Genomic DNA, 288,358 nt, shown 5'->3' on the forward strand with positions numbered 1-288,358 from the left:
TCAGAGGTGGGATAGACCCTCCTTTCTTGTCTCAAGTTGGAGGTCTCATGGTAACTGGTCCATGGGGACATCTCACACACTACAAACTCTATTAATATAAGCTTACTTGTTTATGCCCGACTGTCGTTAAGACTTTGCTCAGCCTGCGGAGGAGACTTGCTCTTTCCAGCACCAGGAAGGTGGGAGAGGAAAATGAGATTTCTAGGCTTTTCTCTGGAAATCCAAGATGCTTTTCCAATTCGACAGAACCAACTTCTCTGCCAGCCCGAATTTGTTCTGTGTAAGAGTGCTGTATGGGGTCTTCTGCAACACACAACCAGTGGGAAATCTTTGTAGATTATGAGGACAATAAGAATGGCCAGGAGTGTTGTATTTTCCTTAAGATATCCCCATGACCGCACTTCCGTGAATGAATTTTAAAAGGAGGTAATGGGAAATAATTAAGGAGAAAGGAGAGCTATTGATGGGAAGGGATCTGAAGGGACATTTGAAAAAATCATATTCAACTATCAGTGTTACTAGCTGTCCATTGGTCGGCACTCCCCGCGGATTCGGATTCTGTGGAATAAGAGCCCCGGAATAGGCGAAGTGCAGCTCAGCAGTCTGCCTCCGAGAGTGTTTGATTGGTCCGGGCCCAGCCAAGCCCCAGGGAAAAGCGTGCAAGACGAACGGGCTCTTCGCCCTCCCGAGCTGGCCTCCACCAGGTAGAGCTGAAAGGAAGAAGCAGTCCTTGGATTTTCAGTTAAAACCCTGGACAGTAATGGGCTGCATATTTGTTTGTTTCGTTTTGTCTTAACTAGAGTTGCTTGGAAAACGTTCAAGGCGATCATAGCAGGGACCTGTAGGCAAAATCGGGAAGAAGTGGTAGATAGATATAAAAGCACCCGGGGTCAGGAGTGACATGGTCAAAACCGTTTTCTGGCTTTTGAGGGGGAGATTAGCATTTTGCTGATATTTTGCTCTGGAGCACCAAAAGTCCAGATCTCCAACTAAAATGACTGAACTTTGTCTATGAGATTCAGCTGAATTGGGATGAAAACATACGGATTTGGAATTTGCTGGAGTCATACCGGCACAGATCCAATCTCAGCTTTCAGTCTTGCAGTCTTTTCACACAGAGTAACCAAGCTATGGGGTACCGGGTAGCCAGGGGTTAAAGTAGGCCAGGAGCATCCTGGGGAAGACGGAGCTCGGCTTTGGCGAGCCTCAGTCTCTCTCTTTCTCTCATTGGCCCTTGTTCTCAGGGTTTCTCTTGTTCCCTTCTTGCTATTGGTTGGGGGCTGGCTTTTTCCCCCCTCAGTCTTTTTCTTCCCCCCTCCCTCTCCCACACCCCTCGGAAAGGGCACCGGGTTCCTAGGGAAGGGAAGAGTTCAGGGGGGGAAAAAGTTTCCCAGAAGTTTGGACCAGGGGAAGGTCCGCAAGACTGAGGGAAGAGGAAGAGAGAAAGAGAGAGAGAGAGGGGGGGGAGGGAGGGAGGAAGGGAAAGAGAGAGAGAGAGAGAGAAGGAGGGAGGCAGGGGGAAAGGAGAGAGAGAGAGAGAGAGTGAGAGAGAGAGAGAAAATGAAAAAAATGAAGTTCAGTTCACACAGCCAGTGAAGGCCTGCCGGGTGGGTGGGAAGCAGGGCCCGGCGCTCATGCGGCGAGCGGGCGGCGTCCGGGGCGCGCGTTGCTAGGGGCTGGAGTTGGGGTGCGGGTCCGACGGGCGGCGGGCGGCGAGCCGCGAGGGAGGCGAGGGCACCCGCGGCGCCGCGCTCAGCCTCGGCCTCTGCGCCGCGCCGCGCCGCGCTGCGGCCCCGGGCCGGGCGGGAGGACGGGCGGGCGCTCTGAGCGGGAGGGCGCGGAAGCGGGGGCGAGCGGGGCCGAGTTGCGGGCGGCTAAGATGAGTGAACGGAGAAGATCAGCAGTCGCCCTGAGCTCGCGAGCGCATGCCTTCTCCGTTGAAGCCTTGATCGGCTCCAGTAAAAAGCGGAAACTGCGAGACTGGGAGGAGAAGGGGCTGGACCTGTCCATGGAGGCACTGAGTCCTGCAGGCCCACTCGGAGACCCGGAGGACCCGGCCACACAAGGCCTGGAACCCCACGTGGGTGAGTTCGTCGGATCTGACCGCGGAGGGGACAGGGTGGAGCGGGGACGCTAACCGATAATCCACGGGTGTGGAAGGAGGCCCGGTCTGCTGAAGGTCTGTAGAGAAGGGTTTCCTTTTCTTGGTGCAAACGCCGGGAGCCTTCCTAAATTCGCCGGAACCGATTTGGGGCTGGCCAAAGCACAGCAGGAGGCCCGCTTTCGCACACTCCTTTCTCTGGTCCAAGCAGACCAGCTCAGTCTGAAGGGCCTCGAGTCTCTGAGTGTGGAGAGCACGGTCACTGGCTACGAGTCCAGAGAGACAAGTGGAGTTGGAACTTGCTTCAGAGAGTAGGGGAGCCTAGTGAGAGATTTCTATTTCTGTATTGGGAAATGCTGTTTTTCTCATTTGGCCCCTCTCCCAAGTAACTTTTTGATGGTAGAGTGTACTTACATCTCTATTCCGGTGGAGACAAGAATGGGTATTAGAATCTTTTTCTTACACCCTGAGTCACTCCTCAGGGCCCACATCTCTGTATTTGAGCGCTTGGGTGTTTCAATTAATTTGTGTCTCTGATAAATACATATTTTATGCATATCATGTGCACAGAACACGTGAAACACAGGGAGGGAGTCTATGTCTGTATTTTAACAGAACCGTAGGAATGGGAAGAACAGCTTAACGTTTTGTAAGAAAGTGCCAAGATTTCAACTGTGCAAAACAGCCAGGGGAACAGCTGTCGTCAGACGACGCTGGTGCGCATGCACACAAACAACACTCATAGTTTAGCAGATTCACAAAATTTCAACTTAGATTTCTAACATGATGCTGGAGGCGCCCCTGCTGCCCATCCAGACTCGGGCGCGAGAAAGATCAGTGGCCTGGGCAAGTTCAGGAGCTTGGGGATCCCAGCAGGAAAGCCGGCCAAACCCAAAGAGGGACAGCTGTCGCTTACATTTTCTCTCCAGGCAGTGACAGTTCAATTTCCATGCTCCCAATGCTAATAATAACGCGATTAGCAAGAGACCTGCAGAGACTGGGTTTTAGGAATTCTCCGTGTTCTTGTGGCCCGTTCCGGAATTTGGGTTTAGTGCTGGGGAATTATTTTTATTAGTCGATGAAAAGAAAATTAAAAGGAGATTTATTTCGTTCACCCAAGCTTTTCTTCATTTGCTCAGGGGGCCAGGCCTCACTGGCTCAAGTGTAGGCAGCCAGGGGAGGGAACCATGGGTAAAGTGTGGACCTTCTTTTGCCGGGCTGTTTCTTCACTTAATTAACTTGTCAGTGTCTCACTAGAACCTTCCTTCTACAGTCAGTGGAAGTTTTTGCAGGCCTTTGGGCAACTCCCCATTTGGAGGGTTTTGTATTTTTTTTTCTGGACATTTGGGAAGAAATTTATTTATTTGGACAAGGCAGACGTCCTGTTGAAAGAGTTTTATTTTCTCTGGGTGCCTGTTTAGTGTTCTGTGTTCAAAAGGGCCCACATTTGGGGTTCAAAATTAGGGACACAATCCACAGTTTTCTCTTACTGCCATTGTTCTCAACTAGAAGTAAGGAGAGTAAAGAGAAAGGAAACCATTCCAAGGACATGAACATGGTGAACATTCCTCAAAACTGTTCACTAGCTCTGCCTGTCTGAGATGGGGATATACCTAGTATAGAGCCAAGATTTCACTGTGCAAAACAGCCAGGGTGTGGAACTGCCAGTTGGTCTGTTCCAGTACTTTATCACATGTTTAAAAAGGAAAAGCAAAGGGCATTTGGATTACAGAAAATGAATATGTTTATGGGAAATATTCCAGGAAGAAAAAACCAAACCTGAAAGCACTCTAGGGTTCTGGGAAGTCAGGGTTCAGGCTGATCAGACATGGTGGAACTCTGATGGAGTCTCAAAGTTGGAGCCCTGGCTATGGCTTAAGACTTCCTTATTGGTTTTAGGGTGAGAAAATATCTTTCTAGGAAAGGGAGCCCATGGCATGAAGATGCTGTGGATTCCAGAGTAAAGCCTTGATGTTTGAACTGTCTGCTCTGGATCCAGCTATAACAGAATTGTTGACCAGAGATGGAGGGAGATGGTTTGTAAACTTAACTTTTCTTCTCTAATAATAGAGCCCCAAGACACACACACAAGACCACTTTTAAAGACGTGTGTATGGAGTTGTTCAAGGCACCATTCTTTGGGCCTCACAATTCTGACCAATCTTCTTGTTAGGACCAGGGGTGTTGCTGTGTGGCTCGTTTGCCTTAGGCCAATAACAGCACAGGTAAAAGCAGAAAATTAAATAAACAAATAAGCCAAAACTGCCTCCTTCTCTGAGGAGTCAAATATGCACGCAACACCATCCCAGAGCAACCTTATTACTTCTCACCATCTTCTTTCTCAGATTGACATCGCTGTGCTCAGGCTGCTCAAGCCTAAAAACGCCAGGATCCTCAGACAACACGAGGCTTAAGTTGTAATGCTTAACTTTAATTCCAAGACGCAGCCTTTTGCTTTTGCCCAGCCTGCTTTTCTTTCTGTGTCTGGACAGAGCTGGTTTTAGTAGGCGCCAACCTGAGGGGCGGGGAGCAGCTAGGCCTTGGCGCTGGGCAGCTAGCTCATCCCTCAGAGGACAGTGTGTGTTTCAAAACTTTCCACTCAGCCCGAGAGCCACGGACGGGGCTTTGGAGGACGCTAACAAGGTTCTCTCCCACTGGTCCTCTCCCGCACGGGGCTTCTTGGGGGAAGCCGCCAGGCTTCACCGCTCTCTCCCCACCCCCGCGTCCGGCTGAGCTGCCGCGGGGGAAGCTTTCCAGCCGGTCCGCAGAACAGCTGCGGCGGCCGCGGCCTTGAAAGTGTATTTCGGGCGCGCGGCGGCGCCATCTGCGCTGGACCCCATCTTCCCTCCACCCGGTTTCCTGCTCGAATCCTCAGCTGTGCGGCCCAGGCCCGGTCCCCCGCGGAGAGAAATAATTCAAACCCTCTGCTGAGGGATTTCGTCCTCCAGAACCCGCAGGCCCGGCCAGGAAGGTGGCCGCGTGCGGGTGCGGGTGGGCCTGGACAGCAGACTCACTTGAGGACCCGGGGCTCAGGGGCCTGGAGCGCGAGCATACAAAACCCAAGAAACCTTGGCTGTCTCCAGGTGCTTTCTTTTAAGTGACCTCTGAACTCCTGAGCTCAGATGGTCACATGAATTGACCTGCCAGTTTATTGTTTGAGATTTTAACGGTGACATTACATCTTTACCCACTCCACTCCCAATAAGGTGAAACACAGGAAGTGGCTCGTCATTGACATTTAAGAAAAAGATAAAGAGGGAAGGGTAGGAAGCCAGTAGAGAGAATGTGGTCGAATAGGATCCAAGTAGGAGCCCAGATGGGTTGGAGTAGAACTGTTGGCCAGAGCACCGAGGTTCGGCCTGGAGTAGCGGTCCTAGCAAGCCTGGTTCATCTCTGTGGCATACCTGCCCTGATACGTGCGCAGGCGCCCTCGAAGGGGCTTGTGAGCCTTGTTTGAATTTTGCAAGGCTCCGGCCTGTCAGGTCAGGTCTGGCTTGAAGACCCCCTTTGGTAAGCGACCAGTGTGAAGGAGAGAGGAGGTAAGGACTCAATCTGTCAACTACTAGAGAAGATTGTTCACTGAGGGTGTCTGCTAAGAGTCTTTTGGGAGTGTGGGTTAGGCAGTGGCTAAAGTAGACGCCCTCTGTAATGCTGACACTGTATTGTCTCATCACATAGGCTTTCTCTGTAAAATACGAGCTCTTGGAGGAGCTAGTAAGAAGTAATTATAACTCAGTCCACTTCAAATAGAGAGGGAAGGAGTGTGCAATGACTATGCCTTATAGGTCACCCCCACAGGCTCAGGAGAGCCACTCACAGGCCTCACCATCATAGCCTCCATCACCCACTCAGCACCTCAGCAACCTTTTCTGAATGCAAACTCAGTAGGCAACAAAGGCTTTCCTTGGCACATAGTCTGTAGCCCCACTCCAACTATTATGATTAAACGTTGTATTAGGGTTTCCAGATATCCACTTTGAGTTTACTGATTTTGTAGATGAAATGCCCAGAAACAGCAGTCCTTGGAGTAACTCATGGGTATGCAGGGAGAAGGAATTCAATTTTTTGGAGTAGAATTCAAACAAATGATATTGACACAGATTCCCTGACATTTCCTTGAGACTCCCATATTCTATCAGTTACTTCAATTGCTGCATTTTAATTATGAAAGAAAATTAATTTAAAATATTGTTAAAACATACAGCATATGTGGAGTAAAGTATGGCTTGAAGAACCTAACCTGAGGGCAAAGCTAAAAGTTCCCTTAAGATCTGATATATTTTCTTTGCATTCGAACATGAATTTTAAGGAAACACGTCCCTCATCATTAATCCTACATATCAAACCACAAGGCTGGTAAGACTAACACATTTTAGTCCAGAAGTTCTAAAAGTTGTGGTCATTCAAGCCTCTCTTAGGGCATTCGTTGCTCTTATTACAAAGTGGAATGTTCCATCCAGATTCCCTTTAGTGGGACTATTGTCAGAAATTATAATATAATAAAGTGAGGGAAGAATTTTGAGATCTTGATTGTAGACATCTTTGTTTTTTTATGCTTTGTGGGATAACAGTTATTTATTATAATAAAGTGAGGGAAGAATTTTGAGATCTTGATTGTAGACATCTTTGTTTTTCTAGGCTTTGTGGGATAACAGTTATTTTAAAAATCTGTGCATGAATTCCTTCTCAGGTTAGTTTCAGACTTAAAAAAAAAAAAAAAGCAAAACTGACCTGTGCAAATTCCATAGGGATAACCAGTTGACAGGAATGTCACTTTGTTTTCTCCTTCCCGGAAAGCCAGAAGTCGATCTGATGATTATTCTGGAAGCATAGCTGGTTATTTATTCTCAAAAGACTACATAGTTCAATACATACTGTATAAGCTGTTCTCACACCCAAGGCTTAAGTTTTGATCTTTTGGGATGCTTTTCACAAGAAAAGAAAGGGAAGCAGGGAACTGATGAATGTGGAATTTCCCCCTTTCTTTTCCCATCCTTGTGGTTCATTTTTGCTCTACTTTCCTAGTTTTTAGCAACTCTGGAATTTTATATGCACACAATTGAGATACTGGGGTCTGCACTGAGAAAAGCAGTTAGCAATTTTATAAATCAGGGTCCGTTTACACTTCTTTGGGGAAGGATAATCGTTAGTTAATTTAAGTGAGGCCCTTGCAGTAAGTGTCAAGGTGGAAAATGAGAGTTGGTAGTGTGGGCCCTGCTGTGAAATGGGAAGAGGTGTGTGTGTGTGGGAGGGGGGGAGTTAAGCAACTGGAGAAGACTAATCAGCATTTATTTAGCACCATTAAATGGTCTCACTTAGAGGCAGGATATTTTGCTGAGCAAAAACTGGTAAGAGATTTGATACCACAAGTGAAAATAGCACTTCCTTCACTACTTTTGATTCTGTTTTAAAACAAAACAAAACAAACTATAGTGTCTAGTTTTGTCCTTTAAAGATAAGGATATACAGTGAGTATTAATATTCAAATTTACAAATTTATGCATGTGACCAGCATACTATTTCAAGAATGGTATTGAGAAACAAAACACTAGATCAGAATGGGATAACACAGTATTTCCGGAACAAGAAATGTGTGTGTGTGTCCACCTTAACAACATATGGGACGGCAAAAATTTTGTCACCTTTAGTTAGAATTTGAAAACTCAAGATTTAAAACTTCTATTTACTATGTGTTTTCATTTAAATTTTAGTGCAACTGATTTTGACTCAATTCAAACAGCAATACCAGAAAACAAGACTATTCAAATGTTATAAAGGCAACACTAATAACAATAACAAGCGATAGTGTAAACTTTCCTCAGTGAATTAGTCATTTAATTTTGTGAATAATGCCATCTATATTTTGGATGGACGGAATAGTGCTGTTAATCCTGAAGAATAATTTCATGTTTGTTTCAAGTAGGAAGTGAAGGGAATGCCTAAGAAATCTGGATAATAATTACGGTTTACAAAACTAAGGCAAGAAACATTGTGAGCTGGAGTAATTAATTTAGTAATACAGAAACTAAATGTAGAAACGTTTCCCCTATTTGTCTAATATTTACGATGTAGCCGCAAAAGCTCAAAGCAAATGTTTTGCAAAAACGTGTCACACATTTTATAGGAAGAAGAAAACATACAAAAAGACCACTCGGTGCATTTCATGTGCGTTGCCCCTGAAAAGAGGTCCAGTCTGGGGGGTTCCCACCTTTTTTAACTGCATCTCTCTCCTCTTGCGCCGCAGTAGTCGGCTTCCGCCGCACGCGTCCAAACAACTCCAGCCGACGCCTCGCAGCCCGCCCAGCGGGTCGCTCCGGGTGACAGGCCCGCTCGCGCGTGACCTTCACGAGTGAGTGGCGGGCCGGGCCGGGTCGGACCAGGGCTGCGAGGGCTTCGGTCCAGGAGCCGCTCGGGTCCTCCCAGCGTCCCGCTTCCCCCGCCCCTCCGGCTCCCCGCGCCCACCCCGGCGCGGGCCGGGACTGCGGGCGCCCGCTCTGCGGCCGAGCCTTTGAACCCGCGGAGTCGCTCTCCGGGGATGATCGGTGCTCCTTGTCGCTCTAATTACATCCTGGAGAAGCGGGAGGCTTTGGGGGACCAATCAGACCCCCCAAACAAATAAGAAAACAAACGGAACCCGGGGATCTTACACCTCGCGCCCGGGGGCGATCTGGGTTTTGCTTTCATCAGCCTGAACAAATTTCCGAGGAATCAAACCTACTTCAAACATTAGCAATTAGGAACCAAGAATCTCGCGGCCTGCAGAACTTTTAATCCCTAACCATTTCCAAATGGGTAATTCTGGGGTCAGTAAATATTGTAGCCAATCTGTTTGAAAGAAAGACGTCCCGCTGGTTCGGCTGCCCGACGGTCCTCCGGCAGAGGTGAGCGCCGACCGCGTCCTTCAGAGCCCCGCGCCGCCCACCCGCCCGCGGGACGGAGAGACCCGGAGGTCGGTTCTTCACGCGCTTCCTGCGGATCAAGAGCAGAGAAGTCATTATTTTCTTAAAGTAGAACCTACTCAACTTTCCAAAGTAGGGTAAGTGACTACTAGTCACGGAAAATGACCGAGTTCTGTAAAGATGAGTAAATGCAGTGAGAAGTCCGCAGAAAGGGCCCGCCCGGAAGCTCAGCCTTATTGGCCTGACCCAGGCGCATCCTGCTCTTGGGCTTCTTGGCCTGAAGTCAGAGGATCTGAGTGTCTTAGAGCTTCCATTCTTATTCCAATCAACAACTAATTTTTACAGAGGGAACGGGGCACCTTCATGGACACAGCAGTGCTTTCTCTGGATGAAACAGTTTTCTTAATCTGGAAGCTTAATTAATAATTAACTCCCTCCCTCCCTTCTTTCCTTCCTTTTTTTTTTGTACAACAAAGGCAGAGCTGTATCAAGGCAGTATTCAGGAAAAAAAATAGACGTTAGTTTGAAAATCAAAGGTAGAGAGAAGCTTTTCACAAGAACACTGGAATTAAAGCTTTTCAGAAACTTTATTTGCTTATCTGGCTACGAGTTTTCACAACGACTTCACTACAAAGCTTTCACTACACTTCCGTACTCTATGTCATATTCATTCTATGCTATGTCTATGAACTATTGGTAGGAAGAGGGTAGGATTCACATGATTAGGAAGCTTAAATTCTAGTGCTAGCTTTACTATTAATTAATGTTAATGCCAGAATATAAAAGCAGGCATCCTGATGTTGAAAAATGTTTTAAAATATTTTCTATCATGCAGTGAGAGGGATGAACTCAAGTGAAACCTGAAGCCATTTTTTCTGTGAGATTCTGTAGCCCAATTACATTTCGTTTAAAAAAATGCTAACGTTTTTCTTCTACAGCACCTAGGCCATCATTTGATCCATCCCTTATATTGTTGGAATGAGAGGAATTTCCCTGCAGTTATAGAACAAAATGATAATGACAACTCAAGACCCCTAAAAACATTTTTAGAGTTAAAATTAAGAGCTTTTATAAAACTCTTGAAAAAGATTTCTATTAATATCACATGTTTAGAAGACCTTTGTGTTTTATGTAACCTGTTGTTACCTGTGAGAATAATGCCTCAAAGTCTGTATGGCATTAATCAGTCGAAGGATATGCAAGTGACTTATACATTTGATCATTTTCTGTGTCTTTCACAGAAGTAACCAGTAAACCACATAATTGAAAAATAAAGATTGAGAGAAGTCACTTGATCATTGGTAAATTGAACTGGTGTGCCAAAAAAACCACCTCTTGTCCCTCCCCCACCCATTACTATTTGATCCCCATGGAAAGCACTAGTAACTATTTTCCATGTCTAGCTTGCTAAGCTGAGATCTTGATCTGGCAAAGATGTGAGAATGCTAAGAGGATGGCTTAGTAACAGGCAAAACGCTTGTCAACAAGATAGATCAGAAGACAGTTTAGCATTCAAGACCTCTATTCATAGCAGCTGAACTTGAGGGCAGGGTCAGAGGCAAAACTAGGCCCAGCACACACTAGGAGGCTTTCTCATATTTCTATCTTATGAGGCTGTGTTTCCTCACACTGCTGTACCTTAGTGGTGACTCCCCACCCTCATCTGATGACCTTGTTTTGCACAGACCCTGTGTAGATTACTGTAATCATGGAGTGCTGGATTTACTAGCCGTTCTCTTACTAATACTCTATAAACAGCTGTAGGGCAGGAACATTGTTTAATTTTTGTTTCTCTCTTTCTTTTTTTTTTCCCTGCGGTAGGGTCTCACTGTAGCTCAGGCTAACCTGGAATTCACTATATAGTCTCAGGGTGGCCTTGAACTCACGGTGATCCTCCTACCTCTGCCTCCCGAGTGCTGGTTAAAGGCGTGCACAAACATGCCTGGCTCTCATTTTTGTTTCTTTTTTTAAACATTTTTATTTATTTATTTATTAGAGAGAGACAGACAGAAAGAGGCAGAGAGAAAGAGAGAGAGAATGGGCGCGCCAGGGCTTCCAGCCACTGCAAACGAACTCCAGACGCGTGCGCCCCCTTGTGCATCTGGCTAACGTGGGACCTGGGGAACCGAGCCTTGAACCGGGGTCCTTAGGCTTCACAGGCCAAGCGCTTAACCGCTAAGCCATCTCTCCAGCCCCATTTTTGTTTCTTTAAAGCATAGGATAACTGTCTGGCACTTAGTAAATAAAAAATATAGTTATATTCATAGCACAATACAAACAATAAAAACTAACATTTATTCAACATATACTGTGTCAGCCATTGTGCTAAGCTTATATACCATGCATACAAGCATACACATTTTTGCACACTTACATGTATGTATTCTAATTAATTACATATCAAACATTTTTAGAGAGTTACTCTTATTATTATTTCTGTTTGTTGGAATGACTATCAATTATATAGTAGCTCTCTGTGGTTACACTGCTTCTGAAACTTCCTAGTTGTATGACCTTGAGAAACTTAATCTTTCTTAACCTTAATTTTTGCATCTATGAAATAGAAATAATAAATATGTCATAAAATGCTTGATATTAGGATCAGATGAGATAGTGCAACATAGGAAGAAAGGATTTAGTGTCAGGCTTCCTCTCAATTGAATTGATGGTGATCACTTTGGGTAAGAAATTACTACAAGTTATTACTACAGGTAATAATGTTCCTTTCCCCCTTCTTTAAAAAAATAGATATTTATTTATTTGACAGGAGGGGAGAACAAATTCTAGACACATGCACTACTTTGTGTGTATTACTTTATATGGGTACTGGCAAAACCTAGACCAGAAGGCTTTGCAAGCAAGCATCTTTAACTTCTGTGCCATCTCTCCATCCCACCCCACTTTCCCCACACTTTTGCTTTAAGTGGAATGTTTGGGATGCATAGTGGGATTCTCACTGTTTATGCCTATGGTTAGAAACAGTACAGCATTTGAGTATGTGTGGCTCATGAAGTCAAGAGAAGTTTAGAGAGATGTTGCTATTCAAGATTCCATGGAGACAAGGGGCCAGAACTCAAGTAGGCTTTTGAGGGATGGTAGAAGGGAGGCAGGGAGGATAGGAAGTTCTCCAAGGATGGAGATATATGTCTGGCTTAAGGTAGAACAAGGCAATCAGCAGAAGGAGGGGCTGGGGTAACTCAGATTTACCAGCTCCCCAACATCTCTACTCTGAGAGGACAGACAGGCCTGTTTGGAACAGCACATGTAGGATTTCCTTTTGGTTAGGTCCTAGAGCCCAGAAGTCCTGAAAAGGTCAGCCTTTTCCAGATGGGAAATAGGAAGACCTCCTCTTTCTTTGTAAAGTTATATTCTGATGGAACTCCAGAATTATGGGAAAAATTAGTCAGTTGGACTAATTTGTTGAAGCTGCAGTAAATTAAGATTAGTTTGTGTGGTTAATTATTAAGTTAAAAGATGAGAGAGAGAGGGGCTGGAGAGATGGCTTAGTGGTTAAGCACTTGCCTGTGAAGCCTAAGGACCCAGGTTCAAGGCTCGATTCCTCAGGACCCATGTGAGCCAGATGCACAAGGTGGCACATGCATCTGGAGTGTGTTTGCAGTGGTTGGATGTCTTGGCCCATCCATTTTCTCTCTACTTATCTGCCTCTTTCTCTCTCTATCACTTTCAAATAAATAAATAAAAAATAAACAAAAAAAAAGATGAGAGAGAGAGAGAGTGCAAAATCAATTTAAAGGACAAGCTGAATAGGTGAAGGCGATGGAAGGAGAGCTTAGGAAATATTTAGAGAAGCAGCAGGGGGCCCAACGCATATTAGAGCCATATCTGTCCATCTAGTTTTCTTTTTTCTATCGAACACAGTCCTGGAGTTAGCCATTTGCTACTTTTTAAGATATTGTTACATCCTAGATCTTTATATTTTTATATATTTACTTGTGGTGGTTTGATTCAGGTGTCCCCCATAAACTTAGTTGTTCTGAATTCTAGGTTCCCAGCTGATGGAGATTTGGGAATTAATGCCTTCTGGAGGCAGTGTATTGTTGGAGGCGGGCTTATGGTTGTTATAGCCAGTTTCCCCATGCCAGTGTTTGGCACACTCTCCTGTTGCTATGGTCCACCTTATGTTGGCCAGGGAGTGATGTCCACCCTCTGCTCATGCTGTCGTTTTCCCTGCCATCATGGAACTTCCCCCTCGAGCCTGTAAGCCAAAATACACCTTTTTTTTCACACAAGCTGCTCTTGGTTGGGTGATTTCTACCAGCAATGGGAACCTGACTGCAAGAGTAAAGTGGTACCAAGGAGTGGGATTGCTGCTAGAATCCTGACTGTGTATCTTTGGCCTTTTGGAGCTGATTTTTAAGAGGAATGTGGAAGAATTTGAAACCTTGGCCTAAGAGACACCTTGCAGTGCTGTAAATATAGCCTCATGGACTATTCTGAGTTGAAAGTTGAAAGAGTTGAAAGACCTGAATGCAGTAATGGACTGTGAGGTTTGACTTATGAGGGTGAAAAAGAGCTTTGCTTGGACTGGGCCAGCAGTTTCTGTGAGAAGGTGGCTGTTTTGCCCATGTCCTGAGAAGTTGTGCAGGGTTGCTTTGAGTAGAAATGAACTAGTGTGAGCAGAGGGATATGGCATAGAAAAAAAAAAAATCTTTGGGTAAACTGCTGCCCATTCAGCTACAATTGAGAGATTATAACCTTTGAGATTGGCTAGCTGACCTGTTCTGGGGCAATAGGAAGAATGCACACTCTTTTGAAGGGGTCTGAGTGCTCAAAGAATGTTCTGTTCTTCAAAGTCTGCTTTATTACCCCCTGGATTAACAAATTGGAATCCTACGTAGTATTGTGGAGTATAAGAAATGCAGGAAAGAAAGGGTCATTGAGTTTACAATACTGTCTTGTGTTTTGGAAATGGCCATGGGCAGTGTGAAGCAGGTTTGCTGGATGCCTGCATGGAGACCCTCTGGGGCCGTGAGGATAAACTGTAGATTGCAGTGGAGACCCATTGAAGATGCCTGGACCACAAGATGGCTGCTAAGGAAAGCTGCCAGCCCCGATGAAGTTTTCCAGGACTGTGAGTAGCCTAGCTGGAGGGGCAGAATTGGAAGTCCAGAGACTTGGAGATTTGTCTCTGACTAGAGTTGTTGGACTTGAAGCTACAGACTTTGATGTTTGCCCTGGTTGTTTTAAATCTTATATTGACTGAATATTCTTTTTTAAAATAATTTTTTTGTCATTTTTATTTATTTAGTTGAGAGTGACAGAGAGAGAAAGAAGCAGATAGATGGAGAGAATGGGCACGCCAGGGCTTCTAGCCACTGCAAACGAACTCCACATGCGTGTGCCCCCTTGTGCATCTGGCTAACGTGGGTCTCTCCAGCCCTGATTGAATATTCTTTGCTATGCCTGATGCCACCTTTTGTGGTGTAAATGTTTATTCTGTGCCATTATGGGTTTTGGGGGAAGTTTTTGATATAATGGCTCAGTTAAAAGATCTTGGACTACGGAGGTGTTTGAACTATAAAATTGATAAAATCTATGGGGACTTTTAAAGTTGGACTGAGTGCATTGTATCTTACATCATGTATGCATATTAGTCTACGGGGTCAGGGTGGAATGTGGTGGTTTGATTCAATTCAAATGTCCCCAATAAACTTAGTTGTTCTGAATTCTAGGTTCGCAGCTGATGGAGATTTGAGAATTAATGCTTCTTGGAGGCAGTGTATTGTTGGGGGCGGGCTTATGGATGTTATAGCCAATTTCTCCTTACCAGTGTTTGGCACACTCTTCTGTTGCTGTTGTCCACTTTATGTTGGCCAGGGAGTGATGTCCATCCTCTGCTCATGCCATCGTTTTCTCCTGCCATCGTGGAGCTTCCCCTTGAGCCTATAAGCCAAAATAAACTTCTTTTTCCCACAAGGTACTCTTAGTTGGGTGATTTCTACCAGCAATGCGAACTTGACTGCAACATTACTGTGTATTATTTACATCCTAGATCTTTATGTTATTTCTTTTAGAATAAGAGAGAAGGGATCTCTTCTTGAGTGTTCTTTATTCAGCCCAGAGATGCTCAGGTCCTGCTTCTGAAGGAAGGAGGGCTGTTGTTTCCTGCTGTAGGATAGATGTCAATCTTCCAAGTAAAGACTGCTGCTTCTATTTGATCTCTCTCTCTCTCTCTCTCTCTCTGTGTGTATGTGTGTAATATATATATATATAAGATTTTTTTCATTTTATTTATTAGAGAGAGAGAAGGACAGAGAAAGAGTCAGATAGAGACTGGGCATGTCAGGACCTCCAGCTACTGCAAATGAACTCCAGACACATGTACCTCTTTGTGCATCAGGCCTATGTGGGTCCTGGGGAGTTGAACCTGGATTCTTTGTCTTTGCAGGCCAACGCCTTAATTGCTAAGCCATCTCTCCAGCTCTCTATTTGATCTTTTAAAAAGTATTTATTTATTTGAGAGAGAGAAAGAGGCAGATAGAGAGGAGGGAGGGAGGGAGGGAGGGAGGGAGGGGGAGAGAGAGAGAGAGAGAGAGAGAGAGAGAGAGAGAGAGAGAGAGAGAGAGAGAGAATGGGCACTCCAGGACCTCTAGTCACTGCAAATAAACCCCAGATGCATGTGCCACCTTGTGCATCTGGTTTATGTGGGTCCTGGGGAATCAAACTGGGTACTTTGGTTTTGCAGGCATGTGCCTTAACCACTGAGAAATCTCTCCAGCTCTCTATTTTATTTTAAGACAGATATCCCTACCCTTTTCCCACCTAAAGGGCAGAATGTTAGCTCAGTATGTCCATGATGTAACTAACAGTACCTTTATGGACTGAGGGTACACTCTATAGCACACTGTGTTGATGGTTTTATTCACATTCTCTCATTACATTCACCCACTAGTCTTCAGAGAAGGTAATTGTTTCCCCATTTTACAAGGCATGAAATGAGGATTACCAGATTAAATATCATACCCACAATTACACAGTTCCAGTTCACTTTAAGTAACTTAGCCAGAATTTGAATGCAGTCTTGTATAGATCCTGAGCTAGTGTTACTAATGCCTATTCTACATTGCCTCCACTGTAAATGATTCTTAAGTGCTATACCCCCCAAAAGAAATTATTAAATTATAAACATGAGTTTATTTACAGTTTCTGGGTCTCTTTACTTTTTAAATGATCCCCCATCTAATGTTGACTTTAGCCATACATATTGATAGAGGGTTCCACTGTGACAGCAATGTTAGATTGAGTGTCTAAGGGATAAGTTTTGACATGGGACATGTGAAGCTTTCCCAATGTGTCCTGCTTTTCTTTGACTTTAATACACAGAAATCTCAAGTATGAAGAGTGGCAGCTAAAACCTCCTCATTTTCAAGTCCCCTTCTGTAGTAAAGTCCAGGGGATACTAACTGCTCTGTTCTACTCATTCCATCTGTAGTCACAGAGGATGGAATCTTATTGGTAATCGATTCAAAATGGAACAGCTTAGAAACATATCAGTTGCAGTGAAGGGCAATTCCTGCATTTCTAAGTACTGTTCATTTTGTTTTCCAAATTCTGTAATCACAGCTGAAATCCCTATGCCATGGATTGAATTTACGAAGGAAGAGATTCTGATTTCCACAGTGGCTTCTTTTTAATGCTTCAGGATTAGGAAACTGCCTTGAGGACCCACTGTAAGAACAACCGTTCTTCCCTGGCTTTAGTTTTAACCTCTCAGTGACTGCTCTGACTCCTGTGTCTGTTAACAGCTCTGTTTAGAGCAGTCTTGTTTGGTATGGAATCCACTGTTTGAATAAATCTGTCACTCTAATATACGCTTACAATCATGCTTCATTTCTTTTTTACTGCTATAAGTGGATGCAATGCCAGCAGTGAGTTGCAGGGAACTTAATCACAAGTTTGTTTTCTTATTCCTTTTGTCCACCTGTCTTTCCATCACTTTCCCTCCCACACCAATTATCTGTTCTCTCTTCGGAAGTCTGATGTCTCCAGCAGGGATCTGGAGAAAATCCACACCAGTTTGCCACCCTGATTTCCATGTGTAGATTTCTTCTCCCATTCATGTGTGCCTTGGATATTTAATTGTACAGCCTAATATATTCCTGTCTGTTGGCCTCAGTAATGGAAAAGTGGCTTTTACAATCCCTACACAGAAGATGTAAAGTCCATTTGTCTGTTTTCTGTCATTTTCAGCACTAGTCCATACAGGCAACTGGTTGATGAGATTTAGTATGCTCTTGCAGGCACAGAAGCATATGAGGCCATGGGCCCATTTCCTTTTCCATGGAAATGGAGACAAACTCTTGAAATGTAGAGTTTGTCCAATGATAAGAAGGATACTGCAGTTGTCATTTGTTACTGGATTCTATCCATGAGATATGTCCAATTACAAATGTAGATTATACAAGATATGCCATCAGCCCAGCATTGGCCACATCATTTTCCCTTCAGCATTTACAGCACTGGATGCATGACCAGCATCAATCCTGGGACATTAAATACCATCTGGTATAACTGTTCACTATGCAGATTACATTACAGATTTAAGACATTGCTGTGATATTTTGACTGGGTGGTAGGTATTGCAAAAGGCTTGAGGCATTTTCTGTAGGTACAGGCCAATCTGATTGCTGTAAGGAAACAAATATAAACTGAGCCTCGAGTGGGTGTGCATGTGTGTGTATGTGTGCGTGTGTGTGTGTGTGTGGGGCTGAGGTGACGAGGGGTGTTATGGAGAGCTGTGTGTAACACTTCCCAGCCTGTGTGGGTGAATTAGTTCTGGATGTTAACATTTTTCCTAGGGGCTTGTCTACATTTTTTCTGTGCCTGTTTTCCTGCCCAAATTTTTAGGCCTCCACAGCTGTGTGGCTCATTACTAGTGAGTATTGAGAATGAAATATCTACATTATAAAAAGGGCAAATTTTGGGCATGTGCATAGGAACAGACTTTTGAGGGGCTTTTGTTCAGATTTGTGTCTAGATTTTGAAGGCTTTTTATTACCATTCTAGCCCTATTGCACATTGGAACCTCTGTTGGGAGATGAGTTTGAAATGTTCTTGAAAGTAAACATCTCTTCATACCCTAAAAGCAAAAGACACTCATTGGTGTGGGAAACTAAGCCAGAAGGTGTGTTATGATGGAGGGAAGGGCTTGGTCACAATCCTGTGGGACTACTAGGATGTGGTATAACTTTTAGGAAGTGGAGCCTAGTTGGAGGAAGTTAGGTCGTTGGGGCATGACCTTGAAGGGCTTTTGCTATTTCCTTTCTCTCTCTGCTCTATGGTCACTCTGCAGTAACCAGCTTTCCTTTGTCATGCCTTCACTGATACCATGTGTTGCTTCACCATAGGCCCAGAAACAATTGAGCCAGGTAACCAAGAACTCTAAAATTTTGAGCCAAAATAACTTTCTCTTTTAAATTGATTGTCTTAGACATTTTGTCAAAGTGACCGAAAATTAACACAAAGGTCAAGGGGACAGCACTGCACAGCAGAAAAATAAGGGTGGGGGTCACAGGGATATGACTTGAAACTAATTCTAGTTGTGTGGTTTTGGGCAAGTGACTTGTTCACTCTTTGCCTCACTTACGTAAGATGAGAGTAGTAATACCTACTACAGGGTTGTTGTGAGAATTAAGTGAGGTGTCAAGCCTGGATCATAGAGAGTGCTCAAAATATCAACTTTAAAAAATATTTTATTTGTTTATTTTAGAGAGAAAGTGGCAGATATACAGAGAGAATGGGCATGCCAGGGCCTCTAGCCACTGCAGACCAACTCCCAGACACATGTACCACTTTGTTCATCTGGCTTACATGGGTACTAGCAAATCAAACCTGAGTCCTTAGGCTTCGCAGACAAGTGCTGTAACCACTAAGCAATCTCTCTTATTCTTGCTCCTAATTATACTGTTGGTGAATGAGAAAACTTGGAGAATCATTAATGTCTGCATATGAAAGCATTTGGAGAAAATTGGACACTACCCTCCTCACTGTATCTGCATTGCTGCCATGCTCATAGTCCAGCCTACCTCCTGGGATGCCTCACTTTCATGGGAATTCTCTTGCATCTGTTTTTCTTTGGAACACATGTCCCTTGCTGTAACAATAAAAGTCTTTCTGAAGAAAGTTTAAAGTTTAACCAGTTTTCTTTTTTCCATTTCTTTTTGGATTTTTGAGGTAGGGTCTCACTGTAGCCCAGATTGCCTTGGAATTATTCTCAGGCTGGTCTTGAACTCACAGTGATCTCCTACCTCAACCTCCCATGTTCTGGGATTAAAGGTATGTGTCACCATGCCATACCAGTTTATCGAACTTTCAAGTCACATCTTAAGCACCAATGTGACAGTAAAAGGACAATTTGATATGAATGTTGATTGACATGATGTTTAAACCAAAGGTCTGATAGGTTCAGAAGATGACACATGCCTATACAGAGGTCACATATGCCAGTATTACCATAGTGGGTGAGTTTTCTTGGATGCTATCAACTTTATCTTCACTTGAGTCTTATATAGGGAGATCCTCTTTTAGAGGAATCTGCATGATTTCTTCTTTGCATTATACCAGAATGCTACTGTGGTTTAATGATGACAAGTGGCCCCAGGTAGATAACATGTAGTTCTCAAAATGGTAACTAAGATCAAACAAATATGGGCATTCCCCTTTGACTATAGAAAGATACTTTTTTGCAAAGGTCTTCACCAGATTATTTGATTAGGTAATTTCTGAGCAAGGCTTCATATAATTATATATGAGGTCTTTGTTTTCATGTAATTTTTCAGGCTGCACATTAGACTGGTATTAACTTAGACTCTTAGACAGTTGATGCTTGTACTCAGGGAGATGGTGGCTTTGGTGGCTTCTGATCTGTGGTCATCTTTGTGCTCATGTAAATACATATGTACATTCTGCTTTCCCCTGAACTTTGCTACATTGTAGAACTGGTCCTAGTGGTCATAGGAGAAGGAGTAAAGTAGGAGCCTATAAATAAAAGTTAATATTTTATAGCACTCAGGTGATTAACACAGGAGGATCATGAGTTTGAGTCCAGCTTGGGTTATGAAGTGAGATATTATCTTCAAAATGCAAAAAATCAATCAATCAATCAAACAACCCCAGCTTAAAATTAATATTTTGTACCTTGTTTTGACATTTAACACATTTTTCCTTTTGAATTGTAAATTTTTGGAAGGTATACTTATTTTACAAGTCCCACCTTGACTGGAAAACCTTGGAGAACACTGTCCTACTCATTCAGTGGCCATTCCTTGGTGGAATCAGTACTTGCCAAACTTTGATGATGGGTTTGGTAACAAATATAGCTACTCTCAGGATGACCTGGTTTTGAGATGGTCCTGGAGGCCCAGCATGTGATATCTGCTGGTCTAGGCATAATCATAGATGCATTAGTAGCTTTCTTTGTACTTTGTTGTCTCTATCTGTAATGGGAATGAAAAAATTGGATTTAAGTAAGAAGAAAACGTTAACTGTACTCTTAGCAAGACATTTTTTTTCCAGGTGGGGTTTCACTCAAGCTCATGCTGACCTGGAATCCACTCTGTGGTCTCAGGGTGGTCTCGAACTCACTGCAATCTTTCTACCTCTGCTTCCCAAGTGCTGGGATTAAAGGCGTGCACCATCACACCTGGCTTAGCAAGACATTTTTATAGATAGAAATTACTGAGTGATCTCTCATGGAGGAATTTTTTTATGGAGTTCTTGCCTGAAGAGGTGCTAATTTGAGGTATGATTTATTTATAGGAGTATCTTTGACCCACCATTCCTTATAGGTTTCAGGTTGTATATCCATAGCAATTTCTGTTTTCTTTTTGTCACTGGGGAAAAGAAATGGAATAAGAATTTTGAAAAATTCCAGTGTTAAATAGAAATGCAACAAACATCTCCAAATGAAAGATAGATTTTATATATTTGTTTGAGAAAGCAGAGTTAGGTTAAAATAAAGCATTATGATAGAATTACTTTGTTTTTCTTCCATGAGTATTGGAGAATATGTGAATGAACTGACAGGAGGCCCCAGCTTAGGGCACCGTCTCATGATGGGGAGAAGGCAGGTTGTTAGAAGAAAAAGAATACACCAACCCCTGAAACAACAACAAAAGGATACAAGGTGATTTCTGGGCCAGCAAGAGGGCTGAGGGACATGAGGCAGCTCTTTGAAAAGGCATATCAGAAACAGCTCTGTCATGTAGGGCCAGGGACAGAGATAGATAAAGGGCAAGGCAGTTTTTGGTCCAATTATATATAAACTACTTAGTATTGTTCTGGACCTGAGTCAGATGATCAAGGAGGCAAATAATCTTACTATGCTATTTCTACTTGTCCTTTTTGTCTTCTAATCTGCTTTCTCTCTGTTTGAAACTGGAGCTTGCTATAGAAGATAAAGGTCCACATTTGATTTGTTTGAGTTCTTAGCTTCTATGTCCACATCAGCAGTAAATGACTGGGTCTAACCCAATGTCACTGTGAATTCTGTAGCGCTAGTGGCTTTCAGCCATTGCCACATTTTAAGCCTACAGAGTGAAGATAGTCTGTGATAAATGGAGCATGAAGCTTCCAAAGTGTTGAGACAGAGCTGGGGCAGTTCATGTACTGAGCTTCCAATGGGAAAAAATTTTCTTTGCATTCCATTATGAGCAATCAGAATGACTGAGTCTATCTTTCTCTAGTTGAACTTTTAAAATTCTGAGTCAAGAAGATACTTCTAGATGCATTTACTAGTCCTTCATGATTAATATACAACATACTCTAGAAATGTTTAAGTGTCTTAGTAACTTGGTGGATTCCACCATACTTGTCTGGACTCTCTTTAGGAAGTAACTATGATCCAGGAACTCAGCACCTAGGAGAGAAGCAGGTGGTAACTCCCCAAGGACTACTTGCAGGCCATGAAAGATTCTGTTTACCTGTGGTGAACAGTGGAACACATCAGATGCTGTGGCACATTGTGAGGAGTGCACATTGTCCATTATAATTTGAAAGTCCATATTTGTTGGCATCTTGATTCACAACTAAATTTTAGGCTGGTCTATCATAAAAGTCAAGGTTAACAGCCATGGAAAGTAACTGCAGATCACTGTCTTGAAGTTATCACATAGATTGAGCTCTCAACCCTCTTGTGTTTCAACAAAGTTGTGACCTCTACTTAGTACAGGAGATGAGATGAACTTGAACTACAGGATTTAGGAAGAAGTTTATCATTGAGCTGCATGAAGTACAAGTAATGAGTAATTTGTCCAGGATACTAAGGACATTAGAGGAGATACTCAGGGAAAAGGGGGCTCTGTGTACTATACCACTTGCCTTTAATGGCTTGCAAGAGGACTTCTCTTTAAGTAGATTTTGTTAATAGCCTATGATGTTTGTGGTTTTCAGGTGCAATGTTCTAAAGTGAAATGCTATGTCAGACAAAAATTTCCATTGACAAAATGAGGACAAATGCTTAGCTAGATTTTTCATATATCAAATTTGCTGAAAGTAAATTGTATTTTTTTTTATAGGGAGTTGTATGTTTTAGTTCAGGCTTCAAAAACCTTTATGTATACTTGACTTGAATTTTATATCCTGTTTTGCCAATCTCTCAGATTCTGTGTTTTTCTGCTTAAAGTTAAGAATGTCCAAGTTCAGGAAATTTCTTAAAAGAATATTAAAATGCTTTATTTTTCTTCGATCTATTTATTTGAGTGAGAGAGAAGGAGGGAGAGGGAGAGAGAGAAGGAGAGGGAGAGAGAATGGGCACTCCAGGGTCTTTGACCACTGCAAATGAACTCCAGATGCATGTACCACCTTGTGCATCTGGCTTGTGTACTAGGGAATTGAATTTGGGTTCCTAACCACTAAGTAATCTCTCCAGCTCTGAAAACACTTTACTGAAGTCAATTTCATCTATAGCAGCAATAGGAAAAGTCCTTGATTCCATTTTCAGAGTAGGATATTAAAAGCCTTCTGTGAAGGAAATGTTAGACACCAACTAGGAGCAATAAATCATTTCCCCCTTCTGAGAATGAGGGAGAATGGAGCTTGATAAATGCACTGTCTTTAGAGGTATAGCAACTAGATAGCTTAACCTGACAGAGATACTCTCTAGTTATTATTGTCATTGCTCAGATAATTCCAATACTTGTTATGAAACTTTCTGGATATGGAAGTACTACAGTTACTATAACCCCACCATCTACTCTCAATCCCATGTATATTTATTATTATTAACAGGATACATCATGTGTTGATACCCTCTTTTCTCTCATCCCTGTCCCCATTCTTCTGGGAACCCTCCTCAATTGGGTTGCAGAGATTCCCAATGGGATTGTGGGTTATGTGTTGTGGGAGCAGCAGTCAGTTTATTTTTATTTATTTATTTATTTACTTATTTATTTATTTTTGGTGGGGGAAAGAATGCCTCTGGGCACAATGTCTCAATCTTTGGCTCTTACAATCTTTCTGTCCCCTCTCTCATAAAATTCCCTGAGCCATGGTGGGTGATTTTTAAGACCCATCTATATTTTTGCCATGTGTTTTTGTTTCACATCTTAGATCTTGGAACATTTTAAAGCATTTCACTAAGTACTTGAGTACAAAAGTAGTCTTCAAACACAGATAGCTTCCTAGCAAAAATAAAATATCATCATTGCATACAACACAATTAATACTGTATTTTCATATCATCTTAACATACACATCTCCCAGATTTGTTCAGAAGCTTCCAAGTTCTTATTAACATCACTTCTTCTTTTCTGATCTGCTAACACAGTTCTTCTAAGGACATCACAGATCCCATAAAGGTCTGAATTTGTTTCATCATTTAACAAACCTAAACACTGTGTTAACCAACTTATAAAGACTCTTTCCCTGGGATTTAAATGGGGTGGAAGGGCTAATGTTTATGTTGATTTTGTTGGGCAGCTCAGTTTTGGAAGCCACTGTTGAATACCACTATCTTTTTCTTAGGAATGCCTTGGAACAAAGGTGCTGGAAAATGCCTGTTTGGTTAGAAGGCTATGTATTCCAAAAAGTTAAAGCTATGGTTAGCCGTTCTGTCAGCACCCAAATCAATGTTATAGCTGAAAAGAAGCATCAAGTATTCCTATAGCCAGGTCAGAAACTTACTTTTTTTTTTTTATTTGTAGCATTTGAAATAATGTAGGGCAGTAATATATGATTCAAGGATTTCTAGGCAAGTAAAACTCAGAATGTTTTCCTGGCCATGGCAAATATCAGGCTATTTTATGTAGGTTACGAGAAATCAAACTCCTTCAGGGTTTTAGCATTGACGACATAATATCATTCTAGATTTGAATTAAATTTAATTTTATGAAAGTTAACTCAGAGAGTTCTGCCCATTATTTGCAGTTAAAGATATTTAGCTGACTTCAATACCAAATTGAATTAAGTAAAAGTTTAAAAGTGAAACGCTTAATTAATCTCTTTTAGCTGCATGACTTTCACTATTTGTCATATTGTTTTGATGATTATATCTTTTTTTTCCCTTCACTTGATGAATTTGATTTCATGACAAGTGGGTCAGCTCTTGTTTTAATGGACTGCATCTTTGTTGATTAGGTACTGAAAGCATAAAATCTAAGCTTGGTAGTGGTAAACATATTCTTTACAAATCATCTTGATAGAAATATTGGCTAAGAATATTGCTGCTTAAAGGTCCTGTCTATAATTTTTATACAGTTTTCCAACCACTGTGAAATCTGAAATAATCACCAACTATTGAATTGTTTTGGTCCCTCAGTTTTGGAATTCAGTTAGATGCTTGACTAAGTTTACATAACATTAAGCACATGTGTTGATTAGTATCCAATTATAAGAAATTACTACTAGTAACTTGCATATTCCTTAACAAATAAATGTGCAGTGAGGTAAGAAATTGCATTACTCTATGTGCCTTGATGTTTGATGGTTTGTGTGTGAAGGTGAAGGTGGCTGCTTCTTCAAAAAGCATCACTGGGCCAATTCCTTTCTTGCCTTTTGGCAGTTCACTTTACCTATAATACAATACTATAGCAAGAGTACATAAATATTTGCTTACAGACATAAATATTTTCTTACAGATTTGCTTTAGATATTTCCTACACATCAGAAATTTATTTTCTTTTTGACAATTTTATGCATGTATATATACGTTGGATATATTTATCCTTCATTTTATTCTTTTATCACCCTCCTATTCCTGCTAATTCCCTTCTTCTCTATTATTTCTCCTCTACTTTCATATATTATTAACTTTGTGTCCCACTGAGTTTAATTGGGGTTACTTGTATGAACATGTTGGGGGAGGGGCTATTAACTGGAGCACAGGCAGCTTCCCAGTGGCTGTACAACCGATGAGTATAAAGGAGACCATTTTCTTGTCTGTGTATTTCTAGTCTTCATATCACTCTTGGCTTACAATGAATTTTCAGTGAATGTGTGTGGTAATAAACTAATCAATCATATTTGAGGGTTATGTTTCTGCTGAGTTACAATAGTAACTTTTTTTGTTTGTTTGTTTTGTTTTGTTTTTCAAAGTTGGATTTCACTGTAACTCAGGCTGACCTGGAATTCACTACATATTCTCAGGCTGGCCTTGAACTCATGGCAATCCTCCTACCTCTGCTCCCAAGTGCTGGGATTAAAGGTGTGCACCACCAACCACCAAGCCCAGCTCACAGTTACTGTTTTTTTTTTTTTTAATTTGTTCTTGTTAATTTTATTTATTTATTTGAGAGTGTCAGAGAGAGAAAGAGGCAGATAGAGGGAAAGAGAATGGGTGTGCCAGGGCCTCTAGCCACTGCAAATGAACTCCAGACACGTGCACCACCTTATGCATATGGCTAACATGGGTCCTGGGGAATTGAGCCTCAAACTGGGGTCCTTAGGCTTCATAGGCAAGTGCTTAACTGCTAAGTCATCTCTCCAGCCCACAGTAACTGTTTTGATTGATCCAATTGACTAGACAATTCGGACAAATTGTTGGCTTTCCATGAAAGAATGATTACCTGTGTAATACGGCTCACATTACACATTTGTGTACCAGTTTATTTTCTCAAAAAACTATCTCAGGGTTGAAAATCACATTAGTAGTTACTATTAAAATCCATAAAAATAAATCTACGTGTTATCTTTGACATGAGGAAACAAATGAAGACAACTTGTCCAAGGTCATAGTCAGATATAAGCAGAACTCTGGGTTAGACACAATACTTCCCTGTTAATATCTCTAGCTTCAGGATGCCTTCCTTTCCTTACCCTGGACCCTGGTGGGAGGTTAAAGAATACTGCATTGTGTTCTGAGGACCTCTGAAGTCCTGTAGGGGTTTCTCTTAGTTCTACAGACATCCTGGTCCTGCCAGGATGCAGCGGTGATGTGGAGAGCTTTCTTCAGTCTTTGCAAGGAGCCAGTTTTCTGAGCCTGAAATGTTGGCATGTGTGTTTTTCTGACTTCCAATAGTTCCAGGAACACCTGCTGTGCTGCATGACAGTGCCATTGTGTGTCTTTTTCTGGGATGAGACTCTAGTAGCCTCCACACTTGCTGAACCACTGTCTGGGTAGCATGTGTACTCATAGAATTTCTGTAATTTGGTCTGAAAGACTGAATTGGAGCCTCAAACTATGAGAAGAGTTCAGTGTTTTCTTATTCTTAAAGTACTGTTACCATATCTTAGATGACCAAATTGGCCTTTTATGTTTCCTTTTTTTTTTTGAAGTAGTTTCTTGCTCTAGCACAGGTTGACCTGGGATTAGTCTCAGCCTGGCCTCGAACTCACAGTGATCCTCATACCTCTGCCTCCCAAGTGTTGGGATTAAAGGCATGCACTTCTACACCCAGTTGTAAGTTTCCATTCTAAAATAGGTTGTGATAATTGGTATTTATCTCTGCTTTAAATTATACATTAAAAATGCAGATAATTTGTACACATGAAAAATTCAAAGACTCTGAAAGAGTGAGTACTCAGTGAAATGCATAACCAAAAAATACTCTCTTACCCCAAATCATTTAGTTTGTTATTCCAGAATAACTGTTACTTCTAATTTCTTTTTCAATATTCCAGATATATGTATATGAATCATTATATAAATGGTGTATATAAGTGATAGTATAAACATATACAAATTATATATATATGCCTTTAAGAAGAAAATACAAATTGTGGCATGACACATGTAGGAATTTGGACCTCATGATGTTAGCTTGGAGTTGCTATATTGGAGACTGTGAAATAGCCGTATTTGTAAGTCTTTCTTTCCCTATGTTTTATGTCACATCCTATGAATATATGTCTTTTTTTTTTTTTTGGTGTTTTGAGGTAAGGTCTCACTCTAGCTCAGGATGACCTGGAGCTCTCTATGTATCTCAGGCTGGCCTGGAACTCACAGTGATCCTTCTGTCTGCCTTCTGAATGCTGGGATTAAAGGTGTGTGCCACTGCACCTGCCTTATAATATCTTTACAGAGAAAAAGAATAAGAATGGGCACACTAGGGCCTAGTGCCGCTGCAAATGAACCCCAGAAACATGCGCCACTTTGTGCATCTGGCATTATGTGGATAATGGGGAGTCAAACCCAGGCCTTCAGGCTTTGCAAGCAATCACCTTTAACCACTCTTTAGCCCCGCTAATATCTTGTATCAAACTTATTTTAATGAGTCTTATGGTGCTTTCAGTTATTTACTTCTTTAAATGAAGTGCCATTATTATGTTTGGGCACTTTTGTGATAGCATTTATAGAATAAATTCTAGAGGTAGAGTTGTACAGTTGAAGTTATGCCATTTAAAACTTTGATGGTTATTCAAGTTACCCCCCCAAATAGGGTGTTTCTACTTTTACCTCTATAATAGCATATTTTCTATTCACTAACAATATATTATAAAATATTTACATCTTTGGCTAGTTAATATCCTTGTCTTTCAAAAATGCTTGCAATTTAATTTTATCATAAATTTTCATCAGTTTTTCCATGTTTTCCAGGTGTAGAGCTTAAGTTTATAGATTTTTAGGCAATTTCTTTTTTCCTTTACACAGGCACAGGCTTTTGTCCTTTTCTTCCATTTATTACCAGTTATGACTTAACTCATACCTTTAGGATCCTGGGGTACAAGTCTCTATTGCCTGAGGCTGTCAAGGTGTTGAGTCAGTAAGAAATAGCACCGACCTTTTCTTATTAGCAAGGAAGAGAATAAAAGGCATGTCACTCAAGAGTTTTTGGGTGAAACTTTAGTTCAATTATCTTCAGATGTTTAAAATCAAGTCTGTTTCCAGACTGTTTCAAAGAATGGAGGGCAGCCTGCTGAAAGAATGGCAGGGCAGCCTGCTGAGATCTGCGTGAAATGAACACCCTGTTACAACTAATTAGTGTTACTCTTGGGGGTGAGAGGAAATATATGAAGGGTGTTTATCCCTTCCTGTACTTGGAAAGATTGGAACTGCTGGAAAAGCCTTGAGGGGGATCCAGACAATGACTCAAACTGGCTGTTGCCCCCCCTACTCCAAAGAATACTGTGAGAGGTTATGAGACATGCTGTGTATTTGACCCCAGTGCTTAAGCTTCCTTTGAGCTGTGCGCATGTGCATCAGTTTGTTTTTATGGGGCCCGAGACAAGTAGTCCATTCAATTAAATTCAGCAACTATTTTATGGATACATAGTATGCAGATGAGTAAGGATTAGTTCTCAATTTAAGTATTTTTAAAATTTAGGCATAGAAGATAACCAAATCTGGAGCTGCTGAAAGTTTTTGGGGAGGACAGTGGTGTAAGATCTTAGGATGGGTTTGAGGTATGAATGTTTCTTACTAGCTCTGAAAACATGAGTAGTTTGCTTCATTTCTTATAATCTCAATTTCCTTATCTATGAAGATTTCTTAGAATTGTGTAAGTTTAGCACAGTCATTGATTAATGCTAGTAAGTATCATGTGATCAAGACTGTTCCTTAGGAAAATTCAGATAATAGTAGTGAATAATATGCTGAAGCATGGAACTGAGGAGGGATAAGCAGTGGAGATGTCAGAGTTTAGGCTTCTCAATACTGACAAACCCTGAAGTTTTAGATGCTGAATATTTGTAAGTTTACCTCTTGTTCATAGATTCATTTATCTGTACTTAGTGGGCAGGCATTTTGGGCACAGCAGGATGGTCCATAGTGTCTGGAGCCTTTGTGGGGGGTGGCTCAAGTGGATGGCTGAAATAGATTACACTAATTTTGTCTGTTATCTCAGGGTTTGATGGTCCTCTATTCTCCACATAACTTCTCTATGTTGCTAACTTGGGTTTCCTTGGGCATGCCAGTTAGACTTACCTTTCTGAGAAGTAGTCCATTAAAAGTTTCATTATTTCTTTCTTTTAAAAGTATCAAAAAAATTTTTAATTTTATTTATGAGAGAGAGGTTGAGAATAGGCACGCCAGGGCCTCTAGCCACTGCAAATGAACTCCAGATGCATGTGCCACCATGCACATCTGGCTTACGTGGGTTCTGGGGCATTAAACCTGGGTCCTTAGGTTTTACAGATAAGTGCCTTAACCTCTATGCCATCACCCCAGCTCTCATTATGTCTTTATTTTTTATTAAGTAGAAATGTTGCATGGATACATCATGTGTTGGTACCATCATTTGTTTGCTCACTGCCCCCACTCAACTGGGGGCCCTCCTCAAATGAGATTGCTGGTTTTCACAATGGAGTTGGGGGTTATGAGTTGTGAGAGAAGCAGTTAGTCATTGTGGGAGGGGGCAATGCCTCTGTATATTCCCACCCTTTCTAGCCCCTGATCCAAAACTTCTTTGAGCCTTGATGGGTATGTCTACTTTATTGTTAAGCTCTTAGTTGTTCTGGATTTCTGCTTTGGTGCTTTAGGAGTATCCTCAGTATCTGTCTTCATCACCCTGGCACAGGTTATCTGGTTCACCATGGAAGCAGCATTCTTTTTTTTTTTTTAATTTTATTTTTTATTTTTTAAATTTTTTAAATTTTATTTTATTTTTTATCTTTTCAAAATTCTTATTAACATTTTCCACGATTATAAAAAAATATCCCATGGTAATACCCACCCCCCCGCACTTTCCCCTTTGAAATTCCATTCTCCATCATATTACCTCCCCATCTCAATCATTCTACTTACATATATACAATACCAACCTATTAAGTATCCTCCTCCCTTCCTTTCTCTTCCCTTTATATCTCCTTTTTAACTTACTGGCCTCTGCTACTAAGTATTTTTCTTCTCATGCAGAAGCCCAGTCATCTGTAGCTAGGATCTACATATGAGGGAGAACATGTGGCAGGAAGCAGCATTCTTGCTCATCTTGCCAATTCCTCTTTCACTTAGGACCTAGATATTGTGTGTGTGTGTGTGGGTGGGTGGGGGGCGGGGTTCATCTGCTGACAGGGACTTGGCTGCCTATTGTTATATTGAGAGATTTTGGTTGTCTTCAATTCTCACTGCTTTTTGAAAAAGAAGAAATGATTCTCCAATGGAAAATGAGTTTAGGATAAGTTAAAGGGGATAAGCATTTTTAATTTGGAGAGATTTTGATGGGTTTAGCCTGTCTGTCTTTTGGCAAAAGACAAATGGGAACTTCTCGTTGGCATCCATGATTCTGGTCTCCATGGCATTCTGACTCAGTTCCCAGTTCTAGCTATGGGTTGGTTTCCACTGAGTGGATCTCTTAGCCAATCAGCAAACTATTGGTAACCCACCTAGGATGGATGCCACTATTGCACAGGTATGTACATCTTGTCAGGCTGGTTCCTTACATGTAACAGTGTACCATGCTTGCTCACAATGTTGTCCATTTTTCGCTGGCAACTCATTCTTCCCTTTTATGGAAGCTTTATTCTTAAAGGAACTGATGGATTGACATAAACAAATTCTGCTTTTGCTACCGCTCCTCCCAATCATTTAATCCCAAATTGTTATAGTTGATATGATTGTCAGTCCTTATAAGTTCATATTCTTCTAAAGTTTATTCCTGGCATCAATCTTAGAGATTCCTATTGAAGCAGGAAGGGATATTGTGCCTCTACTGTACTGAAGGTTAGAGAGAAGCATCTTAAATCTCAGAAGTTATATTTTGTGGAAATATGGAAATTTCAGTTGAGCATTTAGCTTAGCCTTTCTAAGAGCCCCTTGGTACGGTGTACCTGTCTTCTTCTCTGTCCATCTAGATGATTTTGAAGCCCTTGGAACATAGCACCTTCGCTGTTTAAATACATGGGAAGGGTTAGTTGGTGCTTCTGGCCACAGAGATGAATAATCACCTGAATCACTTTGTAGGGGAATGACGATAATTAGCTTTATCTGAATTGTCACTATACCACCATTTAATGTGCTATACATTCAAGGATGTTTCCATACATTTTTTGACAAAAAATTTACAAGTCAATTTTTTTCAATAATTTATTTATTTGGGGGAGAGTGAAAGAGAGGGTGTGAGCAAACACACCAGGGCCTTCAGTCACTGCAAATGAATTCCAGATGCATGTGCCATCATGTATATCTAGCTTACATGGGTCCTGGGGAATTAACCTGGGTCCTTTGGCTTTGCAGGTATGCTCCTTAACCACTAAGCAATCCTTCCAGCCCCAAGTCAATTTTTATTCATTTGAAATTAGAAAAATAATCAACCTTCAAATTGTAAACCAAAGTTCTTAGTACTGGTCAGTAGTAATTGACATTTACACAGTCTTGTTTAAGGTTCTGTAAGCAATGAATATATATGTAACATCATCAAAAGAGAAAGGAAAATTGGTAAAATTAAGTTTAATGTATTTTCAATGTTATTCCATTATAGTCCTTCTATAAAATCAGAGTTTCCCATAACTGAAAATATTCTTACCTAAACATCTAGAGCTTCAGGAGGACCAGAGCCATTACCTTCTGCTTCAACATAATTCCCATCGACTGTTTTGAGTGTAGGAGTGAGTCTTATTTCAGTGCTTAAAGTCTACATTCCTTGAAAACAGGGATCGAACTTTAATCATCCTTACACCTCCTCTCAAAACTTAGCAAGGAGTTCAATATGGCAAGGGATGGAGAGATGTTCACTTAAGTGACTCAGCTTATGGCAGGAAAGAACTAAGATTTATCTCAGATCTGCAAGTTAAACAAATCACTTTTCTTCCTTATGCCTCCTTACTTTCCCTATAAAATAAGGATATTTATGAGGCATGGTCCCACTGCTATGTCCCTAATATAGTTCACAACAAAAAAGATCATGATAGAATATTTTTAGGACATTGAAACTATTCTGGATAAATCTGTCTTGGCTTTGACATGTGTAAAAACTCATGGGCTGTCCAGTACAAAGAGTGAACCCTACTGCAGTGTCTGGACCCTGGATGATAACCATGTACCACTGTGGAAGTGAATAGACCCTAATTGTGCTGGATATTATGGGAGAGAATATCCATGAGTCAGGATGGGAGTACCTGGGATTCTCACAATTTCTGCTATTGTTTGTAAAAAAACTTTAAAAAAATAAAGATTTTAACAATAAAAAATAAGGTGTCCTACTGAGATGAAACTCTGGGTCCTTTTTAGGACTCCTTAGACAAGTTTTTGTTTTGGAGAGTCAGCAGAAAGGCTCAGAAATTTAATTTCTGAGTAGTAGTCGAGACATTTTTCTGAATCCTACCTTTTCTCCATGCTTTTTGAATAGTAATCTTCTGCCTCAGGGAAGAGAACAGCCAACTACTACTGTGCAGACACTGAGACCATTGCAGCAAAACAGTGCCTCTCTTTCAGTGGAGAGAATAAACACACTTTTATTATAGCAGGAGTTCCTTGTTTTCATTCAACAAACAGGGTTCTAGGTACCAGGAGGTATAATGATAAATAAATACAGTCTCTGCTCTTAATAAAACAATATATAACAAGATAAATATAATATAAGGTGATGGTCAAGGATAGAAGCCTGGGTTGGGAAAGGGGAGCAGAAAGTTATGGTTTGCCTCCTGATTCTACCATGTTTCCCTACATTAGGGGTGGAGGAAGAGAAACCAGGGAACTGGTCCTTTCCTGCTAACCCCTCAGCCCAGGGAGACTGCCATCCCCCTTCTCTCCAACCTTTCCTGCTACCACTGCCCACAGATCTCTGGCTGTGGCCTCCCAGAGTCAATGACAGCAGAGAAGTTGCTCCTGTCACACACCAAGAGGATAGATTGGGTAAAGGCCAGGATGAGTAAACTTTTCTTCAAATCTCTGCTGTGTTAACCAGACCTTAGTTACTGTTCTTCCTCCCTTCAAAGCAGCAAGCAGCAAACATTCTGGATGACTGAATCAGAGTGGTTACTTGTCCCTATTTCTTCATACCTTCTTAACTTCAGAACACAGAGCCCCAATCCTGAGGGAAAATGCCAGTTAGGCTCATTCAATAGCCTGCTTGGGAGGCTGTGTCATCTCCTATAAATTACAACCTTGTGCTCTCTACCTGGCATGCTTTCCCAGCAACCCTTCCCCTCATTCTCCATGGTGGCTTTTTGGTCATCAAACTGTATTGTGCAAACTTTGGCACTTGTTGGGACTGGCTCCCTTTTTTGGGATCCTGAGAAGCTGACAGCCATTGACATGAAAACCTCAAGAAAGTGGGACACCTAGCATGGCCATTCAAGTCAGTCACCTCAAAAGTTACAGGGTAGAGCTGATGGCCTGGATGAAGGAAAGCACAGTGAAGCTTTGCAGGTATGTCCAGGTTTGGTTTTCATCCAGTTGTTTCTATTCAGCTACAAAATGTGTAGAGTTAAGCCGGGTATGGTGGCTCACACCTTTAATCCTAGCACTCAGGAGGCAGAGGTAGAAGAATTGCCATGAGTTTGAGGCCACCTTGAGACTACATAGTTAATTCCAGGTCAGTCTGAACCAGAATGAGATCCTACCTCAAAAAACAAACAAACAAACAAACAAACAAACAAACAAAAAATCCAAAGCAAAAAAAAAAAAAGTGAAGAGTTTTTGTAGGCAGAGCTTCATGGTATGAATCAGATGAAACATGAATTTCACTGGAGGTAGCAAGTTTTCCAGAGCAAGCTTAGTGGGTATACTTTGGAGGTCACATCAAGGACATAAGCACAGCAAAATGGAGAAGCCACCAAAAATAGAGTCAGAAATAGCATTCCCCTATCCTGTATCACTCAAACCACCAGCTTCTGGAAGACATTCTTCTTGTTTGGACCTTGTTCTGGAAAGTAAAATTCTATATTTTGCTAGTACTCTGAGTGTTAAGGTGATTTTAGGAAATGGGTAAACACAGTAGTAATGAAACAGATGTTGCCCAGGGGTAATTTCAGGGAGGGCTTTGCAGAGCTTGGCAAGGATGATGTCATTTTCCCTCCCAGCTACAAAGACTGGAGCCGCTATAGTGCTGACAGAGGTCAGGTACTGGAAACACCATGAAGCATCATCTCTCTTTCACCAGCCCAAGACACCTCGTCCATTTCATACTTAGATTCAGAAGCCCTGAACACCTGGCAGAACACAGCTCTCTGCCTTCCAAGGCTGAGATGACACTTTGTTGCAGATGTTTATAAATACATGCTCTTCTTTGACTGAAAGCTTTCTGGCATAGCAACATGTATCCTGCACAGCACAACACTGAGCTAGGAGGATGTAGTAAGGTAGTGTAGGGAGCAGTAGCATAGATTCTGGTATGGAGGAAGCACTTAATTGCTGATCTTCCTCCTTCTCTTTCATATCTCCTTTCCTTTCCCTCTACTAAAAGAACATGCATTAAATGTCTCTAATACCTACCTATGAACCTACCTATTATCTATCTATCATTGATCTATCTACCAATCATCTATCATCTATCTAATAGAAAATGTTATACTATTTGATGACTGCTCAGATATTTTCTCTCCAAGTTATAGAGACTTCCTATGACTAGTATTTATAACACTGGAATAGTATTATGGTTTTCTACCAATCAATTACCAACTCTCCCTCTTCTCTCTGTTTCTTCTATGGTGGGAAAGCCGTTTAATATTTTTCTTCTTTAGAACCAGACCACTGGGAAGTAGAGAAGGTAGGAGTGGCCACATGTGGTTAGGAGGGAATTGTTAGTACCTCAATATGACCTAACATGGTAAGTGGTAAAAATACAAGAGATTATGGAGATGTGTGAGGATATTAGGTTGGGAGAAGAGTGAAGCTCTAGACTGTTTGCTAAGGATAGGACCAAGGTATAGCAAAATTCACTTTACTAATTAAGAAATGTTATATTTTAGGGCAGTATTTTAAAAACTCACAATTGATATAAAGATCCATAGTAAACTAAATATCAAAATGTTAAAGTGATATTGGAACCTAGAACAACAGGATCCATCAGTAACACCTGCCCCGTCAGTCTTAGTCCTTGTAGCCCACAGTAACAAAATACAATAGACTGGGTGGCTTAAGCAATGGAGATTTATTCTCTTGTTTTGGTTGCTGAAAGCCCCAGGACATTGTAGGGTGATGTTGATTTCTTGTGAAGGCTCCCTTTCTGACTTTCACATAGCCACCTGCTTGCTGTATGCTCACATAGTAGAAAGAGAGAAAATGAGCTCTGTATTGTCTCTTAGCATAAGGACACTAATCCCATCAGATCTTGGCCCAATCCTCATAATCTCATGTAACCCTAATTATCTTCCCAATGATTAATTTCCCAAAATTGTTACATTGGGGGTTTGGGATTTGGTGTTTGAATTTTTTTTTTGGGGGGGGGAGCAGTCACTAACACTGTCTTTTTATAAAGAAAAATTTGCTTTAGTATTTTTACTTATTTGCCACTTTTCACATCTGGCTTTATGTCAGTGTTAGGGAACATTGGCTGTGAGGCTTTGCAAGCAAGAACCTAACCTTTGATCCATCTCCCCACAAGCCCCCTGTCTATATCTTATGAATTGATAATTTTGTTCATTACCATTTTTTTGCATTATTTCTGACTTGTAGAAATGTTGCATTTACATATTATTCTTCATTCCTGAACTTTGTGCTTCAAGCTAGTTTCTTACTTGCTATACAACAGCCCTGTTACTCTAGTGATACCATACCTTCTGGGTCTGAGATGGGGCAGTGGGCTAAGATACCACTCTGAGTTAAATGGGTGAGTATGGCCACTCATTGAATTGGTCCAACATTATTAAAACTTTAATTCTTTTTCCTTACTTAGTTATCTTTGAGTGCATAATTTCATTTTCTTTCTTTTTAAAAAACTTTTTATTTATTGGTTTATTAGAGGAGAGAGAGGCATATAAAGAGAATGGGACCGCCAGCTATGGCATACAAACTCCAGACACAGGCACAACCTTATGTATCTGGCTTAAGTAGGTCCTGGGAGTCCTTTTGGCTTTTCAGGCAAGTGCCTTAATACTAAGCCATCTCTCCCGCCCCATAGTTTCATTTTTAACAGTTTAGTTGTTCTATAGTAGATAACATTTTACCCAATATTACAATAATTAAACATAACAGTCTATAACCAAATCTATTTCTCTCTCTTATGAGTAACAGGAAACTGAGGACCCATTCTGGATCTTCAGTTTTATTAGCTAAACAAACTTATATTGTGACTTCTGAAATGTTTGAGTGTTGTCATATTAAATGTAATTTAAAGACTATGAATGTCCTTGAATTCTCTGATATGATTTTTTTCAAAATGTTTTGGATATTTTTCCAAAATAACTAAATCGTTTTTTTTTTTTGGACTGTGAAGGATTTAATATTTTAGGGGAAGTGAATAAGGTTTATTGAGAACATTACAAGTATGTTTTCATTTGTTGTCAGTTTTTTTTAAATTTTTTTGTTCATTTTTTATTAATTTTTATTTGAAAGTGACACAGAGAGAGAAAGAGACAGAGAGAGAGAGAGAGATTGAGAAAGGGCGCACCAGGGCCTCCAGCCACTGCAAAGGAACTCCAGACACGTGCGCCCCCTTGTGCATCTGGCTAACGTGGGTCCTGGGGAACCGAGCCTCGAACCAGGGTCCTTAGGCTTCACAGGCAAGCGCTTAACCGCTAAGCCATCTCTCCAGCCCTGTTGTCAGTTTTTTAATGTTTATTATTATTATTAACAAGATGTTTCCTATGGATACATTATGTGTTGGCACCTTCTTTTCCCTTGTCCCTGCCCCCATTCCATTGGGGACCCTCCTAAGTGGGGTTGCAGGTATTCCCCATGGGGTTGTGGTTTATGCATTGTGGGAGCAGCAGTTATTTTTGGAGTGAAGGAATGCCTCTGGGCAAGACATCTCAACCTATGGCTCTTAAAATCTTTCTACCCACTCTTACGCAAAATTCCCTTAGCCTTGGTTGGTGAGTTTTAAGCCTACTTCAGTGATGAGCTCTTAGGAGCCTTTGGATCTCAACTTTGGTAAGTGTTGAGTATCCTCAGGGTCTGTCTCCTACACCTTGGAGCTAATTATCATGAACATCATTGAAGCAGCATTCTTGCTTATCTCCAAAGTTCCTCTGTGGATTCAGCTGTGGCTTGGCTGAAGTGTGAGGGGTAGTTTATCTCCTCCAGTCTTGCTACCTTTTCCCACCTGCCAGCACCTACTTTCTGGGGCAGGGTATCAGGGAATTGGGGAATCAGGGGCACTTTGATCAGGAAGGCTGAGCAAGCTCCTCTTCCACAGTGAGCTCACAGGGTCCAAGCAGTCCCAAGCCAGCCTCAGGGGGACCCACCAGGCTCAGGAAACTGGGAGGAGCCTGAGGAAACAGGGATTTGGCCTACTCACTCAGCGCCAGCTGCATGCACCCTCTAGCCTAGGGTTGACTAAATCTTTTTTAATATTTAATTTTGTTATGATTTTAAATTAACATAGAAGTTATGGGCACTGTATAAGGAACTCCTGTACCCTTAACCTCTTTTCATGAGTTGTCTATAACTTTTTTCATTTGATTTCTCTTTTTGTGCACATTAACATAGTCATACATTTTCTTGATCATCTGTATTTAAAGTTTATTATTTGTCTAAACATATGCTGCTAATATTCTTTATAAAATTTTTATTTAACAGATTGTACCCTTTTATTCTGTCTCCCCATTCCCATTTCTGTGGGGTCCTCCTCTGTTGGGTTATGGGATTTACTAGGGGATCATTAAGGCCTCAGTCAGTCACAATAGGATAATGGGGGAAACGAGGAGCCTCAGCGTATTCCTCCCTACTTTGTGGCTCTTCTGATCTTTCTGCTCTCTCTTCCACAATGTTCCCTGAGCCATGGCAGGCCTGTTGGCAGTCTGATTTAGTATTGTGTTCTTTGTAGACTCTGATTTTTGCTTTGATAGGCTGTGCTTGATCACAGTGTCTGCCACCATTTCCCTGGAGCTGGTTATCAGCTCATAGCACTGCTTCCACTGCAAGTTCATCTGGCTCTGGCAAATGTGGAAGAGGTAGCAAGCCTTGTGGTGGGCAGTTGATTATCTTCTTGTCTTCTCACTGGATTTCAACTCTCCTCCATTTTCTCTGCCATCTGTAAAATAAAGCAGATTCTCCAGCAGAGAGTGAGCCCTGCTATTCTTTTTCCTCATGTAAAATGTAACCCAGGGGTATCTTACCTTTTGGCTTCCTAAGGCCACACTGAACAAAGAAGAATCGTCTTGGACCACATGTTAAATTCTAAGTCAAAGTCATTGTTTCATTCCATTCAGCCCACTATAACTAAATATTGTGAAAGTGGTAGCTTGTAACAAACATTCATTTATACAGCTCTGAAGGCTGGGAAGTCCAAGAACAAGACACTAATAGAATCAGCATTCAATATGTTGGTGTATTGTTAAGTCTGTTTTCTTGTTCAGATATGGGGCCTTTAGAAAGCTGGGTCCTTTGGTGGAAGGACCACTCTCTAGGCTTCTTTTATTAAGCTCTTACTCTTTTTATTTATTGATTTAAAAAAAATTGTTTATTTGTATTTATTTATTTGAGAGCGACAGACAGAGAAAGAGGCAGATAGATAGATAGAGAAAGAGAGAGAGAGAGAATGGGTGCGCCAGGGCCTCCAGCCACTGCAAACAAACTCCACATGTATGCACCCCTTGTGCATCTGGCTTACGTAGGTTCTGGGGAATCGAGCCTCGAACTGGGGTCGTTATGCTTCACAGGCAAGTGCTTAACCACTAAGCCATCTCTCCAGCCCAAAGCTCTTACTCTTTATAGTATTCTGCCCTCACAACCTAATCACTTTCCCAAGTCTTTCCTTCCTAATACCATCATGTATTTAGAAGTTAGATTTCAAATGTGAACTTTTGGGGAACCCTCACATTCAGACCAGAGCAATCATATATTGATTTAGATTTGAATTCTGTTAATCGTTTTTTATCTGTAACTCTTGGTCTTTGTATTTATTGTCCTTGTTACTCTTTAAAGTGCACTGATGAGCTGCTTTGTAGACTTCCCATTGATTTAGGTTTGTGTGATGTTTCCTTATGTTCACATTCAAGTCATGTCACTTAGTTAGAAACATCACAGAAGTGATGTGGCCTCAGTGCCTGGTATCAAAATTCATGATGTTTGTTTATCCCAGTTTTGCTGATGCCGACCTTGATCACTTGATTGTGTTAACCATTTCTTTCCTCTGTGTAAAGATAGTTTGTTATATTGTGAAATTGGTAAGTAATTATAGAGTAGTAGTTTAATGTCATGCAGACAACTTTTTCCTAATCACATTTTTCCTTTTTAGTGTTCACTGATGATATATATGTGTTCTCCCATCTGCATTTATTACTCTGCTTTGCACTGCATGGGACAGTTTTACTTCATAGTTTATTTATTTACATATATACTTACTGTGGATGAAATAGGTATCTATTATATTTAACAGATAGAGTTTGCTTTGTCTGATTTGTTTGTTTTGATGCTCATATTGTCCCTAACTTGGCCAGTAGAAATCCTTTAGATTTGTGCTTGTGTCCTCACATGTGCCACCTTTAAAATATATATATATATATATGTATATGTATATGTATATGTATGTATATGTATATATATACATATATATATATTTGGTTTCTCCAGACAGGGTCTCACTCTAGCCCAGGCTGACCTGGAATTCACTCTGTAGTCTCAGGGTGGCCTTGAACACATGGTGATTCTCCTACTTCTGCCTCCTGAGTGCTGGGATTAAAGGCGAGCGCCACCACGTTCAGCAATATATATATATATATATATATATATATATATATATATATATATAACATATATATACATATATATATATTTTTATTGACAACTTCTATACTTACAGACAAAAAACATGGTAGTTCCCTCCCCTCCTCCACTTTCCCCTTCATAACTCTGCTCTCCATCATATCCCCTCCCTCTCTCTGTCATATACCCTCCCTCTCTCCATTACTCTCTCTTTTAATATGATGTCATCATCTTTTTCTCCTATTATAAGGGTTTTGTGCAGGTATTGCTAGGCACTGTGCAGTCTTGGATATCAAGGCCAGTTTTTGTCCAGACAGTTGTATGTAAGGAGTGGTGCCCTTCCTTTGGCTTTAACATTCTTTCTGCCACCTCTTCTGCAATGGACCCAGGCTGGAGAAGTTGGCTTAGTGGTTAAGGTACTTGCCTGCAAAGCCAAAGGACCCAGGTTCAATTTCCCAGGACCCACGTAAGCCAGATGCACAAGGAGGACACTATTATTTTTTGAATACTTTCTTACCTTTGGTCCAGCAAGATGTTCAAAACAATATGACTTGAATTTTAACTTCTTAGCTGCTTTCTTTTTAAGAGAGGCTATTCTGAGGATGGGATTTGAGTTCTGCATGGAAAGTCAATGATCTTAATGTTAATTGAGCCAAATTCTCTATAAGGTAACATCAGTATTTACCCTGAAAAGGCATCATTGGTGAGCTCTTTTAGAATCCATTGTGGGTTTTTTTTTTTTCTGCATGCAAGACTAGATGTGGCTATGATGATCAGCTGCTCTGATGTAAATATTATGAGTTTAGTACTTAGCTTCTTTGGGCATATTTATTAAAAAATTTAAAAATCCTCCTTTTTATTCAGTTCTTGTTGATTCTGTAGTGCATAAAATATGTAATTCCATTTCCCTTGAGGTTTACATTCTGATAGGAAAGATAAGAAGAGCACACACTAAGCTCTGGCAAACACTATGATAACATATAACTACACACTATGTGAATGCCTACAGTAAATCTGTACCAATTTTGAGGATGTTATGGTCAAAGAAAGGATAGCTCATATCCATCAGAGTGATAAGTCTATGCAGACCTAAGATGAACTCTATGTGTTTACCTCACCTGGAAGGGTAAGTTATTTTACAGATGACCTTTCTTACATGTTCTATAGACCTTTCAAGGACACACACACACACACACACACACACACAGAAATGTGATTTGCTGTAATTGGAGCCTAGGGTAGGGACACATGCAGTTAAAGCAGAGAACACTAACCTTGGGTGATGAGTATATCTTTTTAAACTTTCTGATGGCCATAGAGCAAGGAACTTTTGTCCTGACAGCTGTGTTTCTAGAGCCTAGCAGAAAAACATGCCACACTTTTTTTCTGATCCAAGAGTTACATATTTCTACATGGTGTACATACTATATTATAAATGCCTTGGGGGTAGGCCCCTGAATTATACTTAATAGCATTACCCATTGTACATGCTTAGTAATTATTCACTGATTAGTTTTCTGGAGCAGCTCCAACTATTTAGTGATGTGTAAGATTAGAATTAATAGTGAAATATCTTGGCTTATGTGGATAAGGTCTTTGCTGTGTTAACTTTAACCTCATGGGTCTAGATATTCTTTGTAGAGTCAAAGTCACTATAGTCACCAGAGCTTGCTCTCTCTCTCTCTCTCTCCACATTCTTCCTCTTTAAATGGCAGTTAGCCCTTTAACAGGAGTAGCCTAGAAGACCATTTTAAATGGCAATTAATAACCCAGATGATCTCTAGTGATGAAAACTGAGAACAAGGGAGGCCTTCCTCACAACCCTAAAATGACCATGCAGGTGACTTCTATATTGCCTGATGAAGTCTTAAGCTCAAAATCTTGCAGTGTAGTCAAAGAGGTGCTAATATTTTCCCTCTTCATGATGAGGCCAGGCTTTGGCTCATTTTAAAGCCTGTACTATTCAAAGACCTGTAGAGTACCCAGCTTATTGTTCATGCACCAAACTACCAAAGTGAAGTGAATATAGGTTTGAGTTACTAATCCCAGAAATATTTTCTGATTTTGAGATTTACTTACCAGCTATGCTTGTCTTAACTTAAAGGGTCAGATTTTTCTTTAAGCTCATGAGATAGCTTTCTTGCTATTTTGATTAATCACCCTCTCCACACATACATGCTTAATTAGGAACTATAGCTTAGTGATTTCCATCAGCTGTGCCCTGTCCTGCATTAGATTATCTTCTTAGTACAAGTGAACACTCTTGCTGAAGTCGTCCCCTTCTGTGATCAGGATGTAAGGGCTTTTGAGTAGACATTGTTGTATGCAATTCACCCCATGTTAAAAGGCATTTCTCCAAGTGAGGGTAAGATCTGACTCATTGTGAATGATAGCTTTGCCCCTGGGATCTTCTGGGGACAGGCTTGTGCTTTTAGAACTTCCTTGTGTCCTAATCTTAAGTTATCTGTTGTATTCAATATCATTGGAAGCCATAAAAAGGCCAAATACCTGGACTCTGTTCCAGGACTGTGGTATTGCACCCACTCCAGGCTTCCTTTGATCCTTACTTTAGCAAGCCAAGTAGGGGAACTCTTAGCCTTCCTTGGTCCCAAATGGGTGATCTGACTTTGCAAACTTGTGGTATTTATTCTTCCTCTTATGGCTTGACTTGACTGTGGTTGAGACTTTGACAGCCTGCTGGAAAGTAGCTGGTCAAACCAAGGCTCTTTCAGGTGTCCACAGGAAGAGAAGTGTTCCTCAATTACTGTGACTGGTGACAAGTTTAAGAGTTAGAACCTTGGCCTTGTTTTGTCTTTCTGGGTATGAGGACTTTAGACATGAGGGAAAAGGCCCCTATAGACCATTTACAATACTCATGCTGGATCCATTCCCATGCCAAATACAGAATGTTCTCTAGTTCTTTTACTCTTAGAATGCCTGCTTAGAACTAATTTAGATTTTCTGAAATAGTCTCTTCCTTTGTAAGGGGCAGGAGAAATATTTATTCATATCCATTAAAAATGTTTCATGTACACTCAGTGTAGGAATTGACATTCCTGAGTAAAGTCTTCTGAACACTCACATTTAGTGATCATCCCCTCAAAATCAAAACTCTAATAACATGTAAAAGTAGTTTCTAGAGCTGGAGATGTGGATTAGTGGTTAATAAGCTTGTCTGTAAAGCCTAAGACTCAGGTTCAATTCCCCAGTACCCACATAAGCCAGATTCACAAGTCAGTGCATGTGTCTGTAGTTTGTTTGCAGTGGTGGGAGGCCCTGGCATGCCCATTCTCTCTCTCTCATAAGTAAATAAATAAGTAATTTTTAAAAAAGTAATTTCTAGGGCTGGAGAGATGGCTTAGCAGTTAAGCGCTTGCCTGTGAAGCCTAAGGAACCCGGTTCGAGGCTCGGTTCCCCAGGACCCACATTAGCCAGATGCACAAGGGGCCGCATGCATCTGGAGTTCGTTTGCAGTGGCTGAAAGCCGTGGTGCACCCATTCTCTCTCTGTCTCTCTACCTCCACCCCCGTCTTTCTCTCTCTGTCTGTCGCTCTCAAATAAATAAACAAACAAACAAAAATTTTAAAAAAGTAATTTCTAAAAGGTTATAGTACTATATGGATTTCCTGATCAAAAATACTTGTTTTGTATTTGTCTTATATTTCCCTCATTTTTATGTATTTTCTTTTTTTTTAAATTTTTTTATTTATTTATTTGAGAGCGACAGACACAGAGAGAAAGACAGATAAAGGGAGAGAGAGAGAATGGGCGCGCCAGGGCTTCCAGCCTCTGCAAACGAACTCCAGATGCGTGCGCCCCCTTGTGCATCTGGCTAATGTGGGACCTGGGGAACCGAGCCTTGAACTGGGGTCCTTAGGCTTCACAGGCAAGCGCTTAACCGCTAAGCCATCTCTCCAGCCCAATTTTTATGTATTTTCTAATTGAGCATTTGGTATAACTGAATGTTTTTACATTTATATTTAATATTATGCTTTAAAAATATTTTATTTTTACTTATTTACTTATTTGACAGAGAAAGAGGGAGAGAGAAATTAGCATGCCAGGTCCTCTAGCCATTGCAAACTAACTCTAGATGTGTGTGCCCCCTTGTACATCTGGCTAACATGGGTTCTGGGGAATTGAACCAGGGTCCTTTGGCTTTGCAGGCAAATGCCTTAACCACTAAGCCATCCCTCCAGCCCTCATATTATACTTTTAAAGTAAGCTTTGCTTCATGCTTCATACATATACATATATTATTTTTATTCATTTATTTGATATTTATATGATATTATTTATCATAATATACATATATTATTTTTATTTATTTATTTGAGAGGGGCAGGCAGAGAGAGAGAGTGAGAGTGAGAGACAGAGAGTGTGGGCACACTAGAGCCTCCTGCCACTGCAAACAAACTTCAGACACATGCCCACTTTTTGCAACTGGCTTTACATGGGTGCCAGAGAATTGGACACAGGCCTTCTGGCTTTGCAAGCAAGTGCCTTTAACCACTGAACCATCTCTCAGCCTATAGTCTATATATTTTAACTTATCTATATCTACTTTCCAATACTGTTATATGAGGCCATATATAGTACAGAAAACTTGGAGAACCCTTAATACCTTGCTCTCTTCTCTGATAACACCACTGTGATACATCTATCTTATCCACAGGCTATGATTAACTGGTAAATGGTGATGACTCTGGTATACCCTGTGTTGTCTATTAGATCAATTAAAGATAAGAAAATTTTAAAAAGTTTCATGTAGGACAAACCATTGCTGAGTGAAGGCCCACATACTTAAAAAATTCTTAAAGCACAGACATGGTGGTGAATGTTTTTAATCCCAGCACTTGGGAAGCAGAAGTTGGAGGATCACTTATGAGTTCAAGGTCAGCCTGTGCTAGAGTGGGAACCTACCTCAAAAAAATTGGAAAAAAAAATAAAAAAGAAGCATAACATTTAAAAAACCCTTGAAGCAGCTCCATGTTCTGAGACAATTCTACCTATGTAACATCACATATAAGATAGACATGTGAGCTTTCTGAAGTTATGAAACAAAGCAACCTTAAAGAGTTTGAGTAAGTCATCTTTATATTTCTTTCTAGTTGGAATGAGATGCTGAGGACAGAGGGGAGTGGGAGGTTGGGAAGACATGAGAGAGGTGGAAACTATGGATGTTGTGTTGTTGGAATTTATCCAGATTCTATATCTCCTTCTTTCAAAAAATTATTTATTTTTACTTTACTGGAGGTAGAGCTCAGGCACTCTCACATACTAGGCAAATGATCAGTTGAGTCCTGTATCCTTTGTTCTGTTTTATATTTATTTTAAAAATTTTATTCTATTTATTTATTTGAGAGAGAGAGAGAGAGAGAGAGAGAGAGAGGGACGGAATGAGAATGGATGCTCTAGGGCCTTTAGCCACTGCAAACTCCAGACACATGCAGGGCAAGAAAAAAAAAATTGAAAAAAAGAAGTACTTGATTTCTGTCTTTTTGTGCCCTAGAGAAGATTCTTGGCCAATGGAAAAGTTCTTGTGAAGTTTCTTGAGCCAAAATGGATCTACTGTGTGTCCTGTTTGTTATAAACTCTATGGTTAGCTCCCATGGGACTTGCAGCCATTCTTAAAGTGAGTGTGGCAAGTCTGGGAAGAGTGACTGTTCAGAGCAATGTTAAGGTAGACTGCCCAGGTGAAAGGGGGATGAAGCACCCGGAACTTAGGGTTGACCCAGGATTGTTCAAGGTCTCACAAGAATGACTAACAACTGGGGCTCCTAGTGATTGTCATGAGCGAGATAAAAACTCATTCCCAAAAGATCTGAGGATTGAACCTTGGTTTCAGTTGGAAGTTATGGCTAGTTTTAAGTGCAAAAAATATTATTATTTTTAAAATTTCTCCTTAGTAGCAACTTGCATCACCTTCTACTGCAGTCTTACAGTCCTAAGAACAAAAGACACTACGAGTTGCACTCACATTTCTTATGCTGGTGTGGACACTGAGCCCTCTGAAGCTTGCAGCAGGCAAGGCACACACAAGAGATATAAACTTGTGGAGGCAGTAGAAACGGAGGCTGAGAAAGGCCCATATAAGTGTCCATATAAGACAGAGGTGAGCTTAATGCAGCACACACTGCAGACTGTCTTAGGTGCAGGAAGCAATTTCTGCCTAGGGTAATGATGGCTTTAGATTTCTCTACCTGGACTTAGGAACAATAGTGTATTGCAACTAAGGTTTTGAAGCAATGCAGAAAATAGCACCGTTAGTTGTAGCAGGTGAACTTTATTGACTGCCAGGGAGCATTCCTGAGCCATGTGGAGACCAGGCCAGACAGAAAGAGAGGGCTAGAGCCTGGGATTTCACAGGTCTGCCCTGGCTGGGAGCCATCAGCTGTTATTATTGTTACTTAAACCCCTATAGTGACCTCTGTACAGCTAAGAGATGCTGTGTGGCATAGGTTACTCCTGCTCTTCAGCAGTCACCTCTCTGCTCTGGGGGGCTAGATTTAGCTGTTCCACACAAATAAATATAAAATTATTCTAAGAATTTATAACAAGCTAGTTGGATGAAGATTCTCATGCTGTATAGATAGAAAAACTTATTCCCTGTTATTTTGCTATCTTGACAGCTGGAGTTTAATTTTAAGTCTCTGGCCAAGAAAGCCTGCCTTCCTCCTTTCCTTCTTACTCTGCTTTTTATTCTTCCATCCTCTCTCCTTCCTTCCCTTCTTTCTTTTAAGAAAACTTATTTCAAAATAGGTGTCTTAGGACATTTTAGGTGTAATCAATTATTTTCTTTCTGCAGTATCCTGTTCTTCTTGCCTGTGATTACTTGGCCCCTGAATGTGTAATGATTCTACCTGTTCTTATAATGTTAAATTTATTGCAGTATGAAAGTTGCCACATGTTTCTTTTTGGTGGGGGGGGGGGCTGGCAGTTGGTGCCAGTGCCTTCCAAAGTGATATGGACTTTCTGATATATACTGTTTCACTAGCAGGTAACCAAGATCATTATAGTGTTTAGACCTACACAGCTACTCCTCCTGTGAGAATATGAAACCTATTGTGTTGTGTTGGTAAGTAGTGATGTTAGAAAAACCAAAGCTGCTATGTTTCCTATTTTTATTTGTCTTGAATGTTTATCTATCTGTCTATCTATCTATCTATCTATCTGTCTGTCTGTCTGTCTATCTATCTATCTATCTATCTATCTATCTATCTATCTATCTGACATCTATCTGTCTATCTTCTATCTATTGATATATCTACCATTTGACATCTATCATCTCTTTATCTATCATTTATCTATCATCTATCTATCTATCATCATCATCTATCTATTATTTTAGTACTAAAGTTCAAGGTCATGGCCTCATGCATTCTAGATAAGTGCATTGATTATGATTTACACCCTCAGCCCTCTTTTAGGTTTTAGAGACAGAGTTTCACTATGTAGTCAGGCTTACCTCAAACTTATTCACAATCCCCTTGCCTTCACCTCCCCAGGGTTGGACATATAAGCATGTGCCTCCCTGCCTAGTTCATATTTTTCTTGAGCATAGTCTTTAAATTCCATTAGGCATTTGGAGTAACATTTAACTCTGTTCGGGCATTATTGTTGATGAACAGTGAAGGCAGGTCCATCCTTATCAAGACATTAATACCAGATATTCATATCAAAACAAGATAGCAACAACAATATAACGTCAGAAGTTACGGCCCTCAAGTCAGTGCCACTCATGCAGGTTTCTCTGGGAGTTTGATCTGTGACAAGATTCTTATACATATGTACTTTTTTCTGCTACTGGAAAATACTTTAATTGTCCAACATATCTCTTGCCATCACTTAAGCCATATTGAAGACCAAAATGAGAACATATGATTTTAGCTTCTGCCTCAAGTATGCATGAAGAAGATGCCATTTTAATGTCAGTGAGACATGGCTGTGCATTAGCTGTTGCTAACTTGGACCCTTCCTCCTTAATTATTTTTTTGTTTCCTCCCAGTAGAGAATTCAAATGTGAGTCTGCTCAGATGAAGCCACAGGCCTCAACTTAGCAAAAGATTCTTTCCCTCACAAGTCTTGTAAACTTCATTCTGAGACTATTGGAAAGTTACTTTGAAGGAATAACTTCTGTCCTTGAAGAGTAGTCCAATAAACATTTGTTGAAGTTGTAGCACTTTTTCCTTTAACCTTCCAATTCACTTCTCTGAGTTATGCCATGTAGACAGAATTTTAAAAACCGAAGTATTTATGTACTCATGTTAAGGGCTGATTTTTCAAGGCTATGTTAAGTGGAATTTAATTTTAAGTGCAGATGCGTCTTGAGAACCACAGAATGGAAATAAAGACTGTCTTTGGCCAGTGCTGGCCAATAGCTACAACTATAGGTCAAGTGAAAAAGATTTTAAAACATTGTTGCCTTAAAGTGGTTTTGAGACCTTGGAATTCATTAAGAGATTTGGAGACAGTCTGAATCACAAGTTCAGAGCATCTCTGTTTCTTCTTATCTCTTCCCACTTATCAAGGTCCTGACTGTCTATACTACCTTGAGCCACCAAGCCAGCACTTAACAGACAAGCAGAAAACAGTGCAGCTGGAGTTAGCTTCAGACTCAAAGGCCCCAGCTAAGGGCTTCATGGCTACTTGGCTGCCCACGCCTTTGGCTTTCTTGAATGACTTGATCGCACACTGTTTCAAGGCTGGGTGCTCACCAGCTGGAGTCCTGAAAGTGCTTGCGTAGCATTGCTAGAGAAGGAAAGTCACTTGAAAGAAACTCCCACAAAGTAAATCACCAGGACCGGATGGTTTTCATCCAAGAGTTGTGGAGGAAATGAAGTGTGAAATAGCACAGATACTGATGAAGACATTAGTTCTCCATTAAAACCACAACTGTGTCAGAGCAGAAGTTTGTTAACATGATGACCTTCTTGCTAGGTGAGAGAGATTAGTAGCTTCTCTGAGGCCTCTGGAGAACCTGGACCACTGGAAAGAACAACATAAAATATGCACAATGACATAAAGGCCTGAAAGCAGATAAGAGAGACAGTGTGAAAATTCATACATGGCACCATTTCAGTAGAAACCATAAAAAGACATCAATAGTGAATAAGTAACATAGATGTTGTCATTTCTTACTGCCTTTTTCTTGATTGTAATGGGACACATTATCTCATAAATTATAAATCATGACAAGGAGGAATTCTTCCCAAGGTGATTTAAAAACAGGACAAGAAATATCACTTTCTTCTAAGGACTGAGTTAGCAGTACTCCATCACTATAGATAAGTAGGGGACAGATGGGCATAGTGGCTCACACCTTTAAGCACTAGGGAGGCAGAAGTAGGAGAATTGCTATGACTTCAAGGACAGTCTGGGATTACAGAGTGAGTTATAGGTCACCCTGGGTTAGAGCAGGACCCTACCTCAAAACAAAACAGATAAATAGGGGGAAAACTGTGTTCAGATAGATAATCTCAATAAAGCCATGGTACTGGGCAATCGCTTCTCTGAATAGAATATTTCAGAAGGTCCCTTAAGAAATAAAAACTAGGCCAGGTTTGTGGTATATGCCTATATCCCAGCACTTAGGAGGCTAAGGCTAGCTTGGGCTACAGAGTGAGTGCATGTCACAAATGAAAACAGCACTCTCCTCCCCATCAAAACAAACACAAAAGAAATGAGAACCAATGTTAGCATCTTTCTTTAGGCATTTCTTAGTGAAGTTGGATGCAAGTTGTAAAAATGGAGTCCAGCCATAACACTAAGGGCAAAGAGAAGCCAGTATATTCAGGCCCAGGAAAATAAGGGGGCATGAGTGTTAGACTTGGAGAAGCTAAGTAACTTTATGACAAACAAAGCTGAAGCTCGCTGGGATGACTTGGAGAGGAGTAGAAGGCCAGCTGTGCTATAGGTGCAAAATCTTGTGGGGTCAGTACATGAAACATTCTGCTATGGCATTGAGCAACCCCCCCCCCCATTCCTACTTATAAGTAAGACAAATTGGCTACAATAATTATCCCACAGCCCACGATTTTGACACAATAGAGTTAATATTCTGGAATGAACTTTAATTTCACCATTTAAAGAAGGTATCTGTCTTCAACAAATAATGGAAATTTTATTTGATGGGTAAATAGTTACTATATATGCAGATTTATAGAGAATCATAAGATAGTGAAATTCATTTAGCATGACAGGGATCCTACATGTACTGTGGTTTTTCCATTGAGTTACCAATAGGTAAATGGTCAGGTCATGGTTCAGAGGCCAATGGAACAATAGTACAATGAGGAGGTATATTGGTCAGCAGATGTGGCTACTAGTCTCCACTCTACCACAAGATAACCCATAACTGGCTTACATTTTGCAAAATCATGGGATATGGAACAAGGTGCTGAGGTTATTTTGTCTAGATGTTTGCCTCACAGAAGCAGGTGATTATCACTTTCCTTTTAAAAACTAGGCAGCAGCTATCCAGCAAGAAGAAATGAAATCTGAGTGAGGCATGGATGAGTGCAAAGAGAGAACCCAAGTTTCCACAGAACAGGCTTCTCACTGTACCATTCTGCTTCCTTTTCTTGGCTTCCTTTTCTCTAATGGGCAGTGGACTTCACAGTGGTGGAACACATGAAGAGTTGTTAGAGGCTGAGAGATTACCTGTCACACTGATAATTAACATCTATAAGCACTTTAGAGTCTACCAAATGCTTTTATATGCATCACTGTCTGCTGGTGACTCATCAAGTCCATATGGAGTCAGCAGAGCCTCTACAGGGCAAGTAGATTCTTCATTACGATATTGTCACAAAGAATCTGAACTGGGCCCATTCTTCTGCTTCACATTCAGAATCCAGGGATTTTCCCCACAACAGCATGACACAAAATGCGGAGTTGACTCCATTTTTCATTCACTTTAGTATAGCAGTGTCTTCTGTGTCACTGGGTGGTAAAAATAGATGTTTAGCTGTGAAAGCAAGGATGTTCTCGGCAGTGTACAAACTGAGCTCACCAAAATGTTCTTCCCTCTGGCAGGCCTGGCAGCCACAGATTTTAGGAAAGCCTTGGCATGGTTAACCTCACTGCCTTGCTTTCTGGGCCAAGCTTTCTCCAGGAGGCTGCCTTCTATCCCTAGTGCCAGACATAGGCTCTTCCTTAGAGAACACAAGGTGAAGGTTTCTTCTGAGGCATGGGAACCACTGAGCATATCCCTGGCCAGGGGCCTGGACTCTGTGTCCCGCAACAGCAGACTTGGTGTGGTTTTGGCATACTGAAGGAGAAGCAGCTTGGCAAACATTGACTTTTTTGTGTCACTGATGTTTTCTGAGACATGAGGAAGAAGAGTGAGCTATCATAAATAAAATCAGACTGTAAAGGAAAAGCCTCCACCCATGAGTACAGTGTTTATTCCACTGACTTCCCAAAAAGATCTGATGTAGGCTGTGATTTACTATACATAAATGTGTATGTGTGGTTACTATAAAGAAAAATGGGAAATAAAGACAGAGGCAGAAAAAGTGGCCATTTAGTACTCTCTACTACATAGAAACACAACCACTTCATCAAGAAGTTAAAATTGTATTATTGTTTGTTTGTTTATTACTAAGATGTACTATTGTGTTCTTTGTTAGATTTTTTTAAATATTTTATCTATTGTAAATAAATTACAGCAGAAATGGACGTTTGTCCCCTACTGAAGAAAGCCTATCAAACTGAGAAAACTGTAGTTCTTTAAATTTAATTTATAAATTTAGATGACTTGTATGTCTGAAAGCTACCCATTGACTTTAGCTTAGTAACTTCTTAATTTGTAAAAATTGGAAGTTAACATTTTATGGAATACATTTTTATTTAATAAAAATTCACTGCATCCATTAGAAATGATTGTAGTTAGCTATAGGTGAGGCCAGGAATGTAAGTGCATATCTGTAAACTGAGCACTTGGAAAGCCGTAACAGGAAGATCAGGAGTTCAAGACCAGCCCAGGCTACATGAGACACTGTCACAAGTGAACAAACAATGTAATTGGATATTCTGGCTTCTATGAAACAACCTCCCTTATATTATTTGAACTTTAAGCAGGTACTCACTGCACATTTACTTACAATCTTATTTTATTACTTTCTAAAATACAATGCTGTCCAGCTGGAGTACCTTAGTCAAACCCTCAGATCCCATGTAAAAAGCTAGCATCTGTGGTGGGCTTCTGTGGTCCTGGTATGGCGATGCTGATGGCAAGGTGAAGACAAGAGAACTGGGAAAGCATAGCAAAGAATAGCAGAACTATAATCCAGGACAAGAAACTTCTTCACATGAGGTAGATGGGTAAGGATCCACCTGAAAGTTGTTCTCTGACCCCTACATGTGTAACATGGCACACACATGCCTATACTCACATGAACATATAGGCACACAATAAAATAATAAAAAATGTTCTTCACTTATATATGATAACACCTGCATAATATTTGATATTATAAGGAACATCTTCATTGTTAAACTAATTTTAATTATCTATGAATATAGCACATAAAGCAATACTTTAATATACATAACCTTTCATATGCCATCAATAATATCTCATCCTCCAAACTTGCAAATTCTTGGGAAAAATTAATTCCATATGTTCCTAGAATAACTTAAAATTTTTGACTGGTTGGTGGTCCATTGATTCTAAATATCTGACCTGTCAAAACGCCATCTTTAAACTTCAGTGATGCATAGAGGCTTGGAATTAGCCAGGGTTGGATCTATTACAGAACAAAGGGAGGTGATGACTAACACACCCATCTGAGCAGTAGGGGGAATAATCCTTGAACGGATTAGATGCCATGATCCTAAAACCACATTCTCTGAGTGTTGGTTCCTTGCCCAGAAATGGGGAGAGGCCAACCACTGATGTCTTTAGATGACAGAGTGCCTCTAAGTGACTCTGGTCAGGGATAGGAGACAGAGCTGGGAGTTAGTCTTTCTCCTGTGATCTGTTGAGAATCTAGACCCACTAAGTAACCTTCAAACTGGCAGGTAACCCAGTTAGTGTTAATGATCAACACTCTGCTTCTTTGTATAGAGATTACATTAAAATGTAAATAAATAACTTCCTTTTATCACTGAAAGAATTAACTTGTACTTGTTTTGAGCCTCTTCTAGGCTATTTTTTAAAAAAAATTTTTTTTATTTATTTATTTGAGAGCGACAGACAAAGAGAGAAAGACAGATAGAGGGAGAGAGAAGGAATGGGCGCGCCAGGGCTTCCAGCCTCTGCAAACGAACTCCAGATGCGTGCGCCCCCTTGTGCATCTGGCAAACATGGGACCTGGGGAACTGAGCCTCGAACCGGGGTCCTTAGGTTTCACAGGCAAGCACTTAACCGCTAAGCCATCTCTCCAGCCCTAGGCTATTTTTAAGAAGTAAAGTATTACCACTGTCCCATAAGCCAATCACAGCTATTGTTATTCACTGACATTATCTTCTAGATCCTAGGACTCAACAGGATGTATTTGAAGGGAAAACTATCTGTGTGAAAATAGTTCATAAGGAGGATGGGAGATGGCTCAGTTGATAAAGTGTTTGCCATGCAAGCATGAAGATCTTAGTTTGGATCCTGAGCATCTGTAAAAGTCAGGTGTGGTGCTACAAGAAGAAACCTGGGATTTACTAGCTTGTTGAGCCAAATTGAAGAGCTCTGAGTCTAGTGAGATACTTTGTCTCAAAAACTTTAGATAGGGGCTGGAGAGATGGCTTAGCAGTTGAGCGCTTGCCTGTGAAGCCTAAGGACCCCCGTTTGAGGCTCGATTCCCCGGGACCCACATTAGCCAGATGCACAAGGGGGCGCACGCGTCTGGAGTTCGTTTGCAGAGGCTGGAAGCCCTGGCATGCCCCTTCTCTCTCTCTCTCTCTCCCTCCATCTGTCTTTCTCTCTCTGTCTGTCACTCTCAAATAAATAAATAAAAAATGAACAAAAAATATTTAAAAAAAACTTTAGATAGGGGACTGGAGAGATGGATCAATGGTTAAGGCCCTTGCTTGTAAAGCCTGACGGTTTGGGTTTAATTCCCTAATACCTATGTAAAGCCAGATGTACAAGGTGGCACAAGCATCTGGAGTTCATTTACAGAAGCAAGAAGCCCTGGTATATCTATTCTTTTTCTGTCTCAGTCTCTGTTTCTGTCTCTCTCAGCTTGTAAATTAGTAAGTAAAAAATAAAATAAATTCTTTAGGGGGAAAGCAATAGAGGAAGACTCTAGACGTTGATCTCTTGTGTACACATGTGCATGCGCGCGCGCACACACACACACATACACACACACACACACACACACCGTGCCCCCACCCACATGCCACACCTCCACATAACATATATGCACACATCACACATACATCAGACACACCCACCCATGAACATATATGCACATACCACACATATCCACACATGAAAAGAACTGTCCATAAGTAAAAAACTAAATTCATTTTCTTGGGCCAGAGAGAAGGCTTAGCAGTTAGGTGCTTGCCTGCGAAGCTTAAGGACCCAGGTTCAATTCTCCAGGTCCCACGTAAGCCAGATGCACACGGTAGTGCATGTATCTGGAATTCATTTGTGGTGGCTAGAGGCCCACATGGCCATTCTCTCTCTGTGTCTATCTCTCTCTCTCTCACCATCTCTGTCTCTCCCTCTATATGTCTCTAGTAAATAAATTCATTTTCTGAATGATTTTTCTATTATTTATTCTTCTCCTGGCATGTATCACAAGCTTTATTTAAAAGTATGGAATTTCAGGGGCTGGAAAGATGGCTTAGCGGTTAAGTGCTTGCCTGTGAAGCCTAAGGACCCCGGTTCAAGGCTCGGTTCCCCAGGTCCCACGTTAGCCAGATGCACAAGGGGGCGCACGCGTCTGGAGTTCTTTTGCAGAGGCTGGAAGCCCTGGCGTGCCCATTCTCTCTCTCCGTCTGTCTGTCTTTCTCTCTGTGTCTGTCGCTCTCAAATAAATAAATAAATAAAAATTAAAAAAAAAGAGTGAGCTACTCTTAAATAAGTAGATAAATAAATAAAAATATTTAAAAAAAAGTATGGAATTTCAGAATAGTATTTTACAATAGCACTGAACCTACAACAGGCTCCTGAGAAGAAAACAGACCATCAGAGGAAAGTCATTCCCTGGGTAGAGGGAACTTGAATCACAGTCCCAGGTGCTCAGGAGATCTCCTATCACTCCAGCCAGGCTGGTACATGGTGCCTTGTGTGAAGCTTCTAAATACAGTTCAGGCTGGGTCATCATGACAGATGCTGAACTGGCATCACTATGGGAGTTGAAGTGGGAACTCTGACAGTTCTTAAATGCCATGGCCTCTGTGCTCAGTCTTCCTAGGCCAGAAAAAGAGAGGCAGTGCACAGTCTTATGGGGGAGAAGGGAAGGAGCAGTTTTGGCAAGGAAACCCTGCTGCAGCTGTAACACTACGACTCCTTCACAGGGGAACAGACATCCATGAACATACCAGCTATTTTAGAAACTGTCAGCTTCAAAATTGCTGACATACTTGGAGGACACTGTCTCTTCAAGGACATTCTGACTTTTTAAGGTAGGTAGTCCTGGGGAAAAATCAAGGATGCTTTATCCAACTTATTGTTTGGGACGAGGTAGAGTCAAGCAGTCTGGTACGATAACTCATGGAGTCAGGGATGGAGGAAGGAAAGCTTGTTGACTTTGAGATTCCCAATACAACCTTCTATACAGAAAGCAGTATCAAACAATTTCTATTTCATTCCTCCTGCTGCTGCTTGGCCATCACTAAAAGGCTACATTGGGGTTTGAAACCTTTGATGCCTTTTTTTTGAACCCTTTTTGAAAGAGTTTTAGAAAGTAGGCTGGGACAGGAAGAAAAAGCAGAGCATCAACAGGTAGGGTTTTCCTTGTTGGCCTGGGGACATGAGACATGGGGATAGAATTTTAGTTTTGTGCATGACTTATGCTGGGAAGGATAGTAGTAAATTTAAAGATCATACTATTTAGGCAGAAATCCAGGGTGTTTCAGTGCTGGCTACCCCTGTTCTTTCTAAAGCGGAGTTCTTTTTCATGTTGGAACATTTTTTTCTTGTTTTTTTTTTTTTTTTGAGAGTCTTGCTATATAACCAAGGCATACCTGGAACATTTGATCCTCCTTGTCTCTGGGATCACACTCCTATTCCTGGGATTATAGAGACTCACTAACATGTTTCACTAATTTTAAGGAGTCTGAAGGTGGTGTGGGATGGCAGATGAGTTCAGATTTAGGAACAAGAAAGACTTGAGGTCTTTTATTCTCTCTAATACTTTTGGATGAGTCACCTGGGCATGTTATTTTGTCTAAGTCTTAAATATCTCACTTGTAAAATGATGCTATAATGGCCAATCTTGGCCTTTTCTTCTATTCTCCTGGGAGCTTTTCCTAGGCACTGAATTTTTGTCATTCCTTGGTGTGTATTTTCTCATCTTGAGAAGGAGGTTGAGTGAGTGCTTTTGACAATGTTGATGAGCCGGAATGAGGGCTGCCTGCAGCCTCACAGCTCTGGTCTGTTTCTCTGTGTTTCTTAGATCAAGGCCCTATTTGCTTCTCCAGCTGCATTTGCTCTCTGTGATTCTCAAGGTTCTTGAAGAATCTCTGCTCAGCACTCTGCCCTTGTCATTTTTTTCTGATCCAACCATGAACTAAGAGATCTCAAGAAAATAGATCCACACAAAAAAACATAGGTTTAACAAACTCATCTGTGTTGTTCATTCTAAAGTGCTTTCACAAAATATTTGTTATGACCATTCTCAGGCAATGTGGCAGTGTAGAAATATAAAGCCTCTTAATTAGAAACATAAAAAAGCCTTTCTTAGGTGGCAATTTTATTGTTTCATTGATTTATGTCTTTCTACCACTTCATCATTTTCTTAACATTATTCAGTTTTGACAGTGTTTTTTTTCTTTCTGGCCCTGACATTTTCTTCACCTTATGATCTTTTTCTCTTCTATAGTTTACATGCTATTTGTTGTGATATGCTTTTCTTCATTTGAAAGGACACAACCTCCCTTTCCTTCAGAGATGGATAGGGAAGTGATTAAGAGAAGTTCAGACCTTATGGTCATCTCCCTTCCTAAATCATATAAGAAATTAAATATACTCTTGCCCTGTACAGGGGCTCTATTGAGAGCCATCAACATTTCTCAATGAGTTCCATTGAGATGGAAGTGGCTGCAAAATTATACACTAGCTATGTGGTCATACACACCTGTATTTATCCCTTATCCAATAACATTTCTGAACATCCCACCTCATTGTGAGTGAAAAGGACACTGGCTGCATGTGGAATCTGGGGTGCAGCATCCATCTATATAGGAGTCATTCCATCTGTTTAAGAAGAGGGCAACTCTGCCTCCACACTTCTCCTTCAGCTGCACTAGTTCTAGTGTTTGTAGAACTTGATCCTCTACACGTTTTGTCTGCATAACTGTAGGCACCTTCTCTTCTCAGATTTATATGGAAGAGAGCTAATAATTTTTAGATGCTTGATTAACTGCTACTGACAGAAATGTCTAGACTTACTACCCTCATTACAAGCTCCTGAAAGGTTTCAATCTGTTTAACAAAATACATACTCAGTGCTGAGGCTGTGAAGCCAAAAGGCACTTAAGAATGATTTTTCTGGGAACAGTGAAAACAACTCATTGCTGGGGATATATGTGTCTTCTGTAAGATCAGAAGAATGGCATTAAGTCTCTTGATTTTCTCACTACAACACCCTGCTCCCATGTGTCTACATATAGGTCTTCTCTTGCTTTTTAAATGCAGAGCATTTCATTTATTCATTCATTCAACAAGTAGCATCTTGTTGAGGATATAGTAAGTGCCAGACAATGTTTTAGGTACTAAAGACATACATCTAGATCACACAGATTATTGTTCTTTAAGTATGTCTGGTGGATTTTTATTACCATGCTTCTGCTACAAAATTCCTTTTTCCTGGAAAGTATTTCTTCTTCTTTGCCATCTATCTCTATGAATCATTTTTTGAGACAAGATGCTTTCAATGGAAGCAGTTTCTCTAACCTCTAAACTCCCATGGAATTTTGCTAGTATTTCTTTTAGATGAAAACACATGAAAAATAACATGATATTCAGACAATTTTTTTTAAAAATCTATATTGTTATTTATTTATTTGCAAGGAGAGAAAGAGAGAAGAGATAGGGGGTGGAGAACAAACCCTCCAGGGCCTCCAGCCTCTGAAAATGAACTCCAAATGTATGTACTACCCTGTGCATCTGGCTTTATGTGGGTATTGGGGAACTGAACCGGGGTTGTTAGGCTTTGCAGGCAACAATGTTAATAGCTGAGCTATCTATTCAGCCTTCTAGACCTTTTTCTGTTGATAAGGTAGTTAAGTAAATGCACATATATTCACATTTAAACATTTAGCAGTTCATACAAGTTTCATAGACTATATAATTTCTTTACAAATTACCAACCTAATCTTAGAGGTAAAGTGCTTTAAGGTGAGGCAGTTGGAAAGAGAAATGAATCCTAGAATTTTGCCTGTTGGATCCCAAGTCTTGTCCTAGATACCATGCTGCCTTTTGAGTATTGTATGTTTATTTGACGCACCTATTGACCCATCTTATCTCTCTAAAGGGTTTTTACAAGCACTTAGACACACACACACACACACACACATATATATATATACTCAATTTAGTGTCCCCTAAAAACACAAGGTCTAAGCTAAAAAATCTTTTTTCTGAACAAATAAATGATTGACTAAATGGAAGAATTCAGAAGGTAATTTAAGAGGTTATTATATAGTTGATATAGCATATATCCACCAAAATGTTGTTTTCATGGCATAGTTTGTAGATTTTAAATATTGTGTGATTGGAGGTCTCCTGAAGGGGATTGCATATTTCAAGGTGTTCTCAATGTCTAGCTCACTCACAATTTTGAACTTGCTAGAAGTCACAGTTAAGTTATACATATTGACTAGGAATAGGCTCTTTACTTCTTACCCTTTAGCACATCAGCATGAATTTGTTTGTTAATTAGTGCTTAACAGGCACATCCTAAGAAGGAAAGCCTACTTTCATTTCACAGAAAGTACAAACTCATGATGGAGGATGTAAAATGGTGCCAAAGAAGTGTCCGGTGTTGGGGTGGTGTTGGAAGGCTGGATGTCATGGTTGCACACAGCAAACAAGCAGTGGCTTATGGAGTGTCACTTCATCCAGGAACAATGCCAGAGCCTCAGGGAGGGATCTGTGTTGACAGTTGCCAACCTGAAATTGAATTGACTGGTGAGTTTTGAAGACCACCCAGTTGATCAGAATCAACTTTTGTAACTTTTTGTAAGGTTCTTAAGTTGGATATTGTCGTGTGGTCAACTTCTGATAATTTCATTTATGGATTATTTATGCATTTATCAGGAATCAATTATAATTTTTTTTTTTGAGGTAAGGCTTTAGTCTAACCCAAGCTTACCTGGAATTCACTGTGTAGTCTCACACTAGCCTTGAACTCACAGCAATCCTTCTATCTTGGCCTCCCATATGCTGGGATTAAAGGCATGTACCATCCCACCAGGCTAATTTTAATTTTATTAAGAGTATTAAAACAAATCTGAAAGTAGGTCTGTTTTAGAAAGTCCAGGATTCATTTGTATCTTATGTTTTCTTAGTCTTCTTGACATTAGAACAGCATTGGTTGACACTTTCTTTTTAAAGAATGCTTTCACATATATTATCAGCCAAGTTTTCTTGAAGAATAGGTATCCATTTAGAATGACAAAATACTTCTGGGCCCTGAGACATAAGCCATGTTTTGCACATCAGGAATTGCTTCAGTATCCATGTCCTGTCTTTCAGTGCTGCCACTAAAATTTCTCAAAACTGGACCATCTAGCCTCTATACTATTTGTTATTATGCTAGGTTAAAGCAAAAGGGCGATGTGACATTGACAGTAATCTTCATTGTCTGTCATAGTTGGATTTTTTTCCCAACTGGGACCGGGGTAGGAAGTGAAGTATGACAAAAGAAACCTTTTTACACTTGTGTCTAGGCTTCCTCATTGAATAGCATTAAATTGGTGAAGAGACATTAAATATTCCTGAACATAATGTTCTGGCACTGGGAAAGAAAACTTCCTATATAATCTTGTTTTCAGTTTTTCATGTCTTCAAACAAATGACATTTTATTTCCCATAGAGATATCTTCTGTCTAAATAGTCTGGATGGGCACAGCTGTGCAGTGCTAGCTCTGAAAATGGACAACAGTATGGAGTGGGAAGAGCACGAACCTTAGTATCAGATTAGCTTGATCCTACTCTGATATATCTTAATCATATAATATGAGAAATCTTATTCATGCCAAGTGTAGTCTCATTTGTAAAATTTAAGCAATAATGCCTACTTTGTACTTTCTGTAAAAATTACATGAAATAACATATATCAACACCCTAGTATAGTGTCTTTTGTTCCCTCTACCATTAAAGGATGTTGGGGTTTAAGAGGCTCAAGAGATAGATGAAAAATAATGGCTGCTGTCTCTTATTTACAAACCTCTTTTCAAGGTTCACATCTCAAGGATGGCTGGGGCCTTTGCTGGTGGTTAGGTGGAGACTCTTTGGGCAGCTAAAGGGACTGAAAAGAACTCTTGGTCTATTTAATTGGTTTATTGGCATGGGAATTTCAAGCTTCATGTTACAGCCTCCTTTCTTCCAAATAGAACCTGGATGGCCTGAAGAACTGAGACTCCATTTTATTACTGAAGTCATCAAATAGGCTCATCTGAATGTTTTCTATCATTATAATTTTAGTTTAATCTAACTGGGGTTACAGTTCCGTCTCTTGAAGCTCTGGAATGAATATCAAATTTGAGTTTAGTCAGTGCTCAAGTCAATGCCAAGTGATTTGCTTAGCCCATATTTAGACTTACCCTATGAAAATTTTCTTCATCAACTTTCTCTTAGCTACCTGATGGAATCTGAAATCCCAGAACCAGTCTCTACTTTAAATGTCTGCTGGAAACAGCTTCCTTATGTCTGATGCATAGAATCCTGCTTGGGTTTTAAGATTTTTCTATCTATCTTGACCTGAAAGGCAGTACTGTGATGGCCAAGGAATCTTGATTTTAGAAAGTTTGGGACACAAGAACTAGATCAAGGAGACACTGTCCTACCAGTACCACATAGAAAATATCTCTCAGTATGGTCATGCATCAGCACTTGGTAGAAAAATATGAATGAGATAAAGTATCTGGTTAATATCTGGGCTGGGTCATTTACCTGGAATTGTTTAAACATATTTTCCTCTTTGGGGAACATATGAGAACTCACATAGTCACGCAGAAGTGGCAATTCTCATTTGTTCTCAGATGTTCTACATTTGCCATTGTAATCTACCACCCACCTTCCACATTGAAACAGACTATCATAACCATTCCCATTGGAGACATGACAAAGCATTAAACCTGACTTATGGAATTAAGAGTCTGGAAGAGTGTCAGAACTATCATCAACTTCATGCAAAATGAAATTTAAGTATGCATAGAATGAAGGCCAAAATCTATATTCTGATACTAATGGTCTCTGTAGGTTGCAAACTTCATGTGATTAGGAATTTTTGTTTGTTTTCTCATGTCCAAGAGCATAGAAGTATGATTACAGCTTATCTTAAATGTTCTGTAAATAGTTTTTAACTGCATTGGATCTGATTTTCCACCTTCATCTCTTATGTTCCTTTCCCTTTATCCTTATATATATATATGCTACACTCTGGCTATACCAAATTGCTTATTATTTTAAAATGTCAAACCTGTGTTCTTGCTATTCCCACTACCTGAAGTTCTTTCCCCATTATTTCTTCACTTGCTGAATGCAGCGTCTATTGTATTATAAGTTCTTACTCAAGTGTCACCTCCTGAAGTCTCTTCAACTCTCCTATTGATTTTCCTCCTCTTCAAAGCCCCTTCATACTTTTTCCTACCTTTGCTAGATCACCTAGCATTGTCACTTTTCTTTAACACTTTTCCTTCTACTAGATTCTGAGCTTCTTAAGAGCATGAACTTGATCTATATGTTTTGTTCCATTAATATATAACCTGGTGTATATGAAGAAGAATGTTTACTGAAAAAATGGAATTAAATGTAATCTCATGTATGATGAAATCTAACTAAACTTAGAATTAATACTATATAATGTGGAGATAATAATTCTTAGATTTTTCTGTATTAAATTATGAGAAACATATAGTCTTGATAGAGTGTCTGTTACATAAAGCTCTGTTATATAGATGGTAAACATCATATTGACTTCATATTCATCTCACTACTCAAATTAAAAACAGAAGTTTTGGCAACAGAATCATCAGATTGTTTTATCATTAAAACATAAATATATTTTTAAAAAGCAGGATCATGTTTTAGACCCTTAGCCCCTCATCATAAAGATGAGGAGACTGAAGCCCAGTGAACTAAAGATACTTCTGAATGTCTCACTGCTGGTTTGTCTAAGAAAGTCCCAGTGCTAAATGTACTTTGTTCACTGTATAATGAATTATTACCTGAATTGGAGAGGATTATGACATTCTCCCAGACATCAGGGAAATCTGAAGAGTTTTCAGCTGATTGGTGAGTAATAAAGTCCTTGGTTATTTTTTCAATTCACTTAGTGTTACATGCTGAGTCCTTTTTTAAACCACAGACACTGAGTTAAGAGTAGAGTCTTCCTCATTCTCCAGCCATGCTCCCCAAATCAATACCATGTTGACGGCTGCTGAATTTATGGCTTTGTGTTATGGACATTTCCCTTCCTTCCCACTCTCTGAACATGGAAAAGCTTTTGCTGGGTCTTATTTAAGGTTTTTAAAACAATCTTATAACCTTTTCTCCCATATGTAAGTTAAGGATAGTTTCTTTCTTTCTTTCTTTTTTGGTTTTTGAAGGTAGGGTCTCACTCTATCCCAGGCTGACCTGGAATTCACTATGGAGTCTCAGGGTGGCCTTGAACTAATGGCAATCTTCCTACCTCTGCCTCCTGAGTGCTGGGATTAAAGGTGTGCACTACCACACCCAGCTAAGAATAGTTTTTAAATCTTGCTTTCTGTATTTTTTAAACAAATTAAAATATTCATGATTAGTGGAGAGCTCTTGGTATATCACAGAAACTTAATGGGATTTGGAAATCCATGTCCACTGTATGTGGATAGCTGTATAATGTGACAATGGGATGTAAATCAAGGTAGGATGAAAATTTATCACCAGTAGGTCTTATCTTACATCTGTGCTTGAAGGCACTGCTGATCAACATGTTTACCAAAGCAATCTAGACACAGAAAAAATGGTCATGATGTCACACTTGTGGAATCTTCAAATGTTGATTTTATAGAAATTGAGAAGAGAATGTTGGGTTTTAGAGACTGTGACAAATAGAGGTAAAAACAGATTCTGAGTTACACTTAGATAAGAACAGTAAGTTCTTCTGTTATATTGCACAGTAGGTAACAATAATATCTATATATTTCCAAAAGCTAGAAAAGAGGAGTTTGAAATTTTTCACCATAAAGAAACGATAAGTGGCTTTTTGGAGTGTGGTGATGGCATCTATATAATCAAAACATGTTATACTCAGGGATTGGAAGACTTGATATAGTGAAAGTACCTACATTACTAAAAGTAATTTACAGATTCAGTGCAATCTTCATAAAATTCCAATGGCTTTATTCACATAATGATTAAGAAATTCTAAAATTCACATGCAAAAATAAAATACCTTAGCTAGCCAAAGCAACTCTGAACCATAAGAATGCTAGAGGTATCACAACATCGTATTTTAAGTTATACCACAGAGCTATAGTAGTAAACACAGCATGGTACACATACAAAAACAGACCAATAGATTGACAGAATATAGGACACAGAATTCAACCAACATAACTATCAGATTTCTGGCAAAAATATTTAAAAAACTACATGGAGAAATGGCAACCTCTTCAACAATAGTGACAGAACACTGGATATCTACGTATAGATACTACATATAGATACATATAGATACTTTGTAAAAAAAAAAATAACTCAAGCTGGACATGGTGGTTCATGCCTTTAATCTCAGAACTTTGGAGGCAGAGGTAGGAGAATCAACATGAGTGAGTTAGAGGCCACCCTGAGACTACATAGTGAATTACAGGTCAGCCTGGACTAGAGTGAAACCCTACCTTGAAAAAACAAAACAAAACAACAACAACAACAACAACAATAATAATAATAATAATGCATCAAAGACATTCATATAAGAGCTGAAAGGCTAAACCCACTAGAGAAAAACACTAACAGGTAACAGTATAGGTAAGATATTTCTGAAAAAGATTCCAGTGACTCAGGAAATAAATTCCAGAAATGATGAAATAAAAAGGCTTCTGTACAGTAAGGAAAAAAAATAAGCAAAAAGCCTAAAAAAAGGAAATACAAGAAAATATTTGCTAGTTATACATTTGATAGAGGATTAACATCTACAATACACAAAGAACTAAAAAGCTAAATAACCAAATACTCTTTAAACAATCCAATCAATGAATGGGCTTATGAAATGAGCAGACAGTTCTCAAAAGATGAACTACAAGTGGCCAGTAAACTTTAGAAAATTGTTTCACATCATTCACCATCAGGGAATGTAAATTAAAATAATATTGAGACACCATCTCACCCATCAGAAAGACTACCATTAACAAAATAAATGCCAACAGATGCTGGCAACTATGGAGTGGTGGAAATGTAAATTAGTTCACCTTATGTAGAAATCAGTGTGGAGGATCCTCAAAAAAACCTGAAGTAGCACTGTCATATTATCAGGTATGCCACTTCTGAGTATCTACTCACAGGACTGTAAGTCAGCACACCAGCACACCTATGTTTTTTGAAGCACTATTCATAATAGCCAAGTTATTTGGGGTCATCCTGGGTGCTCATCTAAAGATGAATGGATAAATAAATATGGTATATATAAATACTAAAGAATTTTATTCAGGGCTGGAGAGAAGGCTTAGCAGTGAAGCACTTGCCTGCAAAGCCAAAGGATCCACGTTTGATTCTCCAGGACCCACATAAGCTAGATGCACAAGGTGGTGCATGTGTCGAGTTCGTTTGTAGCGGCTGGAGACCCTGGCATGCCCATTTTTTTCTCTCTCTCCCCTTTCCTCCCTCTTTTTCTCTCTCAAATAAATAAGTAAAAAATGAAATATATTTAAAAAGAATTTTATTCAGTCATAAAGAAGAATGAAATTATGCTGTCTCCTGGAAAATGGTACAATTGGAGATTGTCATATTAAGTGAAACAAGCCAGATTCAAAAATAAACATTGTGGGCTGGAGAAGATGGCTTAGCGGTTAAGTGCTTGCCTGTGAAGCCTAAGGACCCCGGTTCGAGGCTCAATTTCCCAGGACACACATTAGCCAGATGCACAAGGGGGGCGCACGGATTTGGAGTTCGTTTGCAGTGGCTGGAGGCTCTGGCACACTCATTCTCTCTCTCTATTTTTCTCTCTCTCTATCTGCCTTTCTCTCTGTGTCTGTCGCTCTCAAATAAATAAATAAAAATAAATAAATAAATAAATATTGTATGCTTTCCTTCAGTTATAGATCCTAGATTTTTTGATAAATATGTAAATATGTATGTATGTATGTATGTATGAATTTATAGACTAGAGGGAGGAAGGAGACAAGTGTGGGGAAGAAGAGAGGGAGAGAAATGAGAGGTTATGGGGGAGTGAATATGGTCAAAATACATACTGTACTTGAAAGAAATTGTATTTATGAAACCAAATACTATGTGCAGTGAATATACACCAATTAATAAAAATCATCATGGTGCCCTGTTGCTGTATACAAGTTACAGTCATCATGTACGAATTAAAAAACAGTTAAATAAAATACCCCCAATTGTAACTTATTCAGGAGTAGGAAATGTTATGTAACCTGGCTTGATCATTACACATTACATCTGTATATCAAATTATCAGTAACTTATCAATAAGATTGTATATGTCAAGTTAATGTAAATTAAGTCATTTATCAAAGTCAAGTGTTTGTTTATATAACCTTTTCTCATAAATATATCCATTTATTGATGGGGAAGGTAATATGAGCCTTTGATGTTAAAGGCTGGGTTAGAGCAACAAATTTATGGGCTGGGTTTGCAGTAATATTTAACATAAGAGTGATACTAGTTAATCTTAAAGTGGAAAATCTTAGGATTTAGAAATTTTGACATTAGGCTTCTAAAAGTAACGTTTAAAAAATTCAGAAACTTCATATCTGGTAAATGTGATTTGATCCATCATCTTTCTACCTTCTTGCCCCACTGTCCCCAATCCCATATGAGAACAGAAGACAGAGGAAAGAGCCATGTGACCTAGAAGGTCTGAGCCATGTCCGTCTCAGCCCAGACTCACTTTTTATTTGGTTACCTTGAATTCTACCTACTGTTTGAATCACCCCTCTCCTTATGCATATGTCACAAACCACTCAAAGTATCTCCTGAGCTCATTTATTCCTTTTGCTTTAGCTAGCCTCCTCCAGTAACTTTTTCCATATGTTTATATCCTTGCCTCACAACAGAAGTTTTTTTTTTTTTCCACCTTCAGAAATGGCTTGATTGGTCTCTTTGGAAAAAGTGTTTACTCAAATATGTGACAAAGTGCTTCTAATGTTCCCAAAACACTTTTCATTACTTGTGATGGCCAGGATATAGATGAGTGGAGGAAAAATTTCTGTGTTTAAAAATCACCATGTAAAGGGTGGTGATGAGTGGCTGGGGATGAAAGAATCCAAAGTTAGCAACAAATTACAGTCTAGTCTAGATTTAGAGATGGTATGTAATTGTGATTTTCCTGTAATCTGTCATTTATTTTGTTACCCTAGTTTGGCCTCAGCATAGTGACATTAATATTCTTTATATGCTTCTTATGGACCAACTTTCTTTAGTTGTTACTAAAACTTACTAAAATGCCAGATGTCATGATGGAAACATGAAACCTGAAAGGTTGTAAATTACTAAAACAAACCATAAAACAATAATAAAACACCATAGCTCGAGTGCCCAGCCTTCTTTTGTTCACTCCTCTCCCCACTCTACCACCTGGCCAGGGCAGGTCAGCAGTTTCACACATCAGCCTTGGTGACTTTTTTATTTTTATTTTTATTTATTTTTAGATTCAGAGCAGAGCACTGGGTCTGATTCTGAGGCACTCACCGAGCGGACCTCCTGCTCCTTCAGCTCACACGCTGACCTTACCTCTGCCAGCACAGGCCCAGTGTCTGCTGCCATGTCTTCCATGGAGGAGATACAGGTAGAGCTGCAATGTGCTGACCTCTGGAAAAGATTCCATGACATTGGAACGGAAATGATCATCACCAAAGCAGGCAGGTGAGGATGCTTTTTTGGGGGCAGATTCAAAGAATCCAGAGTTGGGTACCATCATGTTCCCTTACATGTCTGTGCTAACAACGTGAAGGCAGCACTGGCTTCTGTGCATTAGGACTCAGTAATGCAATCTTGAAGTGTTTACTTTGATTTTTATATTTTCCTCCAAGCATGCCAATCCCCCACTCTAACAAACACTTTCCATCTATAAACAGGCTTTGGCTAATTTTTGGTATCCTAATGGCCAACAGATCCAAAACAACTGAGCTGAAAAGATTGCTTAGTAGTTAAGGTGCTTGACTACAAAGCCAAAGAACCCAGCTTTGAATCTCCAGGGCTCTCATAAGCCATATGTACAAGGTGGCACAGGTGTCTGGAGTTCATTTGCAGCAACTGGAGGCCCTGGCACAACTATTCTCTCTCTCTCTCTCTCTCTCTCTCTCTCTCTCTCTCTCTGCTTCTTTCTTGCTCTTTCAAATAAATAAATAAATATTAATAAAACAAGTGATTACTCTGTAACATGGAAGTTTCCAGAGCTTTCTGTCCAAGCAGCAGCTTGAATCTTCTAAGGCTTTAAACGACCACATGATTCTGTAAGAATAAGACTTGGTACACCCTTTGAGAACTGCTTGTTGATCCAGGTATTGTGTTTTAGCTTCAAGTCATTAGAAACCTTTATGCTAATCTATGAATCCTCTTGTGGAACCATCTATACAGGATAATAAAAGCTTGAAAAACACAGTTATCTCAGGCTGGAGAGATGGCTCAGTGGTTATGGTGCTTGCCTCTGAAAGCTAAGTTTGAGTCCCCAGTACCCATGTAAGCCAGATGCACAAGGTGGTATATATGTCTGCAGTCCATTTGCAGTAGCTAGAGGCCCTGGCGTGCCCATCTCTCTTTCCCTCTGTGTCTGCCTCTTTCTTGATCTCTCTCTCTCTCAAATAAATGAATGAATAAATACATAAATGTATAATTAAAAACACAGTATCTTTTAAAATAGGTACTTTATTTAAACCATGCCGTTCTTGACATCTTTCAATTTTCCATAGATAAGTATCTGTCCATGCTGTACACTCAGTACATACTATGCCATTTAAACTTCATAGAAGTCATTTAAAGTGGGATATGGTCATCCCATATGCGGATATTGAGGCAAAGACCAAAAGATGTTAATTAACTTGACCAAGGCAGAGGGGTATTAAGGGGTAGGCCAAAAATTCACATATTTGTGAGGATCTAAAGTAGTGGCCATGACTATATAGAATTTTACACTGCTAATAGTTGTGTTCTTGCCCCTTCAGTTGAAAAGAAAATTGTTTGATGTAAAACTAAATTTGGTTTAAGCTTTTGAACATACAGGAATGGACAATGAAATTAAGCAAAAACAATTATATTATCATTATATTTTCAAGGCTAATATAGATAGACTTAATGTCATATGAATGGGAAAGATCTCCCTTATAAGCCATTTTATGGACATTTTTATTAAGTTCAGTTCACCTATATAAATGGAGAGAAACTCCCAAATACAGCAAGACATCATACAACCATGTTCCTTTTCTTCCTCTTCTGGACTCTTCTTTCTCCCAATTTTAGCAGTGATGAAAATCTGGCTTATTTAGTGGAGTAACTTTGAAGAAGATTTATTTTTTATGGCATCTTTTTCTCATCACTTGGGATTTTCTACATTTTGTGGTGTTTAGGTTTGAAAAAAAGCAATTCAAAGAGTGTTTTAAACTTTTTTCACCAAAAGATTTTTTTTTTGGAAAGGAGTGTGCTATTACAACTGGTCTTTTTTTTTTTTAAATTGATGTGTGTGTATACAAGATTTTTTAGCTTTTATTTTGGGTCTCATTTTGCTGTTAGGTCTGTTCATGCCACTCAGTCTTGTTCCTGACATCACTTCCCACTCTGTCCACTTAGTGTGCTTAGTTCACTGGAGCACATACTCGATGTCTCTTTTGTGGATCATTTCAGGGTTTCTTCTGCTGATTTGTTTCCAGAAATTCCCTTTGATACATGAAGATGTCATCATATTCCATACCTGCTTCTTTTGTCATATTAAAGTCCTTGTTTTAGGTTTAGGAACCATATTCTTTTCTTTAGTATAAGAATGACCCAGATTTTCAGATAATTCTGGAAAAACTCAGATGTATATGAAACCAGCTTCCTCTTCTATCAGTTTTCTTAACTCCTTCTCTCTCTTCTTCTTCCTCTTCTTCTTCTTTTTGTTTCTTTTCTTTCTTCTCACTTCATTTCCTCTTCTATGCTCTCCTTTTCAAATTTAATTCCAATTTCAATTTTTCTTCATTATGTTAGTTAAGTAGAATCATCCGAACTCTTTCCCACTCAGAAGATCTAGTAACAACATATCTTTATCCACACCAAAGTCCTGTTGCTTTTGAATGGCTTCAGAGCTTACAGAGCCCTTGGTTTTTGAATGCTCCATCAGTCTGGGCGATCAGCACCATGGACAGAGACTCTCATTGCGATCTATGGGTTTAGGAAGACAAAGGAATTGGCCTAAATTTAGCCATAATATTAAAGCTAAATGTCACTCATTTTATGAAGTATGAAATATTATTTCTTCAGAACATCAAAATTTCTCTTGATGTTTTTTACTAAAATACTAAACAAAGAAAAGGTAGTTTTTATATAAAGTTTTAAGAATTCAAACAGTTTGAAAATGTGGGTTATCTGGGCCTTTGATTTGTTTTATAGATGGTACTCACCTATATCATTCATTTTAAAACTTAAGTACTTAAGATCATGAAACTTTTCCAGGGAAAAAGGGATTAAATTTAAATACACCAAGAACTTTTTTCTTAAAGTCATTAAGACAAAAATAAATGTTTCTTTCAATGTAATACAACCTCTGTAGGTAACTTGAAGGAGCTATAAATCTCTTACAATAGGATGTGAGAGGACTTTCTATATTTGGTAAGATGCCTTCAAATAATTTAAACATAGTATAAATTCTAATTCATTACTGTTAACAAGGGAATTATTGATCTATATTTAAATATATAGACTATGTTTCTCAAATGTATGGAAGAAATAGTATAGACCAAAGTGTATAAACCACACAGAATATTAGATTTAGTCCTTAACTATGGCCACCCATTAAATTTTATTAGCTCACAGTAATATTAAACTTCTAAGGACAAGGGAAAAAATATAAAATCATCTCCAAACAGAAAATTTTGTAAAGTAATAAAGTAGAAAATAAAATATTGTTATGCTACTGTTTCAGAATTCACCATTTTCCCTATTAAAGAACTGTTGTAACTCAAATATGCCTATGATATCACTGACTGCCATAGGGGCACTTGCTTTTTGGGCTTTTCTTAGATAAATACTGGATATATGACTTGCACAGAAAGCTTTGTACACATTTCAAGATGGCTATCTGAGGTCAGGGTATTTTTCAATGGCTGTGAAATGGAGCAAAGCCAATTACGCCATATGTGGATCAAGCCTATGACCTTGACCTCATTAGCACTGTGCCCTCCCAGCTCAACTAACTAGCCCCAGATGGTTAAATTTAATGTAGCATTTTCTGTACAAGTACCCTAGAGCACATTCAGGGCAATCCAAATTTTTGAACTGAGCACTTTTTAATGTTTGGATTGATACAAAATATTTTAGAGTTTTCATTTTATCATTAAATAAATAGTGAAATTTATTCCCAAATTATCAAAATTCAGTCTGTCTTTTGTGTTGTACTTTCTCCTCTTTTCAGTTATGAGAGAAGTTGTAAAGTGTATATCCTGTCCTATCTTTCTTTGGCAAGTTTAATAAGCCATTGTGGTAGACACAGGTATTTCCCAGAGGCCACAAGAATTCATTTGGCATTTGCTCCCTATTCCAAAACTCCTTCCTCTGACATACACATTGACAGTCTGAAAAGTTAGTTGCAGACATTTTTTTTAAAATAGTTTTATGCATTGAAGAGAAAATTGGTGTCCTTTTTTGGACACTAGTTGCACCTTCATTTTCTTCTTATTTATTTTTCTGAGAAATTATTTTTAGAGTGATTATTTTCAAATAAACTAAATAAAATGTTTTACACTGAAAAATTAAACATATAAACACGGTAAGTGATGAGCTCCTTCAGTCTATGAATCATGAAGCACATCAATGTAAGCTAACAAGAGATGCTGTGTCAACAGTAGATGTCTTTGCCATATTTTTAGTGGTCATTAACAGTGGAATAAACAATAGCCAACTTTGAGAATTAGAGGATATTAAACTTTTTAATTATTATTTATTTATTTTATTTGAGAGGGAGAGAAAGAGGCAGATAGCGAGAGAGAGAATGGGTATGTCTGGGCCTCTAGGCACTGTAACAATCTCTTGATGCATGCACCACCTTGTGAATCTGGCTTATGTGGGTGCTGGGGAATTGAATCTGGGTCCTTAGGTTTCACAGACAAGATCTTTCATTGCTAAGCCATCTCTCCATCCTGGACATTGGACTTTGATATGCTTAGAATACCTAGTAAGAAGACACCTGAGCTCTACCTCTACCTTTTCTTCTTCATTTGATGAGCTCATTGCCATGTTCTTCATAGGAGAATGTTTCCTGCCATGAGAGTGAAGATCACTGGATTGGATCCACATCAGCAATACTATATAGCAATGGACATTGTTCCAGTGGACAATAAAAGATACAGGTAAGAAGGACTCTGGAATTTGGAATGTGAACATCACCAATATGCCAAGACAATTCTTTAAACTCGTTAGGTGAAATACTTTAAAAATGTCCACTACTCAAGATCAAGGGCAGAGGGTGTATCAATGGTTTGTGGCAGATCATCATGCTGGAAGCAGTAACTAAAATAGGAAATCAAGGTTTAGTAAGTTTAGTCTCAAATATTCCTGGCTCTGAACATACTACTGCTTCACAATATTACCTCGAAGCAGCAAATATTAAGTGGGTCTTGAGTCTGGTGATAATATGGTGAGTAAGTTTGTTTATGAAATGCTAACAAAGTTGTGAGATATTATTTTGGAGAAAGACAGGAGTGGGCCAGTATAGCATATTCAGTCATTCGTCTGATGTACTACCCTCAAAAAGTGGAGAGGATAGACCTCAAAGAAGACCTATTGCCCTTAACATGACTGTGAATGAGTTTGCTGAATAACTATCTCAAATTCACTAATACCCAATGTAGTCTCCAAGTCTCTTGGATGGCTTATATGTTATATAATAAAAAGTTGTGACTTTTTTGATCTCTTGAGATCTCAAACAGTGAATCATGGCTCACTTTTGAAATATCTAAAATCAGAGAACTTGGCTGTCAATATATGAATTTGGAAGTAAGAGATGGATGGGAAAGCCAGAGCTAGCATGCTAGGGGAGAATTCAGGCCAAGTGAGGCAAGGTCTAAACTGCAATGCTTAGAAAAGATGCTTCCTCATTTCCTTGGCAGTTGTGATTCAGCCAGAGTGCCCCCGTTTGTTTGGGTTCAGGACCCATTCCATCCTTTAGAACTTAGAATCAGTGAGGTTCAAGATCCATGGAGTGGCTTTGAGGACCGTTGAAAGATTGGTAAGGTCTGGAAAACTGACTTTGTTTGGTAAATCAACATATCATGTATAGTAACATTAAAGAAAAGTAATGTAAATGATAATGAATTTCAAAATCAGGTTTATCAAGTAACCAGCTGGGAATATTTGATGTCAGTTCTGGGAATGGTTGCATAAGACAAAAAGCTTTCCATTCTCATAGAAATGCCACAGGATTTAGACTATTAGCAAGGAAATGGCTAACAAGTGAGAGGCTTGGAGGGTCTCAGTACATGGTTGTATTTCATAGAACAATATGGAAGATGTTTCTAATAAGGAACAAAATCCTGAACAAGTGGCCAAGGGACTATATGGTTTGCATTTGAAAGGTGAAAGGTTGCAGTAAAATACCTTTTATTTAGCTAGGCACATTGGTTCAGGATGCCTGTGTGCACACAGGACACAGGGGTGCATGGAAAGGAGAGAGAGAAGAAAGAAAAAGGACTGGGAGAATGTTTTTGGTGTGAGGGCTGTAGTTTTGATCATTAACTATAGCATCTTTCTGCCTTCCCCCACTACATCCTGTTGTTTATTTCTATCTATATTTCATTTTTCTTGGTTACTTTCCTTTACATTTTTCTCATTCCCACTTCTTTTCTATTTTTGTCATGTCTTTATTTCTGTCTCTATTTGCTTCCTGGGCCTCCATTCCCCCCTCTGAATTTGCATCTGAGTTCTTTTTTCTCCCTCTCTGTCTCAGATATGTGTATCATAGCTCCAAATGGATGGTGGCTGGCAATGCAGACTCCCCTGTGCCTCCAAGAGTATATATACATCCTGATTCTCTGGCTTCTGGAGACACATGGATGAGACAGGTGGTCAGTTTCGACAAACTCAAGCTGACCAACAATGAACTGGATGATCAAGGGCATGTGAGTTAAAGAATCCCATTTTCCACTTTCTCCCTGTTATTCTTTTGGCTTGAGGGCTGTTTATACCCCAAACTTTTGCAAATGGGTAAAAGAAGAATCTGTATGTGATTTAAATCACTTTAATTAAGCATAAATGATTTTTCTTCACTTAAATTTCACTTGCTACAAGTCTAATATTTCAGAGATTTCTGCTATGTCTCAACTTGTATTTATCAGACAAACTACTTTTTGCTCCAGGGACTCACAGTCCAGTCAAGGAAGCAAGGCAGAAACACAAAACAGATTAAACAATGGCAAAAGAAATCACAGCATTCCATAGAATAACTCATAAGGCCATGCCCAAGAGAAACAAGATTAAACAATGGCAAAAGAAATCATAGCATTTAGGAGAATACTTCACAAGGCCATACCCAAGAGAAACAAGGGAATGACAGTTTGTGCTGATTTGCTAAAAAATTATGAATTTGTGAGAGAAGACTAAATTTCAAGACTGCAGGTATAATTTGAAAAACTGATGTCAATAATTTACATCTGTTAAGAGAACATATGCTGTATTTTCAGTCAATGCTAACATCCTTCCTGGTTGCTATGAAGCTTGAAGAAGCTAAACCCATTTCTTTAAGAAAATGATGATTTCCTGAAGTAGTAACACACACACATGCACACACACACATACACACACACACACCATTTACTTTCATATGACATAAAATAAAACATCACAGCCGGGCATGGTGGCGCACGCCTTTAATCCCAGCACTCAGGAGGCAGAGGTAGGAGGATCGCCAAGAGTTCGAGGCCACCCTGAGAATACATAGTGAATTCCAGGTCAGCCTGAGCTAGAGTGAGACGCTACCTTAGAAAACAAAACAAAACAAAAAAAATCACAAATTTAGTGAATACAAACATACAAACAACAGTGTATAGAATTTAAAGATAACATGGATTCATTATGAAAATTTGAAGCTGGAGTTAACAGCTTGCCATAGGGCCAAGACTCTGAGAATGTTCAGTGAACTGTTGTCTTCTGGTACTAGAATAATCAGTTAGTATCTTTCCAATCAAGAATAAATGGAATTACATCTACCATCCATGTTAGGGAAACCCCATTATATGTTACCATTTAACACTATTCAGAGGCTTAGTTCTTCTGGTTATCAGCAAGTACGCTGCTTTCTAGTTCTTGTGTATCCCACCCTCAATCTGTCCTCCTATAATGCTTCCCTCTTGTGACTATTTTGCAAGAGCTTGAAAAGCCAAGTCCAACATTATATTTGATCTTCTCATTTCAGATCATTCTGCACTCTATGCATAAATACCAGCCTCGAGTTCATGTGATTCGCAAAGATTTTAGCAGTGACCTTTCACCCACTAAGCCTATTCCCGTTGGAGACGGGGTAAAAACATTCAACTTTCCTGAGACCGTGTTTACCACAGTCACAGCCTATCAGAACCAGCAGGTAATCACTACCCCATCTGCTCTTAAAGGAAGTTAGTCTTGTTTTTGCTAAAGAATGTTTAATTATCAATGGCATCAGAATGTGAGCCACCAGTTTTGCAGTATATACATGTCTTTGGTGGTGACAGTATGGTGATGCTTAGTGACAGCTGACATGGTCTACATTTAAATAAGGCACAAGATCCTTTAACTGGGGACTAACCCCACAGTGCATGACCCATCTAATTCAACAAGGAGGGTCTAATGGGAGGGGGTAGATCATAGATGAGCCTAAACAATGGTACCAAACTGCCTGTATTTGATGAAAAGAAAACTAATAAATCAAATTTAAAAAAAAACAAAAAAAAAAGAATTTCTTTCCTACACCTACAGGTCATGTGCATGTCTTTATTTGAGAAATGTCTATTTAAACATGTTGCTTAATGGTTAACAAGTTTGTTTCTTTACCAAAAAAAAAAAAAAAAAAAAAAAGATCCTTTATGGAGAGCTCCAGACCTCCTAAATTCTAGTACCTGTACTCTTGATCTCTTTCAAATCCGGTTAAATTATCTGCATCACTTGGAATTCCTCTGCAAGTATAGAGAATTGATACATGCCCTTCCTGGTGCATGAAGTTGTCTGTGTATCCCTCCACCAGGCAACCTCAAAGTCATCAAGCCTTGAAAACTAAGAACACTTCCATTTACATTTTCAAACTAAGTTCACCTCCATATGACCAGAACTATACTGTAGCATTTGTAAGTTTTTGTGTCTATAGCATGTTCGTTCATTCCCTAAATATTTATTGAGAAGTTACTAGGCTTCAGTCTTAGTAGAAAAATAAAGCTGATTGACAGAACTGGTTCAGATGAAATTTTCGTTACAAAGAGTTTTCATAAAGAAAAAACACATAAATCCATAGTGATAACAGAGGGGAATAATTCATTGAAAAATATATGGGCAGGGTTGTTTGTTGGTTTGTAGAATAAGAAAGGTTTCTTGAAAGTGCTGATACTTTTTTAAAAAAATTGTTTTATTTTTCCAAAGGTTATACTATTATATCTTCTCTTCCCCTCCCACATTTCAGTGAGGTTCCCTTACAGGGTTATTGGTATTTACTGTGGGGTCTTGAAGGCCTTTGTCAGTCTCAGGCTAATCCCACCCACTCTGTGGCTTTTACAATCTTTCTGGCCCCTCCTCTCAATGTGCCCTGAGCCTTGGCAAGTGTGTTAGCCATCTGATTTACTGTTGAGTTCTCTCTTGCCTCTGGATTTCTGCTTTGGTGAGTTTTGAGTGACCATAGTGTCTGTCACCGTCCCTGGAGCTGAGTGTCAGGCTGACAGTGAGAGAAGTACTTGTGTCACTTGTCACTGCTTCACCTCCAGTTTCTCCTGGGCCCAGGCAGATGTGACAGAGATGACTCATCTCATGCTGGGTAGTCAGATATCTTTTCTTGTCATACTGATGGACCTTGGCTCTCCCTAGTGTCCTATGCTATCTGTAAAACAGATAGATTCTACAACTTCAAGTGAGAGCAGCTTGGATTAAAGGTGATAAGCATAGTTTTTTTGAGGAACTTTTTGGCATATGTGCCCACTCATCTTAGCCAAAGAGCAGGGGGGCTTCTCTCTAGAGTCTATGTACTTCCAGTGCCAGGTATGCCTTCTCTCCCGCTTGGTAGCTCTCATGTCCTATGTGAGAGTAGTTAATTTGTTTATATCCACATAGGCTATGTGCCACTATTAGGGGTGTATTTCTTGCCTAGCTGATTGTCGCTTTCATACTTTGTAGGATCTCCTGCTCATTTATAGTACTGATGATCATTATTCCCCAGCAGATCCCATGTATAACAAGTCATACTCTTTTAACCCCTTCCCTCTGCTCCATTTACTCTGAGAGCCCTCCTCAGTTGGGCTTTGGTATTCACTGTGGCGTCCTGAAGGCCTCTGTCAGTCTTTGTGGGATAGCAGTGAGACTGTGTCTCAGGGTATTCCTGCCCACTCTGTGACTCTTATAGTCTTCCTGATATTCTCTTCTGCAATGTTCCCTGAGCCATGGAAGGTCTGTTGGCAGTCTGATTTAGTTTTGCGTTCTCTGTACCCTCTGGATTTCTGCTTTGATGGGTTTTGATTGTTCACCATGTCTGTCACCATCACCCTGGGCCAGTTAGTCAGGCAATTTATTCTGGGCCCTGGCAGATGTAGTAGAGATGCTTATCTCATGGTGGGTGGTCAGGTATCTTTTTGTCTTATTTATGAATCTTTGTTCTCCTCCATTTTCTCTGTCTTCTGTAGAAATCAAACAGATTCTCCACCCAGAGTGAGAGCAGTTTGGGATTATAGGGAGATGCAAAATTATATGAGGGACTTTTTGGTGTGCAAGTCCACTCTTCTTCTCCGGAGAACAGTGGAGGCTTCTCTCTGAAGTCTATGAGTTTCCTGACCATGGGATTTTGACTTTATTTCTAGTATCAGATATGAGTCCTTTCCCACTTAGCAGGCCTCATGTCCAATCAGATAATAATTGGTCACTGGCAGAGGCTGTGTGTCACTATTGCACAAGTTTGTACTACTTGTCTGGCAGCTCCATTACAGTCTGTGGGGTTCCCTGCTTATTCATGATGTTAGTATCTGTTGTCTTTCAGCAGCTCCCATGGGGCTTTTCATCACTATGAGGGAGGGAGTATGGTATTCTGAGAATATTTCTATCTTTCTTTTTAGCTTTGGATAATAGTCCTTAGATATTCTTTACTTCCAGAGGAATTAAATGTGGCAACTCCTTAGCCTAGCAAATGTTAAATACTGTATAATTGTCAGAGTTTCTCAGAAGCTATGAAGTGTTCCCAACTTCAGATTTTCCTTGTGGATGCCACATTTTATTTATGGTAAATAAGGAACATTAGTTTGCTTTAGATGATATTTAATGATTAAAAATTAAAAAATTATTTAAAATGATTAAACCCTGTCAAACTTCTTAATGGTAAATTGCAAGACTGGGGGTGATGAAGGGGGCTATACAGTTCACTTTTGTGAGATTTTTGAAGCAATGACAAGATACAGCAGCAATATAGAAACCATCTATGGCATAGTTGAGACCTTGGTATCCATTCTGAACCAGAAGAGGGGCAGTCTAAGCTCTTGTAATAACTGGTTGGACTTTATCAAGGTTACCCAATTTGCCATTTTGATCAATAGCTAGAAGCTAAAAGGAGCTAAAATGGAGTACTTATTGTCACATCACTGCCTTTGGAAGAGAAGGATACAGAACAATCTAGATTAACAAAGACTGAATATTGCACTATGTTATGTAGGTCCATTTTACGACCATAAAAGCCATTATTGAAAGTCAGAAACAGTGACTTACTTTGGTTATGAGAAAGAACCAAACATGGGTATTTGAAATCTCTTTTTCACACTTCATTTGCTCTCATAGCAGGTCCAGTGGTGAGTACATTCAAGTCAGATAAATATTTTGTGTACAGCTGGTTCAGTGGGAGGGGGCTTGGCGAATGGTTAAGATCACGAGATTTGGCAGCTGATATACCCAGCTTAATTTATGAACTTTCCATAGACAAAATGTATGGCTTTGACTGTTTCTTAACTTCAACTTATGGTTCCTGTGTGTGCAAATGTATCTGCCACCACGGAGTTATGAAGAGTAGGTGAGGCAGCATGGATGGTTTCATTGATCCATCCTGCTATCCAATTATAAGGAATTAGCCTACACTGCCCTATGTCTGGGTCTATGCATGGATGCGATTAGGGGATAGAGGCAAATTTGAAGAATATATTATCATTAGGGAATAAGCATGTTGTTGGAATTTGAAGAGCTACATTGGCTCTTGAAGGAATTATAATAAATAGGTAATTCTGATCTCTGTCCTTCTGTCAGGTTAATGCATTCATGATGTGATGGCATTCAAAATAGGTGCCTATTTAACAAGCCCGCAATCCCTGCATAAATTACTAAGCATGATTGTTTGATATTTTCTTGGTTCTGTTGATAGGCCTTCTAATTAAACAAAGCAATCTCGGGTCTTTTCCCCTGGATCTTTGAAATCTGTACCTGATAAGTTACAAGGTTAACCACTAAGCCATCTCTCTAGCCCTGTTATTCTATTTTATACTGATGGAAAGAGAGAAGACAGGTTTTAACTCTCTTCAGTTGATGAAATAAAAACTGGAACACAGGGTTGGAGAGATGGCTTAGTGGTTAAGGTGGATGCCTGTGAAACCTAAGGACCCAGATTTAATTCTCCAGGTCCCACATAAGCTCATGGTGGCACATGCATCTGGAGTTTGTTTGCAGTAGCGAGAGGTCCTGGTGTGCCCATTCTTCCTTTGTCTCTCTCTTTCTCTCTGTCTCCCTCCCCCCATCTCTAATAAATAAATTAAAAAAAATAAAATCTTAAAAAAAACTGGAACACAAATGTTGATTTCTTCAAGTGTTACAGGAGGAATTAAACTGGGCTATAAATCTTAAAGTCCAGAAATCATGAATTCAGATAAAGGGTGCTCCAATTTCCATAATTCTAAAGTATCTGCACTTGTTCCAAAGTACATGGACTGGATATATGTTTAGCAACTCACTGCATATGTCTGTGGTTCTGCTTCTTTGGATATGAAGTGGGAAAGAAGCATTTTTATTTTCACGAGGTATTTTATGTTTTTCTTTTTTTCTTCCCATTTCTTTCCCCCACCTTGCTCCCCAACTTGTAGACTCCCAAAATTGATAATATACTGAAGTTATTATTACTGTTATTTCCTTTTGGAATCTAATGTGGAAGATCTGTAGAAGTTAAAGGTATAGCATGCTCAGAATTTAATTGGGGAGAAGAAGTTGGTACAAGGAAAATAAAGGTGACTCAATACTATATGCTTTTTCTTGGAAGACCCTGATGCCAACATATCCTCATGGACTTAGCAGGAAATTTCCATTGCAAAGTAGTCGTCTTCTCTAAGGGAAAACAACTGATGGGTGTTGATTTTTTTCCCCAAATAGGACACTAGATTTAAAGACATAGCTATGCTCTCCCCAGGTAACACAGTCTTATTTCTTGATGAGACTTGGCTCCATGACCCCAGTAGAATGTCTGAAATCACTGCCAGCTTTGTGGAAGCAAATATAATAGTATTCTTAAGACAGTCATTGTATCCTGTCTTACTGAGCCAGTTTTGCTCTAACTTTCCAATTAGATATTTTTAACCATGTGGTGTCAGAATTTTTGTTTTGTATACCTCCAAGCAAAATGGTTAAAAATAAATAATACCTGATTATTCTCTTAGTTATAAGGGAAGGCTCTTTCAGCCTTGGTTCTATAAAATCATGCTTAGCCTATTCATTTCATTTCTGTTGGAGACTATGCTGTTTGTGTCTGCACTGTGCATTGTATGTATACCTAATTTTTTTGCATTTTTAATTAGTTTTCTATTCAGCAAATACAGGCAATTTGGTACCATTATTAGGCTCATCTGTGACCTATCCCCTCCCCATTAGCCCCTCCTTGTTGAGGTATATGGGTTATGCATTGTGGAGTTAGCCCACAGTTATGGGTAAGATAAATGTCTCTACATATCTTGACCCAACATGTGGCTCTGACATTCTTTCCGCCCCCTCTTCTGCAAAATTTCCATGAGCCATGTTGGGTTCATTTTTGGTCTGCTCCAGTGATGAGGTATTGGGAGCCTCTGAAACTCTGGCTCTCTGATTTGGTAGAAGTTGATATTTCTCTGTGTTGGTCTCCTTCCCCCTTGTGCTGGTATCTGTTTCATCAGGAAAACAACACCCTTGCTTGTTTTGCCAATTTTCCTTAGTTTCAGCCAGGGCCCTTTTGAGGTATGATGGGGTGGCTCTCTCCTTGGGATCTGAATCTATCTGTAAAAGAGAATCAGATTCTCCAACGGAGAGTAAGTTAGCACCAGGACAAATGATTGATGGTAGCTTGATATTGGAGAGAGGGCTTATGTTTGGATATGATTCTGACTTGTTTCCCAGCTCCAGTTATGGGTCCTGTACCACTGAGAGGATCAGTTAGCCAAATCAAGAGCAGCTGGTTCCCCACCATGGCTGTGTGCCACTATTGCACTTGTGTGGGCATCACAACAGGTTATTTGCTGCTAAGTAGGTTAGACCATGACTTGCTTGGACAGATATTGGTCATTTCTCCCAGTTGCTTATGTAGCACCTTCTGGCACTAGATACATTGACTGTTTGGGGACTGGCTCTCTCCTGGCTTCCAGCCATGTCATTCCATTTTATGTATCAGCTGCATGTGGTGCCTTCAGCAATAGGGTCTTACCACTAACCTTTGGTGGGTCATCAAGTACTCTGACAGAAATCTGTCTGTCTTTTAGGAAACCTTGTAGGTCTCTCTGATCAAAAGCTTATTGTGGATGATATCCCCATGCTGGTATTGGGAGTTACAGGTCAGTGCCCACTAAGAAAATGCGGAAAAATATAACTAATATACAAGAGTTACACAGGAGAGGGGAGGGAGAGGGAGAGAGAGGGAGAGAAGATGTAGAAGGTTTGGGTTAGACTTGATCCTACCCTCTCCAGTGTCTTGTTGTTCAGGTGTTTCCTGTAAGGGCCTGGTGAAGGTTCAGCCATTTGGTCTGCCTTTTAGGAAGTAGAATTATATGGTACCGTTGCCGTTTGGGTCTAGATTTGTGTTCCCCACCCCTTCAATGCCCTCCCCGCCCTCCTGTCCATCCTAGTGTCTAGTCCATGAGATGCTTGCTGGGTATGTAAGGTATCTTGGATAGATTCAGATTAGGTACTGTACATGAGTGAGACTATGTGGCGATTTTTTTTTCTGTGGTTGGGTAAGTTCACTGAGAATGATCTGTTCCAGGTTCACCCGTTTTTCCTCAAATTCCTTTGTGTCATTTTTTCTTACTGCTGTTTAGAATTCCATTGTGTAGATATAACACATCTTAGTTATCCGTTCTTCTAGTGATGGACATCTGGATTGATTCCAGCTCTTTGCTATTACGAATTGAGCTGCTACAAACATGGTTGAGCAAATCTCTCTGGCCTGTGGTTTGCAGGTTTTAGGGTAGATGCCCACTAAGGGAATAACTCGGTCTGTTGGTATCTCTATAGTCAGCTTTTTCTGGAGTCTTCATATTGCTTTCCAAAGTGGTTGTACCATCTTACATTCCCACCAACAGTGGATAAGTGTTCCTACTTCTCCACATCCTCGCCAGCATTTATTTCCATTTGATTTTTTGATGTTTGCTATCCTTATTGGGGTAAGGTGAAATCTCATAGTTGTTTTAATTTGCATTTCTCTGATGATTAGGGATGATGAACATTTTCTTAAGTGTGTGTTTGCCATTTGTGTTTCTTACTCTGTGAACTGCCTGTTCAGCTCTTTGCCCCATTTTGTGAGGGGGGGTGTTTGACTTCTTACTGTATAGATTTTTGAGTTCTTTGTAGATTCTAGAGATTAGGCCTGTATCAGTTGAATAACCCGCAAATATTTTCTCCCATTGTGTGGGTAAACTATTGGCTTTGCTTATTGTATGCTTGTCTGTAAAGAAACTCTTCAGCTTTGGTTGAGTGACTGTTTAAGGTCATGAGCTACTGGGTTTGTTCAGGAAGTCTTTTACCATTCCTATATCATGGGAAGTACTTCCTAAATTTTCTTCCAGTAGTATTCGAGTTTCTGGTCTTATATTGAGGACTTTGATCCATTTGGATTTGAGTGTAGTGCATGATCAAAACATTGGAGAGAATTGGCATGGTTGATTCATATCTTAACATAATAAAGGCAATGTACAAAGCTCCGAATGCCCAAATAATACTTAATGGAGAGAGACTGGAGGAATTCCCATTAAGATCAGGAACAAGACAGGGTTGTCCTGTCTCACCTCTGATTTTCAATATAGTACTGGAAGTCCTAGCTCAAGCAATAAGACAGGAGAAGGAAATAAAAGGGATACAATTTGGAAAGGAAGAAGTTATTTCTATTTGCTGATGACATGATTGTATATGTAAGAGACCTGAGAGACTCCATCCCAAAACTCCTGAAGGTGATTTACTCCTATAGCAAAGTAGCAGGATACAAAATCAATGCACAAAAATCAGTAGCATTTCTATATGCAAATGACAAAGGTACAGAGAAAGAAATAAGGGACATAGTCCCATTTTCTATAGCAACAACAACAAAAAATACCTTGGAATAACGTTAACCAAGGAAGTGAAAGATCTATACAATGAAAACATAAAAACACTCACAAAAAATTGAGGAGGACTTGAGAAAATGGAAAGATGTCCTATGCTCCTGGATAGGCGGAATTAACATTGTGAAGATGACAATCCTACCAAAGGCAATATATAGATTTAATGCAATTCCAATTAAAATCCCTACAGTGTTCTTCACAGAGATAGAAAAAATGATCTCAAATTTCATATGGAAAGGCAGAAGGCCTCACATATCCAAACATATCCTCAGCAAAAGAAATACCTCTGGTGGCATCACCATACCTAATCTAAAGCTATATTACAAAGCCATAGTAATAAAAACAACATGGTACTGGCATAAAAACAGGAGTATAGACCAATGGAATAGACTTGAGGACCCGGGCTTTGGGCCAAGCAACTATAGTTACTTGATATTCGACAAAGGCCTGAACAATATAGGCTAGAAAAAAGACAGCATTTCAACAAATGGTGCTGGACAAACTGGATAACCACATGCAGGAAACTGAAACTTGATCCACACATTTCACCATGCACTACACTCAAATCCAAATGTATACCTAATTTAACTGCCTCCGTGTTGCTAGCAAAAAAGGTAATGGCAGTGATCAAAATGAATGGGATCAATCCAGCAAGCACATCATTTCATTCCATTCAATAACTCAGACAATACAAATAACTATTAAGGTTATAGAAATAAAATCAGTGAGCCCTAGTGACTTCTGCATTTTCTGTATCTTCTCCTTATCTCTTGACTGAGTATGACCATGACTGCTACTGAGCTGTTTGGTTGAGAACCTTTAAATCTTTTTGTGGTTTTGGGACCAGTGTTTCCTGGTTAATATACAACTATCCATTCACTCATCATTCATACTATTTATTGAGCAACAATATTATGTTATACTAGTCTCTGCTTAATAAAATTGTATGTAAAATATACTTCCAAGCAAGCATAATGGTACATACCTTTAATCCCAGGACTTGGGAGGCAGAGGTAGGAGGATTATTGTGACTTTGAGGCCACCTTGAGACTACATAGTGAATTCTACATCAGTCTCAGCTAGAGTGAAACCCTGCCTAAAAACAAACAAAAATAAAATAAAATATAGTTCCTATATTTTATATAGGCAAAAGAATGTCAGCAAATACATAATAAAAGTAAATATATGGTTACAAATTGGGTTAAGAGCTAAGAGGGAATTAAAGAGGGTGTCTGTAGTTGCAAACACTAGCAGAGATGATTAAGGTACTTGTCTCTTTTGCCCTAACATTTAGACTGAGACCTAGGCTTAGGTCAGCTCTGTGTAAAGCAGAGTATAAGAGTAGAATACATGTGAAGTGTGTCTATAGGGAAGCAGCTTAGCACCTTGCAGCACTGAGAGAAGCCCAGTTTGGCTGGAGCCTGTGAACTGGGGCAGAGAAATTATGGGGTTGGAGCATGAGCTGGAGTAAGGCAAAGCTAAGCCAGGAGCTTGGCTTGAATCATAAACAGGGGTAGCCACTGAAGGGAATGGCATGCCGCATGAATGTGTTAATACAGATCACTTTGATGGCTCTGTAGATTAGACAAGGACAAGAGTGGAAGGAAGGAGGTCAGTTTTAAGGCCATTTACAATGGTTTATCAAGAGTCTGTGTCTAAGTTTAGGGAAGTGAGATAGACATATATGTCAAACTGGTAAACATAATCAGCAGTCAAAATTATTCAAATGCTCTCTCCATGTATATTATTAAAATTGAATAATGCATACATAATTTTTTGTGCCTGTGTATCCTAAAAGGGAAGAATAGGGTAACATATAACTTTCCACTTCTTATAATATTGCTCTGCCTAAATTGCTTTGTTTTGGATATTTAGGGGTTTCTCTCTCTCTGCTATACCATGGCACATCTTGTGTGGTATGTGCACAAGAGCAGAGGTAATAGGTTATGTGTTCTTATGGTTACTTATGGCTTCTTATGCTGTCTTCTGGGCACAGTGCTACTTGGGGGCATGTGGTTCATTTGCCATTGGGTCCTAGGATCTGATAGTCTGTTATGGGTAAAAGCCTGCTAAAATTGCACTTGGTTTTCTTGTCTCAGTCAGGGTTTCCTTATTAGCTCAGCTTACCTCAGACCTCACTCAGGTCTTCTATTTTGTTCTTTATGAGGTTGCAGCACATCTGTGTCCTGGCTAGCCACTTCCCTACATACATGGAGCTCACCAGCTTCTTCCCAGTATTTCCACCCTATGTAAGGCATTGGTTTGACTAGGGGAGTGGAGGCACATGGGATACAACTGCTTCCTTCTTTGTCTCCAAGGAGGTAGGAGAAAAGGAGAATTTTTAAGTTTATCTTCTGTTTTATGAGCCTTTTATCATAACCTTCTCTTCCACAGGAGAGATAACAAGCCTTATGATGGAACTGTCACTTGCATCCCTTTTTCTATTGTAAAGGACACTGGCCAGATATGAATCAACCAGACTGCCTCTTCATGGGATTGAAATAAAGACTATTGCCATTAGAAATTTATTTATTTTGTTCTTCTGAATATTGTTTCTATTTACTTTTGTATTTTTACATGTAGCCAGAGTTACCTGCACAAGCACTAAAGGGATCATAATGTGATTTATATAACTAAAGTTATATTGCTTCATGAGCACTCCAAATGTCCATAGCAAGCAATAAAAGCCTTTATTTCCATGATATATCCACAACACAGCCTCTCTAATGCATTCTCTCATGGTTTCTCTTCCTGTTCCTGGGCTCAGGTCAGGTTAGACGCTGTTTCTTTTTTTTTTAATTTTTATTAGCATTTTCCATGATTATAAAACAATACCCATGTTAAAAAAATCCCATGTTAATTCCCTCCCTCCTCCCCACACTTTCCCCTTTGAAATTCCATTCTCAATCATATAACCTCCCTATCACAATCATTGTACTTACATATCTGCAATATAAACCTATTAAGTATCCTCCTCTCTTCCTTTCTCTTCCCTTTATGTCTCCTTTTTAACTTATTGGCCTGTGCTACTAAGTATTTTCATTCTCACACAGAAGCCCAGTCATCTGTAGCTAGGATTCACATATGAGAGAGAACATGTGGCATTTGGCTTTCTGGCCCTTGGTTACCTCACTTAGTATAATCCTTTTCAGGTCCATCCATTTTTCTGCAAATTTCATAACTTCATTTTTCTTTACCGACGAGTAGAACTCCATTGTATAAATGGGCCACAACTTCATTATCCACTCATCAGTTCAGGGACATCTAGGCTGGTTCCATTTCCCAGCTAATGTGAATTCAGTAGTGATAAACATGGTTGAGCACATACTTCTAAGGAAATGAGATGAGTCCTTTGGATATATGCCTAGGAGTGCTATAGCTGGGTCATATGGTAGATCAATTTTTAGCTGTTTTAGGAACTTCCACACTGATTTCCACAATGGCTGGACCAGATTGCATTCCCACCAGCAATGTAGAAGGGTTCCTCTTTTTCCACATCTCTTCCAACATTTATGATCATTTCTTTTAATGATGGTGGCCAATCTGACAGGAGATGGAATCTCAATGTAGTTTTAATCTGCATTTCCCTGATGACTAGTGACGTAGAACATATTTTTAGATGCTTATATGCCATTCGTATTTCTTCCTTTGAGAATGCTCTATTTAGCTCCATAGCCCAGTTTTTGATTGGCTTGATTGATTCCTTATTATTTAACTTTTGAGTTCTTTATATCCTAGATATTAATCCTCTATCAGATATATAGCTGGCGAAGATTTTTTCCCATTCTGTAGGTTGCCTCTTTGCTTTTTTCACTGTGTCCTTTGCAGTGCAAAATCTTTGTAATTTCATGAGGTCCCAGTGATTAATCTGTGGTTTTATTGCCTGAGCAATTGGGGATGTATTCAGAAAGTCTTTGCCAAGACCGATATGTTGAAGGGTTTCCCCTACTTTTTCCTCTAGCAGTTTCAGAGTTTCAGGTGTGATGTTAAGGTCTTTAATCCATTTGGACTTAATTCTTGTGCATGGCGAGAGAGAAGAATCTATTTTCATCCTTCTGCAGATATATATCCAGTTTTCAAAACACCATTTGCTGAAGAGGCTGTCTCTTCTCCAATGAGTATTTTTGGAATTTTTATCAAATATCAGGTGGCTATAGCTGTTTGGGCTTACATCTGGGTCCTCTATTCTGTTCCACTGATCTACATGTCTATTTTTGTGCCAGTACCACGCTGTTTTTGTTACTATGGCTCTGTAGTATAGGTTAAAATCAGGTATGGTGATACCACCAGCCTTATTTTTGTTGCTCAGTATTATTTTAGATATTTGAGGTTTTTTGTGATTCCAAATGAATTTTTGGATTGTTTTTCCTATTTCCATGAAGAATGCTTTTGGAATTTTGATAGGGATTGCATTAAATGTGTAGATTGCTTTTGGTAATATTGCCATTTTCACAATATTGATTCTTCCAATCCAGGAACAAGGGATGTTTTTCCACATTCTGTGTCCTCATTGTATAGATTCTTTACTTTCTTGGTTAGGTTTATTCCAAGGTACTTTATTTTTTTTGATGCAATTGTGAATGGGAGTGATTCTCTGATTTCATCCTCTGTGTGTTTGTTGTTAGCATATATGAAGGCTACTGAGTTCTGTGTATTTATTTTGTATCCTGCTACATGGCTGTAGGTTTTGATCAGCTCTAACAGTTTGCTAGTAGAGTCTTTAGGGTCCTTTATGTATAGTATCATGTTATCTGCAAATAATGATAACTTGATCTCTTCCTTTCCAATTTGTATCCCTTTCATGTGTGTCTCTTGCCTTATTGCTATGGCTAAGACTTCCAAAACTATATTAAATAAAAGTGGGGACAGTGGACACCCTTGTCTTGTTTCTGATTTTAGTGGAAAAGCTTCCAGTTTTTCCCCATTTAGTAATATGTTGGCTGTTGGCTTGTCATAAATAGCTTTTATTTTATTGAAATATGTTCCTTCTATTCCCAGTCTCTGTAGGACTTTTATCATGAAGGTATGTGAGATTTTGTCAAATGCTGTCTCTGCGTCTGATGAGATGATCATGTGATTTTTGTCCTTAAACCTGTTTATATAATGTATTAATTTATAGATTTTCATATATTGAACCATCCCTGCATCTCTGGGATAAAGCCTACTTGGGTAGGGTGAATGATCTTTTTTTTTTTTTTTAAACATTGAGAAGCCAGAGTGATGGCACAAGCCTTTTTTTTTTTTTTTTAAATTTTTATTTATTTATTTGAGAGCAACAGACACAGAGAGAAAGACAGATTGAGGGAGAGAGAGAGAATGGGCGCGCCAAGGCTTCCAGCCTCTGCAAACGAACTCCAGACACGTGCGCCCCCTTGTGCATCTGGCTAACGTGGGACCTGGGGAACCGAGCCTCGAACTGGGGTCCTTAGGCTTCAAAGGCAAGCGCTTAACTGCTAAGCCATCTCTCCAGCCCGAATGATCTTTTTGATATACTCTTGTATTCTGTTTGCCAATATTTTGTTGAGAATTTTTGCATCTTTGTTCATGAGGGAGATTGGTCTGTAATTTTCTTTTTTTGTTCTATGTTTGCCTGGTTTTGGTATCAGGGTGATGCTGGCCTCATACAAAGAGTTTGGTAGAATTCCTTCTTTGTCTATTTCCTGGTAAAGCTTAAGAAGCAATGGTGTTGGCTCTTCCTTAGAGGTCTGGTAAAATTCAGCAGTGAATCCATCTGGTCCTGGGCTTTTTTTAGTTGGGAGATTATTGATAACTGTTCGGATCTCCATGTTTGTTATACGTCTATTTAAGTGATTAATCTCATTTTGATTTAATTAGGGTAGGTCATATAAATCAAGGAAATCATCCATTTCTTTCAGATTTTCATACTTTGTGGAGTATATGCTTTTATAGTATGTCCCTATGATTTTTTGAATTTCTCTGGAATCTGTTGTGATGTTACCTTGTTCATCTCTGGTTTTTTAATTTGTGTCTCTTCTAACTTTCTTTTGGTCAGAATTGCTAAGGGTTTATCAACCTTGTTTATCCTTTCAAAAAACCAACTCTTTGTTTCATTAATTCTTTAGATTTTTTTTTGTTTGTTTGTTTCTATTTCATTAATTTCTACCCTAATCTTTATTATTTCTTCCCGCCTACTGATTTTTGGTTTGCCTTGTTCTTCTTTTTCCAAGGCTTTAAGTTCGTTTACTTGCAACCTTTATAACTTCTTAATATAGGCACTTAAGGCTATAAATTTACCTCTTAGAACTGCCTTCATTGTGTCACAGAGATTTTGATATGTTGTGTTCTCTTCATCGTTTGACTCTATAAGTTTTTTAATTTCCTTCTTGATGTCTTCTTTGGCCTATTCACCATTTAGTACTGTATTGTTTAGTTTCCATGATTTTGTGTATGCTCTGTAGCCTTTCTTGCTACTGATTTGTAGTTTAATTCCATGGTGGTCAGACAGAATGCAAGGAATTATTTAAATTTCCTGAATTTGTTAAGATTTGCTTTGTGTCCTAATATATGGTCTATTTTAGAGAATGTTCCATGTGCTGCTGAAAAGAATGTATATTATGCAGCCTTTGGATGAAATGTCCTGTATATATCTGTTAAGTCCATTCCTTCTATGACCTCATTTAGTCCAGATGCCTCTCTGTTTATTTTTTCCCGGGATGATCTGTCAATTGAGGAGAGTGGGGTGTTAAAGTCACCCACCACCACTGTGTTTGGTGTTATCTGTGACCTTAGTTCTAATAGTGTTTGTTTGATGAATTTGGGAGCCCCCATGTTAGGTGCATATATGTTTAGGATTGTAATGTCCTCCTGTTGGAGTGTGCCCTTAATCAATAAAAGTAACCTTCCTTATCTTTCTTGACTAATGTTGGAATGAAGGCTACATTGTCAGATATTAGCATAGCAACCACTGCTTGTTTTCTAGGCCCATTTGCTTGAAACACCGTCTTCCAACCTTTCACCCTAAGACAATGTCTATCCTTTGTAGAAAGGTGAGTTTCTTAGAGACAACAAACTGTAGGATCCTGCATTTTAACCCAGTCTGCAAACCTATGTCTTTTCATTGGGGCATTGAGGCCGTTGATATTAAGAGATATTATTGAAAGGTGTGCATTTATGTTTGCCATTTTTTTTGTGTGTGTTTCTGGTTCTACCTGTGCTCTCTTGTGTTAACTAGTATTTGAGTATTGCTCATTTTTTTTCTAGGTTTCTTATATGTGTGCTTTTCCTTTTCTTCAGCATGGAGGATTCTATCAAGTATTTTCTGTAGAGCTTGTTTTGTCTTCAAATGCTCCTTTAACCTGCTTTTGTCATGGAATGTCCTTATTTCTCTGTCTATTTGAATGGATAGCTTTGCAGGATTAAGTAACCTTGGTTGACAGTTGTTATCTTTCAGAACTTGGTATGTATCACTCCAAGCCCTTCTGGCTTTAAAAGTTTGTGTTGAATAATCTGCTGTAATCCTGATGGGCTTGCTTTTGTATGTAACTTAATTTTTCTCTCTAACTGCTTTCAATCTTTTTTCTTTGGTTGTGTGTTTGAAAGTTTGATTATAATATGGTGAGGAGAGTTTCTTTCCAGGTTTTGTCTGGCTGGGGTTCTATATGCTTCCTGTGTATGCATTGGCACCTCTTTCCCAATTTGGGGGAAATTTTCTTCTATGATTTTGTTGAAGACGCCTACCATACCTTTGGAGTGGAATTCTTCTCCTTCTACTATGCCCTGAATTCTTATATTGGATCTTTTCATAGTGTCCCGACTATCTTGAAATTCCCACTCATACTTTTCCATAAGTTTGTCTTTCTCTTTGTTGGACTGTATTAGATCTGCCACCTGGTCTTCTAGCTTAGATATTCTGTCCTCTCCTTCCTCCATTCTACTGGTGAGATATTCTACAGAGTTTTTTAGTTCATTTTGTACAGCGTTTTTTTATTTCATTAAGTGTTCATCCATGCTAGTGATTCTGACTGGTTTTTCTTTATTATTTCTATTTCCTTATTTATGTCTTGTATTGCCTTCTTTATTTCGTGAAATTGGTGTCCTGCATCTTCTTTGATACCTTTGATTTCCTCTTTGACTCCTTTGATTTGTTTTCTGACTTCTTTTAACGTATTTACAATCATCTTTTGAAATCTTTCTCAGGCATTTCCTCTACCTTGTTCTCACTGGAGTTCATTTCTGATGCATTAATACTTTTAGGTGGATTTATATCATCTTGCTTTTTAGTGTTTCCTGTGTTATAATGTATATATTTTTGCATCTTGGATTACGTTAATGCTTGGATTTTCTAACTAGCTGGGTATTTTTAGCTGTATCAATTGATTTGATGTTATATATTTTCCGGGTGGGAGCTTAAGGTGTTAGGTGTGGCTCTTTAGACTCTCAGAGTATCTACAAAGGTGCTCCTCCTAGGGGTTGAGTTTCCCTGCTATGGGAGTATTCAAGTAGGCTGAGTGGAATAAAATACAGGTAGATTCTAAAAGTTAACTAAACACTGTAGCCATTCAATCAAAAACAGCCCCAAGTATGTATGCCAGTGTAGTTATTGTTACAACCAGATCCTCTATCACCATAGAGGTTAAGACTTTTGGTCTGTTGAGGGATCCAAGTCAGCTTGTCACCAAGTGAGACCCTTCCCTGGTGCAATCCCCGTTACCTTGGATGATTTTGGTCTCAGTTAAGTTTCTTCCTGGTCACGGCTGCTGTTTTGGTTTCTGGAGCTGGGCACTGGCTTTTCCTGTGGGGCAAACTGAGCCTGGCTACTGTGACCCTGCAGATTATCACCCCAGGTGCTGGAACTGCTGCTGCTAAAGCTGCCTCTGCTGGGTCTGTCCGTAGCTGAAGCTGCTGCTGCTGGGCCCACAGCTGCTGCTGCCTCAGCTGCTGCTGCTGCTGTAGCTGCCACTTCTGGAGCCACTGCTGCTACCGAAGCTGCTGCTGCTGGGTTCACTGCTGCTGCTGCCGCTACTGGGTCTGCTACTGCTGGGGCCGCTGTTACCAGTGCTGGAGTCGCTGATGTTGCTGCTGGACTCTGCTCCTGCTTGGGCCCCTCTGTTGGCCTGATTTGGCGTGGCCGGGTCCTCGGACTGCTGCTCTGTTTGCAGGAGCTGGTCTCAGGCGATGGGGGAGGGGAGGGAGCTGCAGCTGCTCTGGTTCTCTCACTGTTCAACGTGTTCTTCTACCTCATGGTCTGCTCCTCCTTTGCTCACTGGTGCTCTAACTTCACATTTCCTGAGTTGTGGAGAGTGCTGGTGTGAGTGGAAGCTCCCCTCACCTGGCTTTTGCTGCAGCTGGAGCCGAGTCTGGCATCTTTCTGGTGTGCTGCCACCGCGCTAGTGCGGTTGGCAGAGCTGCCGGGGCTGCTTTTGCCGGCCTGTGCGGGCTCTGGATGCTCTGGATCTCTTCTACTTCTCTGCTGCTGCTTCAATTTCCTATATACCTCACTTTTTAGTAAAAGTTTGTATTTTGCTGAGTTTTTTTTTTCCCCCAGACTGCTTTGGCGTGGTACCTACGCCGCCATCTTAACCGGTAGTGAGACGCTGTTTCTTGGATACATGTAATTCTTCCAATATGATGCTCTGGCTTACACTCAGTCCATCTTTTGAAACACATATTTTGTCTCTTTTTTCCTTTGTCTGCATTTTAAAAATTAGAATTGTACACATTCTTTAATAACAGGTTCATCTAAAACATCTAAGATAAAGCCTCAGAAACCTTCAACTTGGAGCAGTTCTCAGATCATTTCTTCTTTGCTGTTGACTTTATAACAATCTTTTTTATGTCATTACTAGTATATGCACCTGTGTTTTGTTCTTCTAGATTATGAGCTTCCATATTTAGTGACTGTTGACTACACTGTAATCTGACTTGCCTGTCACCTTTAGTATACATAAGATACTTGATATTCTCCAAATCTTTTATTAATTTCTTTGAAACAAGTAAAGTGTTATTTTCCCCAACATTTGAGGGTTCTTTTCTATTAAATTATGTAAAATATTGGTCTGGGCTCCACTGAGCTAAGGGAATTCGAATTTTCAACTGTTTCTCCCAGGCCATGAAATAGAATGTCATTAAATTTACAGGGGTCTGTAGAGGCACCCCAAACATGGCAGTACAATGATATATCAGAAACTTCTATCATAAATGAGTTGAACAGGATAAGCCAACTTGAAAGAGAAAATAAAATATTATAACCCCAACTTGAAAAGAAAATATGGTGTGTGGTTTATTGCTGTGGATTATGAGGAAGAAAGAAGTGATTTTAAGTCAAATAGGGAAAAGCAGTGACACTCTTTAAACTCAATACAGTATTCACATGGCAGACACTGAACTTCAGAAAGCCAAACCTGCAGGCTCCTGCTCTGGTCTGTAAAATAGATGTAAAATTGCTTTTTCTACATTATTAGTGCTATGTTATTAGTGTGGTATTCTTGAGGCAAGGAATGTTTAGGGAGAAAAATAATCTTGAAGCCAGCATGGCTCTTTCAAGCCAGAGTCTGTATGTCAGAATCTCACATTGCATTTTAATGAGTTTTTAAAGGCTGTGGGTTTGGGAAATTCCACTCTGACGAAGTGAAAAGTAAGACGGACCAGGGAAGACTTGCACCATAGGAAGCAATTTTAGTTGTCTTAGTGATAAATTCTGAAGTTAGCAGAAGTGTGAGGATGGTCTTAAACAATGAGATTTTCTTACCTCTACAGTTACTTCCCATCAAGAGTGTCTTTCCTTTCCCTGAACTTGTCAGCCCTTACCACTGAGTCTTCAAGGCTTCAGTATAGCAACTCATTAACATCTGGTTTAAACACAGAGGTATCAAAATGCCTCCCATGACCAATTCTGAAAGCAAAAACAATGGGCACATATGGAATATGTTGGTTAGGCTTTTTTTTTTTTTTCCATCTAGAAGCATGAGAGTAATATACACAACCATGGCAGGTTTTACTAAGTTTAAGATAGGACACAGTGGAGGGAACAGATGCATGGATGGGACCCAGCCAAATGTTAGGTTTGTTCAGGCTGTAAAAACTGCTTTTACCTTTGTTTCTTCTGATTTGCGTATAAGTCTTGGAGACCAAAGGAGATGTGTTCCAATTTGCCCCATTTAGTCTCAAGTTTGTGCAGATTTTCCCTTTGTGTAAAAGCCTGGCAAAAGTCTAGATGTAGCCGGGTGTGGTGGCACACGCCTTTAATCCTAGCACTTGGGAGGCAGAGGTAGGAGGATCGCCATGAGTTAGAGGCTACCTTGAGACTGCATAATGAATTCCAGGTCAGTCTGAGCTAGAGTGAGACCCTACCTCAAAAAAAAAAAAAAAAAAAGTCTAGATGTATTATGTGTCTTCCACACACATTCCAGCTGACTAAATGAACAAGTTCTGGTGGCAGGAAAGGCATGTTGCAAGTAAAATGGGGAGCATACCCCATTGCTTGGCTTTTCAGACTGATTCCACCTTAACTAAGGGCTGAATCTACCTATCTGTCCTTCACTCACTTGCTCACCATTCATTCAGCAAGCATTTCTAAAGTGCCTCCACGTGTCACAAAGCACGGCCTGTGTCTATCTAAGCAAGTGATTTATCACCACATTGAGGCAATGACAGGGTGTAGGAGAGAGTTCATGGTCACATGTGGGGCAAACCTTGCTTTTTAGAGAGGAGTGAATCACACATCTGTGTACCAGGCCCAAGTCCTATGTCAAGCTGCAGTTTAAATCTAAACCAAAAGGAAACTAAATGGAAACAACAGATGTTATCAACAGGGTGAATTTTGTTAGCTTTCTGGAAGTAACACAAAAATAATTCATATTATTTGTTTGTTTCCAGATTACCAGATTAAAAATTGACCGAAACCCTTTTGCTAAAGGATTCAGAGATTCTGGGAGAAACAGGTAAGAACACAAGTAGAGTAAACCCACTGACATGTTTTTATATATGAAATTACTTTCCTCTGCACCATTGGTGACTTTAGGCTTCTGATTCCTCAATAAAGCCCACATGTTCTGCAACTGTGTTGACCTGGAATTCCCAAACTCCTCCCACAAACCCTTTGGGAAATCACTCTAAATCAGCAGAACAAACTTGGCAGGCTGCTTTACCTCCTACACCTTCCTTAGCATAACATGTATATGGCAATTTTATTATTAAAATAGTTTGGTATATATTCTAATAAATATTAGTAGGTGACTATACTAACTGCACTTATGTCTTATATATTTTGCATTTCCAAAAAATTAAAAAAATCAGAAAATTACTGCTCTTATTAGCTGAAGTTTATTTAAAAAATAGTAATTATTTTGCTCCTAAAAAATTGTTCCAAACTACATGCATGCTTCCTGCTTTGTTATAAGGACTTTCTAGAACACCATCTGTTTTTGATGACCTCTTCCATCACTATCAGGAATTACAGATAGTAGAACCACTTGCTGCTATTGGCAATGCCTTAGAGACTGTGCTACTTTTCTGGTTCTAACTTAATCTTCTTACCTGTTGCAGTCAGCTTTGCATTGCTGGGACAAACATCTAACCAGAAACAGGATATGGTAGGAAAAAGATTATTTCAGGTTTACAGATCTAGAGTACTACATAAAATTAAAATATGCTATCAATAGAAAGTTAGGAGAGAACTAAAATAGCTAAGGAAGCCAGATATATCAAAGGTCATTCAGTTAGATAATTTCATTTTATATAGACAATAACAAATCAGCATGTGTGACACAACTATCTAGTGTAGTGCATAGGCTTTGCAACAGTGATAGACTTTCATCAGTTGTCAGGCAGATTTGTAATTTGCAGGCATTTCTTTACATGTGGATAACATATTGTCAGGAATTATTTTTGGTATTCTCTCTACAAGTTTTTTTATAAACCAAAAATTTATATTTAGAACTACTTAAGGAAATATGTGATATATTATGCAGTCATGTGCTGTATAACAATGTTTCAGCAGGAGCAGACTGAATTACCATGGCACATACTTATGGTGAAAGTTATAGTAGGCTATACTGTCTAGTATTGTGTAAGAATATTCTATAATGTTTACACAATGACTAGCGTATGTAATGACACATTCCTTAGAATGTACCATAATCATTAAGTAATACTTTGGCAGTTCTAAATTACAAGTCACTCATGGTGATCATTTCTTCTACAAAATGTTTCATGAAAGCATTTCTTTATCAAATTATTGCTGTATAATCAGAATATATTTTGTTTTCTGTGTCTTTTATTCACCTTAGAATATATCCTTCAACTAATGTAAAATTCACTTAAACTTCCAGATTTCAGATAATGATACTGAGTAATGTATTGCAGGTCAAGCTATTACTGGTAGAGGACACCATGACCTGGAGACTGGACTCCTGACAAAATGTTTTTTTCATTCCATGATTCTTTGTTTAAAATAAGACAGAGGCCTTTATTTTCAGGTTAGCCAGTGAAAAATAAACATTTCTTTCTTCCATTTCAAATGGGACCCAAACCCTGCTGCACAGGAATCTCTGTGCTTCCTGAAGATCTGGTTAGTGACAAGGAGCCAAAAATGGCAGCTAACCTTTCATATAGAAACCTCTAGATCTTCCAGCATAGTGCTTCTTTGGGGCAAGACATTAGTGATGGGTAGAACATGTATGGCAAAGGCATTTAAACCTGTAGTTTGAAGTTGGATGGATTTCTAAGATTTTGCGGGCTCCAAGTGTTGTAAGTAAACTTGTGTGTGTATATATATATATAGCTTTCATAAGATTTTTAAAAAGGGGTGGCTACTGAGATGACTCAGCAGTTAAAGGTGCTTGCTGGCAAAGCCTGCTAGCCTGGGTTTGAATCCCCAGTACTTATATAAAAGCCACATGCACAAAGTAGTACATACATCTGGAATTTGTTTATAGTGGCAAGAAGACCTGGCATGGTCCAGATAAAATATAAAATAAAATAATAAAATAAAATTGATTTTCAAAAATGTCCATCTCCAAAATTAAGAATTTCTGCTCTATACTTACCTATCCTGGACCAAACCATTTAATGTTAGGTGTTCACATATTTCTTTCTTTGTGATTTCCTCTGGATCTTTAATAATATTTAGTTTTTGTTTATTCTGTTTTTTTTTTTTTTTTTTTTTTTTTTGAGGTAGGGTTTCACTCCAGTCCAGGTTGACCTGGAATTTACTATGTAGTCTCAAGGTGGCCTTGAACTCATGGTAATCCTACCTCTATCTCCCAAGTGCTGGGATTAAAGGTGTGCACCACCATGCCTGGCTCAGTCTTTATTTTTGTATTGGCACATAGGATATTTTCTTTTTCTTTGCCTTTCTCTCCTATTAGAATCCATGTTTTGCAAAATATTTGGCAACCTTCTCCAGTTGATTTGGTTCCCCAATTGATTGCTTTCTATTAATACGTATCCTACCCTTATCACTTGCAGTTTGTATGTACTTTCTACGATTTTCTTGTCCATTAATGTGAATTTTTGATAAGTACAAAGAAGAAAATGAAGTCACTTGGATAGACTGGGAGGCACTTATGTAGGGTGGCCAGGGCTAGTGTCTCTGTTCAGATGCTGTGAGTAATGCAAGAGAAATTGTGATCTATGTATCTACTTCTGGGTAGAAGAAACATCAGGCACAAAGATAGACATAAACTAGGTGTATATGTACATCACGAAGGCCCTGTGGTTATAGGGAATGGGCCCTGCTCATGAATGTGTTTGAGTAGCATGAAATGGGAGGTGCAGAGTTAGTACAGAAGCCCTGTTGAAGAGTTTCTATACTTTGGGAATAAGATTCGCATGTTTAAGACTATACCGTTCATCAGGAACTTTTGGTCACATCTTTCTTAGCTGAAGTGCTAGGTGAGGTCCTCCTGGAGGCTTTTTTTTTTTTTTGTCCTGGAGTCCGTAACTGTCTGTCCTGCTTGGCAGGTTGCTCTTCTCTATGTAGACTTTAGGAAAACAGGACTGTGGATCCTTAATAGCTCATTTTCAGACATAATTAATTATTTTTTCCAATAGCATATTTTTTTTCATCTGCTGTATCAAAGCCTGTGGGCTACATAAAAATAAAATGCAATCCTATCAATTGTGGTACTATCACTGACACTGGAGGACACTGAAATGACACAGCACAAAAGACAAGTACCATGTATTGTCATTCACATATGGAAGTTATAAAAGTTGATTTTGTAGAAGAGAAGAATAGTGTGTGCTAGAAGTTAGAAGGAGAGAGTGGGAGGGTATAGAAGAAAGCCAGGTAACAAGTACCAAAGTGAAAGTTATAACATTCAGTATTCTACAACACTGTAGGATAACTGAAGTTCACAATTTAGTATACGTTTTATAAACCTAGGAAAGTTCAAAGCTTCCAGTTTTAAAGAATTGAAACATTTTAAGGAGAAGGGAATTATGGTTACCTTGATTTGATCATTACATATTGTAATTGTTTACAATGAATGATCATACTATACCACCTAAATCAATACATGTCAATAAAGTTTTAAAAAATGGTGCTGGCAAAGGGAACAGAGACCAACACAGAGAAAAATCAACTCCTACCAAATCAGAGAGCCAGAGCCTCAGAGACCTCCAACACCTCAGCACTGAAGCAGACCAAAAAGGAACCCAACATGGCTCAGGGAAATTTTGTGGAAGAGCGGGCAGAAAGAATGTCAGAGTCACATGTTAGGTCATGATATGCAGAGACATTTATCGTACCAATAACTGTGGGCTAACTCCACAATGCACGACCCATTTATGTCAACAGGGAGGGTCCAAGGGAGGGGGTAGATCATGGATGAGCCTAAACAATGGTACCAAACTGCCTGTATTTGCTGAAAAGAAAGCTAATAAATTAAATTTAAAAAAAAATGGTGCTGGTGACTTGTGAATGAGCCTCTATTTCTTAGTCATGATCCTAATTTTCTCTCCAGTTTTCGAAACAACCTGTGTTGTTTTGAAATGAGAAATGAGAAAACTGAGGCATGGAAGAGTCAGGTGGCTATTGTCTTAAAGTAAAGCAGGAACACAAACAGGCTGGCTTGGGCTGACTCAGAGGCTGTGCTTGCTGCTCTATCATGCTAGGTAGTTTACATTTGACCCCTTTGTTTTCCTCTAAAAGCACACGTATCATCCAGGTCTGTCTCTTGTCCATATAAAGCCACTAGGATATTCTTAGCCTATCTTTGTGAAATACTCACTATGGCTTCTCTAGCTGCAGACAGGTAGCCAACATGAGCTTCTATAGCAAGTGACACTGTGATGTACTCCCCATGAACTGGTGTGGGACAAGGATAAATAGCTTCTTCTAGCATGCTGAGAAACTGGGTTTCAATTGACTTCTTAAGACTTTAGTATTTTTCTCTTTAAAAAGTTCAAAATTATCAACTAGCTACCTAATTACTTAATACTCACTGCAGGATCTGATAAGATTTCTTTTTTGAAATTTTAAAAAACTTATTTATTTAATTGAGAGTTCAGGGTGTGGAAATGGGCTCTAGCCACTGCAAACAAACTCCAGACAAATATACCCCCTTGTATATCTGGCTTTTTATGGGTATTGGGGAATTGAACCGAGTCCTTAGGCTTTGCAGGCAAATACCTTAACTGCTAAGCCATCTATCCATCCCAAGGGCAATAAATCTTAATGTCATCAAACAGATGAGGAAGGTTGATGGGTGAGAATATATAGAGAATTATTTGCAAATATTCTGGGACCGGGTGGGCTTCGACCAGCATTAGGACCCAGATTACTACCTTCTACCTAGTGCCTCATCTGTGCCCTTTCTTTTGCTAACAGAGCTCTTGTGAATCTGAACTCTTCCTCATGCATTTCAGACATCAAGTGACTCATGCAGAGGAGTATGGCTTTATGAGTTGCATATAAATGTTCCCAAAACATACGGATTACATTTCCTTTAGAAACACATGGGCTTAAAAATTAGGGGGGGAAGTCCTTGGCCAATGTTTTTTGGTTTTGCAGAACACAAAACATTTGTGAAATACTTTGGAGTTATAGAGTTTGCCAAACCTCAACCCAAAACATGTTCAGGTTTGTCCATCTCAATCCATTCCAGTGCAGTCCGAGGCCAGGGAAGGAAGGAGGTTAGAGGAAAGATGGAGTACCCAGCCATCCACTTCACTCTCCCCCAATGTCTCTGAGGTTCTCACACTTAGTGCAGTTAGGGTGTAGAGCAGCTGACAGGCATCTCTGAAGTACACATGAGTGGGGAGGGAGTTATGACTGTGCAATGTAGCTGTCATTCTCCATATTTTAGTGTAAAGAAATCTCTAGGAAGAAATGCTCCTGGCTTCTAGACTCATTCTTTTCTCCTTTTTCTTATGCTAACTAGTGACTGAACTGACTGCTGAATCTGGAAGGATGACCCTTCAGGGCCTACTTCCTTATAGAGGGTGCACATCTCAGGCTGTCCTGTCAGGTTATGAGTATAGCAGAGGAAGGCTGCTATGTGGGGTAGTTGGCTTCTTTCAGGGGAGTTCTGGCTCTCTCATTCAGCCTCACACCTGTGCCACAGTCTCCAGACAGTTTTATCATCTAAAGAGTTGGTATTTTGCTCCTCATAGCATTCAGCTCCTATGTTTTTCATTACTGATTCTGAGTGTGGATGAAAACAAGAGCTAATAGTTACTGGACCATTTCAAACCTAAGTGGGAGCTGTAATGATCTCGGTGTTACCAGCACCTGAGTCTGTTATAGCTACCTCCCTCCCTCTCTCCTGCTACATTGCTCAGCCTGGTTTCCAGCTCCAGTTATCCTCTTGTCTTAGTCTGCATAGTGACTATAGGCAGCCCCCCAAGGCCAAGCTTTCCTGCTTCTCAGGAGATAAGCACTTGCTTTAGTGTAAGGAGATCTTTAATCTTCAACCTTCACTGACAGAAATGCCACTTTCCATTCCCATGATTAGATATCGCTGCTGGCAACTGTGTGTGTATAAGAAACTGTATTTTGTGTATGAATGTGAGTAGGTGTTATTCCTTTTGGAGTGAAGATACTGACAGATTGGTTTATAGTCATTGTCTCTACAGTGAAAGGGAAACCATGTCTGTAAGGTGTTACAATTCTAGATTTCTCATAAATTATGGAGTTCAAATCTAGTTTTGAATGAAGGTCAAGATATGATCACTTAAATTTTTTTTGGTTTATTTTTATTTATTTATTTGAGAGTGACAGAGAGAGAGAGAAAGAGGGAGGGAGAGAGAGAGAGAGAATAGGTGTGCGAGAGCTTCCAGCCACTGCAAATGAACTCCAGACACGTGCGCCCCCTTGTGCATCTGGCTAACGTGGGACCTGGGGAATCAAGCCTTGAACTGGGGTCCTTAGGCTTCACAGGCAAGCGCTTAACTGCTAAGCCATCTCTCCTGCCCATGATCACTTTTAATTAGGCCTAGCCCCAGTCACAACCCTCTAAGCTAATTATGGGAAACATCTGCCAGGGTGAGACAGTAACACTTTCTTGTTTCTGGGGAAATAGCAGCTTGCAATTCCCTTAGCTTGCAATTATTTTCCTTGTGGTGGGTGGACCTGGGCTCTGCCTCCTGATAGAATGTAAGCTTCTAGGAACAAAGATTTATACTTATTCAAGTTTCTCCAGAAAAAAAAAATGCCCTACAGTGTCAGGTATGCAAATTGCAATGATTATTGTTCATTAGTTACAAAATAGTATTGGTGAGTGGCAGAGAAATTAAAATCTAGGATTTCTAGAAAACTATTTTAAGCAATAGTAAATCAAGGAAAACAGTGGTCAGGAGCTGAGTTTGGACACCCAGTGAGAGGGGAAAAAGGGTGAGAAGTTTGAAAAGCTGACAGCAATCTCAGTGCATATCTAACATTAGTTACTTTGGTATAACCCTGACCTGTCCTGGTTGCTGCTTAAACACATACTCTTGGAGAAAGACACCCATGCATTTTCAGTGCTCATGAGTCTCAGCCAAAGAGGGTTTACAGAGGATACATTAAAGCAGAATGAGGTTTGATCATGAAAGATTACCTGATACTGAACTGAGAAGTGTCATTGTACCTTAGGGGTTGGCTACCCCAACAGGGAGCATGTACCAAAGCAAAGACAAGGGTGGAAGCTAAGAGAAGTAGGCATCTTTGATTATTACTATTGAGAAGCAACCACAGAGGTGTATCTTCATGCCTGGAGAGCACACATGCCTAGATTGAGAGAGTGACGATTGTATAGATACTGCTCATTAGAGGGGGAGCCACAGGAAGGGAAAGAAGGAAGGCTCTGTGGGTATCTCAGCTCCATCTGATGTAAAAGCCTCTGTTAGGAGTAGCTGCTAAGACTTTATAGAAAGTCCAAGTCAGCTTGAAGAACTTTATAGACTTTCCAGAGACTTCCTCCCACATAAATATGTACGTAAAAGGAACAAGATTAAAATTTATGGGGCTGGAGAGATGGCTTAGCGGTTAAGCGCTTGCCTGTGAAGCCTAAGGACCCCGGTTCGAGGCTCGGTTCCCCAGGTCCCACGTTAGCCAGATGCACAAGGGGGCGCACGCGTCTGGAGTTCGTTTGCAGAGGCTGGAAGCCCTGGCACGCTCATTCTCTCTCTCTCTCCCTCTATCTGTCTTTCTCTCTGTTTCTGTCGCTCTCAAATAAATAAATAAAAAAAATTAAAAAAAAAATTAAAAAAAAAATTTATGATCGGACTGGAGAGTGGAAAGTTCCATGGACTTATTTTAAAAATGCCATGGAAAGCTGGGGAGATTGCTCAATAAATAAGGTGCTCCCCACTCAGGCTAGAGTACCTGAGTTCAATCTCCAGACCCCAGGTGAAAAGCCAGAACCCATGGAAGGCTTTTGTAATCCCAACATGCTTTTAGGAGGCAGAAACAGGAGAATTTCCTGGATGCTTATGGCAAACATAGCAAAGGATAGCAGAGAGAGAATTTAGAGTGAGAAGCCCTGCCACAAATGAGGTGAACAGGCAAGGACTAACCTGAAAGTTGCTCTGTACATGCATGCACACGTGTACTCTCTCTCTCACATACACTAAAAATAAATCTAAAAGGAGAAGAATGGTGCCATGGAGGGAAGGACTCTTAAGTTTTCCCCTGCTTTTGCCTTTAATTCTGTCTTTCATCATGGGCCTTGCCCTTACTTCCAGCTCCATGGCATGTCAGCCAATGTAGGATAGCACATATAGCATAGTTTATTGTAGATACCTTTAGCTGACATGGCACCTTAGAGGCCACAGCTCATAGGTCCCAGATAGAATGAGCCTTTTTAGCCTAGAGAATTGATAAGCATTTTATTTGATTAAAAAACAAACAATTTAATTGTAGCTAGGATCCACATATGAAAGACAACATATGACATTTGGCTTTCTGGGCCTGGGTTATTTCAGGAGCCAATGGGTGTAATAGTGGCATGTCTGTTATGGGGGAAACCAACTGCCCTCTAACTGGACAGGAGGCCCACTTCATGGGAGGGAATACATTCCTGATACTGAAAGTATACAATATGGGTAGTCATGAGCCCCAGGGGTGTAATGTCTGCTGCTGTCTGGCTAAATGTATATACTCTGCTCACCAAACTGCCCAGTAATCACTTCTCTTTTTTTTTCTTCTTCAGTTCTAATAATGTTCATGCCCATATATTAATGCTACTCTCACTTTTTCTTTAGAAAACTTTCTCTCTTCAGATGGCAGGGATCTTGGGATGACTCAGAAGGCATCATGGTACTGAGAAGAAGTGACAGAGGAGTGCTCAGCAGTGCAATATCTCTATCACATCTTCCAAGGCTCAGGGTCCATTGCAGAAGAGGTGGCAGGAAGAATGTAAGAGCCAAAGGAAGGATCCTTACAACCTTTCAATGCCTGATACTACCTACACAAGACCATTATAACAGGAGGAAAAGATAATGACATCAAAATAAATGAGAGACTGATTGAGAGGGATAGGAGATGTGATGGAGAGTGGAGTTTCAAAGGGGAAAGTGTGGAGGGGATGGAATTACCATGGGATATTGTTTACAATTATGGATGTAGTTAATATAAAAAATAAAAAAGAAAAAGCCGGGCGTGGTGGCGCATGCCTTTAATCCCAGCACTTGGGAGGCAGAGGTAGGAGGATCGCCATGAGTTCAAGGCCACCCTGAGACTCCATAGTGAATTCCAGGTCAGCCTGGGCTAGAGTGAAACCTTACCTCGAAAAACCAAAAAAAAAAAAAAAAAAAAGATAAAAATAAAATAAAGAATTAAAAAATATTTTATTGAACCTTCCATAAATATAAACAATATACCATGATCATAATCCCCTCTCATCATCCTCCCCTTTATCCCTCCCAAATCTACCCTCTACTGAATTAGTTCTTTTTCCAAATTAGATTCTCTTCTTTTTTAGTGTCATCATTTTTCCCTCTCCTATTATGCAGGTCTTGTGTAGGTAGCATCAGCCACTGTGAGGTCATACATATCAAGGCCACTTTGTATGCAGAAGATAGCATTGCAAGCAGTTCTTACCTTCCTTTAGCTCTTACACTCTTTTTGCTACTTCTTCCACAATGATCCCTGAGACTTGAAGGGTGTGATAGAAATGTCTTATTTACTGCTGAACACTTCACTGTATCTTCTCAGCACTTTGATGAGTTTTGAGTCATCCCAGTGGTCACCACTGTCTGAAAAAAGAAGCTTCACTAACCCAAAATGAGAATAGCATGAATATATGGGTGATGCCGCATTTTAGAATGGTATGTTCTGTATACAATCTACCCTTAAGGGCTTGAGCCAGGACAGATACATTCCAAAACTCAGGAATAGTCAGGAAGGAGTCATGTGAGTTGGGAAAGTAGATTTACACAGATGAGTACTTTTAATGGCAGGTCCTCATAGGATCTGCAGAATGAAGCTAGAGGAAGTCTGGGTCTGTACTCATTGCCAGAAGTTCCCAGCCAGCATTGCTGTTTGCTGGGAGAATGGCTGATGTCAGTTCTTCTCAGTATTTCTCCCTTTATATAATGTTTTAGGTGACCATGCTTGTTCATTGCATTATGGGAATGGATATATTTGCTTGCTGACAGAGGAGGTTCCATGAGGTTAATACTTAATGCCAAAGAAGTTATTATTGAATGGTGATGGGGAGAATATTTGGGAATAAAGATTTTCCAGGCATTCTTTTTTTCCCTGAATTACCAGTTTTATTTACATAATAAGAGTACAATCATCATTTCTCCACATTTTCTTTCTTTTTATTATTTTATTATTTTATATTTTATTAATTAGTTTTGTATTCAGAAAATACAGTCAGTTTGATACCATTATTATGCTCATCCTACCCCCTCCCCTTGGCCCCTCCTTGTAGATCCTAAGGAGAGAGCCACCCCATCATACCTCAAAAGGGCCCCGGCTGAAACTAAGGAAAATTGGCAAAACAAGCAAGGGTGCTCTTTTTTGGTGAACCAGATACCAGCACAAGGGGGAAGGAGATCAACACAGAGAAAAATCAACTTCTACCAAATCAGAGAGCCAGAGACCCAGAGGCCCCCAACACCTCATCACTGAAGCAGACCAAAAATGAACCCAACATGGCTCAGGGAAATTTTGCGGAAGAGGGGGTGGAAAGAATGTCAGAGCCACATGTTGGGTCAAGATATGCAGAGACATTTATCTTATCCATAACTGTGGGCTAACTCCACAATGCATGACCCATATACCTCAATATTTCCTGGCATTCTTAAGCTGCTGTTGTTCCATGGTTAAACCTATAAGATGAAGAAACTCTTTCCCAGTGACAGACTGGAACCCTTGTTACAGACTCAGCCGCTACTCAAGATATCGAGTAGAAAGAGCAGTGGAGTGTGGAATCAAAATGCCAAATGTTACCATAAAGAAAAGATCAGCAGAAATCAGCCACACATTAACCTCTAGGCTAGTTCATCTGTGCTTAGATCTCAAATGACTTTTAGAGTGGAGAGAGGAAGGATATTGGTGTATCTCAGCTAACATCTGGAATGTTCTCTACTGTAAACATCTAATTCAGATCTTTCCCCTCACCTTTTTCTGTACACTAAGCTAAACATAGGAAATTGTTCTGTTAAAGGTAAAATGGCAAAATACCAGTCAATTTAATCTCACAGCTATTTTTAGCTATTCAAATAATAAGTATACAAATAATAATAACTATTGTTTCATACATGTGCCTGTGGTTCAATCACTTCAGTTTTACCTCTGAGTTGTTTGCATCAATGCAGCATTTCACATTATACTGGTGGCAAAACTGAATTCTGAGCTACTAGATTCAGAATTGCAAATCTAGCCAGTCATAGCATCCAGTAAATGACTTCACTGTCTTCTGCAGACACAGGTTTCCAGGCAGCAGAAACCCTGCTTTTGTCCACATCAGGCTCTCGGTTGCTCATAGGGCTCACATAGCTCAGTCTTTTTCCACCAATACAACATCCCAAGTCTCCCTCATGCTCCATTTGTGTGTTTTTATTTGCTCTCTCTAGAGCCATTGGCCACATTTTTCCAGCCAATCTTATGCTCCTCTTTTACTGGCAATCTTATAAGCCTCTGTAGGTTTCTGCATACTTTTTTGCTATCTCTGGCATGGGTGGCTTCTGTCAATTAGCAGGTCTATGGAAGCAGTGAGTGTTGGACTCCTAGCGCACTGCTGCATCTATTATTCAAGGCAGCTGCTGGCCCTGCACTGGTTTGGCAGGAGCATCCAGCTGGATTCCACTCACTCACCCAGACCGTAGCTGTTTGTCATGTTCCATAGCATGGCATGATAGCTAGTATTTAATGTTTTTCTCTACATTATTATTTGTTTTTCCTCCTTTGTCATGAAACGTTTCTACCATTGTCTTCTTGGCCATCTGGCTTTGCCAGAGTACATTGGCAATTGTTTTATTATCTGTGGCTCTTATCCAAAGATGGTGTCATTGAACAGAGTGACATCTTTTTAATGGCTAACATATTGGAGTCTAAAATATGTTCAAGATAATGAGGACTACAGGGGCTTGAGTGACATATTTTTGGATATGTTTTAAGGATAAAGTAATACCAGTATCTCCATCTTATAAATCTTGAGACTTAAACATGAAGAAGTTACACCACTTGATAGCTTGATCTGAACCCAGGCTGTAGATCACTAGCCAATGCTATTAATGACAATGCTAATCAGTCCCTTGTGTAACTTTAGCACTACCAAAGTTAGAAGATAATAATGAAATTCAAAGTAACTTAATATTTAAGTTAGCCTGCTTAGTATCATTATGAATTTTTATTATATTTGTTGAGGCAGTGATAATTTCCCATAGACTGCCATTTCAACTTATTCAAACTCCAGGGAAGTTGTGGGCAAGAATACCAAATTATATGTCACTAGGTGATGAACAATTTTAACTCAACCCTAAACATCTTTCCATCAAACCCTTGTTATTCTAAGCTCTTGTTGACTGCTATATCAGTGGGGAGATACACTTATTGTACCTTCTGAAGAGAAATGTCAAATGTTGTTTTTGCCCTTAAACAATCTGTAGTCTCCTGATGGGAAGTCTTTTAAAAAGATCCCTGCATACCATCTATCTTCATTAATCTGGATGTTGGCACTGATTCCAGATCCAGTTAAAGAGAAAGTAAGGGAGGTTTGCCTTACCTCAAAGAAGCAAGGATAGTCTTAGAATGTTGAGTTATGTTAGTGAGATCTGAAATATTCTTATTCTGAATCTTTTCAAATACTGGAGTAGAATGAGCATGGAAAGGAGAGTAGAGGCACAGAACCATTCATGGGATAAATTCTTAGCACCACAAGTAGAATAAATACCCATGGGACTCTTTCCTTTTGACACTGTGAGCTTCAGTCACCATGATTGTGTTCAGTCTCCAGAGCATGGTTTCCCTTCATACTGCTTGCTCTTTTCACTTATTCTATGAAGAAAGCTCTTTTAACCTTTTGATTGAGGGTAGATTGCTGAATATCTTTTAATGTTAAGAGTAAATAGGGCTGTAGGGATGGCTTAGTGGATAAAACATTTGCCTGCAAAGCTAAGGGACCCAGGTTTGCTTCCCTAGGACCCACATTAGCTAGATGTACAAGGTGGCACATGCATCTGGAGTTCTTTTACAGTGGCTGGTGGCCCTGGCATGCCCATTCTCTCTTTCTCTCTCTCTCTCAAATAAATAAATAAGTAAATAAAAATTTTTAAAAAGAGTAAATAACTGACATTTTGTGGGACCTTCTTTGACTTTGCAAGGTATATTAAGTCCTTATTACTTGATGGTTTCTATTATATGAATTTAGTGTATGTAAGTCATTTTTATGCTCTTCATTTATACTGAACAGGATATTCCTAAAGGGTAATGACCCTGTTTTTTTTTTTTTTTTCATATGTCCTAAACTTAGGACATGTGGTTTTCTTGTTTAGCTACCTTCTTTATGACCTCAAAATCCCTGCTACATTATGTTGCTTTTAGCTTTTGACTGCTTTTTGTTGAGAGAGGACCAATGGCCATCCCAATCAATCATACATATTCTCTTTGTCAATAGTATAATCAGCAAATACTATGGGGAAGAGTCAAATTAGATGTAGCAACTACTTTCTAGGACAAAACACCTAACCAGAAGCAGCTTATGGAAAGAAAGGACTTATTTCAATTTAAAGTATTGAGAAGTTTCATCATGGCTGGGAAAACATGGCTTGAGCACCTGAGTTAAATCCCCCAGCACTTATATAAACAGCTGTGTGGCCATGCATGTCTGTAACCACAGCCCTATGGAAACAGGAGATTGGCAGAACCAAAAATAATGTGAAAATGGTAGCTGTGGGTTGAGTGAGAGACTCTCTCTCAAGGCAAGGCAATAGGCAGATGAGCAAAAAGAGGAAGTGATGTTCTCCTATGGCTTCCATACATGTGGACACAGGACACATTCATCTATACATACATATAAGCAATACACCACACAGACATATCACATAGCACACCACAATTCTCTTCACATATACTCATTATAAAAAAAGGACACATTGTCAGTACATAAAATCATAATGTTCAACCTGTGCGTGTGGGTCACCTGCAGCTGCACTCATTCCAATCTACGTATGAATGTGAATCAACACAAAATCATAAAGCATGAATTTTTGAGATGATCATGTCACAATGTCAAATGGTTAGCCATGCTTTTTATGTAATAATTTATAGGGTAATATACATTACAGAACAATTTATATTTTCTTCTATGTAGTACAAACTTATGAGAGATAGATATACAGATTAATAAATTGAGGCTAGTAATGTAGTCTTAGCCACTGTTTGAGAGGAGTTAAAACTCCTATCTCACCAACACTACCACAAAAATAAGCTTTGCTGTGACAGACCCTTGGATGGCCATGGCTGTGTCCATATGTGGCATGGATATTTCATTCTTGAGCTAAGGAAGCTCTCCTTTAGGAGGATGTGGCAGACAAATGCCGTTTTGGCAGTATATGGCACTCTCATCACTTAACCACTGCCAATAAAATCCAGCAAGTTAAAAAAAGAGATTTCAGCCAAATTGCAGAATCAGCTTCCTAACTGATCTAACAAAAACCTGAATATTTTGTTTTCAAATTTTATTTTCTTTTTATTAATAGAATAAAGTTTGATATTTTATTTTTTTTAATTTTAAAAATTTTTATTAACATTTTCCATGATTATAAAAAAATATCCCATGGTAATTCCCTCCCTCCCCACCCCCACACTTTCCCCATTCTCCATCCTCCCCATTACAATCATTGTACTTACAAAATTACAATAGCAACCTATTAAGTATGCTCCTCCCTTCCGTTCTCTTCCCGTTATGTCTCCTTTTTAACTTACTGGCCTCTGCTACCAAGTATTTTCCTTCTCAGGCAGAAGCCCAATCATCTGTAGCTAGGATCCACATATGAGAGAGAACATGTGGCACTTGGCTTTCTGGGCCTGGGTTACCTCACGTAGTATAATCCTTTCCAGGTCGATCCATTTTCCTGCAAATTTCATAACTTCATTTTTCTTTACCGCTGAGTAGAACTCCATTGTATAAATGTGCCACGTCTTCATTATCCACTCATCAGTTGAGGGACATCTAGGCTGGTTCCATTTCCCAGCTATTATAAATTGAGCAGCAATAAACATGGTAGAGCATGTACTTCTAAGTAAATGAGATGAGTCCTTTGGATATATGCCTAGGAGTGCTGTAGCTGGGTCATATGGTAGATCAATCTTTAACTGTTTTAGGAACCTCCACACTGATTTCCACAATGGCTGGACCAGATTGCATTCCCACCAGCAGTGTAGAAGGGTTCCTTTTTTTCCACATCTCTGCCAACATTTATGATCATTTCTTTTAATGATGGTGGCCAATCTGACAGGAGTTAGATGGAATCAAAATGTAGTTTTAATCTGCATTTCCCTGATGACTAGTGACATAGAACATATTTTTAGATGCTTATATGCCATTTGTATTTCTTCCTTTGAGAATGCTCTATTTAGCTCCATAGCCCAGTTTTTGATTGGCTTGATTTATTCCTTATTATTTAACTTTTTGAGTTCTTTGTATATCCTAGATATTAATCCTCTATCAGATATATAGCTGGCGAAGATTTTTTTCCCATTCTATAGGTTGTCTCTTTGCTTTTATCACTGTGTTCTTTGCAGTGCAAAATCTTTGTAATTTCATGAGGTCCCAGTGATTAATCTGTGGTTTTATTTCCTGAGTAGTTGAGGTTGTATTCAGAAAGTCTTTGCCAAGACCAATATGTTGAAGGGTTTCCCCTACTTTTTCCTCTACCAGTTTCAGAGTTTCAGGTGTGATGTTAAGGTCTTTAATCCATTTGGACTTAATTCTTGTGCATGGCGAGAGAGAAGAATCTATTTTTATCCTTCTGCAGATATATATCCAGTTTTCAAAACACCATTTGCTGAAGAGGCTGTCTCTTCTCCAATGAGTATTTTTGGCATTTTTATCGAATATCAGGTGGCTATAGCTACTTGGGCTTACATCTGGTTCTTCTATTCTGTTCTACTGATCTACATGTCTGTTTTTGTGCCAGTACCATGCTGTTTTTGTTACTATGGCTCTGTAGTATAGGTTAAAATCAGGTATGGTGATACCACCAGCCTTATTTTTGTTGCTCAGTATTATTTTAGATATTTGAGGTTTTTTGTGGTTCCAAATGAATTTTTGGATTGTTTTTCCTATTTCCATGAAGAATGCTTTTGGAATTTTGATAGGGATTGCATTAAATGTGTAGATTGCTTTTGGTAATATTGCCATTTTCACAATATTGATTCTTCCAATCCAGGAACAAGGGATGTTTTTCCACATTCTAGTGTCTTCTGTAATTTCTTGCTTGAGTGTTTTAAAGTCCTCATTGTATAGATTCTTTACTTTCTTGGTTAGGTTTATACCAAGGTACTTTATTTTTTTGATGCAATTGTGAATGGGAGTGATTTTCTGATTTCATCCTCTGTGTGTTTGTTGTTAGCATACATGAAGGCTACTGATTTCTGTGTATTTTTTTTATATCCTGCTACATGGCTGTAGGTTTTGATCAGCTCTAACAGATTGCTAGTAGAGTCTTTAGGGTCCTTTATGTATGGTATCTTGTCATCTGCAAATAATGATAACTTGATCTCTTCCTTTCCAATTTGTATCCCTTTCATGTGTGTCTCTTGACTTATTGCTATGGCTAAGACTTCCAAAACTATATTAAATAAAAGTGAGGACAGTGGACACCCTTGTCTTGTTCCTGATTTTAGTGGAAAAGCTTCCACTTGTTCCCCATTTAGTAATATGTTGGCTGTAGGCTTGTCATAAATAGCTTTTATTATATTGAAATATGTTCCTTCTATTCCCGGTCTCTGTAGGACTTTTAACATGAAGGTATGTTAGATTTTGTCAAATGCTTTCTCTGCGTCCAATGAGATGATCATGTGATTTTTGTCTTTCAACCCGTTTATGTAATGTATTACATTTATAGATTTGCATATATTGAACCATCCCTGTATCTCTGGGATAAAGCCTACTTGGTCAGGGTGAATGATCTTTTTGATATACTCTTGTATTCTGTTTGCCAATATTTTGTTGAGAATTTTTGGATCTATGTTCATGAGGGAGATTGGTCTGTAATTTTCTTTTTTGTTCTATCTTTGCCTGGTTTTGGTATCAGGGTGATGCTGGCCTCATACAAAGAGTTTGGTAGAATTCCTTCTTGTTCTGTTTCCTGGAAAAGTTTAAGAAACAATGGTGTTGGCTCTTCCTTAAAGGTCTGGTAAAATTCAGCAGTGAATCCATCTGGGCCTGGGCTTTTTTTAGGTGGGAGATTATTGATAACTGTTCAGATCTCCATGTTTGTTATAGGTCTCTTTAAGTGATTAATCTCATTTTGATTTAATTTAGGTAGGTCATATAGATCAAGGAAATCATCCATTTCTTTCAGATTTTCATACTTTGTGGAGTATATGCTTTTATAGTATGTCCCTATGATTTTTTGAATTTCTCTGGAATCTGTTGTGATGTTACCTTGTTCATCTCTGGTTTTATTAATTTGTGTCTCTTCTTTCTTTCTTTTGGTCAGAATTGCTAAGGGTTTATCAATCTTGTTTATCCTTTCAAAGAACCAACTCTTTGTTTCATTAATTCTTTGGATTTTTTTTTTGTTTTGTTTCTATTTCATTAATTTCTGCCCTAATCTTTATTATTTCTTCCCGTCTACTGATTTTTGGTTTGCCTTGTTCTTCCTTTTCCAAGGCTTTAAGGTGAAGCATTAGGTCATTTACTTGCAACCTTCTAATTTCTTTATATAGGCAATTAAGGCTATAAATTTACCTCTTAGAACTGCCTTCATTGTGTCACAGAGATTTTGGTATGTTGTGTTCTCATTATCATTTGACTCAACAATTTTTTTGATTTCCTTCTTGATTTCTTCATTGACCCATTCATCATTTAGTAGTGTATTGTTTAGTTTCCATGATTTTGTGTATGCTCTGTAGCCTTTCTTGCTACTGATTTGTAGTTTAATTCCATTGTGGTCAGATAGAATGCAAGGAATTATTTCAATTTTCCTGAATTTGTTAAGATTTGCTTTGTGTCCTAATATATGGTCTATTTTAGAGACTGTTCCATGTGCTGCTGTAAAGAATGTATATTCTGCAGCCTTTGGATGAAATGTTCTGTATATATCTGTTAGGTCCATTCCTTCTATGACCTCATTTAATCCAGATACCTCTCTGTTTATTTTTTCCCGGGATGACTTGTCAATTGATGAGAGTGGGGTGTTAAAGTCACCCACCACCACTGTGTTTGGTGTTATCTGTGACCTTAGTTCTAATAGTGTTTGTTTGATGAATTTGGGGACCCCATGTTAGGTGCATATATGTTTAGGATTGTAATGTCCTCCTGTTGGAGTATGCCCTTAATCAATATAAAGTGACCTTCCTTATCTTTCTTGACTAACATTGGGCTAAAGTCTACCCTGTCTGATATTAGAATAGCAACCCCTGCTTCTTTTCTAGGCCCATTTGCTTGAAACACCGTCTTCCAACCTTTCACCCTAAGATAATGTCTATCTTTTGTAGAAAGGTGAGTTTCTTGGAGACAACAAATTGTAGGATCCTGCTTTTTAACCCAGTCTGCAAACCTATGTCTTTTCATTGGGGCATTGAGGCTGTTGATATTAAGAGACATTATTGATAGGTGTGTATTTATGTTTGCCATTTTTTTTTTTTGTGGTTCCAGTTCTACCTGTGCTCTCTTGTGTTAACTAGTATTTGAGTATTGCTTGTTTTTTCTAGGTTCCTTATATGTGTGCTTTTCCTTTTCTTCAGCATGGAGGATTCTATCAAGTATTTTCTGTAGAGCTGGTTTTGTCTTCAAATACTCCTTTAACCTGCTTTTGTCATGGAATGTCCTTATTTCTCTGTCTATTTGAATGGATAAATTTGCAGGATAAAGTAACATTGGTTGACAGTTGTTATCTTTCAGAACTTGGCATATATCACTCCAAGCCCTTCTGGCTTTAAAAGTTTGTGTTGAATAATCTGCTGTAATCCTGATGGGCTTGCTTTTGTGGCTAACTTGATTTTTCTCTCTAACTTTTCCATCTTTTTTCTTTGGTGTGTGCGTTTGGAAGTTTGATTATAATATGGTGAGGAGAGGTTCTTTCCGGGTTTTGTCTGGCTGAGGTTCTAAAGGCTTCCTGTATCTGCATTGGCATCTCTTTCCCAATTTGGGGGAAATTTTCTTCTATGATTTTGTTGAAGATGCCTACTATGCCTTTGGAGTGGAATTCTTCTCCTTCTACTATGCCCTGAATTCTTATATTGGATCTTTTCATAGTGTCCCAAATATCTTGAAATTCCCACTCATACTTTTCTATAAGTTTGTCTTTCTGTTTGTTGGACTGTATTAGATCTGCCACCTGGTCTTCTAGCTTAGATATTCTGTCCTCTCCCTCATCCATCCTACTGGTGAGATTTTCTACAGCGTTTTTTATTTTATTAACTGTGTTCTTCATTGCTAGTAATTCTGACTGGTTTTTCTTTATTATTTCTATTTCCTTATTTGTGTCCTGTATTCCCTTCTTTATTTCATTAAATTGGTGTCCTGTGTCTTCTTTGATTTCCTCTTTGATTTCTTTTTTGATTCTTTTGATTTGTTCTTTGACCTCTTTGAACATATTTATAATCATTCTTTTGAACTCTTTCTCAGGCATTTCCTCTAACTAGTTCTCACTGGAGGACATTTCTGATGCATTAATACTTTTAGGTGGATTTATATCGTCTTGCTTTAGTGTTTCTCGTGTTATAATGTATATATTTTTGCATCTTGGATTAAGTTAATGCTTGGATTTTCTAGCTAGCTGGGTATTCTTAGCTGTATCAATTGATTTGATGTTATATATTTTAGGGTAGGAGCTTGCGGTGTTAGGTGTGGCTCTTAAGATTCTCAGAGTATCTACAAAGGTGCTCCTAGGGGTTGAGTACCCTGCTATGGGAGTATTTAAGCAGGCTGAGTGGAATAAAATACAGGTAGATTCTAAAATTTAACTAAACACTGTACACATTCAATCAAAAACAGCCCCAAGTATGTATGCAAGAGTAGTTATTATAATGATCAGATCCTCTATTAACAAAGAGGTTAAGATTTCTGGTCTGTTGAGGGATCCAAGTCAGCTTGCGACCAAGTGAGACCCTTCCCTGGTGCAATCCCAGTTACCTTGGATGATTTTGGTCTCAGTCAAGTTGCTGCCTGGGTCGTCGGGCTGCTGTTCTGATTTCTGGAGCTGGGCACTGGCTTTTCCTGTGGGGCAAACTGAGCCTGGCAAGTGTGTCCCTGCAAATCAGCACCCCTGTTGCTGGAACTGCTGCTGCTAAAGCTGTCGCTGCTGGGTCTGTAGCTGCTGCTGCTGTAGCTGCCACTGCTAGAGCCACCACTGCTGCTGACGTTGCTGCTGCTGTGTCCACTGCCGCTGCTGCCACTGAAGCTGCTGCTGCAGGATCTGCCGCTGCTGCCGCTCATGCGTCTGCTGCTGCTGGGTCTGCCGCTGCTGCCGCGACTTGAGCTGCTACTGCTGGGGCCACTGTTACCGGTGCTGGAGCCACTGATGTTGCTGCTGAGCTCTGCTCCCACTTGGGTCCCACTGTTGGCTCAAATTGGCATGGCCGGGTCCCGGGACTGCTGCTCTGTTCGCCAGAGCTGGGCTCAGGCAGTGGGGGAGGGGAGGGAGCCACAGCTGCTCTGGATCTCTCGCTGTTCCACGTGTGCTTCTACCTCGTGTTCTTCTCCTCCATTGCTCACTGCCGCTCTCCCTTCACGTTTCCTGAGTTGCGGAGAGCACCGGTGTGAGGGGAAGCTCCCGCACCTGGCTTTTCCTGCGGCTGGAGCCAAGTCTGGCCGCTTTCTGTTGTGGTGTCACTGCTGCGGTTGGCGGAGCTGCTGGGTGCCGCTTTTGCTGGCCTGTGTGGACTCTGGATGGTCTGGATCTCTTCTACTTCTCCGTTGCCACTTCAATTTCCTATACACCTCACTTTTTAGTAAAAGTGTGTATTTTTCTGAGTTTTTTTGGTCTTTTTTCCTCCCTAGGCTGCTTTGGCGTGGTACCTACGCTGCCATCTTAACCGGAATTCTCCAAAAACCTGAATATTTTTAAGAAAATATACCAAGTGTGGGAGAATTACCATCAAAGATGATGTTGTAAAGATAGAATAGATGCTCCTCAAGATCCTTCCCAAAATTTACATTTATGATTCTGCTACTCTTCTTTTTAGTTGGATTTCAGAATAAATTATATGATATGTGGTGTTGCAATTAGGTTTGCATTGCTGGTAGAAATCACCCAACCAAGAGCAGCTTGTGACAAAATAGAGGTGTATTTTGGCTTATAGACTCAAGGGGGAAGCTCTATGTTGGCAAGGAAAATAACAAGCACAGAGGGTAGACATCACTCCCTGGCCAACATAAGGTAGACCATAGCAACAGGAAAGTGTGACAAAACTAGCAAGGGGGAGCTGGCTATAGCACCCATAAGCCCATCCAAAACAATACACTCCCTCCAGGAGGCTTTAATTCCCAAATCTCTGTCAGCTGGGAACCTAGCATTCCGAACACCTAAGTTCATGGGGTCACATGAATCAAACCACCACACACAGTCAGTATTTTATAGTATAAATTTGGTTGCTTAAATAAAATCAGTCATACCTTGCCTGCCACACTTTTGTCTATTATGAAAAGGAAATCAAAATTTATTTTCCTTTTGTTCAATAATTATAGAAATGATAGTGTACCAGTGTGTTATTGCAACTTCACAATCTTCTTTCACTTTGTTAGGGCACATGCAGGGCTGGTTCTTCGTCCTTGTGCTCACTTTATGTGGGCACATTTTCCCTGGCAGGATGGAAAGGAAGGTGGAACAATAAAACCCTGCCATCTGCAGTAGGCCTTCTGCACTACAAAAGGGAATCCAAGGATGTTCTGGTGGGGTGCCAGCATTCCAAAACAAAGCAGTGAGATCTAAGCTGGGCCTATTTCTATCCATCAAGGCTCAACATAGCTTTATCTGCCAATCCCATTATTACCCTGAATTCCCTAATTGCCAGAACTCTTTTTATCCATAGTTTCATGAAATGTATTCACCATTGATTTGGAGTGACTATGTAGAGATATTTTCTATTCCTACTTCTCACAGATTAACAGCTAATAAACACTGTGCAATACTCTTCTGTGACCCTTTTCTTACAATACAGAGTCTGGTTGCCAGCATTACTGTATTCAAAATCTCTGGTACTCCAGGGAAGACTTAGATAGTTAACTGTGCAACTAAGACCTATTCAGAGAAGAAAATTTCCAACACAAAAGACAATCAGCATGTCAACAGTTCATCTGAGAAGAACCTCATGAAATCCAGTAGCAAATCCTATAGCAAAGTTGCTGCTTGTTCTTACTTAAAATATAATCTCTGACTTTATTCTTGGCACATAAGATGAAAGAGAGCTTTGCAACTGTATTACTTAGGAAGAAGGTACATGTATCAATAGGTAAACACTGTTGCTTTTCACTGACCTTGCAGTGGAAGGACTTGGGCCATTTGCTGTTACTCTTCTTCACTCTCCTCTTTTCTTTACATAGATAGATAGGAGTGAAACAGTTTCAAAGTAAAATCAATAGTCAGAAGCTATATTTTTAAATAACAAAGCCCATCCAACATCTGCTGAGAGAATCTGTTTGAGAATATGGAATATGGAATGTCAGCAATAATATTATGGAAGTTACTTAAATAATTATATCAGTACCTTTACAAAGGCAAAGAAGACTGTACAGATAAAATGTTTTAGATATTTCCTGAAGTCTGAAAGTTTGTGGTTCTAAAAGGCCAGATTAATTATTTTTTTATTTTTTAAGATTTTTTTTTTTAGTTTTGTTTATTAATTAGAGACAGAGGGAGGGAGAGAAAGAGTGAGAATGGGTGCACCAGGGACTCTAGCCATTGCAAATGAACTCCAGATACATGTACCCCCTGTGCATCTGGCTAACGTGGGACCTGGAGAATCGAACTGGGGTCCTTAGGCTTCTCAGGCATGTGCTTTAATCGCTAAGCCGTTTCTCCAGCTCCCAGATTTATTATTTTGTTATAAGAGTAAGATAAATATTTGGAGACATTTACTGGTCTGTTTCCTATGGTATAACTTCTGGAATCAAGCCCTCTTTGCCTTCAGGGAGGTATCTCTTGTTGTAATAGAAACTTGAGTCTGATTGCTTATTCTCTTCCTATTTCTCTTGCTTCTCTCATGTCTCCTAAAAAAGTCTTTGGAGTTGGAAAGATGGTTTAACAGTTAGGGTGCTTGCCTGCAAAGCCAAAGGACCCAAATTCAATTCCTCAGAACCCATGTAAGCATGCTTCTGGAGTTCATTTGCAGCAGCTTGTGGCCCTGGCATGCCCATGTTTCTTCTCTGTCTCTTTCTCCTTATCTCTCAAATAAATAAATAAAAATAAGATATTAAAGTCTTTGAAGCCATGTCAACTTGACAACTTCATTAATCCTTTACAAACTCTACGAATGGAGTGGACTCTGGGATCAGATGTTGGCAGGGATGAGGTGATGATGGCACAAGAAGCAGGCAGTGGTTTTCTGTTCATTTGTACTTATGGCATTATTAGTCTTGACCTTTAACATGCCATATACATGACACCTCTTCAGAAGAAGATTCAGAATGAAACTTCATCATAGTTAAGGATTTTCTTATAAATAATCTGAGTTAGGTTCCTTTGTTTTTCCTCCTCAAAAGCGGATTGCCAAATTAACTTACCTTTGTCATGTTTCTCTCAGTGCCTGAAAAGTGCCACTCATCAAAAAACCACTTCTGGATCTTTACACAATAGTAAATTTCTTGGGATTACTTACAGGTTCATTTTTCTGGCTTTTCTCTCTTTAGAACTGGACTTGAAGCTATCATGGAGACTTATGCCTTCTGGAGACCACCTGTGCGCACGCTCACCTTTGAGGATTTCACTACCATGCAAAAGCAGCAAGGTAAAGGCATCTAGTTAGTAATAAGCTGCAAAAGGAGGGAAACTTACCTGAGTATGGCATATGTGCCTCCAGGCCAAAGAATGGGCTACGTCAATTTCCCAGGAATAAACAGAACTTGTAGCTTCATAAATAACCAAAGCCCCACCAGCTATGCAAACAAGCTGGATCTAGAGGCAGATTTTACTTCCATTTAAAATTCTTTCTGAAAGCATTGGCTTTATATTCCTTTTTTCTTTTCATTGTGTTACTGGGAGTAAAACCTAGAGCTTTATGCACAGGAGGCAAGCACCTTATCACTGAGCTCTATCTCTAGAACCATAGTTATACTATGGTCTATGATTATGATGGTGGTGATGAAGTTATTGTAATGACTAATGAATGTTCTCATAGGCCTTTTCATTTGAGAAGATCATCACAATATCTTCATTTATACCTCATAGCAACCTCCTCAGTTTTCTTAGTCTAGTTTTGTAGATGACAAAAATCTTAGCTCTAGTTAATGGAAATGCATTGCCTCATATCTTACTCGAGAAGAGGGAGGATGCCACATTCCCTTCAGAACATATGGTCTAGATCTTTGTGCTTGTCCAAAATAATGGCCCTTCCACACTGGTGGGCTATGTGGCTTTTATTCCACTGTTTTGTGATTTTTAGCCTAATTCTAAATTTCTTTCTCTTGTAGCTTAGGTTGGAAAACCTTGGCTATGTATACAGAAGGCTTATGGGGTGATTTCAAATCCCAATCTCAGACTAGTCATATCTACAAGTACTTGATCCAAGTAAGCCAGATACACAAGGTAGCACATGCATCTGGAGTTCATTTGCAGTGGCTGAAGATACCCCTGTGGCTATTCTCTCCCCCCCTTTCCATCTCTCTCAAATAAACAAAATAAACCCCTCCAAAAAAAACATAAAAAAAGAAGAACAGCTACCACTTTACATGCTGAATTGGGTTTGTAGCCACCATTGCTGAAATGTCTTGAGTTTTAAGATGAATAGAGTTAAAACATAGATTCAAGCTGGGATGTATGATTTTGACTTGTAATCCTAGCTACTTGGGAGGCTGAGACAAGAAGATCATACATATAAAGACCAGTCTGGGGGCTGGAGAGATGGCTTAGCGGTTAAGCGCTTGCCTGTGAAGCCTAAGGACCCCGGTTCGAGGTTCGGTTCCCCAGGTCCCATGTTAGCCTGATGCACAAGGGGGCGCACGCATCTGGAGTTCGTTTGCAGAGGCTGGAAGCCCTGGCGCGCCCATTCTCTCTCTCTCCCTCTATCTGTCTTTCTCTCTGTGTCTGTCGCTCTCAAATAAATAAATAAAAAATAAAAACTAAAAATAAAAAAAAAAAAGACCAGTCTGGGTTGCAGATCAAGTTAAGGCCACCATGTGCAACTTAATGAGACCCTGTCTTACTAGCTTTATCCCCTACATCGTTGTATATGGAAACCTACCATGAAGATGAATCAGGGATTGGAACAAGGAAACTAGAGCCTGTCTTTTTTAAAAAATGTGGTTACTTATTTGCAAGAAGAGAGGGGAAGGAAGGGAGGGAGGGGAATGAAAAAGTAAGAAGAGCATCCCAGGGCCCCTTGTCACTGCAAATGAACTCCAGATGCCTGCACCCTTCTGTTCAACTGGCTTTCCGTGGATATTGGGGATTTGAACCTAGGCCACCACGCTTTGCAAGCAAGTACTCAGACATCTCCCCTGTCAGAAACTAGATCCTTTCTGATAATGATTTGAAACATAAGACAGTAACTTCATAGGGCTGTAGTGAAGTAGGTTATGCACAATTTCCATCTCATTTTTATATGTGTGAGAGAAATTGAAACCTTTCAGAGGAAATATTTTTACCCCCCAAAGTTGTGATTACAAGAAGGTTAGTACTTATTCACTATTAGTACTGCTCTGAGGCCCTTGTGACCCTCAGAGACACAGGCTTTACGTGAGTCGGGCTAGTCTAGTCCTTCACCTTTGGTTGTCACTCACTCGATATGTAACCTTGGTAGTTTTCTTCCACTTTCAGTGCCTGTTGCTTTCTCATCAAATAACGAGCAAATTTTTGTGAGGTTATTAATATAAATATGCTTTATAGATGAAAATGTGTTATTCAGACATTCTTGATTCTATTTATTTCTTAAAAACTTTAAAAAATTTATGAGAGAGAGAGAGGGAGGGAGAGAGAGAGAGAGAGAGAGAGAGAGAGAGAGAGAGAGAGAGAGAGAGAATAGGCATGCCAGGGCCACCAACAACTGAAAACAAACTCCAGATGTGCATCATCTTGACCATTTGCCATATGTGGTCCTGGGGAATTGAACTGTGGTCCTTTGGCTTTGCAGGCAAGTGCCTTAACTGCTAAGCCATCCATCTCTTTCTGAGGTAGATCTGTTGTACATATGCTTTGCTTTGCTTTATCCATTGACTCTCCAAGATCTAGCTAAGCAGGCGTTTATATCAGAGGCTTCAGAAGGTTACCAGTTTATGAGGGCAGGCATTTATGCAGACAGTCATGTTCACTGCTGTGTCCCTAAGGTCTACCACAGGACATGGAACCTAGATGGTACCTGGTAAGTGTGAGATTGTTTATAGTTTGTGGCTTAGATAGGCAGGGTCATTATTAGCTTCCATTTTGGAGCATAGAAATCGTGTATGTATGTTGATGGATATGGACACCTGCATTGGAACAGCCTGAGTGGGCACAAGCATAAAAGCACTTGTGTTGGCAGCTTAGGTATCATGATATGTACTGAAAATTTATCAAGACATAGGTTTGTTATTGACACTTTGAAAGCAATTAATTTCAGAGAAATGGAACTTTCAAAGCATGATACCAGGATTATTATAGCTACTTCCTTTTTAGTCTGGGTAATGAGCTAGAATTATTAGACATATGTAGTAGTAGGATGTGGCTAGAGGAAAGGCAAATTTACTGAATTAAATCTATTAACTAGTTGATAAACTTTCTATTACATACTTTTATTGGAATACATATTTAGATTCTATACTGAACTTGATCCAAGTTCTAATTATTGAATATATGGCTTTTTTTTACATTAACAAAGGAAGTAATAGCACAGTACTTATTCCTTCATCCATTATCTAGTGTTTCCAGTAACTGAGAAGTGCTCAAAACATGAAGAAAAGAGATAGAGCCATTTATGCTGACTTACTCTGAATCTTGGAACATAAAAAACAGTTGCTATTGAAATCTTCACTGGTTTTGAAGTGATTTTCTTTCAATAATGGTTTTGTGGACAGTGTTTGAAACAAACCCAAGAAAATACCAAAAATGTCTAACTCAACCAGGTGTCCATAAAATCCTCCCTGGTTCAAGCACATGAATATCTTCATGTCAAATAGTAGCCTCTAACCAGTGGGGTCTGGACCAACCCTTGTACTTGGAGGTTATAGATAGTTTATTTTTCTTTCCCTTGCTATTATTTTAATTTCTGTCTTGACTCATTAAATGATAAATTTTTAAGGAAAATGGGTGGATTAACCATAGTTTTGCAAAAATTCAAAATCTTTTTTAAAAAACATTGAATAGAGTATTCATATGGAGAAAAATGTATGGGATTGAAAGAAACAACATCCCAGAGGCATACAAGAGTCTTATAACATATACTGTGGTAAGTGGTAGCAAAACATAATTGAAAACACTAATGCACATATCTGCTTGACAAGACTATTTCCTTTTACCACACTACATATCTTTCCTCATTCAGGCCAGAGCTCTGCTTTACCACAAGGGACTTATTAGGCTTTTCCTGCTTAAGATTTATTGTTCAATAATAGGTATATATTCAATAATAGGTATATATTCTATTTTTCACATGAAGAAAATAGTATGGTTTTATTTTCAGGTATCTTTATTGAGAATCAACAATATTATTTATGGTTTAAAAATCTGGAGATAGAAATTTCTCTCAGGAATAGCTTCTACTTGAGTGTTACTAGTAGCAGGCAAGAAATAAACTAGCCAAGTAAATTATTCTTGGCATGTTAGTTTTCTATCACTTGACAAATACTGGCCTAAACAACTTGAGGGGAAAACATTTTACTTTAATTCATGGTTTTAGAGGTTTCAGTCAAGTTGGCCTCCTGCATGTTGCTGGCCCATGGAAAAGCCATGCATCATGTTGGAAGGTTGTGGTAGAGGAGAGCTGTTCACCTCATGGCAGCAAGGAAGCAAATGAAGAGTCAAGAAGTGTCAGGGCAACATTATCCTTCAAAGGAATGACCCACTTGCTCCAGCTAGGCCACGTATTTGTAGTTCTACTACATAGTCTATTCAAAATTTGAATACATAGATAGATTAAACCACTGATTTGATCTGGATCCAGTTGTCTTTGGAAATCACCTCACAGGCATACCTCTTAGGTGTTTCTCAGTCTAATCAGTTTGACAATCAAAACCATCACTAGAGGGAGGTGACGAAGGCAATGTAGACATTGAGAGAAAAATAGGAACCCAGATGTGTTATAGCCAATTAAAATGTGATCCTGTTGTTTTGATTGACATTTTGAAATAAAAGCTGTGCCTCACTTTCCTCAAACATACATCATATGTTAAAAGCTGAGTTTTTATGAATGGGAGTTCTGGAAAGACTAAATCTGGTCATGCTAGAATGGTTCATTTCTCCCTCTGTGGAAACATGCAGACCTGGCATTTCAGAAGTTTCTCCATCTACTCAAGTGCTAGCAGATATAACTTTAGATTTTAATAGCATTCATTGTATGTTTTGGTGTTTAGTCAAGAATTATTATTATAGGGATCTTTGGTGGCTACTGAATTTTCTTTACTTTGATTGGTATTAGGTAAAAACTAACTAGTGAGAAGTATCAGTATTAAACAGGTATAGGAGTAAAATATTGATAAACTAATCCAATGGACATGGTCTTTCAACAGTGAACCCATTGTAGTGATTCAGAGGCAGCCAGTTCACACAAATATCCTTTGTCTCTGAGTGGATGAATAACAGCAGGCCAATAATTTTTCAACTTAATAATCACATAGAATTTTATTAAAGCACTGCTCTCTTGTCATAGAAGAATTTTGATTTCACTGCCTGACTTTCACTATAAGACTGAGGAGTTCCTAATGAGAAGTAGAAAACATCTCAAATCAGTCCACTAAACAACAGTAACCTCAAATCTCAAAATTTAAAACTTGTGAGTATAAACATATCACAAGTGGAAAATATGATTCCAATAGAACTTTATGTCTTTTAAAATATTTAAAATATCATATACAATTACCTAGGTTATATGTGAAAGCCATATATAAACTAAAAATGAATTTCATGTATAGATAGGCTTGTATTCTGTTCCAAAGACATCTCACTATATATATGAAAATATTTAAAAATTTTAAAAACCTCACCCAAATCCAAAAGACTTCTGACCCTAAGAATTTCAGATAAGGGAAACTCAGTCTGAAGTTGATAATATAGTTTTTACCTTTCCTCAAGTTCCTAAAGCTCAGTGTGTACAAATTGACCTTGGACTTTCTCCTTATGGAAGGATCTCATTATTCACTCATCTTTGTGGGTGTTTTCCCTTCTCCATCACAAACTCCTTGAGTCAATTTTTCATGCAGTGGTCAAAGTCATGTTTTCAAGACACATATATTCATACAAACTGACCACCCTAATTTGTTAAAACCCTCCAATGGCTACACTTTGCTTTTACTTCCTTAGTATAGATGAGTAGACCTATAAAAAAGACAGTGACAGTTAGAATTAGATAATAGCTTAAATATGATGAAGTGCTTATAATAAAAGCATCTAGGGCTTAGCAAGTATTGGTTCTTCTTATTATCCTTGATACTTCATCATCCTTCTAGCTGTAGCCTATACCTCTGCTCTTTCCTGTCACATGTTGGTACCCTTGCCACTCACTCATCTGCCTTCATACTGCCAGGTGTTTTATATCTTTGAAATTCCAGCTCAGAAACAGCACTTCCTTGGGAAATTTGCTTTGTCATCTGCAGTAGACTAAATCCTTCCTAGGGTGTGCTTTCATTTGTTTCATTATTTCATTGACCTTCTTACCAATTTTTCCTTGTGATAAAATCCATAGGTCCATGAATGAACTATTGGCAAGATTTCACTAACTTTATGTGGAAATTTGAAGGAAAAAGAGATTGATTAAAACAGAATTAAGGGCTGGCAAGATTTCTCAGTGGTTAGGGAACTTGTCTGCAAAGCCTAATGATCCAAGTTTGATTCCTCAGTACCCATGTAAAGCCAGATGCACAAAGTGGAGCATGTATCTGAAGTTCATTTGCATGAGCTGGAGACCCTGGCACACCCAATCTGTCTGTCTCTTTTCTATCTATCTCTTTGCTTGCAAATAAATAAAATTTCAGCAAAAATAATTAATAATAAGAAATATAATTAGGAGAAAATAATGGCAAGAGATTGATTGATATGGTCAGAAAAAAGTAAGAGTCCAGGTGTCCTAATGCACAGTCAAGGACCTACAGATAACGATAAACACTAAAAGAAAGGACTTGAATGTTTATAGACTAAAGGAATGATATTTAAGGAAATAGATATGTTTATACTTCTTTAAACATTACACAGTATATACATGTTTCAAAACCTGAAGTTAAGCTGATAAAAATAAAGAATAACAAATTAAAATGATTCATCTTGTTTGAAGGAAATAAATTCAAGAGGAACAAAGACATGAAGTCATTAAGGAAATCCATAAACTTAATTACAGGCTTCCTAATATTACTTTCACAAGATCATACCATTGTTTATTTCTCTTGTTGAATACTTCTCTGTGACTTATCTATCTTTGTTAATAAGCCCATCATAAAATAGCCAACCTGATGTCTTTAATACTCCCTTCTTATCTTCATATCATAGGAAAATATGACATGTTGATAACATATTGGTTTTCAGCATCACTTTCTTATCTACATTTTTCAGTTAATGTACTTATGTGCATATTTCCTATAAACTTTTAAAAATCTTTTTAAAATCAGCAACTATTTTTTCCTTCTTCACATTATATTACTTATTTGCTATGAGTAGTCATATGAAGAGTCCTCTTTTAAAAAGCTCCAGCATTTTTACAAGTTTAATTTGTGATTATTGAACAGAATGAGGGCAGAGTAGCAGATACCCTTAATTCACTGTTTAAGATATTGTTATATTTTTGAAAAATTGTTATGTTTTTAAAAATAAAATAGGCATCTGATCATATTTTGTTTAGCAGAACCAGGTATATATAGACAAGGCATCAAAATAGCTGACACCTTTTACTACTTACTTGTCAAGTGCTTATCCCAGCAGAGAAAGACATCACTCACAGCTTCCACCTGACAAAAAAATAAAACTTCCACTGTTAATTTTGTCTTTCTATCCCACAAGCTTAATCCTAACAGTGGAAAAATCTTTAGAGTTGGGGAACACTTAGTGTTTTAAGTAGGGTAAAACCTCAGTGGCAAGGAAAATAAAAGCCAATTGGCTTACAGAACTGAAAGGATTCAAGTTCCTGCTTTTAGACAAAGCTCTATACAGGAGCCCAAGCATGTGCACCCAGGCCAAGTCTTGACACCTTTCTTTAGTCTTTGCTTTCCTCCATGGTAACTTTGTTCTCGAGCTTTGCATATGATAGCCCAGCAAGTATTTCTGGCCCTAGATATTTTTAGGTTTACCTCTAAGTGCAAAGGTCATGTGCCCCTATTCTGAGATTTCCAGCGAAATCTCATTAAGGCTTATTGATTCTCATGGGGTCATGCTAAAGCCATGGAAGTATGATGGTCTGCTTATCCAGGCCAGGGTCAAATGTCTTTTTTTTCCTGGATGTAGAGGTGAAGGAGTGAGAATGGGACAGAGACTGTTTCCAGGAGAGAGGCAGATCAATTCACAATAATAAGCAGGGAGGCAAGGAAGGACATCAATAAGTATCAGAGAAAATAAATAAGTCATGAAAATGAAGAAATAAGGGAAGGTCCACCTAAGGAATGTGATAAAATAGTACTATATAAAAATCAGAGAGATTCAGACAATGTAAAAAGAAGAGGCTTACAAGGGACTATCTGAGGGGAAAATATTTGGATCTATGCATATCTTTAACTTTTATGGAAAAACGATGCACTAGGAGTAATTCTAAGATTGAAATATACAATTCCCATTAGTACTATAATGTTAATATTATGAGAAATGTTCTCATCTCATCTGAGGCTAATTCTTTAGTTGCTGTGCTTATTACACTTTACGGCCTTTGGATTTATTCCCTAGGATCCGTCCATGGGGTGCTGATATCTTATCTCTTACCTCAAACAGGTAAGCTTTGGAATACACTGTGAATTAGCACTCCTCAGGGACAGACTCCATCAACTTATATAAGAGAAGGCTAGATTGTAGAATCAAGTAATTACATGAAAATTTATTATTTACTAGCTCAGATGGGGTTTTTTTCAATATTTTTCAATATTTTTGGTGGTGTGTGTGGGGGAAACAACCAAATAAACGGAAAATGAAAATGCATATGAAAACCTCCACATTGTAATCTGGAAATGATCAATTTAAAGATGCAAAACTCAGCAGATTTAGTATTCAGGATTGTCACGCTCACATTTAACTTGTCTTCATGGTACACAAGTGTATTTTAGGTTATTGCCCTCATATGGGACCACTGTTAAACATGTATTCTTTTTGGTTGTTTTGGCCTTGAATATTGGGAGCAAGTTAATGTTGGATATGATTTTTTTTTTAAAGCTTTGAGACTTCTTTTTTTTCTGTTTTCCTTATTTATTTGAGAGGGACAGAGAGAGAGAATGAGGCCGATAGAGAAAGAGAGAGAATGGGCACACTAGGGCCTCCAGCCACTGCAAATGAACTCCAGACGTGTGTGCCCCCTTGTGCATCTGGCTAACGTGGGTCCTGGGGAACCGAGCCTCGAACCGGGGTCCTTAGGCTTCACAGGCAAGCGCTTAACCGCTAAGCCATCTCTCCAGCCCTGGATATGAATTTTAATGTGTGCCTATGCACTTTAGAGTAAGATAGGATGGAGGGAGCTAGGGGTAGACATTGGTCCCAGAACACCTGAGCATATGAAGCTAATTGTAACATTATATTTTAATCACTTCTTAAAGGTGGGTTTACGTCTCTGAAGTCAGTGGGAAAGTCCCAAACTATATATTTGTGTTCTGCAGCTCTGATTTGGTTGATTTGAGGGGAGTTAGAGCCCTTGGGCATCTCCACTGTCATTCTCAGGCAGAATTGAAGAAGAGAGATAGATACTGTATAGACACTGGGAACCTGGCTCAGGTGGGTTTATAGCTGGCATTTGTTCCAGTGCTCCCATCATTCACAGGATGGAGGCTCCTTTATAACAAAAGGGTAAAAGCATCTTGGATATCATGCTCATCAGTGAGCACTGAGACCAAGACACATAGCTTTCTGCAAACACTCTGTGGAGAGCCATCTCCACAGAAAGCCCTATATCTCAGGATTCCCTTTTTCTTTGTTATTCTTTGTCTCAAAAAACATAATGTTGAATGCCTATATGCCAAATTGTGAGCATTTTTTATTTTATTATTTCAGTTCTCAAAATATCCTAGAAGGTAGACATTTGCACGCTCTCTCTCTCTCTGAATATATATATATATATATATATATATATATATATATATATATATACACATACATACATACATACATACATACATAGACATAGACATAGACATAGACATAGACATAGACATAGACATAGACATAGACATATATTCTGAAATCTGAAGCTTGGAGAGATGACTTGGTAAGGTTTCATAGTCAGCAAAGTAGTAGGGGTGGAATTAGTTTTGGCTCAATAGTCCATTCTTGTCCACTAAATAAATTTATGTCAAAATTCTTAGACCACTGATCACCTCACAGGTACTGAGGAAATGAGGATGAGAAGAAGAAAATGCTATGCTGGAAGAGGAAGCAAGCTGTACTTCAAGAGGCAGCCCTGGCCCATCCTTTGTCAATGGGCTTACCCTCCCATTCTGCTCTAACTTTTCTGGGCTGAGGTCTCTCTTCAGACAAGTGTTGAAATCCACAGGGAGGGTGGGCTGCCTGATTAAGCCAATTTAGCCTTTGGTTGGCATTCCCAATCTTGTTGAACATTTGATGAGTTGTTAGGTCATAAGAAAATAAATACTTATCAGTATCTCAGTTTGCTTTTCTTCAAAATGAATACTAGTCTTTTCTCTATGTGAACTTTGAAAAGTAGCTATTATCTGTCTGTACTGAGCATTTTAAGTATATAATGGTACCTCTTCAAAGTGGATGGAAGTGATGTGACCTTCTTTTAGGCAAGCTTTCTACCCTATTTCAAATACTAGTTCATGAGGAAGCTCACACTCCCTGAAGCGCAGCAGACCACCAAGTCTCATTTCAAGTTAATGTCATTTAAAAGCTAAAGTAAGCTGACTACAAACTTTTTAACATGTGCCTCTCATCTGCACAGCAGAAATCCCTTAAACTTGTTAATAATTCCATTCCTATTTTTTTTTTTGTAGTGAAACCACTTGATGACTTAAATCAGTACCATTCATTCTATCTTGGGCCATCTGAGAAATCATTCAAAGTTGTAGAAAGTCATCTGTTCCAGCTTGCTCTTCTGGCTGTGGGGCTGAGGAAAGTGCCTGATGGAGCTTAATAATAGTCAGGACACTGTGGCTGAGCAGGTGGTCTCCTTAGGGACCACATAAACACCAGAACACAGAGAGCATATCTAGCTTTCAAAGAGAGGAATATATATATATGATAATGATATTATGATATATATATATATATATATATATATCATAAAACACAAACCTCTTTTCAGCTGAAGTCAGGTTTCTCCACTTGTGCCACAGCACTTGCTACAGTAAACTTCATAGAATTTAGAAAGTAAAAGAAAGAAAATGGATAGTATGCCTCAAAGAGGAGAAAATGAATCTCCTAGCTTCCTATAGGACATATTGGGCTATTCAGTTGTTCAACAAGAAGCAGAAAATAGTCCTCTTTCTTCTAGAAACTTCACCTTCCAGAACTCCCTCATTATATTAATGATTCTTTGGAAAGTACTTGGAGTTGACCATTCATGGTTTACTTTAATCCTCAGACAGAGTTGGACTGAAAATGACAGAAACTGAGGACAATTAATTCAAAGCCCTCCATTTCACAACTAAAGAGAATAAAGAGGTAGCTTGCATCACTTTTGGTTGAGAGCTAGAGAGGGGCTGTTCCCACAATGGCCAGCTACTGGTAGTATTTGCCATTTTGGTTTTATCTTGGCTTTTCAAATAAAAATCATCTTACTTCTTATATAGAAATTTAGGTTATTGGGGCTGGAAGGATGGCTTAGTGGTTAAGGCATTTGCCTGCAAAGCCAAAAGACCCAGGTTGGATTCCTCAGAACCCATGTTAGCCAGATGCACAAGGGGGCGCACGTGTCTGGAGTTCATTTGTAGTGGCTGGAGGCCCTGGCACGCCCATTTTCTCTCTTTCTCTCTCTTTCTCTGTCAAATAAATAAATAAATATAAAATAAAGAAATTTAGGTTATGGAAAGAGGAAGAAGAATTTCTTGACATGACTGCATTGACTTTAAATTCAATTATACCTGAAAGTTCACTGGGGAAATTATTTTGATCATGAAAAAGATAATATTAGTTGGACTATAAACATTTGACTATGGAACTTGGTCAGAGGTGCAGTGGCTGAAGCACTTGCTGCACAAGTGTGAGTACCTCAGTATGGATCTCCCCAGAATCCACATAAACTAGATGTGGTAGCAAGGGGATATGTAATCCCAGTATGCCTCAAGGAGACAGGAGGTGGAGACAGAAGAGGCCCACAGACCTGGTGGGTTCTGTAGCAATAAACAATAAGAGGCCCTTACATAAGGTGGAAGACAAGGATCCACACTCACCATTGACCTCTGACCTCCACACTCACACACATGGACATGCGCATACATACCAATTTTTAAAAAATTTAACTGAAAAATATTAACAAAAATTAAATTTTTACTTTTATAACCAACTCTTTCAACATGCCTGTGAATACAGGCTGAAGCGTTTTGTTTCCTCTGCTAAACTTTAACTTTGAGTTTCTCTTTGCAGCATCTGCTTCATAATTTATGCCTGGGACCCTTTCTTCCTTTCCTAGAATACTATGATTGCATCCCAATATGTTTGGACCCTCCCAGCTTTCATCAAACTATCCTCATTGCTAAAATCCTCATTCCTCTTTTCCACATGAATATCCTTTGTTACTCTGACATGGTGCTTAGGTTTAGCTTCACTAAGAGCTGTGGATAATCTCAATGGTAACATGACCCTTGTAGGACCATAGCTATAAGATATTATGGGAAGTATCATAATGATACAAGGGAGGGAATCCATCAGGGGTGATTTCCAGGAAGAGAAAACATCTGAATATTTTGGAATTAAATGAAAGGCTCAACAGCCCAAAGGATATCTTTAACTTCCATTGGGGGCAACAGAAAGTGAACCCTAGAATTCTGCTTCCTAGCCCTGAGAGAAGAGGCTTGGTAAAAGTTCCTCTTGGCCTTCTTCCTTTGAAAGTGTTTGGCTTGGGCTGGAGAGATGGCTTAGTGGTTAAGCACTTGCCTGTGAAGCCTAAGGACCTCGGTTCGAGGCTTGATTCCCCAGGACCCACGTAAGCCAGATGCACAAGGTGGTGCATGCATCTGAAGTTCATTTGCAGTGGCTAGAGGCCCTGGCACGCCCATTCTCTCTCTATCTATCTGCCTCTTTCTCTCTCTGTCGCTCTCAAATAAATAATACAAATAAAAATAAATTGAAAAAGGAAAAAGCTTATCTTGAAATGGCCCTTAGTCTGTTGGTATAACTACCATCCATCCAGCTTTAACATCCACATGGCCTAAGGTCAACTCTTTCCAATACAGACTCAAGGTCATGTGGAAATGGAAAGAATCTGGATGTCATCTAAGCTGAAGAGTAGACCCTGGATCTGAGAGTTTATAAGAAATGTAATCTCAGGATCTTCCCCAGGTGGACAGAATTGAAACTCTGGGTAGAGTGAAAAATCTGATGTTCTTTCAGAACTGGCTACTGTGGAATAAAACTCATGCCATATCATTATTCTCAACCCTGCTGCACATTAGAGTTGTTTGAGAATCTTTGAAATGACACTGGTGTGAAGCTCCTACTCCCAGAATCTCTCTGTTAGTTGGTCCGAGGTTGAATACTAGAACATCAACATTTCATAAGTGGCACCCTGAGAATCACTGACCTCAATGCCTCATCTCTGGTTGAAGGAATTGGCACCTCTGCAGGGTGAGCAAGGTGACAAGGTGGCAGAGCTATGAGTACACTGTTCTAACATCAGGTCATTTTATGCCCGTTTTAGCCTCACATATATCTAGACTCAAGCATTGCAATTTCAAACTTTGTCCCAGTCTCAGAGAATAGGCAGGCTTCTAGAAAAGAGGTAAGTCCTCCATATCATGTGATTTTGTTTCAAATTAGTCTTGCTTTATTCTAAATCTTATAATTATGCTCCTGACAACATCTTTATCTTCTGATAGATCTTGATGACTTCTTAGGCCTCAGTCCTGACTTGATACCCTGCTTATTTCTCCTAAGATTAGTGTTATGCTTTGGTATTCTATATTTTGGACTGAAAGAAGGAAAAACAAGAAACAACCTGCATCTGGTTAAAGACATATTTCATGCATTTCCACTGAGAATGGAAAGAGCTGAGCTCATGAATTTTACTGTTCATCATTGGAGGTCTTAAAAAAGTGAACTTGATGTGAAAGCAGGAAAAATGAACATTGGAAAGTTTTTTTTTTAAATTAGAGATATTAAAGCTATTACAGGAAGAAAGCAGAGACTTTAGTGGTTTCCCTTTGTTTTGTTTTGTAATGTCTGATTGAATCATGTAGCACTATCTGTCCTGAGCCAAAAGAAAGCAATGGTTCTGTAAAACTCTTAAACATTGGCTGGTGTGGCTTCTGTATGGCTTGCATTTGAACCAGAGAGGCTCATCTTTAAGCAATGGAATCATGTTTATTTTCCAGGGGGCAGCACAGGCACTTCCCCGAGCACCTCCAGCACCGGGACGCCATCCCCTTCGGCTTCTTCTCATCTTTTATCTCCATCCTGCTCTCCTCCCACTTTTCACCTGGCCCCCAACACTTTCAACGTGGGCTGTCGAGAAAGCCAGCTGTGCAACCTAAACCTCTCTGATTATCCACCATGTGCCCGAAGCAACATGGCTGCTTTGCAGAGCTATCCAGGGCTGAGTGACAGTGGCTACAACAGGCTTCAGAGTGGCACCACTTCAGCCACTCAACCCCCTGAAACCTTCATGCCTCAGAGGACTCCATCCCTGATCTCAGGAATACCAACTCCTCCCTCGTTGCCTAGCAACAGCAAGATGGAAGCCTATGGTGGCCAATTGGGGTCTTTCCCCACTTCTCAGTTTCAGTATGTCATGCAGGCAGGCAATGCAGCCTCCAGCTCCTCATCACCACACATGTTTGGTGGCAGCCACATGCAGCAGAGCTCCTACAACACCTTCTCCCTTCACAATCCCTACAACCTGTATGGATACAACTTCCCCACCTCCCCCAGGCTAGCAGCAAGCCCAGAAAAACTGAGCACATCTCAAAGCACTTTACTCTGTTCTTCTCCTTCCAATGGGGCCTTTGGAGAGAGGCAGTACCTGCCAACAGGGATGGAGCACAGCATGCACATGATCAGTCCTTCGCCCAACAATCAGCAGGCCACCAACACTTGTGATGGCAGGCAGTATGGGGCAGTCCCAGGCTCCTCCTCCCAGATGTCTGTGCACATGGTTTAAAGAGCAATACAACTCTGCGGAGATAATGGTAGTCACAACCCCAGAATCTCCGTGGGTGGATCCTTCTCTTTGGAATCAATGCCTTAGGAAAATGAGAACTGTGCTTTTTTTTTTTTTTTTTTTTTTTTTTTTTCTGGAGGAAGAAAACCCAGAATGAGTGATACCTTTATGCCACTGAAGGATGTTTGCAGTGAGTCATCAATAACTCAGTGGCCATTATCCTGCCTTCTTAAATCTTAGTTTGATAAAGTACTGTGTATGATAGAGTTACCTTTGAAGAGACTGAATTATCATTTATAATAATGTTAAAGGAGATGCTAGCATGTAGCAGCTATGGAAAATCACACACACACACACACACACACACACCTATCTATACATACTTACATGCATATATTCATACACACATTCAATCATACACAAACTCATATATACACAGGCATCTTGCACACTGACTCCAACCTGGGTGAACTCTGTGGAGGGTGTCTCAGAATTAGCGCTTTCACCAAGAATTTGGCGAAGAATTTGTCAAAACACTAGATGGATTGGGCCAGCTGTAGCCACCAGCCTTTCTCTGTCCATCCGTCCACTTACCATGACTCTGGAATGAACTGTGTGTCCTGGAAACCCTCTTTATTGATGGAATGAAAAGACACTAGTAGTACAACTAGACTTGGATTCCTGAAGATGACTTATTTTAAACTTTGTGTGCTATTGTTGATGCCCCAGTGGTACCTATGGAAGGAAGGATGAGAGCTGCTAAAGGAAAGAGAAAGAAAGAATAGAGAGCAGGAGAGAGTGGAGAGCAAGACTGAGAGATGTGAGTAATGAGGAGTTTTAATTCTCCAAGATTTGTTTGGGCTTGTTTGTCCCCTAAAGTTATTTAAAGAGTGATGATATTGCTGGGGATCAAGCATCTTTGGGACACTATTTATGGTCAGGGTAAGAATGGAAGGGACCAGGGCAAGGGATGCATCTTGATGACACAGCCCTGACCATCATGACCCAAAAAGAGGTACACCACACAGGATTGTGGATCCATAGCATGCAGAACAGCAGGATATGGGAAACAGAAGTGTGGAGGAGGAAGAATTTTATAGTCCCCTAGGTGGTACCACAAGCAGGGGTAGATCTTGAATGCCAGATCCAGAGCTTTGACCTGAACTATCTGCTCACTGGCCCCAGTGAGAAATCCTGTCATGCTCCAGAGAATTGCAGATGGGACTTCTACATGTTTCCACTTGCCTGTAGATCTCCATTTTTATTGAATAGTTTGTTGCAGTTTGAAGTTTTGTGTTTTTTTTCCTTCACCTTTCCCTTTAATTCCTTTAATGATAAGAAAACAAATGAAGCTTGGTACAAGCTAAAAATTTTAAGATGTGGAAATGCATATAATACCAAGTAAAATAATACAGATATTGTTAAGATTTTTGGTCTTGAGGTGTTGTAGATAAATGTATTTATATACCTAGTGGGTCACCCAATATTATGAATATTAAAATGGGGGCAATCAAAGGGTATGTAAAATACGTATGAAGAAAAGGTGTATAAAAATTTTCCCTTATGCACGGAACGTTTCTAAGTGCCAAGCACAGAAAGCCGCTAAATAAAATCTTTGCAATTGTTTTCTGCGTTTTTATTTATACAAAAATTAAATAACAGTCTTGAGCATTTGTGTTCTGCTTTACAAGAAACACAGCACTTTTATATGCACTTCCATACTGTGTCTTTGTACAGAGCCCATGAAGTAACTGTCACCACCATCAGTTTTTGAACTTCATAGAGTTTGATTGAATTGCCCAGAATCATACAAGCCATCAGAGAGGAAATTCAACTTGATACCATGTCTTCTGATTGTAACAGAATGCTCACCAATAAATTAATAAAGAGTGTGGACTATGCCATTTCAAACACTGATACATATTACCTTCTTTGAGCTTCACAAGAGCCATAATGTAGACAGGTTGGAAGTATTGCTTGTAAATGGAAAACAGTAATGCAAATGCTGTAATATACCACTACATAATGTGTCTTGGAGGGAGTGGAGATCTCTTGTTCTTATCCCAACATCTACCTGTTCTTTGCTGGATGGTTACACTGATTTCTAGTTGATGCATTTCACCGTGTAGACTGCTCAAAATGCTCAATGACCACTATACTCATGCATTGGAAATGGAGTTGGGTTTGGGGGAGCAAAAGCTTTAATTAGTCAGTAATTGCTTTGGTGTATCAGAAACCTCAGATAAGAGTATGCACATTAATTCCATTAGTCATCAAATTATTGCCAACATAGCTGAGATGATGATTAAGGAAACATCTTCATGGATATCAGGCTGTCTAGACATGACTGTCTCCAAACTTAAGAAGACATTCTTCATTAGGAAACCTTATATGTTACTTGGGCATAATGATAGACTAAAACCAACTACATATGAAACTTTTGGATATTTATGTATTATTTATTAGTATATCAACCATTGCTCATTGGATTAATGCCCTTTAAGGTTTTAGGTAATAAATAATCATAACATTCCAGACAACAAACTTGGCATAGAAAGTTTTATATTTTCTTTTAATAGGAAGGATTATAATTTGAATAAATCATTTAAAATATTAAATAGAGAATAGTTCTATAATTTTCACTTTATTATAATTGTACAAATAATTATAGCATATCCATCTCTACCCAAGTAAGTAATCTACAAATAAACAAACTTGACAAAGAATTTCTCAAGAATATGCTCTTCCTAATGAAAATTGTTTTTGTATTTGACACCCTGATTGCATATAAAATGCTGTTTATTAAGAGGATTATTCCTTTGTAAGCTTAGCTACCTTCTTCCCCCTTGCTTATGTTCCTGGGGAAAACACCGCTTTGTTCATCTGTGCATCCCCAGTGCCTGGGTCCCAGCTTATCATAGAATCTCAGTATATGCCTACTCTTACTACTGAATTTGTCTGCTAAATTCATTTTTCAAGGATAGAGCAAAATGATCACATAGCTGAATTATTATTCACTCCACAATAAAAGAGGACCTAAATTAGCAAATTTTTTTGTGATTTTTCACAGAGCATCCTTTTACAAACAAATGTAAGTTTAATTTATATGGTAGCTAATACTCATTGTACACACTGGAGGGTAGAAAACAATGAATTTCAATGATTTCTGTTTGAAAGGGCTCCCTTTTTAGTTAATCACTCATATGTGGTAAATAATAAGGCTCTAAAATTGAAGGAAGTTGCTCAGGATAAGAAGGTGAAATTGAAATATTTTCCATTAAGGAAGTAGAATTTAAACTGAACTTTGGAGAATGCTTAAATGGTAGGAATTGATAGTTCTAAGAATGAAATAACTTTTCACTTTTAAAAATATTTTATTTTTATTTATTTACTTATTTGAGAGACAGAGAGAGAGAGAGAGAGAGAGAGAGAGAGAGAGAGGGAGGGAGGGAGGGAGGGAGAGAAGGAGAGGGAGAGAATGAGAATGGGCATGCTAGGGCCTCCAATCTCTGCAAATGAACTCCTCTGGCTCACATGGGTCCTGGGGAATTGAACCTGGGTCCTTTGGCTTTGCAGGCAAGTGCCTTAACCTCTAAACCATCTCTCTAGCCCATGGAATGAAATAACTTTAAAAAGCAAGAAAATAAGAATTGAAGCCTAAAATTTATTTTATTTATTAAATTAAATAATTTAAATAAATTAAAATTTATTTAAATTAAAGATGAGTAAATTAATCAAGCTGGAGACATTCGGGAACTTTTCCCTTCTCTTCCTTCCCCTCTTCTTCTGTTCCCTTCCCCTCCCCTCCCTTCTTTCCCTTCCCTTCCCTTCCCTTCCCTTCCCTTCCCTTCCCTTCCCTTCCCTTCCCTTCCCTGCCCTGCCCTGCCCTGCCCTGCCCTGCCCTGCCCTGCCCTGCCCTGCCCTGCCCTGCCCTGCCCTACCCTGTCCTGCCCTTCCTGCCTGTCTCTTCTCTCTCTTGCCTTTTTTTTTTTTTCTTGTGGTTCTGTGGATCAAATCCAAAGTAATCTACCACTGAGCTATAGCCCATCCACCCAGAAATATTTGTTTTGCATATTTTTTGATGTGACCATTTTATGTTTAATGTATCTACTTATTTTTTAATTATTTAATTTATTTTTTATTGGCAATTTTCATAATCATACACAACAACCCATGGTAATTCCCTCCCTCTCCCCACTTTCCCCTTTTTTCCCCACTGTCCATCATATTCCCTTTCCCTCCCAATCAGTTCCCCCTACTATGATGATCTTGTATAAATAGTGACAAGCACTGTGAGGTCATAGATATCCAGGCCATGTTGTGTCTAGAGGAGCACATTGTTAGGAGTCCTACACTTCCTTTGGCTCTTACATTCTTTCCACCAACTCTTCCTCAATGGACCCTGAGACTTGGAAGATGTGATAGAGATATTTCAGTGCTGAGTACTCCTCTGTCATTTCTCAACACTATTGTGCCTTCTGAGTCATCCTAAGGTCACCACCATCTGAAAAGAAAAGCTTCTCTAACCAAAAGTGAGAGTAGCACTAATATATGGGTATGAACATTAAGAGAAGTGCTTACTGGGTAGTTTGGTGAGCATAGTATATGCATTTAGCCAGACACCAGCAGACATTTCATCCCTAGCGCTCATGACTACCCCTGTTGTAGGTTTTCAGTATCAGGGATGTGTTCCTTCCCATGGAGCAGTCCTCCAGTCCAATTAGAGAGAAATTGGTTTCCTCTGTAACAGACATTCCACTGTTGCACCCATTGGCTCATTTGGCTTGGCTGACCAAATTTAAGGCTTGCAGTGTCCACTGTTGAGTGTCTCCACTGATGATTTCTCTTTCCCATTGAACTGCATGCAGCATAGCTTTTTCCAGCTTTCTGTCAGCTGGTCTACATGGAGGAAGTTTTCAGCTCAGCTCCAACAGGATTTCTCAGTGACTTTGCAGTGCAAGTATGTGGCGTCTTCAGCAATAGGGTCTTACCATCTATTGTTTTGCACATTTGTGTCTATGTATATGTGTAGTATGTATTGGTTGCACATGCATGTGTGTGTGTATGTGGGTGGTGTGGTATAACTGCACATGTGTACAGATGCACATGTCCTGCATGGCTGCATAGAGGACAAAGTCGGGTGTTCTTTCTCTATCATTCATCCAAGAACAGAGCTGAGTAGATATCAAATGTTAGATTCATTTCTTAGTCCTTTACTGACTCATAGTTGTCAAGCTATAGGGGAGCTGTCAGTTGTCCCCTCAAGGAAACTCAGATAGAGATACCTTATTCACAATTTCTGTTTTGCTTGTGATCTTTATTAATTGGAGACTTGGTCTCCACACCATGACCAGCTTCATTCATTCATCTGGTTCAACTGAGCACTGCTGCTGTAGGATGAAAACAGAGCAATGACCAACCAGACACATTCCTAACTTGAAGGAGTTTATGGCTTAGAGTGAGACTGCATGTAATGATAAATACGACTTCAGACAGCAATAATGACTTTGTGGATGTTAAAGATAGCAGAATGTCATGAAGTGACAGGAATGGGGACAAGCGCTTGTTAAAACAGGATTTTGCATAAGGCTGCTTAAAGCAGGTAACATTTGAGCTAGTACAACTGAAGCCATGATTTTAGACTTTATCTTTACTGGGAGATATGCTCAGCAAGTCTTGCTTCAGCTGAGCCCAGGAACTATTTTGTTCTCACCATTGCTTTGCAGAATTTCTACTTATTTGCCAAAGTTTAGGGTCATTTTGTGACTTCTAAAATCTGAATCTATCTTCTACATGGCCCCAATAAGGTCACATTTTTATTACTTCCTGGGCAAGTAAGAAACATATTTTCTATTTGACTTTAGTAAAAATTTAAAACTAGTGATCAACCTTTTAATAATAACAATTAGACTAATAGCAAATAGTAATTAATAGACAAAAAGAATGATTAGTATTTCTACTATGTTCTCCAAACTGTTTTATGTTATATGAGGATACAGAAAATCTCTACCTTGAAAGAGATTTCACTCTGGCTAAGATGTCAAGACATACACATGTACAAGAGTGAACAAAGTGTTAAATTGGTGGTAGAGATCATATATGCTACCCACTTTTAGAAGGAAACTAACTTTTATTGGGTGGTTATTATATGCTACATATTATGTAAGGTGATTTCTTATAATCCTTATAAGCACCATATAAGATTTATATTTCAATCTGTACTTTATAGGTGGAAAACATGAAACCAAAGAAGTTAGTACTGTGTACAAAATCATAACTGGAAAGTAACAGAAGCAGGACTCCCACCCAGGTTCAGACAGAGATTTATAAAGACTGAAATACAAATAGGTTTGTAGTGAAGATTGGGCTTGTACTGTATTTTGAATACTCTCTGGAAGTGGTGTATATTAAAGAGAAAGGCAATTCTGGTATGAGGGTGTTGGGCAACACAAGACAAATACATATCTCTGTGTGGGTTGAGCTCTGGCAGTAGGTCAAGGGAGATGCCCACCCTCCTAAGTCAGCCTCATCATGTTCTCCTTGCTGCTTCAGAAATCTTGACTCTAGGTTCACCTTTGTGATGTTGAAATGTCCTGGCTTTGTACCTTTGGAAGCTCAAGATTTCTTCCAGTGTCTCAGTTGGAACCTAACTTAAAATAGATCAGGGAGAGGCTGAGAGGTGATGAAGGAGACAAGTTATGTCTCCAACACCTCTACTCATGCCCTCAGGTCCTGAGGGAAAGCTCAGCTGCCACACTCCCTGAGTCAGATTCTCCACAGAGCCCCTTGCTCTTTCCAGCCACAGGGGATGGTGAAAGGGGCCTTGATGCTTCAAGCCAAGAAAACACTCATCGTGTTTTCCTTATTAGCTCACTTTACTGACCATAGCACTAGTCTTTCATGGTGAACCTAGCAGCATTTCCCACTTCAGATGCTTCCTTCTCTCACTTTTTGCTCTCATTAGACTTCGCTGCAAGCCCTGCCAAAAACCAGCTCTAGAGGGGGTTTGAGTCAATTTAGCTTTTTTTAACCACATGAAGCCAAAGTGAGCAAACAGGGCTGCAAAGGACTGCCAAAACAACCTCAAGCAGTTCTTGTTCTAGGAGAAGCTTATGGATTGTATGACAAGGATTCATGGCATTCTCCCATCTTGCAATGCTGCAACCCTTCCTCCACCTCTCAAATGTTCTTTAGATGATGTAACTGACCAGCCTCCAAATCTTAGCATATGAATACTCATGATCAAACATGAGGCTTCTGGTTAAGTGGCTCTTCTCCTGACAGTGACTCCGGAAACGATACTCCTATTTCACTATCTTTAACACACTCTCCCTTGAGCTAGCAGATGGAAAAGAATGAAAACTTGAATATGTATGTTTATAACACAGGTCTATAATTGGTTACATGACTTTCCCCCCATTCTAATAGGCAGGACTCCTATGAAAATACATAACTGCAAGGGGAGTAAGATAAATAGATTCTTTGATATTGGGAGGGGGAGTATTTGTTATACATTAGAAAGTTTTTGCCAGTTCTAGAGGCCATTTAGCTTGAGCCAATCTAATACGCTGTTCTTGTAAACCTGACAGGCCAAGGTAAGTGTAACTTCTCGATCCAGCCTCTTATCTACATTGTACAATCATCAGACACAGTAGCTTTATCTCCATTGGAGTTAATTTCATCTGCAAGATATATCACTCCATAGGAGATCCTCATTTTCTTAAAACATCTTGAGGATTCAACAACTGAAGAGTGAGAGTGTTTTCAAGATGTGAGATCTATAAAATGAATGCTTATTATATATCAATGAAGTGTTTACATACCTCATCTTATTTAATTCTCAACAACCATGTTATGAAATTGATACTATGACTATCATACCTATATTACATGTGAAATGCAGAGACTAATCATCTTGTTAAGGTCTTATTTACAGCCTGTATTGCTAATATAAAATATTTCAAAAATATTTTTATTGAGAATTTTAATACATGAATGTACTGTAATTTGATCATATTCCCCTCCTATTAGTCAGTTTGTCCACCCTCCCTGCCTTCATTCCATCGAGAACTCTTTTGAAGTAGTCTTTCTCCTATTTTGATGTCTCATTCTTTTTTTGTTCATTTTTTATTTATTTATTTGAGAGCGACAGACACAGAGAGAAAGACAGATAGAGGGAGAGAGAGAGAATGGGCGCACCAGGGCTTCCAGCCTCTGCAAACGAACTCCAGACGCGTGCGCCCCCTTGTGCATCTGGCTAACGTGGGACCTGGGGAACCGAGCCTCGAACCGGGGTCCTTAGGCTTCACAGGCAAGCGCTTAACCGCTAGGCCATCTCTCCAGCCCGATGATGTCTCATTCTTTTAGTCCTCCTCTGTCCTCTTATGTCAAAATGCACATGGGCTCAAAACTTCGAAGGTCTTGTGAGGGTAACAACCACCTCTGTGAGGTTATGAGTGCATCAGTCAGTTTGTATCATGCAAAATGCTGAAAATAATATAGGTAAGCCACTTTGCCAACCTTGAGAAGCTTACTGTATAATATGAATCATCTCATTTCATTTCATCCAGAAAGAGCCCATGTGTGACATTCATGTGGAGGTCTCAATGGAGTGTCAAGATCTGTACCTAGTGTATCTTTATTGCAGACCCTTGGATGACTCTTGTAGTTACTTTATGTTGCTATGACAACATATCTGATCAAAAGCAGCCAATAGGAGTAAAATACTTATTTTGGCTTATTGTTTTGAGAGGAAGCTTCATCATGACAGGCAAAGGCATAACATTGCTCAAGGTGGACATCATTTCTTGCTACAGCAGATGATAAATGTCAGCAAGGGAACAAACTAAGCTCTGGCAAGGGACTATAATACCCCAAAGCCTGACCCAACAGAGTAACTCCAGAACCTACTAAAGACCAAGCCCTCAGGACACATGAGTTTATGGGGTATATCTGATTCAAAGTACCACAGTAACACTTCACATTCCAAAGCAGAACTGGAAAAATGGCTGTGCAATTTTATTTTCTATCACCCAAAAATATACTTTATCTATGTGACATTTCAAAATGGATCCTAACCTGAGTTTCTAGAATGTGTTTTGTCACCTTATGGCAGTGCTCCAGCCTGTGGCATCAGGTACTTTTTAGAGAGGAGGCACACAGACTCAGGCAAATGGAAATAAATCAACATGTCAGGTTTTCTCACCAATTAATCATCTTTTTAGGTGAGAAGTAGCTATCCTTTCGTTGGGAACAGTCCCTAAAAGTATGTTTGTAAGCTTTCATATGCCCTATTTTCCATTTCCATCATCTGCTGGTCTGAGGGGATTTTCATGCTTCACAAGTCTCTTGTAACGGTGGTTTACGTGCATCTTCTCATCTGAGTTATCTAAACCTAATATAGAAAGGCTCATTCTTCTGAATCATGACAAGAGAAATGTTCTCTTCACTATTCAGAACTAAATAAGATGAAGATCTCTAAAATGACCATGGGTAAACTCAGTTTCTCATACCACCAGCATTTAAGACTCTCTAAGACTGATGAACTCAGTGCTATATTGTATTATGCAGCTGAACAGAACTGTCCCTGAGCAAATTGAAGGCGTTGATATTAGCAAAGGTAATCTTTGGGGCTCTAAGTCTTTATCTAAGAGAGAAGCATGCTTGGGTGCATGGAATGTGATTTTAATATAGAGATAAAAGGTGACAGCACCATTACATCAGAAAGATGGTATTATCATGTCCATGAAATCCAATATAACCATTTTGGGGGTTAATAAAGATAACCCAGAGGATTTGGAGCTAAAGCTATCACACTAAAGTCAGGTCAATTTAAGTGGCTGATAAATTCTTGTCTCCTATAAGGTGAATACATGGGGGACAACAATCTCTTTCTATACTGAAAGACGTGATGAATAAAGGTTACTTCTGAGAGTCAACCAGTCTTTATATAGTGACAATTCTTCCTATGTAAATTGCAACACAAGCCATATTTAATATCTCATGATAATAAATATTAGCAGCTGAGTTTCTGGAATACACAGGTCTGGAAATAATTTTTATCTTAACCCATTTGTCTAAACCTTCAACAATGGCTCATCAATATGTACCAAATTCTTATTTCATATAGGACCTAGTGCTAAGTGAAAAGTGAGATATATAATATAATTTTAATATAATTTTAGAGATTGAAGTTTAGTAGAGAGACAGACTGGAAATAGAAATAAGTGTTATCATGAGGAAATGATACTTTAGAAAACAATGTGAAGCCAATGGGAGAAATTGAGTCAATTCAGAGTTCAAGTAAGGCCATCTGGAGATGCTGATGGGTAGTTGAAATGAGATTGCTTAATTTAGACACAGGATATGCTGGTATCCAGTGATTATAAGAGAGTGCCTATAATAATGCTCCGAGGACATATAGGAACCCATAGCTGCCTGACACAATATGTACATGGAATTTGGAGAATTTCCTATCAGAGAAAATTATCCCATAATGTTAGAAAATAACAACACATAGTATAGGATCAGTAGTGTGAGGCCCTGGGCACTATCAGATGTATGGAAGTTCTCTTTGCTAAACAGTGTGGCCCAGCTTAAGAGACTACAAGAAGCAGTATCATGGGACACTGGGGGCATTCATCTAGTGATCATGTCCTTAGAACCGTAAGTATACCAGAAGTTGATTATAAGAGCCTATGCAGAAGCTTAAACTTTCTTGCATTTCCTCAGAACAATACCATATGATCATGTCACTTCCACACCAGGACCATGTGACATGAATGTATGTAGACACAACCCACCACAGAAAAGCCAAGCATAGAGTAAGAAGGTCAGTTGTGGGTAGGTATGAGATCCATGGGGAGAGTCAAATCATAGAACTTTTTCCGGTAAGGAGACAAAGTTAAGCAAGATTCACCAGGAGCTGTCTTGTTTATTTCTGGCATTCCACAGGGCTATACTTGAGGGTGCTTTCAGGAACCAGAGATCCAAAACTGAGTTACTTAATTTGGCTTTTAACATGACTTGCTGTTTTTTGACTTGGCTGTTCATGAGGATGTCACACCTTGCTTCTATTGGGGTTTACTGAAAAATGATTTTTAGGTGCATTTTATGCTTTCAGTGACATAATTTTTTCTGCTTGGAGCAAAACTAAAGAACTGCTGCTGGGGAATGTATTCACTGTAGCTCATTATCTTCTGGGCAATGCTGCTTTGCCATGAATTTTACAAGGAACATAAGCTCCATGGAACCTGCTCTTGCAAACACACCAAACAACTCTTTTTCTCTAACTGCATTTAGCAGTGGATCCTTACTAAACTAGGTGACAGTAAGAAGGGGGTTGGGACTGTGCTAGATAATGGAAACTTGTAATCCCATGAACTAAGGAGGCTGAAGCAGAAAGATCACATATTCAAGGCCTGCTTGTTCTACAATGAGGTCAAAGCCAGACTGTACAAGTTAGTGAGACCCTGTCTCAAAAATATAAAAAAGATTTGAGGGTATAACTCAGTTTTAAAGTGTATCTTAGCATGCTCAAACCTGTGTCCAATCTCGAGCATCACACTTTTACACGAACATCTATTTTTTGCTTCAGCTCTGTTAAATGCACACTACAAGCAACTCAAAAGACAAAGTTTATAAAATTTCTAAGCCCAAGACCTGCTATGTTCCAAAGAAGGAGCATAGATTTTACAAACTGTCCTAGCCCAGAGTGGAGAGCTGTTGTGATTAGAAAGTAGGAAGCAGGCCAGAGGATGAGATACAAAAGCCTGAGACAATGAGAAATGAGCAGAGACTCCTGCAAGGCTTGGAGGCAGTGACTCTCCAGGATTCTGTTCTTTCCAGCTTTATAGATCAAGAGATGACAGGATGAAATACCCTCTTACTTAATTTACATTGACTTCCCCCTGGAAGCTGAGATTTTATTAGCATGTTGTGCTTCAAAAGAAGCTACAGTCTTTGGGCCAACTTTAATGTTTTCTCTGTTACACGATGGAAAGCAGTATAAAGGGAAAGAGCCATAGGACTATTTTTTTAAAGTCTGGGTTTGAGAATTTGAGTTCATTATTTATAAGCAATAAAATAAAGATTGTAACCTAAATCTTAAGTCCTAAATTAAGAAGCTATCAAAAAGCCCTAATCTCTGGAGCTAGAGAGATGGCTTAGTGGTTAAGGCATTTGCCTGCAAAGCCCAAGGACCCAGGTTCAATTTCCCAGGACCCATGTAAATCAGATGGACAGGGTGGTGCACATGTCTGGAGTTTGATTGCAGTGGCTGCCTCTTTGTCTCTCTCTCTTAAATAAATAAATAAATAAAATATTTTTAAAGCCCTAACTTCAGTGAGAGAGCTTTGAGAAGAACTTAATAAAACCAGATGGTACTTATGCTTCCTGATAAAAGATAGCATGATAGCAAAAGTTCTATAAAGATGTGATCCAAATAGCACAATCTGGGGCTAGTGAGATTGCTTAGTGGTTAAGGCACTTTCCAGCAAAGCCAAAGGACCCAGGTGTGTTTCCCTAGCACCCACATAAATATGAATGCACAAGGTGGCACATCTGGAGTTCATTTGCAGTGGTTAGAGGCCCGGGTGTGCTCATTTTCTCTCTGTAGCTTCCTCTTTCTTTCTCTCTCTCTAATAAAAAAAATATTTAAAAAACAGCACATTCCCCAGCTCCATTCAGGCTGACCAGGGGGTCAGTAAACCTGTAAGAATCTTGCTTAGGTCAGTTGGCAGAAGCACCTTTTTGGTAAGTGAGATGTGCAGAACTGTGAGCTTAAGATCTCACTGGGTCACTGATGGGGGACCATGGCATGAATTAGCTGAAGCAGTAGTAGATTCCAGCCCCAGATCTGCCTCTGCTTAGCTGTCATGGCTTCTTTAGGTCTTTCTAGGCCTCAGTTTCTTACCTTTAAAATAAAGTATCATGTCTCAGGGAAATTCGGGGAAGAGGGGGCAGAAAGATTGTTAGAGCCACATGTTGGGACATTATACACAGAGACATTGCCTCTTACCCATAACTGATGGCTACCCCCACAATGCATGACCCATAATCCCCAATGAGGAGGGTCCTTTAGGAAGGGTGAGGACAGGCTAATAATGGTACTGACATGGCTGTTTACACACTGAGTATATACCTAATAAAGAAAAAAAGTCAAAAATAAGTATCAGGGCTGAGAAGATGGCTCAGTGGTTATAGGCACCTGCTTGCAAAGCCAAAAGGCCAGAGTTATATTCCCTAGTACCTACATAAAGCCAGATGTACAAAGTGGTTCATATGACTGGCGATTGTTTGCAGTGACAGGAGGCCCTGGCACTCCCAAACTCACTGTTTCACTCCAATAAATAAATAAAAAAGATATAATAGAAGTATTACTTAAGGTGATGTCTAAGGTCTTCTCCATAATCTTTGGAGTAGATTCTGTTTAAAGAAATAACAGAAGGGCTGGAGAGATGGATTACTGGTTAAGTGCTTGCCTGTGAAGCCTAAGGACTCCAGTTCAAGGCTTGATTCCCCAAGGCCCAGGTTAGCCAGATGTACCAGGGGGCGCACGCGTCTGGAGTTTGTTTGCAGTGGCCGGAAGCCCTGGCACTCCCATTCTCTCTCTCTCTCTCTCTCTCTCTCTCTCTCTCTCTCTCTCTACCTGTCTCTTTCTCTCTCTGTCACTCTCAAATAAATAAATAAAAATGAACAAAAAAATTTTTTTTAAAAAAAGAAATGACAGAAGACCTCTAATAATCTGACAAACCTTACTTGAACAGTAAGTTAAATTTGAACCCTTGGATATCTTATCTCTTGCTTTGTAAAAGCTCTAATTAGAACTTTGTATGTCAGTTTCCTTCATGGGGAAAAGAGGAATAATTATAGCTCTCTTTACTTAGGGAAAGAGAAGGATGACGTGGGTTTGAAACACACCTACAAACTGTACACATAACCAGGCTTCCCTAGTGGATTGTGATACTTAGAACAGGAGGAGTCCTTCTTTCACTGTTATGGCAGACACCACAGGCTTGGGGTCATGGGGGCCAGCCTAATAAGTTCACTTGATCTGATAAGAGCTAAATATTTATATTCACTTTTTAAAAAAATTATTTATTTATTTATTTGAGAGCGACAGACACAGAGAGAAAGACAGATAGAGGGAGAGAGAGAGAATGGGTGCGCCAGGGCTTCCAGCCTCTGCAAACGAACTCCAGACACGTGCGCCCCCTTGTGCATCTGGCAAATGTGGGACCTGGGGAACCGAGCCTCGAACCAGGGTCCTTAGGCTTCACAGGCGAGCGCTTAACCGCTAAGCCATCTCTCCAGCCCTATATTCACTTTTAAAATTTACAAAATTAATTTTGCTTGGTGTCATAAAGTAAAATGCCAATGTATATTCAATAGTAATAAAGAATTTTCCCTGCCATGCTGTCATTAATCATTTGGCATGTATCTTTCAAGATTTTTTCTCAAAATCTATTATAGAGGTTTTTAAAATTTCTTTTCACCATCTTTTTATTTTTATTTTTGAGGTAGGGTCTTGCTCTAGCCCAGGTTGACCTGGGATTCACTATGTAGTCTCAGTGTAGCCTTGAACTCATGGTGATCCTCCTACCTCTGCCTCCCAAGTGCTGGAATTAAAGGTGTGTTCCACTATGCCTGGCTACTTTCCATCTTCTTTGTTTTAGCAAAAATGGAAATGCTATACATATTGTTCTATGGATAGCCTTTTAAAATTAATTTCACTTCTCTCATATATAACTACACATAATGTTATAGTATATATGTGCCGTAAGTTTTGCAAGGGAGGGTTTCTTTACAGACAGAGTCTTAATCTGTAACCCAGGCTGGTCTGGGACTTTATGTAATTCAGGCAGACCTCAAACTCCAGCAGTCTTCCTACCTCCCTTCCCTGAGTACTGGAATTACAGGAGTATATCACCATGCTCTAGAGCCATACCTGGATTTAATCTAGCTCTCTGAAGGTAAACATTCACTTATTTTCTTTGTTAAATTTAGTTTTCTAATATGGTGATAGCTTAGAACTCACTATTAGCACAGACTGGACTCTTTCTGCCTCTACCTCTTAAGTCATGGGCTAAGAAGAAGCATGTGCCACCATGCCCAGCTTAAATTTATAAAAACATGTTTTGACCACTTGTAGACATTAAAGCTTAACCAACCTTAGCTCCAACTCTTTATGGATAGAAGTTACTGGAAAATTATGTTGGATTCCAAAGATAGATGTGGCTCTGAGCAATTTATCAAGGCTTCTTCAGCACTTCCATAACCCTAAAATGAGCAAGGGTTATTCAACAGCTGCTACCAGCCCCATCTTTTCCAGAGGGGAAATCTTGCAGGCTTCAGTGGACTTACCACAAACACACTGGATACTTGTTCCAGTAGCCTCCCCTTCACAGATGCACAGGACAGGGCAAGGATTCTCCTTGTCTCTAATCATACATTGACTGTTTTAGCAACAGCTTTCCTGACATCTGTTTCATCAAGTTCTTAATGTCAGAGCTATTAGTAATTGACACCATAAGTAAGATCATCAGTGAGTGGTTGGAATCTTGGGATTGGTCAGGAATTTGACCTGTAGATTATGGGGGAGCTGACAAGAGAAGTCTTGGGGTAAACTTATATCTATGGCAAAATGGTGATGCTTGCACACAGATATGTAGATGCACTGTTTTTCCATAAGTTAGATAGTTTCCTGACCTGTGTGATTGCTTGTAGTCATGGTCACTGCATACTGCAGTCATGTGTCCTGTGACTAAGGGAGAACTTTGGGCTTTTAGCCTAAGGTGGCAGACTGTTGGTAAATACTATATATTTGAAAATAACTGGACCACTTTTAAAAGAGATATTTTTGCATAAAGATTGGAATTTCTGGTATTTCATATAAAAGCAAAAGAAAGTTGGTAATTTTGTAGCCAGAGCTTTAGATGTAACTAAGTTAGTCTGCCCTCTTCAAGAGGGCCAAAGATTTTCCAACGTGGTAGTGTTTATGTGGTCTGTTTCAACAATATTTGAGTTTATAACTCCTACTTGGGATGCAATGGCACTGACAACTCAGGAATTCTGTCTGCGCTTACTGGCTGAGCAGAAGAGGAAATAACACATTGTGTGAATTTGATGGCAACCCTCAGAGTTCTCAACCCTCTGTTGTTTCTTCTTCATTTAACAGAAGACAAAAATGACAATATTTTCCTAGCAGAGTATTTCCTCATCAGATATATAAACTCAGGCCCAGAGAGGCTAAGTAAATTGCCACACTTTATTTAGGAGGCTAATGATAGTCAGTATTTGGACCTAGGCAGTCTCTCTGTAGAAGGTGTGCCTGAAATCTCTGTACATCACCATATCAGTACCTTGCAAAGACAAACTTGTTGGCATGCTCATCAGCTAATACATAGCCAGCACTGTCTGCTGCTGAATGGGTATGAGGATGGGAAATACACCAAGAGTCTTCTCAATAAAAATCAGAGAGAAGAAAATGGGAATAGTCTTGTTATTTAGGAGAATGAGATTCAAAGACCAGTCTGGCTAGGAGAAAGATAAACTGTAAGGGCTGGAGAAATTGCTCAGGACTTGTATTCTGAGGACATAATGAAACTAAGGCTCACTAACATGTTCAAGAGGTTTGTAGGTAAAATATAGAGGATGAAAGGGGTAAGGTCAAGATAAAAACATAGGATAGCTTGAATCCATATAAAACAAGAAAGCTCTTTTTGTTGGAACATGCTTAGTAATTAGTGATGCTTATAATATCTGATGGATATAGAGATAGAGCATGCACCTCACTGTCTGACATATTACTTCACCAAAGTGTTCTATACTGTAAAGTACAGAGCAGACATAATTAAAAAAAGAGATGAAAGCCCAATATCAGAGAGAAGATGATATGAAATCCTATTGTGATAGGAATGACTCAGTGAAGAGTAAGGTTTGGAGTTAGAAAGACCTGGTTAACTTCTACTTCTGCATGGCTAGTTGTGTAACCTTGACCAATGTTCTTGATCTGCATCTCAAGTTTTGAAGGATTTTGGTGAGAATTAAATGAACTAAATCTATTGTGTGTCCTCTAGCAGACCCTTAGCCAAAAGGTGCTTTATAAATAAAGTTTCATGACTTGTTGTTGTGATGATTTGTAGTTGTGGTTATAAGTAGTAGGTAGTTGCCATTGTTGGTGTGGTTATAATGATGGGTTCACATTTCATTAAATTCTTTAGATCCTGATGAAGTTTATTCTGAATAAATTTATGGCTGAGATAAGAAAAATAATTTAACATTAAGTAAGAATTCATAGCTATTGAGAGGTCTTAGGAAAATTAAAAGAGGAAATGTAAGTATTTGAAAGAGGACTTAGGAGAGAGTTTAAACAATGTAGGTTTGATATCAAATCCATGAAAGCTTAGGAATGTCAAGATTTGACATCATTTTTAAAAGACAGCAATGAGCACTAGGAGTCAGCCAAGGGTTGTTTAAAAAGTTATTCCAAGTAAATGTCTTTTTTTGCTTTTAGTTAGCACTACTGAATTATTATAGGTCTGGTGACATGTCTGTAATCCCAGTGTTAGGGAGGTAGAGGCAGGAGGTTTGAAAGTTCAAGGCCAGACTGAGCTCCACACCATGTTCAAGGTCAGCATGGGCTACAGCAAAAACCTATTATAGCTGATGAAAAGAATGTTATGACTTGGCCAATCACACAATATGACACTTGACAAAGAACTTAAATAAGCTAGGTATGGTGGCTCATACCTTTAATACTGGAGAGGTTGAGATAGAAAGATCACTGTGAATTCAAAGTGAGAAACTGTCTCAAACAACAGAAGCAGAAACAGCAGCAACAACAAAAAAAAGCAACAACAAAACTCCGAAGAAACTAGAAACATTTTCTGGGCAAGATGGTAAAACATGGTATTGTCTAAATTTTTTCCTCTGAATCAAAACATTCCTTCCTGGAGGCAGGTAGGAAGCTCAGAAGACTCAAGAAGTTGGGATGGAGAGATTGCTTAGTGGTTAATGTACTTGCTTGCAAAGCCAAAGGACTTAGGCTTGATACTCCAGGACCCACATAAGCCAGGTGCACAAGGTAGCACATGCATATGGAGTTGTTTTCAGCAGCTGGCCACCCTGGCATGCCCGCTCTCTCTCTTAAATAAATAATAAAAATGACTCAGGAAGTTGAGTAAACTTACAATGCTTAGGAAGCTCAGAAAATTACAAGATTCACAAGGATTCTTTCCTAAGTTCTAAAAGTAGTAAACATTTCTGGGGAGAAAAGGTGATTTAATACACTGCCTTGTAGTTATAGAGGAAGCTTTTGTGAGTCATCATCCATATTGGGATGTAATATGTGGTGATGCAGCTGCCTTTGAGTTATCCATACTTCTGAAGGTAACCTAGATAAATTCACTGGCTCATGATTCTAGATTTGGGCAGTATCATTTATTTTGTCTGTTGTTAGTAGCCTACCTGGGATGAATAGATATTTTTTCCCTATCTCTAGCATAAAACATAATAGATACATGGAGAGAGATAGAACTAGTGATGAGTGATGAAGAGTGGTTGCATGGTCTCAGTAACTAAAGATGATTTGTCTGAGGTTTGAGCATTCATGAGGGCAATCCCAATATGGCTTTCCTCCCCCATTGTGCATTGAATGGTATGCCTCCTTGCTCTGGTGGTAGCTGCAATACTCCCTCATGAAAGAGTCAGCAAATAGGCTCTGGACAGGCACCAGGTGATTTGACCAGAGATTGCAGACTTGCAGACAAACTCCAGCTGCACAGAGATAACCAGCTATCCCCCCACCCTCTATCTTAGGCCACATAAAGCCACTCCCACCCAGAAAACTGAAGTAACTCCAGACATCTTACAGCTCTCATGTCTTAACTTCCCCCTTCCTTATTTTGCAGCTAGAACATCCCTACCCGCAGCCCCAAGACTAGATATCTCCCCAGCATATACCACACAGTGTGCACTCTTGTTTCTAGGGTCATTATGCCATTGGAATAATAGGTGTCCCACCTATCAGACACTATACTATAAATAAAGCCTGCTCTTTGCTTTTGATATTCCTATCAATTTCTTCCTTCTAACTCATCTCTAAACTTATTCCTTACATAGTAGGGCCAAAGTCTGGGACAGGTACTAGAGCGAGGAATCTCCTTGAAACTAGGGGGCAGTGGGCAGTGGCAATTCATCCCAGGCTGGCCACTGAACTATGGGAAGTCCTTGGCTTCCACTTTGTTCTTTCTCTTTCTTATTCTTCCTCTTCCCCTTTTACTCCTTCCCTCCCTGCTTTCCATCCTTCTTAATCTCTGGAACAAAGAGGTTTGTTCTTGACATTTCTAAAGCAACATCCAACACAGGCCATCTGACATAAAAGCCTAAAGAGTAAGGTCAGTACCCTTCAATCAATTTCCTAGTAGTGCCCTCAGACTTGTTTCATTTCTAAGATCCCATTTTTTTCTTTTTTTCAAATTTTTATTAACAAATTCCATGATTATAAAAAATATCCCATGGAAATATCCTCCCTACCCCCATTTCACTTTGAAACTCCATTTTCCATCATATCCCCTCCCCATCTGAATCAGTCCCTCTTTTATTTTGATGTCATGATCTTTTCCTCCTCTTATGATGGTCTTGTGTAGGTAGTGGCAGGCACTGTGAGGTCATGGATATTCAGGCCATTTTGTGTTTGGGAGGAGCATGTTGTAAGGAGTCCTACCTTTTCTTTGGCTCTTACATTCTTTCTGCCACCTCTTCCACATTAGACCCTGAACCTTGGAAGGTGTGATAGAGGTATTATAGTACTGAGCACTCTGGACACTTCTTTCTAGCACCATGATGCCTTCTGAGTAATCCCAAGGTCACTGCCATCTGAAAAGAGAAGATTCTTTACCAAAAGTGAGAGTAGCATTAATATAAGGGTATGAACACTAAGAGAAGTGCTTACTGGGCAGTTTCATAAGCATAGTATATACATTTAGCCAGAAAGCTATAGATATTACACCCCTAAGGCTCATGACTACCCCTGTTTTAAGTTTTCAGTATCAGGGATGTATTCCCTCCCATGGAGCAGGACTCTAGTCCAATTAGAGGGCAGTTGGTTTACAACATGATGGATGTGCAACTATTGCACCTGTTGGCTCATTTGGCTGGGCTGGCCAAATATAAGGCTTGCAGTGTCCACTGTTGAGTGTCTTCACTGGTGTTTTTCCTTTCTCCCATTGAATGTAGAAACTTCCAGCAGGATTTCTCAGTGGCATGTAGAATGACTTCTTCCAGCTTTCTGTCAGCTGTTCTACATGAAGAAGATTATCAGCTCACTTCCAGCAGGATTTCTCAGCACTCTTGCAGCCCAAGTATGTGGAGTCTGCAGCAATGGGATCTTACCCTATTGCCAGGGGCCTCGGCAATGGCCTATAATGTTTTGGGAGCCTCAGGGACCCCCCTGGCCAACAACTCAGTAGAAGGTATTTCATCCCTGGCCCTGAAAATTTTCTAGCAACAATCTATGGCTCTTGAGTGTTCCATTGTCCAAAAAAGTAGGATTCTATATGATTTATTCATATCCTCTGAGATTTTGATTAGCCCTCGCTCCACCTTTCCTTTACCCAATCTCTTCCCATGACCTCACTTTGGGTCTTCTCACCCCAATTAATCTATTCTACTACTTACATATATACAATACCATCCTATTAAGTACTCCCCTCCCTTCATTTCTCTTCCCTTTATATTTCTTTTCTAGTTTACTGAGCTTTGCTACTGAGTTTTCTTCCTAATCACATAGAAGGTCAATCATCCTTAGCTAGGACCCTCATATGAGAGAGAACATGCGACACTTGGCTTTCTGGGCCTGTGTTACTTCACTTAGTATAATCCTTTCCAGATCCATCCACTTTCCTGCAAATTTCATAGCTTCATTTCTCTTTACTGCTGAGTAGAACTCCATTGTATAAATGTGCCATATCTTCATTATCCACTCATCAGTTGAGGGACATCTAGGCTGGTTCCATTTCCCAGCTATTGTGAATTGAGCAGCAATAAACATGGTTGAGCAAATATTTCTAAGGTAATGAGATGAGTTCTTAGGATATATGCCTAGGAGTGCTATAGCTGTTTCATATGGTAGATCTATTTTTAGCTGTCATAGGAACTACCACACTGATTTCCACAATAGCTGGACCAGATTGCATTTATACCAATAGTGTAAAAGGGTTCCCCTTTTTCCACATCCTCACCAGCATTTATGGTCATTTGTTTTCATGATGGTAGCCAATCTGGCAGGAGAGAGATGGAATCTCAATGTAGTTTTAATATGCATTTCCCTGATGACTAGGGATGCCAAAGATTTGTTAAGATGCTTATATGCCATCTGTATTTCTTCTTTTGAGAACTCTCTATTTAGTTCCATAGCCCATTTTTAATTGGCTTGTTTGATTTCTTATTGTTTAATTTTTTGACTCCTTTGTATGTTCTAGGTATTAATCTGCTATTAGATGTATAGCTGGCAAATATTTTTTGCCATTCTGTAGGTTGCCTCTTTGCTTTATTCACAGTGTCCTTTGCCATAAAAATCTTTGTAATTTCATGAGTTCCCAGCAGTTAATCTGTGGTTTTATTGCCTGAGCAATTGGAGTTATATTGAGAAAGTCTTTGCCAAGACCAATATGTTGAAGGGTTTCCTCTAGTTTTTCTTCTAGCAGTTTCAGAATTTCAGATCTGATGTTAAGGTCTTTAATCCATATGGACTTAATTCTTGTGCATGGAGAGATAAGAGTCTATTTTCATCTGTCTAGAGATACATATCTAGTTTTCCCAGCACCATTTGCTGAAGAGACTGTCTTTTCTCCAATGAGTATTTTTGGCATTTTTATCAAATCACAGGTGGCTATAAGTATCCGGACTTACATCTGGGTCCTCTATTCTGTTCCATTGACCTACATGTCTGCTTTTGTGCCAGTACCATGCTGTTTTTGTTACTATGGCTCTGCAGTGTAGGTTAAAATAAGGTATGGTGATACCACAAGACTTATTTTTGTGGCTCAGTATTATTTTAGATATTCCTGGTGTTTTGTGATGCCAAATGAATTTTTGGATTGTGTTTTCTATTTCTGTGAAGAATACCATTGGAATTTTGATATGGAGTGCATTAAATGTGTACATTGCTTTTGGTAAGATTGCCATTTTCACAATATTGATTCTTCTGATCCCAGAACAAGGGATGTTTTTCCATTTCCTAGTGTCTTCTGCAATTTCTCACTTGAGTGTTTTATATTTTCATTGTAGAGATCCTTTACTTCCTTGGTTAGGTTTATTCCAGGGTACTTCATTTTCTTAGATACAATTGTGAATGGGAGTGATTCTCTGATTTCATCCTCTGTGTGTTTGTTGTGAGCATATAGGGAGGTTACTAATTTCTGTGTATTTCTTTGTATCCTGCTCCATGGCTATAGGTGTTTATCAGCTCTAACAGTTTGCTGGTAGAGTCTTTAGGGTCCTTTATGTATAGAATCATGTCATCTGCAAATAATGATAACTTGATTTCTTCCTTTACAATTTGTATCCCTTTTATGTGTGTCTCTTGCCTTATTGCTATGGCGAAGACTTTCAGTACTATATTAAATAAAAGTGGGGACAGTGGACACCCTGGTCTTATTCCTGATTTTAGTGGAAAAGCTTCCAGCTTTTCCCCATTTAGTAATATCTTGGCTACAGGCTTATCATAAATAGCCTTTATTATATTGAGATATGTTTCTTCTATTCCCAGTCTCTGTAGGACTTTTATCATGAAGGGATATTGAATTTTGTCAAATGCTTTTTCTGTGTCTAATGAGATGATCATGTGATTTTTGTCCTTCAGTCCATTTATATAATGTATTACATTTATCAATTTGCATATGTTGAATCATCCCTGCATCTCTGGGATAAAGCCTACTTGGTCAGGGTGAATGATCTTTCTGATATATTCTTGTATTCTGTTTGCCAATATTTTGTTGAGAATTTTTGCCTCTAAGTTCATGGGGGAGATTGTTCTGTACTTTTCTTTTTTTGGTTCTATCTTTGCCTGGTTTTTGTATCAGGATGATGCTAGCTTCATAGAAGGAGTTTGGTAGGATTACTTTTTTCTATTTTATGGAAAAGCTTAAGAAGCTATCATGTTAGTTCTTCCAGGAAGGTCTGGTAAAATTCACCAGTGAATCCATATGGGCCTGGACTTTTTTTATTTGGGAGATTTTTGATAACTGCTTGGATTTCTATAGTTGTTATAGGTCTATTTAAGTGATTAATCTCATTTTGATTTAATTTAGGTAGGTCATATAAACCTAGGAAATCGTGCATTTCTTTCAGATTTTTATACTTAGTGGAGTGTTTGTTTTTATAGAATGTCCCTATGATTTTTTAAATTTCTCTGGTAACTGTTGTGATGTTGCCTTTTTCATCTCTAATTTTATAAATTTGTATCTCTTCTCTCTTTTGGTCAGATTTGTAAGGGTTTATCAATCTTGTTTATCCTTTCAAAGAACCACCTCCTTGTTTCATTGATTCTTTTTATTGTTTTTTTTTTTTGTTGTTGTTGTTTCTGTTTCCTTAATTTCTGCCCTAATCTTTATTATTTCTTCCCATCTACTGATTTTTGGTTTGCCTTGTTCTTCTTTTTCCAAGGCTTTAAGGTGAAGCATTAGGTCATTTACTTGTAATCTTTCTAATTTCTTAATATAGGCACTTAAAGCTATAAATTTACCTCTTAGGACTGCCTTCCTTGTGTCCCAAACTTTTTGGTATGTTGTGTTCTAATTATCATTTGACTCTATGAATTTTCTTATTTCCTTCTTGATTTCTTCATTGAGCCATTCATCATTTAGTAATGTATTGTTTAGTTTCCATGATTTTGTGTATTCTCTATAACTTTTCTTTCTATTGATTTGTTGTTTGATTCCATTGTGGTCAGATAGAATGCAAGGAATTATTTCAATTTTCCTATACTTATTAAGATATGCTTTGTGTCCTAACATATGGTGTATTTTAGAGAATGTTCTATGTGCTGTTGTAAAGAATGTATATTCTGCAGCATTTGGAAGAAATGTCCTGTATATATGGGTTAGGTCTATTTCTTCTATGATCTCATTTAATCCAGATGCCTCTCTTTATTTTTTCCCGGGATGATCTGTCAATTGATGAGAGTGGGGTGTTGAAGTCCCCCACTACCACTGTGTTTGGTATTATCTGTGACCTTAGTTCTAATTGTGTTTGTTTGATGAATTTGGGAGCCCCCATGTTTGGTGCATATATGTTTAGGATTGTAATGTCCTCCTGTTGGAGGGTGCCATTGATCAATATACAGTGGTCTTCCTTATTTTTCTTAACTAATGTTGGACTGAAGGCTACCTTATCAGATATTAGGATAGCAACCCTTTCTTTTTTTCTAGGTCCATTTGCTTGAAACACCATTTTTCAACCTTTCAGCCTAAGAGAGTAGTCATCATTTATAGAAAGGTGAGTTTCTTCTAAGCAACAAATTGAAGGATCCTGATTTTTAACCCACTCTGCAAACCTATGTCTTTTGGTTGGGGCATTGAGGCCGTTGATATTAAGAGATATTATTGAAACATGTGCATTTATTTTTGCCATTTTTTTTTTGTAATTCTTCCAGTTTTACCTTTGCTCTCTTGTGTTAACTAGTATTTGAGTTTTGTTTGTTTTTTCCAGGTTCCTTATATGTTTGCTTTCCTTTCTCTTCAGCATGGAGGATTCTTTCAGGTATTTTCTATAGAGCTGGTTTTATCTTCAAATATTCCTTTAGCCTGCTTTTGTCATGGGATGTCCTTTTCTCTGTTTATTTGAATGGATCACTTTGCAGGATAAAGTAAACTTGGTTCATAGTTGTTATCTTTCAGAACTTGGAATACATCACTCCAAGCCCTTCTGGCTTCTAAAGTTTGTGTTGAATTATCTGCTGATCCTGATGGGCTTGCCTTCATAGGTAACTTGATTTTTCTCTCTAAGTGCTTTCAATATTTTTTCTTTGGTTTGTGTGTTTGGTAGTTTGATTATAATATGGCCTGGAGAGGTTCTTTCCAGGTTTTTTCTGGTTGGTGTTCCAAAGGATTCCTGTATCTGCATTGGCATCTCTTTCCCAATTTGGGGGAAGTTTTCATCTGTGATTTTGTTGATGACACCTACTATGTCTTTGGAGTGAAATTCTTCTCCTTCTATTATACCCTGAATTTTTATATTTGATCTTTTCATAGTGTTGCGAATATTTTGAAATTCCCATTCATACTTTCCTTTTTTTTTTTGTCTTTCCCTTTGTTGGACTTTATTAGATCTGCCACCTGGTCTCCTAGCTTAGATATTCTGTCCTCTCTTTCATCCATTCTACTGGTAAGATTTTCTACAGAATTTTTGATTTCATTAACTGTGTTCTTCATTGCTAGTAATTCTGACTGGATTTTCTTTATTATTTCTAATTACTTATTTATGTCTTGTGTTGACCTCTTTATTACATTAAATTGGTGTCCAGTGTCTTCTTTGATTTCCTCTTTTATTCCTTTGATTTCTTCTTTCACTTCTTTGAGCATATTAATAGTCATTCTTTTGAAATCTTTCTCAGGCATTTCTTCTAACTCATTCTCACTGGAGGTCATTTCTGATGCATTAATACTTTTTTTTTAAATTTATTTTGGTCATTTTTTATTTTATTTATTTGAGAGCGACAGACATAGAGAGAAAGACAGATAGAGGGAGAGAGAGAGAATGGGCGCGCCAGGGCTTCCAGCCTCTGCAAATGAACTCCAGACGCGTGCGCCCCCTTGTGCATCTGGCTAACGTGGGACCTGGGGAACCGAGCCTCGAACCGGGGTCCTTAGGCTTCACAGGCAAGCGCTTAACCACTAAGCCATCTCTCCAGCCCCATTAATACTTTTTGAAGGCTTTATATTGTCTTGATTTTTGGTGTTTCTTGTGTTATAATATACATATTTTTGAATCTTGGATTAACTTTTTTAAACTTTTTTTTTGTCTTTACTTATTTGAGAGCAACAGAGAGAGAGAGAAAGTGGCAGATATATAGAGAGAATGGGCACTCCAGGGCCTCCAGCCACTGCAAACTGAACTCCAGATGCATGCACCCCCTTGTGCATCTGGCTAATGTGGGTCCTGGAGAATCGAGCCTTGAGCTGAGGTCCTCAGGCTTCAGAGGCAAGCGCTTAACTGCTAAGCCATCTCTCCAGCCTGATCTTGGATTAATTTAATGCTTGGATTTTCTAGTTAGCTGCAGTATTATTAGATCAATCAATCTGATGTTATATATCTTCAGGATAGGAGCTTAAGGTGCTATGTTTGGCTCTCAAGACTCTCAGATTATCTACAAAAGTGACCCTAGGTGTTGGATTTGTCTGCTATGAGAGTATTCAGTAGGCTGAGTGGAACAAAATACAGGCAGATTCTAAAATTTAACTAAACAATGTGCACTTTCAGTGTAAACAGCACAGAGTATTTATGCAAGAGTAGGTATTGTGACAACCAGATCTTCTAACTGTCCCTTAGGGTGTGTGGTGCCTCACACCCTCAATCCTGACAACAAGGAGGTTAAGATTTCTGGTCTTTTGAGGGTTCCACATCAGCTTGTGACCAGGTGAGACCCTTCCCTAATGTATAACAGAAGAGGAAACAAAGCCACTATAAATCAAGATGCAACAAATAACAAACCCATAATATAGCTTATTTAGGAATGGAAAATCTGACCATCTATCAGATTTAACATATAATTTATCCTGATATGGAAGGTGCAATTAGCACTTCCTGTTCAGGGCTATATACCAGGTTTGTTAGGTGGGTACTGACCTGGTGTAATCCCAGTTATCTTTTGGGATGATTTTGGTCTCAGTGATGCTGCGCACCTTCTTGGGTCCCTCTTTGGTGCACTGTGGGTTCACGGAGGCTGTCTATGTGGTTGGATTGCCGCTCTTTTCACTGGTGCTGGGTGCTGTTATCTCCCTTCTACTGGTCTCTGGTGCTTGCTGGCACTTGCACTGGCAGTGGGGGATGGTGGCTCTCAATGGTGGCTCTAGTTCTTTCACTCTTCCAGGTGATCCTCTTCTTCATGATCTGCTCCTCCATTGTTCACTGCAGCTGTCCACATTTCTTGAGTTTGGGAAGAGCTCCAATGTGAGTGGAAAAATCCCCTCACCTGGCTTTTCCTGTGGCTCAAGCTGAGCCTGGCAGCTGTCGCCACTGCTGGAGCCACTTCTGCCTGCCTATGTGGGCTGTGCTTCTCTCCTGTTTCTCTGCTGCCACTTTAATTTCTTATACACATTTTTAGTAGAAGACTGTATTTTGCTGGGTTTTGTTTTTGTTTTTTTTTTTTTGGCTTTTTCTCCCCCAGGGCTGCTTTGGCATGGGTCCTATGCTGCCATCTTAACTGGCAGTCTTTTTTTTTTTTTTTTTTTTTTAAATATATATCTACTAATGGCCCATCCTTCTGGCCTTTTAGAACACCAGAAAATCCTTCTGACAAGTCTCCTGACAGCCTTTAAGGCTCCTAGGATGTCTTTTCATATCTCCTAATGGTCTTTTTAGTTCTTTCCTGACATTCTTTTGCAGGATGCTAGAAAAGAACTCTCAGGAATTCTAGTCAACCCTTTCAGTCTCAGAGGTTGATAGACCTGAAAAACTCCCAAATGGGCAATTATTCCTCCAATCCACAAGACAGCCCTTGAGCTATTTTCTAATTTCAAAAATTGGGCTTAAAGTCACACCTTAAGACTCACTGTCTCATTCAATTCTCTGCTCAATGCATTGTAGACAAACACAACTGCTGGCATAAATTTGATAGCTCATATTCCCCAAAGAAATAACTGGAGAGAGGCTTCTTCTACAAAGGCTTTATTTTACTCCCATCCTTCCATATGTTCTTTGGTCTACACCTACCAAATCCTTTTAGCTCAAACCCTACCACTAAGCTCCCTGAACCTTCTCTTAGATCCAAACCCAACTGACAAGACCTCTCCCCATCAAACTCCCCCTTCCCCATCTCCCCCCTTATCACCATGTTCTTATTCTGAATCCTCCTCTTCCCTTTCATAGCCAAACCTCCACAATTTCCCTTTTTCTCCACCATCACTCTTTCTTTTAGTCAAGTTCACAAGCTCGCACTCTTGTCTCAGCCTCAGCCTCTTTCCACAAAACTCTTTCTCATCCCCTGATCTACAAACATTTCTGCCCCTGTGGTTAATTAAAAATAGTCTGACAGGAAAGGCAGATAGACAGAATCCTAACAGACTATTTTTAATTAACCACAGGGGCAGAAATCCAGAAAAGCAGAAGTTAGGTGAAAAAGAGGTTTATGATTTAGATTAAAGATCAAACAAGAATGACATAAATAATTATTAAATGTTTTTAAATTTCAAAGATCAAAATTCAAGTCTTTAAAAATATTATTCTGCTCTTAATTATGTTTACAAGATGCCTGATTCTATTTATATCAATAGATCTACATATTGTTCTACACTTTTAATACTAATGTTCACAAAATAATTTACAAACAAGAAATTTGGGTTAAATAAAATACTTATAACTTAAATTGAGTTATATTCAAATGGTAAGTATATAGGTTTTCCATTGAATGAAGCTTTCATTTGCTTAGATAAAACATGCACTTCTCTGCTAACAACCATAGATATCTTACATATTATGTTTTCCTATTAGGTAAAAATTTGTTTGATAAAAATATATTCTAATAGATAACAATTGCACCTAATTATATAAAATTCATTATGCCTATAAAATAAACAACTGATAGTAATAAATTATCAAGACTAATCAAAACTTGGGCTGGAGAGATGACTTAACAGTTAAGGTATTTGCCTGCAAAACCAAAGGATCCTGGTTCAATTCTCCAGGACCCACGTAAGCCAGATGCACAAGGGGGCACATACATCTGGATTTCGTTTGCATTGGCCGAAGGCCCTGGCATATTCATTCTCTCCTCTTTCTCTCTCTTTCTCTCTCAAATAAATAAATAATAAACAAAGTATATTAAAAAGATTAATCAAATCTTCTAGCTTTTTAGCCTCACATATTTTAATTGGCTTTGCTAAAGTTATAACCTCTTGTTCTCTCTATGAAGTAAAAATTATAAGACATCTATATAAAGATATATAAAGAAATTTTTAAAACCTGATAGCTAAAATTGGTTACCTTCTTAAGTTCTGTCATGTTTAGATTTAAAATTGTTTAAGATATTTCAAATATTGCTTCAACACTAGTTTCTTAAACTTCCTATGTTACCTAAACCAAATTTCCATAAATTTCACTTAGTTCTTCTTATCAAAAATTAAAAAGACCTTCTTCCTGAGTTCTATGGACAACACCCCTTGTTTCCTTATTTACTGCCTATGTTAATATTTTCAACTTTACATATAATACTCATGTGTCAACTAATATAGAATGTACATGTAAATGTCATGTCACATACAGAAAGTTCATATATAGATACATAATACAGAATCATAATGCCTAGTAGTTCTAATATGATCTATGAATTTCTTTCATAATGAGTCTGATAATTATCACTCTCCTTCCCTGTTCAGCAGCATCTATAACAGACTAGAAAAAAGCCTTCTAGCCACATGGGACAAAAGTCTTCTATGTACACAAACTGCAAAGTAAGGTTTGACAAATGGAGAACCATGTGTTACTAGAACTTAAATGACAGACTGCATCAATGGTGGAGAAGAAAATGAGTCAAAATTATTTGGGCTACATTAGGCTTTTTAAATGGCCTGTTTATTATCTTTTGTGTGTGTGTGTGACTTTACATCTCTGTGACCAGCAGAGACAGCTATTGTTCTGGACTATAATTCTTTTTATTTTATTTTATTAGTTTTGTACTCAGTGTATACAGTCAAATTGGTACCATCATTAGTCTCCTCCCCCCTCTGCAGGGATCCCCCTCATTGGGGAATATGGGTTGTGTATTGTGGGGCTAGCAATCAGTAATGGGTAGTAGGCAATGTCTCTGTGTATCATGACCCAAAGTGTGGCTCTGACATTCTTTCTGCCCCCTCTTGCACAAATTTCCCTGAGCCATGTTGGGTTCATTTTATGTCTGCTTCAGTGATGAGGTCTTGGGAGCCTCTGTGTCTCTGGATATCTGGTTTTATATGAGTTGTGTGCTCTGTGTGTCTATCTCCTTCACCCTTGTGCTGGTACTAGGTTTACCAGGAAAGCAGCACTCTTAATCATTTCCCCAGTTAATCTTTAGTTTCAGCTGGGCCCCTTTGAGGTGTGATGGGCTAGTTCTGTCCTTAGAATCTGCATCCATCTGAAAAAGAGAAGCAAATTTTCCAATGCAGAGTGGAGTTAGTGCCAGATAAATTGGGTAACCTTTGTTTATAAAAGAGAATTTAATAGCTGTAGGCCCTCTTGTAGTCCACGATTGGTGGGAGCTTGGAAATGGAGAGTGGGCTCATTTTGGATATGGTTCTGACTTGATTTCTAGCTCCAGATTTGGTATCCATTCCACTGAGAAGATCAGTTAGCCAAATCAAGAGCAGTTGGTTTCCCATCATGACTGCACCACTATTGCACTTGTGTGAGTATTGCGTCAAGTTATTTGCTGCTGAGTTTAGACCATAAATTTCTTGGACAGATGTTGGTCATTTCCCCCCAGTTGCTCATGTAGCACCTTCTGGCACTAGACATGCTAACTCTCTGGGGACTGACTCTCTTCCAGCTTCCAGCCATGTCACTCCATGTTCCGCACCAACAGCATATGGTGTCTTCAGCAGCAGGGTCTTACCATTAACCTTGGTGGGTCATCAAGTAATCTGACAGAAATCTGTCTTCTTTTAGGAAACCTTGTAGGTCTCTCTGATCAGGAGTTCCATGTGGATGATAACCACATGCTGGTACTGGGAGCTACATGTCTGTGCCCAAGAAGAGAAGGAAGAAAAGGATAAGTAATACCAAAGACATAGAAGAAGGAGAGAGAGAGAGAGACGGGGGGGGGGGGGCGCGGGGGGGGGGAAGTAACAGAACTGGAAACAATTAAGGCCAGTCTTTATTCTACCCTCTTAGGGCCTTGTGATTCAGGTATTCCCTCTAGGGTCCTGGTGAAGGTTCAAACATTTAGTCTTTTAGGATATAGAAATTTATGGTACCATTGCTGTTTTGGTCCAGTTTTATGTCCTCTACCCCACCCTAACTGTCCCCTCCCCTCTCTCCCCATCTACCCTATTGTCTGGTTCTTGAGATGCTTGTTAGGTATGTCAGCATATTGAGTTGACTCAGGTTAGGAGCCATAGATGAGTGAGACTATGCATCAGTTTCCTTTCTGTGATTGGGTGATCACTGAGAATGGTCTGTTCCAGGTTTGAACATTTTTCTTCAAATTTCATTGTATCATTTTTCCTTACTTCTGTGTAGAATTCCATTGTGTAGATATACGACATATTAGTTATCAATTTGTCTAATGATGGACATCTGGGTTGATTCCAGCTCTTAGCTATTACCAATTGAGCAGCTATAAACATGGTTAAACAAATCTTTCTGAACTGAGGCATGGAGATAAATTCCCAGTAAGGGAATAACTGGGTCTGTTGGTAACTCTATAGTCAACTTTTTAGGAGTCTCCATATTGCTTTCCAAAATGGTTGTACCATCTTACATTCCCACAAACAGTGGATGAGAGTTCCTATTTCTCCACATCCTTGCCAGCATTTCTTTTTATTTTTTAAATGTTTGCTATCCTTACTGGGGTAATGTGGAATCTCATAGTTGTTTTAACTTGCATTTCCCTGAAGATTGAGAATGATGAACATTTCCTCATGTGTGTATTTGCCATTTGTATTTCTTCCTCTGAGAACTCCCTGTCCAGTTATTTGCCCCCTTTCTTTTATGAGTGGATTGTTTGACTTTTTATTGTTTAGGTTTTTGAGTTCTTTGTAGATTCTAGAAATTAACCTTTTGTCAGTTGTGTAACCAGCAAAAATTTTCTCCCATTCTGTGGGTAATCTATTGGCTCTGCTTATTATTATTGTATGTTTGTCTGTGAAGAAACTTTTCAGCTTTATGTGATCCCATAGGTTGAGTGATTGTTGATGATCATATGCTACTGGGGTTTTGTTCAGGAAGTCTTTTCCCATTCCTATATCTTGGAAAGTTCCTCCTATTGTTTCTTCTAATAGTAGCTGAGTTTCTGGTCTTATATTGAGGTCTTTGATTCATCTGGACTTGAATGTTGTGTATGGTGAGGTGTGTGGATCAAGTTTCTTTCTTTCTTTCTTTTTTTGTTTTTCTGAAGTAGGGTCTCACTCTAGCCCAGGCTGACCTGGAATTCACTCTGTAGTCTCAGCGTGGCTTTGAACTCACAGCAATCCTCCTACCTCTGCCACCTGAGTGCTGGGATTAAAGACGTGTGCCACCATGCCCAGCTGGGTCAAGTTTCAATTTCCTGCATATGGTTATCCAGTTTGTCCAGCACCATTTGTTGAAGATGTCTTTTCTCCAACCAATCTTATTAGGCCCTTTGTGAAATATCAAGTAGCTATTTGATGCAAAGTCTGGTTCCTTGATTCTGTTCCATTTGCATATACACCTGCTTAAATGCCAGTACCAAGCTATTTTTATTACTATGGCTTTGTAATATAGCTTTAGATCAGGTATGATGATGTTTCCAGAGGTGATTCTTTTGCTAAAGATGTGCTTGGATATCTGAGGCCTTCTGCATGTCCATATGAATTTTGCGATCTTTTTTTTCTATCTCTGTGAAGAGCAATGTTTGCATTTTCATTAGTATTGCATTAGATCTTTATATTGCCTTTGGTAGGATTGCCATTTTTCACAACGTTAATTCTGCCTATCTAGGAGCATGGGAGGTTTTTTCCATTTTCTCAAATCCTCCTCAATTTCTTTTTTGAGTTTTTTTTTTTATGTTTTCATTGTATAGATCTTTCACTTCCTTGGTTAATGTTATTCCAAGGTATTTTTTTTTGTTGTTGTTGCTACTGAAAATAGGAAAATGTCACTTATTTCTTTCTCTGTATCTTTGTCATTTACATATAGAAAGGTACTGATATTTTTGTGCCTCAGTTTTATATCCTGGACTTTGCTGAAGGATTTAATCACCTTTAAAAGTTTTGAGATGGAGGCTCTTGGGTCTCTTATATATAGAATCATGTCTGTGAATAGAGCTAACTTCACTTCTTCTTTTCCAATTTGTATCCCTTTTATTTCTATCTCTTGTCTTATTGCCTGAGCTAGGACTTCCAGTACTATGTTGAAAGGCAGAGGTGAGAGTGGACACCCCTGTCTTGTTACTGTTCTCAATGTGAATTCCTTATGTCTCTCTCAATTAAGTATTATTTGGGTTTTAAGAGCTTTATATATAGCCTTTATTATGTTGAGATATAAACTGACCATGCCAATTCTCTCTAATATTTTGATCATGAAGTGATGTTGTATTTTGTCAAAGGTGTTTTCTGCATCTATTGAATTCAACATGTGATTTTTGTGTTTAAGCTTATTTATGTGGTGTATTACATTGATATATTTCCATATGTTGAACCACCCTTGCATTCCTGGGATAAAGCCTACTTGATTAAGGTGGATAATGCTTTTGATGTGTTATTGTATTTGGTTTGTGAGGATTTTGTTCAGGATTTTTTCATCTAGGTTCATCAGGGAAATAGGCCTGAAGTTTTCTTTTCTGTGGCATCTCTGCCTGGTTTTGGTATTAGGGTGATACTAGCTTCATAGAAGGAGTTGGGGAGCTTCCCCTGATCTCCAACCGTGTGGCACAGATTGAGAAAGATTGGTTTCAGTTCTTCCATGAAAGTTAAATAGAATTCAGCTAAGAAGCCATCTGGTCCTGGACTCTTCTTTTTGAGGAGGTTTTTGATTACCTTTTCAATCTCAATGGGCATGATATGTTTGTTCAAGAGATTAATTTACTTGGAATTTAGCTTTGGCAGGTGATATGTGTCCCAGAATTCATCCATTTTCTCCATATTATCAAGTTTTGTGGAGTAGTTTTTTGAAATAAGTTCTGATGATTCTCCCAATTTCACTCATGTCTGCTGTGATCTCTCCTTTTTCATTTCTAATTTTGTTAATTTGAAGTGCCTCTTTTTTTGCTTGGTCAAATTAGCCAGGGCTTTGCCAATCTTGTTTATTTTTTTTCAAAGAACCAGCTCCTTCTTTATCAATTTTCTTGCTTTTTTTCTTAGTTTCCAGTTCATTAGTTTCTGCTCTGATCTTAATTATTTCTTTCAGCCTGGAGCTTTTTGGGTTGAATTCTCCTTGCTTTTCCAGTGCCTTTAGATATATGGTTAGGTTATTGATTTGGAATCTCTCTGCCTTTGTTATGAAGGCGTTTAGAGCTATGAATTTTCCTCTGAGGACTGCCTTCATTGTGTCCCATAAGTTTTGGTACAATGGGTTCTCATTGTCATTTATTTCTAGAAATTTCACAATTTCATTCATTTTTCCCACTACCCATTTATTTTTTAAAAGTGTAATGTTCAGTTTCCAGGAGATGATGAGATTCTTGGTGCATCTTTTATTGTTAGTTTCCAGCAATAAGGCATTGTAACATGATATCATGTAGGAAATTATGTTGATCTTCCTAACTATATGGAGGCAGTCTTTGTGACCCAGTGCATGATCTATTTTAGCAAAGGCTCCATGGGCTGTTGAGAAGAATGTGTAATCTGTGGATTTGGGGTGCAATGTTCTATAGATGTCCATTAGGTCTAATTGTTCTATGGTTTTGTTGAGTTCTCTCACTTCCCTATTGATTTTCTGTTTGGATGATCTATCTATTGCTGATATTGGGGTATTGATGTCCCCACCTATGATGTTGTTGTTAGTTATTTCTGTGTTAGTGTCGAGTAGGTTTTGTTATATGAATTGTGGTGCCCCTGTGTTTTTTGCATAAAAATTTATGATTGTGGTATCCACTTGATGTATCATTCCCTTGCTAAGTAGGAAATGGCCTTCTTTGTGTTTATTGATTACTTTTGGTTTGAAGACTACTTTTCCCCAATATTAGTATAGCTATGCCTGCTTGTTTCTTATTCCCATTTGTTTGGAATATCACTTTCCACCCTTTCACCCTGAGGAGGTGTCAGTATTTGGTAGTTTGAAGACAACAGATTAAGGGGTTTAATTTTCTAATCCACCATGTTAGTTTATGTCTCTTGGCAGGTGAATTAGGCCATTAATATTAAGGGTGATGACTATGAGGTTTGATTTGATTCCTTCCATATTGTGTTGGTTTATGAGGTTTGGTGTTTTCATGGACTTTGAAGTTTTTTGTGCCTTTTCTGAGTTTGGTTATTGTGATCTGCTTCTTGTAGACATGTAAGGTTGATTATCTGATTCTTCTGTTGGAGAATTTCCTGAAGTACTCTTTGCAGGTTTACTTTTGTGTTCATGTAGTTCCCAAGCTGAGTTTTGTCAAAGTTTTTCTTTCACCATCTATTGTAAGGGGTACTTTTGATGGGTAGAGTAGTTTGGTTTGGAAGCCATCAGTTCTTAGACCTACCAGTGTTCCATTCCAGCCCCTTCTGGCTTTCCAGGTTTCCATTGAGAAGTCTGATGTAATTCTGATGTGGTTACCTTTAAATGTAATGTGTTGTTTTTCCCTAGATGCTTTTAGGATTTTCTCTTTGGTATCAGTGTTTAGAGTCTTAATGATAATATATCTTAGAGAATTTCTCCTTTGGTCCAGTCTGTTTGGAGTTCTGATAGCTTTTTGTAGTTTGATGTACCTTTCTTTTGAGAGAGTGGGAACATTTTCTTTATTTTGTTGAGTAAGTTCTCCATGCCTTTGGTCTCAATTTCTTCCCCTTCTGGTATTCCCTTGATCTGAATGTGAGGATGTTTAAAGGGATCCCACAGTTCTCTCATGTTCTGCTCAAAGAAGTTTTTGATCTTATTGAAGCTTTTGGACTCTCGAACTGTTTCTTCTCTTTTGTCTTCCATATGAGTTTCTATCCTCTACATGGCTGACTTTGTTCTTGAGAGCTTCTATAGTTTTGGGCTTGTTCAATTTGGCTTGCATTTTCTACTACTTTTCTACATATAGTTTCCATCCCTCTGTCAAGTTCCCTTTTCACATCCTTTTGTAATTTTCTTGGTGATTCTTGGAATTTATCATTGTATTTCTTTCTGTCTTCATTGAGTTTAATTGAGCCAGCTGGTTTTTGAGATACTCATTTTTTTCACTCTCCTTCATATCCTTTATCTGTCTTTGGACCCTTTCTTATCTATTAGTTCTAGTCTAGCTTTGAAAGCATTCATATGATTATTGGCACTCTGTTGCTTTTCTGCAAGTTCTGCTATTTGCTTGGTCAGGTTTGCATAGTTTATAACTTCATTTTGGGGTTCTTATCCTAATATCTTTTCTATGTTTTGATTAGAGACATCCATTGTATGTCTGGGCAATATTATTGGCCTTACTTGTATTTGATTTTTCATGTAATTCATTTTGTGCTGTGGTCTGCCCACAGTATAGGGGTGGGGAGAGTGTGACTGTGGTTATGTGGGGTACAGAGAGTGGAACTGAGGTCATGAGGGGTAGGGAAGTGGACCTGAGGTAATGGGGGTGTGGAGGGGGTGAGACAGCCCTCAAGCTGTGCAGGGGTGGGGTAAGTTGCACAATGGCACAGGTGGAGCTATGTTTCCCTGTGTCCCCTAGCCTACATGGAGGAACCTCTGGCTGGGACTATGGCTAAGACAGCTGCTTGGATGGATTGGGAGACTGTTGGGCTATCTGAGTGTGTGGGAATCAACTGCTTCCTTTGTTTACCCCTGTGTATCCTACCACTGGAGGTGTATTAGAGTCTACTCCCCTCTAGAAGATCCAATGTACCCTTAATATCTTGCCTTTCCTTCCCCAGGAAATGCAGTATGGTTAGGCAGATGCCATCTAGACCCCTGGGCTATAATTCTTAAAAAGACATTCCTATTATGTTAGACCTATACATGAAACCTTGCTTACTTTCTCCTTGGTAAAACTCATTATTTTGTTTGTTAGCACTCTATTGCAGTCAGGTTCACGTTGCTGGCAGAAATCAACTGACCAAGAGTAGCTTGTGGGCAAAAAGGGTTTATTTTGGCTTACAGACTCTAGGGGAAACTCCATGGTGACAGGGGAAAGCAATTTCATGAGCAAAAGGAGGACATCGCCTCCTGGGAAACATCAGATGGAAAACAGCAACAGGACAGTGTGCCAAACACTGGGAAAAGGAAGCTAGCTATAACACCCACAAGCCTGCCCCCGAAAATATATTATGTCCATGAGGTGTTAGTTCCCAAATTGCCATCAGCTGGGAATCTGGCACTCAGAATACCTAAGTTTATGGGAGACCCCTTGAATCAAACCACCACATTCCACCCCTAGTTCCCATAAACTGGTAACCTTACATGATGTAAAATGCAGTACATTCATCAAACTTTAACAGTACCCATAGTTTTTTTTACCAATCCCAATGATGTTTAAACATCCCCATAGTCCAAGGTCTTTTAACTGAGCCACACAATACCAAAAATATCCCATAATGGCACAGAATAAATGCTCACATTGCAAAAGATGGCATTGGTCATAGAATAAGAAATATTCATCCAATACAAGATTTAAACAGGGCAAACATCAAACTCTGTAGCTCAAGTTCAACAACTCTAGTCAGTGACAAGTTTCCAAGTCCAGTCAGTCATTCTCACCAGTGACATGTCTCTGGAGTTCCAATTCTGCCCCTCTAGCTAGGTTATTCACAGTCTCAGAAAACTTCATTCAGTGCTGGTAGCTCTCCTTGGCAGCCATCCCATATTCCTGTTATCTTCACTGGGTCTCCACTGCAACCCATTGTTCATCCTCATGGCTCAATCTGGTCTCCATCAAGGTAATCTAACAATCCTGCTTCACACTGCCCACAGCCATTTCCAAAATACAAAACCATGTTACAAATTCAATGACCCTCTCTTTCCTAAATTGGTTATACTCTGCAATACCAGATGGGGTGCCAACTTGTTAATCCAGGGAGAATAAAGCTAACTTTGAAGAACAGGACACTCTGTCAGTGTTCAGCCCTCTTCTAAAGAGTCTGCATTCTTTCTGTTTTCCCAGTGCATGTGAGCTGTCCTAAATCTCAATGGGTTTAATCTCTCAAATGACTGCAGATGAAGAGGTAACAGTTTTGGCCCACAGATTTTATTTCTTTGCCATATCCCTCTGCTCACACCAGTCCATTTCTGTGCTATTCAATCTGTACAAGTTCTCAAGACATGGGCATAACAGCAAGCCTCTCACACAAACTGTACTTCTAGTCCAGTCCAGGCAAAGCTGTTTCTCACCCTCATAAGCTAAACCTCATAGTCCACAATTCTTACTGCATTCAGATCTTTCAACTCTGACCAGAATAGTCCATCAAGCTTTTCTTACAGCACTGCAAGGCATCTCTTAGGCCAAGGTTTAAACTCCTTCCACATTCCTCCTGCAAAGAGGTCCCAAAATGCCAAAACCACAGAAACAGGTTTCCAGCAATGATCCCTCTTCATGGTACCAATTTTATTGTTACAGTCAGGCTCTAGAACATGAGGAAAAGATGAGATAATGCTGAGTGTCATGGAAGCAAAGATACTGAGTAATGTAACTACTAATCTCTTCTTGAGGCAAAGCTACATAATCTGAGGCAGTGCAAGGGAAATCAGTCCCTGATAGGCTGATAGGAAGTGCTAAGGTCATTTGGGAAGGGGTGACAGCTGAGGTCCCCATGAATATCAAGGACTAGTAAATAATATTGGAAGTACAGGAGTTGTTGAGTAAAATGAGCATAAGATAGGCAGTATTTGAGCCTTAGTTCACAGTATTCACAAAAGGGTTAAAGAGGTTGATTCAGAAAGGCCCATGGGACTAAAATGGAGCCTTATTGAGTCTCATGGCATGAAATAGTCATTATACAGTAGGAGATGCCCTAATAGATCCAAATTATTTTGACTGGTATATGAATCAGCTTCATTTCATCAATTTTTAATTTTTTTTAAAATTTACAATTCATTAATTTATGCCCTAATTTTGATTATTTCTTTCCATCTGGAGCACTTTGGGTTGAATTATTCTTGTTTTTCCAGCACCTTTAGGTGGACAGTCATGTTATTAATTTGGGATCTCTGTTTTTGTAATGAAGCATTTAGGGCTGTGAATTTTCTCCTTAGGACTACCTTCATTGTGTCCCATAAGTATTGGTAGGATGTGTTTTCATTATCATTCTTTTCTGGGAATTTTTCAATTTCTTTTTTGATTTCTCCCATGACCCATTCATTGTTTAAAAGTGTGTTGTTTAGTCTCCAGGAGCTGGTGGACTTCTTGATATGTCTCTTGTAATTTTTATCTTTAAAGCAGTGTGATCTGACATGATGTAGGAAGTTACTTCAATTTTCCCGACTTTATGAAAGCACACTTTGTCAATTTGGTCAATTTTGGAGAAGATTCCATGGACTGTTGAGAAGAATGTGCATTCTGTAGAGTTGGGGTAGAAATTTCTATAGCTATGAATTACATCTCGTTCATCTATGATGTTGAGCTTTATTCTTTCCCTGTTGATTTTCTGCTTGGATGATAGTCTCTGACTATGATGGTGTTGGTGTTTGTTTCTGTTTTATTTTTGAGTAGATTTTATTTGATCCACCTTAATAAGTATGTTTTTTGATGGATGAGTTAATAACATTAATATTTATGGTTATTCCTATGAGGTTTGAATTAATCCCTGCCATGATGATGTGTTTTATGGGGTTTGGTGCTTTCTTGTGTTTTGTACTATTTTAAGCCTGGTCTATCTTGGTTACTGTGATCTTCTTGTTAGCTCTTGAGATTAATTGTTTGACTGCTCTGTCTGGAGTATTCCCTCAAGTATTCTCTGTAGGCTTTGCTTTGTGTTCATAGAGTTGACTTTTTTCATGAAAAGATTTTCTTTCACCATCTATTATGAGGGATACTTTTGCTGAGCAGAGCAGCTTGGGTTGGAACCCATAATATTTCAGACTTTGAAGTGTTCCATTTCAGGCCCTTTCAGGTTTCAGGCTTTCCATTGTGAAATCTGAACTTATTCTGGTGGGATTGCCTTTGTATGTTGTGAATTTTTTCTCTCTTGCTGCTTTGAACACTCTCTCTTTGTTTTCATTGTTAACAGTTTTATTTATTTATTTATTTATTTATTTATTTTTAACTATGCTGTGTTTTGGAGAGTTTCTTCTTTGGTCCTGTCTGTTTTGTGTCCTGTGTGCTTCTTGTACCTGGATGGGCTTCTCTTTTGAGAGGTTGGGAAGTCTTTCTTCAATAATGTGGTTGAATATGGTCTCTATGCCTCTGGTATGGATTTCCTCTCCTTCTGGTATACCCATGATCCAGATGTTTTCTCCATCTAGAGTATCCCACAGTTCCCTCATATTCTGTCCACTTGATTTTTTGAACTTAGCAAAGTTTTTGGCTCCTGATCGATTTTTTTCTGTCTTGTCTTCCAGATCAGAAGTTCTGTCTTCCATATGAGTAACTTTGTTGGCCAGGGGTTCTAGAGAGATTTTTATAATTTCTACTTGATTTTGCATTCTGTTGTGTTATTTTGTATCCTGCCCATCTCTTTTTTCATGTGTGATTTTAATTTGAGTTCTGATTTTTTTGATGCTTCCTGGAATTCATTCTTACATTTGATCAAGTCTTCATTAAGCTTCATCAACTGGTTGGTGAGATCTTCATTTCTTGACTCACCTTCAACTTATTCATATCTCTTTGGGCTGTTCTAATGTTTACTTCAATCAAGTTAAGCCTACTGTTAAAAGATGAATGTTGTAGGGACAATTCTGTTCAATTTCATTGATACAATTGTTGGTTCTTTGGTGGTTTGCTTCCAGTTCAGCATTTTTATTTTTATTTTTATCAGGGTCTCATTGGTTGTTGTGTTCTCATTTGGGGATTGAATTTCTGTTGATTTTTCTGATTTTCTTGGAGGTTTCCATTGTAGGACTAGGCATCCTTGGTGAAGATCTCTCAGTTTTCTGACCTTTGTTGGCTTTTTTTGTTATTGTCTACTCATTTTAGGAAGACTTTTTATTTCATTGAGGAGGAAGCAAGTTTTTGTCCTTTGACCCACTTACCCTCTGACTCAGGTGAACAAGGTTGTTGGTACCCAGTGGCCAGTCAGTATGACAGAGCAAAATGCCTGATTCTACAGCTCATACAGGGACTAGGCCTCCCCAAACAAGGCACAATGGGACCGGCCAGGACCAGGAGACTGGGAGGAACCAGGGAACAGGGATGGGCCTACTTACTCTGAGCAGTGACTCCAGCACACAGACTGGCTCAGGGAACTTAGACCAAGGAACTAGGAGGAGCTATGAAGGAGGGTTCTAGCCTAATCACTTCTCACTGCCTTGCATGCCCACACATAGTGGGCACAGGGAACCCAGACCAGGGAGATGGGAGGACCCTGGGAACAGGGGCCTGGTTTACTCATACCAACCTGCACACAGACTGGAGTGGGGAAATCAGACCAAGGAGGTGGGAGGATCCAGGAAACAGGGGTCTGGCCTACTCACCCTGCACTGCTGCATCTACCCACACACTATCAGTGCAGGGAACACAGACCAGGGAAGTGGGAGGAGCCAGGAAACAGGGGTATGGCCTACTCACTCCATACTTCAGTGCCCACCCATCTGTGAAGGGATGAATTAGGTTCATAAAGTACTAAAGGCTATAAAAGAAAGGCATAGATGGCAAAAGGGTCAGCCTAGATGACTCAGAAATAAATGTGGCAAAATTCGTGCTCAATTTGAGTTCCTAGGGAAAACATTCCTATAAAACCAAGTACTTGGGCTGGAGAGATGGCTTAGCGGTTAAGCGCTTGCCTGTGAAGCCTAAGGACCCCGGTTCGAGGCTCGGTTCCCCAGGTCCCACGTTAGCCAGACGCACAAGGGGGCGCATGCGTCTGGAGTTCGTTTGCAGAGGCTGGAAGCCCTGGCGCGCCCATTCTCTCTCTCCCTCTATCTGTCTTTCTCTCTGTGTCTGTCGCTCTCAAATAAAGAAATAAATTAATAAAAAAAAAAAAAAAACCAAGTACTTGTCAAGGAGGTTGCTCAATGATTAAGGTGCTTGCCTGCAAAATCTAACAACCAGGCTTTGATACTTTAATACCTATGTAAGCCAGATGAACAAAGTGGTGCATGCATCTGGAGTTCCTTTGGAGTAGCTAGATGCCCTGGTGAACCTATTCTCTCTGTGTCTGTCTCTCTCTTCCCCATCTCTCTCTTTCTCTCTCTGCTTAAAAATAAACAAAATATTTAGAAAAAAACAAGTACTGTGCTAGTGAGCTTCTGAGAGGTGTTAAAGCCTGAGCTATAGCTCATAAATGGAAAAAAAATGACAGAACATTATAGATGAAAAGATAAAGTTGCTCTATGGATGGGAAGTTAGAAACCTAAAGTATGCAGTGTATACTTTTCCCTTGTAAGAAAGTATATTGGGAGTAGAGATGGTTCACTCAGCCTGGGCTTTTTTGTGTAGGCATGTGTGACTGTTGAGAAGGTGAGGGCCATGGTATTGGCCTGGAGACTGTAAGAACCAGGGAGCCAGCAGCAGGCATAACAGGTCAGTGTGAAGCCTGCACCCACTTGGGCCAAGCCAGCACCACAGGAACTATCAGGGTAAGGAGGGATGTAGTAGCTTATTGGCAGCAGCGGCGGTGGCGGCGGTGGCGGTGCTGGCCCAGGATTAGGGGTCAGATGGCTCAAAATTGACAGTGCATTTTGTGAAGACTAGATCTATACATCCCATCCATGTCGTATACACAACAAGACTCTTGGTGGAAAAAAAAATGCTATAAGTGATGGAATCTTTTCATGCTATGTTGAACATTGATAACACTTCTTTTTCTAGATTTTACGTAGCCATCCAAGACCAATTGGTACTTGTTTGGAGTAAACAGCAGTGGGCCTTCAGATATCCTGCCCACCTTCTATAAAAATGATTTCTAAGTATAACTGAAACATTTAGTCCTGCAGGGAGGAGGGAAGCTCATACAATTTAGAAAGCTAATGAAACTTAGAAGGTTCTGGAAGTTCTGAAAGTTATAAAATTCACAATGCCCCTTCACATATTTATAAAAGCAGCAAATATTTGCTGGATAGAAGGAATTCTAACTAGATAAACTGACTGTAAGTTTTGTAGGAAGCTCCAGGGATGCTGGGGGTGTGCTTTCTGGGGACACAGCTGCCTTTAATTCACTAGTGCTTATGTAAAAATTCACTCACCAATACTCCAGTAAGTAAACCCAATAAATTCATTACTTCACTAAGCTATATTTGGGTGGAATCATTTCTGATCCTCCTGCCTCTGTCTCTTCAGCAATATCCTGCTGGTTGATGGGATCATTTATTTGGTCTATTCATAATGGCTTATACAGGTGAATAGATGACCGATTATATCCCCCTAGAAGTAACACAACATACATTTGTTTGAATTACAATGAAGCTTAAGCATATATAACTTAAAATAATTAATGAAAAATAATTTAGATTTCTCTAAATTATTGAGAGACAATACAATAGACCCATAGCCAATATCATACTGGATGAAGTACTAAAAGATTTTCTCTTAGACCTAGAGCAACAAAACAATGTCTACTTTTATTACTTTTATTAAACATAGTCCTGGAACTCCTAGCTACAGAAATTAGGTAAAAGAAAATGATAAAAGACATACAAATAGGAAGGGTTGTATTGTGTGGTGTGCATACAATCCGAGATAGTTCACAAAAGCCTGTTGAAACTAATAAGCAAATGCAATATTGTTATAGGATATAAAAATCAGTATGGTTCCTGCATACTAATTGTGAGCTACCTGAAAAGAAGTCAATAGAATAATCCCTTATAAGTAGTTATAAAAAATTAAAGTATATGAGTTATTTCAAGCAGGGAAGTAAAATATCTCTACAATGAAAACTATAAAGTTGTGATAAGAGAAATTAAAGAACATCCAAATGGAACAATATTTATAAATTGGAAGAGTTAATATTATAAAAATAGTCACACAGGGCTGGTGAAATGGCTTAGTGGCTAAGTCACTTGCCTGCACAGCCTAAGGACCCAGGTTTGACTCTTCAAAACCCACATGAGCCAGATGCACAAGATTATGCATGTGCACAAGATTACACATGCATTCAAAGTAGCACATGCATCTGGAGTTTTGTTGTAGTGGCTAGGGGCCCTGACCTGTCAATTCTCTCTCATAAAAAATAGTCGCACAGACTCATTGTAATCCCTACTCAAATACCAATATATCTTTTGTGAAGTTAGATAAAACAGTCTTGAAGTTAATATGAAACCATAGGTATTCTAAATAGTTAGTTAATCTTGGACAAAGAGGACAAAGACAGAAGAATCAATCATGCTCTCTGGATTCAAAATATATCACAAGATTATAGTAATCAAGACAGCGTGGTATTGGTAGAGAAGCAGAAATATTAGTGGCATAGAATAGAGAGCCTAAAAATAACCTGATGAGCTGGGCAAGGTGGCACCCGCCTTTAATCCCAGCACTTGGGAGGCAGAGGTAGGAGGATTGCTGTGAGTTCAAGGCCACCCTGAGACTACAGAGTGAATTCCAGGTCAGCCTGGGCTAGAGTGAGACCCTACCTTGAAAAAAACAATAATATAAAATGTAAAATATAGACTATAAAATAAAAAATAAAAATAACCTGATGCATTTACAGACAACTGATTTTCAACAAGGGCATACAGACCACATATCGGGAAAGAGGGCAATGTCTTTTATAACCATTGCTTCGAAACTGGATATCTATTCACCAAAGATGGAAACTGGAACTTTTCCTCTCCAATCATCAGAAATGATTAATGGTTAATAACATCTACAATTCTGGATCCACTAGGAAAGTATTTTCATGAGAAAATATTTTAAGACATTTGCTTCAGCAATGATTTTTCTGTATATAATATCAACTGCTTAGGTAGCAAGAGTAAAAGTATATGATTAGGATAGGACAAAAGCAAAATTTTTGTGCACAAACAGCCACAGTCCAGGTAAAATCACAGAGGAACTGGCAAATTAAGCATGAATACTCATGTCACAGTGAGCCTGACAACCTGTGCCAGGGAGATGGCAACAGACACTGAGAACAATCAAAATGTATCAAAACAGAAATCCAAAAGTTGCTGAGAGTTCAGCGCTAATGTAGACTTATAACACACTCCCCAAGGCTCAGGAAACTTTGCAGAAGAGGGGGAGAAAGATTGTAAGAGCCACAGGGTGCAAGGTATTGCTCAGAGGCATTGCCTGCCCCAACAACAATCGACTGCTGCTTTCACAAAACCCACAACCCCATAGTAAATACCAGAAACCTACTGAAGAAGGCCCTAAGTAGAATGTGGGAAGAGAGGAGGAGAATGGGACCAACATATGATTTGTCCACACAACAAAGTTTCTCTAAGTAAATTTAAAAAGTGCAAATCAAGCAAACAAATAAACAAACAACAACCACAACAAAAAACACAGAGTGAAGCAATAGTGTTCTGAATGACAGAACATATTTATAAGACGTTTATCTGACAAGACCTTTATATTCAGAATATTTGGGGAATTCAAACAATTCCACAGCAGAGACACAAACTAGAAACCCAATCCTTCCTTCACAAGTAATTCAGTTACTTGTGTCTCCTAAAGTGATTGGGTCAATTCTAGATGGAAACAACCAAGTTAATTTTGATTAATGTATTGGAATCCAGTAAGACTATGTGGAAGCAGTAGTGCTAGAGGTAATAATGGTTGCTAATGTGTACTAGTCACTTTTATATACTTGGTGCTGTGTTTTACATATTAGCTTAATATACATACATGTGTTAGAAATGGCTTCAAAACTTTAAAATCTCATTGACTGATTATAAAATATTGTGCACAATTTTTCCTCTCTTGAGAATTCTATGGATCTGGGGATGATGGCTGGTGAGAAATGCAGCCATGGACAGACTCATGTTTGCTTTGTTTGTTGGCTCCTCCTTCTTCCAGATCTATGGAATATTTTTATTGAGTACAAAGATGGTGAAATAGAGGAAGAATCAACATGCAACATTTTTTGGAACAAAAGAATAATCCTGAAAGTGATATGCATTACACGGGGCAGAAGTCTGTTATGAAAGAGAGGCAATGTCTCTGTGCATAATGTCCCAACTTGTGGCACTAACAATCTTTCCACACCCTCTTCCACAAAATTCCCTGAGCCATGTTGGTTGTATTTTAAGTCTACTTCAGTGTTGGGCTCTTAGCAGCCTCTGGATTTCTTCTGCTTTGGTAGGTGTCAAGCGTCCTGTGTCTATCTCCTCCACCCTTGTACTGATAACAGGTTCAATGAGAAAGCAGTACTCTTGCTCATTTCCCTAATTCCTCTGTGGTTTCAGCTGGGGCCAGGGTGAAGTATGCTGGGCTGTTTATCTCTTCATGTCCAGCTTCCATCTGAAAAAGAGAAGCAGAATCTCCAACAGAGTGAAGTCAGCACTGGTTAAATGGGATAATCATTATTAATTTAGAGAGAACTTAAAGGGTGTAGACCCTCTTATAGTCCAATAATAGTGGGAACTTGACATTGGAAATGAGAATCATTATCAGCACATGATTCTGATTTGTTTTCCAGTTCTAGATATGGTTTCCTTTCCCCTATTAGATCTGTTAGCCAATCCAAGAGCAGTGGGTTACCCACTATGGCTGTGTGTCACTATTGCACTTGTGTGAGAATCACCTCAGGTTGTTTGCTTCCGAGTATCTTAGACTTTGACTTACTCAGACAGATTTGGCTACTTTCCCCTGGCAGCTCATATAGTGCCTTCTAACACTAGATGGACTAACTGGGGACTGGCTCTCTTCTGGATTCCAACCAGGTCTCTCCATGACCCTTGCCGACAGAGTATGGTGTCTTCAGCAGTAGGGTCTTGCCATTAACCTTTGGTGGGTAATCAGGTGCTCTGACAGAAGTCTGTCTTGTTTTGGGAGACTTTGTAGGTCTCTCTGATCAACAGCTCATTGTGGATGTTAACTGTGTCTTCATGCTGTACCCAGCTTCACACTGTCCTGTGCAGGGAACCCAGACCAGTATGAATAAGTGATTTTATAAAAATATTTTATAGAGTCATGCTTCTTGCCATTACTGAGACTCCTGCTTAAAATTCCTGTGAAGGCGGAACTTGTATCTCTGAAGAATTTTGTTGAGAATTTGAAATTGAGTAGAAGATTTGGTTCCATTTTGTGGAATAAAAAATTTATGCCTATTTTAATTTTTCCCCATAAGCTTTCACTTTAGAACTTGGCATCATGGGTGGAAATAGGCTTCTACAAATTTACCATGCAAAAACAGTAAAATTCTTTAAATTCAGATTAATGTGGTAGGGTATGTATGCATGAAATTGTGGAGGTGGCAATAAAGACGAAGTAGAATTACAAAAGCTTGTCTGAGTTGGGTCTTATCAAGGATCACATTTGAAAAGATGGTTCAGTGGTTAAAGGCACTTACCTGCAAATCCTGCTGGCCAGGTTTGATTCCCCAGTATCCACATAAAGTGAGATTCACACAATGGCACAGGCATATGGAGTTCATTTGCAGTAGTAAGAGACCCTAGCTATTTAATTACTGATCTGTCTCTTTCAGGTAAATTAAAAAAAATTAAATGAAGAGTGAACACAACAGTATTTTAAGAAGAAAATTTGGGGGCTGGAGTGATGGCTTAATAGTTAAGCACTAAGGTGATGCCTAAGGACCCCAGTTCATGGCTCAATTCCCCAGGACCCACATTAGCCTGATGTACAAAGTGGTGCATGCAACTGGTGTTTGTTTGCAGTAGCTGGAGGCCCTGGCATGCCTAGCCTTTCTCTCTCTCTGCCTCTTTCTCTCTGTCTGTTGCTCTCAAATAAATAAATAAAAAAAAACAACAAAAAAATTGAAAATTTGTAATTGGTTTTCTTCTGTTATTTTAAACCAGATTACCCTTACCTTATTCATCTATCATCTATCTATCTATCTATCTATCTATCTATCTATCTATCTATCTATCTATTTTTAATGAGTGGGTAGCAGTTAGCTTTTTGTTGTTGGGACAAGACATCTGACCAGAAGTAGCTTATGAAAAGAAAGGATTTGTTTTAGGCTTACAGTTTTGAGGGAGAGCTTTAATATGATTGAGAAACTTGGGAGTTGTTTCTCCGGGAAGAGAGAGGAAGCATGAAAATGGGTGAGAGAGCTATCTCTGAATATCAAATGGGATAGACTCATCAACTTTAAGGTCCACCCCCAATGACATACCTTTTCCAAAGTCTCCACCAACTGAAGACTAAGTATAAAACTTAACCAAAATCTCTTGAGGCTATGGGGAATATTTTATATTCAAGCAACCTTTTTCTGCCCCTTACCACCATAGACTCATGAACATCTCATAATGCAATATGTTCTCAATCCAACTTTAAAGACCCCATAGTCTTTATCAACTCCAACATTATTCAAAAGTCCAATGTCTCATCTGAGATTCACAACCTCTCTTAACTGTGATCCCTGTAAAATCAAAATTCAAGTTACATACTTCTAACACATAGTGGCACAGAGTAAACATTCACATTGTAAAAGAAGGCACAACAAGATGAATGGACCAAGATAAGATCAAAAACCATTAGAGCAAGCATCATCAAATCCCAGAGCTCCATGTCTGGCATCTGGCAGCTATAATGAAGTTCTCTTGCTCAAAAGGGCTCATATCCACCCTTGCACTGTGCTGCTTGCTATTTGGGCAGATCCACTTGATTCAGAGCAACACCTGTCCTTGGTGGCTGTCCCACTGGTTTGGCATTTCCAAAAATTTTTTTGGGGGGGGGAGCCTCTCCATTACAACTCATTGTTCATCCTCACAGCTCCATACAATGTTCTCACTGGCCTCCATGAAGGGATTTCAACCCTGCCTCACATCACTATATTTCACAGGCTCCTGGAACCATAGATGCACTTCATGCTGCTTCCCACATTTCTCATGTTTCTAAAACCAACCAGTACCATTTAGACAGAACTGTCAAACTTGTAAATCCAGGATTGAATAAAGTTTGCCCTTGAGGAGCAAGATACTCCTTCATTCCTTTAGGCTTCTTCCTTCTATTATAATAAAATTTAGTTATTTATGAGAGAGAGAGAGAGAGAGAGAGAGAGAGAGAGAGAGAGAGAATTCATGCACCAAGACCTCCTGCTGCTTCAAATAGGCTCCAGAAGCATGTGTCACTTTGTGCATCTGGCTTTATGTTGGTACTGGGGAAATGAACTAGGACTGAAAGGCTTTACAAGCAAGTGTCTTTAACTGCTAAGTCATCTCTCCAGCCCCAAAGCCCTCTCCCTTCTAAACAATTTGCATTCTTACTAGCCTTCAGGTTTCACTGTCAGAGCATCTTTCCTATTGTCCCAAGGCAGAACACTTGGCTCATATTTAAAAAAAAAAAAAAAACAAAAAAAAAACAAAAACATTATTTATTGATGAATCTCTATAAATATAAACAATATACTATGATCATAATCTCCTATTACCACCCTTCCTTTTTCCCTCTTCCAACCCCCTCATCTCTCTTTTGATGCTATAAAGTTTTTTCCTTCAATTATTCACAGGGCTTGTTTGTAGGTAGCTTCAGCCACTGAGTGGTCATGAATATCAAGGTCATTTTCTATCTGGATGATACCATTGTAAGCAGTCCTCCCTTACTTTGGCTCTTACAATCTTTATACCACCTCTTCCCTTGGGTTCTTGAGCCTTAAGTGGTGTGATAGAGATGTCTCAGTGTTAAACATTTCATTGCCACTTCTTCTCAGTACTATGGTCACTTCTGAATCACCTCAGTGGTCACCACCCATGGTAGTTTGAATATGGATGTGTGTTTTCCATTATCCTCAGGGATTTAAGTTTCCTGCTTCTGTCTCCAGTAGTCAGCTGAGAGGAGTAGGTCACTGGGGACCAATCCAAATTCTAGCCCAAAGTTGTATGCAGGGAGTTTGAGCTCTTTACACAGGAGTTTCCCAAAATAAAGCCTTTGTACATGTAATCTCAAATCACATAGAATAACATAATAGGTAGATTTTTAAGAATTTCAGAGCCAGGCGTGGTGGCACATGCCTTTAATCCCAGCACTTGGGAGGCAGAGATAGGAGGATCACCCTGAGTTAGAGGCCACCCTGAGACTCCTAGTGAATTCCAGGTGAGCCTGGGCTAGAGTGAGACCCTACCTCAAAAAACAAAACAACAACAACAAAAAAAACAAAAACAAAAAACAATTCAGTTTTTCTTTTATACTTTGTAATTTGGGTTTGAGAATGGCCACATAAAATATATTGGCAAGGCAATGTTTACTTCTGCAAAAGGTGCATAGTGTTTAAAGAGTTTAGGAAACTGGCATACCAGCAGAAATTCTGCCACAATTTTCATATTTCCTAATACAGGCAGGGTCCTGGGCCTTGCAGTCTCACGTGATTGCTTAAAATATAAAAAAAATGCAGTTTCTAGGGGGAAATCTATAGAAATGGAAGATTTAAGTACCTTTTACTAGAAGCAGAAATAGAAGCTTTGCTTTCAAGGATTCTTGCCTTTTTTCATTTGAAGGGCCACCAAGTTTCTTGGTCTCAAAGACTGCTAACTCAGGAAGGGGATCTTCCCATAGAATGGTATGGTTCTTTTCGAATAGAGTTTCTATATCTTTTTAACTCTTTGGTGGAAAAAATTCCCCCATTCTCTGTCTCTGAGCTCTCAGTCTCTCAGATTCTTCACAAAGGGAAGAGAAGAACTGAGGTGTATTCTGCACCTATTGTGTTGAGGAATAAAAGAAATTAAATCATTAGTCCAAGGTTACATAATAATTGTAGAACTTAGGTTGCAACCAAGTCTTGTCTAACTTTAAGGTTTCCTATATCCATCAATTTCTCTCCTTTATTATTGCTTTCTTATGAAGATAAAATGAGATCATAACTGTGAAGATACATTGAAAATTTAAAAAATGTTACTCCAAAGCCAGAGATTATTTTTGTTTGTTGCAGTTAAGACCACTACCTAATGTGTACAACCAATACAAAATGACAATGTATGTTCAAATTTATTGGAAATTTCAAAATAGCAAAAACTAGCATCCCACCAAGTATAATATCTTCTGAGTATGGATTTCATGAAGCCAAAGTCATCCTTGTAACAGCAAAACTATTAGTACAAGGGAAATTAAATTGACCAGTGCAGAAATTTTGTAATAGAATACATTAAGAATGTCCAGGTGAGATGATGGGATACAAATCTTGTTTGAAAGAACAGAGAAGGGCTGGAGAGTGGCTTAGAGGTTTAAGTACTTGCCTGCAAAGCCAAAGGATTCATGTTCAATTCCCCAGGACCCACATAAATAAGATACACAAGGGGGCACACATATTTGGAGTTTGTTTGCAGTGGCTGGAGGCCCTGACATGCCTATTCTCTCTCTCTCTCTCTCTGCCTATTTCTCTCTCTCAAATAAATAAAATAAATATTTAAAAAATAGAGAACAGAGAAGAAATGTACAGAAATAGCTAAAATACCAGGGTACACTTCAGAGCATGTAGAGCAATAACAAGAACTAGATGGAAAAATATCTACTCCAAACTCTGTTGACTAACCAGCCATCAAGTGTTGTGAGCACAGCTGGTACTCAACCTTCCGGCATAGAAGAAAGACTGTAGAAGAAGATGAAGTTATCTTGTTGGCTTGTCCCCTGCAGTAATGGCTTGACCCCTGCAGTAACTGACAGAGGCTCCTCTGAATGCTGTCCGTTTGGCTTTTTTGGGCAGTGAAGACCTGCGCCCTTGACCTCTCCTCTCCACCAGCCTGCTACAGTGACCAACTACAGCAAACTGTGATCCTTACAGCATTTTCTTGACTGATGCTGGGCAGTGTATACATGAATCCCAATGCCTCAAGACAGCATCAGTAAATACACCCTGGGAGCATTGGAAGCCAAGAGCTGTGCTGATAATAACAGACAGCTGCTCCCATCTGGTGATTGAAAGGGAACTTAGTGCACCAAACTGCTAGCATGGGTTAGCCAGAAGACCCCAGGAGTTCTGGAACCTTTGCCCTGTTCTGCTAAGGAAGGGTGGTTGAAAGGGAACTCAGCATCTCAAACTACTACTGTGAGGCCCACCACTTGCAAGCCTTCCACATACCTCCAACCCATTGAAAAGACCTTCTGATGGGAGGTGTAGTCTCAATAACATAGGTGGGTGGCAGGATTTTATCCACCCTAGCAGGTCTAAAAGCCCAAGTCTAGAAGTGATTGCCAAAAAAGTTGGCTTTTCTTCCTTTTTTCCTGTCCTGGAACTCACTTTTTAGCCCAGGCTGACCTTGAGCTCAACAACAAGCCTCTACCTTAGCCCAAGAACTGATGGGTTTGTGGTCATGAACCACCAGCCCAGCTAACTTTTCATCACAGAGCATGTTCCTTCCTGATAGATTTGCCCCCATAATTAATCTGGCTGACATGAGGTACCACCATTATATACCATAACATAAGGGGAGGTTGAAAGGACACACACACACACACACACACACACATATACATACATACATACATATATATATATATATATATATATATATATATATATTCCCCCTGGCAGCTTTTGCCATTTTTTCTTGTTTTGCATAAATTGGTTCTGTTCATTGTTGGTGTTTTGGTAGACTCTGTTATTCTTTGTGTTCCTATTCTTTTTTGTTCTTTAATGTGTCCTTTTCTTTCTTCTTCTCATTCTCTCTTTTTCCTTTTAGGCTTATTTATTTGGCTTTTGCAGTTCTCTTACACACTTTTAATATTGATGTTATGATTTTTCTTGAATTTGTATGTCAATTCCCTAGTAGCCAAACCACTCTAAAGATATATTGGTAGTAATACCTGAATTATTATGTACTAATATTTAAGTTACCCAAGCAACACAGAAAGGTATATTACAATTCAGTTGAGCAAAACCAAACCTATCAACAACTTTGCAGGGCTCAAAACTAAGCATGCCTCCTAAAATTTTCATAGAAATATGGGTCTGAGGCCTAGAGTAATGACTGAGAGGTTAAAGAACTTGCATGCAAAGCCTCAGGACCCATGTTTCATTTCCCAGTACTCATGTGAAGCTCAATACACAAGGTGGTACAAGTGTCTAGAGGCACTGGCATTCCCATTCTCCCTTTGTCTATTTTCTTATGCCTCTTTCTCTCTCGTTCTCTCTTTCTATCTCAAATAGATAAATAAGTAAAATATTTAAAAATTTTTAGGGATGGAGAGATGGCTTAGTGATTAAGGCATTTGCCTGTGAAGCCTAAGGGCCCAGTTTCTATTTTCCAGATCTCACGTAACCCAGATGCACATGGTGGCACATGTTTCTGGAGTTCATTTGCAGTGGCTAGAGGCCCTGGTGTGCCCATTCTCATCCTCTCTCTCTCTCTCTCTCTGTGTGTGTCTCTAATAAATAAACAAATAAAATAAATCAGAAAACATAAAAATATGCATTAAAACTTTTAAAAAAGAAAGATGCTTCTGAATGAAGCTAAAAGAAACAACCAAATAGAGTGAAGAAAAAAGGGAACATATAAAAGAGGGAGGTGCTTAGAACTTGTATAATTTTAAAGAGACCAAATATAAAAATACATGGGGTAGGAATAGAATTGATCAAATATCTAATGAAACTTTAGGAGAAAATTTCCCAGATCTAGCATAAAAAAGTTGACCTCTGAACACAAAAGCAAATAACTCCAAACAGACTGGACCAGAGGAGGACCTGTGCATAGCACATTATAGTAACAATGTCAAAATTCCATAGTAAAGAAACAATACTAGGAGACTTCTGGGTAAGATGTCAGCATAAGAGACACACTAAAGCAGCTTATGGGGTAAATAAGCGGAAAACCAACTAAGACTCTTCTACCAAAGAGTGCAGGTGTATAAGAAAAGAGAAGTAGGAGAGACCCAGAGCTTCTAGAGGCCACAAAAGCTGGCAGAAGTAGCTCTAATAGCAGCATGACCACACACATGGCCACAAGGCTCTGCCTGAGCTCCAGGAGAAACCAGGTGAAGAAATTTTCCACTTATACAAGCTTCCTTGCAAACTCAAGAAACCTGAATGAGAAGGCAGCAGGAATTAGCTGAGTGGCTCAAGAGGAAGAGGATTGTGGGGAACAGCCACTCAGCTCTGGTATAATTTCAGGTGCCATCCCCTCCCCCAACCACCAGCACTGGCAACCACTAGAGACCTAGGGAAGGGTACTCAGCTACCTAGCACACAGTAGGGGCAATCAGAGCAGCTATTAACCCAGCCAGTCAGTATTCCTGTGCCCACAGCACAGTAAAGAGAGACCCAAGAGGACACACAGCATAGCTAAGACCAAACCATCCCAAAAGGTAACACTGCCTACTTACACAAGGTTAGTACCTGCCCAAAAGCCTGGTATATGGTCCTGTACTTGAAGTGCTATTTGTACCTTCCATGTCAGAGCAAGTTATGTGTTAAATCTGATGGATGGTCAGTTTTGCCATTCTTAAATAAGCTACATTTTGGGGTTGTCCTTTGTTGCTTCCTCATTTAGAGTATCTCTGTTTCTTCTGTTGTTCATGGGAGCAGGGTCTCATTCAGTCACAGATTGACCTGGCACCCTTAACAGACTGAAAATCTCAGCCTCAGAGTTGACAGGATTAACATACATCCTTAGGGACTTTGACTTTGTTAGATCATCTATCTGTTTTAATACCCATTCTTATATAAATATTCCATTGACTGATTGAATGTGTATATTGTTCAATAAAGTTATAGAATTTGCCTATATTTTACTCTACCCTGCCTACTAGAATACTCAAATAGCAGCCAAACTCAATACCTATGGTCTCTGCTGTTACTCTTGGAGTCATTTAACAGCCAAACCTGGCATGTTAGGCTCCTACCCAGAAGATCTATAATGTAGGATTTACACATCTAAGTATACTTCAGATAATTAGAAAAAAAAAACCCAAGTATCAAATTAACCCAATGTAAAAATATCTACATTATAATGCAATATAATATATAATACAAAAATACAAAAATCAAGATTATATAGCTCTACCAAAAATTAAAAATCCATGCAAAGTGACTTCCAATAAGACTGGTTTATGAAATGCTTGAGAAAGATTTCAAATGAACAATTATGACTATGTTCAAACAAATCAAAGGAATCAAAGAAAACAAACTTAATGTAATAAGGAGGTCAACAAAAGATCTTCATGAGTAAGTAAATAGAAATACTGAAGAAAAACCAATAATAAATACTAGAAATGAACAACAGAGTAAGTCAGATAAAATAAACAAACAAACTCTGCAGAAAGTCTCACCAGTAGAATGGATGGAGGAGAGAACAGATTTTCTAAAGTAGAAGACCAGGAATTACATCAAATAAAGTCTAAAAACAATCCATGGTATGCTTCCTCCAGACATAAAATGGCCTGGATATTCATGACATCATAGTGCCTGACACTTCTTACACAAGACCATCATAAGAGGAGGAAAAGATCATGACATCAAAATAAAAGAGAGACTGATTGAGATGAGGAGGGGATTTGATGGAGAATGGAATTTCAAAGGGCAAAGTGGGGGGAGGGAGGGTATTACCATAGGATGTTTTTTATAATCATGAAAGATGTTAATAAAAATTGAGAAAAAAAAGAATCCATGGTATGGTAGAAGGAGAAGAATTTAACTACAAAGGCATAATAGGTACTTTCAATAAAATCACAGAAGAAAAATTTCCCCAAATTGTGAAAGAGATGACAAAGAAGTTACAGGAAGCTTTTAGAACACCAAACAGACAAAACTCAGACAGAACCTCTCCTTGCCATGTTATAGTTACACTAGCAAACATGCAACCCAAAGAAAATATCTTAAAAGCAGTTAGAGAGAAAAATCAAGTCACTTATGAAAGCAAGCCCATCAGGATAACAGCTGATTACTCAACACAAACTTTAAAAGCCAGAAGGTCTTGGAATAACAGTTGAAGTTCTGAAAGATACCAACTGCCAACCAAGATTAGTTTATCCAGCAAAGTTATCCATTCAAATTGATGGAGAAATAAGGACATTCCACCACAAAAACAAGTTAAAGTAATACATGACCACTAAGCCAGCTCTACAGAAAATACTTGAAGGAATCATTCATGCTGAAGAGGAAGGAAAAGACACACACAAGAAAATGGGTAAAAAATAAACCACACTCAAGTAACAGTTAATACCAGAGAGTAAGGGAACACAGGAAGTACTACAAAACAAGAAGAATGGCAAGAATAAATACGTTTCAATAATAACTCTTATTATCAATGGCCTCAATGCCCCAACCAAAAGATACAGGCTTTCAGACTGGATTAAAAGGCAGGATCCTTCTTTTTGTTGGCTCCAAGAAACTCACTTCTCCATAAAGAGATACTTTCTTAGGGTGAAAGGATAGAAAACAGTATTTCAAACAAATGAGTCTAGGAAGCAAACACGTGTTGCTATCGTAATATCTGACAATGTAGGCTTCAAACAAACACTAGTGAGGAAAGATGAAGAAGTTCACATTATATTGATTAAAAGAACAATTCAATTGGAAGACATTACATTTATAAACATGTATGTATCTAATAAGGGTGCTCCCAATTTCACCAAACAGTGTTACACATAAGGTCACAGATGACACTAAGCACATTGTACTTGCTGACTCCAGTACCCTATCTGTCACCTATATAGACCAATAACAAATATGGAAATCCAAGCAGTTATATATTTAAAAAAAATCTAAGTTAAAAAAAATCCAGGCCCAGATGGACTGTGGTGAATTTTACCAGACCTTCATGGAATAGCTAATACCAATGCTTCTCAAACTTTTCCATAAAATAGAATTCTACCAAACTCCTTCTATGAAGCCAGCATTACCCTGATTCCAAAACCAGGCAAAGACAGAACAAAAAAAAAAAAAAAAAAAAAAAAAGAAAAGAAAAGAAAATTGCAGACCAATCTCTTTTATAAACTTTAATGTAAAAATTCTCAACAAAATATTAACAAACAGATTATAAGAATATATGAAGAAGATCATTTAGCCCAACCAAGTATGTTTTATCCCAGAGATCCAGGTATGGATCAACATACACAAATCAATAAATGTAATACACTATATAAATGGACTGAAGGACAAAAATCACATGATTATCTCAATAACTGCCAAAATGCATTTGAAAAAAAAATAAATCTAACATCCCTTTGTGGGAAAATTCCTACAGAAACTGGAAATAGACGGAACATATCTCAACATAATAGAGGCTATTTATGATATACCTACTGCCAACATAGTACTAAATGGAGAAAAACTTGAAACTTTTCCATTAAATCAGGCAAAAGACAAGGGTATCAACTCTCCCCACTTTTATTTAATATAGTCTTAGAAGTCTTAGCTATAGCAATAACACAAGAAGCACTCATAAAAGGGATACAAATTGGAAAGAAAGAGATCAAAATATCATTATTTCCCCATGATATGATTATACACATAAAGGACCCTAAAGACTCTACCAGAAAACTGTTAAAGCTTATAAACACTTTTAGCAATGTAACAGGATACAAAATAAATACACAGAATTAGTAGCTTTCCTATATACTAACAACAAATATGCAGAGGATGGAATCAGGGAATCCCTTACAGTACCTTGGAATAAACCGAACCAAGGAAGTGAATAATCTCTACATTGAAAACTTTAATACACTCAAGCAAGAAATTACAAAAGACAGTAGGAAATGGAAAGACATCTCATCTTCTTGGATTGGAAGAACTAATATTGTGAAAATGTCAATTTTACCAAAAGTAATCTGCATATTTAATGTAATCTCCATTAAACTTCCAATGACATTCTTATAGAAATAGAGAAAATAACCCTAAAATACATTTGTAAGCACACACACACACACAAAGCCCCCAAGAACAGCCAAAGCAATTTTGAGCAACAAAAATAAGGCTGGCAGTATCACTCTACCCAATTTTAAGATATATTACAATGCCACAGTAACCAAAACATCATGGTACTGGCACAAAGACAGACATGAAATCACTGGAATAGAATAGAAGACCCACATGTAAATCCAGGCAGCTACATCCATCTGATTTTTGACAAAAAAAAAAAATTCATTGGAGAAAAGACAGCCTCTTTAACAAATGGTGCTGGGAAAAGTGGATATCTGTATGTAGAAGGAAGAAAATAGATCCTTACCTCTATACATGCACAAGAAATTAAGTCCATGTCAATAAAAGACCTTAATATCAGACCTGAAACTCCAAAATTGCTACAGGAAAAAGCAGGGGGAACACTTCAACTTATTGGCATAGGCATAGGCAATGACTTTCTGAATATAACCCCAGTTGCTCAAAAAATAAAACCATTAGCTGGGGATGGTGGTGCATGCCTTTAATCCCAGCACTTGGGAGGCAGAGGTAGAGGTAGGGGGATCATCATGAGTTCAAGGACACCCTGAGACTACATATTGAATTTGAGGTCAGCCTGAGCTAGAGTGACACCCTACCTTGAAAAACTAAAAATGAATTTAATAAAAAAACAAAAAAACAAAATCACTAACCTAAAACTGGGATCTTATGAAATTTAAAACTTTTTTTTTTTTTTTAATAGCAAAGGACACTGTGAATAGAGCAAAGAGGCAACCTACACAACGGGAGAAAATCTTTGCCAGCTCTATATCTGACAGAGGATTAATATCTAGGATATACAAAGAACTCTGTGTAGCAGACAGCTTCAGGTTTGCTGACATGAACTTCCAGACCAGGAACAGTTATGGAGGAAGGGATATTTATTAAAGCTTACAGATCCAGGGGAAGTTCCATAAATGGCAGAAGAAGCTGGCCTGCCTTCACAGGACCAAGCAAAGATAGAGAAGTAGAAACCAAAAGGTCAAAAGCCACAGCACACTTCAGGAACTCCAGCTAGGTACACTTTGCATATCTTTAGATTGAAATCTGAAACCCACCACCACACCTTAAGATCCACACAGTGATACTGCCTCCAGCCAGGTGGCTAAAGATGCAAACTACAAACAAACAAACAACTGAATATATTGGGGGCCATCTATTCTATTCAAACCACCACACTCTGGAAAATGAATTACAGGAAAATTATAAGTAGTCACCCAACCCAGTAAAAAATGGCTATGGAAGAGAGAGTTCTTAAAGGAGGAGGTACAGATGGCCTATAAACATCTAAAAATTGTTCTGCATCTTTAGCCATTAGGGAAATGCAAATTTAAAGTTAAACTACTTTGAGATTCCATCTCATGCCTGTTAGAATGACTATCATGAAGAAAAGAAATGGCCATAAATGTTGGCAAGAATGTGGAAAAAGAGGCACCCTTCTACACTGTTGGTGGGAATGTAATCTAGTACAGCCATTGTGCACATCAGCATGGGGGTTCCTGAAACAGCTAAAAATAGATTTACCATATGACCCATCTATAGAACTCCTAGGTATATATCCTAAGTACTCATCTCAGTACCTTAGAGATACTTTCACAACCATATTTATTGCCGTTCTTTTCACAGTAGCTAGGAAATGGAACCAACCTAGATGGCCCTCAGCTGATGAATGGGTAATGAAGATGTGATACACTTACACAATGGGGTTCTAGTCAACAGTAAAGTAAAATGAAATTTGCAGGGAAATGGATGTATCTGGAAAGGATTATAATAAGTGAGGTAACCCAGGCCCAGGAAACCAAACATCACATGTTCTCTCTCATATGTGGATCCTAGCTACAAATGTTTAAGACTTTTGTGTGAGTTTGAGTAAAAAAAAAAAAAAAAAAAAGATGAAGAAGAGGCCAATAAGCTAGAAAAGGGCTATAAGGGAGGGAGGAGAGGGAAGGACTTAAGTGGATGATATTGCATATATGTAAGTAGAATAACAAGTTACAGAGAGTAGAATGGCCTAAGCAATGTCAGGGAAAGAGGCTGAGTAAAAGAAGAGTGGTGGGAGGGTTAATCAGAATTCAGGAGCCAGGCATGGTGGCACACACCTTTAATCTCAGCACTTGGGAGAGGCAGAGGTAGGAGGATCACCATGAGTTTGAGGCCACCCTGAGACTACATAGAGAATTCCAGGCCAGCCTGAGCTAAAGTGAAACCCTACCCTGAAAAAAAAAAAAGGAAGCCATATGAAAATCTACATTTGGATGATGGCACACTCAGAAGCCATAGACTACTACTAGAAAAATTTCAGTGCCAGGGATGTAATACCTTTCAGAGAGTTGCTGGCCAGGGAGGTCCCAGATATGCCCTCAAAACATTATAGGCTATTGTCAAGACTTTTGGTTTCTCAACATAAGTAGATGGTTAGACCCTATATGCCTGGGCTGTAAGGTCACTGAGAAATAAAGCTGGGACAGAGCTGAAAACCTCCTCCCTATAAACCACCTGACAGAAAACTGGTAGAAGCTTCCCTTTATGCAGCCATGGGAGATGGGCACTGCAAGTCTTATTTTGCCAGCCAGGCCAAATGTCCAAACAGGTACAATAGTGGCATGTCTGCTATGGGAGAAACCAACTGCTCTCTAATTGGACTGGAGGCCCACTCTATGGGAGGGAATACAAGCCTGGTACTGAAAACCTAATCAAAAAGCCTATGTTGGGGGAGGTCATGAGTCTTAGGAGTACAACACCTGCTCTTGTCTGGCTAAATGTATTTATTATGCTCACAAAACTGCCCTGAAAGAATTTTACAATGTTCATGCCCATAAATTAATGCTACTCTTACTTTTGGTTAGAGAAGTTTCTCTCTTCAGATGGCAGTGACTACTAGGATGACTCAAAAGACACCATAGCATTGAGAAGAAGCAACAGAGGAGCATTCAGCAGTGAAACATCTCTTTTATACCTTTCAAGGCTCTTTAAAGGATGTAAGAGCCAAAGGAAGAATAGGACTGCTTACAATGCAATCATCAGATGGAAATTGGCCTCAATATCCTTGACTTCACAATTCTTAGAACCACCTTCACAAAACTTTCATAATAGGAGGAAAAGATGATGACATCAAAATAAAAGAGAGATTAATGGAGAGAGGGAAGGGATATTTTCAAGTATGGATTTGTGAAGGGGAAGGTGGGGGAGGGGAGGGAACTATCATGGTTTACTATCTGTAAGTATGGAACTTGTCAATAAAAACAATTAAAAACTTAAAAAAAAAGAAACAATGCTAAAAGATGTAAGAAAGAAACACCAACTCTCACACATAAGCAGGGACATCAGAACAATCTCAGACTTTTGTCAGCATACATAAAGTCCAGAAAAAAGAAGATACATATTCCAAACTCTGAACATAAATAAATACCAATCAAGAAATGCTATACCCAGAGAAGTATCATTCAAAATCAATTAAGAAATAAGGATATTTCAAGACAGACAAAGATTAAGTCAATTTAGTTTAACCAAGCCACCTTTACAGATTTTGTAGGGAATGCTATACAGGAAAGCAGACCCATCTGTGATTACATAAGACAGGATACAGTTCATGAAAGAAACAGATAAAAAAGAAGAAATAGGAAAGAGTCAGCTGTGCCTAACACAACAAACCAGCAAATTCTCAGTGGAAAGGAAGTGGAAAGAAATCAATCTAGCCACTAAGAATATCACACCACAAGATATTAGAGAACAGCAAACTTATCTCTATAATAACACTAAATGTAAATGGCCTCACTAAGAAAATCAAGAAGACCCAAGTTAGCAACATTTGAGACAAAAGAGGACTTGTTATAACAGACTCCACCAATGAAATCCAAAATGTCATTAGAGAATATTTAGAACACATATTCTAAAAGCTTGAAACCCTAGAAAAAAAATAGACAAATTTCTAAACACATATAAGTTCTCTAAAGTTAAAAGTGGATGGCATCAGTAACTTCAATAGACCCATTATAAGCAATGAAATTGAAGGTGTAATTAAAATCCTCTCCACAAATAAAAGCCTATTATCAGACTGATTCACTGTGGAATTCTTTCAAGCTTCTAAAAATAACCTAATGCCAACTTGTCTCTCTCAAGCTTCTAAAGGAGATCTAAAAGCTGAAGAGATGGCTTAGGTGTTCATAAATTTGCCTGCAAAGCCAGAGGATCCCAGTTTGATTCTCTAGGACCCACAAAAGTGAGAAGTACAAGGGGGTGCATGAATCTGGAGCTCATTTCCAGTGGTTGGAGGCCCTGGTGTACCCATTCTCTCTCTCCCTCTTTCTCGCTTTCTCTCTCTCCCTCTTTTTCTTTCTCTCAAACAAATGAATAAATAAATAACTAAATAAAATATATTTTAAAAAGAAATTATATATTAAAAAAAGAAAGAAAGAAAGAAGTCCTAGTACCAACTCTTCTCAAGGTGTCCCACAAGTAGAGAGAAGCACACTTCCAAGTCCGTTCTATAAAGCTAGCATTATCCTTATCCCATAGTGGATGAAGATACAGAAAAAATACAGATGAATTTCCCTAATGAACATAGATGGAAAATTTTTCAGTAATATCCTTGAAGATTGAATTCAAGATTATGTTAAGAAGCTTATCCATTATAAGCAAGTGGGATTCATGCCACAGGTGGAATATTTGTTATGAAAGCAGTAAATGTAATATACCACATAAATAAACTTAAGGATAGAAATCACACTATCATGTCAATTGGTACAGAAAATACATTCCACAAAATCTCACATGGCTTTATGATGAAAGCCTTTGAAAAAGTCAGAATAGACGTAATATACCTCAAAATAGTAAAGGTCGTATATGACAAATCTTTAGCCAACATTACCTTAAATGCAGAAAGACTAAGACTAATTCCTCTACAAACAGGATTGACACATGGATGCCCAGTTTCACTACTTCTGTTCACTATCAGGCTTGAATTTCTGGCTAGAGTGATAAGATAACAAGACATAAAATGAGTAAAAATAGGAAAGAAAGCAATTAAAGTACCCCTATTTGAAGATGACATAATTCTATAGTTTAAAAACCCTATAGAATTTACATAAACCTCCTATAGTTAATAAATACTTTCTGCAAAGTTGCAGGATCCAAAATCAACACATAAAAATCACTACATTTCATGTAGTCCAATAATTAACACATAGAGAAACAAATCAAGGAAAATATCCCATTAATAACAGCTACCAAAATAATTAACTACTTAGAATAAATACATCTAATTAAAAATGTGAAAGATCTTTACAAGGAAAACTTTAAGACACTAATAAAAGAAGGAAAAGAGGATACTACATGATGTAAAGATCTTCCATGCTTCTGGATTGGCAGGATTTATATTGTGAAAATGGCTCTGTTGTCAAAAGTAATCTACAGATTCAACACAATCCTCATCAAAATTTCAAAAACATTCCTCACTGTTCTGGAAAATAAAGAATCCAGGAATATGTATGACACCATAAAGGGCCATGAATAGAGCAATCCTTAGGAGAAAGAACACATTTGGAGGTATCACTACACCTGATATTAAATTATACTATGGAGTAATAGTGATAACGACTGCATGGTACTGTCACTATAATTGATATGTAGACCAGTGGAACAAAGTAGAAGACCCAGAATTAAATCCATACCCCTTGGCCACATAATATTTGACAAGTGAGCCAAAAACACCCAATGGAAATAAGACAGTTTATTCAATGAATGGAAATGGCACTATATATCAACCTATAGAAGAATGAAATTAGATTTGTATCTTTTTAATTTTTTTTTTTTGAGGTAGGGTCTCACTCTAGTTCAGGCTAACCTGGAATTCACTCTGTAGTCTCAGGGTGGCCTCAAACTCATAGCGATCCTCCCACCTCTGCCTTCTGAGTGCTGGGATTAAAGGTATGCACCACCATGCCTGGCTTTAGATCTGTATCTTTTACTCTGTACAGATATCAATTCAATATAAGGGTATGAATATTAAGAGAAGTGCTTACTGGGCAGTTTGATAAGCATAGTATATACGCTTATCCAAACATCAGCAGATGTTACACCCTTAGGGCTCATGACTACCCCTGTTTTTAGTTACTCTCACTTTGGGTAGAGAATTTTCTCTTTTTAGATGGCAGTGACCTTGGGATGACTCAGAAGGTATCATGGTGCTGGAAAGAAGTGACTAGAGTACCAAGTAACATCTCGATCACACCTTCCAAGGTCAAGGTCTATTGCGGAAGAGGTGGTGGAAAGAATGTAAGAGCCAAAGGAAGGGTGGGACTTCTTACAACATGCTCCTCCAGACACAAAATGGCCTGGATATCCATGACCTCATAGTGCCTGACACTACCTACACAAGACCATCATAAGAGGAGGGAAAGATCATGACATCAAAATAAAAGACAGACTGATTGAGATGAGGAGGGGATATGATGGAGAATGGAATTTCAAAGGGGAAAAGGGGGGGACATTACCATGGGATATTTTTTATAATCATGGAAAATGTTTTTGAAAATTGAGAAAAAATTAAATTTAAAAATGTCAATTCAAAGTGTATTAAAGACCTTAATCTAAAACCTGAAAAACAGCTAGAGGAAAAATTAGGGCACACTGTCCAGTATTGGGCATAAGCAAGAGCTTTCTGAATAGGCTGCTGATAGCACAGGAAACAGCCCCAAGAATAAACAAACGGGATGTTATACAATTTAAAAGTCCTTGCAGAGAAGAAGAAACCACCAGCAAAGCAAACAGATAACTTACAGAATGGGAGGAAATCTTTGCAATCTATGTCAAATAGGAGGGTAATAACCAGAATCTGGAAAGAATTGAAAAAAATTAAAGACCAAAATATCTGGCAATTACAAAATGGACTAGTTAAATGAACAGACAGTTCACAGAAGAAGATAAAAAATAATCGGTACTTGAAAAAGTGTTCAACATCCCTAGCTATCAAGAAAATGCAATCAAAACAACTTTGAGATATCACCTTACCCAAGTCAGAATGCTGTCATCAAGAAAACAGACAACAAATGCTGGTGAGGTGTAGGAAAAGAACTTTCATCCATAGTCATTATGGAAAATAGTACTGACGTATCTCAGAAAGTTAGGAATAGACTTCCCATATGTGACCCAGCTGTTCTCCTCCCAGACATATATTCAAAGGACTCAATTCTCTACTACAAAGATACTTGTTGTCTTTGTTTATTGTGGCTCTATTTATACTAGTTAAGAATTGGATACTCTGGTTTCTCCTCAAATCGAATAAATCTTTCACCTTTTACTAAAAAAAAAAAAAAAAAAAAGAATTGGAATTAGTCTTGCTTTCCATCTACATAAGAATGGATAATGAAAATGTGGTACATATACATATCTGAATTTTATTTAGTAGTACAGAAAAATTAAATTGTGAAATTTACAGGAAAATGGATGGACCTGGAAAATATACTAAATGAAGTGACTCAAACTCAGAAAATACACAAACTACATGTTCTTAGACTGTGATATCCACAAGCATGTGTATATATAGGAGGGAATATGGACAAAAATCTATAAAAGCTGCACGATAACCAAAAGTAAACACAAAGAACAGAAGAGGGAGAGACACAGGAGAGTAGAATTTGAACAAAGGAGAGGAGGATAGAAGGGGAAGACAGGAATTAACAAAAACAAATTGTATTTGAAAACACTAGAAAAAATGATACTTATATTCCAATTACAAGAAGAAAAATACAGAAAAGGCAAAAAAAAAATCCAGCAGGAAAGTTAAAATGATCACATTTTAGAACATAATATAGGTGATTATTCTAAATCAAAAGAATAATAAAGTGAAAAGTAGAACCTGCAGAAAAGAAAGTCCCAGTTTTGTGAAATTTACTATCATAATATCAAACTCTGGCTTTCTATGAAATAAGTCATCATACTTGTGAAACTAAAGCAGTGACTCCTGGGCCAGTGGAAACCAGAAATGTTTGAGGGAGCAAAGGACAAGAGGCAGAGTTTACTGGGTGCACATTTCCTTGCAACTCTGAAGTTTCTGCTGGCATCTCTCTGGGGCCTCTGCTCCAAGATTTACTAATGGAAAAACACAGCCCTGCTGCCTTTATAAGCTATATGGAGCACTGTCTGCTGCATAAGTGCTAGGCTCAGCTTTCTTGCTCTTACTGCTGGTATCTTTGAATATGAGGAAACACTCATGTTGGCTCAGTAGAAACCCACACCTACTACTAACTAGTTGGGTGACACCACAGTTATTTTCAGGGTTATGATCCAAGTAGCCTTATCCAGCTGCTAGACGTAGTATTGTCATGGTACTTAAAGTTGATGTAAAGATCTGTATGACTCCTCCTGGGGCTGGGAGCATTGTTAGTTGGATTTAAAATGTTTATATGAGCCTCTTTGGAAGACACTATGAGGTACCTTTGCATATTATCCTGGTCATGGTGCAGCTCATTTCCAGTGAGCATATACATCATCTTAGATAGAGTAAGGAAATTTATCACCATTGTCTTCATTTCTACATAGATTTGACCTTCCACTTTGAGCTTTTTTTCTTCTGTTTTTTCAAGGTAGGGTCTCCCTCTTCCCAAGCTGACCTGGAATTTACTATGTAGTCTCAGGGTGGCCTTGAACTCCCAGTGATCTTTCAACCTCTGCCTCCCTAGTGCTGCAATTAAGAGTTCACCATCACATCCAGCATACTTTGAGCTTTTGACATGGTTAATAAGAGCTACTCTATCATTTCATGGTATGAAACCTGTTGAAAACTTGGAGGTAAACAGTCATGAATCTTAAAATTATTAAATAGTGGAGGCCTGAGTGTTTCTATCTTGTGCTTTTGGGCATTCTCTCACTATCCCCATTCCCCACTACTTCCTCATTTGTTCTTAGTGCTAACTAATGTCAGAATGATTTATGCTTATTAATTTTGTGGATGTCACTTAATTATGGTGGAATGCCCTTGCCTGTCTTGTTCTTGAGAGGAACTCTTCAGTAAGATGTTTCTCAGAGATGTCAGTCCTTTTCTATCCCCTAAGGCTGAATATCAGAGGGCTGAATATTTGTCTGTGGGTCAGTCGTCAGGGAGAATGGAGATAGGACAGTGTATATGGGCTAAGAGTTATGTCCATCTGGATTTCAATACTTCATTTTAAGGCCACATAAGATAAGCGTATCTAATTACCTTTCCAAGTATTTAATGTGGAAAAATCTGGTTGTGATGAATATGGATGCCTTGCAAAGAGTCCTTCAAATTTTAGATGATTGTGCACTTCTCCCTGAGTCACAGCGGTAAAATCTGAGAGAAGCAGTATGTTGGGACTTTAACACTTCAAAGAAGCATTTTCCAAATGGTTTTCTGAGAATCCACTAGTAGATATTTAGGAGCTGTAGCTTAATTGAGAATGTTGACTTAATTGAAATTTAGCAGATTTTTAAAAATTAAAAATATTTTTATTACTTATTATATTTGAAAGGGGAGAGAGAGAGAAGATGAGAATGGGCATGCCAGGGACTTTGGCAGCTGCAAACAACCCTCCCCTGTGTGCATGTGCAACATTTTGTACTTGCATCACTGTGTCTGCTATATGGGACATGGAGATTTGAACATGAGTTCTTAGGATTCTCAGGAAAGTGCCTTAAACACTAACCCATCTCTTCAGCCCTAGCAGATGTTTTTATTCTTGTTTTCTTTCTTCTTCTCTTTATGCTCCTCCTCCTTCTTCCTCAAAATATATTTTGTATGGATACATCATGTGTTGGTATCATGTGGCTTATTCACAATATCCTGGGTTTTGATTAACCCTCCCCGCACTGCATTCCTTTTACTCAATCTCTTCCCCTAACCTCACTTAGGCCATTCAACCTGCAATAATCTGTCCATCTACTTACATATATACAGTACAATCCCCTTAAGTCCACCCCTCTCCTCCTTCCCTTATAGCCCTTTTCTAGCTTATGAGCCTCTGCTACTGATTTTTGGTTCCAGCTCACACACAAGTGTATACATTTGTAGGATTTTTTTTTTTTTAGTTCCTTGAATATCCTGGATATTAACCCTCTATAAGATACATAGCTGGCCAAAATTTTCTCCCATTCTGTAGGTCATCTCCTTGCTCTATTCATAGTGTCCTTTGCTGTACAAAAGCTTTGTAATTTCATGAGATTCCAGTGGCTGATTTGTGGTTTTATTTCCTGATTAACTGGGGTTATATTCAGAAAGTCATTGCCTATGCCAATATGTTGAAGGGTTTCCTTGAATTTTTCTACTAGCAGTTTCAGGGTTTCGAGTCTCATATTAAGATCACCGATCCTGCCGTATGTGGTGGCGCACACCTTTAATCCCAGCACTTGGGAGACAGAGGTAGGAGGATCACTGTGAGTTCGAGGCCACCCTGAGATTACATAGTAAATTCCAGGTTGGCCTGAGCCAGAGGGGGACCCTACCTCGAGAAAAAACAAAAAAAAAAGAAAGAAAGAAAGAAAGAAAGAAAGAAAGAAAGAAAGAAAGAAAAGAAAGAAAAAAAAAGATCACTGATCCACTTGAACTTGATTCTTGTGCATGCAGAGAGATAAGGATCTATTTTCATCCTTCTATATATAGATATACAGTTTTCCCAGCACCACTTGTTCAAGAGGATGTCTTTTTCTCCAATGATTTTTTTTTTTTTTGGCATTTTTGACAAAAATCAAATGACTGAGCTGAGTGTGGTGGCACACACCTTTAATAGCAGCATTCCAGAGGCAGAGGTAGGAGGATTACCATGAGTTTGAGGCCACAGTGAGATTACATAGTGAATTCCAGGTTAGCCTGAGCTACAGCAAAATTCAACCTTGAAAAAAAAAAATAGATGGCTGTAGCTGCCCAGATCAATGCCTGAATCCTCTATTCTGTTTCATTGATCTACATGTCTGTCTTTGTGCCAGTACCATGCTGTTTTTGTTACTATAGCTTTGTAAAATAGCTTAAAATCTGCTATAGTGGGCTGGAGAGATGGCTTAGCAGTTAAGCACTTGCCTGTGAAGCCTAACACCCTGGTTCAAGGCTCAGTTCCCCAGGACCCACATTAGCCAGATACACAAGGGGGCGCATGTGTCTGGAGTTCCTTTGCAGTGGCTGGAGGCCCTGGCATGCCCATTCTTTCTCTCTCTCTCCCTCTTTCTCTCTCTATCTATTGCTCTTAAATAAATAAAAATAAATAGCAAAATATATTTTAAAAAATCAGCTATGGTGATACTGCCAGCCTTATTTTTGTTGCTCAAAATTTCTTTGGCTATTTGAGGATTTCAGATGCTTCCAAATGAATTTTAGGATTGTTTTTTCTATTTCCCTAAAGAGTGCCTTTGGAATTTTAACGGGGATTGCATTAAATGTGTAGAATGCTATTGGAAACATTGACATTTTCACAATACTGATTCTTCCAATCCAAGAATATGGGATGTCTTTCTATTTCCTAGTGCCTTCGGCAATTTCTCACTTGAATGTTTTTAAGTTTTCATTGTAGAGATCCTTCACTTTCTTGGTTAGATTTATTCCGAGGTACTTTATTAATTAATATTTTTTAGGCAATTATGAATTGGAGTGATTCCTGGATTTCATCCTCCTCATGTTTGTTGTTAGTGTAAAGAAAAGATACTGATTTCTGTGTGTTTATTTGGTATCCTGCTAATATTGCTAAAATTTTAATCAGCTCTAACAGTTTGCTGGTAGAATTTTTAGGGTCCTTTATGACCAATCATATCTGCAAATAATAATAATTTGATGTAATCCTTTCCAATTTATAGCCCTTTTAAGAATGTCTCTTATTGCTGTAGCTAAGACTTCCACAACTATAATAAATAAGAGTGGGGACAGTGTTCCCCTTTTCTTGTTCTTGATTTTAGTGAAAATGTTTCAATTTTTTCCCATTCCCATTTTTCCCATGTTGGCTGTAGGTGTGTTATAAATAGCCTTTATAATGTTGAGATATGCTCTTTTATTCCCAGTTTTTGTAGGACTTTTACCATGAAGGCATGTTGGATTTTGTCAGATGCCTTTTCTGGATCTATTGAGATGAGCATGTGATTTTTGTCTTTCAATCCATTTATCAATTTGTGTATACTGAGCCATTCTGCATCTCAGGGATTAAGCCTACTTTATTGGGATAAATGATCTTTTTGATATATTCTTGTATTCTGTATGCCAATATTTTGTTGAGAATTTTTGCATCTTTGTTCATGAGATTGGTGTGTAATTTTCTTTTTTTGTTCTGTCTTTGTCTGTTTTTAGTATCAGGATGATGCTGGCTTTGTAGAATGAGTTTGGTAGAATTCCTTTTCTATTTTATGGAAATGTTTGAGAATCAGAGGTGTTACTTCTGCCATGAAGGTCTGGTAAAATTCAACAGTGAATCCATCTGGGTCTGGACTGTTTTTAGTTGGGAGACATAACTGCTTGGCTATCCATACTTGTTATAGGTCTATTGAAATGGTTTATTTCATCTTGATTTAATTTTGTTAGGTCATAAAAATCAGGGAAATCATCCATTTCTTTCAGATTTTCAAATTTAGTGGCATGTATTCTTTCAAAGTATGCCCTTATGATTTTCTGAATTTCTTTGCTATCTGTTGTAATGATGCCTTTTTCTTCCCTAATTTTATTTTTTAAAAGATCGTATTTTTATGTATTTATTATTAGAGGATGGGGGGGGGGGAAGAAATTGAGAAAGAGGGATAATGGGCATCTAGGGCCTCTAGCCACTACAGAATAACTCCAGATGCATGCACTACCATGTCCATCTGGCTTACAAGGGATCTGGAGAATCAAATCTGTGCCCTTAGGCTTCGCAGGCATGCATCTTATCTGCTAAGCCATCTCTCCAGCCCTTTTCCAATTTTATTATTTTTTTTTGTCTGTCAGATTTGCTAAGGGTTTATCAATCTTGTTTATCTTTTCAAAGAACCAACTCTTTGTTTCATTGATTCTTTGATTTTTTTGTTTCAATTTCATTAATTTTTGCCCTAATCTTTATTATTTCTTCTCTTCTATCGATTTTTGGTTTGCCTTGTTCTTCTTTTTCCAAGGCCTAATGTTAAGCATTAAATTGTATACTTGTGAAATATCTAATTTCTTTTTTTTTTGATTTTTTTTTAAATTTAATTTATTAGTTTTCTTTTCAGTAAATACAGGCAGTTTGGTACCATTATTTAGGCTCATCTGTGATCTACCCCCTCCCATTAGACCCTCCTTGTTAATGAAAATGGGTTGTGCATTGTGGAGTTAGCCCCCAGTTATTGGTATGATAAATGTCTCTGCAAATCATGACCCAACATGTGACTCTGACATTCTTTCCGCCCCCTCTTCCGCAAAATTTCCCTGAACCATGTTGGGTTCATTTTTGGTCTGCTTCAGTGCTGAGGTGTTGGGGGCCTCTGAGGCTCTGGCTCTCTGATTTGGTAGGAGTTGATTTTTCTCTGCGTTGATCTCCTTCCCCTTTGTGCTGGTATCCGGTTCACAGGAAAGCATCACCCTTGCTTATTTTGCCAGTTGTCCTTAGTTTCAGTTGGGCCCCTTTTGAGGTATGTTGGGGCAGCTCTCTTCTTAGGATATGCATCTATCTGGAAAAGAGAAGCAGATTCTCCAATGGAGAGTAAGTTAGCACCCGGAAAATTGAGATAACACTTACTTTTTTGATAGACAGTATGATAGGTTTAGGCCCTTTTATATCCTGTGATTGATGGTAGCTTGATATTGTAGAGTGATATCTAATTTCTTAATATAGGCACTTAGAGCTATAAATTTCCCTCTTAGGACTGCCTTCATTATGTCCTGAAGTTTTTGATATATTTTTTCTCACCATCCTTTGATTCTATTAATTTATTGATTTCCTTTTAGATTTCTTCAATGAGTCATTCATCATTCAATTGTGTACTGTTTAGTCTCCATAAATTTCTGTATGCTCTGCAGTTTTTCTAGTTGCTGATTTGTAGTTTAATCTCATTGTGGTCAGATAAAGTATAAGGGATTATTTCAATTTTCCCGTATTTGTTCAGATTTGCTTTGTCTCCTAATATATGGTCTATTTTGGAGACTGTTCCATGTGCAACTAAGAAAAATGTATATTCTGCAGCATTTGGATGGAATGTTCTGCAGATATCTGTTAGTTTCCTTTGTTCCATGACATCATATAATCCAGATGTCTCTCTGTTTGTTTTTTGCTGGAATGATCTGTCAATTGATAAGAGTGGGGTATTGATGTCACCCGCTACAATTTTGCTTGGTGTTATCTTGTGACCTTCCATCTAAAAGTGTTTGATGAAATTGGGAGTACCTGTGTTAGGTGCATATACATATAGGATTGTAATGTCCTCTTGTTGGAGTGTTCCATTAATCAGTATAAGGTGACCTTCTTTATCTTTCCTTGCTAATGTTGGTTTGAAGTCTTTTCAGTCAGACATTAATGTAGCAACACTGCTTGTTTCTTAGACCCAATTGCTTGAAATACCATTTTCTATCTTCTCACCCTAAGATATTATCTATCTTTTATTGAAAGATGAGTTTCCTGGTGGCAGCAAATGGCGGGATCCTGCCTTTTAATCCCATCTGCAAGCCTGTCTTTTGGTTGGGGCATTGAGGCCAGTTATTATTGAAAGATATGTATTTATTCTCTCCATTCTTTTTGTTTTGTAGGCCTTCCTGTTTTCCTTTTAATCACTTGTCTTAATTATTTGAGTATGGTTAATTTTTCCTATTTCCTCATGTATGTGTTTTGCTTTTTCTTCAGCATGAAGGATTCCTTCAAGTATTTTTTATAGAGCTGGCATAGTTGTCTTAAATTCCTTTATCCTGTTTTTTTGTTGTGGAATGTCCTTATTTCTCCATCAATTTGGATAAATAACTTTGCAGGATAAAGTAATCTTGGTTGACAGTTATTATATTTTAGAACTTGGAATACATTATTCCAAGCCCTTCTGGCTTTTAAAGTTTATGTTGAGTAATCTGCTGTTATTCTAATGGGCTTGCCTTTGTTGGTAATTTACTTTTGCTCTCTAACTGCTTTCAATATATTTCCATTGGTTTGTGCATTTATTACTTTAAGTCTAACATGGTGAGGAGAGGTTCTTTCCATGTTTTGTCTGTTTTGTGTTATAAAAGCTTCCTATAGCTGCATTAGCATTTCTTTCCCGATTTGGGGAAATTTTTCTTTTATGATTTTGTTGAAAATGCTTACTATTCCTTTGGAGTGAAATTCTTCTCCTACTATACCCTGAATTCTTGTGTTTGATCTTTTTGTAGTATCCCAAATACCTTGAAATTCCCCTTGATACCTTCCTATTAGCTTGTCTTTCTCTTTTTTGGACTGCATTAGATCTGCCACCTGGTCTTCTAGTTTACATATTCTGTTCTCTCCTTCCTCCATTGTACTGGTGAGGCTTTCACAGACTTTTTATTTGATTTACTGTGTTTTTCAGTGCTAGTATTTCTCCCTAGCTTTTCTTCAGTATTTCTATGTCCTCACTCATGTCTTATAATGACCTCCTTATTTCATCAAGCTGGTTTCCTATTTCTCTTTCAGGAGTTTGTTTTCTTCTTTAATTACTTTTTTACTTCTTTGATTCCTTTGATTTCCTTGAGTATACATAAAATCATTTTTTTTTTGAAATCTTTATTAGGCATTTCATCTAAAACTGTCTCATTGGATGTCTTTTCTGATGGACTTATTATTTTTAGTGGGATTTTACTGTCTTGATCATTTGTGTTTCTTGTATTATAATGTAGCAACTTTTTTATCCTGAGTTGATTTGATGCTTGGGTTTTCTCCTTATTTTTCAGTGTTCTTAGATGTGGAGATCCAACTTTATACACCTCAGGATATGTGTTTAAGGTGCCAAGTGTAGCTCTTGAACTCTAATCCAGCCACATAGAAGTAATCATAGGTGTTGAATTTACCTGCTATTCAAGTATTTTATTGGGTGGTGTAGAACAATTTACTGGTAAATTCTAAACTTCAACTCAGCAATATAAATATTCAATAAAAACCAGTACAGGATATACAAGTGTGAGGATTAAAACAAACAGACAACCTTATAAAGCCATATACTCTAAGGGTGTGTGTTGCTCTCCATACTTGGTCCTGTTAGCTTGGAGTTTGAGATTTCTATTCTGGAATGAGTTTCAGGTCAGCTTGGATATGAATCAGACCCTGCCCCCAATAATGACAAAAACAAAAGATAAATGCCCTCTAAATCTGAAAGCATCAAAGACAACAATAGTCAACCCCCAAATACAGTTTAATTGAGAATGGTAAAGTCAGTTGCAAATATGTAGCCCATAACCTTCCCTGACATGCAAAGAGCCTTTGTACCTACTTTTTTGTCAGTTGGCCTCATTACCTTTTGGGGTGGCTTCCAATCTCACCAATGCTGACTGCCCATCCTAATCCTTTTGTGTTATGCTGTGGAAGTGGTGTTCTGGTCACCTATGCTGGATGCCCTCCCACTTGAGGCTGAATGAGTTCTCCAGAGAGGGCAGGAAGCCTGGGATTGTATTGGAACTGCTCAGCTGGTCTTACTTGTAACCCTTTTACCAGCTTCTTAGCTGATCTCCACTGTCTCCCTTTCAGGTTTATTGACTTTGAAAGGAGGGTGTTGAGGTTGGAAAACCCCTTGTTTTGTCTCTATTCCTGCAGCTCAGCACTGGGCCGGGTGTGGGCACACAGATCCACTGGATTGGGGCCACAAGCATCTCAGTGGGATTCTGGCCATTTTCCTCTCCTTTGGTAGATCTTGGTCTCTCCTGCTTCTCCTCTGTGGCTAATAAAGACCTAAACAGCTTAACTTTTCCAAAGAAGACTGTATTTTGCTTAAAGCCCTCCCTATCCTGATTTGGCATGGGTCCTATGCTGCCATCTTAGCCGGAAGTCTCCTCTAGGGTGTTTATTTTGCTGAGGATAAGTTTGGATATCTGAGACCTGCTGGAATTCCACATGAATTTTGAGATCAGTTTTTCTATCTCTGTGAGTAATGATGCTGGAATTTTTACTGATATTGCATTAAATTTTTATGTTGCTTTTGGTAGACATTTTTGCAATATTAATTCTACTATCCAGGAGCATGGGAAGTCTTTCCATCTTCTCAAGTCCTCCTCAATTTCTTTCTTCAGTGTTTTTTTTTTTTTAAGTGTTTTCATTACATAGGTCTTTTACATCCATGGTTAGTGTTATTACAAGCTCTTTAAATTTTTTGTTGCTATTGAAAATGAGACAGCCTCACTGATTTCTTTCTCTGTATATTTTTCCTTTGCATATAGAAAGGCAATTGATTCTTGTGTGTTGATTTTATATCCTGACATTTTATTGAATGAATTAATCACCTTTAGAAGTTTTACAATGGAAACTTTGGGGTCATTTGTTTAACAGATCATATCATCTGCAAATAGGGCTAACTTGACTCCTTCCTTTCCAATTTGTATTCCTTTTATTTCTTTCTTCTGTCTTATTGCTTGGGCTAGTACTTCTAGTACTATGTTGAGGAGCAGTGGCAAGAGTGGGCACCCTGTCTTATTCCCATTCTTAATGGGAACTTCTTGAGTCTTCCCCATGAAGTATTATTTGGGCTTTAGGTGCTCTATATGCAGTCTTTATTGTGTTGAGATGTAAACCCTCCATGCTTATTTTCTCCAGTGTTATGATCATGAATTGGTGTTGTATGTTGTCCAAGACATTCTCTGCACCAACTGAGATGATCATGTGGTTCTTATAATTAAGTTTATTGATGTGGTGTGTTGTTTACTGATTTCCATATGTTGAACCACCCAGGCATTCCTGGGATGAACCCTACTTGACCATGGTTGATAATGCTTTGATATGTTGTTGAATGTTCAATGATGGTTTGATAGAATTTGGCCAAGGAGACATCTTGTCCTGGACATTTCTTTTGGGGGGAGGTTTTTGATTACTTTTTCAAACTCCATGGTTGTATCAGGATTGTTTAAGAGAGTAATCTGCTCTGAATTTTAGTTTTGGTCGGTGGTATGTATCTAGGAATTTGTCCATTTCTATCAGATAATTCCATTTTATATAGTAGAGGTTTTGGAAGTATGTTCTGATGATTCTCCTAATTTCATTGATGTCTGTTTTGACCTCTCCTTATTCATTTCTGATTTTGTTAATTGATATCTCTCTTTTTTGCTTGATCAAACTGGCCAGAGGTTATCAATCATGTTTATTTTTTCAAAGAAATAGCTCTTAACTTTTTTTTTTATTTGTTTATTTATTTATTTATTTTTTGAGGTAGTTTCTCACTCTGGCCCAAGCTGACTTCATTTAATTTTTAAAAATTGTTTTCTTAGTTCCCAATTCATTAATTTATGCTCTGATCTTGATTATTTCTTTCTGTCTGGAGCTTGTTGGGTTGGGTTAAATTCTTGTTTTTCCAATGCACTTGGGTGGACAGTTAGGTTATTAATTTGGGATTTCTCTGTCTTTGATATGATGGCATTTAGCACTACGAATTTCTCCATTACGACTGCGTAAGTTGAGTTTTCATTATCGTTAAGTCTAAGAATTTTATAATTACTTTTTTTTTATTTCTTTGACAACCCATTTATTGTTGAAGAGTGTGTTGTTTAGTATCCAGGAGTTGGTGGAGTTCCTGATGTGTCTCTTGTTGATAAATTCTAGCTTGAAATCATTGTGATCTGATATGATGCAGGATGTTACTTCAGTTTTTGTGAATTTATGGAGGCATGTTTTATGGCCTAATACATGGTCTATTTTGGAGAAAGTTCCATGAGCTACTGAAAAGAATTTGTATTCTGTATAACCAGGGCTGAAAGTTCTTCAGGTATCCATTAGGTCTAGCTGATCTATCATGTTGTTGAGGTCTGCTATTTCCCTGTTGATTGTCTGCTTGGCTGATCTGTCTATTGATGATAGAGGAGTATTGAAGTCTCTGACTATGATGATGTTGGTGTTTCTTTCTGATTTGTTGTCAAGTATGTTTGTTTTATAAACTGTGGTGTACTGTGTTTGTCACATATAGATTTATGATTGTGATATCCTCATGTTGGATAGTTCTTTTTGTGGTTTGATTCATGTGTACCCCATAAATTTAGGTTTTCTGAATGCTAGGTTCACAGCTGATGAAGATTTGGGAATTAACGCCTCCTGGAGGCAGTGTATTGTTGAGACAAGCTTATGGGTATTATAGTTAGTTTCCCCTTCCCAAAGTTTGGCACACACTCCTATTGCTGTTGTGCACATGACATTGGTCAGGAGGTGATGTCCTACTTTGCTCATGCCACTGTTTACTTCTGCTACCATGGAGCTTTACCTTGAGTGTATAAGCCAAAATAAACCCTTTTCTCAAAGCTTCTCTTGGTCAGGTAATTTCTGCCAGCACTTTGAACCTGAATGCAACAATAAAGTTGGTAGCAAGAGTGGAGTCATTGCTGCTAGAAACCTGTCTGTGTGGCTTTGGCCTTTTGCAGCTGATTTTCAAGAGGAATGTGGAGGAATTTGAAATATTGGCCCAAGGGATGCCTTGTGGTGCTGTAAGTACAGCTTTATGGACTATTGTGGCCAGAGTTGAAGACCTGAATGCAGTAAGAAATATGAACTGTGAGCTTTGTCTTGTGATTATGAGGCAGAGCTTTCTTAATTGGGCTAGAAGCAGTTTGTGTGATAGGTTGGCTGTGATCTGCTTGCCTGTGTCCTGGGAACTTGTGCAAGGTTGCATTGTGTACAAATCGACTGTTATGAGCAGAGGGAGATGGCAGAAAAAAAAGAAAAGTGATCTTTTTGCTGAAGCTACTGCTCATTTAGTTGCAATTGCTTGAGAGATTACAACCACTGAGATTAGGCCAACTGACCTGCATTGGGATAACAGGAAGAATGCAGCCTCTTTTGAAGGGCCTGGAGTGCTCAAGGAGTGTCCTGTTTTTCAAAGTCTGCTTTATTCCCCCCTAGTATTACGGAGAATACCAAATACAGGAAAGAAAGGGTCATTGAATTTGCAACACTGTTTTATATTTTGGCAATGGCCATGGGAAGGCTTGTTCGATTACCTGCATGGAGATCCAATGGAGCCATGAGGAAGAACTGTGGGTTGCACTGGAGACCTAGTGGAAATGCTAGGACTAGGATTTGGCTTCCAATGAGAGCTGCTGGGCCTTGGATGAAGTTTTCCAGGACTGTGAGTAGCCTGGAGGAGCAGAATTGGAAATCAAGAGACTTGATGCTGGTTAGAATTATTGGACTTGGAGACTTATCATTGACTAGAGTTGTTGGACTTGGAGCTACAGAGTTTTTTTTTTGGTTTATTTATTTATTTATTTTTTTTTATCCACCCTGTTAATTTGTGTCTTTTGATGGGTGAGTTAAGACCATTAATGTCTAAGTTTATAACTGAGGGTAAGTTTAATCCCTGCCATCATGGGGTGCTTTATGGAATTTGGGTCTTTCTTGTGTTTTTAATGTTTTTGAATCTCCAGTTTTGGTTATTATGATCTTCTTGTCAGCTCTTGAGATTGGTTGCTTAACTCTTCTGTATGGCATGTTCCCTGAAGTATTCTTGGTAGGTTTGGCTTTGTGTTCATATAATCATAGAGTTGACTTTTTTAATGGAAAGTTTTCATTTCATCATCTATTATGAGGGATAATTTCACTGAGCACAGTAGCTTGGGTTGAAAGCCATAGATCTTTTAGACTTTTAATTGTTCCATTCCAGGCACTCTGGCTTTCAGGGGTTCCATGGAGAAATCTGATTTAATTCTGATGGGATTGCCTTTGTATATTGTGGGTTGTTTCTCTCTTGCTGCTTTTGGCACTCTTTCTTTGTTTTCAATGCAAAGAGTTTTTTTTTCTCAATTTTTATTAACATTTTCCATGATTATAAAAAATATACCATAGTAATACCTTCCCTTCACCCCCACTTTCCCCTTTGAAATTCCATTTTCCATCATATCCCCTCCCTGTCTCAATCAGTCTTTTATTTTGATGTCATGATCTTTTCCTCCTCTTATGATGGTCTTGTGTAGGTAGTGTCAGGCACTATGAGGTCATGGATATCCAGGCCATTTTATGTCTGGAGGGAGCATGTTGTAAGGAGTCCCACCCTTCCTTTGGCTCTTACATTCTTTCCACCACCTCCTCCACATTAGACCCTGAGCCTTGGAAGGTGTGATCGAGATGTTATTCAGTGCTCCAGTCACTTCTTTCCAGCACTATGATACCTTCTGAGTCATCTCAAGGTCACTGCCATCTGAAGAGAGAAGATTCTCTACCCAAAGTGAGAGTAGCATAATATAAGGGTATAAATATTAAGAGAAATGCTTGCTGGGCAGTTTGATAAGTATAGTATATACAGTTTTCCAGACATCAGCAGATGTTACACCCCTAGGGCTCATGACTACCCCTGTTTTTAAGTTTTTAGTATCAGGGATGTGTTACCAAGAGTTTTAACTATTATGTGCTTTGGATAGTTTCTTCTTTGGTTCTTTCTGTTTGGTGTTCTATGAGCATCTTGTATCTGGATATCTGGATGGGCCTCTCTTACATTCTTTATGCCACCTCTTCCACAATGGACACTGAGCCTTGGAAGGTGTGATAGAGATGTTTCAGTGCTGAACATTTCTGCATCACATCTCAGCATGGGTCACAATCACCTGAAGAGAGAAGCTTCTCTAACCAAAAGTGAGAATAGCATTAGTGAATGGGTATGAACATTAAGTAAAGTGCATACAGGGAAGTTTGGTGAGCATCATATTTGCATTAAGCTAGACAATAGCAGGCATTACACTTCTGATGCTCATGACCTCCCCTGAGCAGGCATTGTACTCCTAATACTCATGACCTCCTCTGCCTTAGGCTTTTGGTTAGGTTTTCAGTACCAGGCTTGTGTTACCTCCCATAGAATGGGTCTCAGTCTCCAGTCCAGTTAGAGCAGTTAGTTTATCCCATAACAGACATGCTACTATTGTATCCATTGGCTCATTTGGCCTGCCTGGCCAAATTTGGGACTTGCAGTGTCCACTGTTTACACCACTAATGGCTTCTGTTTCCATAAGGCTGCATGTAGTGAAACTTTTTCCAGCTTTCTGTCAGCTGGTTTACTTGGAGAAGGTTTTCAGCTCAGCCCCAGTTTGATTTCTCAGTGACAATGCAGCCCAGGTATGTGGAGTCTTCAGCAATTAGAGTCTTATCTATTTCTTGTGGGAAACCAATAGCCTTGGCAATAGCCTGTAATTTTGGGGGGATATCAGGACCTTCCCTGGCAAATGTCTTATTGGAAGGTATCCCACCCTGGCACTGAAATTTTTCTAGTAACAGTCTATGGATTCTGGGTGTGCCCTTATCCAAAGAACAAGGTTATCATGTGGCTTATTCATGATATCTTGAATTTTGATTGCCACTCCCCCACACTACCTTTATTCAATCTCTTCCCCTGACCTTGCTTAGGTCATTCTACCCACAGTAATCTGTACATGTACTGTACATCTACATTTATAGAATACCATATCCTGAAGTCCACCCCCTTCTCCCTCCATTATACTCCCCCCCTTTTTTTTTGCTTACTAGCCTCTGCTACCAATTTTTACTCCAATTCACACAAGTCTAAACATTTGCAATTAGGATCCACATATGAGTGAAAACATGCAACGTTTGGCTTTCTGGGCCTGGGTTACCTCACTTAGTATAATCCTTTCCAGATCCATCCATTTCCTTGAAAGTTTCATAATTCATTTCTCTTTACCACCAAATAGAACTTCATTGTGTAAACACACATCTTTGTTATCCATTCATCTGTTGAGGCACATCTAGGCTGAGCCCAATTTCTAGATACTGTGAGTAGAGCAGCAATAAACATTGTTTTGCAAGTTTCTCTAAGGTAGTGCAAAGAGCTCTTAGGATATATGCCTAGGAGTGCTATAGTTGGGTGTTGTAGCAAATCTAGTTTTAACCATCTCAGTAACCTCCACACTGATTTCCACAATGGCTGTACCAGACTACATTCCCTTCAACAGTGTAGAAGTGTTCCTTTGTTCCCGCATCCTTGTCAACATTTATTGTCATTGGTTTTCTTGATGATAGCCATTCTGACTACTCAAAGTAGTTTTAATTTGCATTTCCCTGATGGCTAAGGACATAGAACACTTTTTATATGTTTATATGCCATTTGTATTTCTTCTTTTCAAAATTCTCTATTTAGTTCCATAGCCCATTTTTAAAGTAGGTTGTTTGAATTCTTATTGTTTTGTTTTCTGAGTTTTTTCTATATTCTGGATATTAATCATCTGTCAGATGTCTAACTGGCAAGGGTTTTCTCCCATTCTGTATGTCATCTCTTTGCCCTATTCACAGTGTACTTTCCTGCACAAAAGCTTTGTAATTTCATGAGATCTCAATGGTTGATTAGTGGTATTATTTCTTTTTTAAATTTTTTAATTTTTTTGTATTCAAAAGAATAAATACTTATGGGTAATTAACAAGGGAGGGTCAATATTTATACACAAAAGCTACAAATCATTCCAGAAAGCCTAAGAGAAAGACGTCCTATATTCATGGGTTGGAAGACAACCTTAAGATGGCATTGCCAGCCAAATCTACATACAGATTCAATGTAATCTATATCAGAATCTGAAAGACTCATAAGTGAAAATAGACAATATTCAAATTTATATAGAAATGCAAAAGGTCTGAATTTTCAAAACAACATTTTAAAGAGAAACAACATTGGAGTATTCACACTTCCCAGTTTGAAAACACTGTACAACTATCATAATAAAACAGTGTAGGAATGGCATAAGATATATGAGTCTATATGAAGTTGAATTGAGAAGTACCTAAATATAAGAGTTAAAATAAAACTTGTGGACAGAAGCATGGATTATGGCTCAGTGGCAGACTGCTTTCCTAGTGTGCCCAAAGCCCTGGATTTGATTACCACACTGAAAACAAGCATGGGGTCCATATTCATGATTTTGGATTTGACCGTGAATTCTCAGATAGGACAACAAAGGCACAAATCATGGGGAAAGGAGGAAATGGGAAAATGGGATTGAGGAAATGGGAAAATTGGAGGTGACAACCTAGTAGGTCTCTCTCTCTCTCTCTCTCTCTCTCTCTCTCTCAGGTTCAAGGTCAAGGACTTATGCTTACTAAGCAAGCACTCTATAACTGAGCCATATTCCCAGCCTGGAGGTATTATTTCTTGAGCAACTGGGGCTATATTCAGAAAGTCATTGCCTATGACAATATGTTGAAGAGTTTTTCCTACTTTTTCCTGTAGCAGGTTTAGAGTTTCATGTCTAATATTTAGATCCCTGATGCATTTGGACTTGATTCTTGTGCATGGAGAGACAAAGATCTATTTTCATCCTTCTCCATACAGATATCCAGTTTTCCCAGAACCACTTGTTGAAGAGCTGTCTTTTCTCCAAAGATATATATATACACATACACACACACACACACACACACACACACACACATATATATATATATTTGGCATTTTTGTCAAAAATCAAATGGCTGTAACTGTCTGTATTAACATCTGGGTCCTCTATTCTGTTCCATTGATCTACATGTCTGTCTTTGTGCCAGTACTATGCTGTTTTTGTTACTGTGGCTTTGTAATATAGTTTATAATACCGATGGTGATACTTCCAGCCTTATTTTTGTTGCTCAAAATTGTTTGGGCTATTTAGTTTATTTTCCTTTTTTTGTGCTACCAAGTAAACTTAAGGATTTAAAGAAATTCATAAAGAATGCCATTATTATTTTAGTGGGAATTGCATTATATGTGTAGATTGCTTTTGGTAAGATTGACATTTTCACAACATCCATTCTTCCAATCCAAGAATATGGGATGTCTTTCCATTTCCTATAGTCTTCTCCAATTTCTTACTTGAGTGTTTTAAAGTTTGTATGTAGAGATCCTTCTCTTTCTTGGTTAGACTTCTTTAAAGGTACTTTATTTATTATTTTTTTTCCTGAGGCAATTGTGAATGGGAGTTATTCATGGATTTCATCCTCTGCATGTTTGTGGTTAGTATATAGAAAAGCCACTGATATCTATGTATTTATTTTGTATACTGCTACATTGCTATTTTAAAAATTATGAATTTGCTAGTGATTTATCAGTCTTGTTTATCCTTTCAAAGAACCAACTCTATTTCATTGATTGTTTGGATTGTTATGGTCTGCTGGTCAGGTGACCCGAGGGGATAGGTGGTAGGGCAGAATGGGACAAAACAGACTGGTGTAGGGGCTGGGCTGTGGAGGGGGAGAGGAGGATGGGAATGGGTGGTGGTTCTGAGATGCTGAGGGATGAGGGGATGAGATAGCAGGCCCCTGGGGACCAGTGTAGCAGCGGATGGATGGGACTTCTGGGTCCTGTGAAAAGGCAGGGTAGGGAAATGGGCATATCGCAAGTGTGGAGGTCCCCTATGGGCATGCTAGCCTGCTGGCCTGGGTCCGCACATGGGGGTGGGGGGTGATGGCGAGTGGGAAAGTGTTTACACATGGAGGTCCCCTGGGGGAATAGTAGCCTGCTGGCCTGGGTCCACTCATGGGTTGGGGGTGGCAGTGGCATTTGCGTGTGGAGTTCCAAGGTGGCAGGAACGCCTAGGGTGGGGGGGGGGCGGATGCTAGCCTGCTGGCCTGGGTCTGGGAATGGGGGGAAATGGTGGCTAGTGGCACAGCTTTCACGTGTGGAGCCATGCTGGCCCTTTGGCCTGGTTCTACTTAACCTACAGTTAGTGCAGGAGGAACCTGCGGCTGGGACTGTGACTAGAACAGCTGCTTGAGGGCCTTGGGGGACTGGTAGGCTACTAATGAGCATAGGAATCAGGGCAGCTTGAGGGGGTTGGGGGACTGGTGGGCTACCCAAGTGGGAATCAGTTCATTCCCTGCTTTTCTCCTCTGCACCCTTCCACTAGAGATCTACTAGGATCTGCAAACCCCTAAAAACCCCAATGAACCCCAAAGTTCTTGCCTTTTCTTCCCTTGGAGGTGAGGTATGGATAGGTGGATGCCATCTTGACCAGAAGTCCCTAATCAGGGATTTTTCAGAGCCTTTAATCCCTCAAATTTACTTTTATTTATTAAACAAAGTGTGCAGTATTTTTCAAACTAAGGAAACATTGTGGTATCTTTTGGTATTATAGTCAGAAAGAACTCTCTTTGGATATCATCGTTTGGACATAGAATCAGAATTAGTCATTTATGAACAAATTTGAGTGCAGTGCGGTTACTTTAAGATCAGCATAAGAAATGTAAACTAGAACTGTTCTGATAAACTAAGGGCACCTGTTCATCCTGCTTGGAAGATGTAGATTAGTTTCTTCCACAGCAGGTTCAGTGGAGACTTTTGAAGCAGCTGTAGTTTTGGAGAGATGTTATCGATAGAGCGGCCTGCTGGGATGCAGATGACCCTGGCAGTAAATTTGCAGTGGGTGGGAATTCTCAGTACAGGGAGGGAGGACTTCGGAAGACTCACAGACAGAACTTCAAAGGGTAGCCATCAGTAGCACAGGAGAGGAATGCACTGCCTTTCTAGGCAGGGCATTTCTGCCACTCATCTGACCCTGCCCATGTCCCATATGTCAGCAGAGGAAGGTGTTCACTAGTGGCATCAGGGCCCATTGAGAGCCATTGCACAAAGAAACAAGCAGCATCAAGCACTCTGGGAATAAAGGATTCTATTTTACTCAGGTTCTGCAAATAAAGACTGCAATAAGCAAAAATTTATGCACAACTAAATGATAGGCATTTCAAATTCCATCTACCTATGAGTCTCTTTTCTCCAGTGAGTCCTTGGAACCTGGTCTTCCTGAAGTGATTCTTTTTTGCCTCGTCAGTTGGCACTGTATCCCAGTTGACTTAGATGGTGTGGGCTTTACCTAAATGGCTGCAGATAGTCTACACAGCATAGTGTTTATTTCCTTCTGTGTATATCATATGTATTAGTTTGTCTGTGGTAACTATAATAAACATAAATATAAATATTAACTATATTAAATTATTAATTATGTTAATATAGAATATATAATAATATATAATAAAATTATATTAAATATAAATATAAACTATAATAAATATAAATATAAAATACTAGAGTGAGACTAACTTTAAGTTTCAGAGGCTGAAAGCTCTAACAGCATGGTGCTAGTTGGAGCAAGGCCCTGTGGTGCAAGGCAGAGCTGAGAATACCTATGGAAGGAGAAAACACATCACTAAACAGAAAGGGTTGGGGTCCACAATCCCTTCAAAGGGTATTCCTACAACTGATAAACGACTTCTCTTCAGGCTCTGCCTCTTAAAGGTTAAATCCCATCATTGCTATTCTGAGGACTTCTGGGGGACACACTCCTAAACATCTCCAAGCTATAGCATCTCCCAGTTTTTCAAATCTCTGAATTAAGTTCTGCTCATTTTGCCCAACTGGGGTCTTAATAGAGGGATACTAGGCAAGTACTATGATAACCTCATTCTCTTCCTCTCTCATGAGCTGGGAGTAGGAAAACTCTACTATTCATTATTTAAACACACTTATATTTGGTAAAGCCTTTTAAGTGGGGAATGACTGATATAGATAGACCCTTTCTAAATTTATAAATAATCCTTTGACCACAGTGGTCAACAATGTGAAAAGTAACCTTGGAACATTGAGCTGTGTGGGAGTTTCAGGAGTTTTTCCCATTTCTACAAGAAGCAGAGTGATCCCAGTTTCTTCAGCATCCAGTGCTTGTTTTGTTTTCTTTAAGTATAGTGAAGTGGATGAAATCTGTAACAATAACTTCCATTTGTCTTTTTTAAAAAATTATTTATTTAAAAGAGAGAGGAGAGAGAGAGAGAGAGAGAGAGAGAGAGAGAGAGAGAAAGAGAGAGAAACAGATAGAGAATGGGCATGCTAAGGCTTCCAGCTACTGCAAATGGAATCCAGACACATACACCACCTGGTGCTTTTGGCTTATAAGAGTACTGGGGAATTGAACCTAGATCTTTAGACTTTGTAGGCAAACACTTTAACCACTGTGCCATCTCTCCAACCCTTCATTTGTCTTCCCATGATAATTTCAAAGCTATCTTATGAATTTAGAAATTTAGGGCTGGAGAGATGGCTTAGCGGTTAAGCGCTCGCCTGTGAAGCCTAAGGACCCCGGTTCGAGGCTCGGTTCCCCAGGTCCCACGTTAGCCTGATGCACAAGGGGGCGCACGCATCTGGAGTTCCTTTGCAGAGGCTGGAAGCCCTGGCGTGCCCATTCTCTCTCTCTCTCTATCTGTCTTTCTCTCTGTCTCTGTCGCTCTCAAATAAATAAATAAAAAATATTTAAAAAAATAAAATAAAATAAAAAGAAATTTAGAAATATGTTTCCTCTGTAGACATAGGAAAATTTGGAGGTGCAGAATGGGTTAATATTTCTGCTGATGGCCACTGTAGTGTTAATGACAGATCCAGAGTTAGAACTTAAGTCTCCTCGTGTTCAGTATGGACTGTTTTACCTTAATACACTTCTCAGTAAACAGAAAGACTCTAGAAGTTCAAGATATATGTGGTGAGCTTGGCAGGGGCTATGGCAGGATGGCTCACCAGTCAGTGTTGATAGTGTATCCTGTACACCAAGAGAGGCTTGGGCTTCCTATTACTCTCAAGGATTAGTCTGGCCATTCTACTGGGTGCAATAGTGCCCTCCAAATTTATGTTCTTTCTGGAGCCTCAGAATGTGGCCTCGAAAATAGGGTCTTTACAGATATAGTTAGTTAAGATGAGGTCACACTAGAATATGGTGGCCTCTAAATCCAGTGTGACTGAGGTACTTATAAGAATACAAGTCACACAGATATATACACTATGAAGAATGTGATGTCAGAATATAGGCAAGGATTGAGATGATGTATCCACATGTCAAGAAAAACTCCATGCATTGCTATCAAGCACCAACAGCTGGGGACATGGCATAGAACAGATTTTCTCTCAGAGGCTTCCAGAAAAATTAACATTCCTGGAGCCTTTATTGGGGACTTTCTTGCCTTTGGAACTTGAGAAAATAAGTAAATTATTATTGTTTTCAGACATCTACTTTGAAGTATCATGTTCCGGCAGTACAATAAAATTAGTGCAGACACACTCTGGAATGACACACTTTGAAATGGCACAATGTGGAATGACACACTCTGGAATGGAACTCTGCTATGACACACTGCCAGGACATACTCTGGAACGATGCACTCTGCAGTGGTATGCTCTGGAATAACACACTCTGCAATGACACACTGCAATGACATGCTCTAGAATAACACACTTTGCAATGACACAGTCTGGAATGGCATGATCTGGAATGACATACTGCACAAGAATTGTACGATTCACATCCGTGCTTTGTAATATTTGAATAGCATTTAAAAAAGGCTATGTTGGGCTGGAGAGATGGCTTAGTGGTTAAAGAGCTTTCCTGCAAAGCTAAAGGGATGAAGTTTGATTCCTCAGTGCCCACATAAAGCCAGATGTACAAGGTGTGGCATGTATCTGGAGTTCTTTTGCAGTGTCTATAGGCCTTGATGTGCTTGAATCTATGCTAGCCATTTCATGTTCTCAGTTGCCATGTGTGACTAGTTATCTCCACACCTGATAATTTTTAATGTAGTGCCGGGTTCCCTTTTTCCTGTCATGTCGGTAAGCATGGCCCTGCTTCAGTGAGGTCAGGAGAGAAATCAGGAAGGGAGGTTTTCCCTGGTGCTCTTGCAATTTCTATTGATTTGCTGTAAGCACAGAGCCCTTCAGATACCCAGGAATTTTCTTCCAGGGAGCCTCTACCTGTATATCTGAGATAGACAGAATGGGGTAGGGTTTCTTTTCAGATTTGCTTCCTTGGCTGAATCTTCCTTTAGCTCCCTTCCAGCAGTAATGGATCACCAGTCCACTGGCTTTCATGGCCTATCCACCTGAAGTATGATTGCTTGAGCATTCTGTCCGCCTTCCTCTCTCACCCTGCTCCGGGGAGTGAAGTAGCCAGTGTGGGTCTGACAGTGACAGATTCTTATGCTGATTCCAGAGTTGTCCAAGACCAAATGTTACAAAGAAAAAACATATGGGAGCTCCAGCATCCAGGGCCATTAATAGGAATGTTTGAATGACTATGATTGATGGTGCAGTTCTTACAAGTCCCAGATCAATGAAAATGCATCTTGATCTTTTGAACTCATTCCTTTTATTTTTGGATCTCTTTCCTGTGCCACAAGACCCATTTCTGTGGTGCCTTAAGGCATCTGGGCCCCTCTATAATGTTTGCCATCTATGCCCTTGCTAGCAAGTTTGTCAGTCAGGTAAATGCCAAGCCATATCTTTCTGTGGGCTGAATTGACATCAATCACTGGACCAGACTAGAGGATGATAGTGTTAAGACAAAGGTTGTGTACTGGAGCATGGTTCTATGCTCCCCTTTACTTGGGCATATGAGGAACCTGTACTATTCTTCCTTAATATGGCACCAAGGTGCTGAAGACAGGCTTATAGAAAAATTTTCATTCTTTGAAATCTTGAATTCCTCCATAAATTGGAGAGCTTCTAGTCTGAGAATACATATATGAATTCATTTTCACATGCAATTTAAAAGTATTCACAAACTTCCAGGAACCTATACAGTGACTTCACATTAAGGCCAGAAAATACAGAGGAACTATTAGAAGTTTGAAGCAAGACAGTCATATTGAAGTGAATACCATCATTTATTGGGAAAAAAAAGTCAAGAAAGTGTGTCTTTTTTTTAAATTTTATGTGTTTCTCAGAAAGCCACAAGAATGCTTTATAAAAAATAGGTTTACTGGTCAAAGGAGTCTTGGATCCACTGTATCCAGTTATTTTCTCTCCATTCATACTTTCATGATACAAAACCCCACATTGAATGCTCTAAAAATTCTGAATTAATTTAATCAGAGAATCTTATTTTAATGTACTACCTAAAACATTCCAAGAATGTACTAGTGACCTATATCAAATCTATACCAATGTGTAGATGATTCTACATCTTGGTTTCTCCCCTGAGAGTCAAAAGGTACATTCTCTCTATTTCAGGCAGTGTATCTGCATCTGTGTTGTCCTGGACAGCATGGCCAGTGCGTGGAAGCAGGTGCCCAAATGAGTGTGGCTGGATATCAGGAGCACTGTGTACACTTTACTTTGCTAGCAGGATGCCACTGTTATAGCCTACCATACTAATGAGGTGCTATTGTATAACAGGGCGGGGATGGAGTCCAGACCAATTCTCAAGGGAGCTCATTGGTCTATGCCCTATCTTTGGTTTGTAGTCTACTACTATTTTCATTGGTGGCATTGTCAAACTACCAACCAAAAGTGCAACTGTCTGGCCTGGTGGCGGAGCTGGTTGGGAAATGGTGAAGGAAAACATCTTCAAAGGAGGTGGCATTTGAAGCAGCTTTTGATGGCATGAATAAGGGCATGGGGTTTGCATTTCGAGGGCAGTTGTGCACAGAGCATACAGAAAACAATACTATAAGAGCTTCTGAGTGAACTACAGTGAATTATATTTTATTGCAAAGAAATTAATTTATTTATGAGACAAGAGAGCTAGAGGTAGATAGAGAGAGAAAGAGAATGAGAACCAGAGCTTCTTGCTGCTGCACATGAACTCAATACATGTGCCACTTTATTCTTCTGGTTTATGTGGGGACTAGGGAATTGAATCCCTGCTGGCAGGCTTTGTCAGCAAGCACCTTTAACCACTGAGCCATTTCCCAAGTCCATGGTCTATATATATATTTTATTTGAGAGCAACAGAGAGAAAGAGGGAGAGAGAGAGAGAGAAAGAGAGAGAGAGAGAGAGAGAGAGAGAGAGAGAGAGAGAGAGAGAGAGAGAGAGAGAAAGAAAGAGAATGGGCATACCAGGGCCTCCCGCCACTGTAAATGAACTCCAGATGCGTGCGCCCCCTTGTGCATCTGGCTAACGTGGGTCCTGGTGAACTGAGCCTTGAACCGGGGTCCTTAGGCTTCACAGACAAATGCTTAACTGCTAAGCCATTGCTCCAGCCCCATGGTCCATATTTTAAAGCAAGCACATGAGCTGAATTTTACATAATGATCCTCTAGTTGTAGAAAATAAAGGATGTGACAGAGCTAAGCATTTGGCAAAATACCTTGAGTCTCCTTCCAGGTTTCCACTTGGACAATTGCAAGACTTGGTTTTCCTTCTTGCTTTTTAAACCTTTTAAAAAAATTCTTTTTATCTATTTGAGAGAAAAAGGGAGGGAGGAAGAGAGAGAGAGAGAGAGAGAGAGAGAGAGAGAGAGAGAGAGAGAGAGAGAGAAAGAGAGAGAGAGAGAGGGAGAATAAGAGAGAGAGAATGGGTGCATCATGGCCTCCAGCCTCTGCAAACAAACTCCAGACACATGTGCCACCTTGTGCATCTGGCTTTACATGGGTTCTGAGGAATTGAACCTGGATCTTTTGGCTTTGCAGGCAAGCACTTTAGCCATTAATACATTAAAACCTTTTTGTTATTGTTGTTAATTGCTGAACTCTGGGTAGTCTGTGGGAAATTTAATCTATTTGCTTATGATTCTTTCACACTTAGGAAAATATTTTGTGAGACCTTTTGGATGGCCAAGCAGCCTTCAGAACCATTTCTATAAGCATTTTAAGTTACCCTGAAGCAGAGAGTAACCATTTTTGCTGGAACAAAGATCTTGGACTGCCTTTGTGAGCCCTACTGCATGACATCTTACCAACCTCATGGGCCCCCATATAGCAGTGTCTCTGTGTTCTGGATTCAAAGTTAATATATATATTTGTTACAGTTCTGTGACTTACAGGTAGTGCTGACTTAGTTTTGTTCTGTCCCCCTATCTCTGAGGGTGGAGATCAGTTTCTTGGCAAGCAGAATGCTTGCTTAAAGCCTCAGAGGAAGGAAGCTCAGCAGGCAACTTTTAAAGGCTCCTTCCAAATCAGATTCTCTTTTTTATAAATTTTTTTGGTTCATTTTTATTTATTTGAGAGTGACAGAGAGAGGCAGAGAGAGAGAGAGAGAGAGAGAGAGAGAGAGAATGGGTGCGCCAGGTCTTCCAGCCACTGCAAATGAACTCCAGAAGCATGCACCCCCTTGTTCATCTGGCTAACATGGGTCCTGGAGAATCGAGCCTCGAACTGGGGTCCTAAGGCTTCACAGACAAGCGTTAAACCGCTAAGCCATCTCTCCAGCCCCAAATCAGATTCTCTTAACAAGCAAACTCTTAGGAACAAGGGGATACCCATTTGGAGGGCAGCTGCCTCTCCAACTTTCCTTTGGCTATGATGTCAGGAACCACTTTTCACTTTTCTCTGAATCTCCAGTATTTCTGGCAAATCTCAGCACAAGGTGAGTGAGTACAAAGGAAATGTGCATTGACACACCAATGGCTAAGGGGTCAATACACATAAGCAATCACACAGTTCTCCTTAACCACACTGAGCCAATCCTTTCTTATTTTCCTTTAAAAGTTACCAAGTGATCTCTGTTTAAATGGATAATAAAATATGCCTAGGTTCTTGGAGACAAATTACTTTTACTATATCAAGAAAAAGAAATGAGTGCTTCAGTGCTAAGAATAGCATGCTTACCAGAGCCTCTGACGGTTGAATTTCAATGATGGAGGATAGATGGCCTTAAAAAATAATGGCTTTTCCTATGGAAAGTGAAAACCTGTTAGATTGTACTGGTTTTTGACCTGATTTGTAAAGCTTTTACCATTATAGTATACTGCTGATTATTCTAGTCAGAATTTCAAGTGGAATTTGAGAGTCTGAGATGCAAATGCTTCTGATGAGAAGTAATAACAATGCTGAGTGAAGCAGAATCAACTCAGGACAAAGGCAGCAGGCAAGGCTTCCATCCCAGCAAGCTTGATGAGAATGGTAAAGACATATTAAGCATTCCAGTCAGACAACTACCAATCACTGTTATATGTCTAACTTCTATTATCTTATTTAAATTCTCACAACATAACATGAAGTAAGAACTGAACTATTTTTTTTTTTTTCTCCAGTGAACAAACCAAGGTACAGAGATGTTTTCAGTTGCCTATGGTCATACAACAGAGCAGCTGTGCTGTTCCTCATCTGTGTGATGTTTAGAACCATTGACCTTGGGTTCTTAGAACCCTGATGGGAATAATTATTATTAATTAGTATATAATTATTATTAATGATAAAAGTTTCTTGAGTCAAGTCACAGCATAATTATCAGAATATAATATAATATAATAGTGGCATAATTATCAGAAAGATTTTAGACAATGAGTATAAAAGTATTTATAATAAAACCAGAGGCATATATCACATTTATTTATCTGAAGAAATACTTGGCTCAGAGTGATGGCTCAAAAATCTTTTGTTTTTGTTGTTGTCATTGCTTTTTCAAGGCAGGGTCTCCTCTAGCCCAGGCTGATCTTGGACACACTCTATAATCCAGGATGTCCTCAAATTTAGGGAAATTCTCTTACCTTAGCCTCCTGAGTGCTGGGATTAAAGGCCTAAGCCACTATCCTTGGCTTAGTAAATACATTTTATTTATTTATTTATTTTTTATTTTTATTTGAGAGTGACAGACACAGAGAGAAAGACAGATAGAGGGAGAGAGAGAGAATGGGCGCGCCTGGGCTTCCAGCCTCTGCAAACGAACTCCAGATGCGTGCGCCCCCTTGTGCATCTGGCTAACGTGGGACCTGGGGAACCGAGCCTCGAACCAGGGTCCTTAGGCTTCACAGGCAAGTGCTTAACCGCTAAGCCATCTCTCCAGCCCGTAAATACTTTTTGAATATGCGAATGGTGAGGAATAATTTCCAATAGGTAAAATTGCTTTTATCCCCAAACCTACTATGTACACATAGTCTTTAACACACAAATTGTATACTTGACATAGTATTATCAGAACTCATCTATGTCTGTCTAGAATCATTTTGTTTTACAGCAGATAGTTCAAAGGTTGACACTTACAGGCTTTATTTAAATGCTTAACTGAGTTGACATACAAAGTAATGGGTTCCATTATAGCATTTTAGCATTAATGGCTTTATAATTTAGAGAGGGAGAAGATTTTTAAACTGTGTTGCTAAATCAGCAAACTTACTCAAAAATGTAAATAATATATTATTCTGCCCTGTTATTGGAAATAATTATAATTCAAAATCTGCACTCCATGAGAGTGGATGTGTGTCTTACAGTGCTGTGCTGTGGCTAGTACAATGGAGATTGGCTCATTAAAAGTGCTCAAACACCTGCCTCATGAGTAAATTTGATGGAAGTCTTTGCTTTGCCTTTCTTCCTATCCTTCCAGGTAAACATGGGAGCTTATGAGGAAGGAGGTGGGAATGTGGGTAGCAGGAGTTAGTCACAAAAGGCTTGAGTTTGTAAAGCAGCTGTCTAGGGCTTGTGTTCCACAGGTAGATACTCCCATTCAATCCTCCAATATGGTGTGTCCTTCTCTAAAGTTTACATTCCTGTGTATATAAGGTGTGCTCCACATCCAGGAGCTAAGTGCTTAATGACAAGGTGAAATTGAGTTTGACTCAAGGCCAAGTATCTGTACATGTAAATGATGCATCCATAGCTCAGCACACACACACAGCTTCTGGACAAGGTGTTGAAAACTGCACAGATACCTTAGGCTTGGACCATTGATGTCACTGTTACCAGGATGAAAATGATCCAAAAAATGTCCAGTACACTGTGATGGTGATACTGTCTCTAACTCTGATCTTAGAAGAGCTACATTATGTCATTTAGCCTCTTTTGGTCCCAGGCTATCCTTCAGTTACTGACATAAAAATAAACAGATGATCTGAATTCCCCACAATGAATTATCATTCACAGATTTTGAGCCAAATAGGTTATGAAATATGAACTGTTTCTAAGCACATTGCTGTGTCACCACAGTTCACCACTTCAATTTCTTCCTGTTGCAAGACTACATAAATACTACAGTTGTTCTCATATAAGCCTAATCTATGTTAATGGTGATTTTATGAAGGTTCATGGAATTCATTTAGCACTCTCTTCATCCTTTTCCTACTACCAGCATTTAAAATTTATTTTTTTCAATGTTTTTTTTTTTTTACAAACTCTTATGCCCCCTCCCCCACCATCACTTCCCTTGAGATCTCTCGTCAGTGGCATTATTGGTATTTACTCTGAGGGTATATATATATATAAGCCTCAGTCAATCTTTGTGTGGGAAGAGGTGAGCTGTGCCTCAGGATATTTCTACCCACCCGTGGCTCTTACAATCTTTCTGCTCCCTCTTCCACAATGATCCCTGAGCCTTGGCAAGTCCGATAGACACTGAGAGACCATGTTGGAACTGAGAGGAAACCCATACCTCTCCTGGCAGACTCTCAAACTTTGGGAAAGTGCTATATGAGCTGCTGGGTAATAATGATCAATAACAGCCTGAATAAGCAGGGGATCCTTCAAGTTACACAATTAATGATCCAAGCAAGAAGTGCATACCCATATAATAGTGGCATACAGCCTATATAGGTAACCAACTGGTCTCTCATTGGATATGAGACCTGTTCAGTGGGAGAGAACTCATACCTGGTACTGAGAACTGTTATAACCCCATGGCAAGAAAGCTAATAGACCCTGGAGATAAGGCCCTCTCTGGATAAGTAAAGTGGGCATTCACAACAAGAAGTCTCTCAAATCACTATGGATGGGATCCCTTAACTAAAGCTGCACTAACTCTTGGTTGGAGAATCTGTTGTATTTTATAGATATCAGAGAATACTGGAGAGATCCAAAATCCATCTATATGACAAGTAAAGATAGCCAATTGTCTACTAAGAGATGTGCCACCCAGACTACATATATTGGGGCCCATGAGAATTTTCAGAAGAAGCAGTGACACAAATATTGTTCCCATTGCTAGCTTGACAACCAGTTCCAGTGAAGTGGTGACCAACATTGTGGTTAATCAAAACACACTGAAGCAGAAACCCAGAAAGCACAGAAAACTCAGCACTTAATCAGACTGCTAATATCTCAGAAATTTTTTTTATTAGTTATGTACATGCTCAGTGTGAGTATGTAAACAGCACATATTGGTACCATCCTTACCCTCATTCCTGTCCCCTTCAGTCGGACATAGGCAGGGCCCTGGCTTAAAACAAACCTAAACTGTCTGACACAAAGTTCCCATGCTATGGAGGCTATGGAGGGGTCACAGAAGCCTTGGGGACTGGAGCAGCAGGGGAGCTCCTCCCCCCATTTTCAGGGGTTGCAGTGAGCCTGGACCCTCAAACAAAAATCTCAGATGCTGAGATCAGCAGGAAGTAAGGCCACTCCCTCTCCAAGCACTGGATACCTGGACATTCAGATAAGACTTGGGCTTTGCCCAAAACCCTGTGGCCTTTGGCCAGTTGCCAAGGTAACTCCTTATATGGTATCCAGCCAGCACCTTTGCATAGCCCCTACCATTAACTAATTAGGCATCAGCAAGCAGCCTTGTACATCCAGTCCCCTCAGGACCCTCAACTGCTTATAAACCCATTTCTCTGACAATAAACTGAGAGCTGTTCATGGAAACTGTTTTGCAAGAGTGATTTTCATGTGTGCATCACCACAGTTGCCTGGGACAACTTGGGGGATCGTTGCTGGACCAAGGACCCAGGAACCCACACCTCCCCCAAAGGGACACTCCTCCTTAGGTGTGCCAATTATCCCCATGGGGATTGTGGGTTGTGCATTGTGATGATGATAGCCATCAGTTATGGGGAAGAGGCAATATCTCTGTGCATAATGTCCCAACTTGTGTCTCTAACTATCTTTCATCCCCCTTTTCTGTGAATTTCCCAGAGCCATGTTGGGTTCCTTTTAGGTCTACTTATCATGACCTCCTGGGAGCCTCTGTGTCTCTGGATCTCTGGTTTGGTAGGAGTTGAGTGTCCTCTGTGTCTACCTCCTACACCGTTGTGCTGATATCAGGTTCACCAAGAAAGCAGCACTCTTGCTGATTTCCCCAATTTCTCTATGGTTTCAGCTGGGGCCCTGATGAGGTACGATGGGCTGATTCTCTTCTCAGGCTTTAAATTCATCTAAAAATGAGAAGCAGATTCTCCAAAGGGGAGTGAAGTCAGCAGTGGATAAATGGGATAACCATTATTAGTTTAGAGAGAATTTAATAGGTGTAGGCCCTCTTGTAGCCCAAGATTGGTGGGAGTTTAATAATGGATAATGAACTCGTTATTTGGATATGATTCTGACTTGTTTCCTACTTCCAGCTATGGGTTTTGTTCCACTGAGTGGATTTGTTAGCCAATCCAAGAGCAGCTGGTTACCCACCGTGGCTGTGTACCACTATTGCATTTGGGTGGTATCTCAGCAATTTTTAAATTAAGTTGTTTCAATTTGTTTTGTGGTGATTACTCATATATATTCATTCTAGTTCCATTAGAATGTATATCCTCAACTAAATTGTAAACATGTACCAGGGTGTCTAGTCAGTAAGAGGTATCTATGTTGCATCCTGCTGTCTATATCTATGGTCTCCAATAAGATTGTTCTCACGAATTTTATTTGGGTCTATATTAGAAGATAACAGACATTAGATAATTTTCAATTCTTAGGTAATGTGGAGTTCATGTGAGTGTTTTGATACAGGAACTTCTGGACACTCATCAGCTCCCAATAGCGGTTATGACCATTTTATTTTTTTTGCTGAAGGGAATAATAACCAGCAATACTAGCACCTTCTATCATGTGTTGAGCACCTGGTATATGCTCTTTAAGTCTATGTTTATAACTAAGAAATATCTTGTGTATTATTGTCCCGATTTGAAAGATGAGTAATATGAGATTCAGCGATGTTAGTTAACATGTCCAAGGTTACAAAGCTAATAATAGGTAGACCACATGTGTGTCATTCCTACACTAAAAACTGGCTCATGGCAATGGCTCCTGCATCTCTTTTTTCAACCCTACCTTTTGTAACATAATTGTGGTACTTAGAAATATATGTGTTCAGGGCTAGAGAGATGGCTCAGCAGTTAAGATTCTTTCCTGCAAAGCCTAAGTACCCATGTTCAAATACATAAAGCCAAATGCACAAGATGACACATGCATGTGGAGTTTGTTTGCAGCAGGTAGAGGCCCTGGCATGCCCATTCTCTCCCTCCTCACCCTATCTCTGTATGCTTGCAAATAAATACATAAAATATTTTAAAAATATACACATTATACAGATAGAGATTTATTTTTTTTTGTCAAATTTGTAAACCTTATTTTACCACTCTGTATGTTTTACTTTGGCCAATAACCTTTCAGAAGAGGAAGACTACAGAGTAAAGTTGTTGGAGTAGTGAAGAGAAAAGGTTTCCAGAAACTGTTCAGAAATATAATAGCTTTTGTAACCAAATATCCTATAAACTTGCACAGGCAGAAGCCCCACTGATAAGCACTGAAGACTCCTGTCAGTTCCCATAAAAGGCTCTTTTCTAAGGAGATAACATCGAGATTTGCAAGTTCTTAGCGAAGCTGTATTTCATCTCCCAATGCTTAACATCTCCTCCAAATGTCCCTCTCACTCTTGGGTGGAAAGGGGACTTTGCAAATCTACTAAGCTAAATCTTCAGGGGATGATTATTTAGGTCTTGGGTAATCTAGGTCTTCTTTCTCCCTTCTCTTCATCACCTTCTGGCCTCTTACTGCCTATTAGTACCTCAGCCAGAGACCTGAGCTTTGGTGGAGTGGGTGTGGAAACCCCTTTTGACTTCTGCCCAAAAACTGTTGTATAGATTTTTGATGAGGGAGTAAACTAGAAATGAGGCAAATGGACCTCTGGCCCAGATATGGATGTGGGCCTTACCTGCTCACAATATCCCAGTGTGATCAGATGTCACAGATCATTTAGTGCTGGTTTCAGTAACAGTTGTCCTACTTCATGGCCATCTTATTCACTTCAGCATATCTCACTGGTGGCCAGTGTAGTTCCCACCATTGTGGCTATAGCAAAGCACCATGCAGGCTCAGAGTGGAGAGAAGATTCAAATTAAATGCTGCCTTCAGGGTTGGCCTTGGGAGTTATTATGCCAAGATTTCAGAGACATTTTATGACTAGTTATTCATTAATGATTCCTGGAAAATATACTACTACCTACTGGAAGAAAAAACCTCTACATCAAAACAAGAACATCAGTAAGATCAGGCATTGTAGTACATGCCTTTAATCCCAGCACTTGGGAGGCAGAGAGAGGGGGGTTGCTGTGAGATTGAGGCTACCCTGAGACTACATGGTGAACCCAGGTCAGTCTGGGCTAGAGGGAGACTCTGCAAACAAAACACAATCAGTAAGGTCTTTGACTATTGTTACCTTTTTTATGAATGTATTTATTTGTCAAATACTTAGACATCTACTATAAACTAGTTCCCACTCCATTGATATGTTCCTGAATAAAGCATGGTCTGTGCTTTCATATGGCTTGGAAGTCTCCTTTGTAAGTTAATAAAATAAATAAACTAAAGTAGTCACAATAGGCAGTGCAATGCTATACAGCTAAATAGAATAATGAAGCCTCTTATTTTAGATATGCCAGTGATTGTCAGAGGAGCCCTTTTCTGTGGAGACACACTTAATCTGAGGCTTGAACAATGAGAAGAAAATCAGGAGATAGCTTTCCTTTAGACTGAGGGGCATAATGAAACTATAGAGTGAATTCTATGCACTAAGGAGTAAATGGAAACCTAATGTGGCTCAAATATATGTGGAAGGGGAAGTGGAAGACACACCAATTATACAAGTAACTGGAGAAAGAGTGGGATGGAGGTAATGCTTATAGGACATACAAAGGAATTTAGTCTTGAGATTCCAAGTGAAATTGGTAAGTGTGTTAAGGTTCTCCAGAGGAACAGAACTTTTAAAGGGATGCAAATGGGCAAATGAATAAATGTCTCTGTCAGTAGAAAGAGAGTGACAGAGGGAGAAAGAAAAGATATAAAGAATTGTCACACATGATTGTGGTAATGGGGATTGAGAAGTGCAGACAAAGGAGTCAGTGTTACAATATATTCCAGGTTCCAAGTACCAGAGAAACAAGAAAGCCAATAGTGCAAGTTCCATCTGAAGATAGGAGTCATGTGAAATTCTTACATTTATTTGTTCTACTCAGGCCTTCAGTAAGTTCTATGAAGCTGAGGCCTACCTGCAGGGTGGGGGGATGGCTTTACTCAGCACTGTGGCCTAAATCTGGAGTTCCATCCTTTTGGCTTCTCTGGGACACAATAGATCAAGAATTATCTTTGGGCACACATTCAGTGCAAAAATACTAATGAAAGACAACACAACGAGTAAACAGGTGTATTTTCTCATTCCATCTGCCTCCATTCATAAGCAAAACTATCTTCACATATGAATCCTAATTATAAGGTATTACACTTGGAGAATCTCAAAAATCATCAAGCAAGCCCAAACTTTATGATCACTAATAAAAGACACATGTAGGGGTACAAAAACTTTTTCAGCTATTCTTATAAAAGAGAGTTACAAAGAACTAGTGGGATATTTCACATTATATTTGAGAGACTAATGCGTGAATATCTGGTTAAATGGAATAAGTTGAAATTCTCAGTGAGTTCTCCAGGTCCTTATCACATTGAGGTTCTAATGTTCCTTTTAGAGAGCTTCACTCCTGAAGATAGTTGCCCATAAATGCAGGTGCTGCCAAAAAGTGATGACATGAACAAGCCATGATTGTGAAGTGAGGGACATTTTTTTCTCTAGGAAGATAGAACCTATAAGTCTAATAAAGAGCACAGTCAAGGGTTGGAGACATAGTTTATGAGTTGAGTGCTTGCCTGTGAAGCCTAAGGACCCCAGTTCGAGGCTTGATTCCCCAGGACCCACATTAGCACAAGGGGGCACATGCATCTGGAGTTCGTTTGCAGTGGCTGGAAGCCCTGGCACACCCATTCTCTCTCTCTCTCTCTCTCTCTCTCTCTCTCTCTCTCTCTCTGCCTCTTTCCCTCTCTGTCTGTCACTCTAAAATAAATTAAAAAAAACAAAAAAACAAAAAAACAGCATGGTCAAATTTTTCTTTCTTTTTCTATTAAGTAGAAACTTTGTATGGACATCTCATGTGTTGGTACCATTTCCTTCCTCCCTGATCTCTTTGCACTGAGGGCCTCCTCAGTGAATTTTTCTTTAAGTTAATGTTATATTACAACTCTATGATTCCATTTTAAAAAAAACTAGCAGGTAAGATATTTATGTCAACTGAAAATGGAATTGCAAATACAAAAAAATATTGTTTCTTTTACTGGAAACCTGACTTCAAGTTCTATTAAGTCTAAAAGTAAGATTACATCATTTTCACTGCGCACAGGACTATGTTTAGCTTATGTGCTGAAAAGCATAATATTGTTTCCCTTAATTACAGCTTGCCATAATTTCAGCTTCATTTGGGATACTGTAATAATTTGAAACATTGTGTTAATAAATTAGCTTTCATCTTGAGGGTGCATGTTTAATTCGTTCAAAAGAAAGGTTACATACATTAAAAACACTAAATTTTTAAGCCAAGTTTCATTGTTAAATTCTGGCACAATTTTCTAGTAATATTTTTAAAAATAAAAAAATAAAATCCCCTCTATCCCAAACCCATACTACTGAGGGTCCTCCTTGGTGGGATTCCTGGTATTTATTGTGAGGTCCTAAAGACCTCAGTTTCTGGAGGTGGGGGATGGTGCTTTGGGTTAATCCCACCCTCCCTGAGGCTCTTACAATCTCTCCATCCCTTTTTCCACAATGTTCCATGAGTCTTGGAAGGCAAGATAAAAATCTGATTTAACATTTAATTCTCTATAGCTTCTGGATCTCTTTTTGATGCGGTTTGAGTGACCACAGTGTCTGCCACCATCTCTCTAAAACTGGTTTTCAGCCCAGCAGTAAGAGCAGGATTCATGTCACTGCTTCCTCTGCAATGGCTCCTGAGCCCAGACAGATGTGTAGGTGACCATTCATGTGACAGTTGGCTATATCTTCTTGATGTATTAATGTATCCTGGATTTTCTCAGTAATCTCCATCACCTATAAGATAAAACAGATTCTCCAACCCAGAGTGACAGTAACTTGGATTAAGTAGGATAAGAATATTGAGATTTATAGATGCCCAACCTTCTTAGCCAAAGAGCAGTGGAGGTTCTCTCTGGTGTCTATCTATAGGAATCTGGAGTTTTTCATAGTTCCAGGTATTAGATATGAGTTCTCCCCAACTGAGTGGGTTTTATGTCCAACCCAGGAACACTTGGTTAATGGCTTAGTGTGTTGCCATTATTGTTTAAGTGTGTAGTTGTCTGGCTGGTTGGTTTCATATCTGACAGGATCTCCTGCTTATTCATTCTACTGGCAACTGTTATTTCTTAGCTGCTCCCATAGCACTTTCCAGCATGATGAGGGCTAGCCAGGAGGTTTTCTCAGTTCCTGCATGGACTCTGGATGTCCTGTGGCCACAGGTCATGGTATCTTCAGCAATAGGGCCTTGCCTTTTAGTTTTGGAAGTAACCACATGCTTTGGTAATAGCCTGCATTATTTTGTGGAACTTATGTGTCTCCATGACCAATAGCTCACTGTGGGGGGAGGGGGGGACTCAATTCTAGGCTATGGATTTACCAGCCAAAGCCCATGGTTTTAGTGTTATGCTTTCTCCATCTTCTAAGGAGCTTTTCTGTTCATTCTCCCTTCCCACTTAATAAGGGTTACATCTTCTAGAATGCTATACAAGACTAAGGTTTCTATGAAATTGATTCATGTTGACAATAGTTTTATGTATTCCTTCAATTCCTTGTTCCCTAAAGACCTTTCCACCAGTTTCTTGCTTCTTCATTTCTTCTCTCCCTCCCTTCTTTCCTTCCTTCCTTCCTTCCTTCCGTCCTTCCTTCCTTCCTTCCTTCCTTCCTTCCTTCCTTCCTTCCTTCCTTCCTTCCTTCTTTCCTTCCTTCCTTCCCACCCTCCAACCCTTCTTTTCTTTCTTTTCACAATTTTTATTAACATTTTCCATGATTATAAAAAAAATCCCATGGTAATACCCTCCCTCCCCCCATACACTTTCCCCTTTAAAATTCCATTCTCCATCATATTACCTTCCCATCTCAATCATTGTACTTGCATATATACAATATCAACCTATTAAGTACTCTCCTCCCTTCCTTCCTCTTCCCTTTATATTTCCTTTTTAACTTACTGGGCTCTGCTACTAAGTATTTTCCTCCTCACACAGAAGACCAATCATCTGTAGCTAGGATCCACATATGAGAGAGAACATGTGGCGCTTGGCTTACTGGGCCTGGGTTACCTCAGTTAGTATAATCCTTTCCAGATCCATCCATTTCTCTGCAAATTTCATAACTTCATTTTTCTTTACCGATGAGTAGAACTCCATTGTATAAATGTGCCACATCTTCATTATCCACTCATCAGTTGAGGGACATCTAGGCTGTTTCCATTTCCCAACTATTATAAATTGAGCATCAATAAACATGGTTGAGCACGTACTTCTAAGCAAATGAGATGAGTCCTTAGGATATATGCCTAGGAGTGCTATAGCTGGGTCATATGGTAGATCAATCTTTAGCTCTTTTAGGAACCTCCACACTGATTTCCACAATGGCTGGACCAGATTGCATTCCCACCAGCAGTGTAGAAGGGTTCCTCTTTTTCCACATCCCTGCCAGCATTTATGATCATTTGTTTTCATGATGGTAGCCAATCTGACAGGAGTTAGATGGAATCTCAATGTAGTTTTAATCTGTATTTCCCTGATGACTAGTGAAGTAGAACATTGTTTTAGATGCTTATATGCCATTCATATTATTTCCTTTGAGAATGCTCTATTTAGCTCCATAGCCCATTTTTTGATTGGCTTGTTGGATTCCTTATTAGTTAACTTTTTGAGTTCTTTGTATATCCTAGATATTAATCCTCTGTCAGATATATAGCTGCCGAAGATTTTTTTCCCATTCTGTAGGTTGCCTCTTTGCTTTTTTCACTGTGTCCTTTGCAGTGCAAAATCTTTGTAATTTCATGAGGTCCCAGTGATTAATCTGTGGTTTTATTGCTTGAGCAATTGGGGTTGTATTCAGAAAGTCTTTGCCAAGACCAATATGTTGAAGGGTTTCCCCTACTTTTTCCTCTACCAGTTTCAGAGTTTCAGGTCTGATGTTAAGGTCTTTAGTCCATTTGGACTTAATTCTTGTGCATGGAGAGAGAGAAGAATCTATTTTCATCCTTCTACAGATATATATCCAGTTTTCCCAACACCATTTGCTGAAGAGACTGTCTTTTCTCAATGAGTATTTTTTGGCATTTTTATCAAATATCAGGTGGCTATTGCTACCTGGATTTACATCTGGGTCCTCTATTCTGTTCCACTGATCTACATGTCAGTTTTTGTGCCAGTACCACGCTGTTTTAGTTTTTGTATTGTCTTTAGTATAGGTTAAAATCAGGTATCGTGATACCACCAGCCTTTTTTTTTTTTTTTTTTTTTTGCTCAGTATTATTTCAGATATTTGAGTTTTTTCGTGATTCCAATTGAATTTTTGGATTGTTTTTTCTATTTCCATGAAGAATGCCTTTGCAATTTTGATGGGGATAGAATTAAATATGTAGATTGCTTTTGGTAAGATTGCCAATTTCACAATATTGATTCTTCCAATCCAGGTACAAGCGATGTTTCTCCACTTTCTAGTGTCTTCTGCAATTTCTCACTTGAGTGTTTTAAAGTTCTCATTGTAGAGATTCTTTACTTCCTTGGTTAGGTTTATTCCAAGGTACTTTATTTATTTACTTATTTTGATGTGATTGTGAATGGGAGTGATTCTTTGATTTCATCCTCTGTGTGTTTGTTGTTAGCATATATGATTGCTACTGATTTCTGTGTATTTATTTTGTCTCCTGCTACATGGCTGCAAGTTTTTATCAGCTCTAACAGTTTGCTAGTAGAGTCTTTAGGGTCCTTTATGTATAAATCATGTCATCTGCAAATAATGATAAGTTGATCTCTTCCTTTCCAATTTGTATTCCTTTTATGTGTGTCTCTTGCCTTATTGCTATGGCTAAGACTTCCAAATCTATATTAAATAAAAGTGGGGACAGTGGACATGCTGGTTTTAGTGGAAAAGCTTCCAGTATTTTCCCATTTAGTAATATGTTGGCTGTAGGCTTATCATAAGTAGCTCTTATTATATTGAGATATATTCCTTCTCTTCCCAGTCTCTGTAGGACTTTTATCATGAAGTGATGTTGGATTTTGTCAAATGCTTTCTCTGTGTCTAATGTGATGATCATGTGAATTTTGTCCTTCAATCCATTTATATAATGTATTACATTTATAGATTTGCATATATTGAACCATCCCTGAATCTCTGGGATAAAGCCTACTTGGTCAGGGTGAATGATCTTTTTGATATATTCTTGTATTCTGTTTGCCAATATTTTGTTGAGAATTTTTGCATCTATGTTCATGAGGGAGATTGGTCTGTAATTTTCTTTTTTTTTTCTTCTTCTATTTTTGCCTGGTTTTAGTATCAGGGTGATGCTGGCTTCCTAGGAGTTTGGTAGAATTCCTTCTTTTTCTATTTCCTGGAAAAGCTTAAGAAGCAATGTTGTTAGCTCTTCCCTGAAGGTCTGGTTAAATTCACCAGTGAATTCATCTGGGCCTGGGCTTCTTTTAGTTGGGAGATTATTAATAACTGTTCAGATCTCCATGCTTGTTATAGGTGTATTTAAGTGATTAATCTCATCTTGATTTAATTTAGGTAGGTGATATAAATCAAGGAAATCATCCATTTCTTTCAGATTTTCATACTTTGTGGAGTATATGCTTTTATAGTATGTCCCTATGATTTTTTGAATTTCTCTGGAATCTGTTGTGATGTTACCTTGTTCATCCCTGGTTTTATTAATTTGTGTTTTCTTCTCTCTTTCTTTTGGTCAGATTTGCTAAGGGTTTATCAATCTTGTTTATCCTTTCAAAGAACCAACTCTTTGTTTCATTAATTCTTTGGATTGTTTTTTTGTTTTGTTTCTATTTCATTAATTTCTGCCCTAATCTTTATTATTTCTTCCCATCTACTGGTTTTTGGTTTGCCTTGTTCTTCTTTTTCCAAGGCTTTAAGGTGAAGCATTAGGTCATTTACTTGCAACCTTCTAATTTCTTTATATAGGCACTTAAGAATATAAATTTACCTCTTAGAACTGCCTTCATTGTGTCCCAGAGATTTTGGTATGTTGTGTTCTCATTATCTTTTGACTCTATAAGTTTTTTGATTTCCTTCTTGATTTCTTCATGACCCATTCATCATTTAGTAGTATATTGTTTAGTTTCCATGATTTTGTGTATGCTCTATAGCCTTTCTTGCTACTGATTTGTAGTTTAATTCCAGTTTGGCTCCCTCCCTTCTTTCTCTCTCTTTCTTTATCCCTTTTTCTTTCTTTCTTCTAACCTTCAATTTTTTTTTATCAAATCCTCCTTTTCCCCCTCCCTCCTTATTGTTCCTTTTTCCTAGCATCAAGTCAATACACCTGATGCTGACTATCTAATACAAGCAACTGAAGATGATCCTGACCTTGCTTAGTATGATTTTTTTCAAAATCCATCCGTTATTCCTAAAAATTTCATTATTTTTTCTTCCTCCCCATTGAATAAAATTCAACTGTGCCACCTCTTCATTAATTATTCATTTGTTGATGGCCTCTGGGATGATTCGAGTTCCTAGTTATTGTGAAAAGAGCAACAGTGATTATTATTGAGCAAGTGTGTCTGTAGTAAGTAGTATAGTCTAAGGTATATGCCCAAAAGAGGTATATTTGGATCTAATGTCAGTTCTATTTTCATCATTTTGAGGAGTTTATTAGGACTCCTCTTTCCCCACATATCTACCAGCATTTGCTGTCATTTGAGTTTTTGATGATTGCTATTCTGACTGGAGTGAGATGGAATCTTACAGTTGTTTTAATTTGCAATTTCCTGATGAGTAGAAATAGAAACATTTATTTTGATGTTTATTTGCCATTTATATATCTTCCATGAGAACTCTGTTCAATTTTCTGTCTCACTTTTTAAGTGAATTGCTTGATTTTTTTATTGTTTATGTTTTTGAGTTTGTTGTAGTTTCTTGATATTAAACCTCTGTCAGAGTATAGATGGTGAAGAATTTCTACCATTCAGTAGTGTGCAAGTCAGGTTCACATTGCTAGTAAAAATCATCCAACCAAGAGCAGCTTGTGGTTAAAAGAGGTGTATTTTGGCTTATAAGCTTGAAAGGGAAGCTCCACAGTGGCAGGGGAAAATGATGGCATGAGCAGAGGGTGGATTCACCCCCTGGCCCACATAAGGTGGACAATAGGAACAGGAGAGTGTGCCAAACACTGGCACGGGAAATCTGGCTATAATATACATAATCCTGCCCCCAACAATACACCACCTCCAGGAGTCTTTAATTTCCAATTGCCATCAGCTAGGGAACCTAGCATCCAGAACACCTAAGTTTATGGGTACACCTGAATCAAACCACCACATTCTTTCCCTGGCCCCCATAAACTGATATCCACACATGATATAAAATACATTGCATTCAGTCCAACTTTAAAAGTCCCCATAGTTCTTATCAATTCCAATGATGTTCATACATTGTCATAGTCCTTTGTCTTTTAACTGAGCCATAATACAAAACATTCCCCCCAAGCCCATAATGGCACAGAAAAAAACATTCACACTGCAAAAGATGGCATTGGGCATAGCAAAGAAATACTCAAGCAATACATGATTTAAACAGGGCAAATACAAAACTCTGTAGCTCCTACTTCAACAACTCTAGCTAGTGGCAAATCTCCTAGTCCTACAACTCTAACCACTCTCAAGCCTCTGGACTTCTAATTCTGCCCCTCCAGCTAGGCTACTCACAGTACTGGAAAACTTCATCCTGGGCTGGCAGCTTTCCTTAGCAGCCATCGTATCATCCCAGCATCTCAAATGGGTCTCCACTGCAATCCACAGTTCATCCTCATGGCCCATGGAGTCTCCATGCAGTCATCCAGCAAATCTGCTTCACAATGCCCATGACCATTTCCAAAACACAAGACCATGTTACAAACTCAATGACCCTCTCTTTCCTGCATTTCTTATACTCCACAATACCAGGTAGGGTGCCAATTTGTTAATCCAGGGGGGAATAAAGCAGACTTTGAAGAACAGGACACTCCTTGAGCACTCAAGCCCCTCCAAAAGAGTTCTATTGCTCCAGTGCATGTCAGCAGGCCCAGTCTCAAAGGTTGTAATCTCTCAATTGCAGCTGATTGGGCAACAGTTCACCCAAAGATTTTTCTTTCTGTGCCATATTCCTATGCTCACTCCAGTTCATTTCTATGCATAGCAACCCTGCACAACTTCCCAGTACATGGGAATAACTGCAAGCTTCTCACATAAACTACCCCTATCCCAATCCAAGCAAAGCTCTTTCTCACCCTCATAAGCCGAACCCCACAGTCCATAGTTCTTACTGCCTTCAGGTCTTTCAACTGACCAGAATAGTCCATGAAGCTGGACTTACAGCACTGCAAGACATCTCTTAGTCCAATGTTACAAATCTTTCCACATTCTTCTTGAAAATCAGCTCCTAATAGCCAAAGGCACACAGTCAGGTGTCTATCAGCAACCCCACTCTTGGTACCACTTTACTGTTGCAGTCAGGTTTGCATTGCTAGTAGAAATCAACCAACCAAGAGCAGCTTATAGGAAAAAGAGGTTTATTTTGGCTTACAGTCTTGAGGTGGAAGCTCCCTGATGGCAGGGGAAAATGATAGCATGAGCAGAGGGTGAACATTACCCCCTGGCCCACATAAGTTAGACATCAGGAACAGGAGAGTGTACCAAACACTGTCATGGGGAAACTGGCTATAACATCCATAAGCCCACTCCCAACAATAAACCACTACCAGGAGGCATTAATTTCCAATTGCCATCAGTGGGGGTGGGAGACCTAACATCCAGAACACCTAAGTTTATGGGGGAAACCTGAATCAAACCACTACAAGTAGGTTGTCTCTTAACTCTGTTGATTGTTTGCTTATCTGTATGATAGCCTTTTATTTTCCATGAGCTCCCAGTTGTTGAGTGTTTTCATACTTCCCTGGGGTGCTGGTGTCTTGTTTTGAAAGCCTTTCTTTATGGCTCTATCTTGGAGTTTTCTCCATCTTTGGTTTTTTTTTTTTTTTTTTTTTTTTTTTTTTTTTTTTTTTTTTTTGCTTCTAGTCATTTTAGAGTTTCATTTCATCCCAAATCCACAGACTACACATTCTTCTCAGCAGCCCATGGAACATTTTCTAAAATAGATCATATACTGTGTCACAAAGCCTGCCTCCATATATTTAGGAAGCTTGACATAATTCCTTGCATGATATCAGATCACAATGCTATATTGCTAGAAATTAACAACAAAAGAATCCCATCGGCACCTGGGAACTGAACAGCACACTTTTAAACAATAAATGAATAGTGGACGCAATAAGAAATGAAATTGCAAAATTTCTAGAAATGAATGGCAATGAGAACACATTGTACCGAAACTTATGGGACACAATGAATGCAGTCCTCAGGGGAAAATTCATATCACTAAATACCTTCATAACAAAGACAGAGATATCCCAAATCAATAATCTAACCATCCACCTAAAGGCACTAAAAACAAGAAAAATCCAACCCAAAAAGATCCAGAAGGAAACAAATAATTAAGATCAGAGCAGAAATTAATGAACTGGAAACTAAGAAAACAATTAAGAAAATTGACAAAACAAAGAGCTGGTTCTTTGAAAAATTAACAAGGTTGACAAGCCCCTGACCAACTTGATCAAGCAAAAAACAAAAAAACAGAGATACTTCAAATTAACAAAATTCGAAATGAAAAAGGAGAGATCACAACAGACATAAGTGAAATTAGAAGAATCATCAAGACTTAATTCAAAAACCTCTAATCCACAAAACTGGATAATGTGGAAAAATGGATAAATTCCTGGACACATACCATCTATCAAAGCTAAACTCAGAGCAGACTAATCTCTAACAAACCTATCACACTCATTGAGATTGAAAAAGTAATAAAAAATCGCCCCCAAAAGAAGAGTCCAGGACCAGATGGCTTCTCAGCTTTACCAAACCTTCATGGAAGAACTCAAACCAATCTTTCTCAAACCATGCCACACAATTGTAGAGCAGGCAAAGCTCCCCAACTCCTTCTATAAAGCTGGTATCATCCTAATTCCAAAACCAGGCAGAGATGCCACAAGAAAAGAAAACTACCAGCCTATTTCCCTGATGAACTTAGATGTAAAATCCTGAACAAAACCCTCACAAAGTGAATCCAACAACACACCAAAAGCATTATCCACCTTGATCAAGTGGGATTCATCCCAGGAATTCAGGGGTGGTTCAACATATGTAAATCTGTCAATGTAATATACCACATAACCAAGGCTAAATAGAATAACCACATGATCATTTCAATAGATGCAGAAAAGGCCTTTGGTAAAATATAACATTACTTCATGATCAAAAAAACATTGGAGAGAATTGGCATGGTTGGTTCTTATTTTAACATAATAAAGGCAATATACAAAGCTCCTAAGGCCCAAGTAATACTTAATGGAGAGAGACGGGAGGAATTCCCATTGAGATCAGGAACAAGACAGGGTTGTCCACTCTCACCTCTGCTCTTCAATATAGTACTGGTAGTCCTAGCTCAAGCAATAAGACAGAAGAAATAAATAAAAGGGATGTAATTTGGAAAGGAAGACGTTAAGTGAGCTGATGACATGATTGTATATGTAAGAGACCAGAGGGACTCCATCCCAAATCTCCTGAAGGTGATTAACTCCTATAGCAAAGTAGCAGGATATAAAATCAATGCACAAAAATCAGTAGCCTTTCTATATGCAAATGAAAAAGATACAGAGAAGGAAATAAGGGACATGGTCCCATTTTCAATAGCAACAAAATAAAATAAAATATCTTGGAATAACATTAACCAAGGAAGTGATAGGTCTATACAACAAAAACATAAACACACTCAAAAAATAAATTGAGGAAGACTTGAGAAAATGGAAAGACCTCTCATGCTCCTGGATAGGCAGAATTAACATTATGAAGATGGCCATCCTACCAAAGGCAATATACAGATTTAATGCAATTCCAATTAAAATCCCACATTGTTCTTCACACAGATAGAAAAAAATGATCTCAAATTTCATATGGAAAGGCAGAAAGCCTCGTATATCCAAGCATATCCTCGGCAAACAAAATTCCTTGGGAGGCATTGCCATACCTGATCTAAAGCTATATTATAAAGCCATGATAATAAAAACAGAATGGTACTGGCATAAAAACAGGAGTATAGGCCAATGGAATAGACTTGAGGACCCAGTCTTTGGGTCAAGCAACTACAGCTACTTGATTTTTGACAAAGTCCCTAACAATGTAGGCTGGAAAAAAAGATAGCATCTTCAACACATGGTGCTGGACAAACTGGATAACCATAAGCAGGAAATTGAAACTTGAGCCACATATCTCGCCATGCACTACACTCAAGTCTAAATGGACCAAAGATCTCAATATAAGACCAGAAACTCTGCTACTACTGGAAGAAAATATAGGAAGAACTTTCCATGATATAGGATGGAAAAAGACTTCCTGAACAAAACCCCAGTAGCTCACGATCTTAAACAGCCACTCAACCAATGGGATCACATGAAGCTGAAGAGTTTCTTTACAAACAAGCATAAAATAAGCAAAGCCAATAGATTACCCACAGAATGGGAGAAAATAATTGCTGATTATCCAACTGACCGAGGCCTAACCTCTATAATTTGCAAAGAACTCAAAAATCTAAACAATAAAAAGTCAAACTACCCACTCACAAATGGGACAAACAGCTGAACAGACAGTTCACAGAGGAAGAAATACATATGGCAAACACACACTTAAGAAAATGTTCATCATCCCTAATCATCAGGGAAATGCCAATTAAAACAGCTATGAGATTCTACTTCACCCTGGTAAGGACAGCAAACATCAAAAAATTAAATGAAAATAAATGGTGGTGAGGATGTGGAGAAATAGGAACCCTCATCCACTGTTGGTGGGAATGTAGGATGGTACAACTGCTTTGGAAAACAATATGGAGACTCCTGACAAAGCTGACTATAGTGGTACCAACAGACCCAGTTATTCCCTTACTGGGCGTCTACCCTAAAACCTTTAAACCTCAGCCCAGAGAGACTTGCTCAACCATGTTTATAGATGCTCAATTCATAACAGCTAAGAGCTGGAATCAACGCAAATGTCCATAACTAGAAGAATGGATAACTAAGATGTGGTATATCTACACAATGGAATTGTACACAGCAATAAGAAAACATTACACAAGAAATGTGAGGAAAAATGGTCGAACCAGGAACAGATCATTCTCAGTGAACTTACCCAATCACAGAAAGAAAATTGCCACATAAGCTCACTCAGCTATAGCACCTAACCTGAATCTACCCAAGATGATGACATACCCAGCAAGCATCTCAAGAACTAGACAGTAGGATGGGTGGGGAGGGAAGGAAAGGCAAGGGAGGAGGTGGGAGGCACAAGTCTAGACCCAAACTGCAATGGTACCATAAAATTCTACATCCTAAAAGGCAGACCAAGTGGTTGAACCTTCGCCAGTCCCTTAGAGGGAAAACCTGAGCCACAAGACACTGGAGAGGGTATGATGAAGACTGACCTTAGTCTTCTACAGCTTCTTTCTCCCCCCCTTTCTCTTTCTCTCTAACTCTTTTACATTAGTTATCTTTTTCTTCCTTTTCTTAGTGGGCACTGACCTGTAACTCCCAGTACCAGCATGTGACTATCATCCACAATGAGCTTTTGATTAGAGACCTACAAGGTTTCCTAAAAGAATGACAGATTTATATCAGAGTACTTGATGACCCACCAAAGGTTAGTGATAAGACCCTACTGCTGAAGATAACATATGTGGTTGACACATAAAATGGAATGACATGGCTGGAAGCTGGAAGAGAGTCAGTCCTCAGACAGTCAGTGTTTCTAGTGCCAGAAGGTGCTACATGGGTGACTGGGGAAAAATGACCAATATCTGTCCAAGCAACTTATGGTCTAACCTACTTAGCAGCAAATAACCTGTCGTGATACTCACACAAGTGCAATAGTGGTACACAGTCATGTTGGGAAACCATCTGCTCTTGATTTGGCTAACTGATCCACTCAGTAGAATGGAACCCGTAGCTGGAGCTGGGAAACAAGTCAGAACCATATCCAAACATAAGCCCGCTCTCCATTATCAAGCTACCAAAAATTTGGGCTACAAGAGGGCCTACAACTATTAAATTCCCTATAAAAATTAAGGGTTATCCCATTTGTCTGTTGCTAACTTTACTCTCCATTGGAGCATCTGCTTCTCTTTTTCAGGTAGAAGCAGATGCTAAGGAGAGAACCACCCCATCATATCTCAAAAGGGCCCCAGCTGAAACTAAGAACAATTGGGGAAATAAGCAAGGGTGCTGTTTTCTTGGTGAACTGGGTGCCAGCACAAGGGTGCAGGAGATCAACACAGAGAAAAATCAACTTCTACCAAATCAGATATCCAGAGACCCAGAGTCCCCCAACACCTAATCACTGAATGAACCAAAATTAACCAACATGGCTCAGGGAAATTTTGTGGAAGAGGGGGCAGAAGGAATGTCAAAGCCACACATTGGGTCATGTTATGCCGAGACATTTCCCCTACCCATAACTGTGGGCTAATTCCACAATGCATGACCTATATACCTCAACAAGGAGGGGCCAGAGGGAAGAGGTAGGATGTGGATGAGCCTAACAATGGTACCAAATTGACTGTATTCACTGAGTACAAAACTAATTAATAAAAATAAAATAAAATTCTTCATTCTCTTCTGGCTTTTAGGGTTTCTATGGAAAAATCAGGGGTAATTCTAATGGGTTTACCTTTGTATCTAAGAAATTCTTTATCCCTTGAATCTTAATACTTTTTCCTTATGTTCAGTGTTAAGAGTTTTGACTATAATGCAAGATGGGAAATTTCTTCTCTGGTTCTGTTTATTTGGTATTCAGTGTACCTTTTGTGCTGTGATGGGCCTCTTTCTGTGTGATATTAGGGAAATTTTCTTCAATAATTTTGTTGAAGGTATTTACTATGCCTTTGGGCTATATGTCTTCACCTTATTGCATGTCTATTACCTGAATTATTTATTTATTTATTTATTTGAGAGCGATAGACACAGAGAGAAAGACAGATAGAGGGAGAGAGAGAGAAAGAAAGGGTGCGCCAGGGCTTCCAGCCTCTGCAAACTAACTCCAGATGTGTGCGCCCCCTTGTGCATCTGGCTAACGTGGGACCTGGGGAGCCGAGCCTCGAACCGGGGTCCTTAGGCTTCACAGGCAAGTGCTTAACCGCTAAGCCATCTCTCCAGCCCATATTTTTTTTTTAAGGTGCCCCATATTTCCCTCATATTCTGTTCATGCTTTTTAAAATTTGTCATTGTTTGGACTCCTGGACTATTTCCTCTTTTTTCCCTTGGTTTCTGATTGTATGTCATCTACATAGCCAATTCTGTTGGTGAAGCTTTCTGATAGCCTTTTAATACAGTTATTAATTATTGTTTTACATTATTTTTTAGCATTGAAATATATTTGTGGAATTCTAATTCTCTTTCTAGATTAGACTTGCTTATTGTTTATTAGAATTCATTCTTGCATTTGTTCATATTCTCATTGAGTTTATTCCACTGGCCATTGAGTTCAGGATTTATTATTATTATTTTTTTTTTGGTACCTCCATCCTTTATCCATTAGGTTCTTTTTGATTCTCTTCTTTTTTTTTTTTTTTTTGGATGTGTAATAAATTCTTTTATTTCCATTTCCTTCAGCCATGCTTTAACTTCATTTTTGATTTTTTATATATATTTTCTTCATTCATCCATGCATTAAATTCTTTTCTGAGTTGTTTATGTTGATTCTCTTCTAATTCTTCCACCCTTTCTTCATGGCCTCATCAAGTTTGTTTAATATACCTGTCACAGCTTCACTTTGGGGTTCTATGGCTTGAGTTTCCTCGAGGTTTGCAATGGAGGTTTCCATTTTAGACTAGACCTCTTTTATGGGGCTGTCTTAGCTTGATGTATTACATTATTTGTTTTGCATTGGAGTTCATCCATCTCAATTCAGTTGTCTTGATTTGCTAAGAACATGTTACTTAGCTGCTTTGATTGCCTTGCTCAGGTTTGGCTAAGGCAAGAGTGGATTGCTGGTTTATTATCAAGTTTTGGCTGGGTTCTCTTGAGCCTGAGCCAGGTCTTCCTTGGGTATTCAGTCTTCTAGAAATTCTGGGTGCAACCCTGGAAGGCCTGGTTACCTCAGTGACCAAACAGGGCCCTGTTGTCCCTCTGCTACTCACCTCGCCCTCTAGTACTCCTAGTCTTTGGTGGTGGATTTGGCTGTGGTTAATGATAGAAAGCAGTGTGAGAAGAAAGCATAAATCCCACTACTGGAGCTAGATCTCAATCACAGTGGTTGTGGGAGTGGGTTCAAAACTATCATGAAGAACCCCGTTTGTGGCCCTTCCCTGACACGTTGTGTGTGAGTATCTATCAGTTCCCTACTTGCCTGGTCCAAAAGTGCCTAGGGTCCTAGTGGTTGCCTGTTCTTCCCCAAAGGCCCAAATGTACCCAGGGGACCTGGTGTTTTTCTACTGGCCCAGTCCAAAGGTATCTAGGTAGCCCAGAGGTTCCTTGCTCACCCAGTCCAAAGTGCCTAGAAAATCTGTGGTTCTCTGCCCATATGCACTGGCGGGGGGGGGGGGGGGGGGGGGGCAGCCCACCTGCACTTTAGTGGCCTAGAGGTTTTCTGCCCACCTGGCCCAACTGGGCTTTGAAGGCCCAGTTGTTTCTTCCTCACTGGCTCAAGTGACTTTTGTATTTGCCCAGCTTGAATTTGCTCAGTGCGGAGGTCAGACAGATTGTTGCTTGTGCCTGCACCCTGAAATTTTGCCTCCTTTTTTCTCCCCAGCTTCCTTTTCCCCCGTCGTAACCATAAGCCACAAATTTTGCTTTTGGTACCATCAATGCCTTGATAACATGTTACAAATCACAAAGTTTTACATTTGACATCAATTTAGCTCTCTTCTGCAATGTGAATGGTGATACCATATTGAGCATGAGCACTCTTAGGAATTCCTGGAAATAGTGAACTTTTAATCTCTGACTCATAAAATTCAGTATTCATGACAGTTTTCATGATGCTAATTTTAATGGTTTTGTACATGAATTTGTTGATGTACTATGCAATGATACTACATTAAAGGTGAGTTTGGATGGCAATTAAACCATCTTAATTTTACAAATCTCTTTTACCACCCATCGCTAGGACAACATCCATATCTATACCAGATAGGTTGACAATGGACAAAGAAAATTGCTTTAACAAATTTTTATGGGTCATATAAATATCTTGATTTAGATTCATGTTATAATATTTATAAAGAAATTGGGGCTGGATAAGATGGCTTAGTAGTTAAGGCATTTGCCTGCAAAGCCAAAGGACTCTGGTTTGATTCCCCAGAACTCACATAAGCCAGATGCACAAGGTACTGCAATATCTGGGGTTTGTTTGTAGTGACTGGAGGTCCTGGAACATCCATTCTCTCTCTTCCTCCCTACCCTCCTCTCTTAAATAAATAAATAAATATTTTTTAAAAAAATAAATTGCTTTATTAGTGAAATTATGTTCATCATCAACACCTTTAATAACAATGACAAGTTGAACAATATTTGTAATAAGAGCTGTCATTCACTGCCAAAACTAAAATTTTAAATTAGCAGTTCTCTTCAAACTTCTTTTGATGGATTTTGCAATTTCAACCATTTACTTTGTCTGATGAAAGAAACTGATTTAGAAATAGCCCCTAGTTTTTCAGTGTATATTATCAATACCATGTTCTACATTCATTGCTTAATTAAAACACTCAGTAAACGGACTTTTTGATATATGTACTACCATACAACTAACCTTTACCATAGACTCCATCTGCGTTGTAACTGTTCATATTCATATATTAAGGCTGCTCTCACTTTTGGCTAGAGAAGCTTCTTTTTTCAGATGCTGGTGACCACTGGGATGACCCAAAAGGCAACATAGTTCTGAGAAGTGACACTGGAGTGTCCAGCACTGAAACATTTCTATCACTCCCCCCCACCCCCAAGGCTCAGGGTCCATTGTGGAAGAGGTAGCAGAAAGAATGTAAGAGCCAAATGAAGGGTACCACTCCTTACAAAGGAAATGTCCAGACAGAAATTGGCCTCAATATCCACGACCTCAAAGTGCCTAGCAATATCTTCACAAGACCCTCATACTAGGAGAGAATTATGATGACATCAAAATAAAAGAGAGACTAATGGAGAGAGGGAGAGGATATGATGGAGAGTGGAGTTGGGAAGGGGAAAGTGGGAGAGGGGAGGGAATTATCATGGCTTATTGTCTGTAAGTATAGATATTTTTAATAAAAATATATATTAAAAAATCTTGTTGAGGCTTTTCTTCAGTTCTTCTGTGTTATTTAGCAGATTCCTCCAAACTGAAACATTCTCTCTTGAAGAAAGGAAGGAGGTTCTGATTAAGGAAGTGAAGGCTTAGAGACCAGAAATTTTAAGGTCACACAACCACTCACCAAAGATATGTTAATTAGAAACTTAAGTATTCTTTCCTTGGGGAAGAGCAATTTTTTAAGACTCAGGAAGTCAACATGTCTGGGAAAGGGTTGCAAATCCCCACCCAGGGCTCTATAAAGGGAAAACCATTGCTTGGAGATGAGACTCTCAGATTGTGAGATTGTGCTGCCTGCAAGCAAGGTAGTGTGTTCAAGATTCTGACTAGCCATGTTGCCAGCAGGTTGTGCAGTGTGCTTGGGAGATGCAGTTTCAGTGAGTCATCACCTATGCTGGGGTGAATTTTCCTTTGATTAAGCTGTCATCTCTTGCTCCTTAAACAACCCCTTACCCTACTCTGTAAGTAACCCCAAAAATCTCACTGGTTCACCAAAACTGGTTTTGGTATAATTGTCTTTTGGTTTATTGTTTGTGTCCTATCTGGGGAAAAGATATGTGTTGGTGTCACTCCAAGGAAAGAATTTCCTGTGACACTGTTTTTTCCTTAAGACAAAATCCTGATGCATACCAAATTTGGCAGCATTTTTTAAAAAAATATAATGTCTTTTCAAAGTACAGTTTTTCAATATTTGTACAAATTTCCTAAAAGCTGAGCAGAACACCTTACTATTTGGCTTGACAAAACAGTTCTTTGTTGACTTTTTACTGAGAAGTCTTCTTATTTATTTATTTATATTTTTGGTTTTTCAAAATAAGGTTTCAGTGTAGACTAGGCTAACATAGAATTCACTATGTACTCTCAGGGTGGCCTCAAGCTCAAAACAATCCTTCTGCCTCTGCCTTTGGAGTGGTGGGATTAAAAGCGTGTGCCACCATACGTGGCTGAAATGTCTTCTTTATACATAATTTTTTTTTGGGGGGGGGTTATGTTCCTTCTGAGATGTTGTAGAAACCATGATAAGATTAAAATAACAACATAAGGGGTTATATATACTTTCATTATGAAAATTAATTGACAGGAAAATGGGAACCAAGGTCTGAGCCCTTCCTCACACAACATGAAATGGGTCTGTTTGTAGAAATGTGTGAGGACCATCTGAGGTGTAGAAGTTCTCTGAACAATAAAGAAGAGTGCTTACTTACCTTCTAAGAACATTAAACATTTACCATTTGCAATGGCAGGGTTAAATATGGCTGATAATCACTGTGTTACATGAGCACATGTGACATCTGATAGTGATAATTCAATGCCGGTGCTTGGATGCCAGCAACTGGAAACCACATCTCTAAAATTGTGGGATCATTGTATAAATTCTCAGATATATTAAAAATTTAGGGCTGGGGAGATGGTTTGACAGTCAAAACTGCTTGCTTGCAAGCTTGCCAGCATCAGTTTGGTCCTTCTCAACACCCAGTAAAGTCAGATGCAAAAGTGGCAAATGCCTATGTACTACCAATGTGTCTATAGCCATGAGGGGCAGAGCCAGGAGATTTTGGAAGCTCACAACAAACAAACAAACAAACAAACAGACAGCAAAAGAGACACTGACTCAAAAGAGGAGAAGTTAGAAGTTAGCAGGAAAGGAGAAACACCCTGAGAGTATTTTCTGAATTCTATATGCATTCTGTGGCACATGCATGTACATACACACATAGTATACATTTGTACCCATACTCATACATACATATGAACACATAAAATAAATAATAAAAAACAAAAACACATAAAATAAATAATAAAAATTCAATAATTGTACAATTCAGTAACTGTATACTATAAGTAGGTTCTTTGAGAGAAAGAATGTATGCTGGACATGGCACCATGTACCTATAGGCCTACCTAGTGGCGAGAGTGAGTGAGTTAGGAGCCCTATTTGAGTCTGAGAGTTCAATGCCAGAATTGAGAACATAGTGAGATGCTGTTGCCAAAAATAAAGCTAAACTAAAAAAAAGAAGAATTAAATACTTTATACTTTATGTGATATAAAACATCCAGATCTTGTTATTTGGGCCCTACTTCTCAATTACACATCCCTTGAGGGATGAATGAATAACGAAGTCTATACAAAATTCCACAGAACTCTCTATTACCATAAAACTTACAAATTTATTTGGTATTTAGAATATTCACAGTACCCAGCACTAGAGCAGAACACCTTAAAACTGTCAAGGAATTTTTAAAAAGTCAATATAAAGTATAATGAACAATATATTCTGGCCTACTCTATAATCTTACTTTACATGAATTTTTTTCAAAAATAACCAAAAACAATGCTAGAGGTGGAACAAGCAAGTAGGATATTTCAGCAATTGTCCCAACAGAAATAGGAATTCATGCAAGAAACTACCTTCACAAGAGCCAAGAAAACCAGGTGACCTAGTAACTAGTAAGTAGCTGGAGCATTGAAGACCCCAGAGGAAAAGAAATGCCCTCTCTCAACACCAAGAAGACCCCAGAGGAAAACAGATGCCCTCTCTTAATACTAAGAAGCATAGTATAGAGACAGATTCTTCCCATGTGAGGGAGAGAGAGAAGTACAGGTATAGACCGGGGGAAACTCGGCTAAAGAGCAATAGAGGACACCCAGTGCTTCTTCCTGTGGCCTCTGTATGCATGCAGACACGGCCCAAATCTCTCTATCCCCACATGTATGCACCACACCACTTATGTTACACTTGTACACACACCCTCCATGAAATAAGAGCATTATGTGTATATATGTGGACACACACACACACAGAGAAAGAGAGAGAGAGAGAAAGAGAGACGAAGACAGAATAACAAGCAATAGCATAATACAATTAGAACCGCATAACATATTCAAGGGGTTCTATCCTTAGCACTGCAAAATAAATAAACATCAAAATATAAAATAGGCGCGCGCGACCGCGACCACGAGGAACGCCGGGCGAAGGCCGAGCGCGGGCGGCTCGCGGCCCCGTCGCCGTCCCCCGAGCCGCAGCCGCAGCCGCAGCCCCGCAAGCAGCGGGAGCGCTCGCCCGCCCGCCGGCGAAGTCCCTGGAGAGGATGCTGGACCCGAGGGGCTCGCCCGAGCGCAGGGCCAAGTCCTCTGAGCGCAGGCGCGAGCGGTCCCTGGACCAGCGGAGCCGCGAGGACCGGGCCCAGCACCACCACCGAGAGCGAGAGCCAGAGCACCACCGAGAGCAGGCCCCGCCCCGCCCACGACGCTGGTGGCAGGAGCTCCCGAAACCCCACGGAGCACAGAAGGCGACCGTACAAAGAATGTAGCACCGACCTCAGTATCTGAGACCCAGTGGCATCTCCAACCTTTACCATGTCAAAGGTTCTAAGAGGAAGGTCGAAAGGACACGAAAAGAAAAATAATAATAATTATAATTTAGTTTCTTACTTACCTGACACCCGATGATGACCCTATGAATGGCGACATTTTATGCATTTGAAATCTTATAAGAAAAAAATTATATATATATATATATATTTATAAAAATTTATAAAATATATACATGTTATATATATATATTTTCATATATATATATATATATATATATATATATGAAAAGTCTTGTGCCTGATGTATAATATTAAAGAAAGTATTTTTAAATGCAAACTTTTTTTTTTGAAAATTATTTCCCAAAATACTGGCCCAAAGGAGAGGGACCTAATTTTTCTTTCTACATAAATAGTAGAATTGCCTAGAGATTTTCCTTCTTTTGGGCAATCATTTTTTTTTCCTAGTTAAATGGGGTTGTTGGTCATTTTCTCTAAATAAGGGAAATTATTAAGCTTAACTTGATACAAACTATTATGTAGTGATGTAGTGCTATATTGTAGATAGTTTTTCTTAAAAGCAGAGAACAATGACGCAAATGTATACTTGTAAAGACTTGAGGACTTTTGGGGGTGACCCCAAAATTAAGCAAACTACGTGAGGAGACTACTATTACAAATGAAGGATATTTATAGCTGAGCTGTGCAGCACAAAAATTTTATGTTCTTGAGTTACGGTTTGTTGAGAAAGAGTTTGTATTCTCCAACAGTACAGAAAATGAGAAAGTTGGCTGCTATGACCCGAATGCAGCCCAGGCATAGACTGTCAGCAGTTCCTTAGCAACTCTCACTTAAGGCAGTGCCAGCAGTTTTCCTCAACTCCCGGGAGGCACAGACAGCCAACATATTCTTGTGTGACGTGCTGTGAAGCTGTATAAGACACTGTGCCCATGATGAGCGCAGCATCAGGATCCCCAACACAGAAAGAACGCTCCACCCCACACACGCACACACTGAGCGTAATTCCATGGTTTCCTTCTGCCAACTGGGGCAGAAGGAATGAACTTTGGCAAAAGGAATCTCTCTCTTGATATTTTAAGAAGTGAGTACTGGGCCCACTTACTCCTAGAATTGCTGGTGGCACTTTGAAACCGTAATCAAAGTCTTCTGGTTGGTGGAAGAGGAAGGAGTAGCAATGGCGCCAGTGGAATCAAGATCTTTTGGGAAACTCCTACCTTCATGAACCTGTCCATGGTTATCTTTGGGCAGGAGAAAGAAAAAAAGCTTAAAAGATTTAAAACCCCTTTTCTGAATCTTCAGGAGGTGTGGTTGGGTCGGCTGTAGCCCCAAAATGCAGTTTGAATGGATTACTGCCTAGCTGAGCCAATGTTCTCTTGTGCTGTCGGACCTCTACAGCAATCTGCTGCTTCCGGTGCATTCGTGGTGTTTTTCTGTAGTACTGTTTTGCCTTTTCCTTACACAGAACTGCAAGTCAATCACTGTTGATCCCATGGTACTGTATTAGAAAAAAAAAAAATAAGAAAGGGGGGGAGACAGCCAATCATTGTGTGTACAGAGTTTAAAACTAATTAATACAGCCTGTTGGGGGGGGGGGAATAAAACAACTGTTGCCTTTTTTCTTGTATAAAAGAGAATTTATGACAAAAAAAATAATTTCCTTTTTCATACCCTGCCTAGAGAAAATAAAATGTCTTTTCCCTTATCATTCAACTGTATAAAAAAATGGTATTTTAAAGAGTCAGGCCTGGTAGCACTTGCCCTTAGGAGGCAGAGGTAAGAGGATCGCTGTGAGTTTGAGGCCACCCTGAGACTACATAGCGAATTCCAGGTCAGCCTGGGCTAGAAAGACCTTACCTTGAAAAACGAAAGAAAAAAGAAAGAAAATGGTATTTTATAAATCTATGAGAAATACATTAGATTAATTGCAGGTAAGATATAAATTATAAAAGCTTCACAAAAAACTAAATATAGATTCTGGGAAGGTAGCTCAGTGTGTAAAATGCTTGCCTATCCCTTGAACTCAGGCAGAAAATCCAAACTTGATGTAGGTGCCTGTATTCCCAGTGCTGGGGAGGTAGAGAGAGGTGGATTTCTAAAGTTGTCTACCTAGTCAGACTAAACTACTTGGCGAGTTCTGGGCCAGTGATAAGCACTGTCTTAAAAGAAGTGAGTAAAATACAGTATAGAAAAAAAAAATATAAACTCTAAATTATGTTAAAATGATGGAAAATCTTGTATACCTACCAATATGACCAACACTTTATCAGATTTAAATTTTCAGTTTGCTCTTTCTACTGCTCTATTTCCCAGTAAAATGAATAATGGAGCAATAAATACAAGTATATTAAAACAAGCCAAATGTTTTACTTAAGCTACATGGTTTTAAAATAAAAACTTCAGCATTAAAAGTTCATAAAAACTTCATAAGAGCTTACAACAAAACACAAACAACAGGTCATGTTTTAGAAATGTCCTAAATAAAAATATTTTTGCAAATTGTTCATACTCCAATAGTTAATGTCATTATTGTCTATATATTTTTTTGCATAGATTCTTTAGGTTCACATCTTTCTCTATCAAAACAAATTGATTGATAACCTCCACTCAAAAGCTGAAGTATAGACCATTGAAAAGATACACAGTTACTGCCATGTGTGGTTGTACATGCCTTTAATCTCAGCACTCAGGAGGCTGAGGTAAGAGGACCGCTGAGTTTGAGGCCAGCCTGGTACTACAGAGTGAGTTCCAAGTCAGACTGGGCTAGAGTGACTCTTCCTCAAAAAAAAAAAAAAAAAAAAAAAAAAAGTTAAACAATTTTTAACCAATTGTAACACAATTGTTAACCAATGTTTAACTTCCTTCTAATATTTTATTGCAAAAGAATAGTCACATATATCTTTGTACATTTATTATTATACCTTTGCTTGTCTTAGCAGCTTGTAAAAGTGGAATTGTTATTTCAAAAGGGGCATGCGTTTAAGAAATTTATTCACATTGCCAAACTGCATTAAGGAATAATACTAATTTACTTTCTAGCTAAAATATCAACTATAAGCCAGGTGTGGTGGTACATGCCTTTAATCCCAGCATTTGGGAGGCAGAGGTAGGACAATTGCTGTGAGCTCAAGGCTACCTTGAGACTACATAGTGAATATCAGGTCAGCCTGGGCTAGAGTGAAACCCTACCTCAAAAAACAAAAATATATAAACTATAACACTGCCCAAGTTCCCAAACTTTGTTGAAAACTAACCACCAATTGCTTAGATATTGGCCCATCAATGAGGTGAACATTGACTGAAGCAATTAGAAGATTGTGCTTTCAAAAGAAAGGGAGAGAGTTTAGAGAAAAGAATCAGGCTGTGATCCCAGCTACAGAAAAGCTTCAATTTGACACCCCAAAACAGAGCTGGACAGGAGAGAAGACAGCAGTCGTCATTCACTAAGATGAGGTAAGTACTACTAGAGGGAGGCAAACCCTAAATCCAGCAGGGAGGAGACGTTGCCCAGTGGTAGAGTACTAGTCTAGGACGTGGAAAGAGGAGAGGAGAGAAGAAGAGAAGAAAAGTTTTGGAGAAATGGAGTATTAATAAATAAAACTTTAAATTATAGCAGAAGTAGTTAATAATGAGAGCAACAGTTTATTTAGTTTTCTTTCTATCATGCATCCACCACCAAATGTATTTTATATATTTTTATTTTCTTATTGTTCTCTGCTGTGCCTTTAAAACCTATAGCACTAGTTAGCCCTGTTGATGAAAGATACAAATACAGAAGGCATTAAAGCTTGTACCGGAGTGGTGAGTGTGTCATGACGAAGAGGGATAAGAGCAGAGTCTGAGAGGAAGAGATAGTTTTTGAAAGGAGTGGTCTACACATAGAAGGCAACATGAGCATCACATGGAATTATGATGCTACTAATTTAACTTACTCCCTTTGGAACAAAGGGAAGCCTCCAAGTAGTCAATTTACACCTGAAGGTGTAACACATGATTTTTAAGAACTTTGTGGAATGTATAATTTTATGACTGGTTTTCTAAAGTATTGAGTATATAAAATTTGTGATTGTTAACACTACTGAAATGCTCTTCCATCTTATACTCTTGTACAAGTAATGTGAATTGAAATGTCCATTATAGAAAAATGGAGCTTGTACATATAGTTTTTCTGTTGATGCTTAGAAATAAAATGACAATAATGAGAAATGTATAATTGAATACTGCTGGGCTCAGATTTTAAGGATGTTGCATGATATTATAATTTTAATATTGAAATTCTATTCCTTTTGGTAGCTCCTTTGTTGTGTCATGACTTTCCAATTTAAGACTGAATGATTTAAGGCCGATATAAAGAAAAATGTATGCACACATTACTGAGCACTTGCATCAACATATGTGTACATAACACACACACACACGCACACACCCTCAGGCTTCCAGGCACATAGCTTCCTTCAGCCTAGTTTCTATTTCCTCTCATCTGGCAGCTTTCAGAATAATCTCACCCACCTGTTGAATCAGAGAATGTCAAGTTTAATTTGTAACAGTGAGTAGAAACAGGATGCCACAGAAATCATTTTAATTAAAATCCTTTAATTGGATACATGCTTCTTGTGTAAAGGGAGCTGTAGAGAGAGCCTCTTTGTCTGCACCTTTCACTCCAATTGCCAGAGATAGTGCAGGAATAGCCTTACAATTGGAATCAGTCCACTGAGGTGGTGAAGAAGATGCAGGTGGAGGCCCAGAGAAGGAAATTGGTAGCAACAGAAGAAGAACAAAGCAGATGAAACACAGCTCTAGTGATTTCTGTAGGTAGTTCTGCAGAAACCTTTTGATATTCTTTTAAGTTAGTTTCTCTTTAATCCTTTCATAATCTTTAGGATGGGAAAGTCTCCAGGAAGAATCTACAAGTACCAAGTTCAGGCACTGACTTAGGAAATATTGACAGTATAGGTCAGTTAGTCAATATAGGAGGTGAGCAGATAACAGTGTGGGGATTGGGGGAAGCTCAGCTTTTTTTCTTGTTTTAACCTGGGCTTCCTTAAGTGACAGCACTTAGCACTATCCAGCTCACACTGCAGGAAAGGCATTGTTGGAGTCAATTAGAGCTTAGTTTAAGGAAGGGACTTTGTGCTAAAGTAGGGGCCCAGTCTGGAAACCATCCCATGAGTTCATGTGAGGTGCCAAGAGAGCAAAAAGTCATGGAAATATTTTATTGGATGTACTCAAAGTAGTGGAGAGAATGGGAATTGGAAGTAGTTTTAGTGTCAGGTATATTGCTATAGAAACAAGACCTTAATCTCAGCTCTTGAAAGATATGGGGAAGTGACTGGATTTTTGCCTTTTTGGTTTTGCTTCAACTTGCTATGCTAGAAGGTGATGTGAAAAGTTCTAATGGTCTAAAAAATATTGGTTCATTCCTCAGAGCTAAGAAAATAATTATCATGTCCGTTGGGATGCAAAGATGAGACCCACCTTGAAGGATTTTTAAATGCTATCTATTCATTGCCAATGTAGGACCTCTTGAGGTTCTGGTTGCCAAGGAAACAATAATAGCCAGTTTTTTTTGGTTTCTACTCATTTCCTCTAGTGGTGTGCTGGTAACTGTTAAACTAGTCTAGGCAAAGTGGGGCAGGCCAGGAAAGTTTAATTTGCCTCATTTTCTAACTTCCATAGTATAACTAGTTCCATTTCCCAGGATTGGTGGTTTTGTAATTGGCTGGTCAAATCTCTAAAGTTAAAAGTATTGGCATTGGAAGTCACTACAAGCTGGTTTTAGCATACCGCTGGCTCTTTCTTGCCTTTTTGAGCTTTTCTAGGGGTGGCACTTTGCATTAGTGACTTTAAGATTGGCTATATAACATGATTTGCTTATTGGAATATGAGCAGATGACTTAAGCCACTTCCAAGCAAAGGTTTAAATGTGCTTTCCTGGCTTGGTTCAGTTTTCCCCACCCTCTTTGAGATTCTGCCCTCTATTTTGAGAACAGCATGTTCCCATTAGTGGCTGATTCTTAGCCAAAATAAGAACCACCTAAGATGGCCCATTGTCAGTGGAGATGAGAAAAGCCCCAGTCATGGATACCAGCTTACCTATAATGTATATCAGAAGTAGTAAATATTTGTTGTTAGAATGTACTGAGATTACAGGATCAAAATAATGCTTCATTTAAACAATCAACATTAGGTAAGTATTGGTGCATACTCCAGTTGGTGGTGGTTTGATTCAAGTGTTCACCATAAATTTAGGCCAGTTTCCCCTTGCCAGTATTTGGTACATTCTCTTGTTACTGTTGTTCATCTGATATTGACCAGGAGGTGATGTCCACCCTCTGCTCATGTTATTATTTCCCCTGCCATCATGGAACTTTTCCTTGAGTCTGTAAGCCAAATAAACCTTTTTTCCCCCAAGATGTTCTTTGTCTGGTGATTTCTGCCAACAATGCAAACCTGACTGTAACAGTAAAGTTGGTACCAAGGAGTGGTGTCATTTGCTCCTAGACACCTGACTGCTTGGCTTTGGCCTATTGGAGCTGATTTTCCAGAGGCATGTGGATGAATTTGAAACCTTGGCCTAAGAGATGCCTTGCAATGCTATAAGTACAGCTTGATGGACTATTCTGGTTAGAGTTGAATGATCTGAAAGCAGTAATAACTATGGACTGTTCGTTTTGGCTTGTGAGGGTAAGAAAGAGCTTTGACTGGATTGGGCTAGAAGCAGTTTGTGTGAGAGGCTTGCTGTTATGCCCATGTCCTGAGAATTTGTGCAGGGTTGAATTGCATAGAAATAGACTAGTGTGAGCAGAGAGATATGGCACAGAAAAAACATGAAATATTTGGGCTAAAACTTCTGCCCTTTCAGCTGCAATTATATGAGAGATTACAACCTTTGAAATTGGACCAGCTGGCCTGCATTGGGGCAACAAGAAGAATGTACTTATTTTAAGGGACCTGAGTGCTTAAGAAGTATCCTGTTCTTCAAAATCTGTTTTATCCCCAACCCCAGATTTTCAAATTGGTACCCTACCTGTTATTATGGAGTATAAGAAATGCAGGAAAGAGAGCGTCATTGAATTTGCAACTCGTCCTGTGTTTTGGAAATGGCCACAGGCAGTATGAGACAGGTTTGCTGGATGCCTGCATTGAGACCAGATGGACCCATGAGGATGAGCTGTGGGTTGCAGTGGAGACCCAGTGGAAATGACAGGACCACGAAGTGGCTCCCAAGGAGAGTTGCTGCCCTGGATGAAGTTTTCTAGGCCTGTGAGTAGCCTAACTGCAGGGTCAGAATTCAAACTCCAGAGACTTATTATTGCTGGTTAGAATTATTGGAATTGGAGATTTGTCACTGACTAGAGTTGTAGGACTTGGAGCTACAGAGTTGAAGTTTGCCCTGTTTAAATCTTGTATTGGTTGAATATTTCTTTGCTTTGCCCAATGCCATCTTTTCTACTGTGAATGTTTATTCTGTGCCATTATGGTTTCTGGGAGGCAGGATTTTTTGATATTATGGCTCAGTTAAAAGACCTTGGATTATGGGGATGTTTGAACACCATTAGGACTGATAAAAACTATGGTGAGTTTTAAAGATGGACTGAATGCATTGTATTTTACATCATAGGTGGTTATTAGTTTATGGGGGCAGGGGAGGAATGTGGTGGTTTGATTCAGGTGTCCCCATAAACTTAGGTGTTCTGAATGCTAGGTTCCCAGCTGGAAGGTCTGAGAATTAATGTCTCCTAGAGGCAGTGTATGGTTGGGGACAGGTTTATGGGTATTATTACCAGTTTACTTTTGCCAATGTTAGGCATACTCTCTTGCTCCTGTTGTCAACCTGATGTTGGCCAAGAGGAGATATTCATCCTCTGCTCATGCTATCATTTTTCCCAGCCATCAAGGAGTTTCCCCTTGAGCCTGTAAACCAAAATAAACCCCTTTCCCCACAAGTTTCTCTTGGCTGGGTGATTTCTGCCAATGTGAACCTGAATGCAACACAGTCCTATGAAATTGCCCTTCTTTGGTCCAAAGTAATTATGATTGTCTCAGTTTTGGAAACCTAAAACCCCAAACACTTTTGTAATTATATGACACTTGAGTCTTTTTTTTTTTTTACAACATACCTATCCAATATTTGTCTAGTTTACTTGTCCTCCATATTCTTGAAAACTTCTCCAAATACTTAGTGTGTCTTGAGAGTGCCTACAACATTTGTAGCCATTCTGAACATTGGAAGTCTTCTCTTTGTGAATATAAAGCCATTCCTTGGGGAAGTCACATGGTAGCTTTAGTTCTACTTCTTAAGTTAGCACCTACATTTCAATTACTCTCCTGACAAAATAACTTCAGATATTTGAAAACCTCTACTGTCCATGTTGAGGCCTCTTTATACATCAGACTCCTCCAAATTCTGAGAAGAAAGTCAAATCTAGAATTCTTTACCCAGTAAATAAGAATTAGAATAAAAAAGTATTTTTTAGACATGATTGTGAGGTCTGATATCATGCCAGTCCATCCTTTCTGAGTATTTTTACAGTGCTCATATATTGAAAATTGGCTTTCTAGAGGTACAAGGGAAATCTAGACTTCTCCCTGTGATGGCCCCAATAAAATACAAGCTGAAGTTTGAGTATTTTTAAGGGTCCAAGATAGAGTTGTAGACTCAAGAAAGGAAAGATCTGGAATGCAAATCCTCAAGTAAGGCTGGTAGTTGGAAGAGTAGAGATATGCCACAAGTGCACAGCATTGAGTATGCATTTGATATAAAATATGAATGAGAAGTTAAAATCTATAGTGGTTAGAAATATGTGGTAGTTTGAATATATAGCCCCCAATATATTCAGTGTTCTACTAGCTTATAGTTTGGATCTGAAGCCACCTGGCTAGAGGTGGTGTCACTGGGTGGATCTTAGGGTCCAGTCCTAAGGTGTGGTGGTGGGTTTGAGATTCCAATCTACAGATATGCCAAGTGTGCCTATCTGGAGTTCCTGAAGTGTGCTGCGCTGTGTGAGTTTTGGCTTGTGCTTCTCTCTCTGTCTGCTTGGGCCTGTGAAGGCAGGCCAGCTTCTTCTGCCATTATGGAACTTCCCCTGGATCTGAAAGCTTCAATAAATATCTCTTCCTTATAACTGTTCCTGGTCTGGAAGTTCATCTCAGTGAACCTGAAGCTGTCTGCTACAAAGTAAAAGGCCAATATATGTACTTAGTTGGAATTATAAAGAGGAAAAATGTAGAGATACTAAGAAGTAATTTTCAAGACTTGAGAGATGGTTTAGTGGTTAAGGTGATTGCCTGAAAAGTCTCAGGACTCAGGTTTGATTCTCCAGGTCCCATGTAAGCCAGATACACAAGGTGCATCATGCATCTAGAGTTCATTGGCAGTGGCTAAAGGCCCAGGTATGCCCATTCTTATTCTCTCTCTCTTCCTTCCCTCTCCCCTCTTTCTGTCTCTAATAAATAAAAAAGAATAAAAAGTAAATTTCAAAGATATGTAATTCTTAGAAATTTTTCAGAATAAAAGTTCCAGATGTGAAGATTTATGTAAAGAAACACTGTAAGACCTAAACGACATTAATAAAAATATATTCATACCTTTTACTAAACTGTCTTACAAAGAGTAGAAGAAATACAAAGACAAAAGAAATTCTATCAATCTGAAATCTGTAGTTTTTTTAAGGGTATTTATCATTTATAAATCTTACTGAAGGAATTTCTGAAGAATATTTTTCATAAAAATAAAGGGTTTCAAATGGAAGAAAAAGATACAAAGGAATGTAATGCAAAGGAATTGGTAAATATGTAGATTTTTAAAATACAAATAATCTAAGAAAATACAAAGTGTTTAAAAAACACAAATTGTTTAAAAAAATTCCTGAAGTAAGGTAAGGAAATACACAGGTTCTTTTAGGTCTTATATCTTGCTGGACAGTAGATATTGATCAGTTTAAATTTTGTTATTTAAAATAGACAATAGAAGAGAATTATAAAGAGTGAGAGAATTTGTCATATCTAAACCAGTAGAACAAATACAACTATGAATTAAAATAAAAACATTTGTTAAAAGTATAAAAATACTGAAAATATTGCATATCAAATCTGGTTATTCTGTAGAAAGAAAAAAAGAGACTAGTGAATTTGGTTGGAGAGGAGGACTACTAAGCATATTAGCAATATTTTGTTCATTTATGAAATCAAAGACAGGTAAAATTGTCGGCTGGCCAAGCTGAGTTGCTCTGGTGAGGGCAGTAGAAGCTGGCAAGAAAGCTCCTCTCCTCACCCGCAGTAGTGCTATAGGATTGGTCTGCTGGACAACCAAGATTTGAATGCATACTTTGCAATAAAATCAGGAATTAAAGTTGAAGCAGAAAGTTTTTCTTAAATATCAGAATGTATTGATAGTGTCTATATAGAAGCATGTCAATTACAAATAATGATGATACAGAACATAATGCAAAATCATGTCATCTGCAAATAGGGATAGTTTCATTTTTTTCCATTCCAATTTTTATCCCTTTTATGTTATTCACTTGTCTCATTGCTCTAGCTGAGACTTTTTGAACTAGATGAAATAAAAATGGAGACACTAAAAACACTTGTCTTCTTCCAGATTCCAGAGGAAAAGTTTTTAGTTTTTACCTATTTAGTATAATGTTGGGTATAGGTTTGTCATATATAGCATTGTAGTTACTTTCTCATTGCTTAGACAAAACACCTGACCAAAACCAGTTTATGGGAGGAATGGATTTATTTTGGCTTATAGTCTCAAGGGGAAGCTTCATGGTGGCAGGGAAAGAATGGCAGCACAGAAGATAGACATCATCTGTTCCACAGCAGCTGGTAGGAAGCAGAAAGAGAGTGAACTGAGCTCTGGCAAGGGAGAAGCTTGGCTGTAACATCTCACATCCTGCCTCCAGAAACACATCTTCTCTAGAGAGTGTCTACCTCCTAAATTGCCACCAGCTGTACAACAGTATTCAAAACACATGAATTTATTGGGGATATCTGATTCAAACTCCCATGTAAAACATTTATTTTGAGGTATGCTCCATTTGCTCCTAACATTTCTAGGACTTTCATCATGAAGTCATGTTGAACTTTGTCAAATGTCACTCATCACTCTATCTATAAGATGAGTGTATAATTTCTGTCCTCCAGTTTATTGATATAGTGAGTTATGTTTATTTATTTTGAGGCAAGCCCAACAGACTGACCTTTTTATGCAAGACAGTGAATTATCACACCAGGGCCTCCAGCTACTATAATTGAACTCCAGATGTGTGTGCCATCTTGTGTGCAGGTATGACTTCGCACACTTGTGTCACCTTGTACGTCTGGCTTATGTGGAATCATTGGGGTCTATTGTAATATGTCCTTTTTTAAGTCCAGTTTTTATTTGACTCTTCAAGTTTTTCTTTTAGTTTTGCCATGACTTTGTCACCATTGTTAAATTTTATGTATTGTTAACTTTTTAAATGTATTTATGTAGTACTTTTAGCCTCAATTTCATTAATTTCTGCCATAATCTTAATTATTTCTTTGTAGGTATTAGATTTATGGTTTATACCTTATTTTGTAAAGTTGCATCATTAGGTTATTTTTTTTTTTTTGAGATCTCTCAGTCTTAGCCTTTATTATATCCCAGAGGATATGGTAAGTTGTGTTCTCATTTTCATTAATTTCTTGAAAATTTTTAACATTCTCTATGATTTCTTCAATAAAGCTGCTAGTACAAAATCAGCACACAAAAGTCGACAGAATTCATATATTTCAACAATGAATTTGCTGTTAAAGAAATTAAGAAAAATTTCCCATTTACAATATCTCCCTCCAAAACAAATTGCCTAGGAATAAACCTCATCCAGGCTGTGAAAGATCTCTACAAAGATAACTTCACCACACAGACAAAAGAAAATGCCTAATATAGTACAGATGCATTGTGAGAAAGGCAGCATGATACTGGCACAAAACAGACACATAGATAAGTGGAATAAAATAAAGGGCCCAAAATAAGCCTACACAGCTATGGGCACCTAGTTTTCAACAAACAAATCAAAACATACATTGGTAGCCAGGTGTGGTGGTGCCTGCTTTTAATCTTAGCACTTGGGAGGTAGAGGTAGGAGGATCACTGATAGTTCGGGGCCAGCCTGAGACTAGATAGTGAATTCCAGGTTAGCCTGGGCTAGAGTGAGACCTTGCCTCAAAAAATAAGCCAAACAAACAAAGGAAACACAAACAAAATTGAAGAAAAGACAGCCCATTAAATGGTGCTGACAAAAAACTGGATATCCACCTGCAGAAGAATGAACTTATACCCATACTCTCATCCTGTACAAATATCCAACTCAATGTGGATCAGAGATCTTTATATCAATCCAGTAATGGTGAAAATGCAAGAGACACTTGCACATCCATGTTCATTGTTGTTCTATTCACAATAGACAGGAAGTGGAATCAATTTAATTGTCCACCAACTGATGGCTTAATAATAAACATGGTAATATACACAGTCATGTTTTACTCAGCTGGAAAGAAAAATGAAATTATGTAATTTGCAGAATTTGGGAAAAACATACCTAGTGAGGCAAACTAAACCCCAAAACACAAAATTTGCATGTTTGTTCTCATATGTTGATCTTAATTGTTAATGTTTGCTATGTATGTAAATAAGGAGATGTGTGTTTGAGTATGGGCTATGATTCAAGACAATAGATTACAAGAAAGGAACAAGAGGTAATGAGAAAGGGGGAAGAACAAAAGATATATTAAAATGATATATAAAAGCAGGTACAAGACTAAGTTTAGGGTCAGAGCACAAGTAGGAAGAGGGAAACAGAAAGAAGATTTTTTTTTTTAAATTCCATAATGAAACCTAATTCTTTTTAAGCAAATAAAAAAAAGTCAAAGTAGAGTGTAGGGATTGGCTGTGGCACTGTGGCACATGGGAACTGATGGACAATGACTTAGAAACTCTCTTCCCTTACATATTGGAACTGTGGAACACTGATGATGATGCTGATGCTGAGGCCAAGGCCTCCCACTTACCCCTTTCCCATGTAGATGAGCCAGAAAAAGCACCAAAACAGGATCTGAAAATTGTACCACTTAACTGCACTGTCACGCCAGAGATTCATTCCAAACTTTATTTGGCCTGAAATCCACTGGGGCAATACATACTCCAAATCTGTCTATTTAGGTTTGAACTAGAATTGCAAATTTCACCTCTTCCATCACAATGGTTTGCTAGATAAAATATAACTAGGAGGGAAGGAATTAAGAACACATCTTCCCAAGGAATCCATTCCACCAAGAAAGCATACCAACTGATGTGGCATTTTTTAATCTAATGTACTTTTATTAGACTTTGACTTTTTGTTTGTTACTTTTAATCTTTGTTAGATTTTACTGTTTGAAAGCATGTAAATATATGCATATGTCATATAGTCTTGTTTTAGTTTGCATATTGCTTGGCTAGGTTCTCTACCCAGTCTGTTATTATTTGGCACACTCTGATACTTTTCCCATGAATCTCTCATGTACTTTCCCTCTAATCACTATTTCTTTTTATTTATCTCTTCCTTGTACACCACTTAAATATTTTTTTATTTGTGTGTGCATTAAGGGCAGCATGTGTGCAGCAGTGTTGTGTGGAGGTCAGAGAACAACTTCAAAGCATTTGTGCTATATCTTTTTTGAGACAGGGCCTCTTGCCATCACAAATGAACTGCCAGACTACAAAAGAATGTCTGACTAGCTGGCCTATGACCTTTGATTCTCTTAGCTCTGTTTCCCATTGTAATAGACAGGTTGAGATCTCAGATACATGAGCCACTTTGCATGCAGCATTACATGAGTACTGGGGAATAGAACCTGGGCTTGCATGCTGAGCTATTTCCCCAGCCCCCAACCCCTAGTCACTATACTCCGTAACTACAACTTTCATAGCTTTAACAATCTCTAAACTCAGTGTACCCTTATACTATCCCTATTTTCCCTTTCTAGTTACTTTTTCAAAGTTGATCTAACACTAGTTCCCATTATTTCTCACCCAACTTCTTTCTCACTGCTAATATTACTAAAATCCTAGTATGTACCTTGCTATCCTTATACATTTGTGCTTCAACAGTTTTATAATTGAAGGGACAAGTACTAATATTGTTAATTGGCTAGCATGGAATGCATAGTGGACACATCAGCCAATATGGTTACCTCCACAGTTAATATTCTACTCTGGGAGTAATAGAGAAGCTCCATCAACTATCTAAAGCTCCTGGGCTGAGGATATAGCTTCTGAACTATTAATCTTAACTCTACCACAGTCTAGCCCCAAATGAACATTTCTGGCATGATTGTTCTGAGTCAAGTCATACATGGTAAACAAATACTTCAAATGAAAGAATATACACAATAAAAACTTCAAGCATCAAATTAACTCCAGATGTATAAATTTCAATTCAGTAATATAATAAACATGAAAAAGCAGGAAAATGTAACTCCTCTGAAATTACTAATCTCATAGAGCTCCAGTGATAGGGAATAAGATGAAATCTTAAAGAGCACAAAGGAATGATTAAAAAGTATGTTCAAAGAAATTGAATTAAAAAAAAACAAGCTCTTAAACAGGTTCAAAGAGAACACAAATAGCAGAGTAAAATAAAGAAATAGGTACAAGATATGAAAAGGAATTCAATAAGGAACTAGAAATAATGAAGACAAACCAAACTGAAATGTTGATAAAAAATCCAGTAAGTCAAACAAAAAGCTCATGGCAGTCTTTTGTCTAATGGATGAATGAAAGAATGACTATGCATAAAAACAAAATGGAGGAATTGGAACAATCCAACATGGATAAAGATAAATGTTAAATTCCAGAATAATGGGTAAATAAGAAGAGAAAAATTTTATTCTAAAGGCATAGAAAATACTTCCAAAATATCATATTTTCCCCAGAAAAGGAATGAGATGCCATCCAGTTATAGGAGGCATTTAGAATACAAAATAGAGGTCAGAAAAGAATCTCCCCTTATCACATTTTAATCAAATGACTAAGTATACAGTACAAAGAAAGTGTATAATTAAGCCTGTAGGAATACAGGACAAAGAAAGTACATTGACCTTGAAAACAGAGAAGCAGCAAGCCACTTACAAAGGCAGGCTGATCAGAATTGCAGCAAATTCTCTAAAACTTTAAAAGCCAAGAGAGCTTGAAATGATGTAACATGGCATGATATTGGCACAAAACAGACACATTGATCAATGGAACAGAATATGAGATCCGGAAACAAACCAACATTGTTATAGCCACCTAAATTCTGACAAAGATGCCAAAAATACTTGTGGTGGTTTGATTCCCCATAAACTTATGTGTTTTAAATATTATGCCCACAGCTGATGGCAATTTGGGAATTATAGCCTCCTAAAGGCAGTGTATTGTTGGGGCTGAGCTTATAGGTGCTATAAGCAGCTTCCTCTTGCCAGTGTTTGGCACACTCTTCTGTAGCTGCTGTCTTCCTGATGTTGGCCAGGAAGTGATGTCCACCCTCTGTTCATGCCATTGTTCCCCCTGCTATCATGGAGCTTCCCTCCAAGAAATAAACCCCCTTTTTCCCCACAAGTTGCTCTTGATTGGATGTTTTCTGCCAGCAATGTGAACCTGACTGCAACAATACTCATTGGATTAAAGGCGATCTCTTTAATAAATAGTTCTGTATGAGTAAATTTCTACATGTAGAAGAACGAAATTAGATTCTTATCTCTCACTCTGCACAAAAATCAACACAAAATAAATCAAATACCCTAACATACAATCCAAAAACTATAAAAATACTAGAGCAAACACATGAACACATGAAGATTTAGGCATAAGTAAGAACTTTTTAAATAGAACTCCAATTGCTTAGAAAATAAAGCCAACCATTGATAAATAAGACCTCATGAAATTATACACCAAGTGAAGCTTAACTACACAAAGAGACACCCTACAGAATAAGAATATTTTTTCCAGCTATAGACCTGACAGATGATTAATATTTAGAATATACAAAGAAGTTTAAAAAAAAGACTAACCAACAAGAAAAAGCAAACAACTCAATCAAAAAATGGGACATGGGGGCTGGAGAGATGGCTTAGTGGTTAAGCGCTTGCCTGTGAAGCCTAAGGACCCTGGTTTGAGGCTCGGTTCCCCAGGTCCCACGTTAGCCAGATGCACAAGGGGGCGCACGCGTCTGGAGTTCGTTTGCAGAGGCTGGAAGCCCTGGCGCGCCCATTCTCTCTCTCTCCCTCTATCTATCTTTCTCTCTGTGTCTGTCGCTCTCAAATAAATAAATAAAAAATTTTAAAAAATGGGACATGGAACTGAATAGAGAGTTTTCAAAAGAAGAAATAGAAATGGCCAATGAATATTTTAAAAACTGTTCAACATCTATTGCTATCCTATTCACAATAAATAGAAATAGTATATCTTAGATGTCCATTAACTGATGAGTAGATATGAACTTTGCAGGTAAATGGATATAACTAGAAAATATTATATTGAATAAGGAAACCCAGGCTCTGAAAGACAAATACCCCATATGCTTTCATATACAGATCCTTGCATATATATATGCATGCATACATATTTCTGTGGAAGTGTTTGTAGAGGGCAGAACACTAGAAAGGTCACAAGATAGGGAAAGAAGAAGTCTTAAGAGAAAGGGAGAGGAAGAACAATAGAATGCATATCATATCAAAGTGGAAGGGGAAGCCAGGTGTGGTGGTACATACCTTTAACTTCAGCACTTGGGAGGCAGAGGTAGGGGGTTGCTGTGATTTCAAGGCCACTCTGAGACTACATAGTGAATTGCAGGTCAGCCTGGGATAGAGTGAGACCCTACCTCAAAAAAAAAAAAAAAAAAGTGAAAGGGAAAATACTTGGGGCAGAACAGTGTAAGGGGGGATATGGGCAGGGAGATGGAGAAAAGGTGGGTGGGGGTACAACCAATAAAAAATTAAGTATAAGGCTATAGGAAACCTTCCACCATATAAGCTAACTTCAAGATAAAATATAATAAGGGTTAAAAGGAGGCACCCTGCATGGGCACACACAAAAGCTTATTAAATGAAACTCCCAGTACCAGGATTGAGCTGCTTCCTTATTAGTTGATACTCAGGGAAACCCTGAAGCCCCCAAAACAATATAGACTATTGGCATTACTGTTTATTTTCCTCTAGAAATAGTTGGTAAGTCACTATTGCTGAATATATCACATGCTTAAGTTGTAAGACACAGAGAAATAAGCCTGTAACTGAGCTGGAAACTTCCTCCTTGCTGGCTAGCTGCCCCAGTGCCAGAGATGTTTATGGAGCTCTTTGCCTGAACTTAATTTTTACAGAACCCAGACCTACTAATTGAGTTACTGAAATTATTCTTTTGAGATTTTTCAAAGATCTATGTAAGAAAAATTTTCTATGAAAACATGGTTTTAATGAACTGCACTTTAATTTTTTTTCCTAAAGGTGATTCATTCATCTAGAGAAAATCTATATAATTTATACAGAAATCTGAGTAATGTTTTGGCCAAACCTGTTGGTGCAGTCCAGAAATCTATCTTGAGTTAGGATTAAATATAAATTATCTTAATATTGGACTTGGCTTTACCATACACAGATTTCAGTTGAAAAAACTTATGTATGGTGTAAACTCTGCATACAGCACTAAAGCTCAGATATTCTTTACCTTTGTTGATTTGTCCTTTGAAAATGTCACAATTTCCATAAAGGTTACCTTTTTTTTCTTTCTGTTGATGCACAGCTTGTGATCTAATAAATATTTGAAGTTGAAACTGTTAGAAAAAGAGTTTATTTTTAAAATGCAAGGACTGCATGGTTTAATCTTAAGATAAATTTCTTTTTTAGTGCTGGAAGGTGCTATATGAGGTACTAGGGGAAAGTGGCCAACATCTGTTCAAGCAACTCAAAGTCTAAGTGACTCAAAAGCAAACAACGTGACATGATGCTCATATAAGTGCAATAGTAAAGAAACCACACCTGGAACTGGGAAACAAGTCAGAATCATATCCAGATGATGATTACTCTTTCCATTGTCAAGCTTCCACTAACCTTACACTATAAAAGTGTCTAAACCCTTGTAATTCTCTCCCAATTAACAATAGTTATCCCATTTAACTGGTGCTGACTTCATTCTCCATTGGAGAATCTGCTTCTCTTTTTCAAGTTTATACTGGACTTGAGGAGATAAATGACCCAGTGCACTCCACCCTGCCCCCAGCTGAAACCACAGAAAAATTGAGGAAATGAGCAAGAATGTTGCTGTCTTAGTTAAGCTGATATCAGCACAAGGGTGATGGAGAAAGATACTGAGGATACTCAACTCCTACCAAACCAAACATCTAGATGCTCCTAAGTGCCCATCACTCAAGTAGACTTAAAATGTTCCCAGCATGGTTCATGGAATTTTGCAGAAGATGGGACAGAAAGATTGTTAGAGCCACAAGTTGGGACATTTTACAGAGACATTGCCTCTCCCCCATAACTGATTTCTGCCCCCATAATTCATGACCCACAATTCCTATGGGGTTGACCTGCATCCCCAATGAGAAAGGACTCTTCAGAAAAGGGGCAAGGAGGAGGGAAAGGGTGGTACCAACATGTGATGTTTACATACAAAATATGTCCATATCTAATAAAAAATATGTCTATATATAATAATAAAAAATAAAAAGGCTAAAAAAATAGATATTCACAAAGGTAAGTTGATTTACTTCCAAGGGTTCTCCCTGTAAATATTATTACTGGTTATCTCCTGTGTAGTAACTCTGATGTTTCATCCACATCACTTTGGCAAGTCTTAAGGGACTTCAGCAGATGACAGAAAAAGTGAATCCCCACTTCCTTGTAGATCTGTCCAGCACACATCACAACTACTTAAGTAATGACACATGTCTTTTGGGAAATTTAATGCTTTTCTGATTCTGTATCTACCTCTTTACCTCTTTCCATCTCACTTATCAGGTGTGTGTGACATTAAAAACAATGCTGATCATCAAATCTATCTGATCATTTCTTCTGCATAGAGAGAGCACCAATAAGTACATATTTCTCAAAGCATTGTAAAATTTCCACCATGATCAAAACACACACTACCATTATTGGGATCAGTTTACTTTCTACTAAATGTGACCAAATGAGAGGTGGAATCTAGTAATGATTTAACTTGAAAGCTTTAACAGAAGGAAAAAAAAAATCAGTGTTATATTCTCTATGGGGAGAGGCAAAGCTACAGCCATGTTGTCAGATTACATTCTTTATTTTTAAAATGTTTTTATTGAAAACTGCTATAATTACAGGTGATAATGCTTATTCTCTCCAATCTCCCACTTTCTCCTTCACAAATTCACTGTCTATCATACGCCCTCCTTCTCTCAATGAGTCTCTCCTTTATTTTGATGTCATCATCTTTTCCTCCTATTATGAGGGTCTTGTGAAGGTAGTGCTAGGCACTGTGTGGTCATGGATATTGAAGCCAATTTCTGTCTGAATGATTGCATTGTTTGCAGTCGTACCATTCCTTTGGCTCATATTCTTTCCACCACTTCCTCTGCAATAGACCCTGAGTCTTGTTAGGTATAATGGAGATATTTTTGTGCTAAACACTCCTCAGTCACTTCTCAGCACTGTAATGACTTTTGGGTCATCCCAGTGGCCACCACCATCTGAAAAGAGAAGCTTCTCTAACCAAAAGTGAGAGTTGCTTTAATATATGTATATGAGCCTTAAGAAAACTGATTACACGGCACTTTGGTGAGCATAATAGTTGCATTTAGCCTGAAAAGAGCAGGCATTACATCCCTAGGATTCATGACCTCTCTTGACATGCTTTTGATCAGTTCAGTACCAGACATGTATGAATTCTATCCCATGGAATGGGCCTTCAGATCAATTAGAGAGCATTTGGTTTTCCCCATATCAGACATGCCTCTATTGTACACATCTGGTCATGGGCCAAACTTAGGGCTTGCAGTGTCCACTGTTTTCACCACTGATGACTTCTGTCTCCCATAGGGATGCATGAAGTGCAGCTTTTTCCAGCTTTCTGTCAGCTGGTCTACAGGGAGGAAGTTTTCAGCTCAGCACCTGCTTGATTTCTCAGTGACCTTGCAGCCCAGGTATGTGGAGTCTTTAACAATAGGTTCTTACCATCCATTTCTGGTAGTAAACCAAAAGCATTGGCAATGGCCTATAATGTTTTGGAGGCAACAGGGACCTCCCTGACCAACCACAGTATCCCATCCCTGACACTGAAAATATTCTACTAACACTCTATGTCTTTGGGTGTGCCATTATCCAATAAAGTAGGATTCCATATGGCTTATTCACAACATCTTGCATTTTTTCTACTATTCAAAGGAATGCTCTGCTCTGCTTCCATACAGCCTGGGCCCCTGTCCAGGCAAAACATTATTCTCCAGATTACTGTAGTTGGAAATCCTCGCAAAGCTACAACCATTTACCCAATTTATGATTTCTTATTGGTTGTGTATATAGTGTGTATACAGCCACGATGGTGGCATCATTAGCCTTCTCCCTGTCATATCCCAATGGGGATTGTGGGTCTTGATTGTGGGGGTGGTCATCAGTTATGGGGAAAGGCAAAGTCTCCGTGCATAATGACCCAACTTATGGATCTAAGAATCTTTCTACCCCTTCTTCCATGAATTTCCCTGATACATACATTGGGTTCATTTTAGGTCTATTTCAGTGATTAAGTCTTGGGAGCCTCTGTGTCTCTGGATATATGATTTGGTAGAAGTTGAGCATTCTCTGTGTCTATCTCCTTCACCCTTGTACTTATACCAGGTTCACCAAGAAAGAAGCTCTTGCTTATTTCTCCACTAACTCTATGGCTTCAGCTGGTGCCCTTGTGAGGAGTGATGGACTAATTCTCTCCTCAGGTTCTGTGTCCATCTGAAAATGAGAAGCAAATTCTCCAATGGAGAGTGAGGTCAGTGAAAGATACAAGGATACCCAATATTATTTTAGATAGAATTTAATAGGTATAGGTCCTCTTGTAACCCAGTATTGGTGGGAACTTGATATTGGAGAGTGGGATCATGTTTGGATATGGTCTGACTTATTTCCCCATTCCAGGTATAAGTTCTGTTCCACTGAGTAGATCCATTAGCCAAATAAAGAGCAGTTGGTAATCCACCATGGCTGTGTGCCACTATTGCACTTGTGTGAGCATCATGTCAGGTTGATTGTTGCTGAGTAGCTTAGACCATGAGTTGCTTAGATAGATGTTGGTCATTTTCCTACAGTCACTCATGTAACACCTTCTGACAATAGACAAAGTAACTATCTGGGGATTGACTCTATTCCAGTTTCCAGCCAGGTCACTTCATGTTCCATCCCAACAGCATATGATGTCTTCAACAGTAGAGTCTTACCATTAATCTTTGGTGGGTTATCAAGTACTGTGACAGAATTCTGTCTTCTTTTGGGAAACCTGTTGGTCTCTCTGATCAATAGATCATTGTGGATGTTACCAACATGCTGGTACTAGGAGTTATAGGTCAATGCCAAATGAAAAGAAAGAAGAAAAATATAGGTAATATGAAAGAGAAAGAAGTGGATGAGAGAGAGAGAGAAACAGGAGAAGATTGAGGATAGTCTTTATCATACCCTCTCTAGGCCCCTGTGATTCAGGTGTTCTCTCGAAGCACCTGATGAAGGTTCAACATTTAGCATGTCTTTTAGGATGTGGGATTTTATGTATCATTTCCATTTGAGTCCAGTTTTTTGTCCCTCCCACCCTTATCCTCCCCTCGTACCCCACAATCCCTATTTTCCAGTCCTCTAGATGTTTATTAGGTATTCAGCATGTCAGGCAGATTTAGGTTAGGAACCAGAGTTGAGTGAGACCATGAGATGATTATCTTTCTGTGATTGGGTGAGTTCACTGAGAATGATTTTTTCCAAGTTTAACCATTTTTCTTCAAATTTCATTGTGTCATTTTTCCTTACTGCTGTGTAGAATTGCATTGTGAAGCTACACCACATTTGTCTAATGATGGACATTTGGATTGATTCCAGATCTTAGCTATTATGAGTTGAGCAGCTATAAACATTGTTGAGCAAATATTTCTAAGCTGAAATTTTGAGCTTTTTAGGTAAATGCCCAATAAGGTTTGTTGGTACCTCTATAGGAGTTTCCATATTGCTTTCCAAAGTGGTTGTACCATCTTGCATTCCCACCAACGGTTGATGAGGGTTCCTATTTCTCCACAACCTCACCAGCATTTGTTGTCATGAGATTTTTTAATGCTTGCTATCCTTACTGGGGTAAGGTGGAATCTCACAGTTGTTTTAATTTGCATTTCCCTGATGATTAGGGATGTTGAACACTTTCTTAAGTGTGTGTTTGCTGTTTGTGTTCTTCCTCTGAGAGCTGCCTGTGCAGCTCTCTGGTGCATTTTGCGAGGGGGTTGTTTGACATTTTATTGTTTCCATTTTTGAGTTCTTTGTAGAAATCAGCCCTCTGTCAGATGTATAACAGGAAAATTTTTTCTCCCAATTTTTTGGGTAATCTATTGGCTGTTCTTATTGTATATTTGTCTGTGAAAAAGCTTTCCAACTCCCAAGATCCCAATGATTGAGTGATTGTTTAATTCCCTGAGCTACTGAGGTTTTGTTTAGGAAGACTTTTCCCACTCCAATATCATGGAAAGTTCCTCCTACTTTTTATTCCAGTAGTAACAGTTTCCGGTCTTATATTGAGGTCTTTGATCCATTTGGACTTGAATTTGTGCATGCAAGATGTGTGGATTGAGTTTCATTTTCCTGCATATGGTTATCCAGCTTTTACAGCACCATTTGTTGAAGATGCTATCTTTTTTCTAGTCTACATTGTCAGGGTCTTTGTCAAATATCAAGTAGCTGTAGTTTCTTGACCCAAAGTCCAGGTCCTCAATTCTGTTCCATTGGTCTATAATCTTGTTTTTATTCTATTACCAAGTTATTTTTATTACTATGGCTTTGTAGTATAGCTTTAGATCATGTATGGTGATACCTACAGAGGTGGTTCTTTTGGTGAGGATATGCTTGAATATACGAAGCCTTCTGCCATTCCATATGAATTTTGAGATCATTTTTACTATCTCTGTGAAGAAAGGTGTTGGGATTTTTACTGGTATTGCATTAAATCTATATCTTGCTTTTGGTAAGATTGCCATTTTCTCATTGTTAATTCTGCCTATACAGGAGCATGGGAGGTCTTTCTATTTTCTCAAGTCCTCCTCAATTCCTTTCTTGTTTTTATGTTTTCATTGTAAAGATCTTTCACTTCCTTGGTTAATACAATTCCAAGGTATTTTTTTTTTAATGCTATTGAAAATAGGACAATGTTACTTATTTCTTTCTCTGTGTCTTTGTCTTTCACATGTACAAATGCTACTGATTTTGTGCATTGATTTTGTATTCTGCTACTTTACTGAAGGACTTAATCACTTTTAAGAGTTTTGAGAGGGAGGTTCTCAGGTCACTTGTGCATAGAATCATGTCATCTGCAAATAGGGCTAACTTAACTTCTTCCCTTCTAATTTGTATCTCTTTTATTTCTTTCTCCTGTCTTATTGCTTGAGCTAGTACTTCCAGAACTATGCTGAAGAGCATAGGTGAGAGTGGACAACCCTGTCTTGTTCCTGATCTCAATGTGAATCCCTGCAGTCTCTCCTCATTAAGCATTATTTGGGCTCTATGAGCTTTTTATATAGCCTTTATTATGTTGAGATAAAAACCATCCATGCATATTCTTTCCAAAATTTTGATCATGAAGTGATGTTGTGTTTTGTCAAAGGCCTTTTCAGCATCTATTGAAATGAACATGTGATTTTTGTGTTTAAGATTATTTATGTGATGTATTACATTGACAAATTTACATATGTTGAACCATCCCTGTGTTACTGGGATGAAGCCTATTTGATCCAGGTAGATAATACTTTTGAGGTGCTGTTGAATTTGGTTTGTAAGGATTTAGTTTAGGCTCTTTGCATCTAAGTTCATTAGGGAAATAGGTTTGTAGTTTTCTTTTCTTGTAGCATCTCTGCCTGGTTTTGGTATTAGGGTGATACTAGCTTCAAAGAAGGAGTTGGAGAGCTTTCCTTATTCTCTGATTGGGTGGCACAATTTGAGAAAAATTGGTTGAATTTCTTCCATGAAGGTTTGATAGAATTCAGCTGAGAAGCTATCTGGTCCTGGATTCTTGTTTTTAGGGAGTTTTTTTTAATTACCATTTCAATCTCAGTGGTTGTGAGAGATTTGTTTAAGAGATTAATCTGCTTTGAGTTGTTTTTTTTTTTCTGTGTACTTTCTTTTTTTCTTTTTTATTTATTTTATTTTATTATTTATTTTTTTATTTACATTTTCCATGATTATAATATATATCCCATGGTAATTCCCTCCCTCCCCACCCCCACACTTTCCCATTTGAAATTCCATTGTCCATCATATTACCTCCCCATTAAAATCATTGTAATTACATATATACAATATCAAACTATTAAGTATCCTCTTCCCTTCCTTTCTCTACCCTTTATGTCTCCTTTTTACCTTACTGGCCTCTGCTACTAAGTATTTTCCTTCTCACACAGAAGCCCAGTCATCTGTAGCTAGGATCCACATATGAGGGAGAACATGTGGTGCTTGGCTTTCTGGGCCTGGGTTACCAAACGTAGTATAATCCTTTCCAGGTCGATCCATTTTTCTGCAAATTTCATAACTTCATTTTTCATTACTGATGAGTAGAACTCCATTGTAAAAATGTGCCACATCTTCATTATCCACTCATCAGTTGATGGACATCTAGGCTGGTTCCATTTCCCAGCTATTATAGATTGAGCAGCAATAAAATGGTTGAGCACGTACTTCTAAGGAAATGAGATGAGTCCTTTGGATATATGCCTAGGAGTGCTATAGCTGGGTCATATGGTAGATCAATCTTTAGCTGTTTTAGGAACCTCCACACTGTTTTCCACAATGGCTAGACCAGATTGCATTCCCACCAGCAGTGTAGAAGGATCCCTTTTTTTCCACATCCCCACCAACATTTATGATCATTTGTTTTCATGATGGTAGCCAATCTGACAGGAGTGAGATGGAATCTCAATGTAGTTTTAATCTGCATTTCCCTGATGACTAGTGACATAGAACATTTTTTTAGATGCTTATATGCCATTCGTATTTCTTCCTTTGAGAACTCTCTATTTAGCTCCATAGCTTATTTTTTGATTGACTTGTTTTATTCCTTAATAGTTAACTTTTTGAGTTCTTTGTATATCCTAGATATTAATCCTCTGTCAGATATATAGATGGCGAAGATTTTTTCCCATTCTGTAGGTTGCCTCCTTGCATTTTTCACTGTGTCCTTTGCAGTGCAAAATCTTTGTAAATTCATGAGGTCACAGTGATTAATCTGTGGATTTATTGCCTGAGCAATTGGGGTTGTATTCAGAAAGTCTTTGCCAAGACCAATATGTTGAAGGGTTTCCCCTACTTTTTCCTCTAGCAGTTTCAGAGTTTCAGGTCTGATGTTAAGGTCTTTAATCAATTTGGACTTAATTCTTGTGCATGGCGAGAGAGAAGAATCTATTTTCATCCTTCTGCAGATATATATCCAGTTTTCAAAACACCATTTGCTGAAGAGGCTGTCTCTTCTCCAGTGAGTATTTTTGGCATTTTTATCAAATATTAGGTGGCTATAGCTGCTTGGGCTTATATCTGGGTCCTCTATTCTGTTCCACTGATCCACATGTCTGTTTTTATGCCAGTACCATGCTGTTTTTGTTACTATGGCTCTGTAGTATAGGTTAAAATCAGGTATGGTGATACCACCAGCCTCATTTTTGGTGTTCAGTATTACTTTGGATATTCGAGGATTTTGTGATTCCAAATGAATTTTTGGATTGTTTTTTCTATTTCCATGAAGAAAGCCTTTGGAATTTTGATAGGGATTGCATTCAATATGTAGACTGCTTTAGGTAAGATTGCCATTTTCAAAATATTGATTCTTCCAATACAGGAACAAGGGATGTTTCTCCACTTTCTAGTGTCTTCTGTAATTTCTCACTTGAGTGTTATAAGTTCTCATTGTAGAGATTATTTATTTCCTTGGTTAGGTTTATTCCAAGGTAATTTATTTTTTTTGATGCAATTATGAACGGGAGTGATTCTCTGATTTCATCCTCTGTTTGTTTGTTGTTAGCATATATGAAGGCTACTGATTTCTGTGTATTTATTTTGTATCCTGCTACATTGCTGTAGGTTTTGATCAGCTCTAACAGTTTTCTAGTAGAGTCTTTAGGGTCCTTTATGTATAGAATCATGTCATCTGCAAATAATGATAACTTTATCTCTTCCTTTCCAATTTGTATCCCTTTCATGTGTGTCTCTTGCCTTATTGCTGTGGCTAAGACTTCCTAAACTGTATTAAATAAAAGTCGGGACAGTGGACACCCTTGTCTTGTTCCTGATTTTAGTGGAAAAGCTTCCAGTTTTTCCCCTTTTAGTAATATATTGGCTGTAGGCTTGTCAAAAATAGCCTGTATTATATTGAGATATGTTCCTTCTATTCCCAGTCTCTGTAGGACTTTTATCATGAAGGGATGTTGGATTTTGTCAAATGCTTTCTCTGCATCTAATGAGATGATCATGTGATTTTTGTCCTTCAACCCGTTTATGTAATGTATTACATTTATAGATTTGCCTATGTTGAACCATACCTGCATCTCTGGGATAAAGCCTACTTGGTCAGGGTGAATGATCTTTTTGATATATTCTTGTATTCTGTTTGCCAATATTTTGTTGAGAATTTTTGCATCTTTGTTCATGAGGGAGATTGGTCTGTAATTTTCTTTTTTTGTTCTATCTTTGCCTGGTTTTGGTATCAGGGTGATGCTGGCCTCATAGAAGGAGTTTGGTAGAATTCCTTATTTTTCTATTTCCTGGAAAAGCTTAAGAAGTAATGGTGTTGGCTCTTCCTTAAAGGTCTGGTAAAATTCAGCAGTGAATCCATCTGGCCCTGGGCTTTTTTTAGTTAGGAGATTATTGATAACTGTTTGGATCTCCATGTTTGTTATAGGTCTATTTAAGTGATTAATCTCATTTTTATTTAATTTAGGTAGGTCATATAGATCAAGGAAATCATCCATTTCTTTCAGATTTTCATACTTTGTGGAGTATATGCTTTCATAGTATGTCCCTATGATTTTTTGAATTTCTCTGGAATCTGTTGTGATGTTACCTTGTTCATCTCTGATTTTATTAATTTGTGTCTCTTCTCTCTTTCTTTTGGTCAGATTTGCTAAGGGTTTATCAATCTTGTTTATCCTTTCAAAGAACCAACTCTTTGTTTCATTAATTCTTTGGATTGTTCTTTTTGTTTCTATTTCATTAATTTCTGCCCTTATCTTTATTATTTCTTCCCGTCTACTGATTTTTGGTTTGCCTTGTTCTTCTTTTTCTAAGGCTTTAAGGTGAAGCATTAGGTCATTTACTTGTGACCTTTCCAGTTTCTTAATATAGGCACTTAAGGATATAAATTTACCTCTTAGAACTGTCTTCATTGTGTCCCAGGGATTTTGGTATGTTGTGTTCTCATTATCATTTGACTCTATAAATTTTTTGATTTCCGTGTTGATTTCTTCATTGAGCCATTCATCATTTAGTAGTGTATTGTTTAGTTTCCGTGATTTTGTGTATGCTCTATAGCCTTTCTTGCTACTGATTTATAGTTTAATTCCATTGTGGTCAGATAGAATGCAAGGAATTATTTCAATTTTCCTGAATTTGTTAAGATTTGCTTTGTGTCCTAATATATGGTCTATTTTAGAGACTGTTCCATGTGCTGCTGTAAAGAATGTATATTCTGCAGCCTTTGGATGAAATGTCCTGTACATATCTGTTAAGTCCATTCCTTCTATGACCTCATTTAGTCCAGATGCCTCTCTGTTTATTTTTTCCCAGGATGACCTGTCAATTGATGAGAGTGGGGTGTTAAAGTCACCCACCACCACTGTGTTTGGTGTTATCTGTGACCTTAGTTCTAATAGTGTTTGTTTGACAAATTTGGGAGCCCCCATGTTATGTGCATATATGTTTAGGATTGTAATGTCCTCCTGTTGGAGTGTGCCCTTAATCAATATAAAGTGACCTTCCTTATCTTTCTTGAGTAACGTTGGAGTAAAGTCTACCCTGTCTGATATTAGGATAACAACCCCTGCTTGTTTTCTAGGCCCATTTGCTTGCAACACCGTCTTCCTACCTTTCACCCTAAGATAATGTCTTTCCTTTGTAGAAAGGTGAGTTTCTTGGAGACAAAAAATTGTAGGATCCTGCTTTTTAACCCAGTCTGCAAATCTGTCTTTTTGTTGGGGCATTGAGGCCTTTGATATAAAGAGATATTATTGAAAAGTGTGTATTTATGTTTGCCTTTTTTTTTTCTTTTTTTTGGTTCTGGTTCTACCTGTGCTCTCTTCTGTTAACTAGTATTTGAGTATTGCTTGTTTTTTCTAGGTTCCTTATATGTGTGGTTTTCCTTTTCTTCAGCATGGATGATTCTATCAAGTATTTTCTGTAGAGCTGGTTTTGTTTTCAAATACTCCTTTAACCTGCTTTTGTCATAGAATGTCCTTATTTCTCCATCTGTTTGAATGGATAACTTTGCAGGATAAATTAACCTTGGTTGACAATTGTTATCTTTCAGAACTTGGAATATATCACCCCAAGACCTTCTGGCTTTAAAAGTTTGTGTTGAATAATCTGCTGTAATCCTGATGGGCTTACTTTTGTAGGTAACTTGATTTTTCTCTCTAACTGCTTTCAATATTTTTTCTTTGGTGTGTGTTTTTGGAAGTTTGATTATAATATGGCAAGGAGAGGTTCTTTCCAGGTTTTGTCTTGCCGGGGTTCTAAAGGCTTGCTGCATCTCTATTGGCACCTCTCCCAATTTGGGGGAAATTTTCTTCTATGATTTTGTTGAAGACACCTACTATGCCTTTTGAGTGAAATTCTTCTCCTTCTACTATGCCCTGAATTCTAATATTTGATCTTTTCATAGTATCCCGAATATCTTGAAATTCCCACTCATACTTTTCTATAAGTTTGTCTTTTTTTTTGTTGGCCTGTATTAGATCTGCCACCTGGTCTTCTAGCTCAGATATTCTATCCTCTCCTTCATCCATTCTACTGGTGAGATTTTCTACAGAGTTTTTTAGTTCATTAACTGTGTTCTTCATTGCTAGTAATTCTGACTGGTTTTTCTTTATTATTTCTATTTCCTTATTTATGTCTTGTATTGCTTTCTTTATTTCATGAAATTGGTGTCCTGCATCTTCTTTCATTCCTTTGATTTCCTCTTTAAGTTCCTCTTTGACTCCTTTGATTTGTTCTCTGACTTCTTTGAACATATTTACAATCATTCTTTTGAAATCTTTTCAGGCATTTCCTCTAACTCGTTCTCACTGGAGGTCATTTCTGATTTATTAATACTTTTAGGTGGATTTATATCATCTTGCTTTTTAGTGTTTCTTGTGTTATAATGTATATATTTTTGCATCTTGGATTTAGTTAATGCTTGGATTTTCTAGCTAGCTGGGTATTCTTAGCTGTATCAATTGATTTGATGTTATATATTTTCAGGGTAGGAGCTTAAGGTGTTAGATGTGGCTCTTAAGACTCTGAGAGTATCTACAAAGGTGTTCCTAGGGGTTGAGTTTCCCTGCTATGGGAATATTCAAATAGGCTGAGTGGAATAAAACACAGGTAGATTCTAAAATTAACTAAACACTGTACCCATTCAGTCAAAAACAGCCCTAAGTATGTATGCCAGAGTAGTTATTATAGCAACCAGATCCTCTATCAACATAGAGGTTAAGATTTCTGGTCTGTTGAGGGATCCCAGTCAGCTTGTGACCAAGTGAGACCCTTCCCTGGTGCAAACCCAGTTATCTTGGATGATTTTGGTCTCAGTCAAGTTGCTGCCTGGGTCGTCAGGCTGCTGTTCTGATTTCTGGAGCTGGGTACTAGCTTTTCCTGCGGGGCAAGCCAAGCCTGGCAACTGTGGCCCTGCAGATCAGCACCCCCGCTGCTGGAACTGCTGCTGCGAAAGCTGCCTCTGCTGGGTCTGTCAGCAGCTCAAGATGCTGCTGCTGGGCCCCCTACTGCTGTTGCCTCTTCTTCTGCTGCTGCTGTAGCTGCCACTTCTGGAGGCACTGCTGTTGCTGAAGCTGCTGCTACTGGGTCTGCTGTTGTTGCCACTCCTGGGTCTGCTGCTGCGGGGTCTGCTGCTGCTGCCGTTCCTGGGTCTGCTGCTGCTGGGGCCGCTGGTACCTGTACCGGAGCTGCTGATGTTGCTGGTGAACTCTGCTCCTGCTTGGGTCCCACTGTCGGCTCAAGTTGGTGTGGCCGGGCCCCAGACTGATGTTCTGTTCGCCGGAGCTGGGCTCAGGCAGTGCGGGAGGGGAGGGAGCCACACTTCTCTGGTGCTCTCTCTGCTCCATGTGTTCTTCTACCTCCCGGTCTTTTCCTCTGTTGCTCACTGACGGTCTCCCTTCACACTTCCTGAGTTACGGAGAGTGCTGGTGTGAGGGGAAGCTCCCATACCTGGCTTTTCCTGTGGCTGGAACCAAGTCTGGCGGCTTTCTAGTGCACCCCACCGCTGCCACTGTGGTTGGCGGAGCTGCCAGCGCTGCTTTTGCTGGCCTGTGCGGGCTCTGGATGCTCTGGATCTCTCCCACTTCTCTGCTGCTGCTTCACTTTCCTATACACCTCACTTTTTAGTAAAAGTGTGTATTTTGCTGAGTTTTTTTGGCTTTTCTTCCCCCCAGGCTGCTTTGGTGTGGTACCTATGCCACCATCTTAACCAGAAGTCTTCTGCTTTGAGTTTTGATAGGTGGTTTGTGTCCAGCAATTCATCCATTGCCTCCATATTTTCCAGTTTTGTGCAATAGGTGCTTTTGAAATAAGTCCTCATGATTTTCCCAATTTCACTTGTTTGCTGTGATAAGTTTGCTGTGATCTTGCCTTTTTCATTTTTAATTTTATTAATTAGAATTGTGTTTTCTTTGCTTGGTTGAATTGGCTAGGGGTTTATCAATCTTGTTTTCAAAGAACCAGCTCTTTGATCAATTTTCTTAATTGTTTTCTTGGTTTCCAATTCTTTAACTTCTGCTCTGATATTAATTATTTCTTTTTGTCTGGAGCTTTTTGGGTTGGATACTTCTTTTTCCAGTGCCTTTAGGAGAATGATTAGGTTATTGATTTATGATCCCTGTCTTTGTTATGAAGGTATTTAGCAAATTGATTTTTCCCCTGAGTACTGCCTTCATAGTGTCCCATAAGATTTGGTACATTGTGTTCTCATTGTCATTCATTTCTAGAAATTTCACAACTTAATTTTTTATATTTTGTCCACTACTCAATTATTGTTTAAGAGTGTGTTGTTCAGTTTCTAGGAGTTCATTGGGTTCCTGGTGCTTCTTTTGTTATTAATTTCTAACAATACAGCATTGTGATCTGATATCATGTAGGAAATTATGGTGAACCTCCTAAATATATGAAGATAGGCTTTATTATTCAGTCTATGATCTGCTTTAGAGAAGGTTCCATGGGCAGCTGAGAAGAATGTGTTATCTGTGGAATTTGGGTAGAATGTTCTGTACATATCCATTAGGTCTAATTGGTCTATGGTGTTGGTGAGCTCTCTTGCTTCCCTGTTAATTTTCTGTTTGGATGATGTACCTATTGCTGATAAAGGAATATTGAAGTCCCCAACAATGATGGTGTTGGTGGTTATTTCTATTTTATTGTCAAGCAGGTTCTGCTTTATGAATTGTGGTATGCCTGTATTTTGTGCATAAAGATTAATCATTGTGATATCCTCTTGTTGGATCATTCCCTTGATAAGTAAGAAGTGGCCTTCTTTTTCCTTTTTTACTACTTTTGATTTGAAGTCTATCTTATCTGATATGAGTATGGCAATTCCTGCTTGTTTCTTATTTCTCATCACTCAGAATATCATTTTTCACTCTTTCACTCTCAGGAGGTGTCTGTCTTTAGTGGTGAGGTAGATTTCTTGAAGACAGCAGATTGTGGGGTCTAATCTGCTGATCCACCCTGTTAGCTTATGTCCTTTGATGGATCAATTAAGACTATTAATATTTAGAGTAATAACTGTGAGGTTTGATTTAATACCTGCCATAGTGTGGTAGTTTATGTGGTTTGGTGTTTTCTTGGTCTTTCTAGTTTTTGAGCGTTCTTGAAGTTTGGTTATGGTGATCTTCTCAAAGGCACTTGAAATTGTTTATTTGCATCTTCTTTGTGGGGCATTCCCTGAGGTGCTATCTGTAGGTTTGGCTTTGTGTTCATATAGTTGTAAAGTTGAGTTTTATCATGGAAAGCTTTTTTTTTTCCCACTGGCTATTATGAGGGATACTTTTGCTGGGTAGAGTAGTTTGGTTGGAAGCCATAAGTTCTTAGAGTTTGCAATGTTTCATTCCAACCTTTCTGACTTTCAGGGTTTCCATTGAGAAGTCTGAAGTAATTCTGATGGAATTTTCTTTATATGTAATGTGTATTTTCTCCCCCTCTGCCTTTAGAACTTTCTCTTTGTGATCGATGTTTAGAGTCTTAATTATATGTTTTGGAGAATTCCTCCTTTGGTCCAGTATGTTTGGAGTTTTGCTAGTTTCTTGTAAATTGATGGGTCTTTCTTTTGAGAGAGTGGGAAAGTTTTCTTCAATAATTTTGTTGAATAAGTTCTCTATGTCTTTGTTTTGAATTTCTTTCCCTTCTGGTGTTCCCATGATCCAAATGTTGGGACGCTTAAGGGTATCCCACATTTCCCTTGTGTTCTGTACTCAAAAAGTTTTGAACTTATCAAAACTCTTGGACTTATGAGTGGTTTCTTCTATTTTCCAGCTCTGAGTTTCTATCCTCCACATGGCTGACTCTACCCTTGAGAGCTTCTATAGAGTTTTATGCTTGTTCAATTTGGTTCATGTTTTCTATAGCTCTTTTTATTTATAGTTTCCAATCCTCTGTTGAGTTCCCTTTTCATGTCATTTTCTGATTTTCTTAATGCTTCTTCAAGTTCATCCTTGCATTTTAAAAAATGTCTTCCTTTAGCTTAGCCAGCTTGTTACTAAGGTCCTCCTTTTTTCACTCTCTTTGAGATCATTTAACTCTCTTTGGAATCCTTCCTGGTTCTTTTCTATTAGGTGTAGTCTAGGGAGCACACCATTTGTATAGTTATTGGTTCTTTGTGGCTTTTCTGAAAGTTCTACTATTTGCTTGGCCAGGGTTGCATAGTTTGTATCTTCATTTTGGGATTCTGATCCTATTGTCTCTTCTATGTTTTGATTAGAGACAACCATTGTGGGACTGGGCAATCTAGGTGGATTGTTTTACTTGCATCTGACTTTTCATGCTATTCCTTTTTCACTATGATCTACCCATCACAAGGATTTTGAAAGCCTAGGGTGGGGGAAGCTAGCCTGCTGTCCTGGGGTAGGGGAGCAGCAGTTAGTGGGATGGCCCTTACCCATGGAGTTCAGAAAGGCTAGGGTGCAGACACTAGCCTGGGTCCCTGATCAGTCATGGAGGGACAGCAGTGAGTGGGGTGGCAATCTTGCATGGAGCTCAGAAAGACTAGGGCAGCGACACTGGCCTGATGGCCGGGGTCCCTGTTTGAGGGTGGGAGGGGGTGGTAGTGAGAGGACTGGTGGTCATGCATGCAGGGGTCCAAAAGGCTGTGGTGTGGATACTGGCTGCTGGCCTGGATCCCCATTCTGGGGTGGG

The 288,358-nt window shown here is 39.0% G+C and overlaps 1 protein-coding gene across 1 annotated transcript; it reads left to right on the forward strand.

Annotated features, from left to right (window-relative positions):
• Positions 1-1,879: 1,879 nt before the first annotated feature.
• On the forward strand, positions 1,880-134,606 carry Tbx15 (T-box transcription factor 15). Its single transcript, XM_004667510.3, has 8 exons — positions 1,880-2,084; positions 67,349-67,562; positions 72,134-72,235; positions 73,831-74,002; positions 75,295-75,462; positions 95,462-95,526; positions 119,542-119,639; positions 133,702-134,606. The coding sequence occupies exons 1-8, from the start codon at positions 1,880-1,882 to the stop codon at positions 134,484-134,486; spliced, it is 1,809 nt and encodes a 602-aa protein (XP_004667567.1). The 3' UTR covers positions 134,487-134,606.
• Positions 134,607-288,358: the final 153,752 nt, after the last annotated feature.

The sequence above is a fragment of the Jaculus jaculus genome, chromosome 19 (genome assembly GCF_020740685.1).
Source record: "Jaculus jaculus isolate mJacJac1 chromosome 19, mJacJac1.mat.Y.cur, whole genome shotgun sequence".
NCBI lineage: Eukaryota > Metazoa > Chordata > Mammalia > Rodentia > Dipodidae > Jaculus > Jaculus jaculus.

Excerpts from the sequence above, each read along its gene's own strand:
- Tbx15 (XM_004667510.3), top strand. The coding sequence starts at position 1,880 with ATGAGTGAACGGAGAAGATCAGCAGTCGCCCTGAGCTCGCGAGCGCAT. Across the intron at positions 2,085-67,348 it reads AGGCCTGGAACCCCACGTGG|ATTCAGAGCAGAGCACTGGG; the intron begins GTGAGTTCGTCG and ends ATTTATTTTTAG. Across the intron at positions 119,640-133,701 it reads TACCATGCAAAAGCAGCAAG|GGGGCAGCACAGGCACTTCC; the intron begins GTAAAGGCATCT and ends TTTATTTTCCAG.